This window comes from Durio zibethinus, chromosome 27 (genome assembly GCF_047325235.1).
Source record: "Durio zibethinus cultivar Kanyao isolate XHJ-2024 chromosome 27, ASM4732523v1, whole genome shotgun sequence".
In the NCBI taxonomy this organism is placed as follows: Eukaryota; Viridiplantae; Streptophyta; class Magnoliopsida; order Malvales; family Malvaceae; genus Durio; species Durio zibethinus.
The window spans coordinates 18,017,320-18,300,997 of record NC_143188.1 but is presented as its reverse complement, the minus strand read 5'-3'; the positions used below and the strand labels follow the sequence as shown (position 1 = coordinate 18,300,997).

The 283,678-nt window shown below is 31.9% G+C and overlaps 29 protein-coding genes and 5 pseudogenes across 52 annotated transcripts; 18 read left to right on the top strand and 16 right to left on the bottom strand.

Annotated features, from left to right (window-relative positions):
* Positions 1-27,008: 27,008 nt before the first annotated feature.
* On the bottom strand, positions 27,009-29,230 carry LOC111279863 (adenylate isopentenyltransferase 5, chloroplastic). Of its 2 annotated transcripts, none has more exons than XM_022866926.2 (3): positions 28,856-29,230; positions 27,667-28,649; positions 27,009-27,284 (listed from the first exon to the last, which is right to left on the bottom strand). In XM_022866926.2, exon 2 carries the CDS (start codon positions 28,638-28,640, stop codon positions 27,669-27,671), a length of 972 nt encoding a protein of 323 aa, XP_022722661.1. In that variant the 5' UTR covers positions 28,641-28,649; positions 28,856-29,230; the 3' UTR covers positions 27,009-27,284; positions 27,667-27,668. The 2 variants fall into 2 exon arrangements, with proteins under 2 accessions (XP_022722661.1, XP_089612782.1); XM_089756656.1 differs by having other exon boundaries at positions 27,150-27,307; positions 28,856-29,228.
* Positions 29,231-43,596: 14,366 nt separating this feature from the next.
* On the top strand, positions 43,597-49,198 carry RNR2A (ribonucleotide reductase 2A). 3 transcript variants are annotated; one of them, XM_022867171.2, is made up of 9 exons: positions 43,597-43,918; positions 44,964-45,124; positions 45,490-45,538; positions 46,017-46,143; positions 46,707-46,772; positions 46,910-47,026; positions 47,168-47,330; positions 48,038-48,108; positions 48,874-49,198. In XM_022867171.2, exons 1-9 carry the CDS (start codon positions 43,732-43,734, stop codon positions 48,986-48,988), a joined length of 1,056 nt encoding a protein of 351 aa, XP_022722906.1. In that variant the 5' UTR covers positions 43,597-43,731; the 3' UTR covers positions 48,989-49,198. The 3 variants fall into 3 exon arrangements, with proteins under 3 accessions (XP_022722906.1, XP_022722904.1, XP_089612632.1); XM_022867169.2 differs by having other exon boundaries at positions 43,602-43,918; positions 45,993-46,143; XM_089756506.1 differs by lacking the exon at positions 46,910-47,026 and having other exon boundaries at positions 43,602-43,918; positions 45,993-46,143.
* Positions 49,199-54,572: 5,374 nt separating this feature from the next.
* On the top strand, positions 54,573-66,517 carry RFR1 (REF4-related 1). Of its 2 annotated transcripts, XM_022867055.2 has the most exons (12): positions 54,573-55,054; positions 56,173-56,283; positions 57,350-57,697; positions 58,106-58,425; positions 58,534-58,625; positions 59,086-59,455; positions 60,816-61,026; positions 61,896-62,010; positions 62,236-62,397; positions 63,490-64,150; positions 64,626-64,832; positions 65,153-66,517. In XM_022867055.2, the coding sequence occupies exons 1-12, from the start codon at positions 54,777-54,779 to the stop codon at positions 66,271-66,273; spliced, it is 3,996 nt and encodes a 1,331-aa protein (XP_022722790.2). In that variant the 5' UTR covers positions 54,573-54,776; the 3' UTR covers positions 66,274-66,517. The 2 variants fall into 2 exon arrangements, with proteins under 2 accessions (XP_022722790.2, XP_022722791.2); XM_022867056.2 differs by lacking the exon at positions 56,173-56,283 and having other exon boundaries at positions 54,669-55,054.
* Positions 66,518-70,317: 3,800 nt separating this feature from the next.
* On the top strand, positions 70,318-71,252 carry LOC149511092 (small polypeptide DEVIL 8-like). Its single transcript, XM_089756597.1, has one exon. It carries the CDS (start codon positions 70,423-70,425, stop codon positions 70,681-70,683), a length of 261 nt encoding a protein of 86 aa, XP_089612723.1. The 5' UTR covers positions 70,318-70,422; the 3' UTR covers positions 70,684-71,252.
* Positions 71,253-71,991: 739 nt separating this feature from the next.
* LOC111279970 (DUF21 domain-containing protein At4g14240-like) lies at positions 71,992-79,293 on the bottom strand. The gene is made up of 13 exons (XM_022867057.2): positions 79,005-79,293; positions 78,800-78,876; positions 77,949-78,032; positions 77,751-77,864; positions 76,817-76,900; positions 75,619-75,690; positions 75,288-75,355; positions 74,788-74,875; positions 74,584-74,657; positions 74,130-74,490; positions 74,004-74,050; positions 73,831-73,912; positions 71,992-72,487 (listed from the first exon to the last, which is right to left on the bottom strand). Exons 1-13 carry the CDS (start codon positions 79,249-79,251, stop codon positions 72,392-72,394), a joined length of 1,494 nt encoding a protein of 497 aa, XP_022722792.2. The 5' UTR covers positions 79,252-79,293; the 3' UTR covers positions 71,992-72,391.
* Positions 79,294-81,840: 2,547 nt separating this feature from the next.
* On the top strand, positions 81,841-84,333 carry LOC111279275 (endo-1,3;1,4-beta-D-glucanase-like). Of its 2 annotated transcripts, none has more exons than XM_022866268.2 (7): positions 81,841-82,099; positions 82,292-82,313; positions 82,839-82,965; positions 83,300-83,390; positions 83,489-83,578; positions 83,650-83,750; positions 83,927-84,333. In XM_022866268.2, exons 1-7 carry the CDS (start codon positions 81,952-81,954, stop codon positions 84,068-84,070), a joined length of 723 nt encoding a protein of 240 aa, XP_022722003.1. In that variant the 5' UTR covers positions 81,841-81,951; the 3' UTR covers positions 84,071-84,333. The 2 variants fall into 2 exon arrangements, with proteins under 2 accessions (XP_022722003.1, XP_022722004.1); XM_022866269.2 differs by having other exon boundaries at positions 81,844-82,099; positions 83,930-84,333.
* A 9,132-nt stretch (positions 84,334-93,465) lies between these two features.
* On the top strand, positions 93,466-98,152 carry LOC111279974 (endo-1,3;1,4-beta-D-glucanase-like). Its single transcript, XM_022867066.2, has 7 exons — positions 93,466-93,661; positions 94,240-94,261; positions 94,960-95,080; positions 95,415-95,505; positions 95,691-95,780; positions 96,249-96,349; positions 97,839-98,152. Exons 1-7 carry the CDS (start codon positions 93,514-93,516, stop codon positions 97,986-97,988), a joined length of 723 nt encoding a protein of 240 aa, XP_022722801.2. The 5' UTR covers positions 93,466-93,513; the 3' UTR covers positions 97,989-98,152.
* A 1,283-nt stretch (positions 98,153-99,435) lies between these two features.
* On the top strand, positions 99,436-106,552 carry LOC111279975 (mitogen-activated protein kinase 15-like). Of its 4 annotated transcripts, none has more exons than XM_022867068.2 (10): positions 99,436-100,175; positions 101,234-101,642; positions 101,804-101,931; positions 102,040-102,099; positions 102,799-102,948; positions 103,064-103,219; positions 103,301-103,512; positions 104,386-104,487; positions 104,778-104,938; positions 105,801-106,552. In XM_022867068.2, exons 1-10 carry the CDS (start codon positions 100,152-100,154, stop codon positions 106,091-106,093), a joined length of 1,695 nt encoding a protein of 564 aa, XP_022722803.2. In that variant the 5' UTR covers positions 99,436-100,151; the 3' UTR covers positions 106,094-106,552. The 4 variants fall into 4 exon arrangements, with proteins under 4 accessions (XP_022722803.2, XP_022722802.2, XP_089612418.1 ...); XM_022867067.2 differs by having other exon boundaries at positions 99,455-100,175; positions 105,798-106,552; XM_089756292.1 differs by having other exon boundaries at positions 99,472-100,175; positions 101,250-101,642; positions 105,798-106,552.
* Positions 106,553-107,382: 830 nt separating this feature from the next.
* On the bottom strand, positions 107,383-111,777 carry LOC111279976 (BTB/POZ and MATH domain-containing protein 2-like). The gene is made up of 4 exons (XM_022867070.2): positions 110,846-111,777; positions 110,178-110,526; positions 108,139-108,415; positions 107,383-107,778 (listed from the first exon to the last, which is right to left on the bottom strand). Exons 1-4 carry the CDS (start codon positions 111,262-111,264, stop codon positions 107,597-107,599), a joined length of 1,227 nt encoding a protein of 408 aa, XP_022722805.2. The 5' UTR covers positions 111,265-111,777; the 3' UTR covers positions 107,383-107,596.
* A 3,336-nt stretch (positions 111,778-115,113) lies between these two features.
* On the top strand, positions 115,114-118,407 carry LOC111279978 (uncharacterized). Its single transcript, XM_022867072.2, has 2 exons — positions 115,114-117,501; positions 117,789-118,407. The coding sequence occupies exons 1-2, from the start codon at positions 115,465-115,467 to the stop codon at positions 118,212-118,214; spliced, it is 2,463 nt and encodes an 820-aa protein (XP_022722807.1). The 5' UTR covers positions 115,114-115,464; the 3' UTR covers positions 118,215-118,407.
* A 233-nt stretch (positions 118,408-118,640) lies between these two features.
* Positions 118,641-119,280, bottom strand: LOC149511091 (uncharacterized). Its single transcript, XM_089756294.1, has one exon. The coding sequence runs from the start codon at positions 119,146-119,148 to the stop codon at positions 118,759-118,761; it is 390 nt and encodes a 129-aa protein (XP_089612420.1). The 5' UTR covers positions 119,149-119,280; the 3' UTR covers positions 118,641-118,758.
* Positions 119,281-119,427: 147 nt separating this feature from the next.
* On the top strand, positions 119,428-124,870 carry LOC111279979 (6,7-dimethyl-8-ribityllumazine synthase, chloroplastic-like). Of its 3 annotated transcripts, none has more exons than XM_022867073.2 (9): positions 119,428-119,588; positions 120,909-121,144; positions 121,222-121,325; positions 121,487-121,582; positions 121,932-122,027; positions 122,161-122,239; positions 122,928-122,974; positions 123,353-123,412; positions 124,577-124,870. In XM_022867073.2, the coding sequence occupies exons 2-9, from the start codon at positions 120,991-120,993 to the stop codon at positions 124,613-124,615; spliced, it is 675 nt and encodes a 224-aa protein (XP_022722808.1). In that variant the 5' UTR covers positions 119,428-119,588; positions 120,909-120,990; the 3' UTR covers positions 124,616-124,870. The 3 variants fall into 3 exon arrangements, with proteins under 3 accessions (XP_022722808.1, XP_022722810.1, XP_022722809.1); XM_022867075.2 differs by having other exon boundaries at positions 119,449-119,588; positions 120,978-121,144; positions 124,577-124,755; XM_022867074.2 differs by having other exon boundaries at positions 119,449-119,588; positions 120,915-121,144; positions 124,577-124,755.
* A 2,978-nt stretch (positions 124,871-127,848) lies between these two features.
* LOC111279557 (uncharacterized) lies at positions 127,849-138,347 on the bottom strand. 3 transcript variants are annotated; one of them, XM_089756036.1, is made up of 14 exons: positions 137,891-138,347; positions 136,604-136,685; positions 135,430-135,533; positions 134,056-134,182; positions 133,186-133,280; positions 132,819-132,942; positions 132,068-132,148; positions 130,686-130,784; positions 130,065-130,223; positions 129,904-129,961; positions 129,726-129,796; positions 129,382-129,426; positions 128,598-128,771; positions 127,849-128,504 (listed from the first exon to the last, which is right to left on the bottom strand). In XM_089756036.1, exons 1-14 carry the CDS (start codon positions 137,926-137,928, stop codon positions 127,998-128,000), a joined length of 1,764 nt encoding a protein of 587 aa, XP_089612162.1. In that variant the 5' UTR covers positions 137,929-138,347; the 3' UTR covers positions 127,849-127,997. The 3 variants fall into 3 exon arrangements, with proteins under 3 accessions (XP_089612162.1, XP_089612163.1, XP_089612165.1); XM_089756037.1 differs by having other exon boundaries at positions 136,835-138,345; XM_089756039.1 differs by having other exon boundaries at positions 134,056-134,102; positions 136,835-138,342.
* A 1,181-nt stretch (positions 138,348-139,528) lies between these two features.
* LOC149511090 (glutamine synthetase leaf isozyme, chloroplastic-like) lies at positions 139,529-149,667 on the top strand (annotated as a pseudogene).
* Positions 149,668-150,681: 1,014 nt separating this feature from the next.
* LOC111280113 (AWPM-19-like family protein) lies at positions 150,682-152,251 on the top strand. Its single transcript, XM_022867278.2, has 4 exons — positions 150,682-150,897; positions 150,995-151,214; positions 151,786-151,831; positions 151,925-152,251. Exons 1-4 carry the CDS (start codon positions 150,771-150,773, stop codon positions 152,045-152,047), a joined length of 516 nt encoding a protein of 171 aa, XP_022723013.1. The 5' UTR covers positions 150,682-150,770; the 3' UTR covers positions 152,048-152,251.
* Positions 152,252-152,879: 628 nt separating this feature from the next.
* On the top strand, positions 152,880-157,783 carry ABCI12 (cobalt ion transmembrane transporter). 4 transcript variants are annotated; one of them, XM_022867083.2, is made up of 8 exons: positions 152,881-153,300; positions 153,632-153,748; positions 154,321-154,557; positions 155,247-155,411; positions 155,525-155,600; positions 156,420-156,484; positions 157,211-157,347; positions 157,466-157,783. In XM_022867083.2, the coding sequence occupies exons 1-8, from the start codon at positions 152,926-152,928 to the stop codon at positions 157,467-157,469; spliced, it is 1,176 nt and encodes a 391-aa protein (XP_022722818.2). In that variant the 5' UTR covers positions 152,881-152,925; the 3' UTR covers positions 157,470-157,783. The 4 variants fall into 4 exon arrangements, with proteins under 4 accessions (XP_022722812.2, XP_022722818.2, XP_022722816.2 ...); XM_022867081.2 differs by having other exon boundaries at positions 157,211-157,367; positions 157,466-157,605; XM_022867077.2 differs by lacking the exon at positions 157,211-157,347 and having other exon boundaries at positions 152,880-153,300.
* A 1,864-nt stretch (positions 157,784-159,647) lies between these two features.
* Positions 159,648-161,169, bottom strand: LOC111279981 (F-box/kelch-repeat protein At3g23880-like; annotated as a pseudogene).
* A 10,095-nt stretch (positions 161,170-171,264) lies between these two features.
* Positions 171,265-173,862, bottom strand: LOC111279984 (F-box/kelch-repeat protein At3g23880). Its single transcript, XM_022867088.2, has 2 exons — positions 172,405-173,862; positions 171,265-171,531 (listed from the first exon to the last, which is right to left on the bottom strand). Exon 1 carries the CDS (start codon positions 173,750-173,752, stop codon positions 172,436-172,438), a length of 1,317 nt encoding a protein of 438 aa, XP_022722823.1. The 5' UTR covers positions 173,753-173,862; the 3' UTR covers positions 171,265-171,531; positions 172,405-172,435.
* A 4,591-nt stretch (positions 173,863-178,453) lies between these two features.
* Positions 178,454-180,517, bottom strand: LOC111280151 (cytochrome P450 81C13-like). Its single transcript, XM_089756575.1, has 2 exons — positions 179,556-180,517; positions 178,454-179,156 (listed from the first exon to the last, which is right to left on the bottom strand). Exons 1-2 carry the CDS (start codon positions 180,447-180,449, stop codon positions 178,542-178,544), a joined length of 1,509 nt encoding a protein of 502 aa, XP_089612701.1. The 5' UTR covers positions 180,450-180,517; the 3' UTR covers positions 178,454-178,541.
* Positions 180,518-182,978: 2,461 nt separating this feature from the next.
* Positions 182,979-196,515, top strand: LOC111279985 (uncharacterized; annotated as a pseudogene). Its single transcript, XR_016334589.1, has 18 exons — positions 182,979-183,406; positions 183,726-183,784; positions 183,920-184,001; positions 184,088-184,155; positions 184,654-184,723; positions 185,644-185,725; positions 186,039-186,103; positions 189,455-190,493; positions 190,630-190,692; positions 190,772-190,818; positions 191,346-191,391; positions 191,528-191,607; positions 192,009-192,122; positions 192,547-192,628; positions 193,758-193,883; positions 194,672-194,752; positions 195,556-195,681; positions 196,120-196,515. The product of XR_016334589.1 is annotated as an uncharacterized LOC111279985 (transcript).
* Positions 196,516-196,991: 476 nt separating this feature from the next.
* On the bottom strand, positions 196,992-198,690 carry LOC111280070 (uncharacterized). Its single transcript, XM_022867223.2, has 2 exons — positions 197,973-198,690; positions 196,992-197,400 (listed from the first exon to the last, which is right to left on the bottom strand). The coding sequence occupies exons 1-2, from the start codon at positions 198,475-198,477 to the stop codon at positions 197,162-197,164; spliced, it is 744 nt and encodes a 247-aa protein (XP_022722958.2). The 5' UTR covers positions 198,478-198,690; the 3' UTR covers positions 196,992-197,161.
* Positions 198,691-201,703: 3,013 nt separating this feature from the next.
* LOC111279558 (myosin-6-like) lies at positions 201,704-215,978 on the top strand (annotated as a pseudogene). Its single transcript, XR_016334670.1, has 27 exons — positions 201,704-202,107; positions 202,959-203,087; positions 204,885-205,028; positions 205,361-205,496; positions 205,586-205,720; positions 205,831-205,900; positions 205,991-206,122; positions 206,218-206,327; positions 206,474-206,534; positions 206,753-206,930; positions 207,043-207,248; positions 207,848-207,967; positions 208,451-208,564; positions 208,956-209,168; positions 209,299-209,483; positions 209,706-209,808; positions 209,926-210,006; positions 210,126-210,302; positions 211,008-211,179; positions 211,362-211,555; positions 212,584-212,654; positions 212,747-212,846; positions 213,020-213,076; positions 214,553-214,609; positions 215,164-215,243; positions 215,360-215,442; positions 215,558-215,978. The product of XR_016334670.1 is annotated as a myosin-6-like (transcript).
* Positions 215,979-216,749: 771 nt separating this feature from the next.
* On the bottom strand, positions 216,750-226,955 carry LOC111279987 (protein BLISTER-like). Of its 5 annotated transcripts, none has more exons than XR_016334689.1 (14): positions 226,231-226,913; positions 224,579-225,167; positions 223,822-224,435; positions 222,812-222,931; positions 222,248-222,313; positions 221,137-221,247; positions 220,688-220,764; positions 219,761-219,828; positions 219,530-219,643; positions 218,305-218,465; positions 218,101-218,169; positions 217,523-217,678; positions 217,084-217,236; positions 216,750-216,964 (listed from the first exon to the last, which is right to left on the bottom strand). XR_016334689.1 is itself a non-coding variant. In XM_022867099.2 (14 exons), the coding sequence occupies exons 1-14, from the start codon at positions 226,294-226,296 to the stop codon at positions 217,150-217,152; spliced, it is 2,136 nt and encodes a 711-aa protein (XP_022722834.2). In that variant the 5' UTR covers positions 226,297-226,832; the 3' UTR covers positions 216,750-217,149. The 5 variants fall into 5 exon arrangements, 4 of the variants coding, with proteins under 4 accessions (XP_022722834.2, XP_022722833.2, XP_089612547.1 ...); XM_022867099.2 differs by having other exon boundaries at positions 216,750-217,236; positions 224,579-224,860; positions 225,023-225,167; positions 226,231-226,832; XM_022867098.2 differs by having other exon boundaries at positions 216,750-217,236; positions 226,231-226,955.
* A 1,504-nt stretch (positions 226,956-228,459) lies between these two features.
* On the bottom strand, positions 228,460-229,582 carry LOC111279814 (putative glutathione S-transferase). Its single transcript, XM_022866866.2, has 2 exons — positions 229,141-229,582; positions 228,460-228,916 (listed from the first exon to the last, which is right to left on the bottom strand). Exons 1-2 carry the CDS (start codon positions 229,447-229,449, stop codon positions 228,551-228,553), a joined length of 675 nt encoding a protein of 224 aa, XP_022722601.2. The 5' UTR covers positions 229,450-229,582; the 3' UTR covers positions 228,460-228,550.
* Positions 229,583-231,993: 2,411 nt separating this feature from the next.
* Positions 231,994-233,598, bottom strand: LOC111279958 (putative glutathione S-transferase). Its single transcript, XM_089756396.1, has 2 exons — positions 233,098-233,598; positions 231,994-232,357 (listed from the first exon to the last, which is right to left on the bottom strand). Exons 1-2 carry the CDS (start codon positions 233,404-233,406, stop codon positions 232,028-232,030), a joined length of 639 nt encoding a protein of 212 aa, XP_089612522.1. The 5' UTR covers positions 233,407-233,598; the 3' UTR covers positions 231,994-232,027.
* A 1,104-nt stretch (positions 233,599-234,702) lies between these two features.
* Positions 234,703-236,079, top strand: LOC111279810 (putative glutathione S-transferase). Its single transcript, XM_022866862.2, has 2 exons — positions 234,703-235,447; positions 235,658-236,079. Exons 1-2 carry the CDS (start codon positions 235,139-235,141, stop codon positions 236,009-236,011), a joined length of 663 nt encoding a protein of 220 aa, XP_022722597.2. The 5' UTR covers positions 234,703-235,138; the 3' UTR covers positions 236,012-236,079.
* Positions 236,080-237,558: 1,479 nt separating this feature from the next.
* LOC111279991 (protoheme IX farnesyltransferase, mitochondrial-like) lies at positions 237,559-242,544 on the top strand. Its single transcript, XM_022867109.2, has 7 exons — positions 237,559-237,992; positions 238,078-238,207; positions 239,061-239,198; positions 239,330-239,463; positions 240,882-241,007; positions 241,386-241,489; positions 241,905-242,544. The coding sequence occupies exons 1-7, from the start codon at positions 237,661-237,663 to the stop codon at positions 242,282-242,284; spliced, it is 1,344 nt and encodes a 447-aa protein (XP_022722844.2). The 5' UTR covers positions 237,559-237,660; the 3' UTR covers positions 242,285-242,544.
* Positions 242,545-243,110: 566 nt separating this feature from the next.
* Positions 243,111-248,035, bottom strand: LOC111279992 (uncharacterized). Its single transcript, XM_022867111.2, has 9 exons — positions 247,746-248,035; positions 246,731-247,102; positions 246,495-246,635; positions 246,309-246,412; positions 246,003-246,224; positions 245,351-245,845; positions 244,202-244,632; positions 243,755-243,848; positions 243,111-243,674 (listed from the first exon to the last, which is right to left on the bottom strand). Exons 1-9 carry the CDS (start codon positions 247,914-247,916, stop codon positions 243,554-243,556), a joined length of 2,151 nt encoding a protein of 716 aa, XP_022722846.2. The 5' UTR covers positions 247,917-248,035; the 3' UTR covers positions 243,111-243,553.
* Positions 248,036-248,827: 792 nt separating this feature from the next.
* On the bottom strand, positions 248,828-252,861 carry LOC111279994 (NADH dehydrogenase [ubiquinone] 1 alpha subcomplex subunit 13-A). Its single transcript, XM_022867113.2, has 3 exons — positions 252,546-252,861; positions 249,278-249,349; positions 248,828-249,190 (listed from the first exon to the last, which is right to left on the bottom strand). Exons 1-3 carry the CDS (start codon positions 252,758-252,760, stop codon positions 249,046-249,048), a joined length of 432 nt encoding a protein of 143 aa, XP_022722848.1. The 5' UTR covers positions 252,761-252,861; the 3' UTR covers positions 248,828-249,045.
* Positions 252,862-255,978: 3,117 nt separating this feature from the next.
* LOC111279995 (CLIP-associated protein-like) lies at positions 255,979-267,823 on the top strand. Of its 2 annotated transcripts, XM_022867116.2 has the most exons (22): positions 255,979-256,771; positions 257,536-257,685; positions 257,802-257,864; positions 258,515-258,583; positions 258,880-259,045; positions 259,776-259,937; positions 260,642-260,739; positions 261,486-261,560; positions 261,725-261,793; positions 261,881-261,966; positions 262,041-262,158; positions 263,103-263,201; positions 263,296-263,656; positions 263,785-263,892; positions 264,009-265,483; positions 265,650-265,748; positions 265,875-265,979; positions 266,130-266,204; positions 266,289-266,357; positions 266,442-266,510; positions 266,872-266,973; positions 267,591-267,823. In XM_022867116.2, exons 1-22 carry the CDS (start codon positions 256,436-256,438, stop codon positions 267,759-267,761), a joined length of 4,125 nt encoding a protein of 1,374 aa, XP_022722851.2. In that variant the 5' UTR covers positions 255,979-256,435; the 3' UTR covers positions 267,762-267,823. The 2 variants fall into 2 exon arrangements, with proteins under 2 accessions (XP_022722851.2, XP_022722849.2); XM_022867114.2 differs by having other exon boundaries at positions 256,119-256,771; positions 261,725-261,966.
* Positions 267,824-268,614: 791 nt separating this feature from the next.
* LOC111280022 (uncharacterized) lies at positions 268,615-270,874 on the bottom strand. Its single transcript, XM_022867168.2, has 2 exons — positions 270,189-270,874; positions 268,615-268,966 (listed from the first exon to the last, which is right to left on the bottom strand). Exons 1-2 carry the CDS (start codon positions 270,834-270,836, stop codon positions 268,808-268,810), a joined length of 807 nt encoding a protein of 268 aa, XP_022722903.1. The 5' UTR covers positions 270,837-270,874; the 3' UTR covers positions 268,615-268,807.
* A 1,047-nt stretch (positions 270,875-271,921) lies between these two features.
* LOC111279996 (chaperonin CPN60-2, mitochondrial) lies at positions 271,922-276,181 on the top strand. Its single transcript, XM_022867117.2, has 18 exons — positions 271,922-272,045; positions 272,153-272,177; positions 272,267-272,398; positions 272,601-272,760; positions 272,978-273,153; positions 273,292-273,387; positions 273,512-273,616; positions 273,713-273,799; positions 273,962-274,051; positions 274,153-274,233; positions 274,344-274,412; positions 274,575-274,652; positions 274,759-274,854; positions 274,978-275,077; positions 275,172-275,275; positions 275,454-275,559; positions 275,650-275,728; positions 275,826-276,181. Exons 1-18 carry the CDS (start codon positions 272,008-272,010, stop codon positions 275,920-275,922), a joined length of 1,719 nt encoding a protein of 572 aa, XP_022722852.2. The 5' UTR covers positions 271,922-272,007; the 3' UTR covers positions 275,923-276,181.
* A 2,027-nt stretch (positions 276,182-278,208) lies between these two features.
* LOC111279998 (GATA transcription factor 1-like) lies at positions 278,209-280,150 on the top strand (annotated as a pseudogene). Its single transcript, XR_016334684.1, has 2 exons — positions 278,209-278,561; positions 279,284-280,150. The product of XR_016334684.1 is annotated as a GATA transcription factor 1-like (transcript).
* Positions 280,151-281,896: 1,746 nt separating this feature from the next.
* LOC111279997 (hydroxyethylthiazole kinase family protein) lies at positions 281,897-282,905 on the bottom strand. The gene has a single exon (XM_022867119.2). It carries the CDS (start codon positions 282,784-282,786, stop codon positions 281,941-281,943), a length of 846 nt encoding a protein of 281 aa, XP_022722854.2. The 5' UTR covers positions 282,787-282,905; the 3' UTR covers positions 281,897-281,940.
* Between the last annotated feature and the right edge of the window lie 773 nt (positions 282,906-283,678).

Here is a 283,678-nt window from a genome sequence, read left to right as displayed (position 1 = left end):
TTTATAATTTTTAAAAATACTTTAGATTTTTTACATTTAAAAAAAAATTTAAAAATTTTTTAATGCTAATATAACAATTGATAACATGATGTGTATTGATTAAATTTTTTTAACACATGAGAATATTTTATTAGATGTTTATGCTTTGTTAACAAGTTGACTAATAACATTAATTTTAAGTACCAAAATAGATGATAAAATAAAAATTGAAATATCAAATTGATAAAAAATATATAGGACAAGAGCTATTTTTATATTTAACTTTATTTAAAAAGAATCAAATTAGCAAATAAAATCATAATTGATTTATTTTTTAAAACCAAGAAAAATCAATCTAAATATTGACCTGACCCATTAAATATATAAGTTTATATTTAATACATTCTCAATATATATATTTTATATATTGTCGATAAATTAGATGAAAATATTTTATTAATTGATAAATATCAATTCTTAAAATAAATATATAAAAATTAATATTTTTTAAAAATTTATTTATTAATGAAATGATATTATTGATTTGCTTGAAAAATAATATTATTTAATTTTATTGATAATATATAAAATTTATATACTAAAAATACACCAAATATAAACTTTTAATATATAAACTACAAACATACAACCCAATTCACAAAACCATACAGGCCCACATCTCACACCCAAAACCCAACAAACCTCTGAAATAGACAAACGTGACCTTCCTAACTCCATATGATTGTTTTAATATGGATAAATTAATATAGATAGTATCAATATAAATCATTTTTCATGTCCTTTCTTTTTTTTTTTTTCCCTTCAATTTGTTAAACCAAAAAATGTAAATAAAAAACTAAAAAAAATTGACATTTGTCAGCATGAAATCCCTTAAGGAACAATTAAAAGAGAGATTAAAGTACTCGAAATTAGAGCAAGAATGAAAAAAAAAATGATGTTTTGATTGAAAGAAAAAGATAGAAAAAGACAATGTGTAGCAAAAAATAAATCCTATACTACTTTGAAACTAATCCTTCTCAAGTGAGCTCTCTAACACTTCTCTCCTTCAAATAACAGCAATTAAAGGTATTTATAGACAAATGTTATCAGTCTTTGGACCAATGATGGAGCTCCAAACCGCCAGCTCAGCTGCCAAGTAAGCAACGGGACTTCAAACCATTATTTTCATCCTCTCCAAGTAGTAGCAGCTGCTTTTTTTCTTCAAGGAAGATTTGAGCTGAAATTTGGTGATCCAGGTGCTCATTAATCAGCCAATGAGAAATCTTCAAACCGCCATCTTAGCCAGTAACTCCTCTCCTCAAATCTTGGAGTTTCAAGCTTGCATTCAAACTTGAAGTTCAAAAATTGTCCAAGCTGCCGAGGCTGCCCAATCTTCTTCAATTTTGAATTAAAATTTGCATGCTTTAGGGTTTAGCTGAATTGACTTCATTAGCCATTTGCTCACTTGGAACCCTACTTGAAATCTTCTATTAAGCTCCAATGCCTCTTTTGCTTAGCTCAACTTAGCTCCAAAATCCTTGCTAACTCGGTTTCTCCTCCAGTTGACACTATATACGATCATTTAGCACAATTAGCTTTAAATTAATCCAAAATCATTACAATTTAGGCACATTTGCCTCATTTTCCTTATTTTCATAAATTTTACCTGCACATGAGAAGTTTTAACTATTAGGAGTATAAATTCATGAATTAACTTAAGAATTAAGAAAAAATCATCATAAAATCATGTGATAATTCTATAAAATTATAGAATTATCAATAAGCAACTTATTTAATCCTCCATTAAGCTCATCACTAAACTTGCAATTGTAGAAAATCAACTCTCACAAAAGCAGCAAAGGAAAGTAACATGATCAAGTGTTAATGTGAGCTCAATCGGTTGCTTGCATAAGCTTTTGACATCTTCCTTCCTTTGCTAAACTGAGCTCTGATTTAGGTTTAAAACTACCTAAATTGTAATCTTTTTCCTTTTTTTTATCAATTTACCTAAATATGAGAAAATTATTCAAATAAGGAGGAATTTGAATTAAATTGCTAAGAACTCAATAAAAATCAACTATGAAGCACTATAATAATTTTATAAAATTATCAGTAGGCAAAGATGGAAGAAGAAAAGAATTTTGGGTGTTCTGTTTTTTTTTCATGCATTAAGGATTTAGGGTGAAAATTTCCATATTTTCCATTATTCTTTAAAATATAAATAATATATTTAGAAAATCAATTATTAATAAAATCTATTTATTCAATGAGTTTGTTATTTATTTTCAATAAGGTAAATCAAATAAATCAAAAACTTTAATAAATTAATATTGAAATTAACTTAACCAAATCGAATTAATCGATTTCAATTTATTTAAATTGGCTTAATCGGTTCGTACTCCTTATTACATAGACTTAATTTAACATTGCTATTAAAAATAGTTTTTGTATTCAAAAATTTATTTTGACACAATCTCAATGCTAAACAAAAAAAAAAAAAAAAATGGTGGCTTTTCAATATAAAAACTTAATTTTCAAATCCAAATAAAAAACTCTTTAAGAGGCTTTTCTTCGTGAAAAAGTAGGTTTGGAATAAAAAAAAAACCACTATATTATGCTTATATTTTAAATATTTTATTATTTTATATATCTTTTAGACATTTCAGTTGTTTACAATATTTTTCAAAATAATACCAAATACTTAAAATTTTTATCATATTTTTTAAACATTTTTTTTTTTTAACTCAAAATTTTCCAAGCACAACAACAGTACTAAAATAGAACTTAATAAAAACTCTTGGTTAATGGGAGTATCACATTTAAGCTAACTATTTTATGACAAAATTAACTTTGTATTGATTGGATGACAATGACATCCCAATTTGAGTCTCTCAATTTATACAATTTTGCCATTCCTGGCATTCCCAAATCAATGTCACTATGAATGTGGCTAGCTTGGCCTAGATTTGTTAACAATTTTATTTGGGCTAATTTGTTCCCTTGTTAAAAAAAAAAGGCATTTCCCTTTTGTTTAAGCATGCCATCCCGGGGCTGTCAATACCCCACAAACGTTGTCTACTCCACAAGCATTGTCTAATTTGCCAATCTCTCGTCTTGATATTTGAATATTAATATATATAAGTGGAGGGATACCTGACCACATAGAACAAGAAAAACAAAGTTGTTGAATTGGTCAGTTCTTTTTTTTTTTTTTTTTAATTATCATGAAATGTTTGAGTTATGTTTTTTTTTTTTTTAATAAAAAAGTCTGCTATTTAAAGATAGCAAAAAAGGTTATAAATATTGATATTAAAATTTTAAATCAGATAGGTATCACATTTTAATGATGATATGAATTAATTTAGTTAAATTTCGAATTCAAAATTATATATCTAGTTTCTAGATGAAATTCGACCCATGTCATTCTTTATGATGAAAAAGCTATTAAAAGTTTCTAACATTCAAAGAGGTTCTTATCTTATATTCTTGATTAGATAAACAACATAAAGTAATGCACTAATCTATGATTAATTGCAACTTTGGAATAAATTTGGATGCATGTTACATATAGTTTAAGATCTTAATTTTAAGCATGAAAAGCTTTATACCTTTGGTGATAGAATAAAGATACGAATATATGATGGGAAATAATTATAAAGATATTATTAGAATTTGGAAAAACCTCACCATTAAGTCTGATTAAGTGACATAAATTAATCAACTAAAGCTAAATTCATTCCCAAAGGGAAAGTGGGAATCGGATTAGAATTATATTCAAGGTCTCAATCTCATAAATATGCACTTCGATACCCCCGCCCCCCCCCCCCCCCCACCTTCTTTCAATCCCAAGTGGGAATCGGAAGATATATATATATATATATAATATATTCTAGCTATATATTTTAGAAAATTATATTTTAATGTAACATATCATATGAATTAATGTATTTTAAATAGGTTATATATTTTAAAAAGAAAAAATAATTGTGTCAAGAATACTTGTTTCATTTAAAATAAAAATGTCAATTTATATGTATATTTTAAAATTTTTTATTTTTATATAAAGTTATTAATTATATTATAATTAAAAATTTTTTATATATAATTAATACTCGTGCATTGCATAGGTTTAAAACTAGTTTAGGATAATAATAACAAGTTTAAATGACAAATTAAAGATAAATTCTAAATAAAAGATAAATAACCTAAACTCCTAACCAAACATGTAACTATAATAACCAATTAATTAGTAGACACATAACAACTAGTTATTTAAAGTGATTCTTCAAACCAACTAGGTCAAATTTCCTCAAAATACTCTTTGTAGGTTGAAGAAACACATTTTACATTTGGAAGCATTAAAAAAACAACTAAGAAATTGGCAAATTCTCCTTATTCCACTAGAGACAGATTTTACTAATGGTCTTGCCAAATTAGAAGTGAATAGAACTTAAAATATTTTTAAATGGTATAATTAGATGATGCTTTATTCCTTCGAGTTATATATATATATATAGATATATATTTTTTATTTTTAACAGCTTATTGTTTGCTATTACTTTATCATTATATCTCATTTACCCATAAAAAAGACTTTGCTTAAAAAAAATCCTAAAACCTACTAGAAAAGAATGTTTTTTGGAGATATTTTGTTCATAACCCTTTAAATATAAACTATAATACTCTTTTTTTTATATATAAAATAAGAATCTTCATTCATTCATTTGCAAAGAATTAGTTTATAAGAAATTACAGAAGAATAATGGAGGCTCATCTATATATTACATTCCCATACTAATGTGATTGCTATTTTTTGTATAGGCTGTAAATGCATAAATCATGTAATAAAATAGAAGTATTCTAATATCATCTCCTCAGAGATTATAGAATATAATGTTGAGTTGCTCTTCAAATTTCAATGGTGAAACCCTGAGATTTTACATTTAAACAATTGAAATTCAGGGTTTGGTTGCAAAGAAAAGTAAAGATTAAAAGCAATAAGTAAGTAGAGATATTGACTTCATCAACTATCACTTAGGAAGTAAAAAAATATTGCCAATGACTAAATTTAAGAAAATAAGAATTTAAAGCTTGGAAATTAAAGAAACTTGAGAATGCAGATTGCTTGTAATATTGAAATAAAGATTGTATGAAAATAACTTGTAGAATAATAAAGAAAGTGGTGGCTGAATCTTGTAAAAAGTAAACGAAAGCTTGAATCAATCTTGAAAGAAAAAGAATGCTTTTGTCTAAATAAAGATTGTAAAAACAAGAATTGAATCTAAAAGTAATGTAAAAGAGATCTTAAAAAATAATACTTCTTTGATTGAAGTAAAAGAATTTAAAGAAACAAAAGCTTTATGGTTATTAACAAATCTGCCACCTAAGTCAATAACTTAACTAAAGAAATAAAAGAACTAAAACTAAGAACTAAAGAGAAAAGTTAAGTGAGGAATGGGATGATGGAAAGAGATGAATAACTTATCTATTTATAATTAAGGGTTCAACCAAGGGGTAAGATTTACAAGAATTGTTTTCAAATTCAAACATTAAGTGATAAGCTTGATCTTCATTTTTTAAAGAGTTATAGTCGAATAGAACTTCTTTAAGGTTGAGCATACTTGGCCAAATGGGGTCTTGATAATGCAATCTTGGCCTTTGATTGAATCTTGATCAAATCTTGATAATTCTCCTCTCTTGGATTCGGCTAAGGCTTGAAAATTCAAGAGTAAGCTGATTTTATCAAATTCAAATGGATAAAATCATCCTCAAAGTCAAAATATTAAAAGCTAAGTAACAAGTCTTACAGTGAACTTCAAATGCTTCTTGGCCAAATGTACCTATCCTTTATTGTGGTGAAAATTGCATAAACTTTATTGGATGGAGTTTTAGCCAAATAAGATGGTGATTGAAGAGTCCATGATCTTGCAAATTAAGCTTCTCTTTCGCAAGGTCGAATGGATAAAATTTTTCATGAGATAAATTCTTTTGGCCGATAATGCTAAGGTCCATGATATCTTGAAACTTTTCAAACATCACATATGTAATTGATTCCCTCTTAAAAGTGATCTAGTTAAATGTGGAGTCCTTATGCAAACTTAATTTCTTTATGGTTAAACAAAGGAAGCATTCTAGGATTAGATTTCTTTTTGCTGAACTTGATGAAGTGTCTTTGTACAAGTAGAACCGTATCTTGTGGATCAATATGGTTCGACTATGAGTTTCAATATTGGGCTAAAATTGCTCCTTGCATACATGGCTTTCATGAAAATGATATCTGTGAGCTTGAAAATCTAAAATCATGAAAACAACATGAAAAACACTAAAAAAATCCAAAATTTAAAAATTAACACCTTTTTTAACATGTAAAAACTTTATATATCTATGCATTATCATATTGTTAAGTCCATGCTTAGCTAGATTATTGGCAACCTCATTCTCTTTCCTTTCTATATGCATTAGTTCGTATTATAGGAATCTCTTTACTAGCTCTTTGTCCTCTACAATGATTGGTTTTATAGAGGAAAGATTAGGTTCCACCATTTTAATCTTCTTCAGTACACCTAGTGAATTTCCCTCAAGTACAATAAATTATAGTCCCATATCCTTAGCAAAATTCAAAACCTGAACTACTGTTTTTACTTTAATGACAAATGGGTTTTTAACTCTATCAATTCTTACAGCACAACACCTATAACCAGCCATTTAAGTCTCTAATGATAACTTTTGCTAATTTTTTTATCTTTTCTATTTAATGCATCATAAAAGTTCACTTTATAAAACCTAGTTCTAAGTGCCTTCCATCTATCCCCTGGCAATTCATTTGTTCATTCAACACGCTTTTGGCATTGTTAAATTCCATTATGTATGAATTAATGAAATTTGTAGCTTGGCTTGACATGGCTTTCCCTTTACCATGAACTTTTTTATTCGTTTTCATCCAGGTAACCCACCATGTGATAACTAACTATTGCAACTGATCTCTAGTCAATACTCTTATCCAATCTTTTAGCCAGTCCATCCCCCCATTATCATCTTCAACTTGTCTATTCCAATTGTACTAAAGTTGGTGCCATACTCCTTTTACAACTATAACGCATTTGATTACTTAAATTATTTTAAAAATGAGTATAATACACTGATTATTCGTTATTTTTGTGTTTTATTTTCATATGAGTTCAACTTTTAGATCCATGATCTTATAAAAATTTTACTTTCTATTTTCATAAACCATTGTTTAAAATTTAATGTACATCACTGGATTTTCATATCACCTAACTTCTAACCTAAAAAGCTTAATGGATTCACATTTTTTGTCACGTGGACATCCATGTGCTTTTGAGATGCATGGCAAATTTCATTAGATTGTAATGATGATTGATAAAATGAATGAATTTGAAATATTTTAAAAATGTTGTAATGCAAAAATTAAGTTTTCAAGGTCACATATGAAAATGAAATATTACATAAAATATTAATTTGAGGTGCAATTTACTTTCAAGAATTTTATTTTTTGTCACCCAACTTTTGAAAATAACGATTTGATTACCAACGTTTAAAAGAGTTGTTATTTTGGTCACTTAGTAGTTGAAAGATAATAGATCTACCACCTATAATTTCACATCACCTGGAATTTCACATAACCATACATTGCAAGAATAGTATATTCACATCAAAGATGACCAAAACATTATCTTCAATAATTGGATGAGTAAAACAAAATGTTTTGAAAAATTAAGGGACAAAAATAATTTACTTTAAATTATTTCATTAAATATAGATCATTTTCAATTAAATTAATAATTAAAATTGTTATACATTTGAAATCTTGATTATATTCTTTATTTTTAAAATGACTTCTTACTTTTTATTTCTTAAGTAATTTCCTAAATAATTATATATTTGATTAAAAAATTATATATTAGATTTTACAAATTCCTTTTTCCTGAAATCTTACCTAATAATTAATAATCATGTATATTAGATTTTAATAAGTTTAGTTGTTTGTAATTATGCAACATAAACTCTCTCAAAGTGTTGTAACATGCAATTATTGATGATAATGCTTTCCCTATTTCTTATCAAATAAAATAATGTATACAAGGTTACAAAAAAAAAAAAAAAACTTGTGGATACTTGAAAATCTAATAACTTGTGAACTTTGTGTATCGTCCTTAATGTGTAGTTGGAGTAGAATAATTTGAACCTTCAATCATGAACAAAATAATTTCAAGACGTGTTGCAAATGCTATTTTTCTCAAGACTTATTTCATCTCAATTAATTATGTATGCAAAAGGGGTGAACCCGTAATACTTCCAAGCTATTATGAAGTCTTGTTTATTCTTACTTTGCATTAGTAAAACAAATCACTAAATACTCATTTGTAAGAACAAAAATACCTTGTCTTCAACAAGGTGTTTTGTTGGAAACAATGCTTAAGAAAATTTTCTTTGAATAAGAAAGGACTAAGAGAAAGGAAAAAAGTTTTTTGAGTTGTTATGTTATATAAATGAACTCACATCAATCCCTATTTATAGAGATTGAATCCTAAAGTTGTAACTTTCTGATTATATTGTTTTAATTAAAGATCATTTCTTTTTTATTAGAAATATATCTCTCAAAAATATTACAAGCATTTTTATTCATTTGAATAATCAAACTTTTCACACAAAGAGAAATCATTTTTCATGTTTTTGGAATTTGTAACTTTTCATGTAAGCAGTCGATTCCACTTAGAAGGTAGTCTACTACCTCTTTTGTATTTCCAATTTTCAAAATGCTTTTTGAAGTAGGCTAGTTGACTATTTTGTAGAGCAATCAATTATTTTTATATTACAGAATGCATTCGACACGTAAGTATTCGATTTCTTTCAATTTTCAAAAAAGTTCCAATTGCAACATAATATAGAGCAATCGAATCCTATTCAATGATATTTGATTGCTATGGCATAAATCAATTTTTGGAAGATTCTCTAAATCTTAGAAGTTAATTTCATTAAGGTTAAGAATCGATTCCACTCATTTCTAGCTATAACAATTGGTTGCTCTAGGCTGGCAATTGATTGCTATTTTACACAAAAACTATATTTAGCTTCTATTTGTCAAAAAATTGATTCCATGCTCTTGGCAATCGATTATTCTTCTTGGAATAGCTATTGGCTACTTACACATATATATATATATATAACCTTTTTAATATAATTTTTTTAAGTCTAAAATCATGTCTCTGATCTTTAGAACTTTACTTTAAGCTATCTTATAGCTTAATTAGATTTCTCTTTAATTAAGTTATTACTCAATCATATTTTCATATTTTAAAAATATTTTTTAACATTTCTTAAACACTAAATACCTTTAAATTTGAAAATTTAAACTCTAGGTCTTTAACCATTAATTAGCTTGGAGATAGACTTATCAAGGATTGAATTATCCATTCAAACTTGAAGAATTATCCGATATTTGAAAGGTTTTGGACAAAAATATTAAGTACTTTAAACTAATTTGGTAAAAAATACGAGGTCTATTTAAAAACTGAACCAGGCCTTGATGCAACATTTAAACTTGGAGCATTATCCAACAATTATATAATAATATATATTATTTTTTATATTTATAAATATTATATAATTTAATTTTTTAAATGAGATACATACATATATAAAAATAATTTTGAAGTGCAAACATTAGAAACTATATTCTTTTGGCCAGATACCAAACACACCACTTGTTAAAACATTTGAAACTATATTAAGTTACTCATTTTTAAACCTTAATAAAGGAAAAGTTAAAATACTAAATATTAAATACCTTACCATTTCTTTTAGAAAAAAAATTATTTTGACAAATTTGGGTAGAACATAAAGACCTGAATAGTCAAGCCATGTTAGGCCATAGCAAGCATGTAAAAAGCTGATATCATATCTAGGCTTGGCCTAATGCCCTAATCTATGAATAATATAATTTAAAATTAGTACTTAAAAATAATTCAAGGATGCTAATACATATAATCTTAATAATTTCTTATAATAATATAATATAAATTAAAATTTTATACTTTTATTTAGAAAATCTTTCAATTCTAAAATTAGTAATGAGTGACCTAAGACTACGTAAGTTTACATATAGAGAAAATTGTAAATCTTTTGAAGAATATTTTTTTGTAATAATAATAATAATAATAATAATAATAATAATTATTATTATTATTATTATTATTATTATTATTATTTAAGTATAAAGTTGATATATATCAAAATATTTGGAGTGGAAAGCAAAATACATGTAGATGTTTATGAATAAATTGAATATCCTAATTAATTATTAGTTCAATTTCAATTAATGATAAAATTTCAAATTACCTTTTTTGTCACCAATTTTTCAATATTTTTTGTTTTGGTCATCTCACCTAAACATGACATATATGTTGACAATGAAGTGACAAGTTTAATCGTTATCTTTTAAAGATTTAGTTACGAAAACAATAATACCTACGAACATTAATAACAAACTGATTGTTAAAAATTAGGTGCCTTAAATAGCAACTTTTATTATTATTATTTTTTAAAAATTTTAAAATACCTTTAAACACCTTATTCTTATATTTACTTGACTGAAAAGGTCTTTTTTGAATCCACAATCTCTAGCCATAAACTCTTTCAAACTAATCTCCAAATATAATTTTTATATTTACTAGGATATTACACTTTACATTATGTTTGGATTGAGGAGAAGGGAAGGAAAGGAAAGAAAAATAAAGAAAAGTAAGGAAACTGAAAAACCATTTCTTTATTTTGATAAACTTTTAATTTAAAGGAAAGGAAATAGGTGAAAACTCAATAACTTTTGATTTCTCTTATTTTCCTCACCTTTTTAATACCCATACTTGAAGGAAAAGCTAAATAAAGGAAAGTTGGAAAATTTTTATTTTTATAAAAAGACTATTATATCCATATTTTTATTAATACTAAAAACTAGTAAAAAAAAACTTAACAAGATCACAATCTTTTTATTAAATTTTCAAAGCCATATATTTTTTTAAGTAAGTTTTACAAGTCTCTTTCAATATAAAAACAACTGATATAGCAGCAATTGTAAGGTCAGACAAGATAGCAAATATATCATGATTGTCATAACGTCTAGATCCGGGGATCTATCGCTAGACATTGACTTTTAGGAGTCGCCACCAATCTTTTTTATCTAGGTGCGATTGGCCACCTAAAAAATCTGTCCTTTCAGGGAACACCTAAGTTTAAGGGTCCCTAAAAGAATAGGTTCAGGTCTACTAACCATAACAGGGTTCGGGAGTTCGATTACGTGTAAGGAAGGTTATAGCACCCTCACAACGCCCATCAAAAGATGGTACCAGCTTGAATTTGTGTTATCCAAAAGCCTTAAAATTTTACCAAGTAATTAATTATTGAAAATTATTCTCAATTGACTCTAATACTTTTAGCAGAAAATTGAGAAAATTCTCGCACCTCAAGAGTATGCAAGAAAAACTACTGTTTCACTTACAGAGGCTCCGTCGTCGGATTAGTTAAAGAAAAATCAAAATAAAAATCAAAATAGAAAGGAAAGAAAGAATTGATTGTTTTTGTGTAGGGAAAATTGATACTTTCAACTTTTCCTCAAAAATATTTTTTTGAAAATTTATTTTTAAGAAAAATTGATACTTTCAACTTTTCCTCAAAAATATTTTTTTTTGAAATTTTGATTTCCAAAGAAAATTGATACTTTCAACTTTTTCCCAAAAATATTTTTTTGAAATTTATTTCTAAGGAAAATTGATACTTTCAACTTTTCCTCAAAAATATTTTTTTTTGAAACATTGATTTCCAAGGAAAATTGATACTTTCAACTTTTCCTCAAAAATCCTTTTTTTTTGAAAATTTATTTTTAAGGAAAATTGATACTTTCAACTTTTCCTCAAAAATTTTTTTTTTTGAAACTTTGATTTCCAAGGAAAATTGATACTTTCAACTTTTCCTCAAAAATCTTTTTTTGAAATTTATTTCTAAGGAAAATTGATACTTTCAACTTTTTCTCAAAAATATTTTTTTTGAAATTTATTTCTAAGGAAAATTGATACTTTCAACTTTTCCCCAAAAATATTTTTTTGGAAATTTATTTAAAGAATATAAAACAAAATAAAAGTAAAAGTAAATAAAGAAGAAAAACAAATAAAGAAAAGTAAAACAAAAATAAAAATAAGATAAAGATAAAGATAAAAAATATTAAATAAATCTAATCTAATAAATAAAAAATAGAAAAACAAATAAACAAATAAATGAAAAAAAAAACCTAGAACGGCTCGGATCGCGGCTCGGCTCGGCTCAAAGAAGAGAAAACGGCTCGAGGGGCGGCTTGGGAAACTCGGCTTGGCTCGGAAGGGGCAGGCACGCGCGGGTCAGAAGCAGGTCAACGCTCGGGTCGGGTTTCGGCAAAACGCGCGGATCCTCTAGTTACTTAAGGCCAAAACGACGTCGTTTTAAGCGGGTATAAAAGGCACTTCCCTCTGTTTTTCGACAGAACCCTTCTCCTCTCTCTCTCTCTCTTCTTCTTTTTTCCTCTCCCTTCTCTCTAAAAACTGAAAAACACCGGTGGAATTTTCGTCGGATTTTGGAAAAAGTCATCGGAATCTGGAAATTTCACTGGAAGTTGGCCGAAAGTTCACCGATTTCTGGGATTCTTCGTCGAAAACTGGGTTGATCGTCGAAAACTTCAAGGTAGGCCGAAATTTTCGTCGGAAAATTCAAACTTCACCGAAATTTTCGTCGGAATCTGGAAATTTCCCAGAAATTTTCAAAAAAATTTCTCGCCAAAAATTTCTAAAAAATTATTTTCGATCCCTACAGCTATCCTAACTCTTCTCAACCTTCTTTAGCCTTCGAAAACTCTTCTATACACCTCTTTTCTCTCAAATTCAGTAGCTTTGCTCACTGTTTTCTTTGTCCTTCATCTGTTCCAGGAGGGTGCCTTTTATAGGGGTTGATCAGGAGTTCCTGATCAATCCCAATTCTTCCTTGGACGGGGATTCAATCTTTGAATCCAATTGGACTCTTTTGATTGAATCCCCACTCCTAGTAGGATTCTTCAACATTTAATCTTAGCCATCAAAAAAGAAAGGAAAAAAAAAGAATAATACTATCAGATAATCAAACAAAATCAGATGGATGAATAAAATAAAATTAACAGATAATTAAAATATAAAATAAGATAAATCCAAAAATATTTACTAGAAAAAAAATGATAATGATAATAATAATATAATAATAATGATAACATAATAATAACAAATATAACTATATAAATAAAATACATATAAATATTAACAAAAAAAATAAATATATATATATATATTAATACACAATAATAATAATAATAAATAATAAAATACATAAAATACAAAAGAAAGAAAAAAAATAATAAAAATAATACCAGATAGAAATTGAATTGGGCTTACCTTTTTGGGCCAGGCCCAATTGATCTGGGCCTGGACCCAATTGAGTGTCTACAGCTACCCCTCTTTGCACATTTTTTGTGAAACAGAAATTGCGCAAAGACGTAGACACCCAATCAAGACTCAACTCAGCATTGTCATTTTTTGTGTTTTGTGTTTTTTTGTTCTTTTTTTTTGTTTTTTTGTTCTTTTTTTTATGTTTTTTTTGTTTTTTTTTATTTTTTTATTTTTTTGTTTTTTTTTTTTACCAAAGCTCCTCTAAATAGAGACTCAACGACTTTGAGAAACATAAATTGCTCCTCTAAACAGAGGCACCACGACTTTGAAAAGTAAATTGCTCCTCTAAACAGAGGCACCACGACTTTGGAAGTAAATTGCTCCTCTAAACAGAGGTACCACGACTTTGAGAAAGTAAATTGCTCCTCTAAACAGAGGCACCACGACTTTGGAAAAGTAAATTGCTCCTCTAAACAGAGGTACCACGACTTTGGAAAAGTAAATTGCTCATCTAAACAGAGGCACCACGACTTTGGAAAATTAAATTACTCCTCTAAATAGAGGCACCACGACTTTGAAAAAGTAAATTGCTCCTCTAAACAGAGGCACCACGACTTTGGAAAAGTAAATTACTCCTTGACAATCATGTCCAAAGGAGTTGAAAGTTGTGTTTGAAGGAATTTCAGGGGATTATGCCCAAAGGTCTTATAAATCAACCCTGATACCAAAAGACATCCTATTTCAAGGATTAGGAACTTACCTGACAAGCTTTTTCTTTCTCAATTTTGAAAGTGTCTTCACATCTATCTTCTCTATGTGGGATCTTGGAACACCCCTGCTTTTTGGATTTACACACTATACTTTTCTGAAAGTAGTGTATGCTATGCAAATGCATATGAATTTCAATGCATGCTATGCAAATGTTGGCCAATTAATTCCTGTTCAATGTATGGTATTCAAGTTTCTCAAGCTCTTTTCTTAAGCATCAAACCCTTTGATTCTTCAGAAATCCAATTACACTGCTCTTCGAAGATCGAACCAGTGTAGCTCTTAATTGTCCTTTCCACTCACATTCTTTTTTGTTAAGTTTCTCGATACTTTGGAATAAGTTTCATCAATCGATCATAACTTGACCATCATTCAATGAATTTTTCAGCACTAACAAATTTTAAAACAAGTTTCATCCATCATCACTGGGTCATTACTCATAGATGTCCCAGCATTAACCATTCCAAAACAGACTTTGTCTACTGATTGTCTTCATCATTCAATCATAACTTGCAAGTCATATCGATCAGTTCATCACTTTTCAAGATTTACCCCATTATATCATATACCTTTTCAAATCATCTCTTTTAGGTTTTTACCATTTCTTCATCATCTTAGATTTCTTTTCAAATGAATGTAAAATTCTTTTAAGCACATATTCATTCATTCATTATCATTTCAAATTTTGACAAATACAATGCAATCAAGCATTTTCTCAATTCATTCTAAGGGTGTAGCAATAAGAGGACGGAAAGTGAACTATGGTAAAGATAATCAATAAAGATCTATTTTGGTACAGAACAAATGGGAAAAAAATGTCATTGAGATGGATGGTATGTCCGAATGATGAATATTCAGACAATTCTCAACATTAATCTAAGATTCTTTTTCAAAAACTCATTCCATTTACTGTTGAAGTCAACTTGAGCTTGGTAAGCTTTGCCCCAGTCTTTGAGGGATCTTCAGATGTCTTTGATCTTTCATTCATGTGAGCCATTTGACCTGGATCTTTTTCTATCAACCTTTCAGGTTTTCAATTTGAATCTCTTTTTTCATTTTTTCATTTTTCATTTTTCATTTTTTCATTTTTCTTTTTTTTTTTCTTTTTTTTTTCATCATCTTCTTTTTTTTTCTCATTATTCACCTATTATTGACATCTTTCATACATCAAACTTTTAGAGTAATGTAGCATGATTCCATTGCTTCATCATGAGCATGCCTTCGTTCAACATATGATCATTCAAGTTGAGTATTCAGACTTGATCCAAATGGACTTTTCAAGGTTGTAATGTAGGCCAAGGTGAAGGGTCATAAAAAAATGGATATAATAGGCTCAAAACATGTATTAAAAAGGTTCAAGATCGAAGGATCATTTGATGCAGCTTGGCATTCTGCCCCACATCGTTTCACTATTTTTTTTCTTTCCTCACACAAAGGATTCTCATTATTTTATCCCAAGTCATGTGTGGCATTTATTTATTTTTTTTTCATTTTTGAGACCTTTATGAAATTTTTTCAAAAATTACCCCCCAGTGTAGAGGGTGATCCTTGGTTAGGGTTCTTCAAAAAAATGATAAGCTCAAAGGGGTAACAATAAATGGTTTTTCAAATGGTAAAAGAAAGATGGCCATTTTTCATCTCAATTGTGAATACCTTTCTTGAACATCATCTATTGAACAAAGCTCATGAACTTGTATAAAAGATTGCACACCTTCAAGACATATCTATTTCACCTTCAATAACAGCTTACTTTTTGCTCAAATCATCTCCTCACATTAACGTGGATGAGTTCTCAAAATTAAATCCCAGAATTATTGTTATCATTGTCTAAATATTCATCATCTGAAATTTAAGAATGGGAATGTGAAGTTATGAAAGGTAACAGGGCATGGAATAATGGCCAAGTGAAAGAGAAAAATGTAATTAAATGCATTGACTTGCCTTTATTAAAATGATAACAAGTGAAGTCATATTATAAAAAAAAATCTAACATTGTTTGAAAAGAAATCCTAAAATGACAGAAGAAACCTTCAACCAGCCTTATCTCCATTTTTAAAATTGTCCCCCTATGCGATCAGGTGAAGAATCTCTATTGACATCTTGCCCCTCAATTCATTGTGAATCTTCGGACCCTTTCTGTTCTTGACTTTCGCTCAGTACACTAACATTAGATGTTGTTGCTTTTCCTTGATCAAAACTTACCATTCCATCATTGATCAACCGTTGCACCTTATACTTTAAAGCAGTATAATTTTTAGTAGAATGGCCAGTAATTCCATAGTGATAGTCGCAGTGGGCTGTAGGATCATACCACTTTGGGTAGGGTAGTTTAAGCGGCTCCACATGGCTAGGGGTAATCAAGTGGCTATTATAGAGTTCTCGATATAACTCTGTATAAGTCATAGGGATTTGATCAAATATAGGTTTTTCTCGAGTAGTTCGTTGTTCTCGTGAACCACTTGCTGGGTTAATAGGGCGAACTTGGGTTCTTGCAGGAGCTTGAATGTTGAGGCTGTATGTGAGATCTTGAGGGCTATAAATTGATCGGTATGTGGATGAATAAGGTGGTTATGGAGCTAGCTGGTATGGGTAGGATGAGGCATTGTTCACAGCAAAATCGTATGGAGAGTAACCTTGGGATGGATAGGGTTGATAACCCCTGAATTGTTGTCTATCAAAGCTCACAGTTTGAGCTTCAACTTCTTTCTTTTCTGATGTCTTCTTGGTTTCTCCTCCTTTCAACTTACCATTTTTATGGCACTTTCAATAATTTCTCCAGAGATTACCATGTCAGCGAAATTTTTTGTTGCATTCCCTATCATCTTCTCATAATAGGGAGGTTTTAAAGTGCTAACAAACAATATAGTAGTCTCTTTTTTATCAATTGAGGTTGTACCTGTGAAGCTATATCTCTCTATCTCTGAGCATATTCTTTAAAAGACTCGTTTGCCTTTTTTTTCAGATTCTATAAAGATAAACGATCAGGGGCCAAATCGATGATATGTCAGTATTTATTGATAAAGTCATGTGCCATATCACTCCAAGAGCGAATGCGAGTTCTGTCCAGCTGAACATACCATCTGGTCGTAGAACCAGTAAGACTGTCTTGGAAAACATGCATCAATAGATTTTCATCATATGCATAAGCTGCCATCTTCCTTCAATACATGGTGATGTGGGTTTTGAGGCACTTTGTACCATCATATTTTTCAAATTTTGATACCTTGAACTTATGGAGGATAACCACATCAGGAACTAGGCAGAGCCCAGCAGCATCAACTGACCCATAATAGTTAAATCTTTCTACAGCCCGTAGCCTCTGCTCTAGCATGCTAATTTTAGAGCTTTATTCAGCTTCCACCCTTATCTTTTCCTTCTCCTTCTCTTCTAGATTAGAAATTGGTTCTGCTACCTTTTCAGTGAAGACAGGATTTATATAGCTATTATACTTCCCTGGGTTGAAAGCTGATGGCATTCCAGGATATGTTGGATATGCAAAATGTTGTGGTGAGACCTCTTGGACAGACTAGGCTTGAGGTGGGCCAAAACCTGGAGGGTACAAAGGGTCAGCCACTTCTTGCTGGCTTGTACTTTCTTCAACTCTTTTTTCTTTATTCATATTATTGAGGGCCTCCAGAATCTTGCTTAGTTCACTTTCAATCTTCTCCTGAGCTTTTTTTAGCTTTTCAAATCTATGAGAACTTTCTTCTTCCATTTGTCTTGCTCTGGATCTTGTGTTGTATGGATGAGCAGGGTTTTCACTAGATGGAGCTATCCTCGGACCTTGAGTACCATACTTATGATTAGAAATGTTATGCTGTACCTTATGTATGATGCTTTGATACACAAATGAAATGTACATTTTTTGAATGAAATCTAGTATGAAATGAATACAAATGATTGTGTTGAAACATGATCATGAAAAGAATACAGATACAATCAGACAAACAACATAGTTAGTTCCATGGATGAAATGAAAGTGATACTGATGCATAATGTTACATATGATAAAAATAATACACAAAGTTAAGCAATCAAAATGATTAGATAAACACATTTTTTGTGTCCTAATTTTAGGGTATATCTATCATTGGGTAGAAAGAGCTCTATCCTAGGTGTAGGCACTCTTAAAGTTCACTACATGCGGTTTTAAGGTCAGAGTCTAAAGGTCCTCAAATTGCTCCTTACATCCCTGTCCATCACAGACTAATAAGGCACCCTAATCCTCACCCATTACAGGCTACAAGCGAAAAAGGTTCAATTTGAGTAGGAGTATTTCGCTAGCCACTGCGAAGGCATTAGACCTCACGAAAGCAATAGGTACTTTACTCTCTCCTAGAGGGACGGAGCTCGAGTGTAGAGCTCATGTTATGCACATGCACATGAATGACATAATTAACAAAGTAAATAAAACATGAATGAATAACAACACATATATACAAAAAGGTTCAATTTCACTTGGCTTTTGGATAACACAAATTATTTGCTGGCTTGACTCTCAAGGTCCCCAGCGGAGTCGCCAAGCTGTCATAACGTCTAGATCCGGGGATCTATCGCTAGACATTGACTTTTAGGAGTCGCCACCAATCTTTTTTATCTAGGTGCGATTGGCCACCTAAGGAATCTGTCCTTTCAGGGAACACCTAAGTTTAAGGGTCCCTAAAAGAATAGGTTCAGGTCTACTAACCATAACAGGGTTCGGGAGTTCGATTACGTGTGAGGAAGGTTATAGCACCCTTACAACGCCCATCAAAAGATGGTACCAGCTTGAATTTGTGTTATCCAAAAGCCTTAAAATTTTATCAAGTAATTAATTATTGAAAATTATTCTCAATTAACTCTAATATTTTTAGCAAAAAATTGAGAAAATTCTCTCACCTCAAGAGTATGCAAGAAAAACTATTATTTCACTTACAGAGGCTCCGTCGTCGGATTAGTTAAAAAAAAATCAAAATCAAAATCAAAATAGAAAGGAAGGAAAGAATTGATTGTTTTTGTGTAGGAAAAATTGATACTTTCAACTTTTCCCCAAAAATATTTTTTTGAAAATTTATTTTTAAGGAAAATTGATACTTTCAACTTTTCCTCAAAAATCCTTTTTTTGAAAATTTATTTTTAAGGAAAATTGATACTTTCAACTTTTCCTCAAAAATATTTTTTTTGAAATTTATTTCTAAGGAAAATTGATACTTTCAACTTTTCCCCAAAAATATTTTTTTGAAATTTATTTCTAAGGAAAATTGATACTTTCAACTTTTCCTCAAAAATATTTTTTTTTGAAACTTTGATTTCCAAGGAAAATTAATACTCTCAACTTTTCCTCAAAAATCTTTTTTTTTAAAAAAAATTTATTTTTAAGGAAAATTGATACTTTCAACTTTTCCTCAAAAATATTTTTTTTTGAAACTTTGATTTTCAAGGAAAATTGATACTTTCAACTTTTCCTCAAAAATATTTTTTTGAAATTTATTTCTAAGGAAAATTGATACTTTCAACTTTTCCTCAAAAATATTTTTTTTGAAATTTATTTCTAAGGAAAATTGATACTTTCAACTTTTTCCCAAAAATATTTTTTTGGAAATTTATTTAAAGAATATAAAACAAAATAAAAGTAAAAGTAAATAAAGAAGAAAAAAAATAAAGAAAAGTAAAACAAAAATAAAAATAAGATAAAGATAAAAAATATTAAATAAATCTAATCTAATAAATAAAAAATAGAAAAACAAATAAACAAATAAATGAAAAAAAAAAACTGGAACGGCTCAGATCGCGGCTCGAGGGGCGGCTTGGGAAGCTCAGCTCGGCTCGGTTTGGCTCGGAGGGGGCAGGCACGCGCGGGTCAGAAGCGGGTCGACGCTCGGGTCGGGTCGGGTTTCGGTAAAACGCGCGGATCCTCTGGTTACTTAAGGCCAAAACGACGTCGTTTTAAGCAGATATAAAAGACACTTCCCTTTGTTTTTTGGGCAGAACCTTTCTCCTCTTTCTCTCTCTCTTCTTCTTTTTTCCTCTCCATTCTCTCTAAAAACTGAAAAACACTGGTGGAATTTTCGTCGGATTATCGAAAAAGTCACCGGAATCTGGAAATTTCACCGGAAGTTGGTCGGAAGATCACCGGTTTCTGGGATTCTTCGCGCGAAAACTGGGTTGGTCGCCAGAAACTTCAAGGTTGGCTGGAATTTTCGCCGGAAAATTCAAACTTCGCCGGAATTTTCGTCGGAATCTGGAAATTTCCCAGAAATTTCCAGAAAAATTTCTCGCCAAAAATTTCTAAAATATTATTTCCGATCCCTACAGCTATCCTAACTCTTCTCAACCTTCTTTAGCCTTCGAAAACTCTTCTATACACCTCTTTTCTCTCAAATTCAGTAGCTTTGCTCACTGTTTTCTTTGTCCTTCATCTGTTCCAGGAAGGTGCCTTTTATAGGGGTTGATCAGGAGTTCCTGATCAATCCCAATTCCTCCTTGGACAGGAATTCAATCTTTGAATCCAATTGGACTCTTTTGATTGAATCCCCACTCCTAGTAGGATTCTTCAACATTTAATCTTAGCCATCAAAAAAGAAAGGAAAAAAAAATAATAATACTATCAGATAATCAAACAAAATCAGATGGATGAATAAAATAAAATTAACAGATAATTAAAATATAAAATAAGATAAATCCAAAATATTTATCAGAAAAAAAATGATAATGATAATAATAATATAATAATAATGATAACATAATAATAACAAATATAACTATATAAATAAAATATATATAAATATTAACAGAAAAAAATAAATAAATATATATATATTAATACACAATAATAATAATAAATAATAAAATACATAAAATACAAAAGAAAGAAAAAAAATAAAAATAATACCAGATAGAAATTGAATTGGGCTTACTCTTTTGGGCCAGGCCCAATTGATCTGGGCCTAGACCCAATTGGGTGTCTACAATGATCCAAGAGTGTTCTAAAATCACAAGTAATGAAAGATTATAATTGAAAAAAATTATTATAATGAATTATTTTCTTTCTTTTTCACTCTTTACCCAAACAATGATTGTTAGAATTCTTTTCCTTTTATTTCTTTTATTAATTTTAATTATCCAAATAAATTGTATATATATCCTTTTCCTTTAAAAAAAAAAACTTTCTTTTACTTTCTTTTACTTTCTTTTTCTTTCCTTTATTAATATTTATCTAAACACTGCATTAAACTTTTTGAATCAACAACCTCCAAACATGAATTATAATATAGTACCAACTAATCCATACCTTAATAGGCAAAAACTTCTAAAACGTTAAGTGACCAAAATCGATAATTTTACATATAAATTAATATTATTTATGTAAAAGAAATGCTTTAGATCTCAAAGAAAATACTCTATTTCTATTGAAACTTAACACTGTATTCAAATTAAGGAGAAGGGAATGAAAGGAAAGAAAACTAAAGCAAAGTAATGGAAACAAAAAAAAACTCTTCCTTTGTTTGGATAAATTTTAATTTAAGGGAAAGGAAAGAGATAGAAACTCAATAACCTTTGGTTTCCTTTGTAATTCACACTTTTTTAATACCTCAATTTAGGAGAAAATGTAAAGAAAAGAAAGTTGAAAAAAAAAAATTTTTATAAAAGACTATTATATTCATCATTTTATTAATACTAAAAACTTAATCAAAAAAATCTAACCACATCACAATCTTCTTATAATTTTTTTCAAAACCATCTCTTTCTTCAATTAAGTTTCACATGTCTCTTTCAATATAATAATTTTTTATAATTTTTTGGTTATTTGATTTTGATGAATAATTCAATATGAATAGACATATTTTTTAGGTTTATGAGATGTAATATTTTAATGTGATTGTATTTTTTATATTTAATAGCTTTATATGAATACATCACCAAAGTGATAATGTGTTGAAATTTTGGCAATGGTAAAAAATCCATCAATGCATATTTGTAAAACATCTTTCTGTTTCACTTGATTAAAAATCATTGATATAACAGCAATAATAAGGTCATACAAGATAGTAAACATATTATAGTTAATGAGTGCTTTAAAATCATAGGCAATAAAATGTTATAATTGAAAAAAATTATTATAATGAATCATATCATTTCTTTTTCACTCTTTATCTAAATAATGGTTATTAGAATTTTTTTTCTTTCTTTTATTAATTTTAATTATCCAAACAAAGAATACATATATCATTTCCTTTCTTTTTATTTCTTTTTTTTTATTAATATTTATCCAAACATTACATAAGATTTTCACTTTGAATCTTTCAAGAGAAGAAAAGGTTTAAGGTATGACTCAGTTGCATATAGGCAATTCAAAGCGGGGGGATTGGGCATAAAACAAAATAGCGAAGATGATACACTACATGCATGAGATAATATCACCTTCCACGTCTACAAATTGCTGTCAAGTCTAATTTACAAAGGCCATGCCAAAAAAAAGAAGTCTTCAACTTAGACGTCTTTGAACGGTTTACTCCTACACACAATATAATGAGAGAAGCATCCAAGGGGACCTTCCTAAAATTCCAAAACAAATAAAACTATCAAGCTAGAGACACGGAAAAAGCCGAAGACTGATAAATAATTTTGTGGATGAGAGGGAATTTGAGGCGCACGAGGAGGTGAGATGGGAGCTGAAAATGATTTTTTTTTTTTAATCATATGAGGATAAGAAAATGTATTCATAGATTGAGTTAAGTCAAATTTGATTGATTTTAAAATTTTTTTTTTCAAAGTTAGATTCGGTTCATTGAATTTAACAAATTTTAAAATTTTAAAAATATATTAAAGTAATAAAAAATTTTAATATTTTTAATCCCAATTTTAAATTTAAAATTTAGTAAAAAAGTTTTTCGATTAAATACTATATGGGATCGAATTTGGCCTTGAAAAACTTTGTGCAGAGCTCATCCCGTGGACCAGGGGGGTAGCGGAATCCTTGTATGGTATAGGAATAATAAGGTCCAAGTGGGGGGTCTTGATAGGAGACATCTTTGGCTGGTCTTACCGCCCATGATGTGATGCTTTATTTATTTACTTTTTTTTTTGTTTGAAAACACATGTAATTTTTTGTTCGTACGCGAGTATAATAACGATCTATGTTTACATCAGGCTCAAGGGATAAACGTCACGGTCTCCCATTTGTATCGATTATTCTAATTCAGCCTGGTTTAACTGTCCACGTGCCCTCGAGACCATAAATATATATATGCAAATGATACTATCGTAATCTTCAACTTGCTGCTCTTGCATAATTTTTGAGATATAAATTTATTTTATATTAAATTTAATTATAAAAATAAATATGCATATTTTTAATTAATTTATATAATTATTTTTAAAATATAAAAACAAGCATATCTTAAATTCAAATTCAAATTCTTCAATCATTTCTTTCACGTATCTTCATGCTATTACTTATCAATTATTATGCCAGGACCCCAATCATCTCCAATATGGTGGGTTTTACAAGTAAAATGAAAAAGGATCATTACCCAACTTGAAAATTTTAATAGCCTTTCGAAAGAGAATGGGATACAAATATATATATATATATATATATATATATGTTGGGCTACTTCACTGCACACGTGACTTTTCTCTTTATCTACCACCCCTCACGTGCACGATGCACCCCAAGGATGGTTCGCTTGTCCTTATGTTGTACTCGCCAGGCATCGACACAAGATTCTTCAGGGCCAAAATTCACGTACGATTTTGCCTTACTGGTTTTAGGGTTCATTCATGTTTGATTGATGCATGGCCTTCGTTTAGTCACATTGAGATACCCCACTAGCCGATATTGCGCCGTGCTTTGATCCTTGAATTGTTCTGGCATAATTTTTGTTTTCTTCCAGATAATGATTCATCATATTCTGCTCTTTGATCTTTATGTTGTCTTATGCTTAACCAAGTAATTGGTAGATAGTGATAAATTAGAATCAAATAGTGTTGTGGGAATTCCTTCTTCTTCCCATCTTATTCAACCCTCTAACTTTTCCCATTAAAAAGGATTAAAAGACAAATTCTAGAAGACGAAGGAAAAAGATGGATGCATTAGTTAGCATTGGCATCTTTCCTTTTTTCTTCTTGGTTTTAGCTTTATCTAGTTTCATCATAATCATGGCCAACAACAAATGTTCATGTGCTCCATTTTTCTTTTAATTTTTACATTATGCCTATGCGAATTTGAAAAGTGCATTTTTGGAGCACACATAATGCAATAATATGCATGTATCCTTATGTTTAAGATTTGATTATTTTTAAAGGTATTCTTGGGATCAATCGTACCTAATATAGTAAAGGCAAATGGCAATTGTAGCAAGAAATACTCCAACTTGTTTTATTTTGAGGCTATTAGGGATTGAAAGATGCATATCTTTTTATTTATTCTTTGATAGAAAGTATGAATGAATACTAAGGGATTTTCTCCTCCTAATTATCCTAAACTTCATTATTACAATTTCTTTCCCCTTTAGAAATGAAAGAGAAATATTATTTTTTGAGAAAAATTATAAAGGCAAACAAAATCTAATTGAAACATATAAAGTTTTGCCTAGAAAATTTATAACTAAGGATTCCGTTAAGGGTTCTATTGGCATTAGTTAAAGAAAATTAAAATATATACTAGTTTTAAAAAGAATTTTGCACTTAATTATAATACATATATTCACTAATTAAATTCAAGAAAAAATAATACAATAATTATAATTTTTTGGCTAAAAGGTAAAAAATGTTCCTTAACTATAATTAAAAAATCATTTAAGTTATTAACACTTTATTACAATCAATCGTACCTTTAATCTTCTATTTCAACTCAATTGAACCTTTAATTGGATAAAATTTAGTCATGTTGCAAACTTGAATCAATCAATCCCCAAAGTACTGAACCCTTAGAGGGATTTGAGAGAGAGAGAGGGGGAAAGAAAATAGAGAAGAAAAAAAAAAAAAAAAGAAGAAATTTTATTTTATTTAATTTTCACATATATTAATTATATCCAATGGCAAATTTTTATATGACATGAAATTTTACTTAGTTGGTAAAAAAAATTAACGGTATTAACTTTTTATCTAAATAAAAATTTAATTGCATGCAGATAAATATCAGAGGTATTGATTAATTGCAATAAAAAATAAAGACTTGTATAATTTGTTAATTATAGGTCGAAAGCTTTTTGTACCCTTTAACCTAATTTTTTCTTAAATAAAACCTTAACAGGTATCCTAACTAAGATTTCCCATCGCTTATAGCATTCTGTTTGTATGACACAGTTTACGCTTGCAATTTTTTGCATTATATAGCATTTTTTGAAATAAGGATACTTTTTGGTGGGCTTTTTCTTACTTGCAATTTATGAGACAAGTTGATGAATGTACGATGTCTTACTTGAGTATAAACAAGTCTACGTGTAAGTGCGAATAATTATAAGTAAATATATACACACATACATGAGAGATTCACTTGCAGTCGTGCAAGAACTACATATTTTTTTTCATCTTTAAAATCAAAACAATTAAGTGAATCTTTACTCATACATATGTACTTAAAAGATCCCTCATGTAGTATATTACTTTAGTTAATAAAATATTTATTATAGATATATTCGAAGTTTAGTTCAATTAGTTCATATAATTATTTTTAAAAGTAATATTTAAATGGCATTCAGTAAATTTAAATTTTAAATTTTTGTAATTTTTTTTTATTTTTTAGTATGAATATATATATATATGCATGTATGTATATGATGTAGATTAGTTCGACTAGGCATCCTCACATATTTCCAAAAGGACAAAAAGAAGAAAAGAATGATACCCATGGAAGCTTTAAAGAATTATCCCTTTTGCAACATGGGATGCAAAGCCAAGGTTACCCCCCCCCCCCCCCCCCCCCCAATCCCCTCCTTCTCTCGACTCTTTCACTAAAAGCTGATTTTGACCTTTTTGAAAGCAGAAGATTTTTTTTCATGTTTATTCTATGAGAACTTTTTACATTATGAAAAATTTTAATTATTGTCTATTAATATTATAAAGTGATATTTAGAAAAAAAAATAAACTTATAATTAAATAATTAATTATTTTAAAATATATCCTAAATAAATATGTTTCAATTTTTAAATCCACCCATAAAATTAAAAAATTTTACCATCAATATAATGAATAATATTTCATTATTTATTTTTAAATTCAATGAAACAAATATATATTAGAAGAAAATTATTTTTTAAAAAAAATTAATTAATTTAATGTATGGCTATAAATAATCATTAACTAAACAATAAAATATAATAAAAAATTATCTAATATGCCATTAGGTTGCGTTTAAAACACCAATAATGAAATTAGAGAATTAATGCATGTTTTTCATAAATAAATAAACAAATTAAAAATTTTAATAAAAATCTAATTCTGCTTATAAAATTAAAAAGAATTTGCCGACTATGTACGAACTATAAAACATGATATGATCGAAATGTAAATAAGAGGCGGAGGTGAGAGGTGAGTGGCATAAAGCACCATATTATATGGATTAGAATCAATTGAAATGGCTGAGGACAAGGGCTTCTGCATTGACCCCACCAAATTGCAACTGTTAAGCCCTTGCTCCTTTTCCAGATTCGCATGAAAAAGTTCAATCACAATCGTTGATACCCATCAACTGTCAATCAAAAAGCATATACTCTCTCCATCATCAAGAAAATTTTTTTTGGAAGGGGTTCCAAGATTTCTAAGGTTCTAAAACCATCTGATCTGGAATGAATGGCACTTGATTTAGCAATCATGGAGTTGCAAAAGATGGACAGCTTCTGATATTCCAATGATTTCTTTATATATAATGCTAGGTATCATTTTAAGTAAGAAAGCAAATAAAAAGACTCAAATGCCACCCATCGTCACTTACACAAGGCATTGGAATACATGGACTTATTAGACTTTTGGTTCGATCAAATGAATAGACCCCATAGAAGAGAGACTCCCGTATCATGCTTGATGCATTCACACCGCATCCAAGTACGGAATCACACAGCCCGCACAGCTTCCTAAAATGCTTCCATTTGTACGGCCTACAAACGATGCGGTTAGCGACCTGACAGCAGCCTCTTAACTTATCAGAATCTCCTATCCTTAAATTTTTTTTTATATTAAAAGAGTTTTTTGCACGTTAATATTTTATTTAGAGAAAATTTTATATATTTATTGTAGATTTATTATTTGATTTTTATCTAAAAAAATTATTATTTTAAACAATAAATTGATTTATATTAAAATTTTATTTAGATGTAAATTGAAAATTAAAATTTTATTTAAATATAATTTAATATTTAAAATTTTATTTAAATATAAATTAAAAATAAAAAATTTATCTAAATATACGATGCCAACCTGCCATGTGGCATGATGCCACGTGGCACATCATTTGCATGTGGCAGATTTCGTGGGTCCTACCTTTAACGGGTTGCTGTCGCAACCGCTGGGATGGGGACTGATGATGTGGCGGCTGCGGCGACCATCGCGGAGTTGGCTGGTACAATGGTGGCAACGCTATTCTCGTCATAGAGGAATCGGTCCACGATCATTGTGCATGGTCCCGCCACGAGTCTCTCCCATGCCTCCTCAGCGTCGTCGCCGCGCTTTAGGAATGCTTCTGTGGCATCAATCCGGTGCATTCTCCAATTCCAATGGTTATAAAGGCGGCGAATTTTTTGCAATTGACGATAGGCAAGAATACACGTATTTTCCTTGATTTTTGAAATGGCCGTCTCAAGCAACCTAGCTCGAATTTTGGCATCAAGAATTGATTCAGAACGAAAGTATTGGTCCAATTCAGGGACCCCAATTGCACGTCTAATCCCCCGGGAATAATCAGCCATTGGATCAAATATTCGTTTAACCTCATCAACCAAGCCTGCTTGCACCATCTTATCAACCCGTTCGGACACAAATGAGTGTAACACGGGCAATGACACATCAACCCATAGGAAGCAACATTCGTACCGTAACTGAAATTCAGGATCATCGTTCACCAATGCCTCGATGTACGAATTGGAGCCCCCGGCAATGATTGGGAGGCGGCCTTGGGCGAGTATGAATTCAACAGCAAGTGATGCATGGTGTCGGAAGTCCATCGATGTGAAATTCGCGTTGGGATCTACTATGCCTAGCAAATGGTGCGGGACCCCACGGCACTCCTCTTCAGTGACTTTGTTAGTTACAATGTCTAGGCCTTTATAAACTTGGATTTTGTCTGAATTTACAATCTCAGCTGGAAAACGGGTGGCCAGGTCGATTGCCAGGCGGGACTTGCCGGTGCCGGTTGCTCCCATTACAGACACCAGCTTATCTTTCCTGTGGAACAAAGGCTCTAGCCCCAAATTCACTCGAGGTTGTACTGGTTTGCACGCAGACATGGAAAGATTCATGTTAAAACCCTGGAAAAGTTGACAAAATATAGTAGTATATAGTTAGATCAAAACCACTAGAAAATTCTGTTTAGAAATGGAAAGAAACAAAACCATAGCAAGTAAATGGAGCTAACTCTCTGTATTTATCCCAATAAAAGAATTTAACGGAGGACACAGGGAAAATCCAATAACCCGACATATTTCCATGGACCACTATACAGTATACACTATACCTTTATTGCCAAATATGCGGCGACCTGTAGAAGAAAGTGGCCTTTCCAAACTGCCTATGCAGAAATTTTGAAAAGGGGAGAAATCTGCAGAGAAAAAGAGAAACTGTACAGAAAGGAGATGGCAAAAGAGAAAGTGTGTCTGTTGCAGAAGTTGGGTTGGAAAATGAATAAGCTAGTGGGAAGAAACTTGGGGGAATGAGTTTTTTTTTAGGTATATGCAAAAGCAACTGTTTTTGTTTTCCTGTTTCGAGAACCACACAAGAGGGTATATATTGAAATATTGAATCTTTGATGGGTTTGAGAAAGAATGATTATGACAGATTAGAGGAACTGTGTAATCCCACTTGAAGCTCAAAATATTATCACAACCTGCACAAGTATGAGAAGATTAAGCTAGGTATTTATGGTGCGAGGAAAAGAGTACTTGGTTTCGCAGGGATTTCATCACTCTGAACTCATCAGGTAACACGTCAAATTTGTTATTTTATTCATTAATAGATATTTATTATTATCTAATTTTGTTCTGGGAACATTTCCCCAAATCCACTTTTATCAGAAAAGAAGGAAAAAAAAAAAGGCTCATACCTTCTCATTAAAGTGGAAAAACCAAACAAAAACTATAGAAAAGGCAATAAGACAAATATTTCTGTGGCCATTGGCTTCTTCTGCTTTTTAAAGTTTCGTAGAGTCAATCTTTGAAGCTGGTAGCACGGAAATTTCATGAAACCTTAGTGTCATTGGTAGGTCAAAGGGTAGGCTGACTTCGGTCTAGCTCCAAAATTATTATAAAGTGGAACAAATAAGTCTTTGGAACCATATTAAATTTCCGGACAGACATCGTTGCTATATGACTCACCATTTTTTTGTTTTTTCATATATTTCATGAAAACTTCCATGAATGGATCATCTGTTAAATGTCATCTATCTGTGCGTGTCTACTGTCTTCAATTTTATGAATTAGAGTTAGTCAACTGATCATGGGAGAAAGATGTGGCTCACAAGAGGATTCCTCTGGGTTTTTTTTTTTTTTCTTCGACAATTTTAAGAATAATCTTAACATATATATAAATATTTATGTTTTATCAACAACTCAGTTGAGTCGGTCAAGTTTGAATATTTCACTTATAAAATTTAAATTTTAATCTTGTTGCCAGTAATATTCTTTAGTAAATAATTTGTAAAATCTAATATAAATTCTCTTAAAGATTTACCGTCAACTCTAATTCTAAAATAAAAATTCTCCTCTCACCTTAAGCTTTATTGTACCAATAAACATATATATTGGGGGCGGTGGGGATACTTCATGTAATGTCCTGATCCCCTGTATAAAATAGTAGCAAATTACCCAATAATGTGGGTGGGCTAGTTGTTTTCAGAAAAGCAGTGGACAAAGAGAATTTCCTTTTTTAGTGGTTTTGATACCTAAATAATAGTTTTTTTTTTTTCTTAATGTTCAGTGAATGGGAAAGCTAAAACTCTAATTTTCAATGGAAGATGATTTATTCTCATTTTAGGTCTCGTGTGATGTTTTTGCTCTTAGATGCCACAGGTGATTAGTTGGTGTTTGATTTCTTTTACTAAAATGTTTGACAAGACATGTTACTTAAACCACAAATAATAGGAACTTCATACTTTTTATATTGTCTATATGATCCACAGAATACAAAAATTAATAATAGAATTTCAAACAGTACGTTGCATCGTGTGCAATTTTTTTTTTCTCAGTAAAAATCAATGTGATAAAGATTTTCTGTAGACTGATGGCTTCCAAGTTGATCTGTCAATTTAAAACAAAACATAATGACGTATGAAAAAAGATACAATTTAAAATTTTTTAAAAAATAATCCACAGGTTTTAAAAAAATTAAGTATTTTGTGCTTTTCTTATCATGAATTATGATACAATTTTCATGTAAAACAACACTGTAATAAAAGAATGTTACTGTTTTACATGACAAGTATATACCAATTGTGAGGTTTACTTTCAATCCTGGAGTTGACAGCTTCTAGAACATTAACCCTTCATTTATTCATTAGAAAAGGAGGCCTCCATTTTAATCTTAGAATGTATTCCTGAAATTAAGTAAGAGGTTAAGCAATCAGCTTCAAACAATCATGCGAAAGTAGTTTCAAACTAGCACTAGAAAATATTCACCACTGCCACCAGAGTATGTTTTTTTTCTATATAATTAAGAACTGTTAAACATCAGAATTTAGTTTCCATAAATAGCAGCCCTGGAATCAAATATGCCTAAAAAGTTAGAGAATAATCATTGTTTTCTGTATAGGAATATAAAGAGTGTTAAAGGTAGTTTAGAAATTTATGCAGCAAATTGATTGACTACACATTCCAGAATCTTTCTTCTTTCTCTTTTCCTTTTCCTTTTCCTCTAATCCTCTCTTTTCTTCTTTTTTTTGATTATTTGATATTCTATTCCTTTATTTTCTTGTTGAATTCTTGAGGAACTAGGAAAATGAGGACTCTGTCCACTGCTTTGACCAAACAACTTTGCTCAACAGGACACTGAAATATTAGAGGTAGTGACAAAAGACAAGCATGTAACTACTGCATGCAGCAGTACTGATAAACTCATTATATACAATCATTGTTTGCAGTTAATATGCCTTTTGACATTTCCCTTTATATGTATCATAGTTTTAGAGCCATTATAACTAACTAGGGGCAGTAATGAAATTGCAGATCAACATCGATAAGTTCATGCAGTGTCGGATCAAGGATTTTATTTGGGAGTCCACTTATAATATATATAAAAAATTGTCTACAAATTTATCAGTTTTATCGAAGGAAAAAGTGTTTATAAGAAAATTTTGGGGGTGTCAAATTCTTTTGTTTTTTAATTTTTAGAAATACCCACATGAACACCCTACTTGTACATGTGCATTCGCCCGAGTTCAGGCTTTCTTCTTGTCCATGTAAGCAAAAAAACTCACAGTTAGCATAAATGGACAATCTAACTACCAAAGAAGCATTACTGTCTATTATTTTTCATATAATGGAGGATCATTATGCCCTTTCCTTTTCAACTGATATGTCAGTGTTTGATCAATGATGATATGATTATATTAAAATCAAACACTCCCCAAGCGCATAAACAACTTTAATAACAACATATTATGAATCTGAAAGTGACTGAAAAAAAAATTTCACGTTTGTCTCATCACTCGTGCTACCACTTAATCCCGGTCGTTTAACAAGTTTCACTGTTCACAACTCATGTTTTTGAGCTCTCACATCAATTAGATTGATTCTGCTAATAATCATTTGGAAGACAATATTAAACATTATCTAAGGTACCAACTTGTCAAATAGTTTAAGTCAAGGATTGGAGAAGAAGATTTGATTGTCAAAACTTGGGGTCTTGAATCCTTGACAAATGAAGTCAAGCATGCATTTTAAGATTGCAAAGTACAGATTACAGAAATTTATTTATTTTTCTGATGAATGATGGGTTAAGCGTGCGATTTGTATATAAGTGCTGAAGTCACTTTAAATGTCAAATTCAAATGGGAGTGGCACTCAAAGATATGATTGAGAGATTAAAAAAAGAGACTTGATGGTCTTCCATTTCATTCATTATTCAAACACATTTAGAGCTCCCCTAAACTTTATTTGGTGGCGTGAAATTCAACTTTTCCATCAGCTTTTCATGATGAATTGGGCGCCTCCATTGATTACACTAATCATCTTCATCATCTTTGCATCAGATTTTGCAGCACCAAAAGTAAAATCACCAAATTCTTTTTTATATGGATTATTTAACTTTAATGATGAGAATACAAATGCATATGATTTCAAAATATTAGTTGGATACAAAAATGAAAACAAGTAATGTATCATTCACTTCATATCCGTACCTAATATATTTAAATATATTTTATTCTTTAAATAGTTATGGGTACTAGAAATTTACGTATTTATTAAATATTCATGGAGATGAAGATAAAAATGAATTTAAAATATAATTTGAATACAAGTACAGGAATAAATATAATATAAAAAATTTAGAATAAAAGTGAAGAATGCTCTACACGTTTCACACTCATCCAGTTGACAACTCTAATCAAAATCATCTGTCATTTTGATTTACCGTTGGTCTCTATCCTTTGAGGTCTCCACACATATAAGAAACTCGAAAAGCAATCATGAGCAAGTCAATAGTGGGATTAAAATATAACATAATTTTTTTCTTAATAGATTCACCATAACTACATTATCATAATCCTAAAGGACACCCTGCAAACCAATTTTTATAATACTGATAAATTAGACTTTTTTCAAAGGCACATTTACACTTCTTAAATTGTTTATTGAAGGGTTGTTTCTTCCTTTGAGCCCACTTTCTTTCGATTCCTCAAGACCCCACCTCTATTCCATATTCATTTCATTTATCGAAAAATTCCAATTCTTGCCACCATTTTCTTATGTTTATTAGAACTCAATTGGAGAACAAAGGAACATCACCAAATTGTCATTTTTTCTGTAGAATTTCCAGTATTGTTCATCGAGATAGCTGGTTTGCTACGCGATATGTCATGGAATGTCATCAAGTCAAATAAATTTTAATGCTTTAGTTAAATAATCTTTCAAGCCAATTAGTCCATGGCTTTCAACGTGTTTATTTGTTACTATGTCTTATTCTTTAGTTCTTTGAGAATTGTTTTATTGATCTATGCATATATATATATATATATATATATATATATATATATATAAAGCTTGATCAGATGATAGGAGCCATGATGTTCATATACCGTTAGTCCTCGGAAATTCTCGCTTTCTCGGGGCTCTTGCTACTTGCCTTCTAGTGTACCTCCGATTTATCTGCTAAACAATGACAGTTTTATATGTCAACACGTAGTTTAATTTCTCTGGACAACCAAACTCGGAAAAGCCAGGAAGAAGTGTGTAATACTATACAAATTATAAACGACGTTATCACAACCAGAGTGCTTATTATAGTTCTTTGGATCAAGGTAGTTCCAGCCGACTCTGCCTATCAAAATTCCTAGGGTTTTAGGAAATTAGTTTATACACCGTGATGGCTTTTACGGTATCTCAAGTCTATGCCAAATGCTTAAAATTCAAAACAAATGACATTTAATGGTATATAATTCATGTTTTCAGTTTTTTTTTTTTAACTCACGGTCTAAGAATATGAGAAGGGTTGAAGGTAGAGGATATGAATTTTGAGCTTACTCAATGTCATCTCTTAAAAATAATTAAATGAATCAATTGATTTAAATTATGAGTTCAATCCATGTTTTCAACTTCAAGGAAAAAAAACAATTTTTGCCTAACAACAAAGATTTGGTTTATCTTGTAATTTATTGATAAAGTATTGAATTTTTAATTTTAACAATAAAAATTCTAATTCTAATATTTTCAAATATATATAAAAAAAGGTTAGATTTGGCGATGGACTTGACATACCAAACAATGGATTTTCATTTCTACAGTGTTGGTAATGGAAAGTTGAACATACCAAACAAATAAGTTATACTGATAATCCTGAATCAAGTTGGCATGAACCAAAACTTTCGTGAAATATAAACTTTAACTTGACATGACTGTTGACTGAACATAGGAATAAGAATTTCTACTCTTACCTACACATCGGATCTCTTATTGTTTGGGACTGGCTAAAAATGCCAAGCTATAATTATAGCAATATAAGAATATATCAGGGCCTGGAAAGTCGCCAATGAGAATGATTTTGGATAAGGCAAAAGCATTTTTCTCTATAGATTTTGCGGAGCCGACCCCAGTTTGGTAGGCCTTTATAAAGAATTAGTTCATCCAGATGTACTGAATAGGACTTACCACCAACTTGGCTATGATTTATAAAACTATAAATAATTTAAGGCAAAGCCGCTCCATGCAGGATCATTCATCTAAATATAGGTAGGTCACCAGGCTAGAGCTACAAACTTTTAGACATATTGCAAACACTGCTGCCTATATATATATGCTCTACTGTCTTGTTCCTGTTTTTTTTACTTGAAATAGGATTTGAATTTGATCATTAAAACTAAAACTTCATCACCCTATCAAATAATCTAGGCCAGTATTGGTCTTATTCCTGCTTTTCATAAAGGTTAAAAAAACCTGAATCCCCACACGATAATCTATCTGTTATCAAATAAAACTACAGTTAGATCAATAGGAATGTTTTCTGACTTCTGATGGATAAGTTTCACCACAGAATATGGACAAGGGTTTGTATTTTTTTTCCTTATTGATTGATTTAAAAGGTTTTGGCTAGCTAATGGGATAGTTTCCTTTTCACAATGAATCTTAAAATTAAAAAATTTATATTTGATATACTATTAATATATACATTTTATACACGATTAATAAAGTATATTAATGAGCAAATATAATTTTTTACAAACATAAAAACTTGATTTTTTAAATTATCTCATTAATTTAATAACTTCCTATAATTGATTGATAATGTATAAAATAACATTGCATCAATTATAAATTTTAAATTAAAAGTTTGATTGCAACCTCACCAATAGGTTCTAAGTGCAAACTTTTCAGCCTGACGCTTTTAACATACATTGACACCTGAAATTTAGTTGTGCAGTTAGATGCTCTCAGGTTCTGCTGTATTGCATACAGCTATACATACAGCACCATAGATCTATGTCTTTAACAGTTGTGGGGTGCTATCTGCTTTTTTCATTGACATGACAATTTCTATAATCAAGGATACTCTTTAAACACCATCAATATACATTTAAGTCATGTTTGATACATATGATGATAAATAGTAAAATAATAATTATTTTATATTATATTTGATTTATATATAAAGTAAAAAATATGATTATCAAAATAATTATTATTCTTTTGGTATAAGATGATTTAATTTTTTCAAAGTGAAAAGGATTATTTTTAATTCATGGGATTGAACTTATATGTTCTATTATACTCTTAAAACCTATATCAATAATTTAAATTATATAAATTTTGAAAAAAGATAATTTTGACTAATAAATAAATTATTTTATCCTCATCCTTGCATATATTAAACATAAGATATGATGATATTATTTAATTTAATCATATTCATAATATCATCTTATCTTATCCTATCATAATTTTATATATCAATACAACTATACTCTCTTTATTATAGAAACTTTTATCAACCAATAACGGTATAATAAATTATGCAAGTAAAATATTGTACAAATCAAAATTTAATTATTCACTAAGTTTAGTCTTATTTAAAGATTCACTATCCATCCAAACTTTAAAAAGATTTAGATATAGCTCTACTCCTACAACACTTTTTATGAAACTTTAGCTAGTTAAATAGACTTTTAATATTAATCTTTAATATATGAATATTGTGAATGATTTTAAGATTGCTTTTTTATGTTATATAATTATTTAAATAAAATTAAAAAAGTATGATATAAATTATATAATTTATTACTAATTTTTTAATGAAATTTTATTTTTAAAAGTTCAAAATGTGTTATAGGTTTTTGTACTCATTGATTTTTAGGAATTTAATCCCTTTAGTATTATTTAAAGAAATTCAGTTTTTATACTAGTATTTCCTAAGGATTTCAATTCAATTGTTAACAATATTAAATTTTATCCATTAAATGACTGATGTAACTACTGACATGATATTTTCATTGGTTTTAACATTGTTGTTGCTAACGTGTATTACAATAATGGCCACGTGGACCACTAAAAATCCATGTCAACATTAATAGATTATCCCAGTTATTGCTTAACCTTAATAATTCATAATATCATTAACAAAAAAAAAAACTTTAAAAATAAATTTAAAAAAAGAAACACAAAATCATAAAACCATAAAACTAAAAAAATCCAAAATTCTCAATTCTCAAATCCTTCATTTTTCATTTGTTCTAAAAAATCGTGAAATCCAAATTGAAATCTTGGAATTGAAAAGTTGAAAGAGTTTATTAGAAATGAGAGATGATTCGATTTCAATGAATCAATAAACTCTACCAGAATAAATGTTCAATTTTTCTCATTTGAATTGGAAACAAGAACGAGTGCGGATGATGAATTATTTTTCTCATTGGTTTATCAGTAAAACTTTATTGCACTTTGGCTGTAATCTTTTAAAATTTTAACTTGTTGATATTTTTACAAAACTGAATAAGTGGATTGTTTAAAAACCCTTAACCCTGATTACTACATTGAAAAGATTGGGTTGACAAGTTTATATTATTTATTAGAATTGTTTTTTAAAAATTAGGTATATAATATTACCTTGATTGTGGTCATATGTAATGATTTCTTGTTAGATGCAATGATTTCTTATTGTAACACATTGGATTGTCTTTTTTGCATTTTGATTGAGTTGAGCTTATTTAAAACTGAAGAAAAAATAGAGAAACCAATGGAAAACTACAACAAATCCAAGAAAGGTAACTTTCTTTTTTAGTTTGAATATATAGTTGATATTATTGAATTTATTGTTTACCAAAAAAGTTAAGAGTTCAAAAATTGTTAACCCTTAAATTGACAATAGATTGGCATTTGTTTTTATAACTTTGATATTATGATCGAATGTTGAACTGATAACATATTCAAATTTATTCAAATTTGTTTTAATAACCTATGATTATAGAGGTAAGTCTACGTTCTGTTATTGAAGATTGAAAGCTTATCTAATCACTTCAACAAGTGATGATAATCCTAAAAGACGTTTCTTTGGCTGTAACAACTATCAGATATATATGAAATAATCATGAATCTCAAATGTTGATATTGAGTTTAACGTATGGTCTTAAAGTTTGATTATCCCTAAAATTATGCTTGGCATGATAATAGAATCTATAATTGAAATGTATGTTGTACGTAGGGAAATTAATGTCGATTTTTTGCTTGGCATGATAAGCTAATTGAGGATGAACATTTAAAATTATGGATTATTGATTTAAGGAATGCCAATAGAGGTTTAAAAAGAGAAAATTCAATTTTGAAGGGTGAAAACAAAGCATTGAGAAGAATAAATGCTGAGTTGAAGAGCGATGATGAATGTAAAAGAACAATATTTAACAGTGATGATTTATTTAACGAAGTTGTTGTACTGAAAACTAAGAATAATAGTTATATACAATATTGAAAAATGTTATGTTAGATGTAAAATTAGAAGCAAAGTCAAAGAGGTTGTACAAAATGGATTTGATGTTTAGTTTGTTAATGTTGTTATATTTTATATTTGAAATGGGTAAGGAAGATATGGTTAGGAATGGTATGTTAACTCTACCATTAGTAATTATACATGTATCAGTGATACATATTGTTTAATGATATGTAAACTTTTCCTATCATTAAAGTCTATATATGATACAAATTTATGTTTTGGTTAATTATAGTACACATACTTGCATTTCAATTTCTTTCATGTAATACCTGCTATGAATAACACAAAAATAGATATGATCAATTGATACCACCAAACAGAAGATGACTACAACCATGAAGCTATATATTTTCATTTCCATTTAAAATCATTAACCACAATGTTTTCAACAAAACATTGTTGTTTGCATTTACAATAAAAAATAATCACACAATTACATTGGTGTTTGCATTTACAATAAATCTGTAGCTATAAAATCGAAAAAGTACATTGATATCAAGCTTGGTACAAAAAATTGCTAAACATTTTTTCAAAACCTAATCTATAACTATAGGAACTATAACCTAAAAAGTCATCAATTTGGTTGCATAAAATGATCAAAATGTTAGCTATTATAAAACCTATAGCTATAAAACCAGAAAAGTACATTGGTATCAAGCCTAGTACAAAAAATTGATAAACCTTTCTTGCATTTCAAAAACTGTAACTATAAGACCTATAATCTAAGTGAAAACTCTAGTTGCAGAAAATCCTCTTGGTCAATCCTTTTATGAAACTGGTGCAATATTTTTTTGTGTTTAGTACTTTTTTATTCTTTCTTTCTTGTTGATATATGTTTTTGCAAGATCTTTTTGTTCCTTTATGCCTAATAATAGAAAATTTAAAACAATAAGTGAGATTCAATATATAGATGCATAAAATGGTGATGTAATGACCAATCAATGGCTATTTTATCAGTAATTTATTTTGGTGATGTACTGATCAGACAACATGTAGGCCCTTTCCTAAAACTAGCTTACTAGGTCTTCCAGATTATATTTATGAAATCCATAGTATTAGTTTCAACACCCGTAAAAATAAATAAAATTAATAATCACTTACAATGAATATCGAAATCCCATTATCTGGTTTTTAGTATAAACCAATCCCCATGCCATGTAAGCATGATTTTTCTTTCCTTTTTCTTATTTGTAAACTCTCAGAAATGGCCTGTCTGGTTAATAAGATAGTTAATTAATGACTTCAAAACTTCAACAAAATTGTTTTTAAACAATAACAACATTAGAACTTCACAACTTTAACATCAAAACTCAAAACTTCAATATCAAAACTTAAACAATAGCAACAAAGTCAGAAAATGCATACATTTACATTTCTATTAGTAGAAATAGAAAATGATATGTTGTCACTTATAATAGTTGACTTTGATCTTTCATTTCTATTACCAGTAGCTTGCACATACTTAAAACAATTAGTATAATAGGATTTTAATTCATTTAATAGTAAAACAAATATGAAAAAGTCTTCTTATAAATTTTGATTTCCTTAGACATCCTAACGTGTTGTGGCCTTATTTATGACAATATTTACATTTCATCTTCTTTTTTTGCCTTAATAGTTTAGTCTCACTTTTTCCTTCAAATGGTTCATTTCTTCTCTTTTTTATTAGTTTACTAGCATCTTTTTGACTGAAAGAGATAAAACTAGTTCATGGATACTTTTAAGCTAATATTGTTTACCTCCAGTAAAGTTCAACATGTGCTTGTAAGCACATAAATATTTTTTTCTTGCTAAACTATAAACTTATAAATTTAAAATGGATCTAATTCCTTATACATTATTGCACTGATTGCATGCTAACACGGAACTCCACTTACGTCTTATCTCTTGCAAAAACATGAATGGTGTTGTAACAAGACAATGAAACATTCTCTCTCTTACGTTTCAACATTCTCCCAATATACTTTATACCTACCATTGCCATTCATTTCAACCTCTTATTTTCTAGTTACCTAAACTTCTCAACTTTTTTTATAATTTAGAGGTTATAATTAGTCTTTCATTTGTTAACAGCCTCCATTTTTTGCACTAATCTCTTTATAACAAAAATCCTAATATCCTCTAGTATGCTAATAATGGGCTTGCACCTAACTTTCAAAATGAAACCATTAAAAGTTTTAGACATACTATTATAAATATTATCATATTTAATGATGTCACTAAAAAAAGCTTAGCATAAATCTATAATGGCCATTTCTCTAGTAACTCGTCTTTTGCCTTAAACCCTCATCCAATGCTTGTCATGATTTCTAACTATTTTTTCAACTCAAATTCGTTAAGAGACCTAAGACATCCAAAATTGTAATTTCAAGTTTTTTCCTCTATGACTCTTCCTTCACTTAGCATAAATATACTTAGCACACATTTTCTGCTTTACATATAGCAATATATCCCTAACAAATCTTATCAAACCTTAACATATTGAAAAAAAGAACCCAACAATAATTAATGTATTATATCAATTAAGTAAACAAGTATGACAAAGTAAATAAATGGGCAATTAAAAAATTTACCTTTTGCATATCATTTATCATAGAGCATCCAAATCCATCTTCAATACCTAAATCATCATAAAGTTATTATATAAATCATGTCTAAGTTTCAATATTCTCTTTTTTCACCGTTACCCATGCAATTGAAAACATTTTATTATTCTTATCTCTCCTTATAACCACAAGCAGCTAGCCCTTAACCAGCTCTGTAAAGAAATAACCATCAAGACTAATAATATGACTGCATCCCTCAATAAGTTCTTTCTTCAAAACTTCAAAACATACATATAATTTGTTAAATGAAGTCATAGAATTAGGGGTTGAATTCTTAGATGTCAAAAAAATTAGTGCTTCCTAAGTTGGTTGAATTTAGCTCCTCAACATAATCATTTAAAGACATAAATTTTTTTTTATACTTTTTTTCAATTCTTTTAAGAATAACTCCTTTGACTGCTTTACAAACATCATATGATACAATAATTCTTAATTCTTTTCAAACCAGTACCCTCAAATGTCTAGGCTTCATCAAAGGCATTACATTAATTTGTTCACCAAACCTTCTAGCAATAATAGAGGCTGTCACCCTTTTATCCTTTGAAGTGGATATGCATGAATGCTTAGACACATGTTTTCAAAAAATACTTTTTTAAACAAATTCAAACTCTCGACTCTAAGCCTAAGCACAAAATCTTCAAAATGCAATCTTAGATTACAATAAATGTTACTAGAATGCACTCTTTGTGCATCATCTTTCATCAAATTTATCAATAATGTTACTATAACTACTAGGGTCTGATAAATCAAAGCAATAACTCATGTACTCATCAATTTTAATGTTTGGCATTAAAGATTCAACTCTACCTCTGACAACTTCACCACCATTTAATTTAGCATCCGATTCCCCATTTGATTTACCATTTAACTTATCATCACAAAATTCTTTTTTCTTCTCAATGTAAACTTTAACATTTTACCTAGCTTTCTCTAACTCATCATTAGCTGTAGAATCATCATTAACATTACTATCATTCACATTTATTTCACCTATATTAAATCCCTAAACAGCCATAAACTCTCAATAGTAACTTCATTAGTATCATTAACTTCATTCACATTCACTTTAAATCTCCCAACGGACTCTAAACTTTCAACAATAACTTTATTAGTCACATAAACTTCATTTGCATTAAACCTCTCAACAAACCCTAAACCCTCAATAGTAACTTCATTAACATTATTAGCATCATTAACTTCATTCATTTCATCTCTTTTTTTATCTGACTTCTTTCTTTCTAAACCACTATAAAAATCAGCCAATATAGGAATAGAAGGTCTTACTTGTCTATTAGGTTCATTACTATCAATCATAACAACTTCATCATCAATATTATTTGGAATTGATTCAAGCATAACATTTGGAATGTCACTGTCAAATTTGGAATCCAAATGTTCTAGATAAATATCTATAGGCTTACCTATTTTTTAATTGACTAGCCAAGCTTACCATACTGTTATCATCTTCTGTTAACAACTTTAAGCTTATTTTTAATGTTTTACCAAACTACACAAAGTAAATTTTCACCTTATGCCCCAAATCATAACCTAAACTCTTCATAATTCCTAATATTATCTAATAACAAATACGATCTGGATCTTCATCAAATTCACTCACTAACCCATTCACATATCTAATTGAATTACAACTTTTTTTTTGAATTGTCCCTCATGTTGTTACCGTGCTTTGTATAGTTTTCAAATCATTCTAACTTTAATCCCTAATATCAAAATGAAACAAATAAATATATGTCTATAGTTAACTATATGCAACAAATGGTACACATATATAATTCAATACACATTTTATATACTAGACAATCGTACATGTTATTATATAGAAACCAATGTTGATAGCAAGTTGTTGATAAGTTTCACTATTATGTAATTTAACTATATGCAATAATTATATTCAATGGCCCATACAACTAGATAAGTAGGCCATAAAACCAAACAAAACATAACATACAACAACAAAACCACACCATTACAATCAATTATTGTTCAAAAAAGTTTAAATATTTAGCAAACACATTTATTAACAGCGTAACCCTAATCTGTCAACCCAATGTATTTAATGTATGAATAAAGGTTTAAAGTTTTCAAAAAAATCCTATTTTAGTTCTATGAAAATTTCAAGAAGTAAAAAAATGAAATGAAAATGTACTTAAAGTGCAAATAAGCTAAGAATATGAGGAAAGCAAGTGAGGAATGTTAAATCACTTAACCTGTTCTTGTTTGCAAGCGCGAATAAATGTAGGAAAGTAATAAAGAACCAATCTAATCCTAACAACGAACCAGTTGAATCATCTAACCAGTCAATTTCTTCATTTTGATTAAGGTTAAAAGTTGTTTCCAAGTGGGATTCTGATTAAGGTTAAAGATTTGAGGATTTTTTTCAATGCGAAGATTTGGTAATTTCTTTAACTTTTAGGTTTTCATCATTTTTTTCTTTTATTTTTTCAAATTTTTTTTTGTTAATGTATTAAGATATTATTATGTTTAAAAAAATTTGAGATATTTGACATGAATTTTTGGTAATTTATGTAGCCAAAATTTGTAATACACATTAGCATTAACAATTTTAAAAACTAATGAAAATGTCGCGTCCACAGTCATGTCAATTATTTAATGGATAAAATTTAATATTATTAACAATTGGATTGAAATTCTTAAAAAATAATACTACAAGAATTAAATTTCTCTAAGGTATATTAAGAGGGACTAAATTTATAAATTTGAAAATTATGGGGACCTACGACCAATTTTGACCTTTTTAATATTATGTATTGAATGATAGCTAAAGGAATCTTCCTGTAATTTGTGATGATAATTCCAAATCGTGGGAGAAGGCCCATCTTACAATGAAAGTCCTAATCATATAGCCCACACCACATTTACTTTGAAGGTGCAATAACGACGTCGTGCCCACAAAGTATTCAAAAGGGGAAAAAACACAGAAAAAACCAAAGCCAAAAAATCTCTTTTTTCTTCCCTGTCAGTTTCCTTTCAAAGAAGGGTTTTTGTAGGGCTTTTTTCTATGTTTCTCCTCTTTTTGTATTCAAGTACTTTATACAAACAAAGATAAAAAGGAGAAAAAAAAATGGGTTCCTTGAGAAATGAACAAGAAAGAGAAGAGGAAAATGTAGTAATGGAAAAAGAGGAAGAAAAGGAAGAAGAAGAAGAAGAGCCCATATTAAAAGAACAAAACCAAAGGTTTTGCATGTTTCCCATTACCCATCAGCCACTTTGGGAGATGTACAAAAAGGCTGAGGCTAGTTTCTGGACAGGTACTTCCTATTTTTTTGCTTCTTTTCTCTGTTTAAAGATTTTTTTTTCTTGGCCATTTTTTTTTTTCAAATTGGGGGTTTTTTATGCTGTTTTTGCGTGTTTGAAATTGGGTTTGTCTTAGATTTTATAAACTAGGCTTTGTGTGAATGGAATGGTAAGTCAAATTAATGGTTGGAGGCAGAGTATAAAAGAAAGGTAGGTTGTATGTTCGGTTGAATTGGGAAATGGACTGTTGCATTGGCAATTTTGTCATCATTGTTGTTATGAGTGTGTTCATAAGGCACAATGGCGGGGAATGATTTGAATTTTTTTATTTAAATTTCTGTTGGTTTGCAGTTATGAGAAAAACTACCTTCTGTAAATGTTGATATTGACAACTTTTTGTCATGCTTTTGGACCTGCATTTTCCCTTATCACTCTACCCCATTTTTATGTTAGTCTGGCCATGTAGTGAGGATTGTTGGTTATGGGGAGACCTTGGCAATCTTAGACACAACACAACGTAACCATACGAAAACAATAGGAAAAAAAATTGGCAGTTGAAGATTTTGACAAAAAACTTATATGGGTTTGACAAAAAAGAAAAAAAGCGTTTCGTGTTTAGTTTGTCAACTAGAATTGTGACATGGAAATTTTCATGTGTTACATGTGTTTGACGCGAAATAGATGCGACATGGATACATAAATTGCATAAAAAATTGACTTCCAATCTTGAGGAATATTTAATCTGATTTGCGATTTTTTGGAAATTGTAACCTATGCAATCTTGATTTGCAAATCTGCATGTGTCTAGACGTTAGAATTTGTGTCGTCCTATTTCTGAATGAATGAGAGAGATTGTTTTTGAAGAACTGCCACGACTCTTTTTCTGGTGTTTTTCTGTAAGCTTTTTCTCCCAATTTTCAGCTTTTATCACTTTATATTTTTAGTCCTATTATGCATCACTGCTCTTTATCTTCTTTATATGTTGTTTCTTTATCTTGTCTGGTAATTTCCTTCCTCTTGGTTTGATCTCATATTCATAACTTGTTAATGTTATTGAAGCTGAGGAGGTTGATCTCTCACAAGATGTGCAGCAATGGGAGATGTTATCTAACTCAGAAAAACACTTCATAAGCCATGTGCTGGCATTTTTTGCTGCATCTGATGGGATAGTTTTGGAGAACTTGGCTGCAAGATTCCTAAAGGATGTTCAAATTCCAGAGGTATGTATTAGTTAAGTTGTTTTTCTGGCTATTTATGAATAACTGTGAGTACCTACTGGATTTGTATATTTAATTTTATTTTTCATGGTCATTTTTGCAATTAAGGATAACTTCATAATTATATAAAGCATTTACTATAGGAGAATCATAATGTAGTGATAGAGTTAGGTCTGGTTGGTAAGGTCAGGCTAATACTCTGTTTAATTCTTGAAGATTTTGTATGCATATCTAGTTATAAACACAAGGGTTGTTACTGACCAGTTTTGTTTTATATAAAGGTAGAGGATGCTTGTGTCATAGAAACCATTACTTAACTTGATTCTTTCAAGTTTTTGATCTAACATCAAGGCTTCTCATTCTCTCAGGCCCGGGCATTCTATGGATTTCAAATTGCAATGGAGAATATTCATTCTGGTAGGGAGTTGATCGTTTACTATATTTGTTGATCTTCACATCTAATGGGCAGGGCCATCATTAAGGTGTTACTAAAAGAAAACTCTTGGCCAATTGAACCTGGCCACGTCTGGCAATTTGGCATAATCTAGCTTACAGCCTATTGGACTTCTGAAGAAGGCCCCCCTCTCAAATTATTTCTAATAATTTTGCTGCTTGGGAAGTAAAGATGAGTATTGTCCTAACATTTGTGGTCTTATTCAGTCTTGGGTCATCTTAATCTCTATCCAAGTTGATAAACCAGTCTATTTTTAGGTAATTTTAGGGCTTGGTTTAACCTTCAGGAGTTGGCTAGATTGTCAGACTTATTTATTTGGCCTTAACAGTCAACACAGGACTGTCACCTAGCATGAACCGGCTTGTGGTCTTTTTGATGATGTCCCTGTATCCTGCATTAAAAGTTACCTGATTGCAGATATTTTCTGCTGCCAATGTTTAGAAATGTACAGCTTGCTTTTGGAGACATATATCAAGGATTCCAAAGAAAAACATAGATTGTTCAATGCTATCGAAAACATCCCTTGTGTCAGCAAGAAGGCTAAGTGGGCTTTGGATTGGATACAAAGGTACTACTTTCATGTCCTACTGTCTGGAAACTTATTATGTGAAGCCAAATAAGCAATTTGGTTAAAGAGTTGTTTACCAGGACTAGAAGTGATTCTTGAGAGTTTTCTGAATGATTTGACCTAGTAGTATTATATTGATATTTATTCACCATTTTCCTCGCCTTGTGTCTCAGGGTTACCTTATGCATTGCTATATTCTCATTCCTCTATCTTTTTAAACAATTGTGCACATCTTTTACCCAGGTTTTCCTAACTTTGATTGAACATTTCACCTGTTAGATTCCTTAATGCTGATCTTCTGGCCTTGATATGTTAAAACTTAATTTGGAAGATTAATGCACATATGTTTGCAGTTTCTTCTTTACTTTCTATCACATTTTCTAACTGTTTTTTGATCAAATATTGAGCTCAGTAGCTTTGGATCCCTTCTATACCATTAAATAAATGGACTTTGTTTGCCCTTATTGTGGTTCTCTAGCTCATTTACGCTTTAAACATAACTCTGGTTAAGTCAAAGCAGTGCCTTTCTTTGTTTAAAAGGACTTTTTTGTGCATGTGTGCAGTTCCACCTCATTCGCAGAGAGACTTGTTGCTTTTGCTTGTGTTGAAGGAATCTTCTTTTCTGGAAGGTAATCTTCTTTAGTAGCTTAGCCAGTCGGTTATTCTAATTGATGTTGTAGAGCTTGTGTTTTATATTTTCTACAACAAAGTTTGAATTAATTTTGTATATTTTTCCTGTTTATTAATTATTTATTGAGCTTTTCAGCTTTTGTGCCATTTTTTGGCTTAAAAAGAGGGGACTGATGCCTGGTTTGACATTCTCAAATGAGCTTATATCTAGAGATGAGGGGCTTCACTGTGACTTTGCTTGCCTTCTGTATAGGTCGCTTTCTATTTTTAATTTTTATAAAGTATATTTAAACTTTTACTGCTGGGTTTTATTTGTCATTGGTTGAATATTTGGGTTGAATTTGAGAAGATAAGGAAATTTCTTAGATGTGGAATTCAATGCACCTGCTTACAGTTTGCTGCGGAGGCAACTTAAATGGCAAAAAGTCCATCATATTGTTCATGAAGCAGTGGAAATCGAGACTGAATTTGTTTGTGAGGCTCTCCCTTGTGCACTGATTGGCATGAACTCAACACTAATGAGCCAGTACATAAAGTTTGTTGCTGATCGTCTTTTGGTATCTCTCTGTAAATTTGTTTATTTTTTAAGAGTTCATTTGATAAACTTAGCTTGATATCTTAAACCACCTTTGAATGAAAATATATATTTAACAAATCCATATGCCTATAGACACGCACACACACATTTATATATTCCATAAAACTTATAATGTTATTTTTTAATCCTAAACTGATATTCTCTTTTATCCAAAATAAGAATAAGAAACCTTTTAAAACATTAATAAAAGGTCTTCTCTGTTTTAAATTTGATCTTCTTTGCTTGATTTTAATATATTGCAATTCAAAAACATATTAACATGATCATAAAAAGTTACTATTATTATACATAGAAGAAGTCATATATTTCCTTTAAGATTTTCCTTTAAAATTATATTTCTTTATGATGAATTACTCAAAATTTTAATTTATGTGGGTAAAGAAATCTGTTTTACATACTTTGAAGGAAACTGGTTACATAAAATCTTCATGTGAACTTTTAGGAAATTTCAGGGTTTTGAGAGGCAAAGGTGAATCTTCAATTGTTAGTTATATGACTTTTCATTGTGAATTTTCCTGATTAAAAAAAGAAAAAAAATTGTTTGTTCAAACGTAAATGGTGTTTTTCATATTTGAAGATAAATTATTCAGCCAAAAAAAATATTTGAAAATAAATTTGTTGGAGGGAAAGAACCAAACTAGTAATTTGTCTCCCGTTTATTTACAGGTTGCATTGGGGTGTCAGAGAAAGTACAATGTGGAAAATCCTTTTGATTGGATGGAATTTATATCATTACAGTAAGTATTAATAGGCATATTGCTGCATTTCCTTGTTTTATGTTATTGGATTAAATGAAAGTAGAGCTCAATTCAATATTTTTCAAGGTAACGTCCACTATCTGGACTCTTCGTGTGAGCATAAGGGCTTATAGCCCTTTTTCAGTGGCATTCTTTATATTCTTGTTCACCCACTTTTAAACCTTTTTGATTTGAATGTTTTTCACTCTTGGCGGGACCCATCTGACATTGGTCCCAAACAAATTATTGCTGAAATGAGACATGTATGTTAAATGCAAGTGTTTTACAGAAGTCTTCCTTCCAATATCACCATATTACATATAGTGAGGAAATTTGTGTGGTGTAATGGGATTGTAAAAGTCTTTGACTTTGAAGATGGAGCTTAGATTAGTTGGTTCATATAGCCGCTCTTAAGAGGTGACATGCAGCAAGTCTCAGATTCAAAATCTCAGCTTCTGCAACCCCTTCACCTATCCCTAAGTCACGGTCTCCTTTATACAAAACAAAAAGGTCTTTGACTCTCTATAACTCAGATTAATGACTCTTTGAGTAATCATGGTCAAAACTTTCACCTTTTTTTTGTTTTTGAGCCAGTACTTGTTAGACTTAGCTATGTAAGATATGATAGTAGTTAAGTTGTTATGGATCATATCATTTGACTCGCCACATTTTGTCTTCTCTAAACCAGCATTTTTGCGATGATAAGTTCTATATGTTGATTATGATGTCTCTAGTCCATGTTAAAATGTGCGTTTGACTTTGCAGAGGAAAAGCCAACTTCTTTGAGAGGAGGGTTGGTGATTATCAGAAAGCATCTGTTATGTCAAGCCTTCAGAATGGAGGTAAAAACTATGTCTTCAGACTGGATGAAGACTTCTAAATCCCCCATTGATCAAGTGTTTCGTTTTCTTACTCACCTTGAGTATTATATAATGTTGCCAATGGGTATCAAAATATTATTTTAGTAACTCTTTTTGTCTGTAATATCTTTCATCATACCGTAAATTCCAAAACATCATCGGTTCATCGCCTGCATGGGTAAAGCTCAAATTATATGAATATATGTTTGGCCATCATTAGCCTTTTATTATGTACAATAATCACCTTTGGATGCATATTGTTGTTCCTTATCTGATGTTTTAAGTGCCTGTCATATTCGAACAGGTGCTACTTATCTTTTATTCCCATTTTTCTGGGTCGAGGTGGAAAGTCTATATCATCATCTGTTTAGCACTTTGCAATTGCTTATATCATTACATTCCTTGCATTTCACTAAATTTGTTCAGTACATCAAACTGGATAAGTTACATAATTACTTTGTTGCTGCATGGTGGAAGAAATCAAAATGAAAATGTTATGGAATTCTGTTTGGCTGAAGGAAACAGCAGAATTCCCTTTCACTGTGTGGTGCAAGAGCCTTGATTGTGAAACTTATTATTTACAGCATAGAAAGGACGAAAGGCATTGATGGTGTTGTTAGTTAATAATAATACAATAAAATGATTTTGATTCCGACGTGATTCAAGCCCCAAATTTTACAAATTCAAAGAATATTTGAATCTAAAGTGATCTGATCCATTCATGCCTATTTGGCTCCTGTTATGAGACGCTAAAGCAGCTTAAGAAAATTTTGATAAAATTCAACTGGAAATCCCTTTTTTTTATTTTTAATTAGAATCTTATGTTAGAGGATGTTTCCAAACAGCTTTAAATCAAAACTAAACCAAGCAGCTTTCCTCTTATATAAATATGATAATTTGTATATTTATAATATATAATTTGTATTTAATATATATATAAATATGAAAATTATCATATTATAATTTGTATTGACATGTTAAATATAAAAATAATTTTAAATAATATTATTTGTATATTATGTTTATAATATATTATTGTATTATATTTAAAATTACCAAAAATATAAGTATGACTGGTGCATAATTGTATGATTATATAAATGTATACAAACAAGAAGCAACGTATTTGTTTGTGTGTGTTTTTTCTCGGTAAGAATTTAACTTCCGTAGCTGCATTAATGAATTGTTTGTAATAAAAATTATATTGAGGCTGATGATTTGACAGGTGATGAGGAAAATAGGAGGGCGGACCACAACTAGGGATGGGGAGCTAATCTGTCTCCGACGGGTTTCGATTCGATCCGATCTTATGAGATTGATTTTTTATTTGAAATTTGGGTTTCGAGGTCTGGTCGGATCAGGTAAAATAAGAAAACATTTGGGGTCAGGTGGGGGTCGAATTTGCCTAAAACCCGATCCGATCCGACCCGATATTATATAAAAAATTATTTTTTAATTAATTATTTAATTTTTTATTATATATATATTTATATAATGATATTTTTAAATATTTATATTTAAAAAATAATATTTTATATTTAAAAAAATAATATTTTATTAATTTCGGATCGGATACGATTTTTATAATATCGGGATCGAATCGATTTGGGTATAAAAAAAAAAAAATTTGAATAAAATCGAGTTCAAATTTAATAAAATATTAAACCGAGTTGAGTTCAGATCGAATAAAATTCATCTCAAACTCGATCCGATGTTAACCCTAACCACAACTCATGAACCGCAAGAGGAAAGTCATTTTACTTTTAGAGTAATTTGTCCCACTTGGTTCCATCATTGTGGACCGTTTCAATTATGTTTGCTTGCCTTTGCCGTCTTGGTTTTGGTGGTTAGGCAACCCCTTTTCAATTTCAGATGCAGCACCTTGGAATCAAATATCAAATCTCACCAAAATTATAATACTTAATCATTGCATTCCTAATCAGTAATTACTACCAAAGATTGGGGCTGCCAAATGCCAATCATGAAAGGCTACATCACATGTATTATTATATTATCATGTACTATTAATATTATTGAATCTTTTAATCACTAATTAATTAGTACCAAAGAATAAACTGCCAATCATGAACAGCTACATCACATAAAACTTGAAATTTTCTAATCCACTGAACTGATGAATTTATTTTTTAAAATTTTAAATTTGTTAAGTATTTTTTAAAATAATTATATAAATTAATTAAATTAAATTTTTATTTTTAATGATTTTATATTTACATACAGTTAACAACCCCCCTGGCCAAAACCTGATCAGATCCGATCACATCAGATTAGAATCCTGAAATTGGTGCTGATTGTTTGATGACTGGGCCATTTAACCTAACTTCATGTCTGAAAATCTTTTGCATCTGCAGCCATCTAAGTCTTATTGGTTCATAAACTAGTAGTTTAGCAAAAGATTGGTGGGCAGGTTAGAAAATTTTTATCAGTTCCCAAACTTGGTATATGCATAGTCCAAAAAATAGGGAAGTAAATGAATCCAAAATTAATAAATTTTACTATGTTTGTAATTTGATTGTATGATAAGTTTAATAAATAAATAGAAATTGAATTTATTTATAAATTATTCGTTAAATAATTTATTTATTTATTTATTTATATATTTGGATATCAATAAATAAAAAATAAATGAATTTTATTATATTTATTTAATGAATTTAAAAATATTACTTATTAAATTTAATAATTAAATATAAATAAATAAAAACCAAACTTATACACGAATAAATCTTCGAATGTTTTGTTGTTTAAAGCTTTACCTAAAAATAAATTCCTCCTTTTGGCATTAAACAGGCAGGCTGCACTCATACATTGTACACCTTTCTGATAAATTACAGACCAAACTTGAAAGAAAACAGAAACAAACTCACAACTCTTCCTACAAAGAAGGGAATCATTTAATCCCAAGCTTACAAACCAGCAGGAAAGTGGAGGATGGATGGTTTTTTATTTTATATATTTCCTTGTTATTTTTTTCTTGGTTTATATTTTATGTCCCTTTCTACGGTGGGGTGGGGAGGTTGAACTGTATTTGTTGAGACTTTGGATAATGATGTCCCCAACAAATCGCTTTTTTCTAACTAATAAGCTCTAACAGATTAAATCCCAATAAGAGCTTACCTACCGCACAGATAATGCACAATGTATCACTAGATTTGATAATTTAAAATAAAATATAAATAATATGATTTAAAATTTTAATAAAAATTATATATATTAAAAAAATTAAATTTTATATTTTATATTTTACGAATTATAATATATAATTTTTATATAAAATATAATATAAATATATAAAATTATTAATATTTTATATGATAAAATATACAAATTACTAAATCTATATATAAAAGCAATAGAAACATTTCAGAAAGATCAGACCCCTCAAAAGCTCTCACTTTTTCAGACATAAAAAACTCTTCAAAAGCATAAAAAAGCTTAGAAGATTTCAAATTTTGAAATTTGGTAAAAAAAAAAAAAAGACTTAAAAAAAGAGAAATAGATGTTTTCTTTATTATAAGTTAAAATATTTTGCAAAATGCTGTTTAAAATCAAATTATCAACTCGACATCCTACCAAAAGAAAGTTTAATCTTGAGTACCAATTAAAATATATTGATTATATGTTTGAATTATAAATTATTTATGTTTAATATTATCTTGATACACCAAGTAATCGATTCAAAATTGCCCTTAATGTAAATACTGCCAAATTTGCCATCATCAAAAGGAAAAAAGTGGGAGGGGGAAACAAAAGGAGGTCTCTCACACTGTTTTGCCACTATTATCACTTGGGAGTTGGGGTTGGGTTGGGGGCAATTCTCATCCCCCTGTCATCATCTTTACCTACCCCAACCACTAGAGTTTCTTATAATTCATTTTCCCATTTTCACCTTTGAATGGACAGCTTGCTGTACCTAAATTTAGGAATAGGGTAGGCTCAAGCATTCATTTATAAATCCTGAAACCAAGCAGAAATGAATTTGAGAGTGAACAATGAACATCATTTTATCAAAGGAAGTTTAGGTCTTGCTGTTCAATTGGTGGGACATGGCCGTGAGTTATGATATCCTTATTTGCCCAAAAATGGAATGTCAAACACCTTCGTATTTATGAATTTACAACCTAACCTTTTACTCTTCTTTAACTTCAACTGAAGATATTGTGGTAGTTGTATCCAAATTCAAAATGCATCTATATTAATTGTGTGATGTGATTAAAGATAATAATAGTTCGGATTAATTTTATTATTGTAGTAAAATTATAAATTTTTAAATTTCATTAGAAATTGAATTAATTTGAATCAAATTTTATAAATTTATTAGTTTTTTTATTTAATTTTTTATTAGTTTTTTATTATTTTTAGTATATTTAAATAAATTTATATAGGAAATAATTATTTTTATATTATAAAATTTTAAATTTATATAAAAATTTATTAAAATATATAATTTTGTTGGATTCGGATTTTTTAATCTAAAAATCGATTTGAATTGAATTAAAATATTTAATATATAATTTAAATCAAACTAAATAAAAAATTTTGATTCAATCTAAATCAAATCAAATTTTAAATAATCTCAAACAACAATTTAACCCTCCAAAAAACAATTTTTTAAAAAGCACAATTCAGTTTTAAAACTTTAATACAGTTTACCTGGACTTCAGGATTTTAAGCAATAAAAATGAAAACATTATTAAAATTACTAGTATTTGACCTAATAATTATTGTGTAACAACATAAAATATTGCCCTGTATTAGATCTAAAATTGATGTAGGTCAACTATAAAAGCTCTTGTACAATACAATATAAAATATTGCTCAATAAATCAATTGCTAATTTTGAGGATTTTTTTAACTTTATTTTGAAATAATCAATAAAAAAAATTGATTAATGGTAAATTTGTTCGATTTGATAATAATTGATTAATAGTCTTCCATTATTGTTAATATTAATTATAAGTTATATTTTGCCTTCATTTAACTAAGTGAATTATTTTTTTTCTAATATTATGATTAAATTTTATTTGAATTTTTTTAAAGATATTAAAGGTATACTCAATTACATTTGTCGGAAGCATTCAAAATATTTTATCTGATACAAGAATGTAAATTAATAAAGCATTGGATAAACAGCTTACGAGTAGACTCAATTTATTTTTATTTATTAAATTTAATAAATGATTAGAAATAATAAAATTTATTAATTAAATGAAAAAATTATTTATATTAAAAAATATAAAAAAAAGTATTTAACCAACAATTTATAAATAAATTTATTTTTTATTTATTAATATTCATTTTGTTAATTTTAAAAAATAATCACAAATAACATTTTAAAATTTATTAATTAAATGAATAAATCATAAATTTAATAAAATTCAATCATATAATTTGATATCTCTAGCTCTAAGTTATTTCAGTGAAAAAATATTTAAATGAATAATTATTAATTGCCGTCACATTGAGCTCAATAGAATATTAGTATTCTTTTCTGATTAAAAAAATGTCTTTACATCAAAGAGCCACTACCCTTCGCCACCTTTGACTTTCTCAATTTTAACCAAATTCATTGGCCAAGCCACCAACTTAAAAAAAAAAAAAAAATGGAAAAAACCATAAAGACAAGAAAATAACTTCAAAACCAAAAAAAAAAAAAAAATCCTCAATTCTAATCTGCCTCAAACTCCACCACTCTGTTCCTAAAGCTGTTTTTTTTTTTTTTTTTCTTTTTCATTACAAAACGAAAAAGGAAGCAAACGTGGCTGCTCTCTCTGGAGCTTTAGACGAATGGAGGTTAGCTTGCAAAGAAGCAGGCTCTGGAACGACGTCGTAGAGCAGACAAAGGTGGCAAAAGAGAAGGGTGTTGATCCCCTGCTTTGGGCTTTACAAATGTCTTCAAGTTTGAGCTCTTCAGGAGTTGCTTTGCCTTCAACCGAGTTAGCCCACGTGTTGGTTAACTACATTTGTTGGGATAATAATATCCCAATCCTATGGAAGTTTTTGGATAAAGCTTTGATGATGAAGATCGTTCCTCCCCTGCTTGTTCTTGCTCTGCTTTCACAAAGGTTTGTTCTTTACTTTCTTGGCTGTTCCTTTTTGGGAGGTTCTAAATTCTTGGTTTTGTTCAAGTTGTGATATTTGTTCATGGGTGATGAAAGATTGATGGAGTTAATGATAAATTTTGATTCATTTCAAGTTCCTGACTTTGTATCCTCCTTTTTTTTTTTTAAAGTATTTTAATTGGATTTTTCACTTCCAATTTCTTGGAGATATAAGAGATTTTGTTGTACATTATTTTTTCCTTTGAAGTCTAAAAGATTTATCCTATCTACTTCTTTAAATACAAACCTTCTTTTTATCCATGTCTTTTAATCCTAGATAATCTCTGTATTTTTCACATTGGCATGCTGCTGGCTTTTTTCCTAACAAAGGAGGCCGCAGCTTGAGGATATGTGTTGGAGGTGCTGGGACTTGAATGTCATCTCTTAGGTGACTACATGAACTATCTGAGCTAAGCTCCTGTTCATGCTGCTATCTTTTCTGTTATTCAAACTCATGAGAGATTTGTTATAACTGGATAGGCAAAGCATTCTGAAAGTCAAATTTGTTTTTTCTACAGTGAAAAAAGTCAGCAAACAGAAAGTCAAATAGTTCTATTAAACTGATTTTAATTTTTCCTTCTATAATTTAGGATTCTAATGGCTTCCATTTCTTTAATTTAGGATTCTAATGGCTTCCATTTCTTTCTTTTTTTCTTTTTAATTTTCTCAATCATAGGAGGATTGCCATGTTGGTGCCTGATTAACAAAAATGTTCTTTTGCTTGAAAAGGAAAAAACAAAAAAAAGAAGAAAGTAAGGAAGTTGTATTGAAGCTTGGTTTGAATGGATTATTCGTGTTTATGATGTTGTAAGAAACAGGAAGCTTAAATATCTATATTTCTTCTTTTTCTGTTCTAAATATCTTAAATTTAATTCCTAATTTTCTGGATAGTGGATGTAAAGTAAGTTTCTGATTGGCAGTACAGAATACAGATAGTGGTGTCTCCTAACATTTTGTACATTAGTAGTCTCAATCTGCTAATTGTTCTGTATTAGTTACCGATGGAGAAATTTGGTGGTTCTCATACTATCTTTTCTTACATATCTTATTGGCTGGCTATCTTGATAACTTTCTTTCTGCAGAGTAATGCCCTGTCGACATTCCCATCCAGCAGTTTATAGGCTTTACTTGGAACTTCTTAAAAGACATGTGTTTACCCTTAAGTGTCAAATTAATGGGCCAGATTATCGAAAGTGAGTTCTTATTGTCTGTGTTATTTGACACACACACACACAAAGACTTATGCATATTAGCTAGAAAATAATGAGACAAAAGAAATAGAAAAAAAAAAATTTGTTTGCATTGCAGCTTTGAATCTTATACCACAAATATGGTCCTTGCATATGAGGTAGAAGCTCTAAGGTTTTCGTTTCATATCACAGTATCTATATCCAAATTAATGAATGTTGTTTCATCTGCATTATAATAACCATATTCTGTCTTCTACGTGATCATTGTGTTTCAGTTGTAATATTGGAAGATGTGTTAGTATTGTTCCTAACTCCTAAGACTTGTCTAGGCTACGCTTGCGAGTTTGCCTTTCTAAACTACATAGCTTACTAGCTTTTCATGTTTGTCCTGGTGAATTGAAGGGGTCATTTGTTTAATTTATAAAAAAAACTCCATTTATGCTTTGTTCTCATGGCATCTTTAAACTATGGCATTACAGAAAATAGTTAAAAAATGGATACCTTTACTACCTCAACAACTTCGACCTTTCTAGAACATTTACTAACCGTAATACAATAGCTATGGAATAGTGTATTAAGACAATAAAGGCTCCCTGAAGGATATAAATTAAGACAAAGACTAAGAGGGGCTGAGAAAGTTCAGAAGTAGGCTTGCTTCCTGATAATTCGATTGTATTCGAACTTATTATTTCTTAAATTCAAGTTTCCTTGTTCGGAAATATTGATAATAGTACTGAGTTGCACATGAACTCTGTTCCCAGATGGAAATTCATATGTTAGTAAGTTGTTCCAATCTATGTTCAGTGGACATTTGACTTTATCCTGATATAACTATGTTGGACATTTGTTAGATGCCTTCAAATCTTTATGAATATGACTCTTGGACCTTAAAAATCAATGGGAACACTTAAGAAAAATTTTTATGGTCCTGTGTAAAATATTATTAAGTCCATGATGGATTTTAGTTTGTCAATCCCTTTCAAATGCTTTTGATTAAAATGACCATTGCAGATTGTACTGATTATTGTCAGTTTTCTATTTGTAATTCCTGTGTTTTCTCCTCATACAGGGTCATGAAATCAATAGATGCTACTCTTAATCTTTCTGAGATTTTTGGCCTTCAAGCAATGGATCCTGGTATTCTGGTGGTCGAGTTCATCTTTTCAATTGTGTGGCAGTTGTTAGATGCATCATTGGATGATGAGGGATTGCTAGAACTTACTGAGGGAAGGGTGTCCATGTGGGCAATCAAACCTCAAGAAATGGAGATAGATGGTCATGATATTTACGATGAGAAGAAGATTGAATATCATGAGAGGTTGAGGAATTTCAATACTACAATGGCTATTGAGATAATTGGACAATTTCTGCAAAATAAAGTGACTTCCAGGATTCTTTACCTAGCACGGCGAAACATGTATGTATTTTGTGAACTCCCAAAATAGCTTCCCAACCTTTATGTATTCTAGTCTGTCCAATGCTTTTCGTTTTTCCCCCATTGCATTTTAGTTTTCCAAGCATTGGAACAGCTAGTTCTCTTATCTTAGTTAATCACAAAGGCATGAACTGAATACCATTTACACATTTTTTAATCTGTGAGTGCATACATTCAATGAAGTGTTTGTGTATCTGTGCATCTGCACGTGTATCAGAGAAAGTTCTTGCCTTATTTGGATTAAAGTTAGGTTAATTCTCCATTCGGATTCCTTTCAGTTTAGAGCTGTTCTATTTGAACAAAACAGAGACATTATTTCCGTATGATTATTGCTTATGAATCTTACACCACATTATGATTATTGCTTATCAATCTGACACTACATTTCAGGTCCACTCATTGGGTAGCTTTCATTCAGAGTTTGCAGCTTCTTGGAGCAAATTCAGCAGCACTCAAAAATTCAAAAGCTTTAACTTCTGAGGCTCTTCTAGAGTTGACATCAGATAGTCGTATTGTCTTGTCTAGAGAATGCAAAACAAGTTCACTGCAAAAATTCCATGCTATTATGGCTTTTGGATCTCTGGTTTCTTCAGCTGGTCTATGCCATGGATCTAGTCATTCAGATCTTTGGCTCCCTCTTGATCTGGTATTAGAAGATGCTATGGATGGTTATCTAGTTAACACAACAAGTGCTATTGAAATTATAACTGGTAAAGTTAGATATCTTCATTGCTTGAAAAAAGATTTTCAGTTCAAAATGTTACGTGGTTAGTTGGAGCAAAACTGATATGCAAGATGTGAACATTCATGCTATGCAGGTTTGGTTAAAACTCTTCAAGCAATAAATGGCACCAATTGGCATGACACCTTTTTAGGCCTTTGGATCACCTCTCTTCGGCTTGTTCAAAGGGTTAGAATTTCTTTTGATGATTTGAAATTTTCTTTTCTTTTTTCTCTGAACGGTAACTATGTTCTGAACAGAGAATATGATGTATTCTTGAAGCATCAAAATTTACTAAGACTAATTGCTATCCTTGTAACTTTTCAGCCCTGAAATGGACTTAAATTTCTCATGCGCTTAAAAGTGTAGAACTTATTTTTGATGTTGCTGTGCTTCAAATTCAAGATAGAAATATGACTAAATTTTAAAGAAAATTTATGCATACAGGCCAAGATATATATTAAAGGAAAAAAGTTGTTGCTTTGCTTGACCAACTAAGTTTCATTTTTCATAATAAGCAGTACATTCACTCAGTAACAATTGTAGGGGTATTATTATGAAAGATGAATGGTATACTATTCTCTAGTTTTCAGGTATATGAAGTAGTCTGACTGCTGTATCTTACCTTTAGTTCTTAATTGACTGTTAGGAAAGAGATCCCATTGAAGGTCCTGTGCCTCGGTTAGATACTCGTTTATGCATGCTATTGTCTATTATCATTCTTGTGGCTGCTGATCTTATCGAGGAGGAGGAGGAGGAGGAGGAGGGTGCATTTGATGAAACAGAATATGGCTTCACTAATCACTGGAAAGAAAAGAATTTTGCCAGGAATCGTCGTGAGAATCTGGTCTCCAGCCTACAAGTACTTGGTGATTATCAAGGCTTGTTAGCTCCACCTCAATATGTTGTTTCTGTAGCAAATCAGGCTGCTGCCAGAGCAATGTTGTTTGTCTCAGGCATCAATGTTGGGAGTACATACTTTGAGTGCATCAATATGAAAGACATGCCTATCAATTGTTGTAAGTAATATCTTGTTCCATTGATCAATATGCTGACCACTTTTTGGGGGGGGTTAATGTCACCAATAGCCTTTTAATTATAGTGACATGTTCAATGTGATACTAAACTTTAAAAATCTCTAATGTGGTACCTTAGCTATGACTTTGTTAAATGTTTTACTCACTTCTAATGTGGTTAGCTCCAACTGATGACACATGGTTGACAAATAGCCTTTCAAGTACTACATTACTGAACAAATTCATAGTTCAAGTATTATATTAGAGATTTTTAAAGTTTGGTTATCATATTGAACATTTTATTATAGTTCAGGGGTTATTGGTGACATTATCCCTTTCTTTTCATACATTTAAGTCTAACCCATGCGCATGTATTTATGGGGCAGTGGTTAAAGCCACTTGGTGGTTTCCTTGTGCGTTAGGATCTAACCAGAGAAGTTTAGTTTGGGTTCTAAACAATTCTGAAATGGCTATTTGGTCAAGATAAATTGGAGAGCCGAACTTATGAGGGCATTGTTGTCTTTATTTTTATCTTTTGGAGGGGTGGAGGCAGGGAAATTATATGAATGGTGTAAATGTTGAAAGATTTGCACAGTTCAGTTCTGTTCATTTAATATTAAACAAATAATAAGAGTTTATATTTTTAAAAGTATGTTCTTTTTTAAATTTTTTTATGATATATAATTGGTTCAGTTGGAGGCTTCTTTCTCTTTTGCCTGCTTGTCTGCCCATAAAATTATTACAAGACCATCTTAATTGTTTCCCAGTGGACCCAAACCAAAACCATAGCAAAGCCCTTAAAAAGATGAGACCGAACTCACTAGTTTGGTTCAGCTTCTTGCTTCAAGGTTACTCCCACATCCATACTTATGCTGCAATCTGCATCTGACTGCACTCTTGTGAGATCTGAAAAAGAAAAGCATAGCAGAGTATAGTCGTGTGACTTTGAACCTGAAGATCACTGGAAGCCAAGAAGCACTGGAGCTTCAGGATAAAGTGATTGATTCCAGAAGTGTTTCTTAATTCTTGTGGCATTACATGCATATACCAGCTTCTTATTAAACATTTAAGAGAAGAAATAATCTTTTTTTTTTTTTTTCTGAAGAATGATGTTAGCATGTGATGGATAAACATAAGTGCAACGCATTCATTAAAATGAAATGATCAAGAATTACCATTAGCTCTGCTCTGTGCTGCACCAGAAAACCTTTTATACCTAGAACAACTTTTTGAAATTTGCTGAAGTTGATTTTCAATTCATCATTAGACCAAGTCCCTAGAATTTTGATGCTGTTTTTTATCTTTCTTCTCGGATCAATATTTTTTAAGGCTTTCTATTCTTATGTTGTGATCTTGTTTTCAGCTGGAAACATGCGTCATCTGATTGTTGAGGCTTGTATTGCAAGAAACCTACTAGACACATCAGCATATTTCTGGCCAGGCTATGTGAATGGACGCATTAACCAACTACCTTATAGTGTGCCAGCTCAGGCACCTGGTTGGTCATCATTCATGAAGGGGGCCCCACTTACTTCAGTAATGACTAATGCTCTTGTTTCAAATCCTGCTTCCAGGTATACTTATTTATTTCTCTTCAAATGATACTTTTGGTTTTGAGACTTTATTTCCACAAAGCTTCCGTCCTATGCTTCTCTGCTATTGCAAGTGTTTCAGAGCTTGTTAGGTTAAATGGAATTATCAACTTTATAGATATCAATTCCAGACACACATGCAAAATAGGATGCTATTGCAAGCGTGTCACTTCTAGTTTCCTTGATGTATATCTATCAAGGTTGAGGGGAGTGTTATGGAGTGGGGTTGGAGGGCATTATTAGCTTTATGTGTATCAATATCATCCTATAATTGCAATAGACATTATCACAAGTGTGGAACCTCTGGTTTTTACTCCTCTCTCCCTCTATCTTGTAACATTTTGCTAGAACTATTCCTGACTTCTCTGTCACTGTAACCTTTAGCTTCCTTTGCAGTAAAACCTCAAACTTAATGCATATGAAAACTTCAGATTGATGTGGTGTTTGGTAATTGGCTTGTGAATATGCTTCTTCCATCAAGGACTTGCGGATGATGAAGAATAGGTTGTTTGACTGGGAAAACTTTTATATAATATTTGTGTGAGTGATAAAATTCTCAATGTAAGAATTTAGCAGGAGGAAAGACCGAGCATGCAAAACCATCTAATAAAGTTAAACCAATTTTCAGCTGTTATTGTCACTCATTCAGTACACTGGATGGGATCCAATGTTTAAAAATCAAGAGTGATCTTGATATATACAAGTTTTCAAATATCTTTTAATTTTTGTTGATTAGGCCTGGTCTTCAGTTATTCCTTTTTCTTTCCTGAAGCCAGGTATATCAGTTGCTCTTTTTTATAAATTTACCAAGGGTAAAGCAACTGAATTTAAGCTCATGGATTTGATGGAAGCTTAGCAGAGCTGGAGAAAATATTTGACATTGCGGTCAATGGATCGGATGATGAGAAGATATCTGCTGCTACAATTCTTTGTGGGGCTTCTCTAATTCGTGGTTGGAATATACAGGTAATAAGATGAACATTTCATTTCATTTTAAAGATTTTCATTTGTGACCCTTATGCAGAATGCTGTATTTTCATACAACTGCACTTTTGTAACATTGAACGGTTCTTCTCCATTTTGTTTTTCCCCATTTTTTCTCTGTTTTTTCCTTTGACTTTGTGTTTTCTATTTTGCCTTTGTTTTATTCTCCTTACTTTCTAATTTGGTTTAATTATATATTCCATGCAGGAATATACGGTTCAATTTATAACTAGATTGATGTCTCCTCCGGTTCCTGCTGATTTTGCTGGAAGTGACAGCCATTTGATAGATTATGCTCCAATGTTGAATGTGCTGATTGTTGGAATAGCATCTGTGGATTGTGTTCAGATTTTCTCACTACATGGCTTGGTATGTTTTGCTAACTTACCTAAGCATATCCATTGCACAGATAAGAATTGATATTGCTGTTGGTTTGACAAGCTTTCGCGGATGAATGATATATTTTTATCTTTGTGCTTTGATATAGGTTCTATACCTTTAGTATTACTTTTACCTCTTCAAAAACATTTAGTTAAATAACACAACCCATAATTTCAATTATAAAATATAAATTAATCATAATTTTAAAGGTCTTTTTAGTAGTAAATTTAAAACCCAACCGGTTAAACAAAATCAAACTGAATACGGTTTGAAATGAGTTAATTGCAAGTTTGGTCTACTAAGAGAATTTGACCAGTTTGGCTGCTGGGTCACCGGTTCAATTGGACCAACGGGGCATTCTGATCCTATTCTGATAACTATTGGGGTTCTGACCTTGTGATAGGTCCCCCCTTTTAGTATTCTTCCCTATTTTGAAGAGACATTGGATTGCCAACATTAAGTGAAATAGAGAAAGAAAGAGAAGATAGTGGGAGATTTGCTTGGAAGGAAACTTCTAATCCTCCTGCAACTGATGCTATTGAGCTGAATTAAATAACTTTCTTCCTACTTTTTTCATATATTGTTGAATATGGTGATATGTAATCACCCTAAAAACACATCACCATATCCAACATATATGTATTTATATGGATCAACCCTAGCAAAGATAAACTACTATACTAATTAATTCAACTAAAAACTCTGTACCAAAAAAAAAAAAAAAATTCAAATACTAGTTAAACTTCGTTGAATGGAAAAAAAACCTAAATTTATCTAGTGGTGCGTTAAAAATCATCTGAAGTGGAGCAAGCATGTAGCATATGTTAAATAGGAGGAAATATTTGGTGGGACTGAGATGTTTCCTTCCCCATTTGAAGTGGAAAACATAGCTCATATAAAAGAGAATTAGAAGTTTCCTTCCAAGCAAATTTACCATTTATGTAAGCTATAGACAAGTTTTGTAGAATAATTGTCATGTATAATTCATTTATATGTTCAAGAATGTAAGTTGGTTATTGATGGAGACCTTTATGTAAGCTATAATGTAAATTTTATCGCTTTCTTTTTCTTTCCTGCCAGGTCCCACAACTTGCATGTTCATTGATGCCAATATGTGAAGTTTTTGGAACTTGCATACCCAATGTCTCATGGACTCTCCCTACAGGGGAAGAAATCTCTCCCCATGCGGTTTTTTCTAATGCATTTGCTCTCCTCCTAAAGCTATGGAGGTTTAATCACCCTCCCATTGAACATGGAGTTGGTGATGTACCCACAGTTGGATCCCAGCTGACTCCTGAATACCTCTTATTAGTCAGAAACTCTCACTTATTGTCTTCTGAAAACATCCACAAGGACCGAAACAAAAGGAGACTCTCAGAAGTTGCAAGTTGTTCATCTCCACAGCCTGTATTTCTGGATTCGTTTCCAAAGTTAAAGGTCTGGTATCGGCAGCATCAAAGATGTATAGCTGCTACACTCTCTGGTCTTGTTCATGGAACCACTGTTCACCAGACAGTGGATGGACTTCTTAACATGATTTTCAGAAAGATTAATAGAGGAAGCCAGTCTATAACTTCTGTTACTTCTGGAAGTAGTAGTTCATCTGGACTTGGAAACGAGGATAACTCTCTAAAACCTATGTTGCCTGCCTGGGATATTCTAGAAGCTGTTCCTTATGTTGTTGATGCTGCTTTAACAGCATGTGCTCATGGTAGACTTTCTCCACGTGAACTGGCTACAGGTTTGTCTCATCTGCTTATTTGATTTTATCTTTATGCATTAATGCACAATGAGGAAGATGAGAATCATACATAGGATTGCTATTCAGGAAAAAGAACAAGTCTTTTTGCCCGGAGCAGTTTTTGTTGGAGGAAAATAATAATAGTTAAGGCCAGTAGCCTTTGGGCCAAAAGCCATCTCCTCCATGCGATGATGGAGGATGAAATCGTGGATTGATTCCATATGGCTAAGTAAACTTACCTCATTGAACTGTGTAAAAAGAAGGGGAAAAAGGACTTACAGGAAAGGGTGAAGGTGGCCATGAACTGAGAATCTATGATTCTGCTGGCATTTTTTTTTCACAATGCCATTATTTATTTGACTGGGAAACTTAGAGCAGAAAAACTATTTTTACATGAATTAATGGGACGTCCAGATATGATGCTTAACTCTGATCAAATATAAGCTGTTATAACCAGAATCTTTTAATGTCTCAGGGCTAAAAGATTTAGCTGATTTTCTTCCTGCATCTTTGGCAACCATTGTGAGCTACTTCTCTGCTGAAGTAAGTCGAAGTGTCTGGAAACCTGTTGTTATGAATGGTATGGACTGGCCAAGCCCTGCTGCAAATTTGTCCAATGTTGAGGAGCATATCAAGAAAATCCTAGCAGCCACCGGCGTTGATGTCCCTAGACTTGCTGCAGGTTTTATTGTTGTCATCTTAAATTCTGAATGCTTACATCGTTAAAGTTTACCATGATAAGTATGCTTACTATCGTATACATATTGTGTTTGGACATGCATTCATTGCTCCTTGTTCCTATGTCTTTACAAAATGACAAGAGCATGTTATGCTTTTATTTGGCCTTGAGACATATCAAGTAGAATTCAAAAATTAAATGGGTATTGCTTATGCTGGAACTATTCTTGCTTAAAAATAAGTTAAAAAAATTTTTTTTTTTCATTTCTTTGTTCCACAAACCAATTTTTTGATAGTATGACTGAATGCATATTTTACTAACAGGTGGGAGCTCTCCAGCTACTCTTCCGCTACCATTGGCTGCTTTTGTAAGTCTCACCATTACTTATAAAATTGACAAAGCCTCAGAAAGGTTTCTGAATTTGGCTGGCCCAGCTTTGGAGTACCTTGCAGCAGACTGCCCGTGGCCTTGCATGCCAATTGTGGCTTCCCTATGGACCCAAAAGGCAAAGCGATGGTTTGACTTCCTTGTCTTTTCTGCATCTCGCACCGTTTTTCTACATAACAGTGATGCTGTTGTCCAGCTTCTTAAAAGCTGTTTCACTGCCACACTTGGCTTGAACATCGCACCAATCTCCAGCAATGGTGGTGTTGGAGCTCTTCTAGGCCATGGATTTGGGTCACATTTCTGTGGTGGGATATCACCTGTTGCCCCTGGGATTCTCTATCTACGTGTTTACCGTTCCATGAGAGATATTGTGTTCATAACAGAAGAGGTAGTATCTCTCTTGATGCACTCTGTGAGAGAAATAGCATGTGGTGGTATGCTAAAAGAGAAATTAGAGAAGCTGAAGACAAGCAAGAATGGAATGAGATACGAGCAGATTTCTCTTGCTGCAGCAATGACAAGGGTGAAACTGGCGGCCTTCCTGGCTGCTTCTTTAGTATGGTTGTCTGGCGGCCTTGGTCTGGTTCAGTCGTTGATAAAGGAAACTTTGCCTTCTTGGTTTATATCCGTTCATAGGTCTGGCCGGGAGGAAGGATCCGGGCTGGTGGCAATGCTTGGGGGATATGCACTTGCATATTTTACAGTGCTTTGTGGTGCTTTTGCTTGGGGAGTTGACTCTTCATCATCAGCATCAAAGCGGCGTCCTAAAATCCTAGGAACGCACATGGAATTTCTTGCAAGTGCACTTGATGGAAAGATATCACTTGGTTGTGATGGAGCTACATGGCGTGCCTATGTATCCGGATTTGTGAGTCTAATGGTTGGTTGCACCCCAAACTGGGTCTTAGAGGTGGATGTAGATGTGCTAAGGAGGCTGAGTAAGGGACTGAGACAATGGAATGAGGAGGAGCTTGCTCTGGCCTTGCTAGGAATTGGAGGGGTTGGTACAATGGGTGCAGCTGCTGAACTGATAATTGAGAAGGACTGTGACAGCTAAGTAGTAAGTTCTAATTTCGTCAAGAGAAAGAACACTTGTGTAGTGATAGGTTCTTTTTGTAATGAAAGCCTTAATTTTGTTTTAATGGTAGGATTTTTCACCCTTTTGTAGAGTGAAATATTTCAGTGTTTGTAATTTTTTTTTTTTTTTTTTATATTTTCAGGCTGCGACTGCTTTTGTATTAAAAAAATATTGTAAATACATACTTGTATAGAAAACTATTGCTTGACAAATTTGTTTGGTCTGTCTGTCAATCTCAAGCTTAAGATGAGGCTGGCTAATATAATTGACATGCACATAAGAAACGTGTACATTATATGGACTAGGATATACATATTTTTGTTTATATATTTACACAAATTGAAACTAAACAAAGTTATATTTAATTAATTATTTATATGATAATTTTTATATCAAAATAATAATTATTTATTAAAAAGATAATAATACCTGCCTCATATAAAAAATAACTAATGTTTATTTTCGTTATTTATGTAGTTAAAAACTAAACCCTAAAGCACTGTTTTTTTTTTTTTTAAATAGGCAATACTCCCTTTATCTCATTAATGTTATTGAAGAAAAAATTTAAAAAAATTAAGAAAAATTATCCCAATTGTCCCTTGTTACCCTAAACTATAACCACTAACTTTATTCATGTGTTTTTTTTTCAAGTCAAGTATAATTTTGTAAAGAAAATTTATAATCAATGAAAGTAATTAAAATTCATCTTGAAATTTCTTAAACTTTGTGTCAAGTTAAAATCCAACACAATAAATGAAAGAAATTAAAATCAATCAGTTAGGCCTCGTCATGTGGCAAGTCACATGCATTATAAATTTTAAAAAATAAATAAATTTTGGTCATTTATTTTTTAAAATTTTTTTTATTTTTATCATTCAATTTTGAAAATTTACACTTTTTTCACTAATAAATAAATCCTCAATTTTTATAAAAAAATAAAAATAAGCATTTGATATTTTTATTACATGAAGTTAAATTATAAATTATTTTATTTTATTATAATTATATTAATTAAAGATTAAAATACTCCAACTACCATGACAACACCCTATTAATCATTAATAATTGAGTGACAAAAAAATATTTATTTAAACTTAAGTGATTAAATTTAAAAAATTAAAAACTTAAATGATCATTTTAAAAAGATCCATAAAATCAAGTGATTATTTATGTATTTAACCTTAAATATTTATTAAAATGGCTATCTACCATAACCGATGCCAAAGCCTATAGATTAATTCGAATTAAAGTTATACAATGGGATGACTTGCTTGTAAATGTTGCAAACTAAAGAAGTTAAAACTTGAAGCACAAGCAGACCAAAATGATCAAACATGCTACATTGAAAACCAATCAAAGCCCCTGCAAATTCTACACAGGGGACAAGCCCAGAAAACATATATCATGATGGTCAAAATCTAATAATTAAACCATGAAGATCACTCTTTCGAATTATATATAGTTATAATAACATCAATGCTTAAAAACGCTCACTATGCCTTTTGATTTGTTTCTTGAAAGGGAATGTTGTGACTCTGCTATCTGACTTAGTCACATCCAACTTCAGATAAACAACTTGTCCCTATTATTGTACTTCCCAACAAAATGAAACCAAATAAAATACTCCCCACCAACTTGCCAGTTCCCCCTTTCTTCTTTTTTTTTTTTTTCTTCTTCTTTTCAGTTTTTTGCTAGATCTTACTATATCATAAATTTTAAAGAAAATTTTTAATTAAATTTATTTACAAATTTTACCTAGTTCTCTATCACTTGTGTGATGTGTCATTAGTTCGAACGTGTATAATTTGTATTGCCTTTGATAGGTTCAATATGGAGTTATTTATTAGTTGGAGTATACAGTATTTTATTTATTTATTTTCTTTTTTCTTCTTAAAATGGTCCACATTGATTATAAGCTAGTATTAAAGATCTTATCCTTGCTGCTTAATGCTTTAAGATAAGGTATTGGGGTTTTCCTTGCTATTCTTTTATATGGCAATGGGACATGATTTGACACGTGAAATATGACAATCTAAATCTCTAATTGCAATCTTTCTCAAAGCTTATGGATAACATTATTGACCAATTAAATCCAACAAAGAACTCCTTTTATTACTGATAAGTTGAAAAGATATAAATAAGATATAAAGAGAAGTGGCAATTAGAATTGACAGTCCACCCCGACTTTGACAATAGGATATAAAAGAAATATACAGATTATCATGGTTGTGATATACGTGAGATGTGACAATCCTCTTTTACATTGTGTATATATTTTTTATTATTTATCTTATATCTATTTAATTGAAAACGATATTACGTGTACAAGTTTTTTTATTATAAAATCTTGAAATATCAATACTAACAACATATAAATGATTCAACATTAATCGGTTAATTGTGTATATTTATGTAAAAGTAATATAGGACATGGATCAATCTAGAAATTACTCTAATTAAATCATTCTTTACAGACTACATACATGTAGTAAAGAATGGGAGTCTTTTTTTTTTTTTTTCTTTATTTCGAGTAAGGAATGTTTCATAATTCAAACCCCCTTCTCGATGTAATCACGAATATAATGATACCAATGCACAAAGAGCAGCAGCCAAAGCCAAATCCAGGAGGTCTAGACCAACAGCCTTAGTGGTCCCCTGAGAGGAGATCGATACCGGATCATATTGAGTTCATTAAAATTTGATGGGGTCCAACGAGTCCTATCTTACGCCTTAGCTGAAAGAATGGGAAAAGGTTGTCCAGGTAAAGGATAAAAAATGTGGGGTTAGGGACCTGTACAAGATAAGGTTGATGCTTGATGCTTGGAACTGCTTTGAAAAGTTCGGCAGTATTGATCAGTGGCTGGCAAGGTTGTAATTGATAAAGGAAACTGTTTTCAAATTGAATCTATGCAATAAAAGAGAACTGCACACGTGATACTGATGTGTTTGATGGTAGAAAGTGGACCCTCACGGAAGCCCTGGAACTCTACAATTATCTGAAAAATCCCATATCTGGCTGGCCAATATATACACATAACCGAGGATTCTCAATAAAATTAGGCTGCAATTAAGGGATCTAATTGGAAAGCTCTATATCATGACAGCCTGTATCTCTGCTTCTTTGTTAGCATAATTTTTAATTTGTTAATTGATTCATACAATTAATTTTAATAAACGTTATCTAATAAATTTAAATATTAAATTTTAATTCTTGCATATTATAATTTTTTTTATTTTTTAAATTACGACTAAAAAACATATTAATTTTATTTTTTCTTTAGCTTTATCTACTAGCTTGATTTTGCTTCCATTTGAACATGTAGATTGATGGGATTTCAGCACAAATCATGAGTTGGTAGGATTTAACTTTGCATTCCACCCTCTCCCCCTATGAAGGACTTTGTTGAGAATTATTACTAGTGTAGTACTTGTTTGTTTTGTACGGTCCCTTTGATTGTGTGGTTGACTTCTGCACGAATGCTTTGCAGGCATATCTTCAATGCTTCATTCTTCAATTTAATACAAGGTTTTGGTCATCATCCAAGTGCCTAAAGAAGAGTTTTATAGTGCATATTTGCTATGAGTGGATTAAAATTTCATTTTATTTAAAAGATTTGGGCTCCCAACAAGCATATTTTATGGCGCTAATCAAGTCAGCATGTTCCACCTAGTCATATACCCTATTATGTAATAGAGGGTGTAGAGGTTCAAAATTTCAGTTTTAATTTAATTAATTAATTAAATCAAATCAATTTAATTTGATTAATCCATCGAAAAAACACTTATAAGAGCACGTGGTTTCCCAAAATTTCTGCCTCACTAATATAAAAGTTCGAGGAATCCATCCAAACACATCCTGGAATCCTGGCAGATGGTGGGTCTACTTATGTTATCTTACAAACAGTGGGACAAATAAGCGTCTTATACAGACAGGGGAGGGCCTTCAAAAATTCGGATAAGTTATACCACTAGCAAGTCTTTTCCCAGGGTTGATTTGTCAGGGCAGACAAGCTGATGAGAGTCTGCCTTGCCATTTTTATTCAATGGGGCCTTTTCCATGTTAAACCAGTTAGCGGCCAACACTTGTCATTCACCACACATCTTCCCCTCTATATAACTCCATGTTCCATGAAGAGCTTTTTCCATAAAAAGCATTTAAACAAGCTTGAATATTATATACATAAACCAAGCTTTTCTATACCTTGTAATTGTATGTCAGGCTTCTGCTTGAACGTGGCAGCTGGGTGCCCAAAATCAACAGGGATACCTAAGCTTCGACTATGGCAGAAGTGCTCAAGGCTTGTCAAGGAGCAGCGAACACGATTTTACATTATATGGAGATGCACAGTGCTGCTTCTTCGTTGGCAGGAGCAAAGTTGTGAAGGTTAGATGAAACATTAGACTCTTCGTAAATTTGCAGGATTGCTAGCCAGAAAGGGGTCTTAACAGTGCAAAGCTCAAAACTTTTTTTTTCTTTTGTATGGAATCAGCAGGCATTATACGCTTTAAGATTGCTTGTGTACAATCCGAGGTTTAGCATAGTTAGTTCATTCAGTCATCTTAAGATACCTGTTTAATAAGTTTGAAGTTCAAATCCTAATCTTTGCAATCAATTGCTTGTCTCTAAGCTCCGATCTCCCTGGTTTAAAAAAAAAAAATGTTGAAATGGTGACTGGGTTTTTTTGGATATAGAAGTAGTGGAATTATATGCCTGACGATCAGGCAAATGGTATGTAGAATGTATATAGATTGTGTTTGTGTAAATGTAGTAATTTTAAAGTATGATGAGTCGAGTTGTTTTTAACCTTAAAAGTTGCTTTCAAACTCTTCTATGTGGCTCAGCTATGATCCCCTACTCTGAGCAACTCCAAACAAATTGATTGGCATACCAGATCCGATCAAAAAGTAGTTAAATTGCGTGATGCAGTTATATTGCACCAGATCTGATGAAAAAGTATAGCGATCGAATCATATTGTTTCCTCGACAGGGACATTTTGTTCATGAGGAACAAGATTCCGGTAGACATCAACAAAAAATTGTATTGTCTTTCAGATAGGCTTTCTTATAAAGTAGTTAATCCTGCCTACTTTAAATATAAATATAAAAATATATTAAAAATATATAAAAACATCACAATTTAATATTTTAATAAAAATTATATATTTATTTGACAAAAACTCAAAAATATGCAATCCTAAAACCCCTCGGTAAATACATTCCCTAAGAACTTGGGAAAACCTCAAGAAGAGGAGGATTTTAGTTTCCAGACCATTCTCCTCCTTGATACTGTTTGTAATCTTAAAAATCCCCAGAAAATAAAATTCCACTCCTCGCACTAAACTTAAAAATCATATTACAAAAAATAAAATTCTTGAAGAATCTTTTTTTTTATCTTCGAACTAAACACCCCTTAGAGATAAGGAGAATAAGACCATCAGTTCTTCCTATTGATTTAGGTAATCCATAATTCTTCCCGGAATATTGTGATTGATAGAGTGAATTATCTTTTCCAGGGACTTATTGTTGCGAGAAGCGAATTGAAATCTGGAAAAAACACTTAATAAAATTTCCATGTGTTTCATGACTGCCCTTCACCTTGATCTTATTCCATAAGTTCAGGCAAAGCAGAAAAATTATGGAGAAAATTTTATGGTTCGGAAAAATAAGCAATTGACAAATTCAAAATACAAAGATACTTTAAAAACTGAAATCAATAGCGTTTTCTCCCTTTCCTTTAGTTTCCGTTCCCAGCAATAGGCTAGTTAACAAATATTCATGTCTCGAAACAAATTACACCCAAAACATGATGTAAAAGCGTCTTCAAAAATCATGCCTCAATCCAATATTTCATCACCCAAAACTTAAAAAGAAATAAAATGAAAGCCTTAGCCTAAAACATTTGGAAGATCTAATTACAATTGTCTCTACGTGCATGTATTTAGACAACCAAATATGCACAAGAAATCCATTGAGATGTAGGAATCACGTCGCTGAACAAGCATTTATTTCCCTTTTTTCACCCTTTTTTGCGTAGAAACGAAAGAAACTCGCCTCTCAGTATCAATTGCATCAATTCTGATAAATTATAAATTTGTTTCATCTCCTATTCTCAGCAGGTGTACCTTGAACCCTGGAAGAGTTTGAACCCTCGGCAGGTTTTCTCGTGGCTTGACCTTGCTTGCTTTGGACTCCCTGGGTAATTTATAAACATAATAAACACCAATATCAAACTCCAGCAACTTGCAATAATCATTGGGTATTTATAAAATAAATTTATTTTTACTAAATACAAAGCGGCAAAAGTTTCATTGAATGTGAAACTTCATTTGAGTCTAAAACTTATTTGCAAAATAATTTGTTAGTAACCTGCTATCGATTTTGAGGTGATATGTTTTCTGTTTTCTAGTTTTAATATTATACATGAAAACGAAACAAAGGTGCCAAACAAGGTGGCAACCAATGTAAAAGGACTAAGCATTACTTAAAAGATCAATAAAATCTATGGTTCTTTTTGCTTCTAAATGCCTCTTCCTGCTAAAATAAGAAATAGAATGAAGCCACACATCTAAAAGCTTTTCTAAGGGAAATTCTATTTCTTTCTGTCCACAAAAGCTAAAAAATAAAGAAGGATTAAATCTATCACATTTTTTTTTTTAGCCAGACAAACGTGTACATCATTCCTGTCCCCCAACTGCACTTCAATTCACCTGCCACTAAGGAAGAGATGCCTAACATAGCAGAAGCAAAGGTACAAGCTGTCTCAGGCCACAAGCAGCTCCAATGAAAATGAACTAATTCCACAGCATCCTAAGCATTTATTCAGAGGAATTTCTCCTCTCTTTGGGATGCTATCGATGATCAACATTCTTTTGCAAGGTACTTCCCAAGCAAAAAAAACAATCTTGGTTAGGGCCTTAGATTTCTAGATTGCTCCCCATGGAAAACTTCTATTCCTTCCTATTGATCTCTCTTTCACTATCACTTGATAAAAAGACTTCATTTAGTAAACTCCCTTTTGGCTTTTGCACTAGTGACATGGTGATCATCTCCCCATGAATCTCATAATACATTATACAAGCAAGCAAGCAAAGAACAAGGACAAAATTTTAAGATCTCAATCTTGGCTGTCTCTCAAATTATGCGCATTCCAACTCTGACCATTAAAGCTAGAGAAGCAAGAGGTTATCAGGCACTGTACAGGACCTTATAGTGCTTTTGTTCTCTAACTATAAACTATTAAATTAAAACCAAAAAAAAAAAAAAAACATTTTCAGTTATTAGTTCTTTTTTCTCTTTTTCAATTTGGTTGGCACAAAGAAAAACTATTAAAACTTTGGTATTTTATAAATAGAATCAAAACTTTCCTTTTTTTCTTCTTTTTCAATTTAGTGCAAAAGAATGATAGAAATTGATGTTTTATAAATAGTTTCAAAACTTTTTGAAGATGCAAATCTGCCTCAAGAACAGATGGGGCAGATCCATCCACAGCAGAGACAAAAACAAGAAAAAAAATGCTATAAGTAATGTTTTCTTACAGTTCCCTTCTGACCAGTTAGCCTCCTACTTGATGGTGCCCGTGCCACTGATGAAGCAGCAGCAGCTGCAGCAACACGGATTCTGCAAAAAAAAAAATGATATAGCATCCATTTTTATTTTTCATTCTTTAGGAGATAATCGGATGAATATTAAAGTTCTAACAGTCCAATACCTTTTATGCACATCAACATATTCATCTGTTTCATCCACTATCTCCTCCTGCATTTGTAAGAAATCATCAGCTAATTAAGAAAAACCCAGCAGAAAAGAAACAAGATCCCAAGTGACTCTAATTTACCTGCAGAAGTTCTTCAAAAACATCTTCTAGGGTGATAATACCAATCACTTCACCATCTTCTATATCCTCTGCCATGATAGACAATCCATTTGTTGCAGCATCTTGCCTGCTTAAATTGGCAGGCCTTGGAGACTTATCAATGTCAACAACAATGCTCCCCGGCTTCTCATCCAGCTTGGATAGCAGAGGAGTGGTCAGTTGGGAGTCAGCACTGGAGACTTTGTTTCCTTCAGATTGTTGTCCGCTAACTGTTGGAGGAAGATTCTCATTCTTTCCCTTAACCTTGACAACAGCTGCCATATGACTGCTGCCCTTTTGAAACTCATTCAGTATATCATACAAAGGCATATCAGCTGGAACCCTGTTGAAACACCCCATACTTGAATTCTGAACTAGCTGGATATTTTATACTTATACAGAAATGATTAAACATATTTATCAATAACTAAGAAACCTTGGAATTCTCCGGATGGAAACAGCACTGACTGGTGTCTCAGTTTCAGGACGTACAGTGAGAAGGCTTTTCACCTTTTTCCAATTTTCAAAGAAGATTAGAAATGTAGAATAAGCAAAATAACCAACAAGATCAGAAATCTTTAGAACCCAAAATGCATCAATGCTATGAGACTTCATCTAAAGTCTTAACTCTAACCCATACCAGCAGAAGTCCAATAACATTTTTGGGATTCCCTGAGTAGACGGGGACTCGGCTATGACCACGGGCGAGAATCTTACCCATTGCCTCCCTGGGGTAAATCATTCAAGATAAAAGGTCAGATAGAGAGAGAGAAGGATGAGTGAGAAACTTTATTACATTAATTCTTTTTAGCATTTCAACTAACATTTAGAAAACAACACAAAAGGAACAGATTCAGCAGTTGCATTGGTACTCTAGAGTTCACTGACACATACAAAAGATTTATGATTGAAAAGTAATGATAAACATGCCAGTCAACAGGTATAAGTTAATAAGTAGTTGTAAATTGCTCATGCACTTATAAATTATACGATAAGTGGAAGGAAGTTTTAACATATTTATCTTTTTCTTTATGACAGATTTGGAGGGGATTAGTTGTATGAAACTTTAGCGCTTATAATGATAAATGTAATAATCCTTCTTATATTAAACTACAATATGAATTGAGGAGCAAAAATTACCAGTCCAACTTTGAATTGACATCTAAAGAGAAAGTTGATTCTATAGGTGTCATAGCCTCTTCAGCAGTCTGTCCAGATATTATAATGAAACAGGAAAAATTAGTTTAAGATGCTAAGAGAAATGATGAAATTGTATCAAACAGATCCTAGTGAAGCCACAATGACAGAAAGAAATAAGTATGCAAATTCTAAAACTCATATTAGTTCATAATATCCCATTTTTGCCAGGTAAGTGACCATTATATCAGAAGCTATTTAACGGCTGATCACATCACTTTTATAGAAGAAGATTAAAAGCCATAAATCACATTACTTTTATTGTGATGCATACCTTTTCAGTCAAATCTAGTGCTCCGCTAATAATTGTTGTCTCATCATGAGTGAGCTCACCTCCCTTTCCCGCCTAAATAGTTAAATCAAGAGAGAAATCTTCATTATGAACAAAAAGAAACATGGGCAATTGGTTATGGGAGCCAGAGCCCCCCCCAAAATTTTTTAAACACCCTTTAGCATGTATATATATATTTATATTAAATATATTTAAATTGGTCCTCTAAATTAAAATTGTTAATTTTATTATTTTTTATGTTTTATAACTACATTTTATGTATTGCAATTCAAGAGATATTTAAATCGCATTGATATTTGTTCATTTATTTTATCCAACAATTATTACTTGCAAATTCTTAAAATCAAGAGATTTGTCACCATTTTTAAATCACAATCAAATGAACTTAACAAAGTCAAACTTTCCAACTTTCTCAACAAGATTCAAGTTTTCGACCAAGCACCAAATGTGTTTTTCTTTTTTTTGGTACAAGTGAAGTAAAAGTTTAGGAGATTTAGGGAAAGAGAGATTCAGTTTACTATAACTCCCCACTATATCATTTTCTACTTTTATTTTTACTTTAGATCTTTATGACATTGTAATTCTTTTTCCAATAAAAAAAAAATCATATTGGAACTAGTCTACAAAAGGAAAAAAAAACATTATAACTTTTAATCTCAAAATTTTATCTCCATTCTTTTAAAAATATATTTAGTTTTAATATATTTAGTTTTCTTGTTTTGATAAAATATTTAATGATTGATTTATTCATACTTCTTTTTTATTTCAATTTAAAATTGTCGAAAAATTAAAAAATTTGAATAATATATTGACAGATTGTGTATTATTAATTCTATGATTAATTGTAAATCATATTATTGTTAAAAGAATAATATTGTCATAGTAAGATTTTTGTTTTACAATTTTATGAGCTTATCATATTTTTATTAGTATATTGTTTGCATATATATATATATTAATAGTACAATAAAATATGCCTTTAAAATAATAAGATAAAGTACATTATATATTATTAGTCATTTAGTTAGCCCCCTCAAAATTATATGTCAAGATCCGCCACTGAAGAGAAAGGGGATGCAACGGTAATCTTCTACCAGTTCTAGAATTCTTGACAAATTAGCATACTTCTGTCTAGGGATTACTATATTGTGTAATGTGCAGTGACATCAAATTGATTTACCTCCTTGCTGTGAATGGAGACAAGGGCTTTTAGTTGAGCCCGCCTAAACAGTGCTTCATTATGCCCCAGCAACCAATCCAGAACCTGGAAAACATATATACCTTTAGTGTTTCATCAATTCAAATAGCCTGTCAAAACTACACAAATGAGAAGACAAGCTAACTCTAATAGACACTATGTTTAAACACAATCTTTTTTTCCTTCTTTTTTCTTTGTCTTTCTCTTTTGAGCTGGAGAGAGTGGGAAGGGGAAATTGATGCTTCATTCTACACAACAACTCAACTTTTATTAAACCACAGCAAATGAAGGAAATAATATTTCCCTCTATTTCTCTATGATTCTAGTTTCTCCCTCCTTCCCCTCCCCTTTATGCATCATGATTTCTTCCACTTTCAGGATGACAAAATGGTCAAAGTCCAGACTTCCATTAACTCAAAAAGGAAGAAAACGCATACTTAACTACCTCATATTTGAACCCTGATATTTCCCCAGAGAAAATATTTAGGTAAGGACAAGAGTTGCACAAAAAAAAAATAGAAAGGCAAATACATATCATCAAACTATCATTCGCATTATCACAAAAAACCCAATTTGCCACTGGTGACTAAAGTGTCCCAGACCTCAGCGCCCCAAGAAGCTAAGAAAGAGGATTTCCTCCAACTTTCTTTAGTTCAATGAGTGCCACGGATTTGATCGTCAGTCCATTGGCCAATAAGCAACCACATAATACTCAAGCCTAGTGAACAGAGTTGAAGTTGTCTTGTAAAAATGAATCATATTGAGTAAATAGACAAGTTTAATTATGAGAACTTTCTCCTGAATCAACTCCATTGCATATAGTATGTATCAGAGGACTACAATCAGCTTTGAAATGACTTTTTCCAGTATGGGAGTTAAAAGAGTGCAACTCATAAGTAATGGCCTTTGAATTTACCTTTCCAATGGGATAAGCTATTGGATAGCAAATAATCATTAAAATCCGCACAAGCCCAGCAAAATTTGCACCTACAGCAAGTCCATATCTTGTGCATATTGCTTGTGGAATAACCTGAAAAGTAAAAGTAACTCATCTTGATCAACGATTGGAGGGTTAAAGTCAAGCTTATATAATACAAAAGTTTGAACAGCCTACCTCACCAAAAGCTAGAACAAAAGTCACAGAAAGTACGATAGCAACATATTGATTGAAAAGCTTATCCAGGTATATAGGAAGGGCCTGCAAATTGGAAATATGAAGGCGGTCAAAGAAAGTCAACCTTCTCTCGAACATTCTTAGTAAATCTAATACGCAGTAAATTTCAAGTAAAGTAATATTTAAGAGGTAGTCATCAAACAACTTCATTATGTTCATTAGATAGCCTCAACCCCCTGTAGCAAGCATAAATAAGACAACTATTCTAAGTTTCTAACAAACTAATTGCTGACATCGCTGTGCATCTGTTAAATGTCAACATCATGTTCCACAACTAGTTACTTGATCATGGGCATCTACCTTAAAACTTACTTTATATGATGTACAAATTGCTTAGGAAAAAGAAATCAACTACCTATAATAACAACTTTAGGTTAAATACTTCTTTGCAATCAGAGCCTAATTGCCTAATTGACAAAATACAAACCCCTTTCTTATAATCAAATTCAAGCAAAACAGTACATGGTGGTGGGTTTGGCACTCATCCCACATGAAAAGCTCCAACAAACTTGCAGGTAAGGAACCATATTAGATATCATCAAACTAATCTTAGGACCTCACTTATCACTGAAAACTTCAGTTTGTGATCTTAAACTAACATTAGAACATCAGTTTTCTAGCAAATCTAATCTCAATTCTTCATATCACACAATTTTGTTAGTCAAATACTTTGAATCTATCCTTCTATCACTTTTTTTCACATAAAAAATCAAATAAAAAAACAAACGCACGATAATTGTACATAAATTCATATCAAATTGAACCAAAAAAGTTGTTAGATCAGTTTTTACCTCCATAGCAACAGCATTACAAAAAAGCAAAGTCACCAAAAGCTGATGTTGTTTTTGAACCACTGGCAAAATAGCAGCTAAAAACACAAAAAAAAAAAAAAGATAAACAATAAAATATCGAAACATGTAGCAATTATCAAAATTCAATAATTTCTTCACATCTATTCCAAATCGAAACCAAAACAAATTTAAAATTTTATTCTACCAGCTTGTTTTTTCTCAGTGGAAGTGCCGCTCCGTTGGAGAATTTCGAGGTCGACGAGACCAAGCGACATGAGTCCGAGAGTGAGACCCGACATTATACCCGCGAAGAGTACTAAAAAGCAACAAAGGCCGGCGTAGATGAACCACCATGGAGATCCAAAGGGAATCCCTCCTCCGACCGATTCATTAACGGAGATCGCCGTGTTCAAAAGCATCCTGGCCGTCACCACCGCACTTATCGGATGCATCTTGTCCGTTTCAATCACCGAGAAATCAGAGACAGAGTGTCTATCTTTTGTTCTTTCTTTTGGTCTTCGTATATACTAAAAAAATGTCAGGGAATTGTGCAAGGACACGTGGCGGGATCTGAAGGTTTTCCTAGGGTGTTTCAAGAGGTTTGGTAGAAAGAGAGTGGGAACAGGATCAACGGTGATGCAGGTAGCATTTTTTTCACGTGGCCGAAGCTATTGGTGTGATCTTCAGATGGTTTTGGTCAAAGTGCACAAATGATTTTTTTTTTCTCTATAATATCACATGTCTACTGCCGTTGATTTTATCCAGCTCAGACTCCATTTTTTATCCGAATAAAAATTAAGATAAATATTAAATTTTGGAATAAAAATTAAACCAGATAATTTCTATGATGATAAAACATGAAAATGATATAAATTAAAAATATAAAAATAATTTGATTTAAAATTTTAACAAAAATTATAAATAAATTTAACAACATAAAATATATATTTTATATTTTTATGTTTACATGTATTATGATATGTAATTTTTATATAAAATATAATATAAATATATAAAATTTTAATATTTTACACAATATATATACATAAATTATTAAGTCTAATAAAAATAAAATATTTTTTGTAAAAATATTTTTTTAAAAATAAATCAAATAATATAATACTTATTTCATATTATATATTTTTATATATTAAATAAATAAATTTTCATTTTAAATTAATTAACTTTATGATTATATTTTTGTATTGTTTGATACTTGATAGAACTAATTTCATTTATTAAGTCTGAAGTGTTCTTTCGCCTTTTAACTCTAAAAAACTCTTTTATTTTTTTAATTTTTTTTTTTTAAATTATTCTTCTAAGCCCAAAAGATATCTCAAATTTATTAGTCTCATGAACAATTAGGTTAGCAATCCAATTCTTACCCGAAGAGTTTCAACATGTCCTGATTTTATAGAATCAAATTTTATTTTGAAAATTGAGTATCAAGTCATATTGAGTCTAAGTATTTTTGAAAAAAAAAATTGGAATTAAATTTTATGCAAACTCGACATGATATATATGTTATTTTTATTATTTATTTAATTTTATATTTATATTTATATATATTTAATTTTATATTTATATATTTATTTAATTTTATATTTATAATTAAAAATAATATTTTATATTAAAAATATTAAATAATATTTTATTTTATTAATTTCAAGTCAAGTTGATTATGAATTTAAACATAAGTGAATTAGATCAAGTTTGGGTATTAAAACATAATATTTTAGCATCAAGTCGAGTTTGGTTATTGAGTTTATAGATTTAGGCCAAGCAAAAATTATGCCTCTATCTAACCTGTTGCTATTCATAGTTACAACTCCACGTCTGTACACTATAAGTTTGGCAAAAAGATTTTACTTTGAATGTGATAAGTTTTAATTTTTTATTAGATATATATTTGTTAATAGAGAATATATTTGTTAATCATAATCAAATTGAGATGGATCAAATTTTTTAAGAAAGATGAATTCAAGCCAAAACTATATTTAAGATGTTTTATTGCAATTCATTTAGGATGTATATAAAAATATATTTTTTATTATTAATTTAATTATATATTATATTAATAAAATTATTATTTAATTTTTTAATTTAAAAAATTAATATTTTAATTCAATAAGAATGTTTATGTAAGTGTTAGTTTTTCCCTCTTTCTCTTTTATTTTTTATTAGATAAATTTTGTGAGAAAAAAAATCAATGAAAAGTGTTCATGTGTCGCTTTTTTTTTGCTTACTTTTCATTTTTTTTATTTTTTAATTATATAATTTTATAATAAAAAACTAATAAATAATGATGAAAAATAAAAAAAAAAATTTGCCTGACGACAACACGAGGTATCCATCTAGTAGCTATAAATATAATAGAAATAGGTTCGGTCAAAAATATATATATATATATATATGTACGAAGAAGAATCAATTTATATAATAAAAAAAATTTTTGATTTATTAAAATTAATGATTAAAAAAATCTTTTTTTAGTAAAAAAAATTCGAAATAGATAAATTGTTTAATCTTTTAAATCAAAGTAAGATGTGTCGTACTTGACAACTTAAAATAAGTAGCTACAGATCGTGCTTTCAAAATAATCTCACCAAATGATCATCAACAAGACTCGAACTCAAAATTTTATCGTTGAATAAAATGACATTTTTTTTCGTTATATATATATTTATTTAAAAAAAAATCTACTTACACTAATATAAAAATTACATTTTTTTATCTTTAAACTAAAATTAAATCTATAATACTTATACTTAATTATTTTGATCTAAAATTAAAAAAATATATAACTTTTATATTAATATATGTGGATATTTTTTATTTATATAAACCTTTAAATCTATTAAAATTAATAATTAAAAAATATAAAACTAAAAAAGAATTATACTATATATGTAAGTTGATTTTTTCTCATATATATATATATATATATATTATATACACACACATACGAAGGAGAGTTGAAAGTTCTCTCCAAACGGTCTTGCCTAAAATTATATAAATATCATGCAAGTGGCTTTCATAATGACGAATGCCGTGACATTAATGCTCCCTTTGTCACTGTTCTATAAAAGGCCAAACCGATCATTTCCTCCAGTTGAAAGTTGAAACATCACAGTGGTAGTACAAGGATAAAAATGTCAACCCCTCATTGCTTTGAGAACCCACCAAGCAAGAGCACAGCATGTGGAGCTGGATCGGTTCAGGAATTCGGTGGACTGACTACATATGTCACTGGCCCTCCTGATTCCAACCTTGCCATTCTTCTCATTCATGATGCTTTTGGTAACAACCCTTTTTCCTAAATCATATCAATTTGCTTAATTGACTCACCTTCTTTCTTAATTAGTTTAGTTGATTTGAACTAAGCTCATTTTTGGTTTCTGGTTAAGGGTTTTTTTTTTTTTTTTTTTCTTTTGGGAGAATGATAGCTAGGATTTGATTTTGATTGGTTTGTTATTGTGAAACATTTTGCAGGGTTTGAAACTCCAAATTTGAGGTATGTGTGGGTCACTACCATTTATTATCATCACTATGATCACTTCATGATATGACTTTTAATTTTCTTTTTCAGTCTACAATGGAATTAGACATAGGAAACTAATTGGATTATTATCAATGGTAGAAACAAGCACAGTTAGATGCATTGCTTAAGCAAATTAATCAATTTGTTGGTGCTTTAAGTACCAATAGACTGTGTTTGTTATCTTTATATGCGTGTCTAGCTTAGTCCTAAGTTTTTTGCAGTTAAGCAATTGTTTCCCTGCTAAAAAATGTCAGTCAAAGTTATTAACAAATCTTTTCAGTCTAAGAGAACATCTTTGGAAGAAAAGATGGATACTCGTGGTAAAAACTAGGTACTTGAAATTATCAATGCCTTAAAAAAAAACAACTTTCAGCCGGATCTTTCTCTTCCTGGCTGAGACGATGTTCAATTGATGAGTTCGTGTAACTTTAGCCATGTTATGATCTTGATTACTTTCTGGTTTCATTAAAGATAATATTTGGATACTTCCACATACAGGAAACTCGCAGACAAAGTTGCAGCAGCTGGGTACTTTGTGGTGGTTCCTGATTTCTTGTATGGTGATCCTGCTGATGTCGGTAATCCAAAATTTGATCGAGAAGCATGGCTTAAAGCCCATGACACGGTTGGTTAATTTCTTTTTATGCTTGTAGAATTGTAGGACAGCTCCTCATTGGAATAGTACATGGTATTTTTGAACTGAGGAAGCTAGGATAGTAATTGGAAATCTGGTTGTTGGTGGAGTAAACAAGTGCTCATGTTGTCACTAGGCATCTTTAGCCAAACTACCATTGACCTGCTAACCTTGCACTAAATAGTTTGGAACTATTGACAACGCATCATGTTCTTCATTCGGACAATGAAGTCGAGTCGACTGAGCAAATGATGAATGAGCACATAGCCATTTTGAACTATATGTTTAAGTTCAGTACAATTCAGTCTGAATCTTTATCTTGTAGGAAAAAGGATCTGAAGATGCAAAACAAGTAATTGCTGCCCTGAAAAGTAAAGGTGTGTCTGCCGTTGGAGCTGCAGGTTTTTGCTGGGGAGGTAGATTATTTTTGTTCTTTTTATCCTCTTAAACACTGAATATCTCAATAGGTGATAAACTGAACCCCCAAATTTTTGGATGCTTGCGTTTGCATCAGGGATGGTAGTAGTAAATTTAGCAAGTACTGATGACATACAGGTGGCAGTGGTGTTGCATCCTGGTCCATTAACAGAAGATAAAATCAAGGGTAAGTTTTCAACTTTCAAGTTCTATAAATAAATGTTTGTCACTGATGGCAAATTGGCACATTGGCTTCAGAGGTTAAAGTTCCGATTGCTATATTGGGAGCTGAGATTGACCAATATTCACCACCAGAGCAACTGAAACAGTTAGGAGAAATTTTGTCAACAAAGTCTGAGGTAGGAAGTTCCCAAATAAGAATTTTTTTTTTTAATTCACTATTTTACAAACTCATTAGCAATTTGATGAAGCACTCAGCACATAGAAGAGGATCATTTTGCTAGCCTCCTAAAGATACATAAGACTCATCCCTTTCCATAATTATATGGTTCTGATAAAGGTTGGCTCCTTTTAGCAGTTGGATAGCTTTGTGAAAATTTTCCCTGGTGTTGCACATGGATGGACAGTGAGGTACAATGTGGAGGATGAATCTGCTGTAAAGATTGCCGAGGAGGCTCATGAGGATATGTTAAATTGGTTTTCTAAGTATGTCAAGTGACGAAAATCGTATACATATAGAATGCAGAGACTAAACCATAATAAGGCAATTGCTCTGAAGGGCCAGATTTCATAGCAGTCTCATTTTTATGATTTCAGGATTCTCTCTTGATTAGCTTTCTCCAGACATTACCAGTTAAAAGGCCTATTGGACATTGGTCAGGCATGAAAACTCTTTCTCTTGCATGAATTTTACTTGTGTTCTGCTGCTACTGCTTCATTTCTGGCAGGATGAGTTGCATTTTGCTTGGCTGGTTTGTTTTAGGCATGTGTCGATTATACCATTTGCAAGCTTGGCTTATGGAGGATTTATTTGTGCAAAAAAAAATAAAATTATATAAATGAATAAATAAATGCATGCATTGAGTGCCATCACATAATAAGAAAAAAAATTTTAATTAAGAATTGAAAATTGTTTAGACAAGAATCTTTAAATAACACAAAATACTAGTTCTATTCCCCTCTATTTTATTCCGCAAACAAACGTATTATTGATGACTCGACGAGAAATTATTTGAATATATAGTAAAGATAGATGACCAAATTTCTCTTCATGTGTGGTTCATTTATTAAGCCAATGTTTTGTTTTATTTGTTTATATTCGGAACAAATTCATTTGATTCTCGTGAATAAAATCAATAAATATTTGTTTATATTTTATATTTTATTCCTTTTAACATGATTACTTTATAATTAAATAATTTTTAATAAAAATTTAATTATAATTTAATATTAATATATTAAAAAGTTCACTTAACATATCTTGAAAATCTTTCATAATATTCTATAAAATATTATTGCAAATATAATTTTAATCGCCTAAATAGACGAGACTTTTTGTTTATAGTCTTTCTATCCCATATAGCTTGAAAAGCCAATGCAGAGAAAGAAACTTTTTATAAATAGGCTTGTTTTCTTCATTTTTTAGAGCCTAAGACATTGGTTTGTAAGACTAATTTCTTAGTTATTAGTTTATGTTCATTTATATGTCTTTGAGTATTTTTATTTAATATTTATGAATGAATTTATTTAATTTAAATAAATTGATTTCAAACTGACTATGAATATTTTAATATCTAAACGAACCGAACTTGAACATAATGTAAAATTTTTTTATTGAAAAAGAATCGAATACAAACAATTCTAAAAATAAACAAATGAACCATGAAGATAACAATATTCTTCCATGTTTGATTCATTTACCACCTTACCTAGACTCTTGAGGTCTTAGGTTTAAGTTCAATTATATGTGCATTTGGTTCATCTTTATATTAAATTTGTCTAATTATGTTCTAATTTATTTTAACTTATTCGATTATTCAATGATTTATGTAATATTTGATTATATTTATAACTTGTACTTATAATTTAAAAAAAAAATTTAAGGGGTTTAGTGGCCAAACAAATGGTGAGTTATTTACACATTAAGTGGTAGTTTTTTTTAATATTTTTCTTATTTTTATTTGCTAATAAGGATAATATTTTTTAAATTAAGAATCACAAAAAATTACAAACCATTACATCAAAAAATATAAATCACAAATAAAAATTCTTACTTTTCATTTTTTTATTTTTTTAATTATATAAATTTTATAGCTATAAATGTAATAGAAATAGGTTCGACCAAATATATATATATATATATATATGTATGTATGAAGAAGAATCAATTTATATAGTAAAAATAAAAAAAATGATTTAATTACATCCCTTGGATTTATTGAAATTAATGGTTAAAAAATTTTGTAAAATTAAAAAAGTTTTACACTATATAAGTTGATCCCTTCTTTATCTATATATATATATATATATATATTTTAAGAGAAAATAGAAATCCACTTATATTAATGTAGAAGTTACACATTTTTTTATCCTTAAACTAAAATTGAATCCATAGCACTTACACTTAATCATTTTGAAACAAAAATAAAAAAAAATTTATGTAACTTTTATACTAATATAAGTGAATCACTCTTTATATTTATATATATAGACCCTTAAATCTATTAAAAGTAATAATTAAAAAATAAAACTAAAAGGGAATTATATTATATATGTAAGTTGATTTTGTTAAGAATGTGTGGGTCCGGCTCCAATTGATTAGACAATTAAAAGGCCTAAAGTTTTTTGCGTGAAAATAAAGTGAGAAGAAGAAAAAAAAAAAGAAGCTAAGTAAAATAGAGAGAAAAAAAAAAAGAAGAAAAGTTGGTTGAACGGAAGTCAATCCGTGGTCTAATTGAATTAAAATTTTGTCAGTAAATTTATGATTTAGAGTTTTATATTCTGAACAGTAGAAATCAAGTTTAAAGCTCTTTAAGAACAAATTCAAGGTGTATTTATTGAGTCACCTATTTGGTGAGATTTATCCAATTGTCTCTCTAATTGTTAATTGCTCTAATTTTAGTTAGAGAAAAACTTTGTATATCAATTATTTGATAGTAAAGATTTTTCTAGTGATTTATGATTTTTTTTCTCCACATTGAAGGCTTTTTTATGTAAATCTTAGTGTGCTTTATTTTTCTTGCATTGTTAACTATTGATTATTATATTGCTGCAGGTTTGTTGCGATATATTGCTTCTATGTTGTTGTGTTTGTTCTTTTAGGCCTTACAAAATGGTATCAAAGCTAGGTTATTTTGATATATCGATACAAAAACAATCCAAGACAGAAGTAAATTTAGTTTGAGATCATAAAACATGATATAGGTTCCATGATAAAATTGACAATATCAAATTATACAATTTGGAAGCCTATAATAGAAGATCATTTATACTATAAAGATTTGTATAAGTCAATATTAAATGATTCGGTTAAACCAGCAAACACGAAAGATGAAAATTGTAAAAAGTTAGACAAAGAGATGTTGGCCACAATAAAAAAATAGGTTGACATCAGCGTGTTTCATCATGTAACATAGGAGATAGGTGCCCACATGTTGAAAAAAATTGACAGTATTGTATGAAAGAAAAATAAGCATGAACAAAGTTATGCTTGTTAAAAAGCTTACAACTTTACCATACAAGAATGAATGATCGATTACAGAGCACTTGAGTAATTTTTAAGATATATTTAATCGGATGACTACTATAGAGTTTAAGATGAATGATGAAATGAATGTGTTGTTTCTTTCGAGTTTATTGTCAAACAAATGGAATACTATAGTTGTGATTGTTTTTAATTTAACTCTTAATTATAAAGTGATATTGGATATGGTAAATGACAATATGCTTAATAAAAAAGCAAGGTGAAAAAATTTAGACCCTAAAAATCAAGCTCTTATCACAGAAAATAAAGGTAAAAACATCGATAGAGGTCAAAACTCAAAAAATCATAGTAAGTCTAAATATAAATCCAAATTCAGAGATAAAATGAAGTGCTTCCATTGCAATAAACTAGGTCATATAAAACGATACTACAAAATCTTGAAATAAAAGTGAAAAGATAAAAAAGATAAGAGTTCAAATGATGAGAATGTTACAGCAGTAAATTTAGATAATGATTCAGTTACTTTGATTTATACACATAGTGATTATAATCATATTGGTGGTTTTGACATTAAGTGAATAGTTGATACAAAAGTAACATATTATTGTGTTTCTAAAAAGGAGTTATTTATAACTTACAAAGCAGAAGATTTTGATTACACTAAGATGGAAAATAAAAATGTGTTACAGATTGTTGGGATCGGTGATATTGTTATACAAATTAATATGGGCTACCTGTTGATTTTGAGAGATGTCAAACATATTTTGGATATGAGAATGAACTTGCTTACTATTAATATCCTTGATAGAAAAAGATATGAGAGTCGATAAAAGAATAGGCAGTGAAAACTTCTTAAAATATTTTTGAAAGTTGCAAAAGAAAAACTATGCTGCATAATGTATAAGACATGGATGCAATTGAATGGCAACTAGAGAAATAACATTGGGGATGATACATTAGAAAATATATGGCATAAGAGGTTGGCACATATTAGCGAAAAGGAGTTATAAGTTTTAGCAAGACAATCTCTCATTACTTTGACCAAAAGTATGTATCTCAATTCATGTGATCATTATTTATTTGACAAGCATCGTAGATTTTATCTTTATAAGAAATATCAAAGAAAAGAAAATAAATTGAAAATGATTTATTTTGACATATGTGGTCTTATTAAAATTGAGTTATTAGGTGGTAGTAAGTATTTTGTTACGTTTATTGATTATGTTTCACGTAAAACTTTGATGTATATATTGAAAAATAAAAGTAAGATATTATAGTATTTTCAAAAATTTCATACAATGGTGGAAAGGATAACAGAGTTGCCTTTGAAGTGTATTTGGACTGATAATGATGAAGAATATGCATCTAAAAACTTTTGAGAATACTGTTCAAAACATAAGATCAGACATGAGATGACAAAATTTAGAACACCATAGTATAATGGTGTATCTAAAAGAATAAACTGCATTATTGTGAAAAAAGTTAGATGTATATTGAGGATGACAAATTTACCAAAGCCATTCTGAGGTGAAGTAGTCAACATAACTTGCTATTTACTTAACAAATTACCATCAGTTCCTTTGGGCTTTGACATTTTCAAAAAGAGTGTAGACAAAGAAATATGTTTTATACTCTCATTTGAAAGTTTTTTGGTGTAAAGCATTTATATATATGTTGAAAGAATAGAGATCAAAGCTTGACAGTAAAGTCACACAGTGTGTGTTTGTAGGATATGATGATGAAGAATTTAGCTATAAGATATGAGATCTAATGAAGAGAAAGACAATTAGAAGTAAAGATGTAGTCTTCCATGAAAAAGAAATCATAGTAGACTTTGAGTAAAATGAAAAAACTATACGATTTACTATTGAATGTAATGTTTTAACACCGATAGGAGTTTCACCAGAAAGAGACATAGATGGTGAAAATGAGTAAGAACTAGAACTTGAGGATATGAATAAGCTAACCACAGTTAGTGATGAGCCAAATACAATCAATTTTGAGTAGAGGGAGCAATCCTTTCTACTTGAGAGTGTTGAACAGGGTGAGTAGTCTTTTTCCATTAGAAAGTGTTGAACAGAGAGAGCTACCTTCAAAATTAGGTAGTGTAGAGTCTCACTTTAGGAGATTTACCAGAGAGTATAAGCCATCTACTAGGTATCTAAGTTTAAATTTTATTTAATTACCAATGAAAGGGGAGTCGAAAAGTTTTCAAGATGTGTATACTATTTCAAATAGAGAGCACTGGTTAAAAGTAATGAAAGAAGAGATGGAATCATTGAGAAAAAATGATACATATGATCTTGTTCAACTTTTGAAAGGAAAGAAACCATTAAAAAATAAATGTGTGTTCAAGTTAAAAAAAATGATGACAAATTAGTGAGGTACAAAGCTTAATTAGTAGTGAAAAGTTTTTTTCAAAAATCCAATATTGATTTTGATGAGATATTCTTTCTAGTTGTAAATATGAGTTTCATTTAAGTGGTACAGGGATTAACAGCTAGTTTGAATTTTGAGCTTGAGCAACATAATGTTAAAACTATATTCTTGCATAGTGACTTACAAAAGGACATTTATATGGATCGGCTTAAGGGTTTTGAAGTGAAAGAAAAAAGTATTTAGTTTGAAAACTGAAGTAAAGCTTGTATGGCTTGAAATAAGCTCCGTGACTATGGGAAAAAAGTTTGATTATTTTATAGTGAGCCACAACTATAAAAGAACGATAGCGGATCCATGTGCATATGTCAAAAAATTTCTTGATGGTAATTTCATTATTCTTTTATTATATATTGATGATATATTGATTATAGGATAAGATATTAGTATGGTTCATAGGTTGAAAAAATAATTGTTTATGTCCTTTGACGTAAAGGATTTAAGTCTAGCAAAATAGATTCTTGATATGTATATTATCCAAAATAAGAGAGCTGAAAAGTTATGTTATCATAAAAAAATATGTTGAACGGGTGCTTAATAGATTTAACATGCAATATACTAAATCGATTAATAGTCCACTTGCCAACCATTTTTATCTGAGTAAAAAATCTTGTCCGGTAACTAAGAAAGAGTAATTGTTATGTCTAGTATTCCTTGTTCTTGTATAGTCGATTCTTTGATATATCTTAAGATTTACAAACAGCCTAATATTATTCATGCAATTAATGTAGTAAGCAAATTTCTTTTTTATCTAGAAATGGTTTAGTAAGAAGCAATAAAATGGATTTTTAGATATTTAAGAGGTACCTCAAAAATGTCCTTGTGTTATAGAGTTTCACAACCAGTTCTAAAAAGATTTAATAATGCTGATATAGTAGGTAATACTGATGATAGAAAATCTACTTCGAAATATTTGTTCATTTTTGCAAAAAGAGTAGTATCATGACAATCTAAATTGTAGAGTATGTTACCTTGTTAACTATAAAAGTTGAGTATATTGCAACAATTGAAGCAACTAAAGAAAATACTTTGGATGAAATATTTTTTTTAAAATTAGGATTGAATAAAAAATAGTATGTGATATTTTGTGATAGTCAGAGTGTATTAGATTTGAGTAAGAATGTCATGTACCATGCTAGAGCAAAACATATTAATGTTAGATATCACTAATTACATTCGATGATTGAGAAACAACAGATATTGTTGAAAAAAGTCTATATTGATAATAATACAGCAGATATGTTGACTAAAACATTTCTTAGGAAAAAGTTTAAACTTTGCAGTAACTTCATCGAAATAGATTTATTGGTTAAAGTAAGTTCCAAATGAAATTGCTATGATGTTGAATTTCCTCCTATTAGGGCTGGAATGGGAGATTGTTAGGAATGTATAGGGTTCAACCTAATTGATTAGCCAATTAAAAAGCCTCAAGCTTTTTTTCCCTTTGACCATGAAATAAAGTCCTAAATATAAAAGTGGGGTAGCTTTTTGGTGTGAAAAGAAAGTGATAGAGTGCGTCAAAAAGAGAAGAAAAGAAAAGAAGCCAGAAAAATAAGGAAAAAATATAAAAGGGAGAGTTAATTGAACGAAAGTTGATTTGTGATCCAATTGAACTAAAATTTTATCAACAGATTTATAATTCAGAGTTCTACATTCTGAATAGTGGAGAACAAGTTTGAAGTTTTTAAGAACAAATTTATAATGTATTTGTTGAATCACCTATTTGGTGAAATTTCTATTATTATCTCTTTGGTTGTTAATTAACTCTAATTTTAGTTAGAGAAGAATTTTATATATTCATTATTTAATAATAGATATTTTTTAGATGGTCTATAATTTTTTTCCTTTATATTAAAAGATTTTTCTCGTAATTCTTAGTGTATTTTATTTTATTTTATATTATTAATTATTATTTTATTGTTATAAATTATTATGATATATTATTTTTATGTTATTATATTTATTGCTTTAGGTTATACAAATTTCTTCTCTTATATATATATATATATATATATATATTATATACACGTAACAAGGAGAGTTGAAAGTTCCCTCCAAAAGGTCTTACCTAAAATTATATAAATATCATGCAAGTAGCTTTCATAATGACGAAAGCCATGAAATTAATGTTCCCTTTGTCACGTTTTTTGTGAAAGGCTAACTGATCATGTCCTCCAGTTGAAAGTGGAAACATGGTGGTGGTACCAAAAAAAAAAAAAAATGTCAACCCCTCATTGCTTTGAGAACCCACCAAGCAAGAGCACAGCATGTGGAGCAGGATCGCTTTAGAGAGACGAGAAGAAAAACGAACAAAAAAATTTTGGGGTTTTATAATAGTACCTAAACGGAGCGTTTAGGAAAGAAGAGTAAGGAAAATTCTAGAGAAGAAAAAGGAAAAAAAATTGAATTGACACATGTTTTTAAGAGTAATTTTCCAAATTACAGCATTTATATATCAGAGATATAAATATATTTATTAATTTTATGCATTTTGCTTATATATATATATATATATGATAAGTCTTAAGAAAAATAAAGTAAAATATAATATTAATTAACTCATTTAAAATTAAATATTAAGATCTGTTACTGTATAATAAATTCTTTTTGAAATAAAATTCAACTTGTTTGTGCTTTTGGAAAGTCCATTCTCCACTCAATAATTCAAGATATGAAATTTTTTTTATTGAAAGTTAATTGTTTAAAAAAACTAATGTGTTCATATAATCATAAATATAAATTAAAAAAATAGGAAAAAAATGTACGGTTAATGAGCTTTCTTTTTAAATTGTGATTTATTTGTATTAATGATCAAATTAATCATAATTCATTTATAGAAAGCAAGGATATTAGATATTTAAAATAAATAAGTATAATTAACTTAATCAAAATAAATTATTTTTAAATTAAAAATGCATTAAATTAAATCAAATGTATTAATTAATAGATATATGACTTTAACTTAAACTACCCATATATTAATAAAATAGATTATCTATATAAAACAATTATCATTTTTACCAAAAATTTTAAATTTTATATAATTTTTAATAAGATATTTTAATTGTATTGTAATTGTTACCATTTCTATCTAATCTTATGATCCACCGATCCCTTATCGAAAAGTCCAAAATTAAAACTTCGATAATGTAAAGTGTGACTTTTCTCTTTTAGCCTAATAATTAAAAAGTCAATTGAAAATCATGTAAAGTGGGTTTTACCTCGATATCCCCCTTTTCTCCTTATAAAGACATTAACCCTCTTTTGTAACAAAAAAAAAATGTAAAATTTCTTTTTCATTGAATTTGATGAAAATGAAATTTTTTAAAATTTTATTTGATTGGGCTTTTTTTTTGTATCTCTCTTATTATTTTTTTACGAGTTTCATTCAATTTATGTTTCTATTTTTTATTTTTTAATAAAATAAAAAAAGTAAAAAATAAAAATATATTTTAAAATAAAAGAAAGATAATAAAAATAAAAAAAATACCAATTAAATAGAACCTTAAATCATCAATCACATTAAACTAAACTTTCGAATTTTTATCCTCGTAGGCTGCAGGAAAATTGGTAACTTAAAAATTCGGAGCGAAAATAATATAAAATTATAATATAAAAATAATATAATTTAAAATTTTAATAATAATTATATTTAAATTTAATAAAATATTAAAATATATTTTATATTTTTATAACTATATAAATTATAAAATATAATTTTAATGTAAAATATAAAATAAATATATTAATTTTAATATTTTACGTAATATAAATATACAAATAATTTGATCTGTTCAAAAATAAAAGTAAATAATAAATAATATTACAAATTATATATATAAGCAAAAGATCTTAAATGTGGTGACGTAAGAGATGATGTAAGCATATATATATAGATATATGTATGTATATCTATATCTATCAATAAATAAATAAATAAATATATATAAAGTAAAAACTGATGCCTACCGAATGTTCGGGTAGAAGTGAAAGTTTAGTGTAAGTTAGAAGAGAGAAAAAGAATGTCAGGTCCTGAGTGCTGTTCTAACCCACCAAAATTAAACCCCGGAAGTGGAGTTGGTCATGTCGAGGAGCTTGCTGGCTTCAAGACTTATGTCACTGGATCTCTTCACTCCAAGCTGGCTGTTCTTCTTGTCTCTGATGTTTTCGGTAATTACCCATTTCTGCTTCAATCTTTGATGTGTTTTTTTTTTTTTTGTGTGTGTTCGACCATGATGATTAGTTGTCTGTTTAGGAATTGAGCAGGGCTTCGAGTGTTTTCACTCTAGATATGCACCAAAAAAAAAAAAAGACTCGTCTTTAGCATTTTTAGCTTTTACCCATGTTCTGATCTTTTTTACTTAATTTTTTGACTAGCTTGCAGACTATTTTCTTGAACCTATTCTATCTGGGTTTTGTATTTGAGTATGGGTTTTTATCATATTGGCTTTGAAACTTGTGATGGAGTTCTCTGTGAGCTACTTTGATACTGTAAACAAATTGGTCGAGCAGAAGGATTTTAGGGGTGTTTTTGCTTCTGTGTTCCTTATCTATCTGTAACAGAACTTTTTCTTATGTCATGGTTTTGGAAATTTTTTTACTATATATTGCTTTCATTTATCATTGTTTATGCAATTACTTGTCTCTCTTCCATGAAATATAGAGATTTGTTGTCATCATGATCATGATATTCGTCACCATCATCTTGATCATCTGCTAATTTAGCTGTTCTTGTCATGGCTCTGCAGGATATGAAGCTCCAAACTTGAGGTAAGACTAATTCTGCAAGTGAAACTAATTGTTGCTGATGTCCCAATTTCAGAATAGGCTCTAGTATACTTATATCTCATGCAATACTAATTGTAACAAAAAAAAAAAGGATATACAGTTAGCAAATTTAGTGCTTGGCATAATCTAATAATTCAAGTTGTCAAGTCATTAGAAAGTAGTTGATGGAAAAGCAACTTAGCAAGGTCCTTTGACATACGGAGTGCTTCTGGCAGTCCATCAACGTGGTCACATATCTCATATGGAATTTAATTATATGACCCACCTTGCCTCTATGGAAAATTCATTAGATGATTTATCTTGCTTCATTTCTTCAATATTTGTATGGATTGATTGTTTTATATTGAGTTGTTCTTTCCTCTCGTACTAGTTATTCTTGTCTTAAAATCCAGAGTGACCTCTCATTGTCACATTTTGAAAATGGAAATAACTGCTTTTGATATGAGAATATGGATTCTGAAAATTATAATTTAGCAAATTAAAATTTGGCATGCCTCTAATCGATTTTAACACATTTGGATTGTTTTGTTCATAGATGAGACTGTGATAGTATGGTAGTGAGCCTGTGGCATGGTAGTGTTAACCAATTTTATTTAACTACACGGTTTGCTCTATGTAGCACCTAGAGTTGAACTGTACCAGCTTCTGGAACCTAATTTCATTTGCTTTTGATTGTATAGAAAGCTTGCAGACAAGGTTGCAGCTTCTGGGTTCTATGTGGTGGTTCCTGACTTCTTATATGGAGAACCCTATAACCCTGAGAGATCTAATATAGCTGTTTGGTTCAAGGATCATGCAGTGGTTAGTGGCCTTTTGACAAATACCTTAAATCGTTTATTAGTCTAGTTGTATAATAAAGGTCCTTTGTTTAATACTTGATTTTAACTCTTTTTGGTTCCAATTGTATTTTGGACTCTCCTAAATTTATAGACCTGTATTAGTTTCTTTATAATTAGATTTAGTTTTGATTTTGAATCTGCTAACTGCATTCTGCTTTTGTTTACCCATTATAGTAACTTCTATTTTTCTATATCTCTTTACCTAGACAATTATCTAATGCGTAATGATGCATCGCATCATTACCTTTTGAAGTTTTATGCTCTGATGCTCTGATGCAGTGCATTTGCTCTTTTAGGATAAAGCTTTTGAGGATGCAAAGATAATAGTTGATGCTTTGAAAAGTAAAGGGTTTTCATCCATTGGAGCTGCTGGCTTCTGTTGGGGTGGTGAGTTTTCATTTATGCACTATATTTTAAATGGTTTCATTAAGACATCTTTACCCTGTTTAGACAAGCATGTGCTGGACTTTTGCAATTGGATATGATTTAAATATTTCATTTTTTAATCAGTTTAACTCTGCGATTGCTTTATTGCCTGAGATGGCTAATATTAAGTCTTTGGTTTATCTCAGCTAAAGCTGTGGTTGAACTGGCAAAGGATGCGCTTATCCAAGCAGCTGTGATGTTACATCCGTCATTTGTGACTGTGGATGATATCAAGAGTAAGATTCTAGTTTTTCGAATATTTCAATTATCATTTGTTCATTTCATTAGCAAATTGGTTTTATTTATTAACTTTAAGGTGAGTTTTACTGTGCTTTATGGTAGAACACTGGTTGAATCTTTGTGAAATGTTTTGCATAGGTTGTTGCATTAGGATTCAGTTAATTTTCATGAGGCCATGTTCCCTGAGCAGTTTCTAAAGGATTCATGGCATTTTAATCAAAAGATTCTTATTCCATTTTAGTTAGAAAAACTCTCACTTGCCTCTCTTCCTGTACTGTAAAGTGCCTGAAAATCTTAAAATCACTCTAGACGTTGTAAAAAAACAATTAGGTTCTGATTGACCATGTCACTAAAAGGAACTGTCTAACAGATTTGGTACTTCCCCCTCTCTCGTGTTTCTGTATGGTGTGTGTGGTAGTGGAAAGTGTACCTTATTACTAATGATTATGTGCAAATATTTGCAGGTGCGAAGGTGCCTATTTCAATACTGGGAGCTGAGATTGACCAAAGGTCTCCCCCAGAACTTTTGAAACAGTTTGATGAGATCTTAAATGCTAAACCTGAGGTAAGAAGGCCCAATGTTTGGTATCAATTTACAGTCAGTAGCTGTCATCTAAAAAAAATATTGGCTGCTGTTTTCTTCTCTTTATTGAATAAGCCAAAGAATTTGGTAAAAATTTGTATTTTCTGTGATCCATTCAGGTTTTCTTTCAATGAAAAAAATTTGCTTTGACATCTTATATTTTCTAGAAATGAGGAAATTCTCTGTTCCATACTCTTTCTTCACTGCTGCCAGCTTATATATTACAATTAGATGTTTCCCTCTCTGCATTTTTCTTATTCTTGGTTAGAAGTTTACTTGTGACAAGCAGCGACATTGAGTTAAATTTCACTCATTCACACACATTTGTAAAACACATATCCAAATTTTTTATAGTTTCGATATTATAAGTGCTGTTGACTTAAATGTGTGTTGGTAACAGCAAAGAAATTGAACTTATGTATTGAAGAAAAGCTTAGTTGTTGTTGATGTTGTCCTTGGTTAATAAATAGCTGGTATATTTTAAAGGGTTCTATTGGAAATTTGATAATGCTTAGTCTTTGATTACCGGTTGTGGGTAAGTTTTAAGATAGCGGTAGTAATAGGTAGTAGTTGGCTATATTTGTCAAACCACCAATCCCTGATGCCCACCACACCTTGTTGTGGTGCCCACCACACCTTGTTGTGGTGCCCTCAGGAGTGCCTTTTTCTCTTATTGCCTTGCACTGCAAACTTGTAATAACTAGACAAAATACAACTCCAGTTACTTGGGTCTGGTTATGACTTTTCCTGGTTCCCTTTTAACTTTGGTACATAGGTTTTGTTACCGTGGCCTGCTCGAATTTGAAACTTTGAAGATCTTGCTTCCTATATAACCTTAGGCTGCAAGTAGGGGTATAATTGAGTCGAGCCAAACCTATATAGTGAGAAGTTCGAGCTCAATTGAAAACTTGCTGCTCAAAACTCAACTCGAACTTGAGCTCAATCATGTTTTAATTTTCAAGTTTGTGCTCAATTTGAGATAAAAATTGAACTATTCAAATTCACTCGATCAGGCTCATTTAACAAATGAAAAATGAGCTCGATCCCTATGCTCGACTTCAAGCTTAATTATTTGTGCTCAAACTTGAGTTTGATAGTAATTTTCTAATTAAAATGATAAAAATATATGTTAAAATATAAAAGCTCAATTAAACTCATGAGTTACTCAAGCTGAGCAATAAGATGCTTGAACTCAGTTCGCTCGAAAAGTCAATCTTTTCTGTGGCCATGTGTCATTCACTTGAGGTTACTTGAGCCGAGCGATAAGATGCTTGAACTCAGTTCGCTTCATAAGTTGGATTTTTTTTGTGGCCACATGTGTTATTCACTTGAGGTTTTTATTGTTCTCCCGTTAGATCCCTGGCTACAAATTTTGTTCCCGAATGTCTTGAATTATGTACTTTATGGCCATTTTTATCACTACATGACCTGTCATTATCTCAGTTAGAAAATAATATCTTCAAATTTGCAGGTTGATAGCTTGGTGAAGATATTTCCAAAATGTGGCCATGGATGGACGGTAAGATACAATGTTGATGATCAAACAGCTGTGTCATGCGCAAACGAAGCTCATAAAGATATGCTAGAGTGGTTCGCCAAGTATGTCAAGCGAGAAAACTGATCAGATGATGTTAATTAGAACTCAGTTGCTGTTAGTGTTAAATGGCTGAGAATGTACCTTGAGTTTATACTATGCTTGTGTGTCTTAAGAACGCGAGTGAATTCTGAAAAGAATAAATGAGGGTTTGAATTAATTCTGGAAGAAATTAGAAGTGGATTCAGTGATACTGAGTTTTCAGACCCCACGTCTGAACTGCTGACTTTGAATCATGCTGACACGGTAGAGGAGTATTATAAAGAATATTATTATGACTTTGAATGCTCTTATCATCTTCATCAGCAACCTCAAGCCTGAAATATCTAAAGCTTTTAGCCCAAAACCCTTGTTCATGCTTTTAAAGATACTGAATAAACTGAGTTAAGCTTTGGACATGAGGCTTTGGATATGCTCTTAGTATTATTATTGAAAATAATTTTTGCATTAAAAAACTGCTTTTGATCTTATCCCAATATTAAACAACAAAAAAAATGGTTTTTTAAATTTGAAAACCTAAATTGTCAATCTAAACGGATTAATCAAAGAATTATGCTTTTACAGTGAAAAAATATATTTAAAATAAAAAATTACTATATTATTTATATATTAAATATTTTTTAAACATTTCTATCGTTCAAAATAATTTTTCATAACAAATTAAATATTCAAAAATTTTAATCACACTTTTTAAATATATTTTTTTAATTCATTTTTTTTTTCTGACTTAAACAATAATGCTAAAGTAACCTTCAACTTTTAGTAATAAAAAAAATATCAAAATAGGTCAGATTCGGTTTTTTTTTTTATATTAAATAATTTTATGAAAATTTAAAATTTGATTCGAATCGAATTTTTATATGATTCGAATCAAATAAAATCAAAATTTACTGATTTTATTGGATTTATTTATTTTAATTTTTAATTTTATATATTATTTTAATATAAATTTTTAATATATTTAAATAAATTTTAATATAAAAATATTATTTTTATTTTATAAAAATTTAAAATATATATATGCTAAAAAATATATAATTTAATTTTTTATATTTCGATTCGAAATTTAATTCAAATTTAATATATATTTAATATTTAAATTTAATTTAAATCAAATAAAAAAATCGATCAAATATTATAACTTCAAATCAATTATTAAATTTTTAAAATTTTTTTCTTATCCCTAATTACTTACACATTAACTTCTTCAGCCTTATCATAATCATTACTTTATCCTTTTGGGTGAAAAGATCAAGCAAAAACTTCTCAAGTGTAACATATAATTATAGAAAATGAACTAAATAATTAAAAATTATGGCCAATAAAACATGAAAAATATCAACTAAGTTGAGTGGCAAAAAGTGTCATTTAAAAAAAAGTTATTATGTTATCCTTTTCAATCCCACTTTCTTTTTTTTGGCCAGATGTTTTCAATCCTACTTTAAATTGCTTTAATTAATTAATATATTTTTTCAAATTATATAATTCCATTTGAGCCCTTCTCTTTCTTACACACAGAAAGCCTCCAACATGAAGCACATCATTCTTTGATCTTTCCTTTTTTATTTTTCACTTGAGATCCAAAAGCATTTCCACAAACCCAAAAAGCCCTCTTGTTCCACTCTTCAAAATAAAAAAGAAAAACCCAATCTTTTTCTATCTTCTATAAGCATAATAATTTATGTATCTCCTGTTTTTATAGTGTTAATGGCCTTATATAGATTCTCCAAGTGACTCTCATTTTCCAGCTCAATTTTTTAGGCTCATCCGCCAAAAAGCCAAAATCTTTTGGCCTTATTGTGTTTCTTGCCTTCAAAAAAACAATCATCTTTTCTGTTTTCAAAATTTTTCTATGTTATTAGCAAAAAAGTTGTTAATTTTAGCCTAAACACTTGAACTAGCTAACATTTGCTGTTGCTTTTGAACTTAAACGTTTTTTTCAAACCATTTCTTTGGGGGGTTTTTGTTAAGGTTGTTTTGATTGTGATCTTGATATTTTGGTGAAAATTTTTCCTTTTTTGGAATAGTTTTTAAGTCTGGGCTTTTCCTTGGAATTTGGTCTTGGCATTACTGGAATTTTGTTTTTCTGTGATCTTTTGATTTGGGTTTTAAGTGCAAAGTGACATTAGTTTACTATTGGGGCTCCCTGTTAGATGCCAATTGTTTTCTTCCCAAGCTTTTGATGCTAAGATGCAGCCTGATCAGAAAAGAAAGGTAACTTTTTTTTAGTTTTTGTATTTACTTGTATGAATATGGTGAATGTAAGATCTAAAGAAGTGAGATTTTATTTTGTTTTTGAATGTTATTCTGTTTTGTGTTAATTAGAATAAACTGTATCTGGATTTGCTTGGGTCATTAGTTAATGAATCTGTTCATAAATCTAATTTCTTTACTTATTGAATGGTTGTCTTGATTGCCGGCACAGCTCTGTATCTGGATGGAAAAGTAACAGCTTGTCATGTTTCATGTCTCATCTTCTAAGCCACATGCTTCTGTCCCTAGTTTGCAAGTTTATGGGATGTCCCACTTAAAAAAATGCTTGTCTTGTAAACTAATTGTCTCTTGTCTCTTTGTTTTGTTTTGGACGTTATAGGTGACTTAGGATTACTGTTATTTGTTGTTGATGTTGGAGCTACCACTTATAGTCGTTGGTTACTTGCTTTAACGCTCTGGAGGTTGACTAAGACAAGTTATAGGTTATAGTTTCATTTTATTTATCTATTCATCTGCTTTGTTATTGAAGTTTCCTTGATGGTAGAAACAAAATTTCCCGCAAGGCAATAATTTTGGTGTACCTTGCAATAATCCATCATGCCCTTATTGTGATTGATTCAGTTCTACTCTTTTTATTTAATTTTCACTGCTTTCAACCTCACTGTGTCAGTTTCACTTTATCTAGGGCAAAACTTCTGATGTTAATTTTCCTTTTCTTTTTTGACTTTCGATTTATTCATTTTGTTTGTTATAGGACATAGAGGAATAATTCCAATATACATGTATTTGATTTAACCTGGAAAAAAGTTGCACGAGGGATTACACATAGTGTTTTTATCATATGGCCTTAATTGATTGCCAAATGCTTAGGTGTGTGGAATTGTACTCTTATTCTCAATTGAGTAAGCAATCATGTTTATCTGTTGTAGTCCCACTGTGTTGGCATAGAACACTACTCAACCTTCCTCTTTTTGTATTTATGTAAAGCCTGTTATTTATAAGATTTAAACCTTGGTTATTACATTGATAATGCATTATGCTTTCCCTTTACAATGCAGTCTGCTGTGGATGTAGATTTTTTCACCGAATATGGTGAGGGGAGCAGGTATAGAATAGAGGAAGTAATTGGTAAAGGAAGCTATGGTGTTGTTTGTTCTGCATATGATACACATACTGGAGAAAAGGTTGCAATTAAGAAAATCAATGATATATTTGAACATGTATCTGATGCCACCCGGATCCTTCGAGAGATTAAACTTCTCAGGCTCCTACGTCATCCAGACATTGTTGAGATCAAGCACATCTTATTGCCTCCTTCGAGAAGGGAATTTAAAGATATATACGTGGTATTTGAACTTATGGAATCTGATTTACATCAGGTTATCAAAGCAAATGATGATTTGACCCCAGAACACTACCAGTTTTTTCTTTATCAGCTTCTTCGAGGCCTGAAATACATTCACACAGGTTATTCTCTTATTATAGTTTCAGCTACAGGATGTGATTTGATCCACTGGTTTGAACATAGATAACATTTTGAAAGTTACGTATGCATTGATGCTATTTCCAATTCTTGTTGACTTTTTCATTTCTGATGATCCTTCTTTTACTCGTTTTTGTTCCTGTAGCAAATGTTTTTCACCGGGATCTAAAGCCCAAAAATATCTTAGCCAATGCTGATTGCAAACTGAAGATCTGTGACTTTGGTCTTGCCAGAGTAGCTTTTAATGATAACCCCTCCGTGATATTCTGGACAGTAAGTTTCCTTTAGATGATGCTGCATTCAGGAAATAGTTTATATATAATTTGCAGAAGTTTGTTTCTTGGTTCAGAGTTGAATATTTTCTACTGGTTCCTTTCTTAGGATTACGTTGCAACGAGATGGTATAGGGCTCCTGAATTGTGTGGATCCTTTTTCTCAAAGGTGCAAAAATTATTCATGCATTTTATTTGATTGAAAGTAGCTTGCCTTTTTCCCTCTCTTTTATCATGATCCTTATTCTGGTTGGTTGATCTGAGGTTTTTTATTTATTTGCTAAATGGGCGTTCACTTTCCTCTCCCCCCCTCCCTAGAAAAAAACCTGTTACTTTGCGGTGTTGGAGATGCATTGTGCAATTAAATTTGTATTGTTACCACATATGGAGTTAGTGTTTTAGTTCCTCTTATTTTTTAGATGACAGTTCTCTAGTTAATAGGTCATGCAGCCTGGCAGCAAAGCACCTTATAGTTAAATCTAAGATGTGCATTCTCGCTGTATTCTGTTGATTTTGTAGAAGGAAACTTCAGGCAAAGGCAAATTGGTCTCTCCAGTGAATACATTATTGGGTGTGTTTGTGTGTTTCCCATCAAAGCACAATTTGGCTGTCTGACTACTCACTTTAACGGAAGCCATGGTTTTAACATCATTTGTTCTTTGTGCAACCAGCAGTAGTTGGCCTGCTGCAGATATCCCAGCCATAGGAATTTTTCCTCTATTTTTTTTTCTCTAGTTGCACATTTCAAGCATCTATTACCATCAAATGGCCTTCTACTCTATTTAAATGTGCCCATAAACCTTTATGCTTATATTCATTTCCAGTTTTTCTTGTTTTTCTTTTTTTTTTTTTTTTTTCGTGTTTTCAGTATACCCCAGCAATAGATATATGGAGCATTGGATGCATCTTTGCTGAACTTTTAACAGGGAAACCTCTGTTTCCTGGAAAAAATGTTGTCCATCAATTGGATCTGATGACTGATCTTTTGGGAACGCCATCTGCTGAAGCCATTGCTAGGGTATGTTTTCTGCTAATAGCTTGTTCCTCCACTTTCATTTGTTTACAGTATTCTATTTAAGTCATAGCCATTCAGAACCAGTTGTTCTATGCTAAAATGGAAATCATCTGAGCAGGTACGTAACGAGAAAGCTCGCAGATACTTGAGCAGCATGCGAAAGAAAAAGCCCATTCCATTCTCCCAGAAGTTCCCTAATGCAAATCCTCTTGCACTTCGTTTGCTAGAAAGGATGCTTGCTTTTGAACCCAAGGATCGACCTACTGCTGAAGAGGTATATGTTTTTTACTTTTCATCTACTCTTTTACAATGTATAGTCTCCTTCTAACATGGATATCTTTATTGTTCTTGTCAGGCCCTTGCTGATCCATATTTTAAGGGCTTGGCCAAAGTTGAAAGGGAGCCTTTTGCTCAACCAGTTACCAAGATGGAATTTGAGTTTGAGAGACGTAGGATTACAAAGGAAGATGTTAGGGAACTCATATACCGTGAAATTCTTGAGTACCATCCTAAAATGTTGAAAGAGTATTTGGAAGGATCAGAACCAACTGGCTTCATGTATCCAAGGTATTGTTCTAAATTAACATTTGTTTTTCTGGCATCTTTAACTATATGTCATCGTATTGAACCATTTGGGTTCTATTCTTGATATTTTTTCCAACCAGCCTTAATTCATTTGGTCTGCTATGGATGCTTTATTTCCTATGTCCTTTAGTGTTGAGAGGATTTTTGTTGCTTGATACATGATTCTCTTTAAAAGAGAACTTTAGCCATTATATGCATAAATCAATTGAAGAACCTTAATTAACGGTTGCTGATTCGACTCATTGGGGTTAACCTATAAGTTCATGCCATCCAAGTCTGGAATAAAGTCATTATATACATGAACAATTAAAGAAACTTAATGCATGGTTGCTGATTCGCCTTGTTGGGATGAAGCTATAAGTTTGTGCCATCCAAGTCTGGAATCAATAGACTTCGGCCTTGGATATTTGGTGCTCATCTATAATAGTTTATTGATTTTCTTCCAAGTAGAACTAGAGCAATTATATGCACGAAATGAATACAAAACCTCAATCAATTATAGCTGATTCCCCTCATATGAATGAAGCTGTAAGTATGCCATCCGAACCCTGGAATCAATGGGCTTCCTGCCTTTGAAATACCTACTTTTGTAAATATTCCTGTAAATTAAGGCTGTCCTTGAAGGCTAGAAATCAGAGACTTTGTGCCACTGCTATGTTGATTTAATGCATTTAGTTCAAAAGATATGTTGTTCTGCAGCCAAATGTTGATTTAATGCATCTAGTTCAAGAGATATGATGTTATGCAGCCAAGTGTTGACTCCTGATTTCTCAGATCTTTTATTCCCTATTGAGTTGCAATTCTAATTCTCCTAACTGAATAGACTATTACTCATATGCGAGTCTCTGAATGCAGTGCAGTTGACCATTTCAAGAAGCAGTTTGCTTTCCTCGAGGAGCACTATGGAAATGGTACAACTGCAGCTCCACCTGAGAGACAGCACGCATCTTTGCCAAGGTACTCTTATCAATATTAATTTGGCATGCTGCTTGCCATGTCCCGGGATGCCTCCCAGGTCTTAAAATTATACATTTTCACCATTTTTTTAAAAAGGCAAGATGATTTTATTGATAGGAGAAATAAGTACAAAATCCCATCATAGGAAGTAAAATAAACACCCATCAAAACCAATCCATCCAAAAGTATACCCCCAATAACCTTCATAGGAAGTAAAATATACATTTTCACCATTATGCCACCTGGTCTATTTTCTATACTGACTCCCGGATGAAAATGTTTGCATGCAGGCCATGTGTATTATATTCGGATAATTCAGTACAAAATTCAACAGATTTGACGAATAACTTATCTAAATGTTGCATCAAGGAGTCTGAGGAACGCCAAACCGAGAGAAGCTGTTGGATACCTATGACAAGGCTTCCCCTTCAAGTTCCTCAAAGCATCCAAGGTATGAATGTTTTTCTCAATAGATACAGATTGGGTTATCATTCCTTAAATTATTGTGTCCTTGTTTTTTTTCTAAGTTTATATCTCATTTGTCTTTGTTTTTTTCTAAGTTTATATCTCTTCTTCAACATTTATTGGTATGCTTGTGTCTCACTGATATTGGTAAATGGTTACAAGCACTGTCTTTCATCTCGCTTTAGAGGCATCAAATTCTTATCTCTATTTCATCTAAATCTGTAGATGGAAATACTTATTGCTTTAACTTTTCAGTGTAACTTAGCAAAGTAATATGAATGAATTAATTGATTTTCAATGTGTGCATGTAGCTGTGGTCAAGACCATAATGCGTATAGAATTTGATGTTCCAAGAGGATTTTTTGTTTGTCTTGCAAGTTTAAAATGGTGTAATCTTTGATATCGTCCAGACCAGGTGCTAGGAGCGCGTCATATTTGACTGGTTTTTTCTTTTGTCATGATTCATTGGTGTTTTATTAATGCTTAATCTGTGTACCTTTTTCTGTAGGACAAAAAGTTTTTTTCTTTTTTTTTTTTATAAAGACTCCTCCTCCTTAAGGCTAATCACCAGTAAAAAGTTGCAAAAGTTGCAAAAGAAACATGGTTGTTACAACCCTGAAATGTAACATATAAGGCATAATTTTGTTCATTATGCGAGTACAAGTACATGCTTTAAAATGACAGATGGAAAGTAAATATCCTACAAATTTACTGGGAGCAGCTGTCATGGACTTTAAAGTTTTATATAAACTGCTCTTCTCTCTACTTTTCCGTCTCCCAAACACTGCATCTGCTCCTAGTACCCTGTAGTATTTTACAATACCAACTCATCATAATGAATGCAGCAGGTGCTCCCAGGCCTGGGAAAGTAGTTGGATCAGTGTTGCGATACAACAATTGTGGGTCAGCAGCAGCAGCAGCTGAGAGTCTTGAACAGCGAAGAATGGTTCGGAATCCAACAGGTCCAACTCAATATACTGCCACAAACTGTTCATATCCACAAAGAAATCCAGCCAGTAAAAATGATAGGAGAGAAGATGAAATAGTTGAAAGTTCAAATGGTTTGCAGCCAAAGCCCCAGTACATGGCTAGGAAAGTTGCCGCAGCTCAAGGCAGTGGATCCGGAAGTCATTGGTACTGACCAAATATCAACTGCCAATGGCTAACCAAACGCCAGTGGGAATTTATTCAGTAATTGATCTTACCAACACTAGGGAGCCATCGGATGAAGTGATATTATCCGTGCTCCAGCAGAGCTGGTTAAAGAAGATCAGACAAACTACAAGTTTAGCTATGATTTGTAATTTATAAAACTAATCTCAAAGAATAGATTAAACAGTGCCTACTACCCTTCACCTCATGGTTTTCTGGTGCAGATCAATGACAAGATATAAGATATGTGAAGTTACAGAATGGAGGAAAAGGCCAAGTGAAATTTAACGTAGCAAGTTCTACTTATGTTCTCATTCTTTATTAAGGTAACTATGATGGATTTTTGTTGTCGTTTCCTTTTACTCTCCTTTTTTTACCTGAAATAAGTGCTGTTATTTGTTTCTTAACTTAAACAAGCATTTCAAGTAAGAAAATATGTTGATTGATATCTGATATTTGGTCTTAAAAGAGAAACATGTATGACTTCTGTATATGTTACAAACATTATTCCACTTTTACACCAATCCCAGCAGTCTTCATTCATAGTGTTTGAAACTAAGAGGTGACTTATCAATTGGCTTCTTGTGATTGTCACAAAATTTCATGGTTCTTACTTCGAGCTTTTAAAGACAAATAAATGCAGTGAGCTGGATTTTTCTTTTTGTCTGCTATCAAAAAAATAAATTACTGACGTGCTGACATAAGTTTCACATTCCTATATCAAAGAAAAGTGTATATTTGAATTCAAAATTTAGTTCAATTAATTTATGTGATCATCTTTGATAAAAAACATTCAATAAATATGAAGTTTGAATTTTAATAGTTGAAACATCATATAAATTTAGAGTATGAATCCCATTCAATGCAATCTCTTTTTCTGTTTCAAGTCTCTCAAGTTATTCCTCTATGTAACCAAAAAAAAAAAAAATTATACATTTGCAATGAGCAACTCCGCGAATTAAGTTGACCATAGATATATGTTCAGTTAAGCTTGGCCAGAGTTAGATTTGACAATTTTGTGTATCCAATACTTTAACAAATTTCGTGTCTGACACGTAAACAATACAAAAATTATTATCACTATTTGCATTAAATACCAAACAATACACGTTTTTTAAAAAAATTTTATTAAATCAATTTTAAATAATATCATTTCCGTTCATATTTTCTTTCGAATTGGGTTTAAATATACAGTGCTATCAGATATATCTACCTAATAATCATGGTGTGATTTGTTAGATCTTAGTTAATTTTTGACAAGAGTTATATACCATAGGCTTACTCCACAAAGATCTGAATCTGCATAAAAGCATGAATTGTGATCACATCTAGGCCTGTACAAACTCAAAAAAACACAGAGCCATTGAACATAAATTTTTCATGTAATTCATCAATGTTAGTAAAACCCCAAAAACGCCTAACGCTATATTCTAGCTTTACTTCTATTAGTTTTCATACTGAGCAGAGGCTGGGCTATATGTTATTCCCTAAATCACTGTAGTCTTGGTTTCACCCGCCGGCCATTAACATCACTGCCATCTAACCATGTTTCTTTATGATATCCACAAGCAATAACAGAATGCTCCCCTAGTTTCGCGACATATTGTAGCAGTTGAGTAAGAACACTCGGACAGCATTCCTTCACATACTCAAATCCATCTGTTTGCATCACAGCTGAAAAGAATACAACTATTTTGTCATTCCTCATGATCTCAGAGGAAAATACACAAAAAAAAAATTAAAAAAGAATTACTTTTCAGAACTCAAGATCTATGCAATCCAGAACATCTATTTCATTCTAGAAGTGCAGTGGTGGAGTAGACATCAAACAGTTCATAATCACACACCACTATGGATTCATTTTGTTGGTCACGGAAAACAAAGTGATGCTCCACATATTGGTGAATAATGTACCAAGTAATGTAACTTATTGGTTAAAATTAGCATACGACATAATGCATTCTGGTTCTGGACAGAGATTCTTATATTATTAATAATGAATATAAAACAGAATTGGGTTTTCACAGTTCCTACCTTTCAAATTTTCCGGTGATGCAACAAATTTTAGACATACAGCTTTCAAATGCAAACAGTTGTGTTGTTCTGCCAAGGCTAATGTAGTTGCTACTGTGTTTATTGCAACACCCTCACAAAGTTTAGCCTCGCAGAGCAATCTCAATCTCTCAAGTGCATAACGGTCAGCAGCAGCAAGCAGATGCTGAGCCACAAGTGTAGAAGCCCATTTAGAGGCTGAACCCACAAGCTCTTCCATGTCTGGTAGGTCATCCCAGTAAATAAAATGTAGTAATGTCTGCAAATATCCAACCATGGTTATAAAAAGTTATACTCATGAAAGTTTACCAAGCCACCTTGGGAACTTTCAAAAAAAGCTCTGCAGGTTTTATGCTTAGAAAAATCTAGAAAAGCAGAGAATGCTAACTTAATGTGTTTAATCAGGAAAAAAAAGAAAAGGTTAAAATATCGGTTCATGACAAGGCAACAGGAAGCAGAGCCAAGAATCTCCTAGCATGGACCTGATAATAAAATCAGCTTCCATATTCCAACTCCATGTTCACCAAAGTAAAAGGAAGCCATGACATCTTCTGTATCAAGTTTCACAGTTGCTAAGATATGCTTCATTGCATTTTTCCCACTACCACGCACAGTAAGCAACATTTAGGAATTAAAATAGATACGAATGCGAAGGAAATATCTGACACTCAGGAAATTCAATGCTGATGTTGCGAGACAAACAGCTGGATTTACTCATCCAAAAGCAGTATCCTTGACACATTTAGCTGAATCACTGTTGCAGACAGCTAAGAAATTTTGTCAAAACATTTTATTAGAGTATATGATCATGAAATCTCATTGGAACATGCTAGCTGAAATTATATTTGATAATAGTCCACTAGTTCCAATAGGTAATACTAACTACACCATGTGGAAACTAATGCAAAGAGGCAGCTAGAAAAGAAGCAAAGAAGATAGTAAACCTTAGCTGAGGTTAGGAAGAACTGTGTACAGGAGCAGCACCTTAGGAGAAGAATCCCAATGTATGCTCCTGTATAAACGATCCTGTATGGCACACAATTATTCACCTACCAAAAAGAACCAACAGACCTACCTCTTCCTAGGAAACTTGCTATACCAGAAAAAAAATGCTTATATAAAAAAAAAAGAGTTGTGATTATAAGTTCCTAAGAAACACAAAGAACTAGATGGGGATAGTTTAGGAACAGCCATTATCTCATGCCCCTAATCACAATAACTTGTGCTTCATAAAACAAGTTAAGCATTTAATAAACTTTGAAATTTATGATACACCAACAGAAAGACAAATCTCACGCGAAATCTCAATCCATGAAACCAGAAAAAATAATACTATAAAACCATTCCTTCTATTTAACAATTAACACTAAGACATCACATCAATAAAAACAGACTTCTCTTTCTTGATACCTATTACCATTCAGTTAGTGATGAAGAAAATGAACATTACAAAGCTTAAATTCGATGTCCAAGTCTATGGGGACTCTATTAAGAACTCTCTAGCAATGGCAACTAATACACAGTAAGAATCCACCAAGTAGCATTCTGATGAGCCTTCATCGTTCCCGTCTATATATAAATTGTGTAACTAGAAACAGTTGATTACAAGGATGAAAAAAAGCCAAAAGTTGCTTAAGTGAAGAAAAAGCCTGCAATATATATATATATATATACATATATATATATAGACATACATACATACATACATATTTGTTGCTTCTTTCTTAGGTGCTGATATTAATCATATCAGGTTTAAATCTGACTTGATAGTTATAGACTACCACAAAGCTACCAAAAGAGCTAGAGAAGATCAGAAGGAAAGAAAATGTAAAGAAAGAAATTATCACAAAGGAACATAACTAATTGGAGTTTCAACACCTATAAAACCCTAAGCATCTGGTATAGTTGAAAACTAGATCTATTTTTTAGCAATATTACGAGGTTAAGGTTAAGAGGGAAAAAAAGGGGGGGGGGGGGGAGGAAAAAATTGGAAATAAGATTATGTCAAGAGAGAAGGGAACCTTAAAAACAGGGGCTTCCATATCTTCTACTCTAATGCATTGGCTGTTTCTATCCTTCAATGGACCAAAAAATTGTGCCCTGAACACAGGTGAACGAGCTGCCAGAACCAACTTGTGAGCATCAAATATTTCCCCATCAACTTCAAACTTCACATCAGCTCCCTTTCCACTTTCCAATAGCCTCCCAAAATGCTGACCAAGATCAGAAGGTGGTACCACAATGGAATAAATTTTAGGTCCCTCTGTATGTGACTTAACTACACCAACACAACAGCGAATTGAGAGGCAATCATCTTTAAGGTAGTCTGATGTCTCCAGAAGAGTTCTTTTGAAAAAGCGTTTATAACCCCTACAACACATAACAATGGCAGCCATTTAATGATGTTTTCACACAAAATAAAACACAAAACCTCACCACATACTCCCCCAATAACTCATTTGATTTCCCTATCCCATTGGTGAAGAAAACCACAAATTGACATTGAATTTTCATAACTCGCCTTCCATAATGTAACCAGGCAAACAACTCACTCTCATTTGAAACTGTCAACAATAATAATCTACACCAATTAACCATTATCAATTCTAACTATCAAGGCCAAAATTCAATCAAAGATAAAGGCAATAAAAGTACTTTTACAACGCAAAACAAACATAAAAAAACTCACCACATGCTCCCACGATACTTAAGTGCGTAAGGCCCGCTCTCAAGCACCCTCCCGAAATGGCTATGCATTTTGTGACGACCTTTCCCACTCTGGTCCAAAAGGGTCAACTCAAAAAGCGCCCTTACGTCCGTTCCTTCACTTGCCAGAGCAATAAAAAGCGAAACGTAAGAAGCATTATCCTCAGCACTCTTGCCATCCGGGTAAAAATAAATGGCCCATTCATAGCCACCCACCATAAAAGTCTCTGAAGCTATGTATTTGCCCACCCCCATGCCCTTTGCAAGGGAGTAACCGCTGATCTTGAACTGGTGAGACCCATTCACCGTCTCGGTTCGAGATGTCGAAGAGGTTGAAGAAGATGAACAAGGAAAAGAAGTTGAGGGTTTTGGGAGTTGTCTGTGGAAGCTAATTGTGCCCATCAACTATGGAAGGGTAAATTTGGGATTTTGAAGATCTGGGTATTGTTATTTTGGTAGAAAAGGAAATTGAAATGAGTAATCGGTGAAATTTTACAGTTCTTTTGGGTTAATTGGGAATCGAAACTAGGAGGGGTTTTTGCGAAGGGGAAGCGAGATTTTTGAAGGTAAGTTTATTTAGAAACTGAAGAATTGGGAATTTCCTATTTTGATTGGAATCGAAAATTGCTAGGATACGAATTAGGGTTTTATTGATCGAATTGTCGTTAATTTGGATCAAAACTTAAGAACCCTAATTTGAGAGAAGCCTCGAAAACAGTAAAGAATTAGGATATTTGATCAAGAGGCAGATATGCCGATGGATGAAATCGAAAAAAAAAAATTTGAGAAACTTGAAATTTGGAGATTGAGAAAATTGGTTCTGGGAATTTAGGGACAAGATTGAAAAATTTGCAAATTGGAAATTGAGGGGAGAGTTGGCGAAAGCTGTTTTTGATAATGATTAAGCCTGACGGCAGAGTTTAACAGAGTGATATTGTTTTAAAAATGTTGAATGAAATGACACCTTTATGGAAGGAACCTCGAAGTTTCTCAATTCCCAAAAGGAAAGATCTTTGATTTTTAAGTGCTACTAAATTCGCTCAACCCTTTCTCATTTTTGTACTCTACTTTTTTATTTAATTTTTTTAAGTAAAATTATTTAATTATTTTTCCTTTCAAATAAATTTTTAAAAATAAATTTCTAAAAAGTTTTAAAAGTTTTGAGAAATAAATTTATGAAAACATTTAAAAAATTTTTGAATCTTATAAAAATATTTTAATATGAAATCTTACAAAATTAAATATGAAATTAAATAAAAAAAACAAGTGATTTATTTTTAATTTTATATTTTTCTTACTTCAAATGGGTTAATTTTTAGTGTTTTTTTACTTTTAAGGACTTGAATTGTTTGTTCTTTATATTTTTTTTATTTAATTTTGTGTTTAGTCTCATAAAATTTAGTGTTAAAATGTTTTGATATGTTTAAGAATTTCTAGAAATAAATTTTTGAAAAATCTTAAATATTTTTAAAAATAAATGTTCAAAAATTTTTAAAAACTTTCGAAAATTCATTTCTCAAAAGTTATAAATTTTTAAAAGTTTATTTTTTAAAATTTGTGTGAAAGTTAAAAGGGTAATTAAATAATTTTATTTAAAAAAAATTTGAAACAAAAAGTTGAGGTGTGTAGAGAAAATGTTGAGATGCATTTAACAACACGAGGGTTGGCAGCTCAACCTGAGCTCATCGGATTTTGATCCGATCTAATCTTATAAGATTAATTTTTTTTAAAATCGAGTTTCAAGTCTAATCGGATCAAATATTATTAAGAAAAAATTGAAGTTGGGTCAGATTCGAATTTTAGATAAATCCGACCCGATTGATATTATATTAAATAATTTTTTTAATTATTTTTAAAATTTTTTATTTAAATATAATTATATAATTATATTTTTAAAAATATATTTTATATTTTAAAAATAATATTTTATTAATTTCGAGTTGAATCGAATACTGTTTATATAATATCGAATCGGGTTCGAATTTTATTATTATAAATTCGATCGAGTTTAGGACGAGTAAAAATTTGTTTTAACCTGATCCGTTACTAACCCTTTAGCAACACTCTTGATTTTTTTAATTGTTTTGGACAATGAGACCCAAAAAAGTAATTTACATATTTATATTGTAATTATTTTATATCAAATATATTTAAAATATAAAAATTATTATATCATAAATCATATGAATATCTCAAATAAATTTTTTTTAATGTTTACTAAATATATAATTTTTATTAAATTTTAAATCGTTCATCTTTTAAGATTAATTTAAACTAATAGCGGATGGCTCGGTCATTGACAATCCAAATGGAGCAGGTGTAGGGGCTGTTACACATGACCATAATGGTAATTGGTTTGCAAGCTACCATAGACATATTGGAAGAACTACCGAGTGCTGAAGCTGAACTTTGGACTCTTAGGGACGATCTCTTCTTGTTGTCAAGAAAATTCACCATCTTGAATTTGAGCTTGATTCTGTTGTGGTTATCACCTTCATATCTGTTCCAAACCTTAGCACTACTAACTATATTTTAGGACCTCTCATTTGTGATTATAGGATTCTGTTGAACCGATTGCAGCAGAGAAGCGTTTCTCACATTTTTCGTGAAGCCAGAATCAATAAATCAATAACTTCATTCAATCAAACTCAATTGAAGCATAAATTAAAAATTAAAACTTAATTTTTAATGATACAAACTAAGAATTTATATTTTTACAACATATTCAAATATGAAAAAGCGAAACTAAAATTTAACAATTTAAATTTGATTCATGGTATTTATACTATTTAATATATATTAAAATTAAATTACATTAATAATTGAATATATTTATTCATAATTAATTAAGTTCATTAGTATTATAATTAAATAAAAAATTATAAAATTCTTTTTATGATTAAAAGAAAATTTTTAGATATTTAAGAACAATTAAAATCTAATAATTTTTTGAAAAAATAAAGAATAAAAGCAATACATTAAAAGGTTGAGTTCTACAAATGAAAAGTTCGGTAAAAATAAAAAAAAAAAATTATAATGTACAACTAAATTTGTAATTTTATGTGTACAATATATTTAGGTAGTTGAATTTTTTTAATTGTATTTTTTTTTGCCTATATCAAAAATGTTTTGATATAATAATTAAAATCATTATGCTTGTTTAATTAATGAAAAAGAAATTTTCATTTTGAAGAACTAAAAAATTCAATGAATAATGATTATATTAAAAAAAGATAAATTTTTTATAAAAAAAGGAAAGAAAATTAAATTATTTATTGCAAAATTTTTAACAATTTATAAAATTTACCATATCATTACAATTGTTTCTAAAAAAGGGCGTGCAAAATATGATTTTACCATCTTTTTGATGAAAATATCCTTAACTAAGGAACCATGGGGGGCCAGGGCCCCATCTTATTGCATAAATATCTTCCTCTCCCTCCATTTCAGTTCAACATAAAATTCGAAGCTCTGATTGGAATAATCCATGGTGGTTCAGAAAGAACTTTGCAATTTTGCTTTTATGCTAAACCATGTTTTGGAGCACCAAGAAGCAAAAGCCACAGTACTTGATACAAGCAGAGGAGCTAATAAAGCAGTTTGTGTGTAAATTTCTCAAAACATTCCCTTTTGAAACAAAAAATTCAGTTCAATAATTATCTGGCCAAGAAGAATAGGCCAGACATATTCATGTAGTTTAAGGGATTAGAAGCAAAGGCCTTGGGTCCCATTACAATCTTTAACTTGACACAATAAAACTCTTGCTGTGACCAATCCCTGCAAGCTATAGCCGACCAAATCGTCACAACTGTAAACAAATTTTAATTACTAAATGACAACAAGAAACTTGGAAACAAGCCCAAGTCAAGTAAATAACCAATCATCCTAAAAATTAAAAGCAATGTTGACAATGTTGACATTATATTGCTTGTTTGATTGTTATTGTAGGTGATTGATAGGCCTATTCAAATCCAGTTGTCTTTAATTAATCATAATTTTATGTTGACAGTCCCACATTATCTTGAATCCAGATCATCATCATTTCTTTTCTGACAGCATCCTTCGTAGGATGCATTTTCCAAATTGGTTTCATGAGAGCATGACCTGGTAAAATAACATTAGTTTAAAAGGTGGTTGGCTGCATTAATTATTTATTTTCATTTCTAAGCAGCGACTTGGATGCAGACCTGTCAATTTATATATATATATATATATATATATATATATTATATATATGTTTATTTCGTGTGTAATACATAAAAGATACGAAAATCGCCGATTCTAATTGGATGTGTAGAAGTGAATGCTTCCAAGAAAAAAATGAAGGGTAAGGTAGATCAAAGGAGATGGAATAAACCAAGCAATCTCCTCGTTTATATATGTGCATTGGCTGCATCTTTTTCCTGGCTATGCTCCTTAAAAGATTATCATTTCAAGTTTCTCAAATGGGATGATTCAAATAAAGCAATCACCACTCTTTGAATATTAGAAACTCCTCCACTCCAAGCCATTCTTTTAACATCTAGTTGTTCAACAAAATTTTCGTCTTCTTCCTGAAGAATTAAGCATCTCGTTTTCTACAGGCTGGTTTGATCCTGAAACATGGACCGTGGAAGTTCTTTGGAAGATGATGGAATTGTTCGTTTGCAGATTAACGAGCTTCGAAAGCTTAGTAAGAACAGTGGTTCAAACACCATTTTTGAACCCCAAAGAAGTCCTGTAGAATCAGTCTCTTCAGCGCCGGTGGTTCCAGCACCAGAAAAGAAACTAACACTCTTTGCTCTTAGGCTTTCAATCATTGAGAAGACAGCTACTGGCCTTGGAACTCTTGGGTTTATCTGGGCAACAGTAGTTCTTCTAGGTGGTTTTGCTATCACTTTAGATAAAACTGACTTCTGGTTTGTCACCATTATCTTGTTAATTGAAGGAACTCGAATATTCAGCAGAAGTCATGAGCTTGAATGGCAACACCAAGCTACATGGTCGATTACTGATGATGGAATCAATAGTTTCCGGGCACTGAGATCCACCTCACACATCCTCATTAAAGCCATGAAAACAATCTTCTATCCACTTTCTTTGATGAGGAAGCAAAGTAAAAATACTAGAGAAATAACACCACCTGGTCATTCACAAGTTGGAAGATGGAATCATAGAGGAGCCCCAACTCGAACATGGATAAGTTCAGATGTTCCTCTTCTACCTGGTAAATGGGTTTTCCATTCAAGAAATATAAGCAAAGTCCTGTACTGGCTCCAGCTTTTATCTGCAACAACTTGTGTGGTACTTTCATCCATGAAGCTCATCAAGCGTAACTATGGGGATGTACAAAAGGGAGATACTGATAAAAGGAACCGGGAATCTGCTCTGACTATTTTCTATGCCTTGGCCTTGGCAGAAGCTCTGGTGTTTTTGATGGAGAAAGCTTATTGGGAGTGGAAAGTCATATATTGTAAACTTTTGGAGGAAGTGAATAAGGAGTGCGAATTCGGTCCTTCAGGTATGGTTTCGATCAAAAGGTTCTTCTATGATGCTTATTCAAGATGTGTTAATGGAAGCATATTTGATGGCGTGAAAATGGATATTGTTACTTTTGCTATGGATCTGTTGGCTTCAAATTCCCCTGATGAACAGCTCATTGGAGCTAGAACTCTTCGCCAGTTTGCGATTAGTCCAAAATATTCGGATGACACCTTGCAGAAGATTGGGATAAATTTATCAGTGATGGAGAGATTAGTTGAGATGTTGAACTGGAAAGACCCTCAAGAAGAAGAGATCAGGAAATCAGCTGCTGAGATACTGCCAAAACTAGCTGGTAAGAAGCAAAACTCTCTGCGTGTAGCTGCCATACCAGGTGCAATGGAATCAATATCATCTCTGCTTCATACAAATAGAAATTGTGGTGATGGAGCAGATGAAATTGGTGAAAAGAACATCATTCTTGATCATCCAAATTACAGTTTCTGGACATTCAATCATTTAGGACTTCTTATTCTGAAAAAGCTTGCTCGTGATCATGACAACTGTGGAAAGATTGGAAACACAAGGGGCCTGTTACCTAAAATCATAGATTTTACACATGCTGGAGAAAAGTTGTTGATGGATGAAAATGTTGCACCATCTCAGATTCTAACTGTTAAACGATCTCTGCAATTGGTGAAAATGCTGGCGAGCACGACTGGTGCCACAGGAAAACATCTCAGAACAGTAATCTCAGAGGTAGTTTTCACAATCAGCAACATTAGAGATATTTTAAGACATGGAGAAAAACACCCAATGCTTCAAAAACTAAGCATAGAAATTCTAACCAATCTGGCACTGGAAGAGGAAGCAACAGAAAGGATTGGTGGCACTGGCGGGGTACTAAAGGAGTTGCTCAATATTTTTCTCAACCAGGGAATACCAGAGCAACAGAATTACGTACGACGTGCTGCAGGAGAAGCGCTAGCCATGTTGGCCTCAGAAAGCAGAACCAATTGCCACCGCATCTTGAAATTGCAAGCACTGGAAAGGCTTGTGAAAGCATTGGAGGTTCCATTACTTCGTGTGAATGCTGCAAGAATTTTAAGAAACTTGTGCACCTACAGTGGAGAAGAATGCTTCTACCAGTTAAAGGGTGCCATAGCTGCAGCACCAACAGTAAGTGTTCTCTTCCATTCAACAAGAAAGCTATACCATTTCATATAAGTTAAAACATAAGCTACAACATATATTTGCACTCATCTTGCCAATTTGCAATGGTTATAGACTATATTCACAGGCGGATCCAAAATTTTCCTTTGAACACCTGTTCTGTCCATAAAATTGGTAGCTCTGTCGACTGTTTTTTACATACATTATAAGTGGACACACCTGAAAAATAATCCTGAATCCGCCACTAACTATATTCCTTCCATTTGAGTCTTGATATTTAACCATTGTGGCAGGTGCTCAAGGCAATTATGTCAGAAGAGAACAAGTTGCAAGAAGTAATGGTTGGACTAGCAGCAGAAGTGTTCAAACACTTGACATCTGAAGAATCAAGCATCATGTTTGAAAAAGCTGGAATCAAAGAGGAGGAATTAGCTAAAGCATTGGTTCAGATTCTTCAAAAGCACAGCCATCCATCGGCTAAGGTCCCAAGAATAAGGAGGTTCACCGTAGAGTTGGCAATTTGGATGATGCATGACAATGTGAAGAATGCATACATTTTTGAGGATTTGGGAATGGAGAAAGAGCTGGAGGGTGTGTTAGAGACCACAGCAGAGATAGAAAGCTTCAACATGTTCTCTGGCACTGTTGGGCTTAGGCGGCACAGCACAACAATTCACTCACTGGTTGAAACTGCATTGAAGCTGCTGAAGGAAAAATAAACAGTACAAAATACATCAGTTCAAGTGTTTGAATAATCGGTCTAGTGAATATACATTCATAACAGCTAAAGCAGATTCTTTTTCTCTAAGCAATAATCAATGTTGATTGCTATAAATTATTCTTTTTATTTTTCAGGTTCTATATAAAATTTTTTAGTATTTTTTTGTTAAAAATAAATATCTTTTTGTGCCAGTGAATGCTACATTATCAAAACTTCCACTGTACCAAAAAATCAAACAAACAAATTAAACAGTAACCTACTCAGAAATTTTAGGACCAATTGCACAATTGTATAGTTGACAACCAAAACCTGGTATTGACAGACAATCATTACATATTTTTCCTGAACAAAAACCGATAGATGATGAAAGCCAATGTCAATAAAATCAACTTTCTTAACACATTGACAAACTTTTTTCCCTTTTTTTTTTCTTGTTGCCTTTCCTTTTTTGTTGATCATTTTACAATGCTTCAATTCCTACGCTATCTTAGTTACAAAATAATATAATCACCAGGCAGTCCAAACAACGTCATCTTTAACTTTCACCGACAGTTTCGAAAGAAGTTGAGATCCCAGAGACGAATCAAACCATCTATGATGTTATTAAAGGGGATTCCAACAACTGTTACAGTGGCTCTTGTGCTAGCTGACATGCCAGCATCAGATGAACTTTGGATGCTTGCTGAGGTATCGATTCGTGCAAAGGTCCCTATACTGCCTGATTCCGCGGTTGAAGGAAGCGCATCAAACGCAGGTTCCACAGATGACACACTAGTATCAGGAGATGTGTGCTCCAGGGTGACATTGGTGCTATTGATTGCTATGGTGGATTCTGTCTCAATGGGCGCATGATGCGGTACCTCAGCTGATATGGTTGAAGAAGTCAAAAACGTCCCCCTGATCATTTCTTTCAAAAGCCAAGGATCCTTCATTTTACACCCAAGGGTAAAAAACTCTTCAGATGCTTTTTTAATTGAGAAAAAAATGAAAATAAATTGACATTAAACATACCGGTAGAAGAAAAGACAAATGGGATAATGGATGGACTCGACATAAGTAATAAAGGATGGGATGGAGCTCACGTGCGACAGTGATAAGAGGCAAATGGGTTGACATATCTAGGGAATAAGGAGGAAAACATACGTATGTTAGATGTCAGAATTTAACCAAAGGAAATATAATAATATGAAGCTGAAACGAGGCAACATTTTATTCAAACTCTTATGAGCCCACAAACATAAACACCCTCAGCCTCCTTCCTCCCTCACTGATTTCAACGCACGCTCAGGCAGGCCACAGCCTCTTCCAGTCACAAATTCAACGATTTTTTTCCAACGCCATTCAAGTTCAACAGCAATTAACCAAAAAAGAGGTAATTTTTTACCTTCAAATTTCTTCTTCTTCCACACTTGATCTCGATTGAGGTTGAATTTGAGTGATTCAATTCAAGATCAAGGGTTGCTGATTTTTTTTTGTTGCTATTTTCTCTTTCTCACTTTCATGGGTTCTGCTAATAATTGAATTATTGTTTTTATTTTTGATGTGATTTTTGTTGGCATGTGATTCTTATTTCAATTGATTTCTTTTTCCTTGTAATTTTCTGATCTACTTGCAAAGACTTGAATATCCTTCAGTGCTAAGCCCTTCTCCTTAATTGGATATCGTTATCAAATATATCATAAAACTTGTTGAGCTAGAGATAGAATACATCGCTTGTTAAAACTATGAAATAGAATTCTATATAACTAATACTCACATACCCTAACATTTCCTAAGAATTAAGGCATTTAAAAATGCATTTTTTTGAATTAAACAACAGAATAATTCAAACAAAAGCTTAAGAGGGTGTTGTGAGCTAAGTATTTCTAATGATGATGGACCTTATTGTGGATTGTAATGAGCTTTACTCAAACTAGGCCATGTTAGTTTATTCTTGTTAGTTGTTTATTTCATTTCTTCAATATTTTGTTTGCAATGGCTCTATACTTCTTCTTTCTTTCTCTGTTATTCAAGTTCTGGAATATTGTGTTGCAATTTAAGCCTTGTCAGAGGGTTTAAAGCATTGTTTATCATAATATTTATAAACTAGTATACTCCACATTGAAATTATTTGTTAAGATCAAATCTTGAAAAATATGATTTTGTTAAAATCTCATGGAAATAATTTGAAGTTTTGAAAAAGAAATATAAAGTCAAATCTTCTTACTTGGATTAAGCAATCTGTTTTGTTTTGAATCAAAATTCTTAACATGAAATCATAAGTAAATGTAGTATATGGTTTTTCTTATGCATTAAGTCGTTTATCCATTATTAACATCTTATTCCAATCAATATATATATATATATATATATATTTCTAGGGATTAAGCTATAGCTTAATCTTGAATTTTGCATATGTACTTCAATTTTTTTAAATTTTGATACCGTATTTTTAATTTTTTTTATTTTTAGGTAAAAAATAATAAAAATAAAATTTTAATGAAATGTTTTGTTAATGCAATTGTATTTTCAATTTCATTGATTTTAAATAAAAAGTAATAATATTAAATAAATTGATTTTAAATAATTAACTAATAAATTAAAATATAAGTAAATAAATTTAACATAAAATTAAATTAAATTCACATAACAAAATTTAAACTTAAATTTTAAAATTTTAAAACTTTTTTCTTCACACTAAGCTATTATTTAGTTTTAGGAGTAGAAGGTTAAAGCAGAGGGAGGGGCAGTGCAGCAATCAAATCAAACATTGCATTTGCAGGAAAGAAGAGGGAATGGCTTTAAATGGAAACAGTTGTTGTTGGATTCAGGAGCGTCTCTTAAGTGGAAAGGGAAGTGTGTTCCCCAATCCCATCCATCGGCCCTCTGCTACCATTTTGCCCTGCAAGTCAACCGCCCTCTCCTTTTCCTCCTCCCTCCAACTGCAAGGTATCTCTTTTTTTTTTTTTTCCTTCATTTCATCCTTTTCATACTAATAAAATATTAATATATATTGATAAAATCAGGAGTTGCGGCAGATAGGAAGCAGCGCTCCTCCTTTGTCCAAGCACCGGCCATCCGTTGTGTAGTGGGATCCCTTACCAAAACTCAAGGCCTTCGCTTTGCTGTGGTCTGTTTTCCTTTAATTGCCATTTGCAATTTTTAAGTCAAAGATTGTTTCTACTGCTTACTGCTTTTTATGTGTGGATTGATTATTATTATTATTATTATTATTATTATTATTATTATTATTATTATTGTAATTGGTTTATTTTTATTACATTGTCAAAGGTTGTCGCCCGTTTCAATGAGATTGTGACAAAGCAGCTCTTGGAGGGAGCTCTGGACACTTTCAGCAAGTATGCAGTTAATGAAGAAGACATTGATGTGTGTAGCAACCACTAACAACCCTCCTACTCCTACATTATATACTAAAATAAAAGCTTCCTTTTATCTCCTATCTCTATCCCTAGTTACATGTCTGCTTTGTCCATCTATCTATCTACACGCCTGCGCTTTCTTTGCTACTGCTGCTGCAAATGTTAACAATTATTTTGATAGAAATGCTATTAAAGTCTTTCTCTTCTATGATTCATGTTTTGCTCTGGATATCTTCTTATTTACAGCAATCCTTTTTTCAGCATGTGAATCTTTTGACCAAACTCTTTCATTAATATTTAGATAACATTTAGCCAACTTTTAGCATGGCTTGATCATGTCTTCACTTTCTTATCAGGTTGTATGGGTCCCGGGTTGTTTTGAAATTGGTATTGTTGCAGAAAGGCTGGGGAAGTCTCAAAAGTATCATGCAATTTTATGCATTGGGGCTGTGGTATGATTTCTTTCATATTCCTTGGAAATCTTCTCATAAAACTTTTTGTCTGCTCATGAGGGGTCCTTGCAAATGCTATTGCTGATTACATTTTACTGAATTTGTTAATCCTTGATCTCTTCATTGTTAATAGATAAGAGGAGATACTTCTCACTATGATGCCGTGGCTAATTCTGCAGCATCTGGGGTGCTTTCAGCTGGCTTAAACTCTGGTCAGTCTTCATGTTTAACGTTATTTTGTAGAATCCATTTCATGTCGAATGCTACCTTGGCTTCAAGAGTCAATTGCAGATTGCATCTCACCTATGAATTAAGACAATTGGATTTACATTGATCAAAAGCATATATCTCGCTGTTGTTGTTTATTCATGCATATGCATTTAACCATTTTGATGTTGTGGATCTTGTAAGCTTGGCTTACAAATTTTTAGACTGCAAGTGTAACCATTGTCAAATCATCTTCGATATGTGCTATTTTCAAGGTGACTTCTACTTTGTCACCTTATATTCCTAATCTTTATGGATTTTACTCTTACTTGATTACATAATACTATTATGATAATCAGTTAATCGCAAATTCCATTCATATTCTCTTCATTGTTTTTTTAGACAGCACAAGAGAACACATTACAAGATACTTTGGTTTTGAAAAGTTGAAAGTTACTATCCTTTCAAACTGGGAGGACAATTTTTTATGTACCTGTTGTCAAATAAGATCTGCACCAATATCATGCCCTGGAAACCTGAAAGATATTTCTATAGAAAATGGTTACCTGAAATTTCTCATGAATTAATTAATGGAGTAACCCATAGATTACTTGGCTGTTGGTCTCTTTCCTTATATTTTTCAATTTTGTATTATTTCTTCTGATTTGAAGCTGTTACTTATCAACTTTGTAGGTGTTCCTTGCATATTTGGTGTTTTGACTTGCGATAACATGGACCAGGTATGATACAAAAGTTGCATAAAAGATCATTTTGCATTAAGAACTCTCTCGTTCTTCTTGTTAAGCCAGACCCAGATGGGTTGTTCACTGGAGCTGCTTGGACAGCTATAATGGGGCTGCCTCTCTAGCTTCCTTCACATTACTCTGAGAGGGAGGGGAAATTCTTATGTCATGCTTGTGTAGGTTGTGCATCCCAACTCCCAAGTGACTGTGAGGGTAGTCTTGTGTATGTCATTGCCTTGAGAGTAGTTTTGAGATGATATGTTAGAATATAAGCGGGGGTTGGTGTTTTACATTTTTGGATGCAATTATCATTCAATCAGGGCGTGGCAAGAATGGAACTTTTTATGATTGTTTTCTTTCACATGACAACTGTAGGCATTAAATCGAGCTGGTGGTAAATCTGGGAACAAAGGTGCTGATTGTGCTTTGACAGCGGTGAGTTGATAGTAGAGTAATGGAGTATTATTTAGTAGAAGCAGTTACAAAGTTAATATTTATTTATTTATTATTGGCATTTATTTTCAATTTCTTAGTAATTCCAATTTAGTTATTAGGAGTTGACTGGAGGTGAGTAAATAGAGAAGGGGATTACCATCCCCTAGCTCCATGTTGCTAATGAGCGAGCCTGTTGGTCTATGTTGCGAACTTTTCCTGCACAAGGGTAGGGTTGAGACCATTCAAACAGAATTCTACTTGTTCCCGTTGTCTTTGGCTCTTAGCAATACTCTAAATAACCTCTGGTACTTCTGGGTTATTCACTGGTTATGATGTGTGACGTAACCACACCGGCATAACTAATTTGGTGCTTGAGTCACTTCCATTGTTTGTCTTTGATAGATTCTGTTGATAATGATAATGATTAGAGTTAATGTAATGAATGACCTTTAAACTATAGTGAATTGTTGAATGTGGTACCTTAACTTTAAAAATTTTCAATGTGGTACCTAAACTATAAATCTGCTAAAAAAAAACTCTTAGTTGAGGTACCATATTAAAGATTTTTAAAGTTTTGGTATCATATTGAATATTCACTATAGTTTAGAGGCCATTCATGACATTAATCCTAGTGATTATAATGCGTATAATTTTCCTTTGCTTAGTGCAGTAACTCCTTTGTTAACTTGCAAGAAAGCTGTGCATATCTGGCTAGCCAATGCATATTTATATGAATTACATCTAAAATATTGTGACTCAGTTAAGGATTAATGTTATGATATTTGCTTTTGTGCTTCTCAAAGATGATTTTACCAACCCTCTCATTTCTTCTTACTACCCCATCCTTCTCGTTTCAGTAACTGGCTTCATATATTTGTGATGTGTTCCGTTACTAATAAAGGATTTAAGAATTTGATAAGAATCTGAATAAAGGTGAATCTTTATCCTTTATGCTCTAAGTATGATAAAATATAATTATCACTGCATTTTTCTGATATCATTTTCCCCTGTCGTCTGCTTCTATGTTAACGCGTGCATTATCAGACTAGATATCCGGACTGTCTCGTACATGTTGATAACACATGGCAACAAGGAAAAAGTGCTTAAACTTTTTCTTTTCTTCTAAATCCTTAACGGTTCAATTTCTTTTGGATTGTATTGCAGATTGAGATGGCTTCCTTGTTTGAGCACCATCTTAAGTAGTGGCACTGTTATTCGTGACATGATAGGGAGCTCGACGTGATTGGATGCAGCACTCTTGTTCCTGGTATTTTCCTTCTTGGGAGTGTGTTTTTTGTTGCTATAGGATAATCTCTTTGTGGGAAGTTCATGGAAAAGCAAAATGGTAGTCATAGATCCTGAAACCATAATCCGCAATCTGCTTGTCTCTTAACTTCTTCGAGAATTGTCATTCCATTGAAGCATGTTTGATGTAATAAATTACCAGTGCTTTATATATATATATATATATATATATATATATATATGTAGACACACATATGTGCGAGAGCGCATAAAACTTGGGTTATGACTTTGGTACGATGAGAAGGGACCGTCCAAGTGAATAAGAATCTATTATATGACAGTAAGATTGATTCAGATGAGATAAAAAATATTAGTGGTGGTAAGATTAGTTATAATAGTAATAAAATTAAAATCAATGGTAAAGCATGTGTTTAAATGTAAACACAATAATGGCAGTGAGATAAAATATAGTGAAAATACAAAATATGATTAAAGACCTTATTTTAAAATTTGTATATAGTAAAATTTGTATATTATTTATTAAAAAATATATCAAATAAATAATTAAAAATTAATAAAAATAGAATGTATTAATTTTATATATTTTTTCAATTTTTACTTTATTTATTAATTAGTTTATTATATAATTATAAAAACATTTATAATATTAAATTAACAAATTTATTTTAAAGTTTTTAAATAAAAATAAAATGAAAAAAACAAAGTCTAAGTAGGGGGGACATTTTTGTTTCTACGATATTATCTATATATAAAAATGTGATTTTCAAAAGTCTTAATAGTGATGGATCTAAATATTAATATGAATTTTTAAATTAATAAATTTGTCTATAAATATAAAAGTTATATCAATTTATTAAAGTTTAATTTAAATCAATTAAAATTAGAAATAAAGTTTATATGAAATTAAAATTCTAAAATTTTATTTTCAAATGTGTTAAAAGTGATTGGTTAATATATCTTTAGTAAATGTTTTTATAAATTTTAATTTAAATGAATATTTTTTATTATTAAATTTTTTTATAATTAGATTAAAAAAGTATTAAATGCTAAAATTCGGTTTATGAAATTTTAATTTAAAAAATATTATAAGTGATTGATTAAAATATCATTAGTAATTTTTTAAAAATTTTAATTTAATTGATTTTTTTTATTATTATATTTATTTTAATAAGTAGAATTTTTTTTACATCAAATAAAAATAAAAATAGAACGAGATGAAAGCATAGTGTGCATGAGAGTAAAACAATTATATAAAGTTTGTTTATTTAGTTGTTGGAAAAATAATTATATATGTAATTTGTGTTGATAAAAAAATTCAATAAAAATAATTATAATTGAGTCATTGAAGCATATATTTTTAATATCTTTCAATTTTTTTGTTTTAATATATTGATATATATATATATATATATATATGTTAATGATTTTTATTATTTATATGTTTTATGAGTTGATCATTTGATCATTAAAAACATAATTAAATCTTTTAGTCTCTTGAAATAATTCTTTAACATATTATTTTTACAATTTAGTCTGATTTTTATAATTAATTTTTTTTATAATTTTTCTCTAAAATTTAATAATTATTATTTTCATGAACAAAAACTAATATAGATCAAATGTAAATCAATTACATCCTTTCTACTAATAATTAATATTATGTAATTTATTGAATATTTTAATTAAATTTTTTATTTATAAAATTAAATGATTCGGGATATTGTGAAATTATTAATAATTCAATATTGAATTTCGTCAAATTATCATGTGAATTATTCTACTTAATTAAAACAGAAATATGGAGATCCATCGGCTAAGTTCCCAAGAATACGGAAGTTCATCGTAGAGCTGGCAATTTGGATGATGCATGTCAATGTGAAGAATACGTACACTTTTGAGAATTTGGGAATGGAGAAAGTGCTTTGGGGGGGGAATGTTAAGACCGCAGCAGAGATGGAAAGCTTCAACATTTTCTCTGACACTGTTGGGCTTAGCTGGCACAGAATCAATTTTACAATTGTATATTTGACAACCAAAACCTGGTATTGAGGGATTTTGCACCTCAAGTTCTTTTTTTCACACCGCATTATTATTAATATATATATATATATATATATATTTTTACACCTCAAATGAGAACATAAATTTATTAAAAAATTCAAACACCTCTCTCCTTACATCTCCTCTTCTTCGACCAAAAGTCAGTAAACCCTTTAAGAATTAAGCCCTAAATTAAACTTCAATCACCGATTTGACATTAGATAGTTTAGAATAAGAGGTAAATCACTTTTTTTTTTGTTTGATTTTATATTTACTTTTCAAAAATTTAAGATTTTAAATTTTGACGTATGATTTATAATACAATTTAAGTATTCTGAAAATGAATTTTCAAAAATTATTAAAAATTTTCAAAAAATGAATATCTAAAAATTTTTTCAATGTATAAAAAATTATTTCCTAAATCCTTTAAAAGCTTCTAAACATCCATGTAAGAAAACTTCTAAGAATTTTTGAAAATTTTTAATGATTTTTAGAGATTCATATCATTTAAAAACTTTCAAAAATAAATTTTTGATGCACAATAACTTAGCATTATAACAAAGATTAACTCTAACAATGTTATTAGCATAATGACAAATTTAATAATAAAAACTTAATGTTTGTAAAATCTTTACAATTTTGACAAATGTATATTTAAGAGGAATTGTTAAGCGGAAGTCTTTGTGCAAGTTGGTTACTGTACCATGTCCAATAGAATGTGATTGCCTCATTGCACATATTACAATAACCACTTGCACGGATGTTTCTTCACAATTATTGATTTTTTATAGATACATATTTGTTAGAATTGAAAAAATATTACAAATATTATTGAACGACTAATACAATTGAAATATTAGAGATTTTTACTATTAGATTTAAAATAATCTTTACCTTAGAGAAATTATTAGAAACTTATTTAAAGATCATAGCAAAGAACATCTAATATTTTTGTGCCAAACATTGATCAAGATATTGTTAAAAAGAAACTGAAGTAAAAAATTACTTCCAATTTCTGAATAATTATAATACTTTTTATAAATGTATTTTTAAATAATTACAATATTTTTCAAAAATATATTTTTTAATATAACGAAGAAGTTTTCGAAAATGAATTTTCAAGACCTTGATGTAAAAGATAAAAAAATTATTAATTAACGGGTATTTGAGTAATTTTGTTGAAGGTTAATTTTTTTAGGATGTATTGGGAATTTTTGGGTAGCTCCACTCATAAAAGAATACAATCACCAGGCTATCCAAACAATGTCATCTTTAAATTTCATGGACAGTTTCGAAAGAAGTTGAGATCCCAGCGACGCATCAAACCATCTATGATGTTATTAAAGGGGTTTCGTACAACTGTTACGGTAGCTTTTGTGCTAGCTGACATGTCAGCATCAGATGAACTTTGGATGCTTGCGGAGGTATTGCTTCGTCCAGAGGTCCCTATGCTCCCTGATTCCGCGCTTGACGGAAGCGTATCAAACGCAGGTTCTGCAGATGACACACTAGTATCAGGAGATGCGTGCTCCAGGGTGACATTGGTGCTATTGATTACTATGGTGGATTCTGTCTCAAAGGGCGCCTGATGATGATCCACTTTAGCAGAAATGGACTCTGGGGGAAAAGAACTACACTTTTCTGTGGTGGAAGAAGTATCCCTGTTGTTTGTTTCATCTTTCTGTAAAGACTCTGAAGTATCGGCACAAGCCTTAGGTTGCTCTTCTGTCTGAGCACGTCGCCTCTCCAAGTCCTCCAAGGACTTAATTATGGCTTCCATAAACATCTGAATATAACAAGTATTGATAATGGGTTACGAGTTATTAACATAGCCAAGAATGTTTCTGGACATCAGTAGACGATTTAAGTTTCGACTCACCCTTTCTTCCTCCATATTATATGGAAAACCTCTAAAGTCATCCAGTAGATATTCCACATACTGATCATCATCCATCGTTGTTGGCACATGGGGGCCAAATGGATGACAACTGGGTAATTCAAAGCTTATCATATTGGATGATGACGGACCATTATCACCAATGGTATCTTTATCCTGCAGCAAACATCATTTAGTGTCAGTGACGCCATTATCTTCCTCCCCTCCCCCATCCTAGGCCACTTTATTTCTAATTCTTATAACACTTTCCACTTCAGCTTGTCTTTTGTATCCATCTCACAACTACCTTTATTAATTTATTTAGCTTTTTCATGCAGAGGCTGACAAAACCATGGAGATTAACCAGCAAGTGGAGAACAGAGTTGTGAAGCATCGTTCTGATAGTATAAAGACTAATTACAAGCTGCTATATACATACATACATACATATATATATATATATATATTTGGTAACATGCTATATACAAATTGAATGTTATGCTCTATCAACAGAGCTGCAAATTTAAGTTGTTTCCTATGGTGATACGATACCGAGAACTTTTATAGTCAAATTGGTATTATATTACAATTAGCAAGCATCTTATTTCATATGTCATATGTATTAATCAATGTGAAATACATAATAAGCTGACATAAAATGGATTAGGCGCCAGAGTTCGTGTTTAGTGGCATTGTAAAACTTGACAATAAGCGTTCTTCCTGTGCATTGCACATTAGATATCTAGTTGAAGTAATGAAGCAAACTCAGAAACAAAGAAAACAATACCTGACACCCAGGGTGATTTTCTTCAGATGGGATATCAGAAGGAACCTGAGCATAATCAAAGCTACAAATATTAGACAATTTTAAAAAATTAAACCGTTTATGAGGCCTTTGAATTCATAAATATTGCTTTCCTTTTCTTTTCCCTTATCTTTTTTTCCTACTTTCATATGTTTACTTCAAATAGAAAGCAGAAGATCACGTTTGTTCATCCATGCACTTTTCCAAATTTTCATTAGATTATATTACCCCTTGAAATGCAGTGAATTTGAAGAAGAATGTTTAAAGAAATTATTTTACAAGTCATTCTTGAAAAACAGTAGAAAAATAAAGAAACTAAAACCGACCTCTGTTCGACTCATAGGACTTTTAGAATGAGCTTGTTTAATGGCATCTTCTGTGCGTCTAGCCGCTGGCTCTGTAATAAAAAATACCAGCAAGACAATTGAGTGTAAGACAACACCATTAATGGATGAGGCAAAACTTGGCATTTAAGTTAAGAAATACAAGGTAAATTAGTCATGCCTTTAGATGCAGCTGAAGACTCTGGGACAAAACCTACTTCAGGGACAACCCAACTACCCTGAAGGTAAATCAGTTAAGAATTAGCAATGGCTTGTGGATTTGACATCAGGCACTTCTAATAAAACTAACACCACCAAAGATTATTTTGGAGCTCAATTTACCTTACCAAAGTAATCATGTATTGAATCATAAATAGTTGCCCCCACCTCATCCTCAGGAGGCCGCAAGACATTGTGGAAAAAGATATTTACGGAATTGAAGTAAAACCGAGGACGAGGAGAGTTGTGATCTCCCTCAAATTTGATAATATTCTTATGACCCTGCAAAAGTAGTGCATCAATAGAAGGCATAGCTTGAAATGCAAGAATGACTAGAAAACAAAAGAAATTCAAGCATTCAATTGATCAAATTTCCTTTATAAATGCAGATAATAAAAAACCATGTTTAATCATGCACAACGAAATTTGGAAGATAACCCTTTTTGTATGGATGTATCAAGCTAATGCAAATGGATGCAACACTTAAGTTATCAGATTCTTCTAACATGAACTGCATACTTTTTCTTTCATGGCCAAAAAAACTCCATTTTTTTTTTTTCACAAGTGCAGGCCAAGTAGGACAAATCTGAAGTAGAGAGATAGTTCAAAAACTATTAATTGGAATATTTCCAATTATTCTGAAAGCTGAGGGATATATAGGATCACTGTGTTTTTTTTTTTCCAATATTCTATACCTTAAGATTTCCTTATCAAATTCTACCACTAGAAAAAGAACCAACTTACCAAATAAGCTTCAAATATACGATCTGAGTGATGAGGGCGTATAAAATCATCACCAACAGCATGGCCAAACAGCACAGGAACAAAGCAAGAATTTACCACCTAGATTAAAATGAAGATAAGTTAAAATGTAATTCACTTCCATGCGGCACAATTAAGAACAATAAAAAACAAAAGCACTGACAAGAAATCACTGTATCATTGAATTTCAAATTTCATGAACAGAGTGTGTTAGACTTCCCTCACCCCTTTTTTCATGTTCTCTACGGTAGCAATACATCCCAAAGCAATTCCATGCATAGTTTTATGAATTTCAAAAGCTATCTGTTGGTGTCATTTCTCTGGCAGTGTCTATTCGCACAGATCCATAATAATCCCTTTGATTTACAGCTAAGGATACTCAATCAGGCAAGATACGCTTCAAGAACTGATTTTTAGTGAATGGTCATGCACAAGCATGTGAGTGTCTGTGTGTGTGTGCGTCAGAGGGAGAGATGATATAACAGAAGTTCTTTCAAGATCACATGTTACTGCTCTATATTGAACTCAGCTTGTTTGCCAAGATGAATTGAGTAGCAAACATGAAATGGTTGGATATTTCTTAGTGTTAATTATATTGTTGGATTGAGTAGCAAACAATACAATTGATCTATCAGGTTCACTTAATAGTTGGTCAGACAATAACTAAAACAAAAGCATATGGTACTACGCCAAAGAATTGGTTCATCAACTTGAGCATAAAACAAATGTGTCGAGCAAAACATTAAGGCATTGCTTGGTACGATGGAAAAGTGGGAGGATAGAAAGGGTGGCTGAACAGTCGCAAGAAAATGATTTTCAGTAATGCTTGGTAGGAGACAAAAATGGAGGAAAGAAAATAGGAGAGATGGTCATGTTCTACCCTTATTCATAAAAACAAATCATTCCAAATTGAAAAGATTTGAGGTTTACAAGATTATCCTCTTCTAGATTTTATCTCTTTATCTCCACTTAAAGAAGGTATAATGGTAAAATAATGTAATTTTCATTTTCTTTCCTTTCATTTTTCAACTCTCCAAGCAATGGATGGAAAGAAAATCATTTTCTTCATCCACTTTTCCATCTTTCCTAAAGCACACCAACAGAAAGAAAAGCATATTTTCTATCTTTCCAATTTTCTCCTCTCCTAATTTTGCATCTTTCCATTTTTCTATTCTCCTTACCAAGCAAAGCCTAAGATTCCGTTAATGGTTTCACCAATCAATCAAAGACAAAAGAACATTAAAGCAAAACTGCTTATCAAAAGAGATTAATGCAAAGATATCAGGAAGAAACTCCACCATGCGAAACCAGATAAATGAGTAACATGATCAACGGAAAAAAGTAAATTATCTTCAGACTAAAACCTTGATGGTGTTCAGGTCTGTTATGTCAAACTTTGCCTTTTTCTGGACTGCTTTTCGAATGTACCAGATTGCAAACTTAACCTGGAGCAAGCAAATGAAAAAATTTAGGGTCATAGGACAATAGAAGCAATTATCTCTAGTACGAAAACTTTGCTAACAACTTTGCTAAGGAAGTAAAATCACTAAATTGGGCATGCTAGCATCGGTCGATCCCACAAATGAACGTTGATAACTCATGTTGAACAGCAGCATAACCTACCAACCTAAGCAGCTTAAACAAACTTTATTTGCAGCATATGCTGTATTTCCAATTTTAAGTCATTGCTATTAAAATTTTTCGTTCTGTTCGTAGTGTTTGATTATAATTAATTAGAAAGAAAATGGGCTACAATCAACAAGACATAGCAAATAAAATGTAATACAATGCATCTATAGAATAAACTTGTAAAATGGAACTTGTCCATCATTGGGTTGATTGAACAATCAGAGAAGGAAGTGGACATGCTAATATCGGGATGTGTTAGAATGTGCACATGAAGAACTACAATTTCAACACTACAAGTTTTCTTATTTATCTTATTTTGGATATAACACCACCATTCCTTATAATAGTTGCCAGCACCAAATTTCCTATACAATCTCTAGCACCAAAATATGCCGTTGGTTACAGTCGCTAATTAGCTACGCACAAAGAAAAAAGGGCTAGAACCAACAAAACATATATAATAATTAATAAAATGTATCTACTTACTGAGAACTTGGGCAGACGGAAATTAGAGGTATCTACTAGTTCCATCATCAGATCGACTAAGTCAGAAAAGGGACTGTCAATAACCATTCCCGCAATTGAAGGATCCTCAGCTCCATACATTAGGCTGTGAACAATCATTTACATCCTTAATAACATAAACATGCAAAAACACATCTACTATATTAGGTTCATATGAATAAAACATGAAATTATATCAGCAGAAGAGAAAAGACAGCAAACTGAATCCATTTTTTTTTTAATAAATGATTAACAAGGGCAGGATAGCATTGAAACTCCATGATGGGCTTCCATGCTCAAAACTCTACAACATCAAGCTCAAAGGAAGATGGCAAGTGCTTTAGAAAACCTGGTAACAGCACCCATTGAGCGGCCCCATAAGCCAATCAAAGAGACATTTCCATCTGCCCGCAAATAATCAACCACTGTTTTCAGATCATCCTTCTGAAAAATAGGAAAAGAACTCAGGAAGCCATTTTATGACACGCAATAAACACCAACATGGACATCTATGATGTCATATAGAGAAGAAATATGAGTTAAATGTATACTACCAGGTGAAAAGGTGTAAAATGATCTTAATAGAGACAGTCAAGGCAGTGCAAAGTTGGTGACAAGTATGCAATAAGAATAAACACCATTCGGATGACAGGTTGATACTTTTTCCAGTAAGGAGCGAAACTGGTGACAAATAATTAACCTTTATTTTTTAAAAATATTGGGAGTGTTCTTTATAAGAACTTTCAAATGTGAATACATAAGAAGAATTCACTTCATGACAGAGAGAAGGATCAAGGAAGAGATTTAGGCTTCTTAGTATAGTTACAACTTACAAGTTTGCAATTTCACATGTCATACATTATTCAACCAGAGGTTAATTTTGACGAGCATAATCAAGAAAAAGTTTAACGCATATGTAAACTTACAAAACCTAAAAAACCCTAGTATTTACTCCCACAACAAGTTTTCCCAGAAGAAACTAATAGTCACCGTACAACACATCTGTCTAAATAAGAATACCCCAAATAATCCATGACAAAACAAAAGTTAACGTAACCAATTTGCTAAGAGCCACATAATCACAAGCTCACAACCAGTAACAATTGTATGCAAAAAGTTACTAAAACTATTAATCAAACACTAGAAGAACCATTTCCTGTATCCATAGCAAAAATGAGAATAAGAAGTTCTAGATTTCTTCAGTTAGTTAACAACTTACTTCATGCCAACCCAAGCTGACATGTTCTCCTCCAGATAACCCAGATCCTGAAAAATCAAGAGTGAAAACTGTAATATTTGAAGGCAGCAAGATTATGGCAGCTTCACTAGCATCAGCCCTGCAGCCACTGCCAAAAATCAAGATGTTCTAGCAGTCAGCAATGATGCGTACAACACAGTAATAATAATAATAATAACAATAAGCAACTATAAACTTACAACATTTTGAGTTGGTTGGCTGCAAGGATATAAAATTTAACAAAAGAAGACACATATATAGTAAGAACTAAAGTAAGAAACATATAGGATAAAACAGAAGCTAGTCATGGATAAAAATAATAAAAAGCATGTACATTTGTACGACATTTTGAGTTGGTTGGCTGCCAGCATAGAAGATTTAACAATAGGAAACACATATACAGTTAGATCTGAGGTAAGAAACAGAACCTAGTCATGCAATCAATGAACATTAGCCAACAACAATAAGTAATGACACATGTACAATACTAAAGCAACTGATATCTTTTGACCAAAAAAAAGCAACTGATATCTAATACTAACGCAATCTACTTCCAACGATATTTTGCAAAATGCATTATCTCATATTTTTCTCCCAGTTATCAAACAGTTCTTGCTTATAAATGTTCATGAATAGGAAATTCTTAATGTCATTTGACAATCTGTCAGCAAGAATAATGCTCTGATATTGCTTTTCACACCAACTATTTAATTCGCACTAAAAAGATAAATAAGAAGTCAACTAATCCACACATAAGGTTACTAGTGGATAACAATAATTGGATTCTAAAACCAATATCCCAATTACAATAACCTTCATACAAGTATATTAATTCCTTCATTTTCCTACCAATCCAGTAAAAAAATTTTGTGCCTAGATTATAGAAAAGTGACAAATGGGGAGTTTGCAAACACTAAGCTGTACGAAATAAATTTAACTATAAAAGAACAAATTCTCTATCTTGCTACTGGTGGTATAAGCAGTAATAACATGATTGCATTTGAAAATATAGTCAGAAAAATCAATATCCTAACTAAAAATAAATGCAATTATAACTACCACAATTTCATAATCACCGGTACAAGTTAATACCTAGTTGAAGAAATACTATATAAGCAAGAGAAAGAAAAGAAAAAGTAACTAATTGAAAAAATAAGGCATTTTTATCCAGATACAACTGTATTAAAAAAAAAAGCGATAATATTTTATGGCTGGTCTTGATTGAGGCATGCAAGTTGGACCAAAAAGTCTGTTTTGATGTAAGCACAAAATCCAAATTTTTTTTTTTAATTTCCACAAAAAATCATTGATAATGCCTGCAATTTCCATTGGGATCAATCAAAACTCCTTTGTCACCTGTTGCCATGGCAGTATATCACACAGGGCAGAGGTTTTCCTTCAGGACTAACCAGAGGCATGTAATGACTACACAATAGAACATCTCCCCTGCCATTTTTAACCTGAAAAATGGCCAAAACACCTCTCTTATGACGTAGACCAACTTAAATTCATCCAAATTATAAACAATCATAAAAAAATTTCTTCTTGTAAAGTATGTACAATTAATGTCGACTAACCCCCACCCTTTTTTTGGCCAAAACTAATGGGACAAATTTTTTTATTTACAAATCTAAAAAATGATCACATAAACATTACATTAGAAAATCGACAGTTATAAATAGTTGTAGTCCTATGTTAATAATTACAAGTATTCCAGATTGACCCAAGGCTGTTAGCCTGTTACTTTGTGCTTGAAGACCTGAAACCTTTCAAACCATCCTAAACACATCCTCATAAGAATTTTCTCCTTAGTGTGTTGATGCCAAGAGATTTCCTTTCCAAGTTGACCAGATCTCAATTCCAATATTACTGCAAGTCAATCAAATCCTGATTTTGCATTATATCTAACAAAGGGACTACTTATCTTGTTAAAACGCACATCTGACCTGCCCACCCAACAAGGATATCATGCAAAAATAGTTTCAGATCTTTTTTTGCCATTGATATAGCATCTCATCTGATGAATACGTATGCTTACGTGTAGAATGAATTTAATCTTAACCTATCCTGTATCAATATGCAGAAGACAGGCTAGCACTTCTAAATTTGTAGAACTTTCAATCTTCCATAAATTATGGTGTCTCATAAAGCACGTGCCATCATAAATGGTTACCAAGTGCTGAAAAGGAAAATTGACACAATTACAAATTAACTCAAACAAATGTTTAAAAGAAATGACCTCTTCTGTAATGTTTCCTTTCAAAGGAAAAGAGAAAGCATAGACGTACAATTGCTGGGGGCACCTAGCTAACTGATTTTAATTTATGAGTAATTTGAACAAGTTGACGACAACATAAAGCGATTGTATCTATTGTGCTACTACATTTTAGAAATAAAGCTATTTAATTGAAGGATCAGCGAAATGAACAGGTTAACATCATAAATAAGTTTGAACAAACCAGAAAGTTAAGAATTCTAGGAAGCTAATAAATTTGAAATTTCCCCCGGCATCGATAATCTTAAACCATACCTCTATATCCTTTCTTTGGCACCATTTCCCTTTCACATTGAACTCTTTGTCCAACAGATCACTGTCTGGATTGTAATTAGCTCTGCCACCAAAAAATGATGCCCATTAGAAATTGAGCAAAAGAAGTATAATAAAATTATAGTAGGGAATAATTTGTAGTCCTAAATTAACGATGTCCCGAACATTTTTAACTATCTCATTACAAAAGTCCCAGACAAACTTTCCACTCACCTTGCTTTCCTGTCTAATATCTCAATGAAAGGATCTGCAGGTCCTTTCCATAACTTCGCTGGTTAAAAACCATCTTATCTTCAACGTAGAACAGCATTACAACAGCAGACTTCAAGCCACAAAACTTATGTTTCCCAATTTTCTAGCTATAACTTTAAGTTCTTGAAGATCTAATTCTTACCCATAATAGTTTCAATTTCACAGTTAAGCTGATTAAAATTATAGCATGCAGTTTTTTGCCCAAGACTCCTATCAAACTAAATAAAACAGTTACTTAAAAATTTCATCTTTCAACTGTCTCTTTATCAATTACCAACCTTGTAACTGCTGAAGCTTTCAGAACCATATGAAAATACAGCAAAGTAGAAAATCTTGGTCTAACAGAAAACAATAACTAAATCAACCTAAGACCCACATGCCATCACCCTCAGAAAAGTTTGAGATTCACAAACACAGAAGCCCCAACAACAACAAATATATATATACGCATATATATATATATATATATATATGTGTGTGTGTGTGTGTGTGTGTGTTTGTGTGTGTATCCAAAAAACAAAATTATATTAAAATAAGAAAATTAATCAAATCAAGTAGCAGTGCATGAGAGCTAAAGAAAACCAACACAATTAATCAGACATACTCTGAAATTATGGAAAGATCATAGGGAACCAAGTGGTGAGCTAAATGATCAAATTCCAACAGTAAATAGCCACGTACTAATATAATCACTCCTGAATGCTTGCTTAGAAACTGATCAACATTAATACAAAACAAAAACTTCAAATCTGACGCTATATAAAAAGGGTCCAAGTATAAGCAAGTAGTTAAATTAGTCTCATTCAAGCAAAAGAGTTTTCCTTGCTTGTTCCCTACAGACCAAAAACACTTCAATTTCAAATCCAAATTTTCCTCTCTCTTCCTAATTTTTCTCGTCAACCAAACAGAACAGAACCATAAGCAAAAAAAAAAAAAAATCACATTTAAATTCAATAGAGGAAAGGAAACAAGATCATTTTTTTTCCCAAAAAGTAAAATTAAAAATCAAAAGACTACCTAGGAGGCCGTATTACAAAGTTGACAAGCGGCTCCATAGATTTCCAAAAATGATAGCCAAAAGATCTCTTTCACTCAGGGATGAGCTGTTCTTCTTGAGTTAATTTACCAAACCCAACAATAAAAAACTAAAGTGTATGAAAAACAAATCCTTTCTATGTGTGTGATAATACTTTTTTACTATGATAAAGAAAAAAGACAAGACAAAGGGAAAAAAAAATGAACAGAGCTTTGTCGAATGTTGTTGGTTTTGATGTTTCCCATATTTGAGTTTCCCTCTTTCCTTGCAACAAAACAATAAAAAGAATTATTCTTGTATGTATTTGTTGCCACCCAAGTGGCCAAGCATCATTGTTTGCCACTCTGGCTGTTGCATGTGCTTGAGTGAATGATATGTGTTTTGTTTTATGAAGTACAAAGCCACAGAGTTCCTCTCCATCTGTCTCCTAAACTCCACAGCAACTTTCCCACTGCATATTTTATCAGCCTCAAAGCCAACGGGCTTTGCCAAGTGAATGGAACTTGGCATATCAAAACTTTTCCCTTAGTTGACATGGCAATTGCATGGATTGTGTTAGAAGTGCTGGCCAAGTTAGGCAATAATGGCATTAGGACAACAATTATTACAAGTATTTCTAGCAGTTCTCAGTTAGCTTTCCAATATAGTTGCAAACTTAAAGTTGACTTAAATATTAGAAGTGTACTTTGGTACTAATCATGAAAAGTTAGGAAAAAAACCTGTAGATTTTTTTTTCTTTATTTAAGATCAAAAAAGTAATTGAGTAGGAGTTGAGTGTAAATGTAAAGATCAAATATACTTAGAAGTGAGAAACTTATCTTCGAATATAAATTATTAAAGGTAAGATAATTTCTTATAGCTTTGTTTTCAATAAATTCTTTTTTTTTTTTTTTTGCATGAGCATTTTTCCTTTTTATATATAATTGAAATGAGCCTCTTTTCATTAAAAACAAAAAACCATTGACTAAGGTAGGATACCCGGTGGTGAGAACAATGGTTCAGCCATCGAAAATATCCCTATCATCAGACAATTCACTTAGGTTATAATTCAAAATTTAATTAAATTAATTTATATAATCATTTTTAAAAAATAATATTGAATAGGTTTATATTCAAATCTCAATTTTTGTTCTTTATTTTCAGATTGCAACTTTTATTATATACGTATATATATATATATATATATTATCTAAACAAAATATAAAAATGTTCATAGATCGGATCGGATTATATTGAAATTAGAGTCATATTTGATATTAATAGTTTATATGTTTGACAGGTTCTGTCCAGTCCGATATAAAATTTTGAGTCTCAAAATTTTTTCAAATTCAACTCAAATTAAAAAAATAAATTTAAGCCCACCTATTTATATAAAAAATTTAAAATAAATTATTAAAATAAATTTAATAGAATTATATTAAATTCACATATATATAAAAAATAAAATTTAAAATTATATATTTAAAAATTAAAAATTAAAAATAAAAATTATATATAACTTAATTTTTGCTTTTATATAATTTTTATTTTTAATTTTTATATATATGTGAATTAATTTATATATACTTCAAGTATATGAAAAATAAAAAGATTATATACATGTGTCTTAAAAACGGGAAATGCCCTTATGTTATTATACCTTCCTATTTAGGTTTGGGATCGAGCAAGAGTACACCTTACTTCAACAAAATGTTAAATGGGCTTTGGGATGGCCTGTTGGAGGCTACCCTGGTCCTCAGGTGATAATAAGACTCAATTTTTATGAGGCTAAAACAGTTGTAGAGGACTGTAAATTCATGATAAGTGAAAATGATTCGTTTACGCCAAATGCAGGGTCCTTATTACTGTGGAGCTGGAGCTGACAAGTCATTGTGCGTGACATCTCAGATGCTCATTACAAATCTTGCTTATATGCCGGCATTAACATTTGTGACACCAATGTGGAGGTTATGCCAGGCCAGGTCTGCAGCCATGGAGGCCTTTTCAACTTGCTAATGAAAATGAGCTACTGTTGCAATCATGCTTGTTTGTTCATTAGTTATCACCATCTGATTTTGTAAATTACCATGCAGCGGGAGTATCAAGTTGGTCCAAGTGTTGGTATTGAAGCTGATGATCATATCTGGTGTTCCAGATACATTCTTGACGTATTTCTTCTCCATATGATCCGGTTGAAAGGTAGGAAAAAAATTTTGAATAACTTACCAATGTTTTTCCTACGTTCTTACAGAGAATCACTGAATAAGCTGGTGTTGTTCTCTCTCTTGATCCTAAACCAATAGAGGTAATTTAACATTAGGAATACTTTTTAAGCACAATTTTTCCGATCCAAACTTTTTCCAACCGCAACAACAATACTAAAATAGTCCTGAGACAGTTCAATTCTTACCATTAGTACATTAAAGGGGTTGCTCAATTCTTTATCCTGTTGCTAGGGTGACTAGAATGGTGCTGGATGCCACACCAATTACAGGTACTTGTTCATGACCGTTCTTAGCTTGAATAGCAACTTTGGAAATTTTATGCCTCTTTGCAAATTTATGTAGTAGCACTTTTAATTAAAGTAATAAGATTCTATTAAAACAGTACAAAGAGCATGAGAGTGTAGACACCGGTTTTGTCCGGATATACTTTTTTTAGTTCTTGTTTATTAATAACAATAATATTGATTTAATTAAAATTAAAATTTTATTAATTTTTAATTATTAAAAAAATAATATAAAATATAAAAAGAAAAAAACAACAACAGAACCAAAAAAATTGGGATGGCAGTGGTGCCGTGCAAGGCACGACTGGCCACCTACCCTTAGTGTTACGGACTAAGCTTTCTCTCAACAAGCAATAGACTGTGCGGCACTTGAATGGACGCTCCCACTCAAGTCAGCCTTCAATAGATCGCTATCTGAACAAATAACCATGAGCCATGATTAGTCACAAGCATTCACAATAAGACACAATATATTGAGATCAATCTCAAATACACACACAAAAGAAGGCATATTCACATCGAGAAAAAGAAAAACACATCGAGGTAACATTCGGGACATTCAATCGGGGTGAATTTTATTATAATTGAGAATCATACATCGGGACTTCCCACCATCACCAAGGCCAGGGGGCAGCCCTTGGTGAATGGCCTAGGCTCGCATAGCAATCAGTGAGACAGCCCAACACTACGCTGCCGGCTCACCCCCTTAAAAAGCCTTAGAGATTTTAGAGCTATGCTACCACTAACCATTACAATGTTTGAAATAGGGACACTTTTCCTAGCACAAGGGATCTACCCGGCCATAGCCTTATACATGGGTGGCTTATGGCAACCTAAGTCCTGGTCATGGCCCTATATAAGGTTGGCTCATGACATCCTCTCCCACCTATTCTATCGACGTCCTCGTCGACTTGCTGGTTTGAAATTCTTCAATCTTTCTTTGAAATCTCTGGAGGTTGTGTTCTCTTTCCCAGCTGGTTTTTTCTAGTCCTAATCCCTTCCACTTCACTAAGTATTCCCGAACTAGTCTTCGAGATATCTTGGTTTCCCTGTCAGCTAAGATCTCTTCGACTCGACGCTCTGAGGGTAGCTTCATGGTGATGGCGGTTCTGGTTGGCTCCCTTCGGCTAGCATCTGTAGGATCTACATGGAAAAGTTTCAGGTTGCTCACATGAAATACTGGGTGCACCTTCATCCACTTTGGTAGGTCGATTTTGTAAGAAGCATTCCCCACCTTGGAAAGGATTTTTACTGGACCCTCATATTTGCGCACCAGTCTACGATCTCTCTTTCTCAAGAACCTGGTTTGTTCAGGAACTAGTCAGACAAGAACCAAATCACCAACTTGGAATTGTTGAGCCCTGTGACCCTTGTCTGCCCATTTTTTCATCCGCTTTGATGCTTTCTCCAAGTAGGCTTGTGCAATCTCCGTGTTTTGTTTCCACTCCTTACTGAGGTTGAAGGCTCTCAGATTCTTTCCTCCATATTGTTTCAAGGAAGTGTAGGGTAGCCTTGGTAATTGTCTGATGACCACCTCAAATGGGCTTTTGTTGGTGAAAGAGCTTTTGTTGGAATTAAAGCAGAGTTGAGCAACGTCCAATCATGAAGGCCAGTCCTTCTGATTGGCTTGAACAAAGTGCCTCAAGTATTCTTCGAGTAGTCCGTTGAACCGTTTCGTTTGACCATCGGTTTGAGGGTGATAGCTTGAGGAGATGTTGAGTTGAGACCTCAATATCTTGAAAAGTTCTCTCCAGAAAGACCCCGTGAATCTCGGATCTTTATCACTGATAATGTTTTGAGGGAGGCCCCAATATTTGACCACATGTTTGAACAATAGTCGAGCTGTGTCTTTCTCTGTACAATACTTGTGAGTAGAAATGAATGTGGTGTACTTAGAGAACCGGTCAACCACCACCAAAATAGCTCCAAGATCACCAACCTTGGGCAAGCTCGAAATGAAATCGAGGGAGATGCTTTCCCACGGTTTGACGGGTACTGATAATGGTTCAAGCATGCCTGCAGGTTTCCTCTTTTCAATTTTATCTTGTAGGCAAATGAGGCAAGTCTTCGTATAGTCCATCACATCTTGTCGCATGTGAGGCTAATAGTATCCCTGTTTCAATAACGCCAAAGTACGTTGCCAGCCTGGATGTCCGACCCATGGTGTGTCATGAGATTCCCTTATCAGTATCTGTCTCAGACCTCCTGCTCTTGGCACAAACACTCGAGGCCCCTTGGTCCACAAAACCCTATTTTCTTGCCAGAAGTACTTGGACTTCCCTTTCTCCACTAGCTTTAGGATGGCACAGGCTTGCGAGTCTTTCCCTAAATGATCTCTAATCAACTTGTGAATGTCTGTAGTGGCTTTGCTAGCCGCCATTAGGGTAATTCTTCTAAGGGCCGCTAAATCTATTCACTTGCTCAATGCATCAGCCACTTGATTGGTCTTTACAGCGGTGTGCTCAAAATAAAAGTCGAACTTCACTAAAAATTTTTGCCACCTAGCTTGTTTCGCCGTAAGCCTTGGTTGAGTGAGAAAATGGCTAACGGTCGAATTGTCTGTCTTCACGACAAAGTGTGAACCCAACAAGTAATGTCGTCAAGCTCTTAAGCAGTGAACCACCGTCAGGAGCTCTTTTTCTTGGGCCGTATATTTCCTCTCAGCTTCGCTTAACTTCTTACTTTCAAATGCTATCGGGTGATGTTGTTGTAAAAGTACTCCTCCAATAACAAAATCAGATGCATCCGTCTGAACTTCGAAAGGTTTTTCAATATCAAGGAGAGCTAAGATGGGATCCTTTATAATAGCATTCTTCAATCCCTCAAAGGCCTCTTGGCACTCACTCGTCCAACACTATTTATGCTCATTCTTCAATAGCTCCGTGAGGGCCGTGGTCTTGCGAGAGTACCCTTCCACAAACCTTTTATAATAGTTGGCTAGTCTAAAAAATGAGCGGAGCTCACTAACATTCTTCGGTGTTATCCACTCCTTGATGGCCCTAACATTTTCCATGTGCATTCGAATATGGCCATGTTTGACAATGTGACCGAGAAAATAGATTTAGGTCTGAGCAAATGCACACTTCTCCCTTTTTTCATATAACTGGTGGTCCTGTAACCTTTGAATCACCTGACGCAAGTGTTCTTGATGTTTTTCCAAGGTAGAGCTATATACCACTATGTCGTCTAAATAGATGACTACAAATTTGTCTAGGTAGTCATGAAACACCTGATTCATCAATATACAAAATGTGATAGGAGCATTGGTCAGTCCAAAGGACATAACAAGAAATTCAAATGCACCATACTGTGTTACACAAGTGATCTTTGGCTCATCTCCCTCAACAATTCTGACTTGATGGTAGCCAGATCTTAGGTCCAATTTGGAGAAGTACTTGGTCCGACTCAATTGATCAAACAAGCCTGCTATAAGAGGGATGGGATACTTGTTTCTTACGGTGACTTTGTTCAGGGTCTTATAGTCAACACATAATCATAAACTTCCATCATGCTTCTTCTGAAATAGCACTGACGCTCTGAAAAGAGCTTTTGATGGTCTGGTGAACCTGGCTTGTAGAAGCTCATCTAACTATTTTTTTAGTTCGGCTAACTCTGGCGGGGCCATGCAGTAAGGGGCTCTAGTAGGGGGTTTTACTCTTGGAAGGAGCTCAATTTCATGGTCCACTACTCGTCGAGGGGGTAAAACCTTAGGCAACATCTTTGGCATCACCTATTCGAATTTTTCCAACATTTTTTTTCACACCATCGGGTAATGGTTCTACTTTCGACCCTTCTTTGTAGATCGACATAGCCACAAAGAAGGGTTCCCTTTTCTTTACCCCTTTCTTAAACTGCAAAGCTGAAATCATTTTCTTCCCATTCTTTGGTAAGATATTGGCTGGCACCACACATGGATGTTCCCTTAAGAACAACAAGCAACTAGCGACGGGGATAGGGATCATTTGAGCTAACATCATGAAGTTTAATCCGAGAACGACATCAAAGTCATCCATGGGGGAAACTGCAAAGTCTACCTTTCCTTTCCATGGCCCCAATTTGGTTGTCACACTCTTGAAGCTTCCACTTATCGTAAAAGTTGGTGAATTGACCGCCTTCATTCGTCCACAGTCTTTGCTAACCTAAAGACTACACCTTTTTATTTTTTTGGTGTGATGAAAGTGTCGGTTGCACCCGTATCCACCATGGTTTTGGTGGCCTTCTCATTGATCATTAAGTTCACATACATCAAGCCTCTACTCTGCTCTTTCTTTATAGTGTTCGATTGGGTGTGGAGGGCATTGAAGAACCTTATTGAACCCATCTTGGCTGGTTCCTCTTCAACTTTTTCAACGCTCTCTGACACTTTTACGGACTCTTGAGATGAGGTTCTTAAGGCATTAAGGGTTCTTTTGTGCGGGCATTTGGCCATCCGATACGACCCCTTGCAAAGAAAGCAAGCTAACGATTGCCTAAGCTTGAAAATCATTGCGTTGCTTGTTTTGGGTTGGGTGCTATCTCGACCAAAGGACCTCCTGTCTGATCTCCCACTGAAGGGTCAGTCCAACCTAGTCATCTTTCTCCCACTTTCAAAGTTGAAGCTACTGCCAGCTGATGAAGGATTTTTCTATTTTGAGGAGCCATCATTATAATCGTGAAGACGTTCAGCTGTAGCCATGGTCGTGGCCACGTCTTGCACTTTCTATCTTAGTAGTTCTGTCCTGGCTCAAGTCTTGAGGCCCTCAAGAAAATAGAACACCTTGTGCTTTTCGGACATGTCTCGAATATCCAATATTAGGGTAAAAAAGCTCCTTACAAACTCTCGCACTATTCTTATTTGCACCAATTCTCGAAGTCTCCTTCGAGCTATATACTCCACATTCTTAAGGAAAAACTAGTTTTTCAATTCTCGCTTCAGGTCCGTCCAAGTCTTAATCGGGTAATCGTCATTGACAAACTTGGAGCGCCACCATAGTTTGGCATCCTCTGTGAGGTACATCGATGCCATTGCTACCTTGTCTTCCTCTGAATCCGTGTGTACAGCTCGAAAGTACTGTTCCATGTCAAACAAGAAATTTTCAAGTTCCTTAGCATCCCTTGCCCCATCATAGCATCGAGGTTCCAGCACTTTGGGTCTTTTTTCCCTTTCCATCGAGCTCGAACTCGATCTGGCCACAGCCATTTGTAAGATGCTCACCTGTGCTCTGAGCTCTTCAAACTCTTTTTGGAGAATATTCAAGGCATCTCTAGCCTCCTCGCTCACGTTGTGAAGAGTATCGGATAACTCCCGCTGGGTTGTCTCAATCTCCCTCACTCGATCTTTAGTCGCCATATGAATTTTCATTACGGCATCGCGACCTCAAGTTTTTCAATTTTTTGTTGATGATTGGGTCCACCACTTATGGCCATCTCATCCATTTTCTAGCACTTCTCAACCGTGCTCTGATACCACGTGTCACAGACTAAGTTTTCTCTCAACAAGCAATAGACCGTGCGGCACTTGAATGGACGTTCCTACCAAAGTTAGCCTTCAATAGATCGCTATCTGAACAAATAATCATAAGCCATGGTTAGTCTCAAGCATTCACAATAAGACAATATATCGAGATCAATCTCAAGCACACACACAAAAGAAGGCATATTCACATCGAGAAAAAAAAAACACATTGAGGTAACATTCGAGACATTCAATCGGGGTAAATTTTATTATAATCGAAAATCATGCATCGAGATTTCTCACCATCACCAGGGCCAGGGGGCAGCCCTTGGTAGATGGTCTAGGCTCGCATAGCAACCGATGAGACAGCCCAACACTAAACTGTCGGTTCACCCCTCTAAAGAGCCTTAGAGATTTTAGAGCTATGCTACCACTAACCATTACAATGTTTGAAATAGGGACACTTTTCCTAGCACAAGAAATCTACCCGGCCATAGCCCTATACATGAGTGGCTCATGGCAATCTAAGTCTCGATCATGGCCATATACAAGGTTGGCTCATGACACCTAGCCTGTCCCCTCACTATACCCTGCACCTCACCAGTTCTGACTATCGAGAACCATCACCTATTCCTTGCCAGGTGCACGCTCAACCTGCTACCACCATCTCAGCTCTATAAAACACCAGATCTTCTTCCTTTCAGTCTTGTTGGAAGCATTCAAACCAATAGCCACCACCAAAGTAGCCCACACAGACACACTATTATTCCTAACCCCAATCAACCTCTCACCCACTAGAAACCCCTCACCCACCAGAAACCAAAACAAAAAAAAAGTCCTCGCTAGGGGAGGAACCCAGTGCCAAGCTACCTGTAAAAAATAAAAAAATCATTATCAGCTTCAATTTTTTTTTTTTTAAAAAGAGAACAGAAAACTTTGAACCTCGATCTTCGTTTTCGATGAAAAAGAGATCGGATCCTGAAAGATCTCGTCGAATAGAGTTTTTAGGAGGATTTTAAAATTTTTCGACCACCGACAAAAACCACTGGCGGAGGCCCAGACGGCGACCGACGTGGTAGCGTGACACCAGCAGTCAGTCACCGGTGGATTCCCCGAGCTCTCTCCAGAGCTCTAAAATTTTTTTTTTTAGACAAAAGAAAATTGAGTTAAAAAAAAAACTTGGTTTATATATAGCCTCAGCTGTCCAAAACGACGTCGTTTCAGAATAAGAATCAAAACATTGTCATCTGGACCAAAGAGGATCCCCGCACTCACCCGTGACCCGACCCGAGATCCGCATAATGACCCGTCAATCCAGTTCCTCCAACAGCTCTGAACCGGTTCGATCAAACCGAACTGAACTGCTCCTTAGTCGGTTCGACAGAACCGTGAGCCGAACCAACCCCTTTTCGATCCAGCCAAACTGGTCGTTGATTGGACCGTTGATCGGTCCTATTCAGGTATATATATTTTTTTAAAATTTCTTAATTTTTTTATATATTATCATTTTTGTTATTTTGAGTATTTTTTTTATTCATGCATGTTAAATTTAACAATAATAAAAATGAAAATAAAATAAGATAATAACTAAACAAATATTAAAAATGCTTAAATAATAATTATAATAGAATAATTATTATTATTTTTCCTGCCTAGATGTTGGAGGGAATAAAAAAAAAATTTCCTAAAGAAATAATTTCGCCTAGATGTTGGGAATTATTATTAAGAAATTTTCATAAAAAATATATATATATGAAAATTTTAATTAGTTTTCAAAAATCATTAAAATCGAACTTGCTTTGAAAATCCGCCTAGATGCTGAAAACTTTAGAGATGTTCGTATTTTCTTAAAAACGAAACCTTAAACACCAATTCTTAATTTTCAAAATCTTAGGTTTCTGAAATCCTCAAAATCCAAAATCCCCCAAAATTCGAAATCCCAAACCTTTAACTCTTAAATCCAAACCCTTAAATCAAAACCCTAAACCTCAAATTTTAAAACCGAAACCTTAAAATTTTTAAACTCTAAAATCAAAACCCTAAATCTTCTATACCCTAAAATCAAAGCCTTAAGACTCTCTAAACCTTAAAACCAAACCCTAAAACTTTCAAAACTCAAACCAAAACCCTAAAATCCGAACCTTTACTCAAGCCCTTATTCAAAACATTCTGAAAATCTTAAGGGCACGTGTAAAAATCTCATTTGAAGTAATCTATTCCTGAATGCTGCCTAGATGATGGGGTATTTAAGAAACTTTACTTCGTTAAGTTTTTTACACGAATTCTTAATTCGCATTAATAATAAGATTAATAAATAAAAAGTATAATAGTAAATTAAGATCTTAAATATAAACAGTCGTACCTAAGCTCTAGCTAGATGTTGGAGAGTCAGGGTGGTCTAATTATACTTAAGAATCCAACTTTTAAATTGCATTTCATTTTACATGACATTCATTAGCATACATACGTTAGCGTGTTATCATCAATAATTGTCTGTATTATTCTCTTTTTAATTTTTATTTACTATTTAATGATAAAATATTTTATAATAAAAAAAATAATACATTTTAAAAAATTATGATATTATAAAATAAAATAAAAATAACATTCCGAAAGAATTAATTCTTGGTACTTTGCGTAGATGTTGGAGAGTCACTAACATTTATCTTCTATAAAGTTGTTATTTTATTTTAAGAATTATTATGTGAAATCTTAAGCGAAAAGAGTTATTTTAAATTCTCCAATTTAAATTCTGCCTAGATATTGGAGAATTTTAAAATAATTCTTTAACTTCAATATTTTCTCGATATTCCTAAATAAAGAGCTTTAGCAAAATTTTATTTTTTCAAATGAAGGGAATTACTATTAAATTTCAAGTCAAAACCATTTTTATCCAACATCGAAAATAGCGCATAATTAAATGGTATCAATTTATGGGTGTTGTGGGGGTGCTAATCCTTCTCCACACGTAATTGATTTCCGAGCCTAACCTAATTTTTCGTAGACCGAAAATTATCTCTTTGATAAATTTTAAATTCGTTTTTATAGTTTTATTAAAAAGATAAACTTTTGGATGGCTAATATTACCCTAACAAAGATTGATGATGACTCTTCCATTTACTTTGATTTTAAAATTCATTTACGTCTGACGATTCCAAAATCGTTACGAGAGAGAAGATGGTGGCTATGAAGTTATAAAGAAAGCGATATTGAATTTGTCACTCCGACATAAGGAGCATATTAGTACCTATGGTGAAGGAAATGAGAAAAGAGTGACAGGTAAGCAGGAAACAGCCAACACCAACACATTTTCTTGGGTATGTTTCATGAGATTTCCATAGCTAGTAATGGAAGCCATGGAAACGTTACATACTTTGTTTAATGTTCATAAAATTTCGTAAATTTCAACTTGCAGGGAGTGGCTAATCGTGGTTGCTCAATCTGAGTTGGGTGTGGCACTAAGAAGAATGGAAAATGTATTACCGTAAACTTGACAATTTTGAACACTATAAGATGATACAATATAAAAATCATTCGAAAAAAATACAAAATCATTATGATTTAAAATTTTAATAAAAATTATATTTATGTTTGACAAATTTTAAAAAATGATTTTTATATTTTACACGTGTTAAGAAATCTAATTTTTTGACAACAAACTTTACAATGATGCTCTTTCCATATTCATTTTGTTAGGTTACTTGGAAGATCGGCAGCCAGCTTCAATCATGGACCCTTATGTTGTAACATCGTTGTTGGCGGAAACCACAATATCATATGAGCCAACACTTGAAGCTGAAGCACTTGCTGCTCAAAAGATTGCTTTGAAGGTTTGATTGAGGCAATTTGGGAGACAGATAATGGTACTCAAGAAGGAAGCAGTTTGGTTTACTCAGCTGATTGACAGGGATGGTTTTGCCCTTTTTCTAATTAGGCTTTTAGGAAATGTCCCTGTAAAATAAAGGCCCTAAAATGAGTAATTGCCTTGTGATTAGATAGCTTGTCAAATGGTTCTCAAATGGATTATGTCTTTTAAATCAGAATTAATGGTCTTTTCAACTATCATCGGTTCATGGATTTTTTAGATGTTTACTGATTTATGATTCTTGATGAAAGGGTGAGCATATATGTAATTTCAGTAATTTAAAATACCGTATACCAAAACAGTATTAAAAACATAAAAATGATTTGATTTAAAATTTTAATAAAATCTAAATTCTGTCAAAATAAAAAATATATTTTATATTTATTGTATCGATATAAATTTAATACGTAATATTTATATTTTATATTTATTAGACATAAAATAAAATATGATATAAATACATAAATTATTTAATTTATTACTAGATTTATTAACCGAGAAAAAATTAAAATGAGAAAAATTAAGATAAAATAGAATATAAGTATAACTATATACCCAAATAAGATAAAATAAAGTTCATGTATATACAATTATTTTTAAAAAATGATTTAAAATTTAAAATTCAACATGTACAATTTTTTTATCTTCAAATTGCAATATATATGCTTTAATAAAAAAAAAAATGCAACACTGGTGCAAACTGACAATCAATGCTTGGTACCATTTCATGCAACTTTATCCTTTGTTTGTTTGTGAGGCAGGAAAACTTTATTCCATGGGTCCAAAGTTTAGTCCTATGGGTTTAATGTAGACAAATTAGCCAACTAAAATAAGATTGGATATCTGAATTCCATACTTTTCCCTCTTTTGAGGCAAACCTCAAATGAGGTTTAGGAATCAAGCCATTCCTTTGAATTGAAGAAGCTTCATTTTCTTTACAGGAGGAAACAATGATTACTTCATTTTCCTGGTTAGAAAATAACAAGTTCTTGCCTATATATTTAGTCATTTCTGCCTGAATTGCTTAACAACAATTGTAATCTTCATCTACCCCAAAGAAAAAAGTTCTAAGCCATGGCTTCTGAAGGACCAAAGCCAGCTGCAATAATGCTGTTGTTTCTCAATCTTGGGCTGTATATCATTGTAACAATAATAGCTGGATGGGTAGTGAATCATGCAATTGAAAGAACTCATGAAACAGGTGAATTTGATTTGTTTTTATTTTGGCATAAGATCATACAGGCCTGTTTTGCTGTCACTTTCATAAGTGATTTGTTTTTTTTTTTTTTTGGCTGCAGCATCTGTTTTATCAATCCCAGCTCGTATATTTCCCATATACTTTCCAATGGGGAACATGGCCACCGGTTTCTTTGTCATTTTCTCCCTCATTGCTGGTGTTGTAGGCGTTACCACCTCAGTTACTGGTCTCACCAATGTTCTTCAATGGGATGCCTCTAATTTAAATGCTGCTGCTGCTTCATCCCTGCTCACTTGGACACTCACTCTGCTAGCCATGGGGTTAGTTTAACTTCATAGTTTCAAATCGAAAAACAAAGCCATGATCATATTAAGTTTCTATTCGTTTATTAAGTTTAAAAAATGATTGCAAATAACATTTTAAAATTTATTAATTAAATAAATAGATTATGAACATATTAAAATTTATAAATCAAAAGAGCATTCAACAAACATTTCATGAACATACTCAATTTATATTTATTTAAATTTATTTATTAAACTTAACAAACAATTACAAATAATATTTTAAAATTTATTAATTAAATGAACAGATCACAAATATAACAAAATTTATTTATATTCGGTTCATTTACATAAATAAAAAAAAAATTTGACAAACAATTTATGAATATACTCAATTTTTGTTCGTTTGCATATATTTATTTATTAAACTTAATAAACGATAACAAACAACATTTTAAAATTCACTAATTAAACAAATAAATCACAAACATAACAAAATCATTCATATTTGAGATACATCCCCACTTCCAAATCCCTCCCCCTTTTTTTTTTTTTTTTTCACATTTTATACATTATTTTAACCGTGGGTTAAAGCCATGTTATGCAGATTGGCATGTAAAGAGATCAACATTGGGTGGGCAGATGCCAACTTGGTAAGCCAAAAGTGTATTTTGAATAAAATGTAATTTCATATGATTCTAATTATAATTAGTATTTGAAATTGTTGGATTGATAATGCATTGCAGAGGACTTTAGAAGTGATGACTATAATTGTGAGCACAACACAGTTGTTTTGCGCCGGTGCTATCCAAGCTGGGGTTGAAGATGTTGCTTCAAAGAGGAATCCTGCTTCTACTGGGCCCGCTTGATCAGTTTTACCACTATATATATATACAAAGAGAGTTCAACTGAATTTCCATCCCCGGTGTGTTTCTGTTACAATGTTGTTCTTTTCATTTTATTAAATCTTGTGAAATTTCAGAGACTTCGTATTAATTAACACATTGTGTTGGATTTTAATAGAATTGTGATTTCTAATGATTGAACCATGTTAATTTCTGCATGTACTTGGCCAGTTTTGATCTCATGGATCCGATTTCATAGTAGTTATTACAAAACTTTGATAGCTTTCAATTCTCAATTCAATCAATTTGATTTTTTCAAAATTAATGTTTTAAAATTTCAAAATTAACTAAATTTATTTATTTAGTTATAAAATAATTTCATTATAACCAACCATTCCGGGGCCTTTAAACTTATCCATTTTGGTGGTTAGTGATAAAAGCTTGGTTAAAACCTATTTTTTGACTGTGGTTAAGTCTTAAAAGATGTAAATAAAGTTTTGTAGATGAAATTTATGAAATTTTTTATTAAAAATAATGAAATTAAATTAAATTAAAAATTAAAAGGGTTTGTTAAAAAAAAAAAAGGTGTGCAAAATTTTTTAAAAAATTGATAAATTTTAATATCTTTTTTAGATAAATATTTTTAATAAAAGTTTTGACGAATAAATAAATATTTAATAAATTTAAATTATAAATGATATTTTTAATAATATTTTTATATTATTAATTTTTGTATTGAATTTTATTAATTTATCAATTTAAAACTTTTGTTAATTTTTTTTTTTAAATTTACTAACTTTATTAAAAAATATTTTTTTTTCTTTGTTGGGCCAATTATAAGATCCAAAATCCGAATACATTACCCAAATTCCCGCCATCAATTCCAATCACCTGAACAAGAAATGAACTTCACTCGCAGCACAATCTCAACTCCTTTTCAGTTCTTGTTCAACCCTAATTTCAAATCCCTAATCGACCCAAACCCCGCCCGAATTTTAATTCTGCCCCAAAATCATCCAAGCCGTAAACCCCTCCTTTCACATAACAGTAAATTCCCTAATCTTAATTTGACTGCAAAGAAGAGGAATTTCCAAATCAAAGCTTCAATTGAAAGTAACAATGGTGAAACAAGTAACTGGTTAAGCTGGTTACCCACGGGAGGTTTAGCAGCTGATAAAGTTTTGAGATTGATTTCAAGTGCAACTTCAAGTCCCATATGCCAGTTCATTTCTTCACCTACCACTTTTTTGCATTCAGTGGACCCTAGAATCAAATTGGTAAAGATTTAAATTTTCAATGTTATAAGTTTATTTTTTTTTATGCAAGATTTCTTTTTCACGTTGAATTTTGATGAAATTCGTGAATTTGGGTTCTTGTGTAGTTGGTTAAATGCTAATTTTGATTTTCATTTCGGGGATAATTTGGGTTGATTGGTTTCATTATGGAGTGCACTGAAGAATTTCTTTGTCAATTTCTTATTGGTTTTTTTTTTTTTTTTTTGTCTCTGCCTTAATTGTGCATGTCAGTGGAAAAAAATTGAGAGAGTACATGTATATTTTGTTGTGAGATTATTTCCCTATAACTTAGATACTAATCTTGATTATGCAGGTATGGCTGTTGGCGTTGGTTGTTTTACCAGCACGTTCCCAATTAGTAGTTCGTTTTGGACTGGTAGCATACATTGCTCTTTTGTCAGTATTAGTTCTCCCAAAACATGTGTGGATGGTAAGGTTTTAAACTCATCAATTGCTAGAGCTCAGTATCTTGATAAATTATTTAGTTTATCGATGCAACTTTCTTGTATATTGCTTGAATTTTTCCTTAATGAATTTGATTAAGTTCAGTTTTAAATTATTGAGGACAAAATGATGCATATTGCCTTTTATCTGGTGAATCTCGTTTTGTAGTTGGAGATTAAGCTGCATTTTAATTTTTTTTTTATGCCAAATGGTTTTTTTTTTCAGGGAGGTTCTGTTACTCTGGACAAGTCGGTATAGTTTAGAATATGACTTGTTGTAGGTTTTTTCATCTGCTATCTATATGCTGTTTTCAACTTATGCTATTGTTTAAAGACATCCTTTAGACCATGAGGGCTTTTAGTTGCTGCCTTTGTTGCATGGTTGTTGTACGTACATTAAACTGTGTTCTGAACTTCACATTGTGTTTTGAAGTTTAACTTGGACGGTACTAGGAAACATTCTACGCATACTAGATGCATGTAGTAAGATTTACCTTCTAAATAACATGCATAAATTACAGTACTGGCACTTGCATACTGATTTCAGCAATTCTTGTAGGATCAATTGGGAAGAGTGTCACTACTTTGTGGAATTTTATTCATACTGTCAGGGCTTGGTACCGATGGTGCACCACAACTTGTTCAGTTGAGAACCCCAGCATCTTCACTCACAGGGTTGCCTGATCTTCCTACATCGTTAAGTGGCTATTCATATTTAATTATGAAGTTAGGACCATTACAGTTTACGAGGAAGGGTTTGTCTGTTGCTACTACAGCATCGTGTTTAACCTTCATTGTAAGTTAGTAATCCCCCCCTTGCTGGCATTCAAGAAAAGAATCCCTTACAATTTTCATAACCCAAGGCTTATATGACCATATTTATACACATAATAATACTTTGTTGTAGAGCCGCCACAGCTGATCCGAATCCCAAAAAAACCCGCCCAAACTCAACCCAACCCAATTTCACCAAGAAAAGTCAACAATTCAAACCCAAAATGATTGGAACCCAAATTAACCTAAATCTAAAAGATCTGAACTTGAATTATCGGAAAGAATAACTCAAAATGACCTAAAATTAAGTTGATTTAACTTTGAAACGCAACAATTTGGACCCAGAAATGATCCAATCTAGATATCTGAACCTGAATAGCCCAAGTGTCAAACCCGAAATATTGAAACCCGAAGTAATCCGAACCTGAGATGACCCAAACCCAAAGCAACCCTAATTTTCTGCAACCTGAAATGATCGGATCCAAAGTAACTCAACCTGCCCAATTGCTACCTCTACTTTGTTGAAATTGAGTGCCTACAACATATGAACAAAAAGTCTATATTACTTTCTAAAATTGTCTATTATATATGCATAGACAAGTGCATAAATACACAAATATGTATATGTCCTACATACTAGCTTGGTAATATGTCTTTTGAGAAACAAATAAACTTTATTATTTTAAGATTGTTGTCTATTTTTTTTTAAAGATCTTTCAAAGTGCAAGCCTTTGCTTGGCAACTACAACTCCAGAACAACTTGCATTTGCCTTGCGGTGGTTTATGCTCCCTTTGAGGTATTTAGGTGTCCCAGTGGCTGAAATTGTTCTGACACTTATGCTCTCATTGAGGTTTATCAATTTAGTTTTTGATGAGGTAAGAGAGATTATGCTGGTTACTCTGCATTCTACTAAGTAGGAAAGTTCCTTTTTTTCTTGTTTATGTTTGTTAATGGAAGATTAATCATTTCAAACTTCATGTGTTAACAGGTTCGTAATGTTGCATTGGGGATTGTATCTCGTAGGATAAATTGGCAACAGTTGACAATGATGGAGACGATTGATAGTAAGAATATAAACTAGACAAGGCTCTCTCTCTCTCTCTCTCTCTCTCTCTCTCTCTCTCTCTCTCTCTCTCTCTGTATGTGGGAGGAAAAAGATGGATGGGGGAAGGGGGTGGAAGAGGAGGGTTTGTTACAGTTTCTAGTAGTACAAACTAAATTTAGTGGGCAGTAATGAAGTAAAAGAAAATGTTTCTGCATAATGGCTGGCTTTGATAAAAAAATTACAGATTGCCTGCATCTTCATTTTAAATGATTAGGAATTCAATGACAGTTTAGAATTATGTATCTGAACTCTGTGTGAATGGGGGAATCTTTAGCAATTCTTAATGATGAAAATTTTTTGTGAAACTTGCTGCTTTTTTTCCCTGTAGATAAAACGTAGAAGGAAAAAAATGATGAAAATTTTAAGATTGCTAAAAACATGCTTGGTAGGTGGAACAATCAGATTTAGGCAACAAATTGCAGAAGTTAAAATGCATAGAATTAATCGTTTGCAGTAGGTTAACATAACTCTTACAATAGGTAATTCTTGGGAAATATCCTTTATTTCTTATTTATTCATTTCTTTGTTCAAATTGGCTTGTCCATTACATAAAAAATTTATATTTTTTGTTAATCGACTGTTTTTGAAATTTTTAAAACTTTATGTACGTGTTAATCTTAGAAAAATTATAAGTTGACTATAAAGTTTTAAATTTTTTTTTTAATCATATTGTCTGATAGACAAATACATTGAGACAAAGGGGGCTTTGATTCTGCCTTATCTGCTTTTGGTTTCATGTATTCATTTGCTTATTGTTTTCCTGGGGTTTCAATTTCAGTTTTTGCCTCGTACATTCGGCGGATCTTCAAAAATATTTTTAGCCATGCAGAGCAAATATCCCAGGTCAATATTCAGACTGAGCTCTTTTTCATGCTACTTTTCTATCCAATATTAAGACAATTACTTCTAAATGCCATTTTCTATATTTGATCATTTTGTCATGGATTAATAGCTCTCTTGTGGCTTTTTGAATTGTTCAATTTCAACATTACCTCTGCTGACTTTAGAACCAGGTCATGTTTAGCCATCCTACACTACATCCAGTTGGAATATACATTTTGACAATCAGTTTTCATATATTTGGATATGGTTTTATGGACTCTCAGTCAACGAACATTACTTTAGGTGTGTCACTAGAAATTGCCATAATTAGGGGGCAATCAAACCGAACATGAATGAACATTGCTATTTTTGTGAAATGTTTGTTTAATAAGCGATCCATGAAATGTTTGTAATCATTTGTTAAGCTTAATAAATGAACATAAATGAACAAAACCTGGACCTATTCATGAACTGTTCATCGAATGGTTTGTTCTTTTACACTCCAGAGGGTAAACAAACCAAGCATGAACAAACTTTACCATGTTCATGATTTGTTCATTTAATTAACGAACTTTGAAATAAGCGAATATAAACAAACAAAAATAGAATCTGTTCATGAACTGTTCGTTTACACCTCTAGCCATGACTTGGTTCGTGAAGCACCTCCACTAGTTTGACCCCAAAAGAAAAGCCGCCATTAAATGTTTCTGCTTGTAATATCTAACCAACTGTATTTCTTTTTTATAGGCTATGATTGTTAGGGGATTCAGGGGTGACAGTAATGGTCATAAACTTTACTTCTTATCAGACTCATCAATCGGGATGGCTGATTTCATTTCCTTGCTTTGCTTGATTGGTGTTACAACTGCTGCACTGTTGTCTGAGTATTTCCTTGTCTAATATAGTATCTTCATCTCCTCACCTTGGTTATTTTCTTCAAATGGAACCATTTTTTTCATCCTTTTATTGGTTTCTTCCTTGATTGACATGAAATGCTTGCAGATGAAATTATACCATTATTCTACATGGTTCCATCGCTTACTTTCATTAGACAGAAGAAGAATTATACAGTCAACTGAAGTTCTGAAAGACAATCCATTGGTAGTCCTTACAGGTAATGGTATCAAGACAACTATTCAAGCATTTTGGCATAATGCACGTTGCTCAGAATTCAAAATACATTATGGCATATTGTGCATAAAAAGTTCTGCGATTTATTCCTCAATTTTGTAGGGACAGCTTATTGCTGACTTTTGAAAGAATTTCTCAACGTTATATGTATAATAGGTTCAATCAAAATTTCAGTCTTGCCATGCTTTATATTGATACTTTTACAATTCGTATATCTATATTTAACACGTAAAATACAAAAATTATCAAACAATTTGTGTTATTACATCAAATATAAAATATAAAATATATTTTTTGTTTTTGTTGTTATTTATATATAATTTTCACTAAAATTTGAAATTATATTATTTTCGTGTCATTTTTCCATATAATTTGTGTCATTATAACATGTTTAAATTTGACAGATTATCAGCTGCCAACATTTGTTTTTGTAGTCCACGTTGATAGTGCTTAAACTAGGAATATTTCAAAGAAGGGGGTATAAATATAAAATTACAGGAGTGGCACTTGGAAATCCCCTGCAAATTCAATCAATTATATGAAATATGGATGAGACCATAATTTTTGCTTGGGTTTGAAAAGTTCTTCCTCAATAAATAACAAATTATCATCCTTTAAAAGACCTAATTTCAGCCTAATAACTTTTCCTCATATTGACAAGTATTTTTCAAAGCCATCTAACAACCCCAAAGTCCAAACACGCTCATCTTTCTTTTTTCATATTTAATACGTCAAGGAATGAATCAATTTCTTTACGCTCCATGGAACTTAAAAAATATATATATAGAAATAAATTATATTTTCCACACAATATGAACTTACTTTGAATTTAGCTACAACTAGGTTAATACAAAAACATTTCACCTACAATTCTCTTTACTATAATCCTGCAATTAGCCAATTACAATAAATAATTATGTAGGAATCCACCACTTAAGAGTGTAAGCTGTACATAATTTTTTAGGGACCTTACACAATGATGAATTATAATTGGATAATTGCACTATAATATAATTGTAGGTGATCTGGTCCCAGGTTAATAATACATGAATTTAGAACACAAGACCACTCAGTGACTGTTAATGTAGATACAGCAAGACAATACAACTTACTAACTGGCTATTTAAGGCCTATGTTAAACAGACTAAGAAATTACAACTTATGTACGTAAACAGAAAGTTCCCAGCTTTTTAGGTTAATGTTGCAGAGGGAAAGAAAGTGCTGCATTCAAAATAAAACTACATTAGCAGAATAAGAAAATATGTTCAAAATAATTAATAACCCACCACACTCGAGAGCAAAAAATGATTTGATTGATAACTATGAGGAGGTGGAACTGACAGTAGCCTAATTAAAAAGGTTTAAGATTGTGCAAACAATGACACAAATCAACTCAAACGAGTCAGGAAAGTTTCTGGGTGAATATGCTAAAAAACCATTTAATTCTTCCTTAGCTCAAATTGGGAGGTATTTTTCTTTAAGATAAACATTGCAAACTGCAGATATCTTAAGATTAAATAAATACCCTCTGAAACCAAATCCTTACCTTAAGTTCCTATCCAATAAGAGAAACAATAATATACATAAGCAAAAGAGTATCTCAAGACCACTATCCTTGGCTGCCTAAAGGTACAAAAGGCAATGTTTGCCATCCACATAAGTAGTTCAACCTTAGCTTAGAGATGTAATTTGTGAATTAGCCTTGGGATACATCTCTTACAACTAAACGTGGCAACCAATACTTCAATAATTTTGGAGCAATATTAATGTCTAAAACTACAAGATAAATGTTCATTGTGGCAACACTTTGGCGCGATCAAGAAGCAATGTACTTTATGTATAACCACCAATAGAGACCAAATAAAATCATAAACTCTAATTTTGTTGCATTAGGAAACTAATTGAGATTAAGATATCAATCAACTTCAACAAAAGGAACTATGTCAGATCCTAAATCAATATTTTATTGTCCTATAAATTTAACTCGAGTAATAACATGATGAAACTAAACCAAACACATGAACCAAAAAAAAGCACCAATTAAACACAAACGTAAAAGAAGAAATTCCAAATTCACCTTTCACATTGCTAGTTATTGACACCATTTATCAATGCAGATTAATTAGAGTTTTGGCGAAACAAGGCTCTCCTCATAGAGTTCTGCTTGATAAAATATAAGAAATAGCATCTCCATGAATCACAGGAATCCTAAACATCTTCTCTTTAGGATTGTACAGTATTAACTTTGCCCCTAAATGCAGCAGGATTTCACCACTTTCTGATACAAACAAGGGTGTTGAAAACAATCCAGATCCAGGCTCGGGCGCGAGCGTGTATGGAACAGTAACCAACTTAGTCCAAGAATCTCTTTTTCCATACTCCCTCATAACCCAAACATCAGCATACAATCTCCCATAGTTACAAAGCACACAAAGAAATCCATCCAAGATCCCCGAGGTCTTTTCACTCAACCCATCTCCATAACCCGGTTGGAGCACTTCCATATACGTCTCCCGAGCCAAATCAAGAGAAACAATAATCCAAGAAAAACCCATCTCCTGTACACTAACAATAGCCCAATTCAACCTCCCATCCACATATTTCCCAAGCTCATCACAAGGAACGCCAAATGGAAGATCCTGAATCCTCCTCCAACAATTAGTACTCAATGAATAAACCCCAACTATATTCTTATAACCATCTCGAAAACCCTTACGTTGATAATGAAAAACCCTAACAACCTTATAATCATCCACAGAAGCATCAAAACCAAACCCATAAGCAGTAGAACAGCCCCCCCTTTTCTTAAGAACTAAATAAGGCAATCTTTTACAAATCCCTAAACTCGGGTTTAATAAAAAGACTGTATCTTGTCTGATAGCAATGCAAATTAAGCCATTACATAACCCACAATCAAATTAAAGAGAGAAGCTTTCTTCGATGGATATTCAATTTCTGAGGAATTAACAATTTGGTCTTTGTATATGGCGGTAACAGAGCATGATTTGATGCTGCTTTGGGCTTGGGTTCGAAATTGAGTGTTTCCAGAGTTGATTAAGACTCGTTTTTTAGTGAATTGTGTCATTTTGGGTTTTTTGGAGGTGTTTTTTTACGAAGAAAGGGTCGGTTATGAGGGATTTCCAGGATTTGTGAACGCACCTGAAACGGAGGAGGGATTCGACGGGTAAATTTGAGAGGATCTCAACGATGATTTCTAGCGGGAAGATTGCTGGAAAAGACGGTGGAGAAGGGTTGGCGTTTTTAGATCGTTTAGGGCATTGACGTGGCACGTGGCTTTCATGCGGCGGCGATTCTGGGCGGTCGTATTTCTGGATTTGTTGATAGGATGAGGTTGGCGTGGGATCGTGACTCAGTGAGCCAAGTCTTTGATTTGGTTGAGTCGAGGCTGATTCTTCTTCGTTTTGATTTCCCATTTTTGTCACGTTCACAGAGGAGCAGCTGGAGGTACTTTTCTTCGGGGAATTCTAAATGCACTTCATTTAGGGTGCCTTTGGATTTCACTAACCCCCGATTACAATTGGAGTTTGTGCCAATCTCACTGTACAGTGAAAATTTTTTCATTTGATTTTCATCGCCACAGCACTATTGATACCGGATTTCACTGATCAATTTTCGTCCAGTGGCCAACTGGCCTTTCATTTGTCCCTTTTTTTTTTCGTTTTTCGTCCTTTAGTTTTTATTGTAAATACAAGATCAACCCTATGATTTAATTCTTTTTTTTTAATTTTTATTTAAAAATTTTGAAATAATTTTGATTTAATAATAAAGAATATTATTTGATATATTATTATTTTTATTAAATTTAAATTATTTATTAATTTTATCAATACTAAATAATTTAAAACTTTTATTATATATAACTTTTAATATAATATATTTAATAAAAAATTTTTCACTATAATTCATTTCACCGTTATCGTTATTTTTTTATCTAAACACATATCTTATCACTGATTTTAATCTCATCATAATAATAATCAATCACACATCTATCGTTATTTTCAATCTTATTAAAATCAATTTTATCGTTCATTCAAATGAACTCTTAATGCTAACTACACCTCAAATTCAAAACTCATTTTCCTATTTTTATTAAATACACCTCATCCCTAACTTTTTTTATTTTTCATTTCTACCTTTTCTTTCTTCTTCTATTTTCATTTCCTGAAATCCAGTTTATAGAAAATGAATATTTGAGAATTTTTAAAATTTTTTCAATATTCATTTAAGAAAAATTTCAAAGCTTCTCAGATATTTATTTTCAAGAAACCTTTTATCTTCTCGATCATTTCTGATAAGCATTAAGCCTTCTCAAAAATACATATCCTAAAAGATTTAAAGCTTTTTGGCTCTCTATATCGAAGAAGCTCAATTTCACTTTTAATCAAAAATCTTAATCATGGGCTTATGAACTCATTTATTTGATTATGTGTGCGAATAGAACTAAAATTGATGTTCTTAACATGCATGATATAAACTTGTCCTTTCTTTTAAGCTTCTAGAAAATCAAGAACATCATTTTTTTACCATGCATGTTTGAGAACTTTGTCTCTTTCATTTGTATATATGATCAAGTAAGAATGGGCACATCAATGACTTATGTATACTAGTTCGAGCTTGAACACCCTCTAAAGCATTGTCATTGACAATGTCATCAATAGATTAACAAATTCGACAGTATTTAATCTTTCAATCAGTGATATTTATTGTCAAACTTTTAAGTTTATTGATGATATTTTTTAGTTGTTTGTTGATGATATTTTTTAGTTGTCCAAAGATTAAAGATTCTGATTTTTTTTTGCTAACAATAGTTTATAATTAAATATATATTTTTTTAAAAAAATTATGCATTCTCAAAAATAGATTTTCAAGAGTTGTTAAGACGAATTTTCGAGAGCACATGATGGCTTTCAGAAATCCATTTTCGAGAAAACAACATAATTCTTGAAAATGGATTTTTCAAGAAGTGTATTTTTTCTCGGTAATCTATTTTCGAGAGTTATATTGCTTTCTTGAAAATGACTTTTTGACAGTGTTCTAGACATCCATTTTTTGCGAAATACGAGGTGAAATTTAGGTGTATGAGTTATTAAGGGTATTTTTTTCATTTACAAAAGGTTAAAATTGATATTTGGTATGTGGGTATTTTGAAAAAAAAAAAATTAGAGCTGTATAGAGAAAATTTGGTGTTATATTTAGAACATGCATTTTTCTTTTCTTTCTGGGGATAAGGGAAGTTAACAGTTGAGGCTTACGATTTTTAACAACCCACATCTTTGGGCCAAAGATTAGTTAATTTCAACCCATCTAATCCAAGTATTTATTTTCAGAAAATCCTTTAGCCCAATTCGAAACTAGAAGATTAAAAGTTAGGGTAAAATAATTCTTGTTGTTATAATTAAAAATTTACGTATAGATTATTACAAAATTTATTTTATTAAAATTAGTAAATAGTTTTTTATTTTTGAAAATAATTGAAATAGCATTCAAGTACGAGAATTCAACTACTGGACATAAAAAAGAAGAGTCCCCTCAAATCTTTTTATATTAAGAGGTGATTAGTGATATGAGTGAATTTATTCTTTTTAAAGAAATTATAAATTTGACAAGGTTTTTTGAAAATAATAAGTTATGATCTACATTACAGAGTTAGGTTCAGAAGTGTGATTATTCAAAGTACCAATAAATTTTATATTAACCTAAAATTGTATTGACTACATAGTATTTTATTTTTTATTTTATCATTCTTTTTGTTTTTGAAATTATTATTTGAGTGACAAAACTTTTCTTTAGTCTTTTTCATATTTTTTATATAACTTGAGAAATTTGCTTTCAAGAAAATCACTTATTCTATTGAAGAAGCTCCAATTAATTTGATGATTTATGCAAAGAATTTATTTATTTTATCTCGTTTTTAATTTTTAATTTTTACTTAACTTTTATTTTTTATTTTTTACTTTTACATTACTTTTAGTTATAAAAAAAGTGTCTTCAATTAATTATTAAATATTTTATGAATAAAGTGAATAGGAATTCTTTTATTGGAATATTTTCAAAATTTTCTCAATATTTTTGGTAAGATTTTAAAAAATATTCCTTAATGAAATTTAAAAAAAAAAATCCCAATATTCTTGGTAAATTTTTTGAAAATTTCCTCGTGTAAGACTTTCAACAAAATTGTCACTTTTGATTTTTTTATTCTACCTTTGGAAGAATTTTTGCTTACTTGTAAAAAATAATTAAATTAAATGTAAATAATTTTTTAATTATACAAAGAAAATTAAATCTACAAAATCATTTTATTAAATCATACCTTTTTTGTTTTTACATTTGTATTGTCAATCAATTAAAACATTTTCCAATATAAAAAATATGCATGTCATAACATAAATAAGTGAAAAAAAAATAATATAAAAACTAAATAAGAAGGGAAATACAAAAAATATGGGCTTAATCTAACTAAAATAAGGTTTAGACTTAGTATTGGATTGATCAACAAAAGTCAACTGAGACAAGTTGAATGCTATTAGGTCAGATCCAATTTGAAGCAATATTATGAGTCTCACCCTCTTAAGTCTTAAACACACAACCTTACCTAAACTATAAAAGTCAAATATTTTTCTTTACTTTCATTTTTCTTTTCCCCTTCTTTCTTTACTCCAATGTTCTATGTTTTCTTTTCAAAGTTCTTTTTTTTTCTTAAGAACACCAACCGAAAATTCAAAGAGCCCAGAATTTTACAATCGATTGTCATGCCATCCATCATCTGTAACCATAGATTATTTTACATCAACATTGAAAAACCTAAAAAGTCTTTTTACAATTCCTAGTGATCTACTATCTTCACTTCTCGGATTAATTTTTTTTAAACTACTTCAACTAAACCTAAATTTAAATTGAAAGTTTGATACCACAGCTAATATCTCATTCATTTTTTGCCATTAAGACACCCTAAAATCAATACCAACTCTTCTTCTTGTCCTTCTATGATCGTTCAACCCCCAAATAGTAGAAAAACCTCCAAAAACAAATTAACCAAAAACCCTTAAAAAATGTCTTAACCAATTTTTCTTTTGTGACTTTTTTACTAATTGTGCTTTTTTTTTTTTGCTAGATTATTGCTAATTGCCTTTATTGTTATGGTGTATTTGCTTTGCTAATTGTGTATTATGGTTACTAGAAATGCTTTATGTTTGCCATTCCACCCTTTTAATCTGGAAAACTTAGACAAAAACCCAAAGACAAAAAACAATTCTTTAAACCTTGAAAATCTTTATTGCCAAAACCCATTTGTTATGCCTTTGTATTGATTCTTATGGTGCTTGTTGATCGAGGGTTACAAGTGTCTAATTGCGTGTGATTGAGAGTTTTCTTGTTGTTTATTTGTTGGTAATGTTATTTTTTTATAGAGATTAGTCAAAGAAAAATAAGGTTTCAAATAAATTGAATCTGTTAGAACCTGAGTTTGAAAAAACATGCAAAATTGAGGAAAGGTTTCAAGGTGTATAACGACAACACTTTTCTTAATGTTTTATTCACCCCCACCACTTAATTAATCGGTATGCAAAAGAGTTATTAAAAAATACAATGAAGCCCAATGATTGATTGTGTTTTACATTAAAAAATTAATCCATTGAGTATTCACCAACCTATGAACAAAATTATGTGATTTGGCTATAGAAACTTATAGGATTTTTTTCGGCTTTTGTTTCATGTACAAAACATTTCTACATAATAATAGTTTCTATCTTATATCTTTCAAAATCAAAAGAGTTCTATTATAATTAAATAGAGATCTCTTTATACAAACATAATTGTCTATAAATATGCCTATTTATGTAGACACCATTCTTTGCAATACACAACTTTTAGTAAATAATTATGTCTTTTAAATAGATATAATTATTCATCATTATATGTAATTCATATGACTTATTATTTTGAAAATGTTTCATTAGCCTCTAGCTGTTTTCAAAATAAACCAAAATTTTGATAATTTTGGAAATTTTATACATAATGGAGGTATCTTTCGATTTAAACATTTACTTAGTAAAAATAAGTTAAAGTTAACAGAAATTGCATGGTAAACTATGGTTTGAACTAGTTATTCTATTTGGTTAACCGAACTTAGCTTACATTAAAAACTTTTACACCAACTTAATGTTCGATAGTCGAGGATACTATTTTGGCCATATGTCACATCTTTTTTTCATGAGTGTAGCTAAAGCTAAGCTATCGAAGTCTTAAAAAACGATCACACTTCACACTCACATAGATAGCTCCCATCAAGAGTATTCTCGTAACTATAACACTCTAACATTTTTATGTTATGGATTTATTAAAAGTATAATCTCATTCTTCCCTTATCATTATGGGTACTAAACACTTTACTTGAGATGAAAATATAAGATTATAATGCTTGTAATCACATATAAATGATATACTTTGGCTTATTAAACTTAAAACTTGATGTTATACCAAATGTTGAGTTGAGTTTACATCATGGTTAACTTTATATTATAGGCTTAAACCTCATCCCTAAATTTTCAATATAACTATGTTAATTTTACATACCCCATAGTGAAATTTTTATATTAATTTGCAATTAAAGGTTTATGAAACCAACACTCCCACCATATATGTATATACATTCTTTAAAGAATGTTTTCCAAAGTAATTCAACTATTAAGGATATCCATTGTACAATTGTTATAAATTCTTTTAGTTCATAGTCATCTCTATATCTTTATTTTTGTCATGATAGTTTTATATTTGTCCATTTTATATATTTTTTTATATTAAGGGAGTGCATTCGTCAATTTTAATCGACTACATTGACATGACCTGATTTAATTCGATTTTTTTGAGTTAGTTCTATCGATTTAACAATTATGTAAGGTGGATGATCGGGTAAATCAACTTAATCGATCAATTTTCAATGATTGGATTTGAAACTGACTTGATCGAAAAAATCGACTTTAATTAAATAATAAAAAATAAATATATTATTAATAATTTTAGCTTACCTATTGCCCATTTCAATATACTCAAATGAACCTTAGCTTCCAAATTTAATTTTTTTTCGTCTAATTTCTCTCTTGAGTCTTGATTCCTCTTAACTCTCAATACAATCTCACTCATTCTCACCCACGATAGCCATCAATTACCAACCAATGACCAACCTACCATAACCATCAACCACCAACCACTAGAGACTGAAATTGATGATTATGTGTTTGGCTGAAACTGATGATTTGGCCTTCAAATTCCTTGCCCAGAGTTATCTTGAATCTTGATTGAAATGAAGTAACCCACTGTGAATTCCTCACCATCCATCCTTTGTAATAAATGTGCAAAGTTGACTGTTACGTTTTTTGGGTGGGTTAGATGAGTTAATTGTTACTTTTTACTTTTTTTTTTTTTTTGCTTTTCTTCTTCTATTTATTCTACATTTTGAACTTTTTCTTCTTTGTTGATGACTTAAACACGATAGGAAATAGGCCAAAATTCTATTAGTTGGACTTAGGCCAACAACGTAAATCTTTTAAGGTTAAATTTTAGACAAATAGGAAATGTGTGATTTTATAATTTTGTTACATAAAGCACAAATTGATATAGTCGACCGAGCTGACTGAATTAAATTGGTTCGATTAATTTTAATTACCTATCACTTGGTTAGTCGGTTCAGTTATTCTCAAGATTAAATTGATTAAGTTGATTTTTAAAATTAATCGACCGAAAAAATTGACTCAACTGTTTGCTCTACCTTGCTTGATATCCTAAGAAATCAATGTCATTACCATCAAATTGTGAACCATACATTATTTTGTCTTTTCAACAAGTAAATTATTGTAAAGAGGCCTCAATTCCCTTGGTGTAATAAAACAATCTTTTTGCTATTTTTTTCATAACTTCTTATTATATCAATTTAATACTTATAATTTATTGTGTATATATACTCAAATGGCATGATATTTCATCAACAAATTAAATATATATACAACGGTGCTTGATATATTCTTTTTAGAATATAATCATATTAGAATACCATCAATAGACTTATCAAATGACTATCAATATTATATATATAGATATATAACCTTTATCATGAACATTATTAGCCATTTTTATGGCCTTAATCGAAATTATGTCCACCACTCATATGGTTCATAACGATAGTTCTAGATATATAATAATTTTAAACTTTATTCTTAGAACTAGACCTGATAATTTCAGATACAACACAATGATACAGTATGAAAACGATATAAAAAAAATTGTATATGTGTTTTTAAAAAACTTGTTTTATATTTATTCAAGTTGATACGAATTTTGATATGACACAATTTGTGTCTTATACGTATTGACACGTCTAAATACATGACGTGACACAAATAACACGTTTAATTTAATCTTGTTATACGAGTACACATTTAACATATTTAATACATTTAACATGTTTAACACATTTAACACATTTTTTATATTTATTTTAATTTAATATAAACATATAAAGATTACTTTAGTTTTTAATCTATTAATTATGATGCTTAATTAGCTATTTAATATCATATAAAAATTATTTTAAATATTTAATTATGACACTTATTTAATAATTATTGTAAAATTATTTTTTATATTAATAATATAAATGCAATTTAAATATTAATATTAGTCATATACATTATTATTTTATTCTTTAATCTTTAATAGTTTATTATTTTAAATTTGATACTAAAAATTAATATAGTTATACAATAAATATTAAAATTTAAATATATATTAAATGAGTATTAAGTTTTTTTATTTTTTTAATATGTAAGTATTTTTTTATATTATTAATATGCCAAGTTTATTAAGTTGTAAATTATGGATAGTTTAATTTTAGTCGTGTTCTTATATATATTCGTATTAGTCGTATCTATTCGTATATATTCATGTTAATTGTGTCTATTCGTGTTTATTTGTATCGTGTTTAAACAGATTAATTGTATATGTGTTAATCGTGTCATGTCACATGTAACACGTATAATAAATATGTTATGTTTGTATTTAAGATTTAAATACGTTTTATAATTTGTATCATGTTCGTATTTTAATAATTCATGTCATTATACATGTTAAATATGACATGAGATATGACACGAAAATATAAATTGCTACATCTAATTAGGACCAATATACTTATACACAATTAGAATTTATCGTATATTTAACTTTAATTTTTAGTACTGATGCAAGTTATGAAACATGACAATCTAAGGCTTACACATTAACTGTACATGATCAATACACATCCTTACTATGAAATTATAAAAACCTATGGAGATTTGCACATTTTCCTCTTTTTTAGAAAAAAAATTTTACACACATAAATGCCATATATGGTTGCAATTATCTATAATCTCTATATGCATTACAACAAACTTTATTTAAATTGTTTTAATTGCAAATCGTCTCATTTTCTCCATAGTATTTCAAAATGAAACTTTCAAATCCATAAACATGGCTAATAAAACATAGGTGGACTGCCTTCAAATATCTATAGTTAATCATAGCCTTAATGTTATTAATGAAGTGGCTTTTCCATTTAAACTTTAATATCACATTTAGCCCAATTTGTTGGCCAAACTTTTAGTTCAAAAGAGTAACATAAAATTTCACAAATAAATCATGCCAATATATTTAACCTATTAATTTCATAATATTACTAGCCACAATTTTGAAAATTCCATTCCAATGAAACTTTTGGAATGCACAATTAATAAATTTTAGTAGCCTAAGTAATATGAAAAGCAATCATGAAAATGGATTTATGCAACAGAATTAAACAATGAATTAATGGCATACCTGAACACCAACCGATATATTGGTTGCTTTAGACACATGGACCTCACAAGCCACTTACTATAGAAGTGGAAACCACATAAACATAATCAATAGATTTTTATTTTTGATTTACTTGATTTCAGGCCCAAACATGTAAACTTTCGATGATGAACCATAATTCTATCCTTTGCTTCTATCAATAGCTTTTAATAAAAATTTCTCATAAACTTGCAAAATTAGAACTTTAAGATTTTTAAGAAATAGGGTTTGAAAAAATATGAGAAATTGAGAAAAGCCTTCAAAGCGTGTAACAGTATTATTTTCCTCAAGGTTTTATTTGCTCTCACACTTGATTAATCGGTATACAAAAGAGTTATTAAAGATAAATCTCGAAAATACAATGAAACCAATGATTGATTGCGTTTTACATTGATGAAATCAATTCACTGAGTATTCACCGACATAAGAATAAAATTATATGATTTGATTATAAAAAACTTGTGGGGTTTTTTTAGCTTTTGTATCATGTACAAAATATTTCTACATAAATGATATTTTTATCTTGTATCTTCCAAAACTAGAAGAGTTATATTTATAATTAAATAGAAGTCTCTTTGTACAAACATAACTATCCATAAAGGTGCTTATTTATATAGATACCATTTTTTGTAAGACACAATTTTTAGTAAATAATTATGTGTTTTAAAGAAATATAGCTATTCACTATCATGTATAATGCATATGACTTATCATTTTAAAAATGTTCCAAAATGATCTACCAAAACAAATCTAATTTCATTTTATTAATTTTTCATTTTGCTTTTCCTTTTCTCTAGCCTATGTTTGGATAAATATTAGTAGCGGAAAAGAATAAAAAGTAAAGAAAATGAAAGGAAGGTTTTTTTAAAGAAAAATGATATATATATATATACCTTTTATTTAAATAGTTAAAATTAATAAAAAAGAGCAAAGGAAAAGAATTCCAATAAACATTGCTTGGTTAAAGAGTGAAAAAGAATAGAAAATATTCATTCAAAATTTTTTTCCAATTATAACTTTCATTTATAATATAACCCTAATGTCAAACTAAATATTTTGTCACTTATATATATTTATTTCGAGTTTTTTATTCCAATATTATGTTTGACTTACAATAAAAAAAATATATAATAAATACCAAAATTATTCATAACAAATTATTTTAAGTAAATTTAAAATTGAAAAAAGAAAAAAAAGAAAAGCGTTAGTCAAGTATATGTTATATTTTTAAAAAATAATAAAATTTGGAATTGTTTGTACCTAACTTTTTTTCCATGATATTTGTATATACCAAATATTTTTTCAACTGCTTCGAATACGATCATCAAATGATTATTTGCATCGTTAAAGACAATTATTTAGGAGGCTAAAATAATGAGACAATAAAACATGACAATTTTTTATTATTATTTTGAAATATAGAAAGTGTGAGTTTCGTAACAAATTAAATACTCATATCCATTAGTAGCCTGTCTTTTATCGGCATTCCATTTTCAGTCTTTTTTAAAGCCATTTAACAACTCAAAAGTCCAAAGACCAAACACACTCATCTTTTTCATATTTAATACTTCAAGGTATGAATCAATTTCCCTACACTCCATGGAACCTAGATAAAATATAGGGAAACAAATTATAGTTTCCATTAGATTGGTAACACAATATGATATTACTTCGAATTTAGCTACAACTAGGTTAATATGAAAGCATTTCACCTGCAATTTTCTTTATTACGATCCTACAATTAGCCAATCACGGCAAATAATTATGTAGGAGTCCACTACTTAAAAAGTGTTTACGCACCTTACACAGTGCTGAATTATAATTGGTTAATTGCACTACAATAATTGTAGGTAATCTGATCCCAAGTTAATGCATGAATTTAGAACACAAGACTACTCAGTGTCTGTAATGCAGATACAGCAAGACATTACAACTTACTAACTCGCTATTTAAGGCCTATGTTAAACAGACTAAGAAATTACAACTTATGTAGATAAACAGAAAGTTCCCAACTTTTAAAGGCCAATGTTGCATAGGGAAAGAAAGAGCTGCATTCAAAAGAAAACTACATTAGCAGAATAAGAAAAATATGTTCCAAATAATTAATAACAAAGTAACCCATTGATGAACATATTGCTACATTCGAGAGCGTGAAATGATTTGATTGAAAATTATGAGGAAGTGGAACTGACTGTAGCCTAATTAAAAAGGTTTAAGAGTGTGCAAACAATGACACAAATCAACTCAATCGAGTCAGGAAAGTTTCCCGGTGAATATGCTAAAACACCATCTAATTCTTCATTAGCCCAAATTGGGAGGTATTTTTCTTCAAGATAAACATTGCAAACTGCAGATATCTTAAGATTAAATCCATACCCTCTGAAACCAAGTCCTTACCTTAAGTTCCTATCCAATAAGAGAAACAATAATAGACAAAAGCAAAAGAGTATTTCAAGATCACTATCCTTGGCTGCCTAAAAGTACAAAAGGCAATGTTTGCCATCCACATAAGTAGTTCAACCTTAGTTCAGAGATGAATTAGCCTCGGGATACATCTCTTACAACTAAATATCGCAACCAATATTTCAATAACTTTTGAGCAATAGTAATGTCTAAAACTTCAAGATAAATGTTCATTGTGGCAACACTTTAGCGCGATCAACAAGCAATGAACTTTATGTATAACCACCAATAGAAACCGAATAAAATCATAAACTCTAACTTTGTTGCATCAGCAAACTAATTGAGAGTAAGATATCAATCAACTTCAACAAAAGGAACTCTGTCAGATCCTAAATCAATATTTTATCATTCTATAAATTTAACACAAGTAATTCGACAGGATGAAACTAAACCATACACATGAACCAGAAAAAAGCACCAATTAAACATAAACGTAAAATAAGATATTCCAAATTCACCTTTCACATTGCTAGTTATTGACACCATTTATCAATGCTGATTAATTAGAGTTGGCGAAACAAGGCTCTCCTCATAGATTTCTGCTTGATCAATATAAGAAATAGCATCACCATGAATCACAGGAACCCTAAACATCTTCTCTTTAGGATTGTACAGAATTAACTTTACCCCCAAATGCAGCAGGATTTCACCACTTTCTGATACAAACAAGGGAATTGAAAACAATTCAGACCCAGGATCCCGCATGTATGGAACAGTAACCAACTTAGTCCAAGAATCTCTCTTTCCAAACTCCCTCATAACCCAAACATCAGCATACAATCTCCCATAATTACAAAGCACACAAAGACATCCATCCAAAATTGCCAAGGTCCTTTCACTCACACCAACTCCAAAACCCGGTTGGAGCACTTCCATGTAAGTCTCCTCAGCCAAATCAAGAGAAACAATAGTCCATGAAAGACCCATCTCTGGTCTACTAAAAACAGCCCAATTCAACCTCCCATCCACATATTTCCCAGCCTCATCACAAGGAACCCCAAAAGGAAAATCCTGAATCCTCTTCCAACAATTAGTCCTCAATGAATAAACCCTAACTATACTCTCATAACCATCTCCACAACCCTCACTTTGACAGCAAAAAACCCTAACAACCTTATAATCATCCACAGAAGCATCAAAACCAAACCCATAAACAGTATAACAACCCCTCCTTTTCCTAAACCCTAAATCAGGCAATCTTTTACAAATCCTTAAACTAGGGTTTAATAAAAAGACTGTATCTTGTCTAATAGCAATGCAAATTAAGCCATTACATGAACCGACAATCCAATCAAACCGAGAAGCTCTCTTCGACGGGTATTCAATTTCTGAGGAATTAACAATTAGGTCTTCATATATGGCGGCAAGAGAGCATGATTTGATGCTGATTTGGATTTGGGTTTGGGTTTGGGTGTTTCCAGTGTTGATCAAGACTCGTTTTTTTGTGAATTTGGGGTCATTTTGGGCTTTTTGGAGGTGTTTTTTAACAAAGAAAGGGTCGGTTATTAGGGAATTCCAGGATCTGCAAACGCATCTGAAACGTAGAAGGGATTTGACAGGTAAATTTGAGAGGATTTCAACGATGAGTTCTAGTGGGAAGATTGGTGGAAACGACGGTGGAGAAGGGTTGGCGTTCTTTGATCGTTTAGGGGATTGAGGTGGCACGTGGCTTTCATGCGGCTGCGAATCTTGGCGGTCGCGTTTCTGGGCTTGTTGATAAGAAGAGGTTGGTGTGGGTTCGTGACTCAGTGAGCCGAGTCTTTGATTTGGTTGAGTGGAGGCTGATTCTTCGTTTTGATTTTCCATTTGAGTCACCGTCAGAGAGGAGCTGGAGGAAGAAGGGAAAGAAAAATTTTCGTTTCTTTCTTTTATTTTTGTTTATGGGGGCAGGGAAGTTGTGGGTTGAGAGCTGCGATTTTAAATGAACCATTTCACATTCAATTATTTTTATTGTAATTAAAATTTTATTTATTAAATTAATAAATATTTTATTTTTAAAAGTAATTGACTGTTTAAGTACGAGAATTCGACTATTAAACACAAAAAGATAATTTTTTCAAATTTTTTATTAAATGCAATTACTGACTTAATTGAATTTACTTTTTTTAAAAAATTAAGTTTGATTAAACTTTTTAAAAATAATAAGTTTTAATTTACATATAAAAAAATATATTAAAATCCTCATAATATCCATTCAAAATATCAATGAATCTTATATTATTATAAAATTATATCAACTAATAAGTATTTTATTTTCTATTTTTTTTATTTTTTAATTATTATTTAAATATCAAAAAAATTTTCACACTATTAATGTAACAAGAAATTTGCTTCGAAGAAAATCATTCATCCTAGTAAAGAGGCACCGATTAACTTGATATTTTATGAAAAAAATTTATTTATTTTATCTTATTTTTTATTTTTATTTTTACCTAACTTTTTTTTTTTTTTTTACTTTTACATTACCTTTAGTTGTGAAATAAAATCTTTGCAAGTAAATTTTATTCATAATCATTGAACTATACTGTTTGTCTTATACGAGTCACTGAATTTTAATTTGTTTCAATAAAATCATTAAAATTTGATAAATATAAAAAAAATAATTATTTTATAACTTTCATCCAAATTATTTAATAAAAAAATGATGTGACTATCGTATCAGTACCACGTAAGCTAAATTTAAATTTTTTTCATTTCTTTTCTCTTCCCCTTTCTAATCTCCCGCCTTCTCTGTCAAATTCTTCAAGCCTCCATTCACTACCAAAAACTTGTATCATACCACCTTCAAAGCTTAAACTTATGGAAATTGTTTTCAAATAGGATGAGAAGCAAAGAGTGAAAATATATAAAGCGAAGGAATTAATACACGTCAAGACAAAAGCGTAGTTATTTGGATTGGGTTGAGTTTTGAGGAATCTGAGATTTTGAACACATAAATTTTTGGGTGAGCATCGAAAGTTTAAATATCAAACTTTAGTAAAAAAAATAAAAGTTGAGGTTTAATAATAAAAAAATAAAAGTTGAGGTTTAATAATAAAAAAATAACAGCCGACATTGATTTGTGAAGATAAGTAGACAATTAATTTGACAATGTAAAAAAAAATTTCTTTACGATGAATACCTGGCATCAGATATCACATAAAATCAACAAAAACATTAAAAACAATGAATTTTGACCAATACCCATAATCAAATCACATTTTTTATTAAAAAAAATATTAAAATTTTTTTTAATAAAAAAATCCATCTACAAAATAAAACTTTGAAAATCAAAAGAAAATACATATCTAATAATTAAAAAGATCTTACGTATTTTGACAGAAAGACTATATTTTGAAAAAAAAAAAAATCAGAGAAGCTAGGACTCAAAAGGAGTTAGTATTTATGAGTTGAGTTCATAATTTTTTTTTTTTTTATGAGGATAGTTATGTACGGTAAAGATAAACGCGGCCACAATATTTTTTTTATATATTTATTTTGGGTATCAATTGCTAGTGGTGATTTTTTTTTATTTTTTATTTTTGCTTTGGAAGTGGTGTAATACGAGTTTTTGGTGGTCATGGACGGTGGAAGCTTAAAGAATTAGAGAAAGAAAAAGAGAGATTAGAGAGAGTGTGAGAGAAATGAAATGAAAAAAATTTAAGTTTAGTTGATATGGTAAATGATGAGGCATTGAAATGGTAGGTACATCATTTTTCTGTCAAAAAATTTGGATGAAATTTATTAAGTAACTATTTTTTTTATATATTTATTAAACTTTAATAATTTTATTGATACAAATTAAAGTGGAGTGATTCGTATAAGAATGGGGGTATAGTTTAGTGATCATAGATAAAATTTACTCAAGTATTTTCAATTAATTATTTTTGTTTTTTCCTTTATAACGTGGATAAAAGAGTTAAACGAACTTCCTATTTCATAAATTTAAGGAAAATTTTAAATGCACCTCATTTAATGTGATATACATCTCATTTTTATATACACCCTAAAATCTAATGATGAGCAATTGATCAATTTGATCAGTTCAATCGGTTAAGTTTAAAAAAATTTAATAATCAATTTAATCAATTTTCATTTAACAAATAACTAATTTGATCAAAAAATTTTTAAATAACCAACCATAATTGAATTGATCAAAATTGATTCAATTCAATCGATTCGATTAAATAACTAAATTTATTATTATTTTTTTTTCCTATTATGAATAATTATCTAACCACAATTTCAATTCAATTTCAATTCAATCTCAACTATTATTTAAATTAAATCACTAAAGAATTTAATAATTTTAACAATATTTAACAAAAAAAAATAAAAATACTTATTTCAGTTTTTTTACTTTTACTTATTAGAAAGTTAATTAATTTAATTTAATTCGATTATTAATTTTAAAAATTAAAAAGTTGACTGAATTAATCAATTTAAAAAAAACTGATTATAACCAAAATTGAATAACCCGAATCAATTCAACAAAATTCACTCAATTTTCTATTGGTTTAGTTAGTTCAAACTTACTTTTGCTCATCCCTGCCAAAATCAAAACTCATTTTCTTATTTCTACTAAATACTCTTCAGCCCTCATTTTTTATTTTTTATTCTTACTCTTTTTCTCTTCTTCTATTTTACTTTCTGAATTTGAGCTTTTCGAAAATTAATATTCTAAAAGTTTTGAAGCTTATCGAAAATGAATATCTAAAAAACTTTAAAAAATTTTTTATATTCATTTCTAAAAAGTTTCAAAATTTTCAAGTATTTATTTATGATAAAACTTCTCAAATTTTCATATTCGAGAAGATTCAAAACTTTTCAAAAATAAAAATACAAGAAATTTTGAGACTTCTCTGATTTTTATATCCAGAAAGCTCGATTTTACTTTTAATAAAAAACATTAATCATGCATTTATAAACTTATTTACTTGATTATGTGTGCAAATAAAATTGAAATTAATGTTCTCAATATGTATGGAATAAACTAAATTTGTTTTCTTGGTTTTCTGGGCTTAGGACATAAAATTTTTTATTCTATGCATACTTGAGAACTTGGTCCCTTTCGTTCATACATATAATCAAGTCATAATAGACACATCAATGACTTATGTGTGTTCATGCATACTAGTTCGAGGTTGAACATCCGATAGAACATTGTCATTGACAATGTTATTGACAGATTGATAAATTTGACATTCTCTAATTTTTTAGCCAATAATTTTTACTGTAAGATTTGTTAGTCCGTTGATAATATTTTTCAATGGCCTAAAGATTAGAGATCTCAATTTTTTAATTATCAAAAGTTTATAATTAAATATATATTTAAAAAATTTTATGTATTTTTGAAAATGAATTTTTGATAGAACATGATGACTCTAAAAAATCCATTTTCGAGAAAGCAATTAATTCTCAAAAATGAAATTTCTGAAATTTTTTTTTTGTTTTCAATAAACCATTTACAAAAATCTTATTGCTTTTTTGAAAATTGATTTCCAAAAAACAATATAACTCTTGAAAATTCATTTTTGAGAAAATACGAGATGATTTTTCGATGTATAAGCTATTAAGGGTATTTTTGTTATTTATTAAAGGTTAAATTTGGTATTTGGTATGTGAATATTTTTTGAAGAAAATTTTTGGAGATATATAAAGATATTTTGGTGGTGCATTTAGAGCACCCCTAAATTTAAAAGGAGAATTCTATTTACTCTTACAAAATTTCTCTTTACACTTCATTATTAAATACACCCTACTTCCACAATATAAATTTTTATTTCTTATAAGTACACCCCATCTAATAAAATCACATTTCTTTTCACACCCTTTTAACTCTCTTCTTCATTCTCTCATTGGCAATCCAAACTCAATACAAATTTAATCTTAAAACCATCAAACCAACCCCTAAATCATATATTGTTTGAGTATTTCATTGATTGCAGATAAAATTCCAACATGTTTATTGATTAATTTGGTTTAATTGATGCGAAAATTGTCCAACGTTTATGATGATATTCTATCAAATTTGAGCTTTTCGAAAATGAATTTTCAAGAAACCTTTAAAGCTCTCGAAAATGAATTTTCGAGAGTTTTAAACATTTTCGAAAATTTAAAACTCTCATAAATGAACTTCCAAGATTTACTTGAAAATTTATTTAGGAGAGCTTGAAAAGATTTTCAGATATTATTTTTGAAAACTTTAAAGTTGGAGTGTAAAAAAGGTAAAATTATTATTTATTAAAGGATAAAATTGATATTTTATATATGGATTTTTTTAAAAAAAATTTAGGTGTAAAGAGAATTTTGGTGGTTTATTTAGAAGCCCTCAATTTAAAATTTGTATTTTCTTACTAATAAATATTTTTTTCATAATAACAATTAATAAAAATTGGGCATCTTTTCAAATTCCCCATTTAACTTTGAATGCATTTTTAAAAATAGTAGATTTAATTATCAATCATTTAACGTCCATAACCAAATTAAGCTTCAAAGATTTCAAATATAACATCTCAAGAAGAACACAACTTACAAAAGTACCATATAACACAGCCTGAGTATAGAAATGGAATTGGACTTAGTAGTAAAATATTTTCAATCCCAAGCATTTCAGTCAGCTGAGGAGTTGAATCGAATTTAAGCGTGGACAACACAGAGCCTTCAATGGCTTAGCCTTTGACAGAGTCATTCCTGAACCAGGGCTCATATCCACCTTTTCTGGTCCAATGTTTTTCCATTCAAAGCATTGTATGGCTGCACCAAGTGCCAAGAAAATCAATCGCATACCCATGGCGACGCCTGGACAAGCTCTTCTGCCAACTCCAAATGGAAGAAATCTGTAACCTTCCTTGTCTCCAAGGGTTGATTCAAAGCTGTCAGGTTTGAACTGGGTTGGCTCATCCCACAAACTGGGGTCCCGATGGACGGCCCAAACTTTCACTATTAACATTGTACCTTTGGGTATATCATAGCCACCCACCACGCAATCTTCAGATGAGAAATGAGGCAGCAGAAGTGGGGATGGAGGATATAGCCTAAGTGACTCATTCACAACGCTACGAAGATAGGGAAGGTGGGCCAGATCTGAGTCATTCAGCAACCGTCCATGTCCGACATGGCTATGTATTTCTGTCCTCACCTTCTGCATTGCTTCAGGATGGTTCAAGAGAAGTGACATTGCCCATTCCATTATTACTGCTGTCGTTTCTGTCCCTGCATTGAACATTGTCTGATACACAATTCGGATTTCGTTTAGAGATTGATTTTTTTTGGAACTTATATAAGAGATAAGCATCAATCTAAAGTATCAAAACAAAGTGTCAATATTACTTAAAGAAGTTAGTTTCCTTGTTCCAGAATTTCCTTACATTTCTTGATTCTCAAAAACAGTTTTAAAAGCTTAATTGCATTATACATGGGTAATTGATAAATCCGTTGATCAGTGTATAGTCCCGAAAAAAATCTTGGATCAACTGAACAGGATTTATTTGCATCCAAAAGATTGGCTTCAAAAAAGGGTCCCATGGTTTAAGTTTCAAGTCTTTGAGCTTAATTACTGTTGTTTTATTCACCTGTCTAAATATTAAAGCAACAGTGAAATGATCAAAGGGAGGACTGTACTCCTTACCAGCACCATGCTCCTAGTGACCTCGTTTAAACACAACTCAGGATCTTCCTCTTGAAGAGACAAGAGCGTTTCAATCAGTGAAGGCTGCTTCTTTCCCAGGTCCTTTATCGCAGTCTTTTTTAGTCTAATTTCATCGATTAAATTCTTAACCCACTCATCTCTCTTCCTCTGCACATTTCTCATATGCTTCTCGATTCCTTTGAAACCGACCAACCTCAAAACAGGAAAGAAATCACAAACATTCATTCCAAGGCTTGGAAAGAATAGCTCTGTGAATTCCCGCAAGAATTTTTTTTCTGCATTCACGTCCCTGGCATCCATGTCCACTCCAGGCTTTCCAACAACCATCCTCAACATGATATTAACCGTCAAGAGCGAAAACAAGAACTTCAAATCCACCTTTTGGTTGCCATTAGCTGATGCTTCAAACAATCGATGAACAAGTTTGCTGACTTCCTCTTCACGTATGGAGCAAACCCTTTGAAGGCTATTTGCTGAGAAGATCTCCGCAACACTGAGGCGACGAAGGTTCCGCCAGAGATTACCATATGGAGCCCATGCAATGGTCACGTCCTTGTTTGTCAAAATATCGCCTGCCATTGTTTCAGGCCGGTTTGCAAATATGATATCATTCTTGGTGAAGCATTCTTCAATGGCTGATGGAGAAGATACAACAAGGACACTCCTGGAACCGAATTGGAGGTACAAAACTGAACCGTACTGTGACAATAAAGTCTCCATTGCAAGGTAGAGTGGTTTTTTGATGAGGTGAACGTGGCCAATAATTGGAAGACAAAACGGACTTGGAGGCAGATTTTTCCTTTTGATTGTTACAAGTTTAAGAGTGGCAAGGATGAAGATTATAAGAGCCAGGCACTGGTACAAAATTTCCATGGAAAATTAGAAGATCACAACAAGAACGCGAGAAACAAAGAAAGACCCTGAATGTTATCGTTCCAGCCTTTGAATTGATAATGTTATCTTCACGTACACTCGCCTTCACTCTTCGCTAGGTAGGCAATTATTGCCTATTCCAGGAAGACGGGTAGGGCTTGGTGCATTGGATTTTTGGGGTCACCACGATTTTATGAAGGGTTTGTAATTGCATTGTAATATCAGAAAATTAAAGAGATCATCCATAAAAGTTCATAGTCCAGGAATACTATAAATATAGGCCATTTATTTCGAGGGACTGAAAATGGTAAACCAAGTCATCTGGTTTCACTATAATACCTTGATTAGAATTTATTCCCATTAGTGTTGTATTTCACCACATATTCGAACACTTAATATGATTTCGATTAAATGTGATTTCATTAATAATTATTTGTTTAAATTTATAATGAAATGGATCGATATTAATTAACATGATAAGAAAGTTTACTAGATATTATAGCTTTAATAGTAACAAAGGATAGAGAGTAATTCTCTCTCTCATTTTTTTTTTTTTTTGGTACAAATTACCATTGAGATGCCTAAGCTGCCATCAAAGAGCACAAGATGGCAACTATAGACTTCAATAATGCAAAATTGAACTCTCACCTACATAAAAATCAGTTTTAATTTTGATTTAAACGCATGTTAATGATTAAGTGACGTTTCAACCAAATCTAATAAAAAAAGCAAATAGAAAAAAGCTTCCCTAAAAACAATAGATCAAAAACAAAAGCGATGATAACGTTCCAAGGGTGCACGATATTGATTATTTAACGTCATCTAGATCAAGAGCCAATGGGCAAAACTCAAGTAGGTATATGTACAAAGTTTTAGATATGGAATTAAGCAAATCCGTTAATTTAAAACATAGTATGCACAAAACGAATATAATATTAAAATAAAATATAAAAATAATATGATTTAAAATTTTAATAATAATTATATATAAATTTAATAAAATTAAAAAATATGTTATATTTTCGTGTCAATATGAATTATAATAATTAATTTTTATATAAAATATAATACGAATATATAAATTTTAATATTTTATATAATATAAATATATCAATCGTCAAATCTTGAATTAAATCCGTTCAAATTTCCATACATAAGTTGCCTGAAAATTCACTGCCTACTATTTTCTATATCTCAAAAAATTAGTAACAAGCGTCTGTCATTATATAGCAATACCATCACCTTATTTCATAAAGAAAGCCAACTCCTATAGCACTTATTTATAGATAGTTTACAATCTCAAACTTTTGGGAGAAAAGTTTAATTTCGACATAGTTATTCCAATAACTATTTGAATTTTGTAATAACAAAAAAAAAAGAGAAAAAAATATGAATTTTGGAAACAAAATTAAAAGGTTAAATATGTATTTGTATCCAAATTATAGTATAATTGTCAATTTAATATTTAAAGAATAAAAATTCATAAGTAAATATTTAAACTTGCATGTGGCCTAGAAGATAAATTACCTCATGGATTAATTGCATTAAATTCAAACTAATTCTTATTCTTTTACTCTCAAACATTTGGTTTGTATAATTCTATGTTAAAAGCTAGGTCTAAATTTTCTCTTTTTCAAATAAAAAAATTCATATTCTTTTTGTTTAATTTTTGAATTACAAATAAATAAATATTACTCCATTTATTTGACAAAATAAAAATATTGAATACGAGGTTTAACTCAAATATTTCATTCACATTTTTTAAAAGATAGATTCTTTCAAAATTGAGTCAACTAGTTAATAATGGTGTTCATCATTCGATTATAACTTTATTAATTTAATTCGATTAATTGATCGATTATTGAATAAATTTTAGTAAGTTATCAAGAATAATTTTAGAGAAATTTTAGTTTTTAATTAATTCGGTTTAGAAACTGAATTAACCAAATTTTAATCGAAATATTATAATACCTATATATAAAATTAAAAATATATGAATTTATCCATATTATTTCAAGTTATTAAAGTTTTTAACATAATATTTTGATATTTAAATATTTTTGTTGGAAGATTTTTTTTAATTTATTTCACATATAAAAAAATAAAAAATAAAAATATAATTTAATTTAATATATTTTATTATTCGATTAATCAAAAAAATTAATCAAACTAACCAAATTAATTTTGATCAATTAATTTATAAAATTAAAAATAAATTATTTTATTAATAAAAATAGTATAATATAATATAATTAATTTAATTTTAAATAATTTGATTTAAAATTAACCGAAACGAAATGAGCCACAATGATTCAAGCTTAAGAGTCCTAAGTCGACTTGGACCCAAACTAGGTTGAGCTTTGAGCATAGGCAGCCTTAAACAGTACATTTCTATATGGGTCCTGACTCCGGAGATTTTAACCCGAGAATTGGACTTCCGAAATCAAATCGGATCTTCCAATAAAACTGTAGCGGTCTCTCTTAACAAAATTCTAGCATTTAAAAAGGAAGGACGACCATAAGCTACGTGTCCCTCTCCTTTCTCAAACATTCTGTTCCCACTTACGTGGCCGTGCACGATAAGTCAAACCTGACTCCCCTACAAAATTACACAAATTGCCACTGTTAGCTCAGCCATGGCTGCTACTCTGTCACTCCAACCTTATTACTCGCCTCTTCAATTCCGTCGATTCCGCCTAAGTAATTTTCATGTCAAAGTTGTTCCTAGATTTTCCCGCCAATTTTACTGGAAAAAAACTAGGGTTTTGACTACTTCAAGAGGAAATGTGAATGTTAGAGGAAGAGACGGAGTGTTTTCAGTTTCTTGTTTCTCTAAAACGAATGCTGAGATTGAAAAGTTTTTGTCGGAAGATAAAGAAGAAGAGCGGCCTCCTTTTGATATTAATCTTGCGGTTATTCTCGCTGGTTTTGCCTTCGAAGCTTATACAAGTCCTCCTGTAAGTCATTCATCTGGAGAATACAATTTCTTTTCTTTTTTTTTTTTCAGTTTTATGTTTGGTTACAGAGAAATTGAGATGAAATTGAAATCGTAATCGGTTGAATTATGAATTTTCATGTTTCTGCGTTTAAATCACATGGACAAAATTACAAAAAGCTTATGTTTGATTGTATTTTTAAGAAGGTTATCTACTGAAGATTTAAAAATGGAAGTAAAAGTAACAGCCAAACAAAGCCTTAGCTTTAAGAAGGTTATTTAGGTATCTATTGATATAATGTTTGATTTTTTCTCTGTGGTTGGATTTATTTTCTTGTCAGGATAACATAGGGAGGCGTGAAATTGATGTTGCAGATTGTAAGACTGTCTATCTCTCAGAGTATGCTTTGGTTTCCTCCTCCGCAATTTAAACACTGATAAGATGTCTTAGTAGATAATTTAAAACAAAATTTAATGATTGGTTTTGTTTTTGACCTGACATTAAGAAGTTGTGATTCTTGTGAATGCAACAAAGGCCGTTTGTACGAGAGATATATGATGGCCAGTTGTTTATAAAGCTAAAAAGGGGTTTTCATTTTCCTGCTATGGATCCATGGGTAGGTTATTAAGTTGAAATTGGAGGTTTAGGTGTGTGTGACACAAATTTAACTATATGTTTTTGTTACTTCTGGTGTGCCTTCAGGGAACTAGCGATCCATATGTGGTAATGCAATTGGATGGTCAGGTTGTCAAAAGCAAGACTAAATGGGGGTAAGTTATTGGTGTTTTCAAATGTATATTTGAGCTAATCTATGTATTTTTGAGATTGATGCTCTTTCAAAAGAGGATCGATAAATTGCTTATCTTAACATCGCTTTAATAGCAAGAAATTTTGGCCAAAATGAAAGTGAGAATGCTAATTGTTTCTTTCCATTTTCTCTATCTTTGGATTCATTTGAAGTTTTATACTTTATTGTACTTAAGCTTGAATAAAGGCTTTTGCTTATTAGAGTATCTGTGAGGGTGATTCTACTGCTGTCAGACATGCAACTTATGGCCTGGAAAATTTTCTGAACTCTTAACCTCAATATTTGGGATATACAATGGAACATGTCAAATCTGGAGCCAATGTCCTGTTGATCTAGAATATTCAACATTTGCACCTGACATTTTTATTGTTTATTTATTCTTAATTGTGGCATTTTAAGATATTGTGCAGTTATAATAGACATAACTTTACCTATCAGTTTCATATACTGGTGATTTTAGGACAAAGGAGCCAACATGGAATGAGGACCTCACCTTTAATATTAAACTGCCCCCTTCAAAATACATTCAGGTCTATATGCAATCTCTTAAATATGTCCTGTTTTAGTCCTTATTTTATTTACTTTCTTGTCTTTTGGTAGAAACTTTTGTTCTTATTTTCCTAGTTTATTACCTTCATATCATTCCTCTGGTTTCAGTAAAGCATGGCTGAATCACTTGTATTGTTTACGTATTTACAAAGTTACAATTGCATTAAAAGACTTATCTTAAAGAACGAATAAACTTTTGTAGGTAAGAAAACATAAAATATATGATTCCTAGATTTTTATAGACCCTGAAATAGAAATTTCCTTATTTTCAAAATCCATTATCCTTTCCTAACACATGCTGTAGGAACTTTTCATCCCCAGCTATGTCTTTCTGTGACAACAACTACATCAAAATGCACTGCTAAGCCCTTTCCTAGTGAAAAAGAGGAGTTAGATCTTAGTGCATCCTACTGCCCTTCTTAAACCAAAATTTCCAATGGAATATGATAGATGGGAAAATTTTTACATCAGAATAATTTATAAAATTTGGTTTAAAAATATCTAAATCAAAAGGTTTGCAGTATATTGTGTAGGCGTAAGCAAAAATCACAGATATAGCGTCCAATGCCTGTTTATGACCAACTCACATGCTTTTGTTGCATTGTGAATCTGATGCATTTATGGTTTTTATTGCTACTTTCTTTACCGTTGAACATCTATCTTTGAAATAAATTTGTTGAATAGCAACTATGATATATATCTCTATTTATCATCCACATGTGCATTCATGGCTTTTATTCTGACTTTCTTAAGCACTGAGCATCCATTTTTGAAATGAGCTTGATGAATAATCAGCTTGATAGTTACTAACTTGTTCCACTTTCCACTCTTTTAAGAGCCATTTATAAGTTTGTTGCTCAACTTCTAGTTTGGTATTCTAATGATTGCTATCAAACTTCAGGTTGCTGCTTGGGATGCAAACCTTGTGACTCCGCAAAAGCGCATGGGGAATGCAGGCATCAGTCTAGAAAGCCTCTGTGATGGTAGGAATTTGAACTACATGGTTGACTTGGATTTATTAGAGTAGCAAGCCCTCAATTTTCATGATGCTGTATCTAATTTAGTGAGATTATTATTTGATCATCAAGCAAGGGTGTTATGTTGCTATTATACTTGAAATTTCATGGAATGTACGTGGTCTCTTGTTGTTAAAGTAATGCTTTTAGAGACTAAACTGCAGTTTCAATTTCATTACCTATGGGCTTACTAACATTGAGCAGACTAAGTTTCAAATTCAGTGCTGCATTTTTTTTTTGGTTTTAAAATATCATCAATTAAAGTGTGTGTTTTCACCAGGAAACTTGCATGAAGTGCCGGTGGAGTTGGAAGGAATGGGAGGTGGCAGCAAGTTGCAGTTTGAGGTAGATTTCTCTGGTGCTATTGTCACAAAAAAAAAAAAAAAAATTCTGGAGAATATTTCATTATTTCCAAGAGAATACTTCAATGCCATTCCAAATTGGGTTCATTGCATGCCAGGATTAGGAAATTATAATGGAGAAGTTCAGAAATATCCCCTTTCCTCCCATGAAATTAACTTACATTTTAATGCATATTTTAGTCCAAGGCATTGACCTTAGAGATATTACCTCTAATGACATAGTATTTTAGTTATGGAGCAAAAGGTGGAGCAAAAGGTTCTTCAACTCTTCTTGGAAGATCGAATGTTTATTAGAGTTTTCAACTTTACTGGAAAAAGATGTGCTCTTAGTATTTTGAGTTTTGCAGTTTTCTTCTAAAGGGAGGAAAGGTTTATGTTACCGTTTGCTTGTTACATTCCAACTTCCTCATGTAAACATGAAGGATCCTGTGGAAATGTCTAATTTTAGGTCTTTCTTCTCTTTAAGGCAGTCCATTTGTAATTTTTGTTGTGAAAGGTTCTCCTAAATTTAGGTTTATTTAATGTTGTAAAATTAGATTTTTTAGATGCATGAGGAATCCTATGGTGGTCTGAGGGGTAGCTTCCTAAATCAAAATTTCTGGTAGTATCAAATATATATTTCTAGCAGATGTGATTTAAACTAAATTTTTTAATTTTGATAAGGTCTAAATTCAGGAATAGAAAGTCTCCAATAAAAGGGAGTTGATAATAAATAATTAGTGCTTGCTTTAAGTTGCACATAAACGTCTTAGTTATTCCTTATTGGTTGTAATCTTATTAATTAAGTGCCTGAGCTCTGAGTAATGCTCCTTTGGATGTGAATGCTCGCATAGAGTTTAAAGGTTTTCTTCTTGAAAATTTCTTCTTTGAATCCATCTTCCTATTCCTTCTGTTGGAGGGACCTTTTTTTATGAAGGGCCAAAAATATGTCTCCTCGTCTATTAATATTTCTTTCTCAATTCTATTCACTCTTTATCCCTTAACAAAGGATATACTTTTACCATTTCACATGTGGTTTTTGGGTGTGTATGAAGGGGTGGCTAGTGTATTTGCTTACCTCTGGTGAATGGGATGCCAGGGACCCTCTGTATTGAAGGTAATGGTGCTTTTGCTTCTTCTTTTAAATTGTTAACTTTTCTTTTTCACTTTTGTAGGTGAAACAATGACTTATTTCTTTCAATTGCTATTTCCTGTTTGATTTGGCTTGTTTATGTTTTATTTTATTTTTCAGTTATTTCTACTTGCTCTGAGTGTTTCACCTTCTTGTTTCTCTCTAACATCTATTTTTGATGATATGTTTGCAGAAATATTGCAAGTCTTAAGAAGAAGGCAGCGGTGTTCAAAAAGATTAGGTCCCTAGAAAGAATGTTAATCACTTTTACAAACATAACAAAACTAGTGGAATGCAAATTACACTATAGCTTATATCCAATGGGCCAAGAAAAGGAAAGCTTGTTGTTAAGGGCTTATTGGAGACAGAGAGTAAAAAGGATAAAATTTTCTCAAACATATTGGGTTGATTATCATAAAGCCATTCTACTTCCTGCTGATTTTCAGTGGGCTGTCTTGTCAGGTCTTTGTGATTCCTAGCCTGAATTTTTTTTATATTTTTATTTTTTACTTTTCAACCTCGCTAAGTGCAGAAAAATGGAATTATCAACGCACAGCATCAGTTTTAAGTAACAAAAATGTGGGAGATACGACTAAGTTCAGTTTGATGGATCTTGAAAGATAATAGGTAGAATGAAGGCATGGATGAGAAGTTGACCATTTGTGTACCTAGACTTGATTGTGATTTGTCCTGAGAATGGTGTTTCTTTTAGTTATCCCATTACTTGCCCTATCAAGTTTTTGACCTATAGTTGTTCACAAGGACCAAATATATTTAAGCATAGTCATCTTTATTGTGAACTTAGCAGGCATAAATATTTCAGAACATTAGCAAGTACTGCTTATATTTCTAATAATAGATAACTATATAACTAAAGACACTTTGTTAGGATTTGCTCTGTTAAATATTGTTTATGTGGAACCTTGGTAATGATCATTGAAAATCATGTTGTTGGATTTAGATTGTTTCCACTGGGAATCAATACATCGGGTCCCCCAGTATCACTTGAGACAATATGCATTCTCTTGGAAGATATCAACAGAAAATTTTCATATTATTTTGAGTAAAATATCTCTCATATTTGAAATATTTTAAGGATTAAGGTTGTTGATGTAAGATGGTTTTTCAACTTCAAAGAGAAGGATGTGTAGTCATTCCACATGAGCGCCTGCATCAAGCTCATAATTTTTTTTGTTTTTTTGTGCTTATGGGCTTGACTAATAGGAGCAAGTTATGCATGCAGATGAATGAAATTGGTAGGAATAACTAGATAATAGACGTGCATTTATCAAGTGGGATAAAAAAGTGGTAAACTTAACATCTATTATTTGGAGCACTCAAATAAGTATGATGATACTGGATGTCTATTTTATGATCCCCTTTTAAGATCTCTTAATCATCAGTGTTAATTCGAGCCAATTTAAATGCTTAGAGTTTAGTTCTCAGTTACATATAGTGTTCAGTTGAGGAATACTTTTGAAGTTATTGTCAGGTTGAGGACTGTCCTTGAACTGTTAATGTGAGAACATAGGCATGCCCCGATGCTAACTGGGCAGATAGTCATCCAAATCTTCTAGCAAATATGAGAAACGGTCAGTAAAATTTTTAATACTAAATCTGGAATTTGAGTTTTTCATGTGTATGGAGTATAATAATTATGGTATTGGTAATAGTTAAAGTATGATGAATTGACTTGGTGTAAGTTTCATAAATGATTTCTCATCTCCAGCTTGAAGGTAATTGTCCTCTGAGGAATACCTTTCTGATTATTTGATCTTTCCTGCATCTTGCTACGATTGGAGTGTTCACTTTGTGAGCCAGTTGCCAAAGAATTGGTCAATAAGGTTGATTGTTGTACTCTTTCTCATTTTAAAATTAATACCTGAGTAAGTTAAACTCTTAGGATATTGATTTTTACATATTTAGATCAATGGATCTAGTGTAATTTGGACATATCATTTCTTCTATTATGGATAGGAAAGGTAATGAGTTGTGGTTCCTGCAAGAAAAATGAACAATGATGCTTAAGTTTTACAGGACTTCTTTGTTCTAATATAAATCTCCTCAGTATTTTGACTGACACAAATCTTGTGTTGCTGATTAAAAGTTCTATCTACTTTTCATCACATCAAGGCTGATTTAATCATAGATCCACCAAAAGCTATACATTCAAGTAGAACTTATATTAGGTATTGCCTGTACTTGTGGGTGGTATGGTTTCAGGTTAAGTATAAGAGTTTTGATGAGATTGAGGAGGAGAAAATGTGGTGGAAACTCCCCTTCGTTTCAGAATTTCTTCGGAGAAATGGATTTGAGTCTGCTCTAAAAATGTTTGTTGGCAGTGAGTCTGTGCCTGTAACCCAGTTTGTGGAATATGCCTTTGGGCGGTTAAAGTTCATCAATGATGCATATTTTTTGAAGGAACGATTGTTGAACGGTAATAAGAATGGGGTAGAAGGTGTTGGGACTTCCATGAATTCTGCAGTGTCAGAGATGTCTTCACATGTGGAAAGTAGTTCAGAGGCCTCTTTCAGTGACACGAGTACCAACAATGGGAATAATTCAGAGGAGTTCCACTTGGATAATGCTGGCATGGCTAATGGGCAGAACACTAAACTAGTGGCAGAAGTTGGTACTATGCAGTTTGATAAGTACTTCTGGAAGGACTTTGCAGATGTTATCAATCAAAATGTTGTTCAGAAACTTGGAGTCCCTATTACAAAGAAACTAAAGTGGGATGGATTTGACTTGTTAAACAAAATTGGCCCTACAGTCCCGAAAAATTGCAGAAGCAAAATATATTGAATCTGGGCTTGCAACTCCTGAAGATCTGGAAAATAAGAATGATAAATTGATCGGACAACTTAACATTAGCACCATACAATCTTCACTTCCAGAGTTAAAGAAGGCAACACAGGATTTATTAAGACAAACCGATTCTGTTTTAGGAGCATTAATGGTGTTGACTGCAGCAGTTTCTCAGTCCAAAAAGGAAGGACAGGAAAATGAAACTAAAGAAGACTCCTCTACCAAAGTGAAAAACAATGTAAGTAGGTACAGTGGTGGTGAGAAGCTCCCTAGCACACTGGATGGTTCGGTATTAGATGAGAAAAATGCTGAAGAAATGAAAGAACTCTTTGCAACTGCTGAAAGTGCTATGGAAGCCTGGGCAATGCTTGCCACTTCACTGGGCCATCCAAGTTTTATCAAATCTGAATTTGAGAAAATATGTTTTCTGGATAATGAAACCACAGATACCCAGGTGACCTTTATCTCATTGGAAATAAGCCCACTTTTCGCTATAAGTTTGTTATCCTTGAACCCGTATCTTTCAAAGCACCTCACTATTTGATTTCAAGGATTATTTCATTTTATCAATAAGTTGTAGGTACCTGCAGGTGGCAATTTGGCGTGATTCAGCTAGGAGGCGATTAGTTGTTGCTTTTAGGGGAACTGAACAAGTGAGTTTCATCTATCTATTCTCAACCTGAGTTGAATTAGTTAGCTTTTGCTTAAATTAATTATCTATTGATCATCCAGGCAAAATGGAAGGACTTACGGACGGATTTAATGCTTGTTCCTTCTGGGTAATCTCAAATATCCATCCTCTTCTCCTTCTCCCTTGCTCTCTCCCTAAAAGGTTTATAAGTTGCAGTAAACATTTTTTCTTACTAATTCAGTAAATATGGGTTGAAATTGGAAGTCTGCCTATTCATAATATAAATAGAATTACCATCACAAGGTGCTTCTCTATTCTCTTTATCCCCTTAAGGTGGGAAAATAGCACAATCACGAATGTACTTTCAGGTTAACAGTTGCTGGTAATAACAGTGCAAAAGATCTTTTCTGTTAAATATCTGACATCGTTACATCTGCAATGCTACTCAGTGATGTTAAAATTCAGGCAATGATTCATTATAGTTCATTTCCTATTATCTTTGTTTTGAGTCATATTGAGGTCAAGAACATATTTCCTCAAAGGTTTTATAGGTAAACATTATTCCTAGTTGCTATGTTTCCTCAGGCAAACATCATTCACAACTAAAATCTAATTTAGAAAGGTACATACTATCATTTTTTTTTTCTGATACTAAGTTTTGTCCTGCGTATGCAGGCTGAACCCTGAAAGGATTGGTGGAGACTTCAAGCAAGAGGTCCAAGTATGCTAACACTTTATAGACTTTGCTGTCCTTTTTTTTCTTTCAAAAATAATATATATGAGATGCACATAATGTTGATAACTGTTGTTAATTTGACTTGCCTGAATAACTAGTGAATGCTGCTATATTTTTCCAGGTTCATAGTGGATTTTTAGGTGCATATGATTCCGTTAGGATAAGGATTATCTCCCTCATTAAAGCATCAATCGGATATATGTAAGCATTACTGTTGTAAGAACTTCCTTCTTAGTCTCTTTGCTTATGTTCCAATTCAAGCATAAATCTAACATGTTGATATTTAGTACAAAAAGTTTCGCTTATTTATATGGAAATCTTGATTGATGCCTTTCAAATATTTTTGTGCTTGCTTTATATTTATTAATTTTGGCAAGTTACCCATTGAGATGATATTGGATCTCCAACACTTGTCTCTCTTTAAGCTCTGAATAAACCTTGATATAGGATATTAGACATGTATTTCAATATTTGATTCCATGAAAGTAGAAGATTGATGTTATTGATGTTAAGCAGAAGGCTTACGCACTGCATATTTGAAATTTATAAAATATAGAAACGGTTATTCACAGCAGAAGTTTTTATGCATATTTGTGTGACAGAGACGAAATTACAGAGCCAGTGCATAGATGGCAAGTTTATGTGACCGGTCATAGTTTGGGTGGTGCACTAGCTACCCTTCTTGCTCTTGAACTTTCATCAAGTCAATTCGCTAAGTAAGTTTCTCTCTTTTCACTTAAGAATGACATTCTTGTTTTGTTGTCAGTGCATTACATGCTATTCAAATTGTACAAAGAAACACAATGAGAAATTATACTTGTAGCTATTTAAAAGAAACTAAACATTTGTGTAAGTGGAAGGATTTATTGACCTTTCAAACCTCAACTCTATCAGTACTTGAAAAATTGGTAAATCAGAGGACTTGTCTTTACTCAATGCCAAAAGTCCCTAATTAATCTCCGTTGCCATTATTCAGGTTTTTCTGAATGTGCCATTGTAGAAAGCTGAATTTAATACTTGTTTATAATTGCAAGCTTTTGGCAATTATCTCTTCTTGGTGATCTAATGCCTAATGCTCTGTTTATCCGAGATTGACAAAAAACAATGTATTGAACTTCCTATCTCATTTGTGTTTATCAGGCGTGGGGTGATTTTAGTGACTATGTATAACTTTGGTTCTCCTAGAGTTGGTAACAGAAGATTTGCAGAAGTATATAATGAGGTAATAAAAAAACTTTCTCTTCAGTTTCCTTTGTGTAAGTGATAGGGATTTTTTTTCCTGATGGAATTTTGGTTAATGGCCATGTTTCTAGCTCTATACATTCCTTGCTAAAAGCATGTGTTTGGTTGTAGGCCAAGCAATGGCTGGTAAATTTCTTGTTATAGTTTTATTATCAACATTTGTGTCATTTAGAGGACATTCATCTTACATGAATGCAGTTTTCTCTTGGTTTCTGACACCTATAACTATAATCTGAACAAATTACTCATCCACATCTACCTAATGCTTTCACAGTTTTTCTTATTGTACAATAAAGTCTTTTGTTGTATACCTTCTTCTTCTGTGCATATATTTCCTCCTTAAAAAAACCAATTATTAGGATTAAAATGTAATTGATTTTGATTACCAACGACCATGACTTTTTCACTTTTGTTTTTCCACCTCTAAAATAATTCACGGTTGTTTTAAGAGTTTTCTCATTGGCTAATATGTTGCTTCCAGTGACACATTTATAAGATGGCCGAAGATATTCGCACAGTAGTTTACTGATAAGCTAGTGTAAGCTCTTGTTTGTTTTCTGATAAACCTGCAGCAGATTTATATTGCTGATAAACATTTGGATCAACTTTTTTTTATGAGAGCACATAACTCTTCTTCTGCAATGCTATATCTAATATCTATTGTTTTAGTTCATCTTTTTGCTTTTCCTCTGTCTCTTTTTTTCTATACCATTTTCATTTGCCTCATGAATACCTTTTCTTTTGACCTTTTCCCCTTGTCATTTATGATCTCTCAGGTTTTGATCATTGGAGTCAGAAAACTGATTTAGTCCCGCTATACCATCCTCTATTCTATTTGCCTATTAAAGATTTTCCCAAAAGACTCTAGTCAGGTCCCTGGTGTTGTTTTAAGCATTTCTTTGCAGATAATTATAGCCTCATGAAAAACTTGGCATTCTGTCATTTTGTACTTGAATTGAAATTATTGCTTCCTGATGCATGGAAAATGCGCATATGAACATTTCTATTATCAAATATCAATCTGCTCTTTTGATTACCTCTATATCTTATCTAGGATACTTGACACATCATTGGTTAAGGTTATTGCAATTGAATACTTACCTTTGCAGAAAGTTAAAGATAGCTGGAGAATTGTTAACCACAGAGACATTATACCTACGGTACCCCGTTTGATGGGTTATTGCCATGTGGCTCAGCCTGTTTATCTTGCTGCTGGAGAATTAAGAGATGCTGTGGTGAGACCCTTTTTTTTTTTTTTTAATATCTGGAACTCTATATTTGTGGCTTAAATTCACAATATGCATGTGTTGGTTGCTATTTACTAATTATATGGAGGGATAAATGACATTGGAAATTAAGTTATGACCACGCTTTTAATTTTGACTTCAATTATTCATGTTTGCTGATTAGACTTGGTATTTTAGCAACTTCTGTGAGAAATTTCACTTTTAGGTGACTTCAGTGATCTTGTCTGCCTGATTTCCCTTGCTCTCTCTATTGCTTTTCTGTTGTTGCTGATTTATTTCCAAAATTGACCCACATTTATTTTTTATTTCTGTAAACAATGAAGCACTCAGAAAATCTGTTTTTACAATAATATTTTCTTTCATGTTTTTGGAATATATTTTGAACTAGACTTCCATATTATATCATCTGTTCAGAATCTTAAATTAGCTGAATCAAACTAGTTATGTACGTTGTTTGAGAAAATGTAATCTCTATTTTCAGCTATCGCTAGTCTTCATAAGTTGATTCTTTTTGTATTCATAAGCAGCTAGACCCATCCAAATTCCAATTATGAAGTTTTTCCTTTTTCTGTTCAAATGATACACCCTTTTAATCAATTCCATTAAAGTTTCCTTGTTCTCTTGGTGATCAGCTCCACAAATTCTTTTAACAAGATTGATGCTACTATATCGTATGGAATGCTGTGCTTCTTGTCTTTTTATTGTGAATAATTGTTTGTCTCTGATGTTAGTTTATGCATGCATTTTGTTAATACGTTTAACATACATTTTTTCAGGAAAATATGGAGCTTTGGAAAGATGGTTATCAGGGTGATGTGATTGGGGAGTACACACCAGATGTTCTTGTCACTGAATTTGTATGTTTCTTGTTGTCCAATCTTTTACCTTTCACCTTTTATATTTTGCCTTGCAAGGAAGTTTTTAGTTCTCTTATTATATTTCAAACAGAAGTACTAGATGTATTCACCCACGTAATCCAACTTGAATTCATTTTTTTTTTTTTTTTATACTTGAGGTTGTCAAGATTTTAACTTTGATTACTAGAACTAAGAGTCTACTACTCTACCAACAGACCACACAGCTGTTGGCAACTAGAACCCAATTTCATTTTAGCAGTTAATTAAAGATTTCTTTTGGTTTATAAATTAGTAGTGGATATGGGATGGTCAAGTGCATGGTCTCTTTGATTGATGAAATTTTATAACACCAAAGACTTAAACTTGTGAGGCAACAGAGGAGAATGCCCATGCTAAGAGGGTGAAGTGAAGACCCAAAAATGACATTTTGGAAACTATCAATGCAATAGATTTCCATTGCATGATATGGTCCATGGTGAACCGCACCTAGTGAGAAGGGCTTTGTTTGTTTGTTAAAGTGACAATTTGAAAAGTCTGAAATTCACATATGCTTGTTCTTTCATAAAATGAAACACTTTGTATGAAACTATCACAGGAACATCAAGATTTTCAATGCATGTACTGGTACATTATCTGTCAGCACGAGAATTTCCCCTAGGCATTAACTACATATTTGAAGTAACACACTTTCATCAAGTTTTTTTTTTTTTTCTTTAATTAAATTCTTAAGATTTAGTATATATCTCCATCTATGAGTAATGTCTGATGTAAGTTACCTCTTCTATTGAGAATGGTCCGTGCAGATGAAAGGAGAAAGGGAACTCATTGAACAGATATTGCAAACTGAAATCAATATATTTCGTGCAATTCGTGATGGGAGTGCACTTATGCAGCACATGGAGGATTTCTACTACATCACACTGCTAGAGGTACACACCATGGTTAAATAATTTGGTATTTCATTTAGTTGTTTTATTTTCCTCTTTGGACTTGTGACTGAATGCATATGCATAGCAAGTTAAAGTTGCTCCATCAGGAACCCAGTGATTATCAAATTGAAAACAATAGTCCTTTAGACTGCACCTTAATCTTATCACCCTGTCAAAGTATTTAAATAGGATCAATGCCACGAATGAATCTTGAATTATAGTAAAATATTTAATGTGGTACATGAATTTTAAAAATTTTTAATATAATATTTGAATTATAAATTTGTTAACTAATGTGATACTCACTGCTAACGTTATTAGCTTCAAATATCACATTGAACGTTTTACTATAGTTCAGAGATCATTTGTGGCATTATCCTATTCGAATAATATGTCACCCTGCTGAGTTTTGAAACCGGCTTCTATTGCTTTCTTCAGAGTGTGAGATCTAATTACCAAACTGTTGCAAGCTCAAGAAAAAATGAACAAGGCAGCATGTCAACCAGATAATAGCAAAGATTCTCTCAGAATGTTGCATATTTAGAGCAAAGATTCTCAGAATGTTACATCTGACTGCAGAGACATGTACAGTTTTTCTCCCCCTTTCAAGTAATATATCCTGTATAGTGACTTTCATAGGGCAAGAACATAAGTTGTCTCAAATGTCAAATCTAGATTTTCTTTTTCTTTTTCTTTTATATAATTGTTGTAACTTAGATCTGGGTATTTTTTTTCAATTTCTGTCTAGTGTTCTAAACTTGCATGAATCATTTCCAACTATTGTTTTAGAATGACCTTGTTTTCTAAGCTTATTCTAAGAAATACTTGGGTTGAAATTGACAGCGTTGATAGGAATGTATGAAAAAATTAATTTGGTATTTCTTGTAATAAACATAATAAGCATATTTAGTATATATGTATTACAAATATATATATGGGAAAATATGATTAAAAAAAAAAAACATTAAAGTGATACAATTTAAAATTTTAACAAAAAATCGTATATGGGTTTTACAAAAATAAAAAATATATTTTATATTTCACATGTCAATATAAAATATGACATGATAATTTTTGTATATTATACATAATAGATACAAAATAAACAAAAACATATACATAAATTGTCAATTTTGAAGAAATATGAGATGAGTTGGACTTTCAACTTTTAAAGCCTAAAAATAACATGATTTAGTGTGGTTTTATTCGCTCAAACCAGCTGTTTTGAGCTTAATTTTTTACCATGAACTGCCGTGTAAAGCATTTTCGAAGTTGAATTTTTTTTTTTTATTTGAAGAATAAGATTGGAACCATGTTCTTTGAATAAGAGTTTATTAATCAATCACTTGATCTAAATGCTGGGATGCCATTGGTTTTAGCATTTGCATTCCCATTAAAATCATTTCCATTACAAAATACAACACCTAACTTATATTTGCACACACATACTATAAAACAGTGAATTTGTTGAAGGCTAATTTCACAAATAAATATTACTTTTAGTATTACTAGTATAAGCTGCCTTCTTCTTACTGCCCAAAATTCTCAAGCTTTGCCTAAGAATATCCATCTCTCTTTCCCTCTCATATCCTTCCCTCTCCATTGAAGCTACTCGACGTTTCATATCTTCTATTGTTTCTTCTTTGTTCTTCACTTCCTTCTTTAGTTCTTCTATCATATTCATCTCCTCTTCCTCTGCTTTCCAATACAATGCATCTCCTACATTTGTAGTGTAAATGTCAATGCATTACTTATGATACTGTATTATACTCTTTCATGAAACTTCTTTTAGATCGCGATATTTATATACGATGTATTTGATTCGTAACTTAACTTATTTAATTCATATAATCACTTTTAAAAAATCCCATTTAATAGTTTTGAGATTTAAAACTAAGCAACTATAATATATTTTTTTATCTCTAGATTGCTGCTTCATTTGTACGAAAAAATTTAATTACCAAAAACAAGGAGAAAAGGGCACAAATTTATTATCAAATGCTCAAAGTACATTACCGTGTTGGATTCAAATTCTGATAATTTCAAATATAAAAAAAAAATACATCGCTTCACTGGTTAGATTGTATAAATTAATCATAAAAAATTTATTAAACTAATAGCTGCAAAATGGAAAACAAAGTTATTTGCAGATTGGAGGGTTAAATTTGGTTTAGCTATACACAATTGACCTAGCTAATTCATTGTTGTTTAAGTTGGCGCATTTTGTAAAGAAAAAAAAAAAAATAAGGCTTTGTTTAATATTATGAGAGAGGGGAAGAGTGATAAAGCACCATGAGTTCTCTGAATGAGATGATCAAGCTCGGTCTTGATGGCAAGATAGAGTTGCTTCCACTTCTCCACAGCCTCATCTTTTCTTGCCCTCTCCTCTTTCATTTGGTCCAGTAGGAAACTTGTCCCCAGCAATGGCCACGCTCTGTCACATTTCTCAACTTCCATTGCATAATCTTCCATTCCTCTTATCTTCTCTTCTTTCTCTTCCACCAATTTCCTCAGCTTCTTCACTTCCTCCTTTAGCTTCTTCCTCTCTTTCTTCCACTCAGCTTCTTTCCATGCAAAAACCAGCACTTCTTTTTCTCTTTCATTAACCATTTCCTTGATTTCCTGTTGCAGAGGCCTCATTTTATCTGTCAAACTCTTAACATGCCTCCTCTCATGGCAAGCCTTGCTCTTTCTTTTGCTAGCAAAAGCACCCATAATGGATGAATTTGAGAGAAATGAGACAGGTTTTAAGGTGGGTTTTGGATTAGAATCAGAGAAAAAGTGTGTGAATGACATAAATTCCCTTACGAGAGGGGCTCCTCAATCCATGAAGAAAACAAAAAAAAAAACCCTTTGAAAATTCAGCAATATTTGTGATCAGTTTGTGAGTGGTAAACATTAGACAAACTCACTCAAATAATTGAAAGTGCTAAAGTGACCCGTGAAAGAGACTGTTTTTCAAGTATACAAGAAGATGAACACACAAGACAATCTATGCAAAAAAAAAATGGAGAGGGAATGGAAGGCTAGCCATTCACATGGACATGGTTAAACCATATTTATGGAACAAAGATTTTACGTGAGAAATTATTTCAGTAGTGTTTTAGATTTTACCAGCAGATTCAATAGGTGACACATTTTTTTAGAATTATTTAAAATTAAAAAATAATTAAAAAATAAATGAGATATGCATACATCTTTTAATTTTGTTTGTGAAATTAAAAAAAATTTACTCAATCAAATACAAATGATTCATTTGAATAAATGATAAGATTAACTCTAATAAAATAAAAAATAATAACGGATGAGAAATTAGTTACTATAACAATCAGATTAACATTAATGATGAACTATATATTTGAATGTAAAAATAATAAATTCAAAGTTGTGATAAATTTCAATAAAAAAATGACTATTTAAAGTATTACAATTAAAATTTTAAATGATCGTAAAATCAATAAATAATTAAAAAATTAAATTCTTTTATATCAAATAATATAAAAATTACTAAATAATAAAAAAAATAATTAATTATTATATAATAAATATATTAATTTATTATATAATAAAAAATCAAAAAGAAAAAAATAAGTTTAAGAATAATTCTGAGTTAACATTAAAATTTGAAAAAAAATGATACGATCAACCACAAAATCCAAAAAACCCGATGATTGATCGCTACAAGCCGCACTATTTTAGAAACCCACTTTGATCTCAATGAATTGGTGAACACAAAATAATGGCAATCAACTTTTACCCGTTCGATTACATCCATACGAACCCTAGCTCTTTAACACAAATCAAATCTTGTGATACTTTAATGGATCCCTAAATTATTCACAAGAACACTGTTATCTTGTACTAAAGAATACTATTACTGTCCCCTATGATGTGACCTTTTTTTTTTTCAACATGTGAATTGAATTGCAAATTAGGGTTTGGTCCCCAATTCCCAAATTCAAAAAATCATTTGATGGTTTTGTGAGGTGGAAGTAATTGTAAATGTGGTGTCATGTAGTCAAGTGATGTTTCTATGCCAGCTTTGCATGGTCCGAGATTCTTTTCAAGGATATAAAAAGGATGCCTATGATTCAGCAATTTTCTCTGTTGGATGTGATCACACTTTCTTTAATCATTTAAAACAAAAAAATAAAGATTGGGTTCTTATTGATTTCTTATATGTGTTTAACTGTACTGTAAAAATCCCAGAATTCCTCCCCATTACAAAAAAAAAAAAAAAGTTATTATGAAAAAGTTACAATTAAGGACAACTTTTTTTTAAAAAAGATTTCCTCAAAATTTCTTTTTTTAAAGCAAAAAAACAAATTTAATGTGAGGGAGGAATTGAGTAATTTTTAAGGTTCAAAAGATAAATAGGATTTTTCATCTCATAATATAAATTATTTGTTAAATGAGGATAAATTAATAAATTTGATTAAGATGATATATTGAGTCAATCTAAATTTTTTAATTATATGTCAATTCAATCATTTGAATTGATCACTATAATTATTGATTAAATTGTTAACTGTTAATTCAACTTAAATCGATGATGTTAATTTTAATTTTGTTACTTAGAATTTGGATCACTTAAATCTAATTTTCTAATCGTATAGATATAAAATATCTCATTTTAAGTAGTACTAAATTATCTGAAATTTTAATTTTATATTTTATATTTTTTCTTTTTTACTCTCTAAGTAATAATTTGAATGTCGAAATATAAACATGCAAAAAAACTTTGATCTTTGTCATTAATCTCTCTCTTTCATGTTTTCAGATTTTTATCTTTCAAACAGCTTAACATCAATAAAAAAAATTTTTATTTTAAAATCAAAACAAATCGTAAGTTTTGAAAATGATTTATGTTAAATTTATAAGTTATCATCAAAATAATTATCGATAACATAATTCGAACCTAAATTTTATAAATAAAATAGAATTGCGAATCAATTCAATCAATTTTGCGATAGTAAATTTTAACTATTCATAAAATATTGTTAGGTAGTAGTCATAAGACATTGGTTAAATTTTCTACCGACGTGCCAATGTAACAAGAAAAGACCAAAAGTTGAAAGAATAGCACATGACATGATGTCCAATCCAAAAATGTCTACCGTTCATTTCACATCTCACCTACAATCTACTGTTTGTTCACATCACTGCAAACACGCACCACATTAGTCCCTAACCAATTTCACAGGGAATTTGGTCAGATTGTGCTCAGAAAATAACACGCATATGAAACTGCAACTGCTGCTGGTAATGATGATAATCGCCCCTCAAGTTTGGGGAAGCAAACAAATTTGGCATCTCTTGCAATTTTCAAAGCTTACCAAATCAACATAATTGCATACCAACAAATTCATTCATGATCACATCTCCTCGGATTCCCTGCCTGAAAAGGACTTCAATTTTATATTTATGCTTGGAAATTTGCACAACAATGGCATGCAAGTTTACAAAGTACAGGTTCCATTTCACCTTGTTTGCATGTAAAATTACATGTGCCTTTGTTACTTGTGTTATTTATTTATTTTACTTAGAGACGATAACTCGAAAATAGAAAAAAATAGTTATAAATATTAAAATTTTAATTTTTAAATTTATAAAATATTTTCTCTTAAAAATAAATAAATACGTAAAAAATAATAGTATTTTAAAAATTATAATTTTATATATTTTTGAGATAAGTTAAACTTTTATATTTGAAAATTGCTCTATTTTATTTTTACTATGTAAATATATATAAAAAAAATTATAATGTGATTGGGAGGGAGATTTCTTCTTGAAATTAGCAGCACGTGGCCTATACTTATCCTGATCCTTACTTATTCTGTTATTATTTTATTACCTTTTCATATTTACCAAAATCATGATAATATTTCCACATTATCTTCATTTCCCCCTTTTTATTTTTTAAAAATGCAATATGGCACTGTCAGCAAATATCCTCCAAACTCAAGGACAAATCAGGAATTTCAAACTGTTGATGTTGAGTTCACGCGTTCACGTCGTTGAGAAAAACCAAAACAGAAAAACAAAGCGAGAGAGAAAATTAGAGAGGAAAAACCAGGGACTGTTTGACTTCTGTTTAAAGGTCTACCATTGTATGGCTTTTTTTCCTTCAATGTGACATCTGCTTCACCCTTCATTTCCATTTAAAAACTTAATAAATTAAAAAAAAAGAAAAAAATGACATTGCGATAACGAAATCTCAGGAGTCATTGAGATTGAAGAGACACATTTGGTACGGTTAGAGAAAGGAGATAGAGAGGGAAGCGAGGAGGGTTAAAATTCGTTTTTTTTTTATTGATTAGAAGCAGAGATTTGGAGGAAAATTTTGGATGACGATTCGTTTCGCATTGGTTGGTGGAAGGATCTAACGTTAACTGGCTCTGTCTGGGATCTTAATCAGAAACAATGGTTTGCATTTGTTTTCCCTCCGATTTTATTTATTTTTAAGTTTATTTCTTTTTTTCCTGTATTTGCTTTATAGTTTAATGTACTGTTAGTTTTTCTGTTAATTTTAAATTTAGTTTCGTGAATGACAAGGTAGCTCATTTAGCTCCAATTAACTAATCAAAATTAAAAATTATTTTTATTTTTTTAATGAATTTTGTTTGTTTCCTTCTTTTTGCTGTTGGACTGATTTAGATATGTGCATTATGTAAATGTGAATCATTGGGTTTTGGGTTATTTATTTTTTTAAAAAAAATTCACTGTAATTACCTCTCTTAAGAGAAAATTTAGTTTTGTTTAACTGATTCCAGTTTCTAAAGTTGCATTCTTAATTGATAGTTAGTAACCTGGACATTGTTATTTGAAATCAATTGGCAAATAGCTCTATCATAATTGCTTAATGCAATTCAACCAATAAGTTTTCCCACTGCAGTTTTAGTGTAATGTACTAGCCTTTTGTGAAGTTGCTAGCTTACTAAAACTAATGGCAGCTCAAAGAGGGTTGTTGTCAGCCTTAGCCCTGTTCTTTTCAGACATCATGTTTTTTTGACTTGAATATGTGATTTCCAAGTCACAATTTAATCATTTTTACTTGTTAATAGATGGATGTTAGAAAATTGTTTTAGAGAATTGTAGGGTGAGATGCAGAAAACCCAAAGTATAGTTTCTTCAATGTGGCATCGGATGTTGGTTACAGAATGCACTGTACAACCGTTTTGCTAGCCCTCTATATAATTTATTTTTATGTTTCATTGTTTGAGATGAGTTTCTATTCTTTCACGTAGATATGCTAATGATTTGACATGGCCTTACAGGTTGCTCCATCCAATATTATTGCTGGATCTCTTGTTTGGGTGGAGGACCCAGAGGTAGCTTGGATAGATGGGAAAGTGAAGGAGGTTAATGGGGAAGAGATCACAATAAACTGTACATCAGAAAAGACAGTGAGTAATTGTTCTCAGGATTTGATTTGATTTGCTTTTTTTTTTTCTTTAATTCGTGTAATTCAAGAACCCAAACATAATTTTCTTGGTTTTTTTTTTTTTTTTTTTTATGATCAGAATATGTTAAATTTCCACCCAACAACAGTTTAGTTGCAAACCAAATGATTTACTTCTTGCATGAAGGTCTTTTTGCATTGTTTCATTTATTCATGAAACATGTATATGTGTATTAAACTGGAATTTGAAGAACTGGTGAACGTGACATCACCAGCATCCCTAGTTTAATGAACTTGGAAGTACTTAAGTTAAATTACTGAATTTCCTTGATGGGACAATGAAATGATTTTAATTATGATTGTGAACATGTAAAGATTATGGCAAAACTGTAAGTTATTCTAAGCAACAAATACAGCTATAGCAAGCATTGAAGGAGATCGTATTGGTCTTTTAGTACTTGGTTGCTGATCATGGTTTGTAGGACTGTAGAAGATGTTACAGGAGAAGTTGGTGGAATTTGAGGTTAAGCTGAGAATCCTTTTGACCTTGTTGATAGCATATTTTTATGTCAAATGAGATATAAGCTCATCTAGAGGAATTGAAATGAAACCTGTAACTTCTGAATTAGAATTAGTTGCTGCTCAAAATTAGTTTGAGATCATTATGCTAGTGCTGATGGTATAAGTTCTTTTACACCTGCCTAATGTTCTCCTGCTGAGTTTCCTAATCAGATGTAATGTCATCATATTACCTAATGTTATGGACTGTGGCTTGATAGAAGGGCTCCTTTGCTAAGTCATAATGTGTGGGCTGTCAATTTTTTGTAGTTGGAAGTGCAAGGAGGTGTTAGCATTATGAATCAAATTGTGGGTGGTCTGCAAACCCTTCAAATCATTGCATATTGCTCATGCATGGTTGTTGGGTTAGAAAGAAAAATGCAAATTTTATTTTAAAATATGTGCAAATAATGAGAAACTGAAATTATCTGAATGTATATGGCTACACAAGAGAGTTATATGGAGTTTTTATTTGAACAAAAAAAGTGATACAACGACAAAAATATATGTTGGCAATGTATTAGTGGTGCTAAAATATGCACCTGGAAGTTCATTCCACAGCTCTTGTTCCGTTACTTATTCATGTTGGCTATGCAGATCTTCAACTATTCATTCCATGCAAAAAAGAAAAAAGGGAAAGAGGCTTTCCCTTCATTCAAAATACTGCAACAAGCAGACTAATCCTAAATTTGTTTTTATGTTTTAGAGAAGGACCAGTTGTAGTCACTAATGAGGTAAGGTAGTGGGGAGTGAGATGCAAGATCTTTAGTACAGCAATAACTTTGGGAAATATTTTAGGGCTCAGAATTCTACTAGGTTATAATCTTGTAAAGATAACAAAAGGTTTAAATTGTGGGTTTTTTCTTATATTTAGGATCCAAGCATTCAAGGTGCATGATGTTTCTGATAAAAGTATGTTGTGGTAAATTGAATGTTGAAGTAAAACAGCTTTCTGATGCAAGGGAAGCTAAGAAAATTATTTTTCTTTTTGACTTCTTTCTGGGAAATCGTGCCTTTTTTTTTTTTGAAGCTACTGGTTTAAAACTTCTTGATCAACTTATACTGTGTACCGTGTAGATCTTTCAATGGTAAAACATATTTTCTTTAGATTAGGGACATGGTTCATCACTTCATCAAACAGCATCTGTCATCTGTTTAAAAGCTCTTATTTTCCTTCACTATATATGCATGAAATTGGAGTTTGAAAGGTTTGTGGATTTTGTATTCCTTTAATGTTGTGTAGGTTGTGGCCAAGACATCTAATGTCTATCCAAAGGACCCTATATTTCTTTCATGTGGTGTTGATGATATGACGAAGCTGGCATATTTACATGAACCTGGGGTTTTGCAGAATTTAAGATGTCGATTTGATATTAACGAAATATATGTAAGTATTAACAGCTGATTTGCTTCCCTATACCTTTTTCTTTTTATTGTAGACTTAGTTAAAAATTGACGGGTTACTCAGATTATCTGTTCCACAGCATGTTTGTCTTATGGCTTTCCTTTCTGTCTTGTTTAATTTATTATGATTATGGCAGTGCTTACTCAGATTAATTATTTCACATCATGTTTCATAAAATGCAGTCCTTTTGAGTGTGGTTTATGATGGCCGGGTGTGAATATGTTGCTTTAATTTGCTGCATGGCAGTTTTATTTCTAGAGATAATTTATTGTTGTGTGAAACCAAATGTTATGATGTTTATTTGACCTACACAGGAAATATATTGATTGCTGTAAATCCTTTTCGACGGCTGCCACATTTATATGACAATCACATTATGGAACAGTACAAGGGGGCAGCTTTGGGTAAGCTGAGCCCACATCCATTTGCTGTTGCAGATTCTGCCTATAGGTAGTCTGTTTTTATGCTTCCTATTATCAATCATAAAGTTCTTCTGCCTTCTTCATGTGAATCATTGATGTAATAAATGTTGTGAACAGACAGATGATCAATGAGAAAATAAGCCAAGCAATTTTGGGAAATGGGGAAAGTGGAGCTGGTAAAACAGAGAGTACAAAGATGCTTTTGCGCTATCTCGCCCATATGGGAGGGAGAGCTAACAAGGCAGAGAAAAGGTCTGTGGAGCAGAAGGTCTTGGAGGTAGCTCAAACTCCTTAACTTATTCAGTTTTGCAATATATGAAATTGATCAATTTGATGTTGCATTCTTGACATACAATATCAAGCTTGTTTCCTCCTTTACCTGAGGAATCTTCAAAATCATCAAAATTTTCCTCAATAGGTTCCCGCTTCAAGGTCTGTTTCTGCTCCATGTGTATGTCAAAGGCAGATTATATGCTTCAACTATTTTCTTTCATTTTCACTCATACCATCTGTTTTATACAGCGACAACTCCAATCTTTACTTGAGACTTCGAGTGCCACTGAACTGCATTACATTCGTTGTGTAAAGCCAAATAATGCTCTTAAGCCGGCAATATTTTAAAACAGTAATGTACTACAACAACTTCGATGTGGGGTTAGTTTTCATATTTTGGTCAATCCTTGCTTTTGCTGATAAGCAGCCTGTCCATGTGTCCATACATGATGGTTTCGGTGAATATTTGATTCCAGGGAGTGATGGAGGCAATTAGAATTAGTTGTGCTGGATTTCCCTCTCGAAAGGTGTTTCGTGAATTTGTAGGTCGGTTTGCCATATTGGCTCCAGAGGTTCTCCATGGGAGGTAGCTTTTCCAAGATTTTCTCTTGTAGTTCAAAATTATTACTTTTATTTAGGTGTACCTTTTATTCTTTAGAATTATGTTAGTAGAATCCATGAGTTACATGTGAGATGCTTAACTCTCTTTATATGTTACTTATTCTGTTGTAGCTATAATGAGGTTACTGCTAGCAAGAGGATTCTGGAGAAGAGTAACCTTAGTGGTTATCAGGTACATCTTGTATTTATAAATTTTCATAAAATAACTTTGGGACAGTTTTTGTCATTCCCTGTATTTCTTAAGTAGTCCATGTATATCATGTATGTCCGCACCTCTTGCTTGCTGGCTGATTGCATCAGTTTTGGCATTTATTGCATTTTGATATTGTTGCTTCCACTAAGCTCTTCCACCATTTAATACTGAACCTTATAGATTTGCTGCTGTTGCAGATTGGTAAAACAAAAGTTTTTCTCACGGCTGGTCAGATGGCTGAACTAGATGCATGTCGAAGTGAGGTTTTAGGAAGATCAGCAAGTATTATACAGAGAAAAGTCCATACATATTTGGGTCGCAAACACTTTATATTGTTGCAGTTATCTTCCATAAAAATTCAAGCCATGTGTAGAGGTAATAAGCATTTCATATAGGACCATTTGTGATTGTATCATTAGTTGGAATTGCTGCCCTATATCCATTGACTTATTTATTTTCCCCATTGTTTTCTCTAACCTGGTTGCAGGACAAGTGGCACGCAATCAGTATGAGAGGATGAGAAGAGAAATTGCTTGTTCGAATATTCAAAAACATTCACGCAAATTTCTTGCAAGGAAGGCATACAAGAATTTGTACTTCTCAGCTGTTTCCATTCAAGCAGGTATGCGTGGGATGACTGCTCGTAATGAACTTCTTTTCAGGAAGCAGACGAGAGCTGCAACAGTAATTCAGGTAAAGATAAAAATATCTTTCAATTAACAAAATATTAATAGCTATTAGTTTTCCTTTTATTTCTCGTTTTATTCTTTCTTTCTAGGAATTTGTAGCTTTCTTCAACCAAGTGTTACTGTTTATTTTGCCCCTACTATCTCAATTAGTAGGCTTTAGAAATAAAAGAATGTATGTTATTTAGAATTCTCATTACTTGAGTCAAGCATTTCCTTTGTTTTAGATCAAATTGTACTGAGTGCAGTGTCAAGTAGCACCTAGGTTTTGCAAGTAAAATAAAATTAAAAAGGGAGAAAAAGGCTAGTCTGCCCTCTGACTAACTCTAATTGTAAAGAGCAGATGTAGTGTCTGGTGTGCCTAGGGTGTAAAGAGTGGAATTGCACTAAGTGAGGTTCTGGTTCTGGGTTCAACTTTTACCAATAGAAAAAAGGCCTAGCCTTGCTTTTAGGTATTTATCTTAGTTGTGTTGTAATAAACATTGATGCTGGTTAGTTCAAAAAAAATAATATTGATGCTTTTTGTTGTCAGAAATTCTAGTTGCAATTTCTGTTATAATTTGTACTTCAGCATATTGATTCCATGTGAGTTCATGTCTGTTACAGAGTCAATGTCGACAAATCTTTGCCAGCCTTCATTATTTAAGGTTAAAGAAAGCAGCAATTACCACCTAATGTGCCTGGAGAGCAAAAGTTGCATGTAGAGAATTACGGAAGCTAAAAATGGTAGTTTTGTCGTTTCTCTATTTCTTTTATTTCTTGAATTAGTTTAAGCTCATGATTTCTCTTGCATGGATATGTTCCCAAATTTTGTTTCAACAAGTTCTTAATAGATGGTGATATTCCGTAATGTACTTTATTGCTATGTGGATATTATTTCAACAAGTTCTTAATAGATGGTGATATTCCGTAATGTACTTTATTGCTATGTGGATATTAATGTTATTTTTTGCTCATTTTGATTATGGATGAATGAAGGAATATAATCCCTGCTAACAGCTATCTATTGAGAAATGGAATAATAATTTTCTCTTTTGTGCTTACATTGCTTGCATCAGTTGAAATTATCATCTCTTGTAATCCCAGTTTTTTTCCATTCCAACTGAAAGAAAACTTTTCACCTGCTAGATTTGATCTTCTGTTAGGTTCATCTATGAGGTGATAGTATGTACATGATTGTTTCAATTGATTCTCCCTGTCTGTTTGCAGGCTGCCAAGGAAACTGGTGCCCTCCAAGAAGCCAAAAGTAAACTGGAAAAGCAAGTTGAAGATCTTACGTGGCGCTTGCAGATGGAGAAACGAAGGAGGGTAGATTTTTTCTTGGTAATAGTAATGTCATTATTATAAGTAGATGGGTTTATAACATTTCTATATGTCATAAAATTATCTATTGATTCATTAATGTCTTTAAAATCTGTTTGGTATAAAACTTGTGATAGACTATGATGTGAATTTCTGTATGGTGAATGTCTTATGCTTTCTCATTCATTAAAGTTCTGGGTGATTTTTCTTTTTGACTAAATTACCGTTTACTTTTGTTTTACTCATAGGTTATGATAGCTAATGCTTTTATTTTATGCTTCATTTAGAAGGTTCCTACTAATGCTAAGGGTAACAACCACTAGGAGAATGATATATTATCTTTTCAATCTACTTTATAAACTTAGTGCAATTTGATTTTTCTTGTTTCTAACTGATCCATTTCTTAGGACAGGTTGACCTTGAGGAATCCAAAAACCAGGAAAATGCAAGGTTGCAAACTACTTTGCACAAGATGCAACTTGAGTTTCAGGAAACAAAAGAGTTGCTAATCAAGGAATGTGAAGCTGCAAAGAACATTGCTGAACAAGTTCCTGTCATTCAGGAGGTCGCTGTTATTGATGATGAATTGATGAACAAACTTACAGCTGAAAATGAACAGCTGAATGTATTATTAGACATTTGTTCCTTCTGAATAAGACCTTATCTTGACTAATGGCTTGCTTCATGTCATTTTTAAATTTGGTAATTCTGCCTTTATGTTGCTTGAAATATTGTTTGCCACAATGCCATTGCAGGCTCTGGTAAGTTCATTAGAACAGAAAATTGATGAAACAGAGAGGAAATATGAAGAAACAAACAAGCTTAGTGAATTGCGGCTTAAGCAGGCTTTGGAGGCAGAGTCAAAGATAATTGAGCTAAAACTGCAATGCAGAGGTTTTGTCCCTGTTTTGAACTGCAATAATATGCGTTTGATGTTAATGTTAGTACGAATGTTTAGTCAATTGGATTTTTCATTCTTTAACTGGTCTTTCATCCAAATAATTGTTTATATCTTTTAACAAGCTCGAAGAGAAGATTTTGAACATGGAAACTGAGGACCAGATCTTGAGACAGCAAGTGTTGCTGAGTGCACGTGTAGAAAAATGTCAGAGCATTTGTCAATTGCAACATCTGCAGTAAGCTATGTTTAAACATGCTGTTCTTATCTCTTGAGTTGGTTTGCTGGTTATGATTATTTTCCACTTTTCTTATTTTTCCTTGTTGGCCCTTTTTTCACTTTGCGGCCTCCGGAAAATGGTCGTCATGTAAGTGAAGAATGCAGAGACTGTATAATTGCGTTTCACTTCGGTTTATCAGATATATCTGCATACTTGGTTCTTTGTTGCTTCCATAATCCTGAGACAGAAAGCTCTTTCTGACAGGCACAACTGAGTTCTGGTCCATCAAAAAGGTTTGGTAGAGGAGATAGTAAAATAAGGAGATCTAATATTGAAAGGCAACAAGTATGAGCTTAAATGATATGGAATTGATTTTCCCTTTCTACTTTTGTGTTTTTCAAGAATTTGTATTGGATGAAGTTTCTTGGGATTAATTTTTGTTGTATGTATCACCTATGGCACAGGAGAGTGTAGACGCTCTAATAAAATGTGTGACACAGTATATTGGATTCAGTCAAGAAAGGCCTGTTGCAGCATTTACGATATACAAATGCCTTCTCCACTGGAGATCATTTGGAGCAGAAAGGACAAGTATATTTGATTTTCTTATTCAGATGATTGGATCTGTACTAAGAAAGCTGGTAATATATATATATATATATATATATATTTGTTCCTTGCTTTCTCTATCCAAATGGATGAAAGTTATTCCAAGTAGTCCAGGGTAGTATTTGGAAAAATGGGCAAAGATATATCTTTCAATTTTGCTTTTGCTACTTGCATTTTACTTTTGTAAGTTTTTTCCTATAAAGCAAACACAAATAGTAAAGGCAATATCTTATTTGGTTAAAATGAGAAAATGACTAAAAAGTTCATCCTGATTCAAATATAATGATTCCAGTTTGATGAACTTTTTGTTATCTAAGAACTCTCAATTTTGTTTTTTGTTCAAAATGTTGTTATTGTTATTATTATTATTATATTATTATATTATTATATTATTAATATTTTATTTCGCTGGTGCACCCAAATGCACTTTTTGCTTTTTGCTTTTGAGAGCAAGAAATAAGTATCAAAAGCAATTAGCCTAAAGAGCCTTGATTATATCTCTTTGTTTTTTGTTGGATTTAGAAGATACAATTATGCTTTTCTACTTTGTTGAAAAGCAATTATTTAGATATGAAGAAGGGGAGGGAATATGGAATTGTTCTCTTTGGTATGGACTTATGTCACATTACTAAGTGATTCTTAAATTATGTTTTCTGATTGAGCAGGTTTAAGCAACTGAAAAGATGAGGGTAAATAAATAAAATATAACATTCATGATTTCATGTGATGTTTTGCAGGATCAGGACAACAATGTTCACATGGCTTATTGGCTATCGAACACATCTGCATTGTTGTTTTTGTTTCAACATAGTTTGAAAGCCTCTGGTTCTAGTGCAGCACAGAAACCTCCTGCTCCTACATCATTTTTTACAAGGATGACCCAACTATTAAAGATAATTCATTTACAATGTCTCTAAACTGTTTGGATGAAGTGGTCATGATTTAAATATCTCTGAACTCTTCTTTAATAGATCCTGAAAAAGGAAAGAAAGAACAAAAAAAACTCTAATTTATCTTTTAAAATCTTATGATATGGTATTATCACTGTATTGGTGAATGATTCTAGAGCTTATGCAGGAAAATAATGTGATATGATGTTGTTCTTTCTCAGAGTTTTCGTTTGTCTTCTGCCAATCTTCCGGTTGGTGTAGTATGCCCGGTTGAGGCCAAGTATCCAGCTCTGCTTTTTAAGCAGCAGCTGACAGCATATGTAGAAAAGATCTATGGAATCATTAGAGACAACTTGAAAAAGGACTTGTCACCACTTATTTCTTGTTGTATCCAGGTATAAGGAACTATGCTTTTTAATTACCAAATCTTGCCAGTGACTTGTTTTGTTAACTTTCAAAATTATTTTAATTGCTATATACAGGAGAAAGCATTGTGGGCTTTCTGACGCTTATATTTGAAACCAACTCCAGACCTTCTATGGTGCCTCTGACACTATAAGTTTGCTGTTCTGCTTTATTTGAACTTGTAGAATGTTTGATTTGTTTTATGATCAACTGAAATACATTGCTGTGTGTTAATTTCAACATTGCAATGTTATGATCTTAATTAGTTTCATCTTGATTTCATATATATATATATATATATATATATTGCTTATTTCCTGTTTCTACACATTTAAATTATTCTTGTGAACACCATATCTTTTATTTTTAGTTGCTCTATGCATGTGAAACCATCACAAGTTCCTCTCCCTCGATGTCCTTGCAATTTACTTCTTGCTGCCTGCTTGGTTTAAAATTCTCAAAGTGAATTATTTATTGTTTGAATGACAGAAAGTAACTGATAATTAATTTTATAGAGAGACCCTTTCTACTTGTTAAGCTTATTTTCCCATTTTCTACATATTTAGGTTCTACCTGAGGATATCATGTTCCATATAAGTAGTTTGAATTGCTCTCTAAGTTGTAAGGATTTGTGTGTTGTGCTACAGTTTAGGATTATTCTTACATAAGGCTCAGTTGTCTATTGCTTCTTTTAAAAGTTGTGTTAATAAATAGTGTCAAAGTGCCATTCTTTATTAATTTCCTATGCTTGCTTATTATGCATGGAAGCAAGTAGTTTAATCTTGGAACTGCAGTTTCTTCATTTCTTTTTGTTGCTAATGCATTTTCCTACATGTCAGCTACCTAGGACATCAATTCTCCAGCTAGTCACTGGCAGAACATTATTGAGACCCTGAACAAGATGCTGTGCACATTAAAAGAAAATTTTTTATGTAATTTGCTGTTTTGATGATTTAAAGTGGAGTATTACCATCTTTTTGATGAACCAAGAACTTATGCTTATGATTTTTTTTTTCAGGTGCCTCCAATACTTGTCCAGAAAATCTTCACTCAAATATTTGCATATATAAATTTGCAGCTTTTTAATAGGTAAATCACTGTTCCGTCTTTATTTTCCTGTTACTGTGGATAAGATAATAGGAATAAATTACAAAATATGATGTTAATATATTCTGCTACAGCCTTCTCATCCGACAAGAGTGCTGCACATTTAGCAATGGGGAGTATGTGAAGTCTGGCTTAGCTGAATCGGAACTATGGTGTGCCCAAGTGAATGAAGAGGTAATTTCTTTAATTCTGACTAAGAACTGTGTTGAAGGTGGCATTTTCACATTGTTTGAAGTTTGAACATGCCATCATTGGAAAATTTTTCCTTTCTTTAGCTGTGGCACCTTATTGCATTTAAATTCCGCATTAAGAGTTGCTGTTGTCTTTGGTGATTCCTCTAATTACAGTATGCAGGCTCATCATGGGATGAACTCAAACACACAAGGCAAGCTGTTGGATTCTTGGTATGTTTCTTCAGTTGTTTATTTTTCTAGGTTGGAATTTTGTTGAGTTGCATTACTTTTACTCGTGGTTTGATTTAGGTATACATGTCATTCTCATCCAATGTATTTTTTCTTTTTTTTAAATCTTGTTTGACTGGTAATTAATCACAGCTGGGTTATAAAATCGGATGAGACTGTGCAAGCTATGTACTACCTTTTTCTTCCTTTGATAAGTTCATGCCACTTTGACTTCATAATATGTAGTTGCAGTTGTGGCTTTAGAATTGTTTAAACTGGCCTCAATATCTTTTGGATGTTAAAATAGAGGTTTAGGTTTAGCGTTGGTATGTTGTGCAATTGAAAACAGACGATCGGTACTTGAATTTCAAGGGTTGACAAATTGGGGTTTGCTGTGATTTTAGCTTGTTTTTTGCATAAACAAAACTAGAGGTGTTTGTAAGTTTCCTTGTGCAATGTGGGATAGGATACCATGGCTCATACCCCCCCCCCGATCAAGAATAAATTCACTACACTTTAGTAGAATTGGACCCCTTGAGCACCCACTGTTGGACTCATAATATTTATTTTCCCTGTTGTTTAGAATAGGCAACGGTAGCAACGCTGTGTTGTTATTTCATTTTACTTAAGCAAAATGTGGAATTAGCTGCTTAACGTGCTAAGAATTGTGAAGTGCTTTGGTGGTGAGAGATTTAAGTCTGTAGTATAGAGACAGTTATACTACCGTATGACCTTGCACATATGCATAATCTTCCACAATTTTTTCCCCAAAAATAAAGTTTCACATTTGAGATAAATAGAGAAAATGGGGGTTGGGGTGGCTGGGTTTGGTAATGTTGCTGTTAAGATTCAGAACTCATCTTTAGGACTCATTTTCTCAGCTTGAAAAAGAACTGATGAAAGATGTCTTGAGTTATATTCAACTACTTTAGACCTTCAGCATAACAAAGTATATGTTCCACCTAAATTTTTAGAAGATCCAGCACACACACACAATTGCTTTTTAAAGTTTTATAGTGGAACAAATAGAGCCTTAATGGAAAACCTTCCTGATTTCTTTGCCAAGAACTGGTCTTCAAGCCATCCTTATCCATTGGCATAAGATTGAATTTTCTAAAGTCTTTGGTTTTTGTATTCAATTTGTTTGGAATGCGATCTCTGGCTGAAATCAATTATATATCTATAATGAGGATTTAAAATCTTTAAATTTGCTATATTCATTTTGTGGGAAATTGTCAACTTCTGGGTCATAATCTTGATAGTTACCCTTTAACTGATAACAGCTTTTAGTTACCCTCTAAGAAATGTGATTTCGGTACTTAGCAGTGCTTTCATGAATATTTTCATCAGTTTACTGTCAAATTCTGGTTTATTTGGTGTTTGAAAAGGAGTGCAATGAATCTTGCTCTTTGTTTTCATGTTTTAATTATTCTGTTCTTTCATTTCTCAAATTTGAACAACCGCTCTTTGTCTTGTCAGGTTATAAATAAAACATCCAGAATATCCTACAATGAAATAACAAATGACCTTTGTCCAGTAAGTCTCCTTTTCTTTCTTAACTAATCCCTCTGATGATGGGGCATAGTGCAAAATATGGTTTCATAGAACATTCCATTTAATAAATTAATAAGAAAAGGTCCTTTAAAGAGCTAGTGCGAGTCACTATCATTCTTGTGAAGAAAAACCGAGTATTCATGAACTCATGATGAATAGGCATGCATTTATGGTATCTGAATAAAATGTTCCTCCAGAAAGTGAAAAAGATAAAGCAAGAGGGATAAATGAATTTTCTTTTCTCCATGGAATCCTTTTTTGTAAAATATGGAAATCTTCAGAATTTCAAAAAATATATGCTTCGTATCTTGGGGAAATGGGCGTCTGAGTTACCAATTAGGTTGTCATACTCATAATTGTCAATGTTATATAAAATGTAACCCAAACTTGTCATGTGAAACTAAAGAGTCCAAAGATATTGACAATAAATCTATTTTTGCTCTTTGGTAAATACTTGTGTTTGTACTTATGTGTATTGCTCTGAAATGTTTGGTGATATTTGTCTGCTTTCTCTTACATTGTGCGTCCTTCACCAGGTTTTGAGTGTTCAACAACTTTAAAGGGTATGTACGATTTATCGGGATGACAATTACAACACTTAAGTGTTTCACCAGATGTAAGTTTCATCCAATTGTAGAAACTTCTTGTTTAACTCCCAAAATTTTATTGACAAATATAACTTTCTTTTTTCTCATTTTGTTAGTATGGTATGACACCTCTTAAATTGTACAGGTCATTTCCAGCATGAAACTTCTTATGACAGATGATTCAGAAGATGATGGCGGCAGCTCCTTTCTGTTGGATGAGGATTCCGGGTAAGATAACAAAAGGGAAAGTTGGAAAAGGAGAATGGCAGAGTTGCTCTTTAGTTCCTTTAATATTGAGGGTTAATCTCTTAGAGTCCTAACCGATTATCCTCTTTGAATGTAGCATTCCTTTCTCAGTCGAGGACATTACCGGTTCCATGCAAGTAAAAGAATTTTCGGATGTAAAACCTGCTGCAGAACTTATCAAGACTCCGGCATTCCAATTTTTACACAAATAAGGCGCAGGTTCTACCATCAATTTCTCTTTTTTGATGCACTGCATTTTTGTGTCCAAAAAAAAAAAAAATCAACTTCATCATGTCAATGCCTCATGGTAAAATCTAACCCCATTATCTACAAATGTAGGATCCATTGCCTCAAATGTAATATAATTGTTAGAGTTCTACCATTTCATTTAGGGTGTTTAGGTAGTTATTTGGTCATTTGTGGTCAGTATTCATTTGTAGTTGGATGGTAGGAGAAGAAAATTTTAATGTAGTCTACTCTGGTATGAGCTGATAAAAAGAAACACAAAAGTTTGTTCAGCCCCCTAATTTTCATCTAATACAAAGTACCAATTAGCAAAAGTATTTATAGTCATTTTTGTTTTTTTTCCAAATATTCATTGTAAACACATATAGTTGGAAATTGGAATACAAAAAAAAAAATTGATGATTTCTTTTTGTAATTTTAAGTTTAACTCTTTGTTTTGTTTGTGTAAAAAGAAAAAAGGCTATTATAGATCTGTCTATTTATATATTTATACTATGTTTTTATCGTATCAAATATATTTAAAACATGAAAAATTATTTTGTCAAATTTGTATTGATATGCAAAATATATAATATTAACATTGCAAAAGTGAATAATAAATGTAATTGATTTCTCAACTATACAATATCTTTACTCTTTTGTTTGCTATCATTAACATTGCCCTAAGGGCACAAATGACCCTTAATCTCTTTATTTGATTGCAAAAAAATAAAATAATTACCTTTTTAAAATTTATGCTAATTGACAGGGAACAAACCTTAATCCTTTAAATATTTATTTTCATTAATTGTATTTTTATTAGATGAAAATTAATTAACCATCATTTTCATTTCATCATAAATTCAATTAAGATAAAAATAAATATTTAAAGATTTAATTGATTCAAAATAAAAAATTCAAAACTTAATTTATTATAGTAAAATATCAAAAATTTAAATGATTATTAAATTTTTGCTTTAGGGTTTTTTTTTTTTCCGTAATAACCAGATGCATCGGAGGCTTTGAAGCCCCGGAGTAAACACAGTCAAGACAACAAAATCAACTGCTTCAATTCTAATGCTTATGCACCACCGAAATCTGCTCATCACAAATGCAATAAAATGGCACAATTAAAACTTGCAGGCTTCTCTCCTATACCATTCGTCTCTCAGTTCATTTCAACCTTGAGTGATTGCCCACCAAAATTTGATCCCGCAAAGGAGAACCAAGTGACCGCAACAAGGGACTTCTTTATTGCCTACTCTGAAATAATTGACAACTAGATTTTGCCAAACAATCGTAACACGAACACGATCAAGATAAACTCATTTTCTTTCTATCATAAAGAATGGGTTGTATAATGGACTCAAAATATACAAATCGCGCGACCTCCCTCACCTCACAAAAACAGGGGAAGGCAGAAAAACTCAAAACAAAGCACCTCTCTTGCCAAGATAAACGGATTCAGTATGAAAGACGCTTGTTGGTTCTCCGTCTTGAGGGCCCACCGGGAAAGAGCTTCATTATCCATCCTAAGACCCTTTCCACCACCTATGAGGAAATTAAATGTTATTAGAGTTTAATAGTTTTGTTCTGTGAAACTCCTTGTAGTCTCTGTTATCTGCAAAGTATTTCATTGTTCAATTTTAAGCAATGGTTGGATTAACAATGATACAGAAGCCTCAATCTTCTTATAAGATGGCTTAAAGTCCAAAGGAGAGACATCGACTTCACACCAGAGTAAACAAGATATTATCAATAGCCACTTAGGTTAGAATAACAATAAATGATACATGATCATGTCACCATGAGAGAGAGAGAGAGAGAGAACTGGTACCTCATCACCCTCATCGGCATATGGAGTACTATCATGCATTATTCGAGACTTGGGTTGTCTAGCAGGGATATGCTCACTTGCCATACTTTGAGCTGTTAGAAGCTCTAATCTTTGAGTTTGAGCTTCAAGTTTCCTGGACAACTCGTTGTTCAACTCCTTCATCCATCAAAAACAATGATAAGGACAAGGCAAATAATAAAATAATCATTCGGAAGAATATTAGAATTTAAAAATAGAAACAATCAACATATAATGAGCCCTTGAACAAGATTGCAAATGATGAATTGAACATAAGAAATTCAAATGACCTAATTGAAGAAAAAGGAAATACGGTTCTGAAAGGAAAACTCATCAAATATGATAATGCTAAAAAACTCCAGGCTGCTAATTAGCTGGCTCTAACAAAAAGAAAGGGACCTTGATAAATAAAGGTGTTCTTCAAATTCCACTTTCTAGTTGAAAATATATCTTTTTAGAAATTTTCTATCAAGCCTGATATAAAGCCTAGCAAGAAGAACCAAACGGGACAAACACAAATAACTTGAATTATGATTACATGTCTAGTTCAGTTAAATTACCTTCAACTTTGAACTTTGAGATAACTCAGATGACAAAGCTTGTGTCAGTTCTTCTTTCTCCAATGTCAACTGCAATAAGAAAAGGTCCTCCAATGATCATGACAGGCAATGCGGACGCCAACTCCAACAGCTTAATTTCTCAATTGGACAAGGAATAAATCATATAAAGCCACAAGAAAATCTGAATCAGGTAACAGAAGCTACCTCAGAAATTAGAGCATTAATGTTCTGAATCATTCTCATTTGATCAGTCGGAATATAAACAGAAGAAGCTTCAAATTGTCCATCTTCAGGCAGCAAGCTCAAACTAGAGGCATCATTACCGTTATTCATTTTCCTCTCATCAGAAGTAACATCCGTGCTGGCTGGAAAAGTTGAGTAAATAAAACCAACACTAAAATAAGGACCATGGAAAATCATTGCAACTTCAAAAACCCATTTCGCTACTACAATTGCTTATCAGACTTCTCATAATAGCTTAAGCACTGGGTCTGATAGCTTGTCAATATGCAGTGCAACACTTGTTATATATTCAATTGTCCTTCTATATAACTCAAACTCAAGTTCGAATATGGATGTTTCTATTGTCTGGCACAAGTGCTTTCAGTTTTCCTTAAGTTTTCGTTATATGTATGACCATACAGGATGATCTGCTTATATCCATATGTACTTTGAAGCGTCTAACTCGTGTCCACACAAGTACATTACAAAAATTGAAGAGTTGAAGTAACTTATTCATCATCCTGACAACTACCTACTCTGAATCTTCCACAAGACCAAATGCTTCAAATAAAGAATTTATGATTTTATTTATGTTTTGAATTTGATACAATAAATATCTGAATGTCATCCTTGAGAGTTTCTAGATCATAGAATAAACTTTTGCAATATCCTAGATTATTATGTGTCAATAAGTGATTCCTTGAACAAATTACTTGGCAACTCAAATTTGGCATTTAAAAGTAATATATTCCAACCTCTGCCCTTGTGCTTTAATATGCACCAGCAATACAGGACCTCAACTTTAAAGGCATCAAGGCATGCATAAAAACTACAAATCCATACCATTAAGCTTTTGTAAATAATAATAATACACCTAATTTTATGCACCAAACCACCTCTCTAGAACATACCATGCAAGAAATTACACAGAGCCAAACCCTCAAATCAAAGATAAAACATTGTAGACATGCAAAAAGGGTTTTTGTTTCTATATCTCACTAAGTTTCACTACATCTACTCAACTTGAGAGGGTAGACCAACATTAAGTGAAAATTGACATAGCACAAATTCATGTGACTCTGACCAATAATATGTTTGGAATTGGGAATAGGTTTAGTAGTTTCCTGGGATAAGCAACTGGAGTTTGGTTCAGTAAAATAAGATATAGCAATTTATGTATATAGCAACCAGAAAAGCACACCATTACCTAGATCTTCTGTTGAAGTTGACATATCCTTCTTACTAGAAGGATTCTTAATAACATCAATAGACTTTCCACTGGCAGAAGCTTTTTGTAGCTTAGACTGCAGTACCTTCTTCTCTGAGTTAAACAAAGAAGAAAAATATATAGCAAACATATGGATATTATAGAAAACAAATATAAAAACTTACAAATAAACACTATAAAAACAAACACACCTGATATTAGCATACTTACCTTCTTGAAGAGCTTCAATAGTTGACTGGAAATCCTGACGCTCTTTATCAAGACTTGACATTTTCTTTCTGCGAGATTCAGAAGGAATAAGACATCCTATAACTATTATAGAACTTAACATGAAAATATATTAAAAAAAAAGTCTAATCCATGATAATATTATAGCACATGAAAGAAACAAAATCAAAGAAGATCCGAGGGCAAAACTACTAAAACTCAAATGTTATTAGTTCACAAAAACAAAAAAGAAAATAACGAACTTTAAACTACCTCCCCCCCCCCCCCAACCAATTTCTCTTTTTCTTCCTTTCTGTTTTCTTTATTTCTAATAAGTAACAAGTGTAAATAATTTTTCTATTCATGTGGAACTTGACCATAATAATGTACATGGCATGAGCAGCAGAACATAATACCCAAAACAAAGTGGTTTATTCGTATAGTACTTAATAGAAAACGAAATCCAAACATACTGAGGGATTGGCTTTCCTGTTGTCACTAACCAAAGTGTGCTCTGAGGTAAAATATGACATATAGCATAATGAGATCTTGAGTGAACATAAAACTGACTTAATACATTTAATTGCTTTATGTCAATTTTAATGATTTTAATGTGTCAACGAATCACTTAACATGCAAACTTTTGACTTTTTCTTTACCATATTTCTTTTTCTTTTTGCATAGATATGTCATGATCACTTAATAGTAAAACTTTAATAGGATAAATATTTCTTAGACAATCTAAGCAATGGTTTAATAACAGCAACAATAACCTTTTTCAATTCTATACCAGGGCATACAATCTACAGGGTTACTTTTGAACTCAGAAGGCATATATAATTGGATAAACTATGGAGAAGAAATAAGAAATCAACTCATGCTGAAAATATAGATCAAAACTCCTTTAGCAAACAAAAAATTAAAGCATACTTGAAAGAAGAAATTTCAGCCTGTGAGTTCTCCAACTGCCTCTCCAATTTTAGCTCATTCGACCTTAGTCTAAGTGCCTACAAAAAGGATATAAAAACAACAGTTTAATCTAGCAGATGCCAAAAGTGATGCTACTCCAGCATCAACAACTTTATACAGAAATATATTCAATGGAAGATAAGCGAAACGCGAAGATTATCATCTAAAACAAGCAAATTAACAAGGTCAAATCAATATAAAAAAAATTAGAGAGCCATCAAGTTAAACTGACAATTTAAAACCTTTAAGCTTTATTACATGCCTAAAGTAAAACTTACAACCATGCATATTTTACACATGGCAATTTGCCACTCTCTTGGCATTATTATCTAGAGAGATAGAAGTTTTATAATGAATAGAACGATAGTAGAAAAGGAAGAAAACCTTCACCCATTAAAATAATTTGTTACCTTCTCTTCCAAACCAATGACTTCAGAAGCCAATATATTGGCACGTTCATCAGCTGCATTACATTCCAACCGTGCATTTGCATATTCCATTTTAAAAGACTCAAGCTCCGCCTGCAAATATCAAACATCGGATATAGCAAGAAAACAGCAAAAGAATAAAATGAAATAAAGAGTAAACAATGTTTAAAAAAATGTATATTTGTGATATCTAAAGCTCCTCAGCCCATTCAAACATCATGAAATGAAAAACAAAAGAAAATAAAATGCAAATCAGCACACATTGGGCATAGCATTTTGCAGTACAGCACAAACCAAAGCTGCATCCCAACAATTCTTTTGCAACCAAAAGAAAACTATTGCAAACAAAGAAAACTATTGCAAACAAAGGATTTACTGAACCATTCACTACATGAGCAGAATTACATCACCGAACTGAGAATTGTACCATCTCCTTATTCCCCCTATGAAGATAACACCAATACAATGAAATCTCTACTTCATCATATTCTTAGCCATCAGTAAACAAGGGGGGGAATCCAGGAATCATAGACAAACCCCACCTTCATGGATCATTTTTATAGATTAAAAGTAAAACAGCTATCTCTTCAAACGAAAGAATGTTACTTTTCTTCCTCCTCTAATGATAAATAACGGCCATAAAAATTGCTATAAAAACTCTCTGTAAATCTCCAATTCCCTAAGACCCAAATTCTCAGCACAAATCCCCCTGCCCAAGCTGAACCATGAAATTTTATTTTATATTGGGGCAAACACAGCCTTAAGAACCTGTTTGAACCCAGCTAAAGGAAAAAAGGCAGTACAGAAGCATCGGTTGCATTATAGCACCAAGTGATGAAAGAATCTCAATTCAGTGTTCTTTGTACTGCATTATCTGATTATGAATAAAGATGCAATAGACAGCTGTAAATTTTCATATTTTCAGATAAAAATTTATCAAAGCAGAAACAAGGCCAAAATCCATGTGCATATATGCACAAACCAAGCATTAACCATATGACATAAATGAAGTAGTATGTAGTCACACAAGATTCAATTTTTTCTATGAACAACTTGAGCTGATTAAAAGTACCCTAAATGTAAAAATACTAACCAGTTGGGCCTTGATTTCATTCTGTAACTTCTCCATGTCAGATTTTAGCTGGTTGACAACACTTCCCTGGGGAGAAAAAAAAATGTCAACAGATGATAAAGAGACTTTTAAGAAGGATTCAGAATAGTGATTAGCACAATGAAATGAGATTGAGTGCCTCTCAGAATTTGCTAAAATCAGCTGCAATGAAGAAACATGAAGAACTGGAAAACAATCAGAAAGAGGCTTATTGCTTCAAGATAGTCAATCGCTCTCATGAAAATGCAGAAAGATTTTCAAAATTACAATCTGTTTTCCTGTTTCCAAAATGCTGATTGTTAGTGAGCTTTCATGCACAGAATGTTTAAAGATTAAAATCAGAATAAGCAAAGAAAAGCAGATTATGTTATTGGAATATAACCAACCACATCATAACACTAAACAATGGAATATGATATTCTCTGTTTATAATTATGTAAGCAGCAAAGATGAAGTAGATCCGCATAGCCTAAACATATGCATTAGACAACTGTCCATGATCATGACATGCTAGTGATGCCACAAATATCATATTTGGAAACAAACCTGTTGATTAAAACTATCTGTCAAGGATGAATTTTCAGCAGCCAAGGATTCTGCTAACGTACGTGAAGCTTCAAGAGCTCTTTGCAGTGAAAACTTTTCCTGAGTCAAATCTTCAATATGCTGCAGAATAAGAATAAATAAATTAATCAAGAAAGTCAAAATCATGATATCCAGGAAAAAGTCAATAAATAAAACGAGTATAATAAAGCTAAAAACTTCAAAAACAAAAGAGGAACTTTTCATCTCAATGGCTTTCTGGAAATCTCATATCAGCCATTACTATTTGTTCATCCCTAAGTTACAAACATGTCATTAGGCTTCAAATCTGAAACAATGTACTATAACTAAAATCCTCAAGACTCTACTCTTCCTCTCCTCTTGATATCCAAACTTACCAATCCCCCAACCTAACAACACCTGACTCCAGCACATGCACCCCACAAAAACAAGATGGTAAACACAAGACAGAGATCTAATAAGGATGCATGATACTTATCCATTGTTTCACCATAACGGAATAATAAATTGAAAAAGGAATTAGCCTTATCCCTCAACTAAGCTATAAACTACCTACCAAGATGTGTCAATCCTGAGTGCAGCATTGTATAATTAAGAATATTAGCCTGGTAAACCAGAGTCCCTTTTTCTTTTGCATTGTAGAGGCTCACAAGCCTTTCTTCTTCAGTATGTTTCATGTCAAACAATTAACTACGTAAATCCCTTTATGGCTACAGGAAACAATAGTTTCCACGGTTCTTATAGTTTCAGTAAAACCCATATACTAGTAGAAAACTGCATGTGCATTATGCAATGTCAAATTGCATAATATAATTTCGGAAACCTATGATGACATATTTCTTAGGCATCAAAAAGCACACTTCAAAAAATGCATATTCATGTGATTCCGGTCGTTTGACATAATTCACCCAAGGGATACACCAGAGAAGACAAGAATCATTAGAAAGCTAGAAATGGTTGCACCCATAGTAAGCTCAATAACAAATAACTACCTGCTCCAAAGCAGCAAAATCTTCATTCTGTTTGGTTGAGTAGAACTCATGATTCTTCTCCGAGATATTCTCATTAGCAATATTCAGCCCCAAGAGGTCACCACTATTACTAGCAGGAACTGAAAAATGACCAGGATACTCACTGGCACGAGAAAAATAGGGGGACCTTAGCTTGGAGAAAGTTTCCGTAGTTTCACTCTCTGTTGATGGTTTCTCAAAAAGGGATGATCCTATGGCATTGATACTGTTAAATTGTGAACTATGGGAGGCAAATGCATCCTTTGTAGGTTGATTCTGTTGAAAAAGAGACCCAGAAGCTCTGGATACATTAAGAGAATCACGGAAAGATGGACGAGATCTCCTAGAATTAGTATCATTTGTCACTGAATGCAGTGGCATGTGACTTGTGGAGCTTCTGGCATCAAAACTGAACTCTGAAGATCCAGATGTTTCTGTGGGTGGACCATGCACACTTGGAAAATCACTGGATGAACTACTAAATTTTCTTTCTTCAAGATCAGAAATCATAGGTTCCCTAAATTCGGCATTGCCTCGTAAGTTCTGCCCAACTTCAAGGACAGACCCTCTTGCGCCCAAGGTAGATTGAGTAGAGTCTACACTTAAGCCACAGAACATACGATACTGCATCAGTTCCTTAGCAAAAGAAAATCATGAAAAACATAGATAAATAGAAATTCTGGTTATTATAATTTATAAAAAAGCATATTCAAAAAATAATTCATAAATTCAACATTACCTTCATAGGAAGAAGATAGCACATGGTTACTACCTAGCAAGTTGCCTTCACTGGCATTACTGTGCAGTGAATTCTGAGGAGATATTTTAGAAACAAAATCTCCAGCAGAAATAGGATGTACAACTGCAGAAACCTTCAACAAACCATCATCTTCTTTTGACTTGGGTTCTTGAAAGTCATTATTCATATGTTTTGCTGGTACACTATCAATAAACAATGGGCTACCATTCCACGAAGCACCATATTTCTCATTTTCTTGACTTTTTGCATGCATATGCACTTCTGTAGAAGACAAATTATAATCGTTCACTAAAAAAGAAGGGATGGCATGTGTGTTGTTAGAGTCAGCTTGCTGACTTTCATGGGAAACTTCAGTTGTTTCTTTGCCGTTGTTGTTGTTGTTAATTATTTTTAAAGAAGAAGGATCAGGTCCATCAGATGTACCAGCATCATGTGAGTCAGTGACTCGCTCATGTTCAGTTTCTAATTGATGTTTCTCATTTAAGCTAACATCTGCAGCATAAGTTTGGGTGGTAGATGCTGCCTTCTTGGCTCTCTCAGCTGCTTTTTTCTTACGAAATTCCTCAAGCTACAAGACAGAATGAGGTAGGAATTGTAACAGCACATGGTAAGTAAAGTCCAAAGAATTATTTGCTTGTTTTCAAATTTCCATTTATGTAAAAACATGTAACTGAAACTTCTACTGTGGGCATAAATCCAGAGTAATAATTATACAAAATCCAATCAACCAAGAGGATTATTTAGGAGGATTTTAACTCATTAAAATACATAACAAACTGCAGTATTCAGAGACAAAACATACAACTCCAGAATGGGCTATCTTTTCGTTTTTGGGCCCTAGTAACTAAGAAAAATGAATGAATAAAAAAATTGGTCAACCAGCACCCACATAAAAGCATGACCTGAACATATCAACAGAACAATTGTAAACAAGCAGAACTGGTCCAACCCAACAAAAATTAGAAATGGCACTAAGACACATTATTCCGAAACAAATCATAACAGCAACTTTAAACTCCATCTCTCAGTTACGCAACTGAGATACACTCTTCATTAGAAATCATTGTTCTTAAGTTTCAGACAAGCCATTCTTGCTTTGGTATAGCGTCAAATGGAGCTTCTTCATTCTTTCTAGCTTGAATACAAACCCTAGCATTGCTCTCCATTCAAATCTAATGACACAAATAAGCCCTCAAATCTAATTCAAGGAGAAAAACTAAAACATTGGCCTATTCTCTATTTTAGTTCCAATGGCATCGCCTTATACCATTACAATAATAACATTTAAGGCATAAAAGGAGTGAAATTTCCCAAAGGTGTAATCTAACAAAATAATTGAATCCATATGCCCTCAATTCCAGCTATGATCGACCAAAACATTGCTAAACAATGTAAATACTATAGATCATATCTGAAAAGACCATAATATACACTCAATTCTAGTCCTATTTTGAAATTGATATCCTAAATCAGTGACAAACATTTAAAAATTTACAAAATTGAACCATAAAATTTAATGAGTAAAAAATTAAATAAACAAATCGAAAATCATATTCCAAAACAGAAACCACTAAAAAAATAAAAATAAATCAATGAAGGAAAAACAATTAAGAATGAAAAAAAAAAGGTACCCGACGCTTCCCAGCTTCTAAATGCTCTTGTTTCCGCGAACTAGACAGGACCTGAGCCGATGCCATTTCCCAAAAACCCCGTCAAAATCTCGTCAATCTAACGATTCTAACCCCCAATTCACACCACCATTGATTCACAAAAGAAATGCCGATCGAAAAACAACAAAAACTGAAATTAATAAATCCTCGAGTTCACCGACAAAGATTCCACAAAGAAAATCCTCAAAGAATGGAGATTCGAAGCAGATCAATACATGCACGATTCGATAAATGAGCGAGAAACAAAAAACGAAAGTATTTGTAACCGATAAGGTGAATTTGAAATTTTTTATATTAAAACAAAAAACCCTAAAATGAAATTAAAAAAAAAAAAAAACAAAATAAGAAAAGAGGCGGGAGGGCCGATCGGATCGGAGGAAGGAGAGCTGGGTTTTTTTTTTTTTTTCAAGCGTGGGAAAAAATATTTTTATCTTTTTCAGTTTTCGGCAGATCTATTTGCTTCTCTATTTTTTGCATTTTTTATTTTTATTTTTAATCTTATAAAATAGCAGTTAATAAGTCGTTTCAAACGAATTTTTGCGAGGGTTGAAGCGTGATATGAGCCCTAAGTGGGAAGAGGATGGACCGTGGACGGCAGCTCATCCAGGAAATGGCCTCAATACGCACCAGCAAAGCTCCGGATTGGGTTAAAGATTTCGTTATGAACTAAGCCCAATTAGTGTCTGCAGCTAGATTGATTGTAGCATGCGTAAAGATATTAAATATACCCGAATCCGTATCATAATTCGGTTTGATTTTATAAATTTTTTTTTTTTTAAATTAGATTTTGCATAATGTTGAATCTAATTTTTTTTTTTAAAAAAGTTGAAATTGGATTGGAATTGAGTTTTAGGTGAATTTGTCTGGTGTGTATATATATATATATATATATATATATATATATATAATAATTTTTTATTATTTATTTAATTTTATATGTATATATATTATATTAATAAAATTATTATTTAATACTTTAATTTTAAATATTAATTTAATAAATTTATTATATTTATATATTATTAAGATATAATTTATAATAAAAATATTATTTTATAAATATTATTTTAAATTTAAATTATTAAATTAATTTCAAAATAGATTATTGTGATTTTATAAATAAATTTGAATCAAATTTAATATAAAAAATAATATTTTAATATCAAATTAAATTAAAATTAGATATAGATTTTATAAATTAGATTAAAATCGAAACAAATAAAAATTCATCCCGTAACCATCAATAAGTAAGTATGAATCTATCCTTAGTTAATCAAATCCTTAACATAAGCTGTCAAGCTGCGTGGTTGAAGAAAAGTTTTGACTCATGAATAACAACCCGACTTGTCCCGTTCTCAGCTTTTATATGACCCATAATATTCGGGTCGGATTGGTTCTTGAATTAACCCCACCCAATTTGCACCCTTAATAGGCTGTTCGATTAGTACTTTTTTTTTTCTCAAATCATTCTACTTTTGTTGAACTTTCTTTGTTAGTTTATTCAAATTCAATCATATTTCATTTACTTCCAAACCTTAATAAAATAAATAAAATCCAACCAAAGACAAAAAAATGTTATGGCTCACCTTAAGAAGAAGCATTTTATCTTTGACGTGAATGGAATGCTTGGTGCTATTTTTATTTAACATAATACGATCTGAATATCAAATGTCTTTGCAACTTTCATGTGAGGGGTATTTTTGGATTTAATGGGTAAAACCATTTTTTTTTTCATTAAAGATTATTAATAAATAATTAATAATATTTTTTATTTTTAAATTGATCTGATATGTATAATATTACATCAACTCAATCACGTCACTAATTTATCGCACATACCTCTCATTTTTTATTTATAAATAAGGTTATCAAAGTATTATTCAATCATCTTACTTTTTAATACTTTCTCTTTATTTTACTCTTTTTTCAATATATTTTTATTAATTTGAGAGTTGAAATACAAATATAAAAAATATTTTCTGTTTTTATCTTCAACCACTTTCTCTCTTTTTTTATGATTTCAAGGTTTTTTTCCTTCATTCGGAGCTCGACACAAATATTTTTATTTAACTATTTATTTTATATTTATTATCTATTATTTGTTTGCTTTTGTAGAACCTAAAACAATAACTTTTATTCTTTAATTCTATTCAACATAGGTTTCGCTGCGATGAGAGGGCTCTCACCACCTTTCCAAATGAAACTAAACATATTACATATATAGCAATTGATAACAAATCAATATTCAGGAAGGCTAGCTATTATATGAAGCTTTTCGATGCTAATTGTTAAGCTGTTCAGCTACAATCTTCTCCCTAATGCGCCTCATATAGGCCAACAATTTGTCACGATCAGGGATGGTTTCTTTGATGACAGGAACTTCCAGGAAATTTTGAACCCATTGAGATAGACGGGGCAAGGTGCTTGGTTCCAGCATCTTGATGCCAATTACTTCTTCAGCATTCTTGAACCAATAGGCCAGCAACCCATAGGAGATGTCCACTAAATTAATGGTATCACCACCAAAAAACTTCTTGTCCCCAAGAGCTTGCTCTTCTATGATTTTCAGCACTTCGAAAAAATCTTTTGCTGCTTTCTCTTGATCCACTCCACCGGTTGATCGAAAAAATGCACGAAAAATCGGACCCTAAGATCATAATACGTGATAGACAAAAAGCTCAAATCAATTCAATATTCACGTTATAAACCTTTTAAATCGCCTCCAAAGCTTAATATATATCTTGTAAAACTACATAATTTTTTTTTATATTTTTTTCTCATTTGAGTCAATATCATCACCAAAATTAGTATGAACAGTAACATTAAAAAAAAAAATGATGGGTGAACGGAGATAAAAAGAGCCAAATTCACCTTGTCTACTATAAATTGAATCCAAAACCGAGCCATGGCTTTCTCATAAGGATCAGTTGGCAGCAATGGATGTTCAGGCCAGGTTTCTTCGATGTATTCAAGGATGATGAGGGACTCGGCAATTGGGTTGCCGCCATGGACAAGGACGGGGATCTTCTTGTAAACAGGATTGTACTTCAACAGCAGTTCACTCTTGTTAGAAAGGTCTTCCTCTATGTATTCATAGTCTATACCTTTGATTTTCAATGCCCAAATCACTCTCTGACTAAAGGGACTAGACCAGAATCCGTGTAGCTTCACTTCTGCCATTGCTTTGTTTTGTTTGAGCTCAAGATGCAAAGTCTGTTGCTAGGCCAAAGTCAATATAAAAGGAAATTCATGCTTGGATAACAAGTTTGAATATTGATTAATTTAATGTCCTTGCATTTGTTTCCAAATATTTTGATTTCGTATTCATGCTTGGATAACAAGTTTCAACGTAGAAATTAATTTAATATCCTTGTGTTTCTTTTCAAATATTTTGATTTGGTTTTGGGCTGCTCTACCTGATTTAATTTTGTTATCATGTAGGGTTCAGCCTTATTCTTGTTATGAGAAAAAGTGTGAGTAGCGCAGAGAGAAAAATAGAAACCAAAAAAAAAAAAAAAAAAAAAAAAAAAGAGAGCTATCAATTTAATCAAGAAATTGAATAAAAATCGATTCGTGATCTGCTTGAATTAAAATTATATCAATATATTCATAATTTAGTGTTTTATTTTTTGAATAATAAAAATCAAATTTAAAATTTTTTAAAAATAAATTTAGAATATATTTATTGAATCATCTATTTAATAAAATTTTTTTAATTATCTCTTTAATTGTTATTTAACTTTAATTTTAATTAAAAAAATTTTTTATATATCAATTATTTAATAGTATAAATTTTTTTAATAGTCTATGATTTTGATTTGTTCGTTTTACATTGAAAATCTTTTCACATGTGTTTTATTTTTTTACATTATTAATTATTGATTATTTTTATATTGTATTTGTCGCATCAAACCCCACAAATTTGCCTTTTTTATTCGTTGCAATTGTATAGCATCAATTATAAAATTTTAAGTTGTTTTGTTGGGGAAATGGTTGGAAGTTTGACGAACTGATCAGTACCGTCTGATTGATATTTTAAATGTTTTAGGCCCTTTGAATGGTTCGCGGTTTTGATTAATTTACAGTCCAAAAAAAAAAAAAGCTAATGCAATACCTTGACTTTGGAGACTCAGATATTGTTTTTACTATATATTTACATAAGAATTCTGAGACATCCTATCAGTCTCCTTTTGAATATTCAAAAGCATTTAAAGAAATAATATTTATTTATCAATTTGGATAACTGAATTTTTATTTGATTCTTCATTTATCAAAGTTAGATAATCTGATAAAAATCATGAAACTTATGATTGTTATGAGATAGTTTTTTATCTCATCTACAGACTTATGATTATATATGAAAATTAATATTCTATCAACAAAATTAATAAGTTTTCTTTTATTATTGGAACTTCCTTGAAATGTTGGATTCATGAGTTCAAGGAACTTGTGTTGTTCAAATATTTTTAGCCCTCCTATTTCTTCAATAGTTACCAGCCAGTGAGCAACTGCACCAAATGCCATGTCCACCTTGCTCATTTTGTCTCCCCAAGGAATTTCTTCCCTTCAAGCAGACCATGTTCTTGAATGGTTTCTAACATTTCCCAAGCTGTCCTTTACTGCCTTCTCCTGCTCTTCGCCACTGGTTCGATAAGTCTTTGAGATTGAAGGGCTCTGTCAGAACCAGAGACATATGCATGTTACTTAACAATAATCCTAGCTAACCAGAGTTACAGAAGAATGAAAATTAACAGGATTTGAACATAGCACACTACAATATCATTTATATGTAAACCAATAAATCAAAAAGTTAAACGTAAAATTTAATTCAACTAATTCATATAACAATTTTTAAAAAGTGGCATTGATCAGCATATCTGAATTTAAATTTCAGTACTTATAATAATAAATTTAAATGGTGAACTCCAAAAATTAGAAAACAAGAAATTTTGAAAGAAAATTTTTTTCTGTGCGCATCCAAACTTTTTTTGATGAATTCTGTGATAAAATTGATAAAAACTAAATTGATGTATAAACAATTAAAATTGAAGTGAAGAAACTAGGAAGTAATTGTTTAAGAATAAACTGTACATATCAATTTCAATGGATTTGTCCAAGGTTGTTGATTCGAGTGTGTTCATTTAATTGTATCACATGCTTGGAATTTGGTTTATGTCATGCATGATGCAACTTAATTAATTGGTTTTTTTATCAAGAGTCAACAAAAACTTTCACTAAATCCTTCTTAATTAAGCATAAATGGATAATGGGAAGCTAATAAAATAAATGCATCTACTAGTGGGATAAAATTTATGTGAAAGTTTTTAAGTGAAATTGATAAAGTTTTTTCTTAAAAATTATTTAATAAAAATTTTAATAAAAAATCTAAATCGATATATTAATAAAATTTAATGTGAAGATCAATAATATATAATTATTAAAAATATTATTTATAATTCAAATTTGATCTATATTTATTAATCGATAAAAATTTTATCAACATTTTTACTTAAAACATCTATTTAAAAATATACATCAAAATTTATTCAAATTTTTTCAAATTTTACATACTTGATTTATGAAACGAAATATTTCAATTTATCATTTTGATTTTTAATTTTAATGTTTATTTAATCACTTTTAATTGAAAAATTCACAAATTTCACTTAAATAACTTTATCTAAGTATTTCCGCTACTAGTGTGCTTAAACACAATTCCAGCAGACAAATTCATGAAGTTCAAGCAGATGATGAACATCTATGTCGCTCGCTTGAACATGCGACCAAGATCAGGGAAGTTTTCTTTGATTTCTGGAACTTCTTTGAAATTCTTGGTCCACGCTTGCAGGCGAGGAAGCTTGTGGGCTTCGATTAGATTTATGCCAAGTACTTCTTCAAAGACTCCTGGCCAGTAGGCGAGTCCTCCAAAGCCTATGTCCACCATGCTAATCTTGTCTCCTCCGAAGAATTTATTGTCTCCAAGGGCATGTTCTTTTATGGTTCTTAACGTTTCCAAGGTCTCCTCAATTACTTTGTTACGCTCTTCTCTGTAGTTCCATAAATCTTCCATGCTATTGAACCCTGTTAGAATCAAATATCACCATCATTTAAATTAAACTTGATAATTTAAAACATATTACGATAAAATAATACAAAAATTAAGGCTATAAATAAAGTGAACATAAACAAATAAATAAATGTCTATAATTTGTTCATTTATTTTTAAAAATATATTCATATTCGATTCATATTCATTCAAAAAATTATTCTATTCATTTGTATTCAATTCATTTAAATAATAGATTATTTGTATTTGATTCAATTAAATTAAATGAATTTGTTTGTGAACATTAAATAAATATGTTTACGAACATATATAAATAAATAATTTATGAATAATAAATAAACTATAACTAAATAAATTTAAACAAATAAATCTTAAACGAACATAAATGAACCGAAATAAATATAAATAAACCTTAAAATAAGATTAAAGTAAATGATAAAAATATAATTTTATTAGTATTATTATAAACAAATAACAAACGAACAATAAACGAACTTTAAACAAATTTGCTCATAAATATAAATAAATCAAACGAATCTCTATTCGTATTTAATTCGTTTAATAAACGAATATAAAAATATTATTCAAAATCGTTTGTTAAGTTTAATAAATGAACATAAACAAACAAATATCAAATATGTTCACAAATAATTTGTGAAAAATTCTATTCATTTACACTCGTAATAAAAATGATAAAAAAAAATCAATATGATATAAATCGTAACACATAATATTTATGCCGGCAGTATTTTGTTGTGTACCTTATCATAAGCAAATTTGATCCAAAACCGAGCGATGGCTCTCTCATATGGATCACTTGGGAGTAAGGAATTCTGGGGCCGTATCTCTTCGATGTATTCAAGAGTAACCGAGGACTCACGAACTGTTTTGCCACCATGAATGAGCACAGGTATCTTCTTGTGAACCGGATTAGATTGGAGAAGCAAAGGGCTCTTATTGGAGAGATCTTCTTCTACGTATTCATATGCTATGCCTTTCAGTTTCAGAGCACAAATGACTCTGAAACTATATGGACTAAGCCACATTCCAAGCAGTTTCACTTCTTCCATTTTTTAGAAATCAATCAGAGTGGTCAAAGGCCTTGCTTGTCCAGGCAGTTTGATAGTGATTAAACAAAGACTCCCAAGTAAAGAATTTTTTTTAGATAAACGACAAGCTATTAAAGGACCAAGAAGTGCTAAAAGTCCCAAATGAAAACAAACAAAGAAAAATGGTTTTGTAGAATTTTAGTTAAATCGAGATTGTTAGCAAGGGGTGTTCATAATTCAATTTTAATCGAATTAATCGATCGAATTGATATAATTTAGTTAATCGGTTGATCATCGAATTAATTTTAATCGGTCAATGAAAATGATTTTAGAAAAATTTTGATTTTCAATTAATCGAATTAACCGAAATTTTAACAAAAAAAATTTAAAAAAAATCAGAATATAAAATAAAAAATAATGAAATAGATTATTTTATTTCATAAATTGTTAGAGTTTTTAATGTAATACTTTGAAATTTGAATATTTTGTTGGATAATTTTATTTAAATTATTTAAAATATGAGAAATTGAGAGTTTAAAGATAATTTAATTTAAATATATTTATTATTTGATTAATCAAAAAAATTAATCAAACCGATCGAACTAAATTCGATCAGTTAATTTTGAAAATTAATAAATTCAATTTGATTAATACAATTAAAAAATCACAACTCTTTATTCAAATCTCTATAAATAGAGATTTCAAAAATTATTCCAAATATACAAAATTTATTATTAGAACTTATTCTTTCTTCACTCACGTTCTCAAATCAAAAGCAAGTTTCTTCAACATTGTTTCGTGCATAAAACTTTGTATAAAAAAATGTTTTCCATTCTTCGTTAAAGGTGTTTAATCAATGATTTGATTTTACAAGTTTAGCAAACAAAGCTTCGTTGTATCCTAAAATTATTGAGGATTAGGAGTGAATTTGATTCAAGACTAAAATTAGTTTTTTCCACTTCACTATGAAAAATATATATAATCAGAGACAATCATATTGGAGTTGCAATTGAATAGAATGGCTAAATTTGACCATAAATACGATGAAAAACAAGATTTGCAATCAAGTTAAAATCCTAATTGTGGTTGATTTTTTTTATTGCAATTTTGTAAATAATGTTATAATAAGGATCAAAGCAGCATGCATTGTAGAGTTCACCTACTGCAAAAAATAATAGGTCAAACTTTACCATAAGTCCCTGTGCTTTTCAATTTTTAGAAACTTAATCTCTCTAGTATTATTTAAAAAATTTTAGTTTTTATAATATTATTTTTGAAAGATTTCAGTTCAATAGTTAATAATATACATGGGTTAAATTCCTTAAAAAATAATACTATAGAAACTAAATTTCTTAAAAATAATATTATAAAGACTAATTTCTTTTAAATAATACTATAAGGATTAAATTTATAAAAATAAAAAAGTACGAGGATCTATGATAAAATTTAACCAAAATAATATAATCACTTCATTTTCTTCGACCATTGACCAGTTCAATGACAGGAATTATTATCTAATTTCCCAACTTCCCACTATATAATATATGAAATATATGGAGGGTTTTCAAAAAAGACAACCTGTTTTCAATTCAACCACTGATTTAGAAAAAAAAAAAAAAAGCTTGAAAATATTTAATCTGACTGTTTGACTTGGAGAACTCCATTCATCACACTATAAATTGACTTTTTAGGCGTGCCATGTCTCAACAATCTGATTTTCTGATTGATCACTCATCCAGGAAGAATCAGAGTAATGGCTGAAGTGAAGCTGCTTGCAACATGGCCTAGTCCTTTCTATTATAGGGTCGTTTGGGCCCTGAAATTGAAAGGAATAGCATATGAATTCATAGAAGAAGATCTAACCAATAAAAGTCTCCTGCTTCTCCTGTATAATCCAGTTCACAAGAAAATACCAGTACTCATTCATGGTGGAAAGCCAATTTGTGAGTCTATGGTTATTCTTGAATATATCGAAGAGGTTTGGCCACAAAATTCCTTGCTGCCAACTGATCCATATGATAAAGCCATTGCTCGTTTTTGGATTAAATTTGCCGAAGACAAGGTAAATCTTTTGGCTTTCAGACATGGTTTTGGAGCCTGTTTTCTTGCTTTTAATTTCATTAGTTAATCTCCATTATATATAAAGATGACAATTCCTATGTTTGTATCATATTTATGTTGTATCAAACACGTGCAAAACATGAAAAATTACCTTGTCAAATTCATGTCGACATACCTGCAATGTTGTAAAAGACCTATTTAACTGTTACAGAGCCCAGTAATCTGGATGGTTTTCTGGACCAACGGTGAAAAACAAGAGAAGGCGGTTAAGGACAGCTTGGAAATGCTAAAAACCATTGAAGAACATGCTATTGGAGAGAAGAAATTTTTTGGGGGAGACCAGATTGACATGGTGGATTTAGCTTTTGGTCAACTTGCCCAATGGTTACAAGTCATTGAAGATGTAACAGGGTTGAAGCTACTTGAAGCTAGTAAGTTCCCTCGTTTGCAAACTTGGATCAAAAACTTCAAACAAGTTCCTACAATCAAAGAAAACCTTCCTGTTTATGATCAGATGTTTGATTTCTTCAAGGGTCGCAGAGAGATGCTACTTGCATCAAAATGACACCATTGTATCTGAATCAATTGTTTTGTATTTTTCTCTACAACTCATATAAATTATATCTTACAATCTAAAATATTATGACACGAAAATGATACGATTTAAAATTTTAGTAATAATTATACATAAATTTAATAAAATAAAGTTTTTTTTCATATTTTTATATTAATATAAATTATGATATATAATTTTTATATAAAATATAATATAAATACAAAATTTTCAATATTTTATACTGTATGAATATTCCAATAATTAGATTTACTCATATGGTTGATCTTTCTCGGAGAAATAGCATGTAGAAATAATGTTTTAGGCCTTGGTTTCCATTGAGCAGGGTATGGAAATTAGGGTGAAATCATGACTAATGATTTCATCTTGATGGTCAAATTATGCATTAGATTAAGGCTTCATTTGGATCTCATCAAATTATAAGTGATGTGAGATTTACTTGACTTTTTCACTTCGAACGCACCGTTTTTTCGTTTGGATTCCATCTTTGAGGCACAATCTAAAAGCTCTAGTAAAAATTATGTAGTCCCATCGCACTTTTTTTTTCTCAATTTTATCCTTCAGATTTTTTTTTTACCTTATAATTATAAGTTCTTAATGATTATTTTCATTTTTACTTTATCACATTGTTATTTTTACATCTAAATATATATTTCATTATTATTTTTATTTTTATTATTATAATAATTAATCTCATCTTTATACTTATTTTTAATCTCTTCGAAATTAATCTCATATCCATTCAAATGGAATCAGAAATTTTTTTTTATCTTTTTATCTTTCAACTAAAATATTTTATATCAGTGATTAAACTTGATCATAATAGTTCATGTGGAGTCTATCACTCTTTTCTTTGTAAAACATTTTGCCTCATACTATTATACTTACCCAACCAAGTTTAGTTGGTAACCTTGGTTATAGTAGTCCATTCTTTAGAGCCTTTTTTTTTTGTTTGTTTTTCTTTTTCATTTAAGATTTTTTTTTTCTTTCAATTGTTCTTTTATTTTATTTTTTTTTCAAACACTTAGTGATCACAATTTGAAAATATAACAATTTGTGATATTTTTTGGGTTAAAATACCATGTTATCATTTTTTACGATGTTTTATTTTTCATAATCATATTATTTATAAATTAAAATATATGTGATGTCATCTTAATCTAATTTATGTAATTAAAAAATTTTATTATCAATACATTTGATAATCTCTTAAACAAATAGATCATTTATTAACGTTTTTTCATTTATAACATCGAAACAAAAAAAAAAAGTTTGATAAACAATTTATGAAAATCTTAATTTTTTTTATTTATTAAATTTAACAAATAATTATAAATAATATTTCGTGATTTATTAATTAAAATCAATAAATCACAAAAATAACAAAATTCGAAGTGGGCCTTTCCTAATTTACATTTTTCATATGGATTTCGTACGTGGGCTGGGTTGCTTTCTTCGGCTGCTATTGGGTTTTGGCTACAGGAGTGGAGATCTTTCCTGAAGAAAGTTCTTCGACTTCTAGACTTGTGTTCTGGCAACGCATCTCGACAGTTGACACCAAAAAAATAAAATAAAATAATTAACTCCCAAAAATCCAAAATCTCTGCCAAAGTTTCGCTTCAAAAGATCTCTTAAAAGCCATGTGGCGATTCTCCGCTACTTTGAGCTTCTCTTCGAGGCTTCTCTCCTCTTCGTTCTCCACCAATCCTAATTACTTTCATCACGGCTTCGCTTTTTCCGTTTTCGCTCTAAACGGCGTCGTAGAACCGCCACTTTCTCCTTCTTATCAACGCTTCTGCTTCTCATCGTCGGCGCCTTCACCTTCTCCCTCGTCGGGCTCCGTTATAAAGCTATGGTTTCTCGCCGACAAATCCGAAGCGTTTCGACCTTTAAGTTCCAAAGCTAGAGATGCAATCCAGCTCGCTCGTCATTACGGTCGATGCTATTGGGAGCTCTCCAAGGCTCGTCTCAGGTCAAATTTCACTGAGATTTTTAGGCAAATCTTTGAAGTTTTGGTTTTTGTTTTTGAATTTTGACTTTTTTGGTTCGTTTACTAGTTTGCTGGTGGTGGCAACTTCGGGGACTGGATATGTATTAGGGAGTGGAAACGCCGTAGATTTGGCGGGGCTTTGTTGTACCTGTGCTGGAACCATGATGGTTGCTGCTTCTGCGAATTCATTGAATCAGGTTGCCTTTCTCGTTCTTTTCTGTTTTTGATTGCTTTCTTTGAACACCTTGTTAAGCTCAATTATAGCATTGAGAAACCTAAATTAAGTTTTTATTGATCAGATTGAAACGTGCAGTTAACAAAATAGTTTCGTTATTGAATAGATATCTGCGAATGACTATTTATATTTGCAAGCATCTTAATAGCTCTATCTTCAATAAAAAGTTGCATATAAACAATGTTACCTCTTGGTTAATTGGAAGTATGGATAATAAAGAAATAAGAAAAGCCTGACCCTAAAACGCTGCACCTTTGCTAATATTAGGATCCTAGTGCCCCTTTGTGCTTTTGAGGACATTGTATATTGAATTTTTATGAATTAAATTATCAAGGCTCTCTCTCACCCCTGCCCCTTTCTTGTTATTAGTTTTAAACGATTAGTCTGAGGGTATACCTGACTTTTTAGGTTATTTATCTATAAATCTTAGATAGGGATGTTGTGTCAGTGGCTTGAATTCAAAGCCCAATGAGTTGTCTTGCACTATAATCAAGGAAGATGGAGATTATAGCTCATTGGGCATGATTTAAATTCATCGACATAGCTTTCCTGATATAACAGATAGATAAATAACCTGACAAAAGGATAGGGAAAGAAACAAGATAAATTCATTGAAATTCTAAGAATTGAATTCTTGACTTGCAAATTCTAATTTTCTATTACCTTCTTTTCTTGACGACCATGTTTTTATTATCTTTGAGTTGGTTGATTTTGCAAGCATGTAATCCTGCATGGTGGTTGTATTTTAAGTTACTTTTCATGAATTGACTAGATTGACTGAGATTTGGGTTAACCAAAGGTATTCATGTCCCTAGGTGTTTGAGATAAATAATGATGCCAAAATGAAGAGAACAAGGCAAAGACCTCTACCCTCGGGACGCATCACAGTACCACATGCAGTCACCTGGGCATCTTCTGTTGGGTTTTCTGGCACTGCTCTGTTGGCATTCAAGGTGGCCAGATGAATTTACTCACTTTTCTGTATTTGTTTAATTTAAAAAATGTAATTCTTTTATCTTCACCAAACACTTAAAATGTTGTCAGTTGAGTGACTAATGTTGCTACTGCTCCAAGGTTATCGCAGGCTAATATGTTGGCAGCTGGGCTTGCAGCCTCCAATCTTGCTCTCTATGCATTTGTGTATACTCCATTGAAGCAGATTCATCCTGTAAATACATGGGTTGGGGCTGTTGTTGGTGCCATTCCTCCTCTTTTAGGGTAATTTTGTCTTTAAATTTTTTTTTTCTTTTTATGACTGTCTCTTAAGGAAATTTTAGTTTATATTCTTATGGTTGGTATAGTATTTAACCGTGTCAAGTTTTTCCATGCCTGTTAATACTTGCATGTGCCATACAAAAAGCTTGGAAGTAAAATGTCCATTACTGAACCCCATCCATATATTGTCTATATTATTTGATCTTTGTGATCAAAAGACATTTAATAAGCTTATGTTGACGCCATGTTTTGGCTACTTAGTTCGGAGCTCCGGATATATGTTGCCTAATATCATTTGATCGTTGTGATTAAAAGACTGGAATGATAAGTTGATGTTGATGGCATGTTTTGACTGCTTAGTAGGTTCAGTGAGCTTAGGTTTTTGAATTTTAAGTTTTGCTGTAACCATAAGGATAAAGAAAGAGGGACAACTTTTTGGTGCAGAAAATATTGTCTCTGCAAGTTCTTAGCTTGGTGTGAGCGAAGTGATAAGATTAGCACGATGAAGTTGGATTTTGATATGCCCTTTTTTCCCTTGTTTTCTAATTGAAAACAATAGGTTTCAGCCAACTTTTTGGCTTCTGATGTCATGATGAATAAATTTTGAAATAGCTGAATATACTGTCCGGTTGCTGGAACCCCATTAGAGTGCAGCTTTATTTTGAGAAGTTTTGGTGAGGACATGGAAGATGTTACCTGCCTCTTTGCTAGCTTCTAATGGGGCTTATGCTAAATCCTGTTGCCTTAGAGAGGGCTTCATAAAGTCTTTGATGATCTAGGCTGGTAATAGATAAGAACTTTCTATAAACTTCTATGGGCCAAACTAGGAAATTACTGTGTACATGGTTCTAGTTTCTTGATAAGCTTTCCTAACATATATGTGATACCCCATCTTGTGTTACCAACTCAGCTGATTTTTCTATCAATTTGTTGTATTATTTTCAACTAGTGCTTCTGCTTTTGTTTTAACTTTTTTCATATGAAAATTTCCCTTAGTTGACATGGGTGATGGAAAACACATTCCAATATTTTTGTTTATTTGCAGAAGAATTATTCTCTTTCTATGGTCTCTGGACTTTGATGGAATTCTTATTTTTGTTTATTGCTTATGAACAGGTCCTCTTATGACTTATAAAACAGGGAAAAAATAAACCCTCCCTTGAAATTAAGGGAAAAAAGAACAAAAGGTCCTCATATTGTGTTGACAGATGTATATGGAATCTCTGTTGGAGAGTTAATAAATATAAGTAGCATATGTTGAGAGGGTATAGAAACGCCTAAAACCTTTTGCTGAAAATATAGAGGTCTTTTTATTTGAAGGAAAAAAGATAGGCCTTGCCTTAAGTTGGTTTTAAGTTTTATTTTAAATTTACTTTAACCACTTATACACAGGCTTATTATTTTCTGATCTGAATTCTTAGGTGGGTTGCTGCTTCTGGTGAGATTTCCCTCAATGGATTAATTCTTCCAGCAGCTCTCTACTTTTGGCAAATACCCCATTTTATGGCCCTAGCATACTTGTGCCGCGATGACTATGCTGCAGGAGGGTATGTACATGTTTTAGCAATAAGCATTTTCAGAACTTGTTTCAGCTGAGCAACTTTTTATATTTCTTTCTGCACATAAAATTGGACTTTTCTGTTTCAGCCCTTTCTATGTAATCTTGTTTTGAAACCTAAGCTTTGGCTTGGAGACATGATCTTTACATAAATTCCGTAATATAACCTGGAAAGTTGAAATTTTTACCTTTTCTGAATTAAGAAATGTATTTAGTTTACATTTTCATAAGATATCATTAGGATGATTCTTTCATGGATAATATGAGGCATTTCAGCACCCTTTGCGTGTGAATTGGTCAGTTGTTAATGCATGTCACACGATCTTGCTCTATTGACTTCATTTTCTATGATTTTTTATTTTTTCAGGTACAGGATGTTCTCCCTTGCAGATCCTTCAGGTCAACGAACGGCTGCCGTGGCTTTCAGGAACTGCCTGTATCTCATTCCTTTAGGGTTCATAGCCTATGACTGTAAGTTACCTTATTCCAAACATGAAAACTATCATACTAGGCTTCCTTTTCCATTAGTCCTCATTTATATTTATTAAAATTTCACTGTACAGGACTAGTACCATATATTGGCACATGATTTGAAAACATTGGGTATTCTCCAAAAATTTATAACCTGAATATGAATTCTGAATAGTTTCTGTTTGACCTATCTTAATTAGTACTATAGTATATGGGTACCTGGTAATTTTAAAAAATGTGTTTTATATTTAACATGTCACACGAATTTGACATGATAATTTTTCGTATTTTACATATATTTAACACTACATGAACAAAATACAGACATACAAATTACCAGGTCCGGATGGACTATAATTTGTCTCACATTTTCATTTTTGTTTCATCATATAAGCTAGTGAAATTCTTTCTGCAGGGGGTGTGGCTACTGGGTGGTTTTGTGTTGAATCAACGCTTATCACCCTAGCAATAAGTGCTGCAGCATTATCATTTTACCGCGATCGGACCACTCAAAAAGCAAGAAGGATGTTTTATGCTAGCCTTTTGTATCTTCCTGTATTTATGTCTGGGCTCCTATTTCATCGTCTCTCCGATAATCAGCGATGCCTTGCGGATAATCCTGACAGGATTGTTGAGCTTTCATCTACCTCACAAGATCTAACTGAAAGTGGAGAAGATTATCAGAAGAAGAAAGTGAGGCATTTGACTGCTGGTCCACAAGCACGCTCACCTGTAGCATATGCATCTATTGCTCCATTTCCCTTTCTTCCCGTTCCTTCTTATGTCGATCCTTGATGTGCCAAATTGGCTTCAAATTTTGTATACCGAATAATAAACTTGTTGCAAGGGCAGCCAAAACATCTTCAGCTTTCCATTAAGCTTTTCTCTCAGGACTTCATTTACACATTTTATTATTCTTCATTGTCAATAATTTGAGATTAAATGTAATTGTGATTCAGCTGTTAATGCACTGAGTGACATTCATCTTGCAGGTTTTCTGCATGCTGCCTTCCAAATAAATCCGTTGTGCATTGATCCAACACAACGTTTTCACATTGATCTGATATACTCTGCATATGGTGCTTGCTTGTTTTTTTTTTTTTCCCAAGTACTGTAATTGGAGTAAAAAGGAAAATTACAAGCGTCATAAATCGATCTTCAGATTTGTGAGAATCCACCTTTGAACTTTATTTTTTGAACTAAATTCGATTAAGATCTAATAATTTGTATATTTTTATTATATAAAATATTAAAATCTATATATTTATATCATATTTTATATAAAAATTATATCGTGTTGATACAAATATTAGATATATTTTTTAATTTTATTAAATTCATATATAATTATTATTAAAATTTTAAATCATTTCATTTTTGTATTTTATTTTCATATCTAATTCATATCATTTCAGGTTACCATATTGTATCTTAAATTGTCTAAGTTTAGGTTCAAATGATATTTGGCTTTGATATCAAGCATTTTGGACATGATCAATTGAAAAATCCATTTCAATTTTGATCTTTCAACATTTTTGACCAGTGGTCTATAAAACAATGCATCATGGTAGTAAAAACTCGAACCATCAGAATATAGGGAGGATGTGAATTAAGATGAATCTTTCATCAAATGCAAGTCTGAAGTTATTGAGAGTGCAAATATAACCACTTATTTACAACCTATAGCTCACAAAATATAGCTCACTGGTCACTTTTTACCGTCATGCTCTACTTTTCAACCAAAAAATGGAGAAACAATGCATATAGTAAACAAAAACGTTATGTCCAAAACCAAACTAGAAATATAATTATATAATTACTATACGCAATCACTAATAAAATACCAATTATTCTAATAAATGGATAACCGAAATAAATTTCCGGGTTTCATTTTTTTTCTCTTGATCTCCTTTGTCACTACCCCCATCAACTTGGAGAAATCTGTTTGTTAACTCTAATGCCTAGGTTTGAACCAAACCAAAAAGAAGCAGCAGCAGCTTGTGACTGGTACAAAATCCGAACACCCAAGTTAAATGAAGGGGTTCTTGAATCATGACATCTATACTAGTTGCAGTCTACCATACATGCAAGAATCGAATTTCGACAGAGGCACCAATATTCTTTGTATGGGATAAATAGCCATGGCATTGTTGAGGGCAGTGTGGCTCCTAAAGTAGATGCAACTCTGGAAAGACAACTAAAGTTTAAAATGCAATGTGAAAGTCCAGAACAATGAGAATGCACAAATATGTTAGATCAACTTACTTTTTACCACTAAGAAGTCCAAAAACTGATGTGGCAAAGTGTGATCGAGAGACTCCCGAAAAAGCTTTTCTGTAATGAGGCAAGACCATTTGTCCTATAAGAATTTTCCATCATGATTAGCACTATACATTCCAATGAAACGCCAAGCAAACAAAGAATTAAAAAAAAAAAAAACACACTAAAATAGAAGGAAGAGGAAGAATATTAGCTGCTTATATTCAGTTAGCAGATGAAAAGTGAAGGAAAAGAGAACTTAAAGATTTATCTTATTGCATTTCCTTTCTTCCTCCACAACTTTGTTTGGAGAAATAAGCCATTCTCATGTATTAGGTCCCTTATTGTTTTAGCAAATGGTGCATACTAAGAATTTGTTAAGAATCATCCATGGTGGCCTAGAATATCTAATGAAAATCAAGACTTTCTGAGAATAACTGATTAAGGGCTCACCTATGCTCAAATAATTGCTGTGGAGAATTGAAATCAAACTGCTAGATATCATTCTATTCATATCCACTCTTTCTGGCGCTTCTTCAAATGGCAAACTGTTTTTATCAATAAAAGCACTCCATGGAGAATCAATGCTGTTATTGTGGCAGGCTATGATTTCAAACCATATCCCCGATGGAAATCTTCTAGGTTTTATCAACCAAAGGACAATTTTAATATAAGGAGTAGCATGTATGACAGATATGATGACTTCGATAAACATACAGCTAAGGCCGATGGCTGTGTTCAGAATGGTGAAGAAAATATAGAAAACTGAGGTTGTTGGCAATAGAAGCAAAAGTGGTGTAAATAGAAGAGATCCAACAACATGTTGCTTCACGGTGTAGTCAAAACTATCTAATCTTTGACGAAGAGGATTCCACTTTCGTCCCCTAACAACAGTACAGCAGCTCTTAGTACAGCTTGAAACAATTAAATAAATTTATTGAGATCTGATATGACAGAGTTTACTTCTAATAAAATGGATAATTTTGTATGCCTTTCAAATGTTATCAGCTAAAGCTGTTGTGGACAATAAAAGATGCATAACAAAAAAAGGATAATGAAATTAGCAGGGTATATAATAAAGAAACTCCAAGCAGAGAAATTTACACTAACAGGATTCTGGACACTTTGATTAAGATGGAATAAAGTTGGGTATGGTATGTTCTTCCAGAACTTGAAAAGACATCCTTTCATGAACTCTTCCCCCCCCCCCCCCCCAACTCTCAGAAATAGGAACCATGATATCAATATGACGGTCATATTTCAGCTCTATTAGATGCAGAGATCAATTTTTATCAGGCCTGCAATGATCTATAACTATGTTCTATTTACTTTCTGAGTTTTTGTTGCACCACTATGTACAAAAACCTGCCTTCAGCAGGTCTCAAAGTCATTCAAGATCAGATTAATACAACTTCTATGAAAAAGACTCAAACCTGCCTCCTAACTGGTTCTACTATATGATAGCAATAACCCATTAGGACACAGATGTGACTACTATATTCATATTATACACAACAAAATCAAAATGATTTTAGCTTATAATAGGAATGACTGAATTAGAGGAGCCAATTAAATCCTAAATGAGAAATACTGAAGTGCTACCTGAAAAGACGCCACAAAGCTGCGAGCACATGTAACTGCTGTGAATAGAGAATAGAGATTAACCAATGAAGTGTTGAAACATGCAATGTCGCTATTGCAATCATGTCTATGACCAAAGCAGAAGGTATTGTCAACCCGAAAAGAATTGCCAATATAGCAAGTCCTTTGATGAAATAAATGAAAAAAGTACCCACAAAAATCCAAAGGGTAGACCAAATTTGAATCATATTCAGAGAAATCATGCCAAGAACTCCAGCCAATTCTGTGTTCAACTTGAAACCTGCTGGGACACCCATCAACCACACACAACCCGACCTCAACAGCTCATTTGTAGAGTCACTGGCAAAATTTGAAACCCATGAACAGACAGATTCCGTGTGCAATAAGAGTGCCAAACCAATAAAGTCTCCCATAATGATATCAACAACCAAACTTGACCACATGGAATGCTTAAGTAATGCAACTTTTTCTGCACAATCTACACTTGATTGAGACCTAACAAAAGCATTATTATATATCAGGATAATAAAAGGGAGGCATAATGAGTACTATTCTGAAACTTCATATAGAAAAGCATGCCTCAGCTCAATATGGACTGAGAACTTGATATATATCAATAAATGAATTCACATATACTCTACAGACTTGCCACCTGAGGTCATTGTCCTGAAGAAAGACTGGCCAATATAAGATCTGACAACAACGAATTTGAACATTTACCCAGGTATTGCTAAATGCCTTTGCTGATGCAGAGTATACCCATGATTGAGATCCAAAATTCAAAAAGCTATGGGAAAACTGAATAAAAATATAAAAAAGAGTAGATAACGATGCCATTGACATTGCCAATATATGCCACATGAAGGTACAAAACCTGCAAAGCCACATAATGGTACATCAGAAAATGCAGACAGACATGGCAAATGCAAGCAGCAAATGAAAGTTAGGGTGAGTTTACATCCAAATAATGGGAACATTAGGAGAGGATCTCTTGAAGCCATCATTTCTCTCAAAAACTTTCTTAGCGGCAGTGGCACTGTTGATTGCCAAAATCACTGTATCCTGCTTAAAAAAAATTTAAAATTAAAAAAAGAAAAGAAAAGAAACTGTCCTTATTCCACCAAAAGGTACTTAACTATTTTACCAAGTCATTTAAAGGCTGCTTTTGTTGAAGTTCATCAACCCACTGAGGCTCCTTAAGAGAAGTTTTCCCAAGCACAGAAGAATTCCAGAATCTCAATGAGAAATGATGTGCACCATATGTTGGAGTTTCATAGAATATCACCTAAATTTGTTGAGACAAAGCAACATGGATTAACGACGATTAAGAAATACAACTTAAAGACAATCCAAACAGTACAAGCAATCTGACTTACATACGTGGATATCACAGTGAGACACTAGTTCCCCGTTCCAATGAATATGATGCAATTTAGGAATCCAACAAACTCCCCAGGCAGGAAGATGAAAAGAATCATATGTCAGCTCGATCCAGTAATCACTTTCTATACATGTCTGTCTGCATTGTTCTAATAACCCATCAAGATTACAGCATCCAGAGCTCCACTGTCTGCAGCATTCAGTAATTCCATCAACACTGTAAGTGCCAGACTTTCTCAGATCATCCTCTTCTACTCCTTCATAAAACACTTGACCATTGCTGAGACAAGCTCTACACTGACCCAACAAAGAGAACTTGGATTTATCTTGGAGAGATACATGCATATTACCATTGGTAGAATGGAGGATCTCCTGTTTACACACACCCAAAAAAAAAAAAAATCCAACATTGTCAAAAGAAGTCCCAAATAAATTTGGCGATTCGTGTATCCGTTTCATGTAAAATATTAAAATCCACGTATTTGTACTGTATTTTATACAAAAATTGCATGTCACAATTCATGTTAACACAAAAACATAAAATACATTTTTTTTTTTTGTTTTGTTAAACTTATGTATGGTTATTGCTAAAATTTTAAACCATGTCACTTTTGTGCTTATTTTTCGTATTGTATTCGTACGGTATCACCGTTTCATGTTTGAGATTACCAGGTCTAGTCCCAAATTAAAACCATTTCCAAATACCAAAGCCAGAGACAGTATTATAACAAGCTCAGCAAGATAACAGTTCAAAACAGAAGAAGCAATTTTATTTCTTTACTTTCAAAGTACCCCTTTTTTCCCTAAGCAATTATAATTCATAAAAAAAAAATTTTAAAGAAAAAATTAATGGAAAAATAAGTGCTTTACATGGAACATTACAAGCTCGGCAAGAAATAGCTTCAAAAACAGAACAAGCAATTTTCTTTCTTTGATTTCTAAGTACCCTTTTTCCCTAACCAATTATAATTCCTAAAATATTTTTTAAAAAATGAAATCAAAATTACTACTTTACCAGGAGACGAGATTGCAGATATGAAGAAGACTCGCGATTCGAAGCGAAAGCGACGACAATGTCAAGAGAATCCGAAGAACAAGACACGAACCAGCCGAACAGAAGATTATACAAAGATGGTTTGGTCGAAGAGAGCTGCTTTGGCCACCAAATCCGACAGTTTTTTCTCATTTTTTGTTCGTTTTTACTTCATTATTATCTTCACTTGAAATTTTCCTCGAAATTGCTTTACTTTACTTTGAACGCTTCAGGATATTTTTTATAACCAGTTTAAACTGTCAATTTAATTCCACGTGTCAACCTCCGACGACGTCTGTGCCCATATTCAAGTCTAACTGATATAGTCACCCCTGGTTGCACGAACATTGCATGTTTCTCATGCTTTTTTTCTTTTCCTTTCTCTCACCGTTCTTCAAATCTCTCAGCAAAAACAAAACCTCCGCACAAAGCTTTAAGTTTTTTGTATGGAGACTGAAGAAATGCTTTGGAGAGGTGTGGGTGAAGAGGGAGGAGAAAGGAGATTCTCGCAAGGGACCCACCGGAGGTTTTTGGTAGGGACATAATGGTGATGGTACTAAGCAACCTTGACGCACGCAGCTTGGCACCATCTCCCCTTGTTTCACCTGCTTTGGCACTGTGTTGCTTCCATTGATAGGCTCTGGAGGTCCAAGGTTTTGTTCCATTTCCACCAGCCAAGTTTTGGTGTTTCTGAATTGGGGTTTTGTTTTTGTACCTGTGGGGTTGTAAAATTTATTCATTTTTGTTAAAAATTTGGGCTCCAGCCCTTGTGATTTGGGGTCTGGTGTTATGTTGGTTCTGTTAGTTTTATACGTCGGTTTTTTTCAAGCTACTGCTTGAGGGTAGCTTTAAGACTGATAATCCTGTTATCATGCATTTGGGTGATGACCATTTCGTTATTCCATAGCTTAAGGCAACTGACTTTCATGGTTACTATATGTATTTGAAAGGTACTATTATTCACAGCTTTGTGTGCATTCTGAGTTACCAGTTGACATCAACAGGATACAAATATACTAATTGACATACTAGTTTGGCTGGCAATGGCAACTGGTAGCCTTCCCTTCCCACTAACATTTCCATGAAAATTACTTCAGCTAAAATGAGGTACAAGGTAAAGAAATAATGATCATATCCGGCAATATATCCGGCAATACTCTCAATATTAAATTGGTTTCTATTCAAATTTTTTATTTCCCTTACTGTGAACAAGACCAAGCAACATAAAAAGTTTGCATGAAAAGAAACAGACCAAATCTGGACGAAGAGTCGACAAAAGGTATCACCAAACTTCCGGACGGAGCTCGCCAGTTGCAGGGGGCATCCATTTCCCAGAATTGTATACGTTTTCGCCTACTTTCCAACCTGGCACATCCTTCATCACTTCGGCCTCATACTCAAGATACTTCTTCCACTCTTTGACAAATCTAAAGAATGAAAGCAAGCAAACATGGAAATACTCTCAATACACTTTAGCTACGGAAATCGGTAAAGTAGTCTGAATGGTTAAATACCTTTCATCTTCTTCAGCTTGAAGCACTGGCAATATTGCTCTGCGTGCAGCAAACTTTTCTTCCTTGAGTGCCCTACAAAATGCATATATTTCAGTGGAATTTGGCATATGTATTCAATTTAGTTTTCCATAATAGAAACTAAATCATGGAAAAGATATGGAAATAAAGCCGCGTCAGTAATATGGGATATCCGAAATAAAAAAATCAATGAACACAACTTTCAATCTATTTATTTAGATTTGAAACATGCATTTCAGAAAAGAATATTCTAAATGAAGAGAAAAGCAATCAATTTCTTTAGGGGAGAATGAGATAAGACTGCCCTACTCCTGTCAGCCAAAACTCGGACCAAGTACATAGAATTTGCCTCCTTTTGGACTACCAACTTACCACTGACAATAGCCAATAGCCTTTGCTTGGTAAGTGCAAAAGATGCAATGCAACCAACTGATGATAACACCAAACTTAATGCAGCTTTAACCATCGACTTTTATCTGTACCTTCATTTATCTCATGCTATGATAGTTTAACTATTTATCTAAATCAAATAAATCAAGACCAGGGAATCTAAAGCATATCATCAAAACAGAAGAGACCTGAGCTTATTCCATTTTATTTATTTATTTATTTTTTGCATGCTACTTCATTTATGTCTCTTGATCACAAAGATCAATTAAATTAATGATGCAGAGAGAATCTCGAAAATCTCAATACACCAAAGATAAAGCATTGCATGGCTACCTTATTAGAATACATAAACCATCTGGCCTACCACCCATTAGAGAAGCTAAGTGCCTCAGTTGGATAAGATATGGCACCTTATGGCTAATTGCATTAAGCTTCACAATTTAACCCTCTAACATAAACAGGAAAAGACAGATAGTTCATGCTACAAGCTAGAAGCCTTACTTCCTAGTGAGTCTAAGATGGTCAAAAGCTAAGAACATAGATAAACCCACCAAATATACAGCTTTGAGATCAATTATACAATTTATTTAGTGCCTGATATTATCAATATCCATACCTGCACTAATGCAGTTGGAGAATCTCAATACACCAAAGATAAAGCATTGCATGGCTACCTTATTGGAATACATAAACCATCTGGCCTACCACCCATTAGAGAAGCTAAGTGCCTCAGTTGGATAAGCTATGGCACCTTATGGCTAATTGCATTAAGCTTCACAATTTAACCCTCTAACATAAACAGGAAAAGACAGATAGTTCATGCTACAAGCTAGAAGCCTTACTTCCTAGTGAGTCTAAGATGGTCAAAAGCCAAGAACATACATAAACCCACCAAATATACTGCTTTGAGATCAATTATACAATTTATTTAGTGCCTGATATTATCAATATCCATACCTGCACTAATGCAGTTGGAAAATCACCTTAAAATCTATATGCTCAATACAACATATAATGTGGATTAAAGCAGTTTTAAGAACCAATAAATCAGCATATGAATCCTTCATAGAACAATTGAGTAAGCATCAGAATCAACACTTGGCAAAAAAAAAAAGCATTAGGATCAACAAACAACCATTTGAATAACCACCCATGCATTCACACTCATTTACCAGGAAACCGACAATTAGAAGATCAATAAATCATCATCAACCCACAAAACAAGACCATTTCAAATGTAATCTCCTCTATATTAAATGCACATGCTAGTTTCAATATATGTCTACAATCCTTGCTACAATTGCAAGTCTAAATGCAACAAAATGTATGGATAAATGAAAGATACCTACTTGACAAACTAACTACTTGTTTTCCCCGTGAAAGGCCAACAAGTTACTAAGATCAACATATAGGCAGGCTCTTGAAACAACAAAAAACAGCACACAGGCAGGTTCATGAAATTATTATGCATTGTCTATATGTCAAGGCCAAATAATAGCACTGCCAGCAAAGTATCTCAACTTTGTCTTTCTTTTTCCTCCTATCAACTTCTTCCTAGTTTACATACAAAAAGCCATTTGAAAGAACCAGCAATCCTGATCATCACAACATTGTACATAAAATAATCAAAAGTGAACACTAACATCATTCCACAATCATAATAATCCAGACCCAAAACAGCTGTTTAATCGAACAAAAACCAATAGGATACTACTCCAGATCATAGATAATGACACCAAATTAAGAGAATGCTAATCCAAACAATTGTCCCCAATCATCAGTTCACTCCCCAAACCAACTAAATCCTATTCCATCCATCACTAGTGTAAATAAAAACAAGAAAATCCTTTAACAAAAGCACTGAAAATGAAATAATTACAGTTAATAACCCCCCAATACCCTCTGTTCCTCTACTAGTTACTAGATTAAAAAACATCTAGAAGTCTTGTGCCAGCAAGACCCTCAACAACAACAACAACAACAACTTACAAAGCCTTACATCCCATGACTCTGAAGTCAGTTGCATGAAAGGCCAAAAAAGAATCATGTTAGTCATGGGTTTGAATCTTCTTGCACCACTCATTTCTATACACAACAACCTTTTCATTTACTTCCTTGACCCTCATATCATTTTTTATTATTTGCATCCACGTCTTTCGTGGTCTACCTCTAGAAGTTTTGCTCTCTCCAAAATCTAGAAGCTCACATCTCCTAACTACTACACAGCTAGGTCTACCTTTCACGTGTCCAAACCATCTCAAGCAACCCTCTCTCATCTTTTCCTCAATTCAGATTACCCCTAATTTTCCTCAAATATCTTCATTTCTGACTTTGTCTCTTCTAGTCTTACTACACATCCATCTAAGCATTTTCATCTCAGCTACGCTCATTTTCTTTTCATGTTGTTTGCCAACAAGACCCTCAAAGGGCACAAAATATGATACTAATAATCAATAGAATCCTCCACATTTCCAACGCTAATTTGAAAAAAAAAAATCAAAACCCAAATTCCAACAATAAATTTTTTTAAAAAATCTATCTTTAAATTCCAAAAAACAACCACAGACAAAGACCCAACAGAACAAGATGTGTGACCCTAAGTTCCATGAAAGGCTAAAATGGCTTCAATTCCACCAAAAGCTTTTTAATAAAAGAGATAAAAGCAACCAAAATTATCATAATTTGAGGTCATAACAATAATTTCAAGCAACACCCAATAAAACCCAATCAAAAAGCAGCTTAAATAACCAAAAAATATATATATCAGCGTAAATTAAAAAAAAAATGAACAAAACCCAGATTAGAAAATCAAGAAAAGAAGATAAATTTAAGGGTTTTTCCAGAGAATAAAAGCAAGGACCTGCGGATCTTGTTGCCTTGGCCGACCTGGTACATCCCATAAGAGAAGGCACCAAAAGCAGCTAGAAAGATAGCCATAGCACTTGGCCCCTTGTTGGGTATCCGACGGGCGTATCGGACAGGGGCGAACCCACCCGGAGGAGGCCCATCTTGGAGGACCGGCATGTCCTTCACACTTGCCATTCCTGGCTTATTCCTTATCACTGACTCCGTCATTTTCACTTCTTCTTCTTTAGTTGTTGATCGGCTAGAGATAGAGGGTACAGAAAGTGAAGAGTCTTAGGTAATGGTGGCGTTATAGAGGGGGATGTTTTATCGAAGAGTCTTGGGTCCGTTTTGGGCTTTGCCACATGGTTGGTTAGTTTGGAGGGGAATGGCTTATATCACCCATCTGTAATTTTATCAATGCTCTTCTAAAATTTCACACAATAAATGAAAAAATGTGGGTTTTTCGTATTTTAATGATTAAACAATATTGGTTTAAGAATAGAAAATTTTAGGCTAAAAGTTTAATTTAGAATTTAACATTTGATTAATTTTTAATTAAATATATAATATTTAATTTAATTCAAATTAAGATGAAACATTTTTAAACTTACTTGAATAAAAATAAAATGTAATAAAAAATAAATTACATATTACATGTGATATTATTTGAGTCAAACCTAAACCTTAAATGTCATATCTAAAGTTTGTCTCATTTTTTAAATAAATTTATATTTATATTTATATCTATTTTATTATATTTAAAATTTATATTTAAGTTTTCTCAAATTTTGGACGGTTTTTTGAGTTTAAATGGGGAACCTAACCTTTAAAAAAATCTAATTAAAAAGTTAACTGTGTATATTATTTATATTAAAAAGTTTTTATTTGAGTAATTTTGAAAATTTTAATCTTGATTTGAATCAAATTAAATGTTATATCTTTAATTAAAAATTAATTTAAAATTTAGATCTAAATTGAGATTTAGTCTACTTTTCATTTGTTATTCATTTAATAGTTAAAATTTTATATTATATAAAACACAGTAAAATTAATGTGTAAGTCAATAACACGAATAGTTCCTGATTTTGAATCAAATATACTTTTGATCACAATTTCAAAAAGTTTTATATTGGACTTCAATTATCAAATCGTGTATTGTTTTGATTTTTTGTCAACCTAAACATATATTCTAACATTAAAGATATCATGTTTGATTTGAAAAAAATGAGAATTCTAAATGCACCCATATTTTTGTTTTATATATTTCATATATTTTTTAAAATTTTTACAAGTGAAATTATTAAAATACTCAACTCCTAAATTTTATAATTTTTGAAAATTTATTTTTGAAAAATCATAACACATATTGAAAATGCATTTTCGAAAAGTCATGTAACACGTCTCAAAAATTCATTTTTAAAAGTGTTGAAATTGAAATTTTATAAAAAATTAAAAAAATATATTAAAATTATTTGTAAATAAGTGTAACAAAAAAATTATTATTAGAAATTTATAAAATTTTAAATTAAAAATTTTACTTTGATTATTTTCATTTTAAAGAAAAAAATATCTTATGAGATTTTAATTAAATTAACGATAAAATAACAAATATAATTTTTTATAAATTTAAAATTGATCATTTTTTAGTATTTACTTTTTATATTGAATATTAAAATTATAATAATTTCAATTAAATGAACACTTTGGATAAGTCTTTCCATCTATTTATCATTATAAATTTTTTCAATTAACAAATTAGATTTTGATAAAATTATGTAGTATTCAGTAGTATTGCTTATACTATTTTTTTTATTCATAAGCATATAATGTTAATTAAGAAAATTTTTAATTTCGAGTTAATTCTAATTTTTCCAATACCCTTCATACCAGTTCTCAAATTCATACCAGATTGAGAATATGACAATGGTAATTTTGTAATATTTTGACAAAATTATATAGTATTAAATAGTATTATTTATATAGTTTTAATAAATTTTAACTCTTATATGTTGATAAGACTTGATAATTTTTTCATTACCCTTCATAACATTAAAAGATAAAATATTTAATTAAAATCTCATAAGATTTTTTTTAAAATTAAAATTGTAAAAAATATTTTTTATTAATTTTAAAATTTATAATTTTTTATAATAATAATTTTTTCATTAAACTAATTTATAAATAATTGTAACAAAATTCTTTTTGTTGTAATTTTTCATAAATTTTTACTTTTTCACATTCAAAAAATGTATTTTCAAAAAATATTATAACTTTAAAAAATTATAAATATTAAAAAACTTGTATGAGGGATATTCAAGTAATTTCAATTATAACAAATTTGAAAAAAAAAAATGAGGTGTATTTATAAAAAAAAGGGGAGGTGTGTTTAGAACTCAAAAGAAAAACGTTTTTATTTTTCTTTTATCTTTTGTACTTTTGTTGTAACATATTGATGTGAGTTGCACGTGGATCAGTCTCGCCTTTTGCATATTTCTTACATTTACTCTATGGCAAAAGCATATTTTTCCCACTAAGGTAATTTTTTATTCTCCTAATCTCTCTCTTGTTGTTTAAGGGCCAGTTGGCATCGACAAGGGCTTGATTTGGCCCAACCAACGCCACCAAATAGTTGGCTGGAGGCAGATTAGCCGCTGCCCTTGCTAATCAAGAGGAGAGAATTGAGTTTCAATTTCATTAATCTGACTTCCCCTTTATTGAATTAGCGGCGACAGGTGCCGTTATTCTCCCAACCCGAATGATGTAGGGTCGATTGGACCTGATCCGATCCTCGCTGATGCTAATTCGTCTTTGCCGACGGGGAATGAGAAGAAGAAAAAGAAGAGAGGAAAACGAAAAAGAAAAAAGGAAAAAAGAAAAATGTTTTTTTAATATGTTAGTAGACAATGTAAGAACAATCGATTTCGTAGTCGAAAAGATCAAAATAATTATACATTTTGGCAATTGAAGATCAATATAAAACTTTTTGAAAATTAAGACCAAAATAATATTTAACTTGAAATTCAAAATCCATTTGCAGTATTTATTTTTAATATTTTTAATTAATTTTTTTTTCAAATTTAATTTTTGAACATTTGATTTAATAATTAATTTATGATCTCAATGTATGAAAATCAAGTTTTGACTTTTAAATTTTTGATTTAATGATTAATTTACGATCTCGTTATGAAATCTAAAGCCATCACGAATCATCAGAAGAAAGACACCAAAAGGATAAGATATTTTCTTCATATTTTACTTAACATTTTATGAAAAAACATATCTTTAATTTTCTTACATTTTCTGCCAAATAAAATAAAACCAATTTCTTCAAATTTCTGTTAAAAAAAAAAAAAAGAAAGAATGTATATGAAAATCAGAAAAGAAATTAAAGGGTTTTTTTGTTTTGCCTAACCATATAAAAGGGGTTGAGATGGCTTGTTTATGCTAGTGTGTAAAAGAAACCTCATTTGGGAAAGAAAAATAAAACTGCCCTGTTCAAGAAATTAAAAATTTTTAATACATTAGTTTAGCCAAAAAAAAAAAAAACTTAAGACATTATATTATGAATCATTTAAATTATATAGACACGATTAAATTACACTCTTTTTGTTTATTGTAGCCGTAGAAAAATCTGAGTTAGAGCATTAATCAATCAAATCTAGGAAGAAATACTAACAGGGCGTTGTTCTTTTCTTCATTCTCACGTTGTAGAAGGCTGAAAAAGCTTCATCTTTAGTAGGCTGGCTTCTTGGGCAACCAATTTGTACACTCCATATTTATTGCTTTGTCCTCACCCTCACTCCACACTCCTCACTCCTCACTCCTCACTCCTCACTCAACTCCAAACTCAAACTCCCAACGGTCAGTTCTTCTCATAGATCTTTCATTTTCAGCTTGAACCCAATGGAGAAGCCTCTTGAACTGGCACGTTCCAAGGACCCAAAGGACCGAGCAACAGGGGCAGAGCTTCTTCATTCTCTTCTCCAGTCTTCCACCAAACCTTTGTCTTCCTCTGACGTCGAATCTCTCGTGTCAGCTTGTCTTGACCTCCTCAATGACCCATCTAACTTAAAGGCCTCTTTGGGAGCTCTACAGTGTCTAGCATCTGCTGCCGTGCTCTCAGCTGACCATTTGAAGCTGCATTTTGATGGGGTTTTGCATACTGTTGTGGAGTGTTTAGGGGATGACAAGCAGCCTTTGCGTGATGCAGCTAGAGGGTTGTTGTTGACTTTCATGGAGGTTTGTTGGTTTCTTTTCTTTTCCGTTACAAGTAATGATTTAAAATGCAGTTAACTTTTTAATACCTTGGAGTTTTCTGGGTTTTCTGGTGATTCCTCTAAGTTCATTTCCTTTTGAATTACAGATTTTTATTATTTTTTGTTTTCTCTGGTTGATGAAGACTTAATTTGGTCAATTTTAGTTTGTCACATTTATACCTCTTTATCATTCACTCTTTTATGTTGTGCTGTTAATCTTTTGAAAGTGAATTTATAGTGTTTAATTTTGTCAATTCAGTTGTCTCCCGTTGACCTGCATTTTCATTTGACTTTATGATTTTCCATTGGGGCTCGTGGAATTGCTGGTTGCTATAGGCTGATTTGATCTGCTTTTGGCATAATTATAGATAACATTCTTCAATTTGATCTGATCCATTACTTTCTATTTTGTGCATTAATTTGTTGATTTGTTCAGTATGTTGCTTTGCACGTGTAGGATGTTAACAGACGAACTTGGTGTTGATAAGGGCTGAATTTCGCCTAAGCAGCTTGTGTTACATTCTTATGAGCTCTTTACCTTTTTTCGATAATATCTCCAGCCATTTTTATATGATTGAACTCTGATTTATACTTTTTATAGAACCCCCACTCTTACTCCCAATACCTTCTCCCCCCCCCCCCCCCACTCCCTTTCTTTTTATCTTTTGACAAAACTTTATTAAATTGGGAGAGTTGTAAATGAAATAGGTGGACCTGATTGCGTGTAATTAATCATTAATCCTGTAGGTTTCTTCTCCAACTATCATTGTTGACAAATTTGGGCCTGTCACCTGGGTGCATAACAGCTTGAGAATTCGTGAAGAGTTTCTGAAGATTGTCACTTCTGCCATCACTGTGTTTGCATCTATGGAGTTCATGAAGGCTATTCTTCCTCCTGTATGTCCATAGGGCCTAGTGGCTTAGGAATAAATAACTTTCAGGTGCCGTTCTTTTCAGAAAATTTGTTCTGTTTATACTCATTAAGGTTTTTTTTTTTTTTTTGTTTTTTTCAGGTATTGCAGATGTTGAATGACTCAACTCAGAGCATTAGAGAAGCAGCTACGTTGTGCGTTGAGGTAATTGCCATTATGAGTTCAGGCAGTTCTCTTTTAATTGGCCAAATAGTTTTTGTTATAGAAAATGCAAAATAAACACCTTTTTCTCTTTAATATAGGTGCATTCAGGTCTTTTTTCTTCTTTCTCTGAAACTGCAGCTACGCATAAAAAACTCCTACTCATAATTCTTCCGTTTGTTGTTACATGCATGAATGTGCCATACATAAATCTATATGTGTGTGTGTGTGTGTGTTTTATGATTCTTTCCAAGACCTATTTTATCTTTTCAACTACAGTTGTGGTTAGTTGTCCCCAATCACCCCTGGCTCCATTGTTCTGCCTCAGATCAAGTCATCAGCTTAATACAAATTTCTCTTTCCCTCTTTTATTTTTGCTTTGATTTATTTTTTTCTTTAAATAAGAAAAATGAGACTGGCCAGTTGGAACACTTCTCATTGTTTCTGGGTGTGAGTAAGATGAATAAGGCATTTCTGCATTATGCTACCAAAGTTCCAAGTCACTTGTTTCAATCAACTCCTTTTACTTTGCGCTGTCTATGTTTTCTTCTTTGATGTAGATAGATAATACATTTGAGTTCCCTAGTCCTTCAGGATCATATAATGCAAAGAATGAGGCAGGTCACTTTAATTAATTAATTGTTTATTTTCAGGAAATGTATATGCAGTTTGGGCCTCAATTTCTTGCTGAACTCCAGCAAAACAATCTTCCCTCATCAGTGGTAATGTTATGCATTATTGCTTTTGGCTATTTCGTGGTTTTTTCTAACCATTATGGTAATGGTAGTAATTTTTGTGGTTTTTTTGTGAAGTGATTAGGGCCTTCTGGATCACTAAAACCTTTATATTTTATTTAAAAGGATTTGATTGAATTTATACATTGTTTATTTTCATTTCTTACATGTTTTAATTACATTGTAGATTGGAACCAACGTTGAGTAGTTGGAAAATTGTTCTGCTAACTACTTGGCAGTTTCCTGTGATTATCATTCTCATAAAGTGCAATCCTTCACTGCAGTTAGGAGATATTAATAGCAGACTACAGCAGATAGAGCCAAAGGTTTGCAGTTCCAATGGACTTGTGTGGTGTACTTCCCCTGATGGAGTTGACTTGGTCAAGGGGAACCAAGCAGAGACCAGTCCTAAGACAAAGGGTTCTGTTAAAGAGGTATCTGTTTCTGGAGGTAAGCTCGCATACCTCAGCTCATACGCAATGCCACAATATGATGCAACTTGTTTGAATTTTCTAGTATTTTTTTCTAGGATGTATAATGTTTTCATATGATTTCATCAGGAAGCTGGCCAAAATTTCTTTAAATTTAGTGATTATGTCAGTAGAAATAAAGTTGTTAGGATTTTTAATTTAATGTTTCCAAACTGCATGGAACCAAAGATAAATAAGGGTTAATGTTACGAATGGCCCCTAAACTATAATAAAATTTTCAATGTGATGCTTGAACTTTAAAAATTTCTAATATGGTACCTAAATTATTAATATGTTAATTAATGTTGTACTAACTAACGTGGTTAGCTCCAAATGATGACACCTAGAGGATAAAGAGCCATCCAAGTACTGCATTAGTTAACGGATTCATATTTCAGGTACTACATTAGAGATTTTTAAAGATTAGGTACCATATTGAATATTTCACTTTAATTCAGGTGGCACTCGTAAAATTAACCCAATAAATAAATAAAACAAAGTGCTATGACTATTAGTAGTTTGGTTTACAATTCCACTTCAAATTTGATTCATGAAGTATTAATATTGTTGCCATTAACTGTAGATTATCCTGTGATTCCTTTTGTTAGAAGTTTACCTTAGTTTGAGCACCTTCTGTGTTGTTTTGCTGTCAAATTAGTTAGGTTACAGTGGCATGACCCACTAATATGCTTATTTAATGTGTTATATAGGAGAGATTGACTTAACAGATAAACCGGTAGTTCCAGTTACTTTATACTCTGAAAAGGAGCTACTAAGAGAAATGGAGAAGATTGCATGTATGCTTACAGGGGAAAATGATTGTTCTTTTCGAATAGCTGCCATGCAACAAGTTAAAGCTCTTGTCATTGGAGGTTTGTGTTATTTATCACTTTGTTCTTCTTCTCTCTAAGTTTACTCAAGCTAAGCTTGTTTGACCTTGATCATGCTAACTCAAGCTTGAATTTTTAACTTTGAGCTAGTGCTTGAGTCGTATACTTCCACTAGTTTAGTTCATGCTTGTTTATGGACTGAGATGCTGAGGTTGTTTATGAACCTAAGCTTGTTTACCAGCTCAAATCAAGATAATTTACTTAATAATAAAAAAAATATATTGTTTTCATTTGAAGATTAAACTAAAATGGCCAACCGAAAACAAAGATATGCCAAATATTTAACACTAAATAAGAGCTAATTAAGCCTTTCTCCATTAGGTGGGGTTTGGCTAAATGGGTCCTATCATGCCTTGCTGCGTTATTTGGAAACATGTGCTCCAGAAGTACATGAAAGATCCCTTATGATACTTTGCAGCCTGTTCATTTTTCACCAGGCTAAATATCCAAGACTAAATTTTGAAATGGGTGCTCTTGACTGCATGATAACTTTGAAATTGATGTTCTATAGTTGCGTTGGACAGCGTGCGTGTCTTTAAACTTGAAAGTGGAAACTAGTTTTTCTCATATGGTGAAATTTATGTGAAATGCAAATGCATTCATATGCTAAAAACATTCTATAGTCATGATGCTGTGGGGCTTACAATGTATGTTAAGTATTTAATTCTCTATTTTTTTTCTGTTAGGTGCTGTTGATTATCCTTGCTTTCATGCTCTCTTGAAGCAACTTGTTGCACCTCTTTGCAGACAGTTATCTGATCGAAGGTCTAGCATTGTAAAGCAGGTTTGTTGAACTTGCCTGCAAAGACTGATAACTCAGTAATTAGAAACTGTGCTGTCACTGATATGGTTTCCTCTGCTGGTTGCCATTGAAGGTCAAATCCTTCCATGGCCTGAAAACCCTTCTCTGCATTTAATGATATTTTGCATCATGCATTAGCAATTTCTTCATGTCCAAGATTTGTCTTTTATAATTTTATTTTACCGGTATTCTTCAATTAGTTAAAGTGATGTAATATCCTGGAGGATGCCATGCTTACCTGCTTTTGCAAATGTCTGAGCTTCTAATTTCATATCTCCCTGCTGCTTGCCCCGTCTATCACAAGCATAGAGTACCCTTTACCTATATCCAGATAGCCTACGGAACACTGAAGGCTATAGTTAATGTTGATTATAGAAGAGATACAACAACAAATGATCAATAAAATCTTAAGGCACAGATTGAGATATAAGATGAGTTTTAACTAACAAATGATGCTATGTTTTAAACAGCCAAATATATAACTGTTTAATGCTAACATATTTTTAATTTGTTTCAGCACTAAGTATTGGACATTCTTTTAGCAAATCAAATAATAAAATACATAGAAATAGACATAGTAAAGTTAAAATGAATAAATTCATAATACGCAGATTGGAATTTAAGATAACTAAAATACAAAAACAGAATCATGTATCTTGGAGCAAATTACAGAACTTGTTTATTCTTCAAAACAAGTGTTGTTCTAAACTCCTTCTTGTTTCCCTCAGGCCTGTCATCTCTTAAGTTTCTTGTCGCAAGAGTTGTTGGGAGATTTTGAGGCTTGCGCAGAAATGTTCATTCCGGTAAGAATGTTTTCTTGTCTGATAAAAATACCAGTAAATATGGTAGCTTTAGCCGGTCACAACTCACAACATCCTCAATACTATGCTTACATATTTTTTTCTTTTAAACATATGGTTGCTTCTGAGTTCTGAGTTCCAACATTATCATTTGATACCCTTCTTAGGTCCTTTTCAAGCTGGTTGTGATAACTGTTCTTATAATTGCTGAATCTGCGGACACCTGCATCAAAACAGTATGTGCAGACAATATGAAAATCTCTGTAACTTTTTTTCTGTTTTTTACCTGGTTGCTTGTATTGATGCATTTCTTCACTGTCCAGATGCTGCGTAATTGCAAAGTTTCCCGTGTGCTTTCTCAAATAGTTAATCATGCAAAACATGACCGCAATGCAGTACTCCGTGCTAGGTTTTTTATTCCTTCCCTAATTACCTATGCATAATAACTATGGATCCTCTCACAACTCTCATTCTCAATTACAGATGCTGTGAGTACTCACTTCTGATGCTAGAGTATTGGGCTGATGCGCCAGAAATACAGAGATCAGCTGATCTTTACGAGGATCTCATAAAATGCTGTATAGCAGATGCAATGAGTGAGGTATTGCTTTCATAGTTGTTTTTATTGTCAAGAAGGAAACTAGATTCTGATATATTAGATTTGTATTTATAATTATATATCTCATTCTCGTTATGTCCAGAAAGTTGAACATAGATCTTTTGATATGATGAGAGAATGACATAGATTTTGGATTTAACCAAAGAATGTCAGTACAGCTGGAAAAAGTAGCTACTATGTTCATTTTTGTTTCTTTCATCTTTTTAATGAGAACTCTTATCTTCATTATTTGTTCATGCATTCTCTTTAAACTTGGGTTCATGCTGCTTTGTCTTATAGAACAGTTCCTAGAAGTCTCAAGTCTCATGCTGCAATTCCTGTTGGCAATTATAACCATCTGTAGTTAGTTTTATTTGACCTGAAAGGAGTTTTAGATTGAAAGAAACAGTAAAGTGGGTAAGAATATAGAAAGGTAGGTGATGCAGGTACTAACTACAAAAAAGCGGCTATTTCTGTTGCAATGGATTATTGCTCAAGTTTGTGAAAGTTAGAATATATCATGAAATGGTTATGTCATTGAAATTTACTTTTAGGATTTGGCTAAGAGTTTGGTTATTTATGTAGGTTATAAAGAGTTATTTGCACTGCAAGGACTAGGTGGGAACTTTGTTTCATTATTTCTTTTCCTTGTTTGTTTTTTCTTTTTTCTTTTGAAGTTTTACTTCTTAATCTTTGTTTTCCTTGTTCTTTGAGTTTCAGGTTGATTTTAACTGTCACTCTTCTTCTTGCTTCTTTTTAATTGCTCTTTTTGTGGGGGAAGGGGTAATGCTGTCATTCCTCCTTGGTTATTAGATTCCATGTCCTTACACACTGAGCATTTACCATCTATTGTTGGTTCTGCATTATATAAATATATATATATATATATTCTATAGAAATTATGCTCAATGATGTGGTTTATCTCCGATAATCTTGGACAATGAAAGGTACGGTCAAATGCTAGACGTTGCTACAGAATGTTCAAGAAAACTTGGCCAGAACGTTCTCAGGAACTATTTCTGTCCTTTGATCCTGTCATCCAAAGGGTATAAACTTCTTTTCTTTTCTTTTCTTTTTTTTATCTAATTCCCACTTTTGGTTGATGGATTGGTTAAATTATATAGTTTATTTATCAAACAGATGATAAATGATGAATATGGGGCCACACACAGACGCCACCCTTCTCCTTCAATTCGAGGAAGGGATGTCCGTAAATCCCATAAGGCTTTTCAAGCACCTACGTTTACAGATTTACCTGGACCTGGAACTTCTATAGTTACCACCATGGATCGGAGCAGGGCTGTGCCAGTAGGCATTCCTCTATCCTCTGGTCCATTTTTCTCAGAAGTGAAGTCACATGGAAATGGTACTGAAAGAACTTTTGAGAACATTCCACATGCAAACAAACAGAGGACGCCTGCAATTCAAAACGTGCTTGCTGGTTTAGATATATCTGAGAAACACAATTTTCAAAAGAAGCGGTCAGCTAGCTTGGATTTAGGTATATGCTAAGTAGCTCAAGAAATCCATTGAGAGCTTTCCATATCACACTCATGGAGCTAGTGTTTCCTTTGTGTCTAATATGTTCCTCAATGTGGATGCAAATTTTCTTTGTGGTTCCTAGTGCAGGAGTTGACCCTCTTTCAGTTCGTGGCCTTCCTTTCTTCTCTACTGTCACTGCTTCAGCTGTTACTGCAAATGCTATTTTCACTGACTCAACTGCATCAACTGTTAAAGGTAGGAGTTCTGTTGTCGGTTTTATATGCATTTCTTCTGACCTCATTCAAGCTTCAAGAGATTTTGATAAGGCGATTTTCTCACTGCTCTAGTCTAACCATTGAACCTTTTTTTAGCTTTTTCATCTTCAAATTCAGTGAAGCAAGCTTTAGAGAAACTGGGAGGTGGTTTTATGGAAGAGCACTCTGACGAAAGGTTTGCCAGGAAATCAGTAAATAAGCATATTGACAGACAGCATGTAGAGACATATTCTAAGGATGCCAATTTTAGGGACTCGCAGGGTAATATTATTCCTAACTTCCAAAGGCCACTTTTAAGAAGGAATATATCTGGTCGAGTTTCTGGAAACAGTAGAAGCTGTCTGAACGATAATCAGATATTACTTGGTGAAATGTCAAACTATGTGGATGGTCCAGCATCACTCCAGGAGGCTCTGACAGAGGGTCTCAGTCCAAATTCTATTTGGTCTGCTAGGGTTGCTGCTTTTAATTATGTCAGAAGTCTCCTGCAGCAGGACCAAAAAGGTGTCCAAGAAGTTGCACAGAATTTTGAGAAAGTCATGAAGTTGTTTTTCCAACACTTGGATGATCCCCACCATAAAGTTGCACAGGCTGCTCTCTCTGCTCTTGCTGATATAATTCCAGCATGTAGAAAACCTTTTGAAAGTTATTTGGATCGAATCTTACACCATGTGTTTTCAAGGTTAATTGATCCCAAGGAATTAGTTCGGCAGCTATCTGTAACGAATTTGGAAGTTGTGAGCAAAGCCTATGGTATAGATTCTCTTTTACCTGCTTTGCTCCGTGCATTAGATGAACAGAGATCACCAAAGGCAAAACTGGCTGTTATAGAATATGCTATTGATTCCTTCAAGAAGAATGCCATGAATTCTGAAGGTGCCGCTAATAGTGGCATTCTAAAGCTGTGGCTTGCTAAATTGATAACTTTGATCTATGATAAAAACACAAAACTAAAAGAAGCAGCCATTTCTTGCATTGTTTCTGTACATACTAACTACGACTCAACTGGTGTTTTACACTACATCATGTGTATGTCAGTCGAAGAGCAAAATTCTCTAAGGCGAATTCTTAAGCAGCAAACTCCTCGAATTGAAATGGATCTTATGAACTTCTTGCAGAACAAGAGAGAAAGGCCACGTCCTAGAAACATTCATGAGCCATCCGATATTGGACTCTCTCCTGAGGATGAATATACTGGTGCATTGAAGAAAGTTTATTATTTTGGAAGGTATTCTTCAGGTTCTGGTGATATTGATAGCGGCAAGAAGTTGTTCTCCATCCAAGAACCAGCGCAAATTTTAGAATGTATTGCTACTGGTTCTGATGAAAATGTGGAATCCACTATGAGCCACCCTGATGGTGTTGATTATGAAAATGTTAAGGATAATTACTTGCCTTCATCATGTTTTGACATGAATACAGTGACAAGCTCTAATTATCCTGGAGTAAGCAGTTCCAATGTTGGTAGTGACACTTTTGTTGATGTCAATCATAATCGTGAGAAGTCCAAAAATATAAAGATTTGCTCTTCTCTAAAATCACGTATCATCATTCCTCAAATTCTTCACCAGGTGAACTATGAATGTTAGAGGTCCCTTTCATTAACCCTCCCCCCGTTTTACTTGTCCCTTTCTCTGAAAAGCAAATTTTATCAGAGTAATTTTGTTTTTGTTTTTATGTTATTGTCTACAAACGAATAAACTCATTGCCTTACTTATTACTCTTGGTTTTTTCTAGATTTCTAACAATAAAGACAGTGCAACTGTTAGACAGCAGGCACTTCAGCAACTCATAGAGGCTTCCATGGATCGTAACTATTATTCCATATGGACAAAGGTATAATCTAATTGAAATTCATGATCCATTCATTTGATGGAATCTTAATTAGTAACATGTTGAAGGGAGTGACATAAAGTCTTAGCAGCAATATGCTGATGATGGTGGATGATTATTTATTTGCAGCATTTCAATCAGATTCTGAAAGTTGTTGTTGAGGTGTTGGATGATCCTGATTCTTCAACTAGGGAATTCACCTTGCAGTTAGTGGCTGACATGGTGAACAAACAGGTTTGTGGAACTAAAACTTTCTATGCATCAAATGAAGTTCTGAATAGTTTTATTCTCTCCAAAATTTTCTTATGTTTTTATTATTTTCTAATGTGTTTTTAGTTTTTATTATTTTCTAATGTGTTTTTAATCTATGTTTTGTGAATCCAGAAAGATGAGATGGAAGATTCTATTGAAATTGTAATAGAAAAGTTACTTCATATCGCAAAGGATGCAGTTTCCAAGGTGCCATTTTTTTCATCAGTTTAATAGACTAAGACCTAATCTTACCCCTTCCCTGAATCTAATACGTTCAGATTTTGTGTTCAGGTTTCAATTGACGCAGAGAAATGCTTATCTATTATTTTATCAGAATATGATCCTTTTAGCTGTCTGAGTGTATGTCTACTCAACTTTCATGAGTTTTTTTGCACTAATGTTGAATTCTTCTGACATAATTTTGTTTCATTTGCTGAGTTGCAGGTTATTGTAGCCCTGTTAATCACCGAAGATGAGAAAACTCTTATTATCTGCGTCAAGAAATTAACCAAGGTATTCCTTAGCTGATTATATCTTTATGATGTCTTGAGGTGCTGAAGTTTAATGATGAAAAAATGGTTTATTGAAACTAAAGGTGCAAAACACTAGAATTTTTCTTTTTGTTTTGTTGGGAGTGGGGGGGGGACCGATAGTGTTTGTCAACTATAAACAGTTCATCCAAATAAGAATGACAAAATGAAATATCAAAATAAATAAGAAATATCATCTAGTTGTAACCTTATATTCAAGTAAGGTGTCTTCACCTATGGCCAATAATTTTAAGTTGGATGCATACCATTCTATTAAATCCCCAAGTAGTTGTTTACCTTGTTTCATTGTCTCGTAATAGACTCATTTTTTCTGCTTTTGCAAGCTTGTGCACCGGCTTTCTCAAGAGGAACTACTGGCTCAGCTACCTTCATTTTTACCAGTTCTTTTTGATGCATTCAGCAATCAGAGTGCTGAAGTTCGCAAGGTAAAACTTTTTGCTTGTTGGTACATTTGGTGCGGATGTGTAGTGTTTCCAGATAGCTATAGAAGTGCACTTTGAACTTAGAAACCTGTTGATGGCCGAAAAATATACTTAAAACCCTTTTTGGTGTAGGGACATGTGCTGCAGATATGTTCTTTGTTTTGGATATCTCTAGGAGTTTAATTTGAGCTTAGATCCCTCACATACATAGAATGGTATAGCCACTGATCACCAATTAAGTTACACCTTAGCCATAAGTTTCTTCAAGTCCATCTTGCTGCAATCCATTTGTGGACAATGATATTTAGAACTGATCTGTCAGAGTTGCATATTAAAAGTTTTATTATATTTTACTTTTCAGTGAATATGCTAGGTAACATATCTGAAATGACATTTAAGTATTAGAGATCTGAATGCTAAAAGAATTTCGAGCTTCAGACAATAAAAGAATGCAGAAAGGCAGCATTTGGCTATTCATCCAAGTGCCTAACTACCAATTGATTGAATAATCAGTCAAATTAAAACATAATCACAACTTGTTTAGGTTTCTCCTTGACTGGTATTAATTTATCAACCATGCTCACTATTTTCAATCATCTATTTGGCCATGTTGGTAGCAGACTGTTGTTTTCTGCCTGGTCGACATTTATGTCATGCTCGGGAAGGCATTCCTGCCATACTTGCAGGATCTAAATGGTGCACAGTTGCGTCTGGTGACTCTTTATGCCAACAGAATTGCACAGGCCAGAAAAGGAACATCTGTTGAAGCAATCAATTTGCCAACAGCTTGAATATGTGAACTAGGGTTTTCAATGTATTGTTTATTCAATTAATGAATTTACATTTTCATGTATATGTCTTTGGTCTTCTTGTGCTTTTGAGTTGCAATAGGAGGGTGAAAATCTAGCAATAGTATCTATTTGTTAATTGGAATGGGAGAAATGGAGCAACTTGTAGATTGCAAGGCTTTGTTGGGGTTGACCTGTTGCCTTGTCATACAAGAAAGTGTTCTCTGGCTTGAATCTGGATTGTTTTCCAAACTTTCCGTAGTTGGAATTTTAGTTGTTGATTGCAATAGAATTCCAAGTTATTTACATGCCTTTTCCTATCAAATTGAGATTTCATGATAAGGATTACTTTCATAATAAAATAATGTTTGAAATTCACAATGAAATCAATTACTATTAGATTTAGAAGTTTAGGGTTAATATTAAAAAAAAAAAATTCAGGGTTAAAAGCTACTTATTATTTTCATTGAAAATTTTTTAATAAATGATTTTAAAAATAATTCATCATACATATTGAAAAATAAAATTATTAAAATTTTAATTTTAAATGATTTACTCTAAATCAAAGAGCTTATCTAGAACTAATATTGGATTTGGATTGTAATTTAAATAACTTCTTTTAATTTTAAACTTCTAAGCCATAAAAATAGTCTTGTATCTTGTGTGTGTGTGTGTGTATGCGCATGCATATCTATCTATCTACATCTATCTATCTATCTATATATATATATATATATATATATATATATAGGATCAAAAGGGAAATTTTTATTGTGGCCATGATGTATGTAGCCTAAGTTAATTTTGACTGTAATCATGTTCAATCTTTAGCTAGCATTAGTTCACAAGGAGAACATAAGTAAAAAGACTTCAACTCATGATGTAACCACAAATGTTATAAAGAATCCAGATAGAGAAAAACAAAACAGCAGTTCATGATCAATTACTGTATATCTCAGGACAAGCCAACAAGCAAAGAAACGTTAAGATAGACTCCTCTTAACATAAACCAATGGCCCTGAATCTTACTAATGATTCATAAATTTAAATCATACATCCAACCTCTCCACATCTTCAATTACAAGGGACTTCACTGGCTTTCCCAACAGATCAGTATACTCCTGGAAAGGAGACTTTGTGAACCGCGTCTCTCTCCAGAAATCAGGAGTCAAGAAACCGTATGTTTTCAGAAGACACTCAAAGGTGGCCTGCAATCACATTTCCATGAGCAACAGACAATCATATATCACCAATAACTGAATAAGCATCTCCAAATAATCATGCAACAAATAAACAGCTATCAAGGGTGTGAGACAATACAAATTCGAACGTGAAACAGAAGAACGAAAGCTTTTATACACACACATACACACACATACATACTAAATTTTATAACATGGGAAGCCTTTTTTTCCCTGTAGTTTGTTAGAAGTTCATTGAATGATGTACATTAACAACCCCGCAAAAATCCTGACCCTGTGGATATCGATACTTGCTGCCACAATTGCAGACAGATTAAAGAGGAAAAAAAAAAAGGAAGAAGATGCAAAGCAGCGGTAGCAACTATAACAGAATTATTATTTTTAATATTATTGTTTTGTTAAAAAGAAAATTTTTTTCTCTCATTCCCCCTAGTAAGAATCTTCAAATTCTATAGCATTCCTCTCTCTCTCCTTTCACCCACAAAAACTAACCCACCCCAATTTCCATCTTTCTCTCTTTAACAGACATAAAAGCCAAGGTACAAATAAAAAGGAGAGAAAATGAAGATGGCAGATTAAACTGCCATGTCCATATGTTCACTTCCTCAGTCACTCTCAGTGCAAAATAAGGACACAAACCTTTTGTTGATAGGAGGTTGGTTTTACCATTTTTAGAAGCCATGAAAGCTTAGGATGGGATGGTATGTAACATACACCTTCTAACATGTCAATAAATGACACATGAAACAATGCATCAGTCACCACCTAACCTGAGTCACAATTCGTATCCAATTAATTCAGTAACATACACCTCACAACATGTCAATAACTCATATCACTAATATTAGACCTGACAATTGAAAATGCGAAAAACCAGGTTTAACAAAAAAAAAAAAAAGTACTTCATGTTTTTCATGACAGCACAAATTGTAACATGCAATTTTTTCTTTCTTTTTTTTGTAAAACACTACACAAATACATGAATTGCCAGTTTTACATGACACCATTACATGAATTACTGGGTCTAACTAATATAATCCAAAAAAAAAATCAAACATTCCATAATAACTCATAGTATCAAAGAAACAACTGGTAACCAACAATCATAAAGTTTAGGTATGGGAACTAAAACATTTAACAACCCATTTCCAAATAGATCTAAATCCATAAACAATCTCAAATAACAACAAAACAGAACAAATAGAAATTATAAGGAAAAACTCAATACCTTGACAAAGTTACCAAGAGTCTTAGTAGAACCCCTGGAAGAAGTAAAAACATCTTCAATCCCAGCAAATTGAAGCACCTTTTTGGGCACCCTCGCAGCCACAATCCCCGCACCTCTCGGAGCAGGCACCATCCTAACAGTAACGGACCCACATTTCCCAGTGACCTTACACGGCACCGTATGAGGTTTCCCGATCTTGTTCCCCCAGTACCCTCTCCTCACTGGTATCACCGACAACTTCGCCAATATAATCGCCCCTCTAATAGCCGTCGCAACTTCTTTGCTACATTTCACCCCCAACCCAACGTGTCCATTTCCATCGCCGACGACGACGAAGGCCTTGAAACGAGTGCGCTGGCCTGCGCGCGTTTGTTTCTGGACTGGAGTGATTTTCATGACCTCGTCTTTGAGTGAAGGGCCAACCAGTTGGTCGACGATTTGGTACTCTTTGATGGGGAGTGAGTGGAGGTAGATTTGTTCGAGGGATGTGATTTTTCCCGATTTGACTAAACGGCCGAGTTTTGTAACGGGTACCCATTTCTCCTCTTCGTCCTTGCGGCCACGGCGCCTGCCTCTTGGACCACGGTCGGATCTTCCGCCAAAGCCACGCCTGAAAGCGCCACGTTCTCCTCCGCCTCTTTCTGCCATCACCACCTCCGCCTCAGAGATGACCGATTGGAGAAGGCAATGAGGGCGGCTAAGATTAAAATTATATAGTTGGTGGGTAGGCAATGGGTATTCCAGGGAAAGATAGGGTTTTTGGAATTAGGTTTAAGGCAATTACAAAATGAGGTCACTATTAAGAATATTTGTCAGCAAACGGTATTATGATAAAATAATTAATGAAAATATCAATATTTTATAATTTTTTAAAAATTGACGTCGAGACTCGAGAGTCGGAGGTGAAGGAAATGGTTACTTGGGTTCAAATAATGCATACAAATCTCACAAAGGTCAAATTGACAATAGCCGAGAGTGAAGGGCCTAAACGGGCTTAATTCAATATTTTTGTGAGAAGTAGCGGGGATGATGATATGGGTTAAATCAAATTTGGTTATATTTTCTCATATATTATATTATATTATAAATTTTTAAAATTTAATTTAAATTTAAATTAATTTTTTAAAATTTAATTTTATTAGTTTTATTTAATTTATCGATTTTAAATTTTAAATTATTTTTATATATTATTTTAATATAATTTTTAATATATTTAAATAAAGTTATTATAAAATAATTATTTTATTTAAAAAACATTCATATATATAAATTAATAAAAATATATAATTTGATTTAAATTTTTTTATTTTTTATATTTTAATTCAAAATTTGATTCAAATTTAATATATATATTTAATATTTAAATTTTATTTTAATAAAATAAAAAAATCAAATACTATAATTTGAATCGATTTTTAATTTTTAAAAAATTTTTTTAACTCCTAGTAAGAAAATTCTCTCAAACTTTGAATTAAATCCATTTTTGGTCTCACCAAAAAAATCGAGTCGGGTTCATTCTGAATCCGAGAAAAATGAGAGTCGGATCCGACAAAGATTTCGTGAAGTGAACGAACTGGTGAAATTAAAAAAAGAGGTTAAATTAACCTTTAAAAGAAAAAGTAAAAAAAAAAAAAACATAAAACCCTAAACCCTAAAGAAACAGCTACTTCTAGACTCTTCTTCTTTCCCTTCTGTGTCTGGGTTTAAAAGCACAAGCCCTCGATCCTTCTATTGTCTTTTGTCTTAGCTCTCTCATTTTCTTTATCTGTCACTTTTTCAAGCTTTCCTCTTCTCTTTTATTTCCTCCCAAACAAAACCCATGTATCGTTTCGCTTCAAGCCTCGCTTCTAAGGCCAGGTACCACTTCCAACACTTTTGTCCATTAATCATTTTTTAAGTTTCATTTTCTGTTCTTTTAAAATAAGCTAATTTTCTCTTTCTCTGTTCTTAATCTTTTGTTTCAGGATTGCTAGGAACACTACACATCAGGTAGTTAATTGGTGGTAGTTACTATCTTATTTTTTTGTTAAGGTTTATTTGATATTGTTATTGATTTTTATTTTTGGGGTTTGTGTTAGATTGGTAGTAGGTTGAGTTGGAATAGGAACTATGCAGCAAAAGATATAAAATTTGGGGTTGAAGCTCGAGCTTTGATGCTTAAAGGTGTTGAAGAGCTTGCTGATGCTGTTAAAGTCACCATGGGTCCTAAGGTAAATCCAATATGCTCCATTTTTATTGCTATGAATCTTTTCTTCATGTCTTCATCATTGATTGAAAGAGCTTATGCCTTTTCTTCTCTAATTTGGATAAGAAGTAGGGACTTAAAATTTATGGCTAGGAATATTGATGAAAGGAAGAAGTAATGTTATTTATTTGTGGCATCTGTTAATGGTTTTCTTTTTTTGTTGAAAGGGACGGAATGTGGTTATTGAGCAAAGCTATGGTGCTCCAAAAGTGACTAAAGATGGTGTAACTGTAGCAAAGAGCATTGAATTCAAGGATAAAGTCAAGAATGTTGGAGCTAGTCTTGTGAAACAAGTTGCAAATGCCACCAATGATGTAGCTGGCGATGGTAAGGCACACACACTTTCATAAATCTAATAGATTCATTTGAAGTCTTTAACTCTGTTTAGATACTTTCTTGTGGTTATTGTTCTTTAACTCTATTGTAGATACATCCTTTTTGCATGTACTAACTTGGTCAGTCTAGACATTCAGGTTTCCAAAACGCATGCATGTTGTTTATGTGTAGAGAGCTGATTCATGAGAATTCTTTGACATTTTTGCAGGGACAACATGTGCAACATTGCTTACAGAAGCAATATTTACAGAAGGATGCAAGTCAGTTGCTGCAGGAATGAATGCAATGGACCTAAGGCGTGGCATAACAATGGCAGTTGATGCTGTTGTAACAAACTTGAAAAGCCGGGCACGGATGATTAGCACATCTGAAGAAATAGCTCAGGTTGGTTTACTTATTCGATTTTTTTTTTTTTTGTCAAAAGCTTATTGCAGTCAGAGTGTTGCAGTACTGTAGAATCAAAACTAAAATGGTAGTGAACTTTAAATTTACTAAGGCATCAATGTAAATATTTTGTAATAGGTTGGAACAATATCAGCTAATGGAGAGAGGGAAATTGGTGAGTTAATTGCAAAAGCCATGGAGAAGGTTGGCAAAGAAGGGGTGATCACAATTCAGGTAAGTTTTGATGCCTTCATGTTTTAAGTGTTGGTTGCTCATGCTTGCCATATATAAAATCCTTTGCTTTTTTTTTTTTTTTAACACATGATATGATTTTATACCGCGGGTTAAACCTTTGCAGGATGGGAAAACATTATTTAATGAGTTAGAAGTTGTTGAGGGCATGAAACTTGACAGGGGCTACATATCCCCATATTTCATCACCAATACGAAAAACCAAAAATGTGTAAGTAACACATTTCTTTTCTGACTGAACTTCTGTCATATCTCTTGAGTCTTGACCATGTGATGATGCTGATTCAATTTATTTGTTTTATTGCAGGAATTGGATAATCCTCTTATCCTGATCCATGAGAAGAAAATATCTAGCTTAAATGCTGTGGTGAAAGTACTAGAGTTAGCTTTAAAGGTAAGAAAATTTTGCTCAATGCATGCATTCAAACCATTACATCTGACATCATTTTGGTACTCATCATTTATCAAGATCTACTTGTTTATCTCACTAAAACTGTCTTAAACTTCTTAGTCGTTATTTTTTGTGTAACGTTATTCTATGCTATATTTTGTTCAGAGACAAAGACCCTTGTTGATTGTAGCTGAAGATGTAGAGAGTGAAGCTCTTGCAACACTCATTCTTAACAAGCTTCGTGCTGGAATCAAGGTTTGATTTTCAGTCTGATGTGAATTTCCCCTTTTTTCTGTGTATTTGTCCTCAATTTTTTGGAATGCTTGCTAATCCTACGTGGATTATGTATGATGCAGGTCTGTGCCATCAAAGCCCCTGGTTTTGGAGAGAACAGGAAGGCTAGTCTGCAAGATCTTGCTGTCCTCACAGGAGGAGAGGTGAGGCGACTTTCTGCTATATGAGTTTGTCTGGTTCATAACATACAGTTTCACTGACAGGAATTTGCATGACCTCTTGATGAATGATATCTGTTACTTCTCTACTGTAGGTTATAACTGAAGAACTTGGCATGAACCTTGAAAAGGTGGATCTGGACTTGTTTGGCACTTGCAAAAAAGTATGATATTAATTGTTTGGACGTGAAACTCTGTGTGATGTGATTTTCTATCAGTTCCCTATAATGAGGAAGTTCTTGAGTTTGGTAAAACAGAACTATTGAATCCCTATTATATATGTACAGACATGCATGATTCCTTTTTTTTTTTTTTTGCTATTACAGGTTACTGTCTCAAAGGATGACACTGTTGTTCTTGATGGGGATGGTGACAAGAAAGCCATTGAAGAAAGATGCGAACAGGTCTTGTTGCTTTTTATGGACAAACTTTTAGCCATCTTTTGATTCTTGAACTCTATTTAATTTCCTTGATAATTCAGATTCTAACATTTGTCCTATATAATAACAGATTAGGTCAGCAATTGAATTGAGCACTTCTGATTATGATAAGGAGAAGTTGCAAGAAAGATTGGCAAAGCTTTCTGGTGGCGTGGCTGTCTTGAAGGTATATTACCATTGAGTTACTGGCATTTAACTTGTTAATTTAGAAATGCAGTAGCTGCTTTCTTTCCTATTTGTTGCCGCTTGAATGGAGGTAATGAAGCTCAGAATTTGCTGGACATTGCAGATTGGAGGAGCTAGTGAAGCTGAAGTTGGTGAGAAGAAGGATAGAGTTACAGATGCATTAAATGCCACAAAGGCAGCTGTAGAAGAGGGTATTGTGCCAGGTAAAAACTTTTAAGTCGTAGTGGTTTTTTCATGAGGTTTCAATTAAACTTGGACTCAGTGGAAACATTACTTAAGGAGTCACCTGCTGTCTAGGTGGTGGTGTTGCTCTTCTGTATGCATCGAAAAAGTTGGACGAGCTACCTACAGCCAACTTTGACCAGAAGATTGGTGTTCAAATTATACAGAACGCTCTAAAGGTTTGTAAATCTTTTCTGCATATATAGATGGATCAACTTCTGAAAATTCCTTTCTTAAATTCTTTTCAAGATGTACTGCTGAAAAAATTACAGTTCTTCCACTGTAAAGTTTCCAAATGCTGTTAATTTTGATTTGTGAAGTTTAACTCTCCCTTCTAAATGAAATTCTCTGTTGCAGACACCTGTGTACACAATTGCTTCAAATGCAGGAGCGGAAGGAGCTGTTGTTGTTGGTAAGCTGCTGGAGCAGGATAACCCTGATCTTGGGTATGATGCTGCCAAAGGTCAGTGACTGACTTAGAAGTTTCTTACACTACATGTATTTACCATTCTAATGAAACGAACGCAGCTTAATTCATTTTGTTCAAAACCAGGTGAATACGTTGATATGGTAAAGACTGGTATTATTGATCCGTTGAAGGTAATTAGAACTGCTTTGGTTGATGCTGCAAGGTAAGCTCTAAATTTCCTTCTAGGTTGCTTTTGTACTTGGGCTTGCCTTTATAATTTGTAAAACTAAGAAGCTGAGTATGTTGCTTTTGTGATGCAGTGTGTCATCATTGATGACAACAACTGAAGCTATTGTCGTTGAACTTCCTAAGGATGAGAAGGATGTTCCAGCAATGCCTGGCGGCATGGATTATTAAGGTTATTTACTAACAACACACCAATCGAAATTGCTTCGATCTAATCTTTGTTTTTTCTCCTTCCCTACATCTCATAAAGAAAAGAATACCGGAGATTGTAGTTGTTTGTCTTTCGTTGTTTCAGTTGGAAGGCAATTTGTAGGTAGTTTTGTTTATCAAGGTCAAAACTGTCTCATTGTTGTTGCTAGGAAGAATCGGTTTATTTGGAACCGTCTTTTGTGGAAATAAAAATCATAAAAAAAGAAAACCATCTTCAATACATTTTTGTTTTTGACACAAGTTCATACAAATATTCTTTTGATTGTGCTTATAGAGCTGAATCGAGTTTATATACTATGAAGCTCGAACTCTACCGATTTGAAAAGTTTAGGTTCGAAACTCTTTTTGAATTCAATTGAATTTCATTTTTCATGCCCGAGTTTGGCTTGTAATTTAATTGAGCTGCTTGAGTTTGGCTCAATAGGCTTTGATTATGGCTCGGTAGGCTTGATTACAGCTCGATAGGCTTGATTAGGCTTGGCAAAAATTATAAATAGACACTAAACATTATTTGTCTACTTATTTATTATTAAAAAACAAGAAGGCAGATTAAATTTGATTAAGTTCACAACCTTTTTGAGTTGGGTATTAAATCACTCAAATTTTGCTTGACTCGTTCATTGTAACAAATGAATTCAAATTCTTTCCAAGTTAAGCCAGCATAACTGAATGGTACCGTTGCACATTAAGACCCTTAGTTCTTATTTTCGTTTTCCTGATATTACGCTGGAGTCAAAGGGGAGGAAACCGGTTACAGACTGTTGTGTTGCAGTATAAAAAAGTCACAAAGCCACTGCAGTAAGATTGGCATTGCCAAGTTGCCAGAAGCATCATGCAAACTTTCCATACCATGATGCAAAATTCAAAGCCGCCCAACATGCTGAAGGGAAGTGGTTGATTGTTGAAGATGGCTTTGTTTGAGCCTAGACTGTACTTTCTGTTACAAGTGTTTGATAATAATCTGTGCTAACGTTTGTACCATTGACAAAAACCCTGATTCAAATTAATATTTAAATCATATTTTATTAGATAAATATATATTTTTTAATTTTAAGGCCGAAAGTACATTATTATTTAAATAACATACTGGATTAGATTTGGACTGAGCTTTTTAAAAAAAATAGGCCTAATCAGAGAAGAGAAAGCAGCACGTGACTCCCACGTGATTAATTGCTGTAAGAATTATGAACACCAACATTTAACCTAATCCCATCGGGTACAGTGGAGAAGATTGGTGGTGGACCCCACCCTCTCTCACGCTCGCATGCAAACTTGCAAATGCACCATGCAAATACATCTCCTTCACCACGTGCACCGTTGGCTACAAGTCAAAGATTTCGAAAATATCCCCCCTTAACATACGTGTCATATTCCCATTGGTTCAATGACGTGCTAATTTTGGAGCTTATTGGCATTATAGCATAATTTAAAGTCGTCCCTAGCTAGGCATGGCGCTGCTAGGCGGCCCGCCCCAATAAAAAGGAAAAAGAAAAATAAATAATTTATTTGCAATAATACCTTAATCTCTCTCTGTATTTATATTCATGCCCCTCGTAACCTAACACTGAAAAAGCTCCTTTGGAAATGTTTAACATTAATTTAATTAAAAATTATTTTTTTTAAAAAAAGTCAGAATTCGTATTTTAAAAATCTAATGTTGCTTTATTTTAAAATATTTGATACAGTTATTTCATTTTTTATAACTTTGAAATAATTATAATTTTTATTTTTTTAGTAATATTTATCTAAATAACAATTAATTTTTATTTGGATAAATAAAACTAATTAACAAAAAAATTATTGAAAATAAAAAGTGATAGTTTATATATTTATAACATATAATATTAGAATTCATATATTTATATTATATCTTATATAAAATTTATGTATTGTAATTTATATTAAAATTTATATCAATATAAAAATTTAAAATATTTATTTTTAATTTTATTAAATTTATAATAATAATTATTAAAATTTTAAATTATATTTTTTAAAAATTTTATTTTCATGTTATATTCGTATTACATTATCATATATATTTTAAATTTTGAGGTTTAATCGGTAATATATGTGCAAAAAATTTTCTTTTTATATTAAAAAAGTAAAATTTTATTACAAATAAAAAAAATTAATTTAAAATCAAACTCTTGATTCTTTTTAAGTACCTTTACTCACCGGATTAAAAATGTGCAAAAAGTTCATCAATCAATCTGATTTCACGAAAAGAACGTGAGCCATGTTACAGACAGGCATTACTCCCCACCATTATACGTTATGAAAATAAAGGAAATTTTAAAACTGAAAAAAAATAAATCAATAAAAGAACCCTAAAAATCGACATCCCCTCATTTTCCCACTAGAACATCATCATCATCTTCTTGTTCTTCACTTTTTTTTTTGTCTGAAAAAAACAACAGAAAGAGAAAAATATTCTTTTGTTTGTGAAGGAAATGGAAGCTTTTGACATGACGGCTTGTTTTGAGGACAACTTATTGGACTTTGGCTCCGACGTCGGAGAGGAAGATGAAGATGAAAAACACAAGAAGTTTTCAAAGATTAACCCATCTTCTTCTCTTAACCCTAACTGTTCCTTTCCTGTAAGTGTTTCTTTCATGGGTTTATGCTCTTTTGATAAATATTGGGTTTTGTTTTCTGGAGGGGGCTGTAAGAGGCCGAGTTTCGTGCTAACTCGGCCGAGTCATTGCTGTTTGGTAGGTTTTTGGAGGCTGGGGGAGCTAGAACGAGAGCTGACTCGGCCCGACTCCGTTAGTGAAATTAGGGTTTGGCTTGAGTCGAACTCGGGCTATTTTTGCGAGTCAGTGCTGAAAATGACCCGGGTCGGGTCAAAGCGGACGGCATTGATTTGAACAGGCATCTTGTCACATTATTTTTCAAGCAGGACAAATTTACCCGTCATTGTCATTCACGCTATTGGATAAGATCGCGTAATATGGACATCATATTGAGGGTAGTTTCGGTATTTTAGTATTTCAAAGGGAGAAATGTCATTATCGATGTGAGCTGTTGCTCACCAGGCTTAGAGCTGTACTAATAAATGTCCAGCGAGGATTCCATTTTCTCTTCACCATAATTAAAAATTAAACTGATACGACCACTCCATCTCTTTATAATTCCACCAGTGCGAAAAGTCAATTTTGTCCAGCTTTGAAACATTATCTTTCACCGTCTCTCGTGAATCCTACGAGACCAAACTTTTCTTTTTCCCCCATCTAAAGTGCCCCAGGATTAAAAAAAAAAGAACAATTTTAACTCGTTCGAGTCGACTGAGTCAAAAAGTTTTTGTTTTAACAATTTGCAGGAATTTGCAGAGGAAGAACTAGAATGGTTATCAAACAAGGATGCATTTCCAGCTGTCGAAACGTCATTCGTCGATATGTTAGGGACGGCAGCAAAGCACCAGAGCCCGGTGTCAGTGCTGGACAACAGCAACAGTTCCGGCAGCACAACCTTACCCAACGGAAACGTTGTAATTCATTGTTGTGGCAACGTTAAAGTACCTGTAAAAGCGCGGTCCAAGCGGCTCCGCAAATGTAGGGACCTGAAGAACCAGGAAAACAGCTGGTGGGTTCAGGAGAATGTGAAGAATGCCATTGCCACTGCGAAGGGGGCTGGTTCGAGGACCATAGGAAGGAAATGCCAGCATTGTGAGGCTGAAGAGACACCGCAATGGAGGGCAGGGCCGCTTGGGCCTAAAACGCTTTGCAATGCATGTGGAGTGAGGTATAAGTCCGGCCGTTTGGTGCCTGAGTATCGTCCAGCGAGTAGCCCAACGTTTTCAAGTGAGTTGCACTCAAATTCCCACAGGAAGATATTGGAGATGAGGCGGCATAAACAGTTGAGTTTTCTGCAATGAAGCCCATGAATAAAAGCTAGTGTTCTGGTGAGCTGAGCACTGCCATTTCTTTTCCTTTATTATTATTTTTTTAATTTTGGGTCTTTTTGTTTTTTATTTTTAAGTTAGTGTAGTTACTCTAGGAGTTTAGTTGTAATGGAGTCAGAAATTGGTTAGTGAAAGTTACTATTTTTACTTTTGTTTTTGATGAAGTTGAAAATCCATTTGGGAAATTTTGACTTTACTGTGTTTTTGGTTTGTTTAATTGGTTTTTGTCAAATTCTTGAATCAATTTGGTTTTTGATTTTGGTCAAAATGTGGATTTTTGATTGATTTCTGTATTTGGGTTATAATGTGCTCATGTTTGATTATTTTGAGCTAACTTATTTGTTATTGATAGTGGGAGAGTTGCCATTGCTGAGCAATTTAGGCTTAGTGTTTATTTTCATGAATGTATCAAATACACAAAGTATTGTAAACTGTAATCTGGAGGATCTTATGGCTGCAACCCATTGAATTGCTTTCTCTTGTAGCTGTTTCATATCTTTTCTTCATGCATTGATTCTTCCTCTGGGAAGGCTGGTAAAATTTTGTACATATCCTTGATTTTTGGTGCATAAATCATCAATTCAGTAGATTACAAGATAGTTCATGGCTGGATTTATCGACATGATCGATTCAATTCAAATTGGTAACACGAGGATGAACATCCCTAATGCATTACTTTGTTTGTGAGCTTGTGGAAATGGAACTATGTTCATGCGGAGTAACCTAAAATTTCCTGTTCAAATTGGGATGATTCGATGGATATTGTTTTACAGAGGCTGTAGACCACAATTATTATGTCTCTGGAAAGTACGGAAGGAATACTGACTTGAAATTGTGCCTTGCTAGAAGGCATAGGTCTGGCTGTTTGTAAATAGTTGATTGCAGCAAGAAACTGAATAAGATTCCTGAATTACTTTGTTTATTTTATGCACATTGGTTTGATTTTGTTCTAATGCTGGGCTAGCAATGGTTGCAAACCAAAAACCATCAGGAAAATATTGCAAAATTTCAAGCAAATATCCCCAGTGTTCGTTTCATTGCTGATTTACTACTGTCTACATGGCAACGTCTCTGGTAGAAGTCAACCCAGCAGCAGCCACAGCAGAAGAACAAGAACCTGTCCTCCAGTTCTATATGCATAATATCCTCCAGGGAATTAGTACCACAGCTCGACCAATATTAGATTACTAGGAAACATTGACGGTTGTCAAGTACCTCTCGCTAAGCCAGTGGGATTCCTCCCTCAAGTTGGGGTAGAGGAAATCTAAGGATTTGTGTATTTGAGCTATGTAAAAAATTAAAATTAATAAATTTGAATTATATTTTATTTAAAAATTATATATCACAATTTATATTGACATAAATATATGAAATATAATTTTTTTTATTTTGTTAAATACATATAAAATTATTGTTAAAATTTTAAATTATTTTTATATTTTAATTTTGTATTATATTTATATTATGTTATCGTATCATATTTTAAATTATTGTATGTAAAGTAAGTCGAAGATCCCAATTAATGGCAGTGGTGGTGACTATTCCTATTGTCAATGGCAACAATGCATCTCCCATTAGGAGCTGGCTTTGCCAGCGCAGCTTTCGCAGGCAATTAAAATGAAAATGGTAATCCTCAGATCCCTGGAGGACCAACTAGGCTTCAAAACAATCATCATTATCGATGACACAGTCACCGCCAGCTCTGTTTAACGTCACAGGCAATAAGGAAAGCTCAAAGAGTTTATGTAAACCAGCTCTAGAGATGGAACAATCCAAATGATTTCATTCACAGCCATGATTGAAGGTAGCAAACCTCAACTTCAAGCACCCACGTCACACACATCAATGACTACTGGAAGTACAGGCATGGACTTACCGAGGTCTTGAAAATTGTCCGGTTGTGTGAAAAATAAACAATGTCTTCCTTTCCAGCTTCAATCTTTCAATTTAACAATTATAAATTTCAAAATATTTCCCCTTTGATTTATCAATCTCTTAAACCTCTTCCATTCACATATATTGATATGGCAATGGGCTAAATATTATTCTTAATTATTGAATTATAGAAACTAACCTTAAAATTTACCTTGGATTTCATACAAAGAGGTGATTTTAACACGAGAAATGACAGCCGTTTGATCAAGTCCATGGAGAGAATCAATCAAGTGCATCCGCAACGAAGCCGGACCTCTAGCCATCTCCATCGCGATCTCAGCGGCGACGCCAAACACGGCCATCGCGGAAGCCGTTGCTTCCAAAGGGTGCGACGGATCCACTGCGACGAAAGCGGCGATCAATGACGTGACGGCGCATCCGGTGCCCGTGATCTTCTGCATCATCGGCACGCCGTTTCGAGCTCCAACGACTCGATTCCCGTCGGTGATGAAATCGACTGCCCCCGACACCGCCACGACGGCACCGCTGGAATTAGCCAAGGATTTCGCGGCTTCGACGGCGTCGGTTGAGTCGTGAGAGCTATCTACGCCTTTGGTAGTCCCCAAGGAAGCGTTAGCCAACGCAATGATTTCGGAGGCGTTGCCTCTGATAACGGTTGGCTTAAGGGAGACAAGATCCAAACACGCTTTTAACCGAAAACCAGAAGCACCAGCGGCGACAGGGTCAAGGACCCAGGGATTTTTGAACTGGGAAGACAATTCAGCAGCAAGCTTCATGGCCGGTAGCCAGGTATCAGAGAGTGTTCCAACGTTGATATAAAGCGCGCGGATTTGAGGAGTGAAGTCGGGGATTTCGCTTGAAGAGTGAAGCATAGCCGGCGATGCACCAGCGGATAAGAGAGTGTTTGCCGTTAGATCCATGGATACGAAGTTGGTGATGCACTGGATTAGCGGCGATTGATTCCGGACTGAGCTTAGATGGGCCCATGCTTTTGTAGACCACTCGCTCTGTTCTCCGGCTTCCATTTTTGTCTTCTCTCGAGCGCTTGGGGCCTTTCTTCTTCTTCAACTGAACCAATTTTGTCTCTTGAGCCGAACCTGCATACCCAAAGAGCGTCAGATGAAGGGTTTAAAAACCAATCATCAAGCGTCACTTTCCAGGTGTAATCTACTGTTCAAGTATTTATATTATATAAAATATTAAAATTTATATTTATATTTTTTATTTATATAAAAATTATATATAATAATTTAAGATGATATAAAATTCGTTTAAATTTATTATTAAAATTTTATAATATGTTTTTTATATTTTTATTTATATTTTATTAAATTTTAAATTTCTAACACTTAATTTATTTTATATATTCGGCATATGATGCGGGTTCCAATTTTTTTTATGGTCTTCTTTTTCCTCCTGGGCCTGTATACGATACCTACATTGGATGCTTGTGGTCCGAAATTGCTGCAAGTAATAATTGGGCCGGTTCCGATGGTTTGAATCTGTTTGTTTTTTTATTTGAATTTATTTCAAGTTTTAATCGTTTCGGATTTAAAAAATTTTAATTAGTTCAAATTATTTTGAGTTTAAATTATTATGAATTTAAAAAAATTCAACACAAGATTTTAAATTTTTAATTTTAAATATAATTCAACACAAATCTATTAATTTAAAAAATGAACAACACACTCTAAACTTTTTAATTTTGTAGGTCAGATTTATTTATTCCGTTAAAAACCTTAATTAGAGATCATTTTATTCATGAAAAGTCAATATCCTTAAATACACACATGAAGTAATAATTATTAATAATAAATTGTTTTTATTTTTTTCTCAAAATATAATAGAAATAAATTTTAGATGTAGTATATAAAAACAAAACTTACATTTATAAGTATGCTAATATATAAAAATATT

Excerpts from the sequence above, each read along its gene's own strand:
- LOC111280070 (XM_022867223.2), bottom strand. The coding sequence starts at position 198,477 with ATGTCATTCACACACTTTTTCTCTGATTCTAATCCAAAACCCACCTTA. Across the intron at positions 197,401-197,972 it reads TCTCATTCAGAGAACTCATG|GAGATGCATTGTATTGGAAA; the intron begins GTGCTTTATCAC and ends CTACAAATGTAG.
- LOC111279958 (XM_089756396.1), bottom strand. The coding sequence starts at position 233,406 with ATGGAAGAAGTGAAACTGCTTGGAATGTGGCTTAGTCCATATAGTTTC. Across the intron at positions 232,358-233,097 it reads TCAAATTTGCTTATGATAAG|CTAACAGGGTTCAATAGCAT; the intron begins GTACACAACAAA and ends TGATATTTGATT.
- LOC111280113 (XM_022867278.2), top strand. The coding sequence starts at position 150,771 with ATGGCTTCTGAAGGACCAAAGCCAGCTGCAATAATGCTGTTGTTTCTC. Across the intron at positions 150,898-150,994 it reads TGAAAGAACTCATGAAACAG|CATCTGTTTTATCAATCCCA; the intron begins GTGAATTTGATT and ends TTTTGGCTGCAG. Across the intron at positions 151,215-151,785 it reads CTCACTCTGCTAGCCATGGG|ATTGGCATGTAAAGAGATCA; the intron begins GTTAGTTTAACT and ends CATGTTATGCAG.
- LOC111279978 (XM_022867072.2), top strand. The coding sequence starts at position 115,465 with ATGGACCGTGGAAGTTCTTTGGAAGATGATGGAATTGTTCGTTTGCAG. Across the intron at positions 117,502-117,788 it reads CCATAGCTGCAGCACCAACA|GTGCTCAAGGCAATTATGTC; the intron begins GTAAGTGTTCTC and ends CCATTGTGGCAG.
- LOC111279970 (XM_022867057.2), bottom strand. The coding sequence starts at position 79,251 with ATGCATCCGATAAGTGCGGTGGTGACGGCCAGGATGCTTTTGAACACG. Across the intron at positions 77,865-77,948 it reads TTGTTCTAGCTTTTGGTGAG|GTTATTCCACAAGCAATATG; the intron begins GTAGGCTGTTCA and ends TTTACTTTTCAG. Across the intron at positions 74,876-75,287 it reads GTCAATTCAAAGTTGGACTG|GGAGGCAATGGGTAAGATTC; the intron begins GTAATTTTTGCT and ends GATTTACCCCAG.
- LOC111279974 (XM_022867066.2), top strand. The coding sequence starts at position 93,514 with ATGTCAGGTCCTGAGTGCTGTTCTAACCCACCAAAATTAAACCCCGGA. Across the intron at positions 95,081-95,414 it reads GGTTCAAGGATCATGCAGTG|GATAAAGCTTTTGAGGATGC; the intron begins GTTAGTGGCCTT and ends TTGCTCTTTTAG. Across the intron at positions 95,781-96,248 it reads GACTGTGGATGATATCAAGA|GTGCGAAGGTGCCTATTTCA; the intron begins GTAAGATTCTAG and ends AAATATTTGCAG.
- LOC111279997 (XM_022867119.2), bottom strand. The coding sequence starts at position 282,786 with ATGGAAGCCGGAGAACAGAGCGAGTGGTCTACAAAAGCATGGGCCCAT.
- LOC111279994 (XM_022867113.2), bottom strand. The coding sequence starts at position 252,760 with ATGACGGAGTCAGTGATAAGGAATAAGCCAGGAATGGCAAGTGTGAAG. Across the intron at positions 249,350-252,545 it reads CAAGGCAACAAGATCCGCAG|GGCACTCAAGGAAGAAAAGT; the intron begins GTCCTTGCTTTT and ends TGCATTTTGTAG. Across the intron at positions 249,191-249,277 it reads CAAGCTGAAGAAGATGAAAG|ATTTGTCAAAGAGTGGAAGA; the intron begins GTATTTAACCAT and ends TTCATTCTTTAG.
- LOC111279810 (XM_022866862.2), top strand. The coding sequence starts at position 235,139 with ATGGCTGAAGTGAAGCTGCTTGCAACATGGCCTAGTCCTTTCTATTAT. Across the intron at positions 235,448-235,657 it reads TTAAATTTGCCGAAGACAAG|AGCCCAGTAATCTGGATGGT; the intron begins GTAAATCTTTTG and ends TAACTGTTACAG.
- LOC111279991 (XM_022867109.2), top strand. The coding sequence starts at position 237,661 with ATGTGGCGATTCTCCGCTACTTTGAGCTTCTCTTCGAGGCTTCTCTCC. Across the intron at positions 238,208-239,060 it reads CTGCGAATTCATTGAATCAG|GTGTTTGAGATAAATAATGA; the intron begins GTTGCCTTTCTC and ends TCATGTCCCTAG. Across the intron at positions 239,464-240,881 it reads GCCATTCCTCCTCTTTTAGG|GTGGGTTGCTGCTTCTGGTG; the intron begins GTAATTTTGTCT and ends CTGAATTCTTAG.
- LOC111280151 (XM_089756575.1), bottom strand. The coding sequence starts at position 180,449 with ATGGAAATTTTGTACCAGTGCCTGGCTCTTATAATCTTCATCCTTGCC. Across the intron at positions 179,157-179,555 it reads TCACTAGGAGCATGGTGCTG|ACAATGTTCAATGCAGGGAC; the intron begins GTAAGGAGTACA and ends ATTGTGTATCAG.
- LOC111279996 (XM_022867117.2), top strand. The coding sequence starts at position 272,008 with ATGTATCGTTTCGCTTCAAGCCTCGCTTCTAAGGCCAG. Across the intron at positions 274,234-274,343 it reads CTGTCCTCACAGGAGGAGAG|GTTATAACTGAAGAACTTGG; the intron begins GTGAGGCGACTT and ends TCTCTACTGTAG. Across the intron at positions 274,413-274,574 it reads TGTTTGGCACTTGCAAAAAA|GTTACTGTCTCAAAGGATGA; the intron begins GTATGATATTAA and ends TTGCTATTACAG.
- RNR2A (XM_022867169.2), top strand. The coding sequence starts at position 43,732 with ATGGGTTCCTTGAGAAATGAACAAGAAAGAGAAGAGGAAAATGTAGTA. Across the intron at positions 45,125-45,489 it reads AGGATGTTCAAATTCCAGAG|GCCCGGGCATTCTATGGATT; the intron begins GTATGTATTAGT and ends TCATTCTCTCAG. Across the intron at positions 47,331-48,037 it reads TTGTTGCTGATCGTCTTTTG|GTTGCATTGGGGTGTCAGAG; the intron begins GTATCTCTCTGT and ends GTTTATTTACAG.
- RFR1 (XM_022867055.2), top strand. The coding sequence starts at position 54,777 with ATGGAGGTTAGCTTGCAAAGAAGCAGGCTCTGGAACGACGTCGTAGAG. Across the intron at positions 57,698-58,105 it reads TACCTAGCACGGCGAAACAT|GTCCACTCATTGGGTAGCTT; the intron begins GTATGTATTTTG and ends ACTACATTTCAG. Across the intron at positions 58,626-59,085 it reads CTCTTCGGCTTGTTCAAAGG|GAAAGAGATCCCATTGAAGG; the intron begins GTTAGAATTTCT and ends ATTGACTGTTAG.
- LOC111279976 (XM_022867070.2), bottom strand. The coding sequence starts at position 111,264 with ATGGGCACAATTAGCTTCCACAGACAACTCCCAAAACCCTCAACTTCT. Across the intron at positions 110,527-110,845 it reads AAGTATCGTGGGAGCATGTG|GGGTTATAAACGCTTTTTCA; the intron begins GTGAGTTTTTTT and ends TATGTGTTGTAG. Across the intron at positions 108,416-110,177 it reads TGGAAGCCCCTGTTTTTAAG|ACATTACTACATTTTATTTA; the intron begins GTTCCCTTCTCT and ends GGATATTTGCAG.
- LOC111279979 (XM_022867073.2), top strand. The coding sequence starts at position 120,991 with ATGGCTTTAAATGGAAACAGTTGTTGTTGGATTCAGGAGCGTCTCTTA. Across the intron at positions 121,326-121,486 it reads AAGGCCTTCGCTTTGCTGTG|GTTGTCGCCCGTTTCAATGA; the intron begins GTCTGTTTTCCT and ends ACATTGTCAAAG. Across the intron at positions 122,028-122,160 it reads TTTTATGCATTGGGGCTGTG|ATAAGAGGAGATACTTCTCA; the intron begins GTATGATTTCTT and ends CATTGTTAATAG.
- LOC111279814 (XM_022866866.2), bottom strand. The coding sequence starts at position 229,449 with ATGGCAGAAGTGAAGCTACACGGATTCTGGTCTAGTCCCTTTAGTCAG. Across the intron at positions 228,917-229,140 it reads TTCAATTTATAGTAGACAAG|GGTCCGATTTTTCGTGCATT; the intron begins GTGAATTTGGCT and ends TTATGATCTTAG.
- LOC111279863 (XM_022866926.2), bottom strand. The coding sequence starts at position 28,640 with ATGAATCTTTCCATGTCTGCGTGCAAACCAGTACAACCTCGAGTGAAT.
- LOC111279992 (XM_022867111.2), bottom strand. The coding sequence starts at position 247,916 with ATGAGAAAAAACTGTCGGATTTGGTGGCCAAAGCAGCTCTCTTCGACC. Across the intron at positions 247,103-247,745 it reads ATCTGCAATCTCGTCTCCTG|GAGATCCTCCATTCTACCAA; the intron begins GTAAAGTAGTAA and ends GTGTGTAAACAG. Across the intron at positions 246,225-246,308 it reads AATGTTCCCATTATTTGGAT|GTTTTGTACCTTCATGTGGC; the intron begins GTAAACTCACCC and ends GTGGCTTTGCAG.
- LOC111279275 (XM_022866268.2), top strand. The coding sequence starts at position 81,952 with ATGTCAACCCCTCATTGCTTTGAGAACCCACCAAGCAAGAGCACAGCA. Across the intron at positions 82,966-83,299 it reads GGCTTAAAGCCCATGACACG|GAAAAAGGATCTGAAGATGC; the intron begins GTTGGTTAATTT and ends TTTATCTTGTAG. Across the intron at positions 83,751-83,926 it reads TTTTGTCAACAAAGTCTGAG|CAGTTGGATAGCTTTGTGAA; the intron begins GTAGGAAGTTCC and ends GGCTCCTTTTAG.
- ABCI12 (XM_022867077.2), top strand. The coding sequence starts at position 152,926 with ATGAACTTCACTCGCAGCACAATCTCAACTCCTTTTCAGTTCTTGTTC. Across the intron at positions 155,412-155,524 it reads TCAATTTAGTTTTTGATGAG|GTTCGTAATGTTGCATTGGG; the intron begins GTAAGAGAGATT and ends ATGTGTTAACAG. Across the intron at positions 156,485-157,465 it reads ATGCAGAGCAAATATCCCAG|ATGAAATTATACCATTATTC; the intron begins GTCAATATTCAG and ends AAATGCTTGCAG.
- LOC149511091 (XM_089756294.1), bottom strand. The coding sequence starts at position 119,148 with ATGAAGGATCCTTGGCTTTTGAAAGAAATGATCAGGGGGACGTTTTTG.
- LOC111279987 (XM_022867098.2), bottom strand. The coding sequence starts at position 226,296 with ATGGCATCGGCTCAGGTCCTGTCTAGTTCGCGGAAACAAGAGCATTTA. Across the intron at positions 219,644-219,760 it reads TATTGAAGCTCTTCAAGAAG|AGAAGAAGGTACTGCAGTCT; the intron begins GTAAGTATGCTA and ends TGTTTAACTCAG. Across the intron at positions 218,170-218,304 it reads TTAATGCTCTAATTTCTGAG|TTGACATTGGAGAAAGAAGA; the intron begins GTAGCTTCTGTT and ends TTCTTATTGCAG.
- LOC111279995 (XM_022867114.2), top strand. The coding sequence starts at position 256,436 with ATGGAGAAGCCTCTTGAACTGGCACGTTCCAAGGACCCAAAGGACCGA. Across the intron at positions 258,584-258,879 it reads ACAATCTTCCCTCATCAGTG|TTAGGAGATATTAATAGCAG; the intron begins GTAATGTTATGC and ends CCTTCACTGCAG. Across the intron at positions 265,484-265,649 it reads TTCCTCAAATTCTTCACCAG|ATTTCTAACAATAAAGACAG; the intron begins GTGAACTATGAA and ends GGTTTTTTCTAG.
- LOC111279557 (XM_089756036.1), bottom strand. The coding sequence starts at position 137,928 with ATGGAGCCGCTTGTCAACTTTGTAATACGGCCTCCTAG. Across the intron at positions 136,686-137,890 it reads TTTGTAATACGGCCTCCTAG|AGCTAATTACAATCCAGACA; the intron begins GTAGTCTTTTGA and ends TTTTGGTGGCAG. Across the intron at positions 134,183-135,429 it reads ATATACTGCCATGGCAACAG|TGGCTGCAGGGCTGATGCTA; the intron begins GTGACAAAGGAG and ends GATTTTTGGCAG.
- LOC149511092 (XM_089756597.1), top strand. The coding sequence starts at position 70,423 with ATGAAGAGCTTTTTCCATAAAAAGCATTTAAACAAGCTTGAATATTAT.
- LOC111279975 (XM_022867067.2), top strand. The coding sequence starts at position 100,152 with ATGCAGCCTGATCAGAAAAGAAAG. Across the intron at positions 103,513-104,385 it reads ACTGGCTTCATGTATCCAAG|TGCAGTTGACCATTTCAAGA; the intron begins GTATTGTTCTAA and ends CTCTGAATGCAG. Across the intron at positions 104,488-104,777 it reads CAGCACGCATCTTTGCCAAG|GCCATGTGTATTATATTCGG; the intron begins GTACTCTTATCA and ends GTTTGCATGCAG.
- LOC111280022 (XM_022867168.2), bottom strand. The coding sequence starts at position 270,836 with ATGGCAGAAAGAGGCGGAGGAGAACGTGGCGCTTTCAGGCGTGGCTTT. Across the intron at positions 268,967-270,188 it reads CTCTTGGTAACTTTGTCAAG|GCCACCTTTGAGTGTCTTCT; the intron begins GTATTGAGTTTT and ends ATGTGATTGCAG.
- LOC111279984 (XM_022867088.2), bottom strand. The coding sequence starts at position 173,752 with ATGGAAAATCAAAACGAAGAATCAGCCTCCACTCAACCAAATCAAAGA.